General features: G+C 42.6%; 1 protein-coding gene and 1 long non-coding RNA gene across 3 annotated transcripts; both read left to right on the top strand.

The window, feature by feature from the left end:
- Positions 1-80,878: 80,878 nt before the first annotated feature.
- Positions 80,879-92,426, top strand: LOC139046257 (uncharacterized). The gene is made up of 3 exons (XR_011506096.1): positions 80,879-81,110; positions 86,323-86,451; positions 91,212-92,426. It is a non-coding gene; the product is annotated as an uncharacterized lncRNA (long non-coding RNA).
- Positions 92,427-108,648: 16,222 nt separating this feature from the next.
- GLCE (glucuronic acid epimerase) lies at positions 108,649-239,356 on the top strand. Of its 2 annotated transcripts, XM_014848196.3 has the most exons (5): positions 108,654-108,860; positions 169,966-170,056; positions 226,518-227,113; positions 229,188-229,433; positions 235,371-239,356. In XM_014848196.3, exons 3-5 carry the CDS (start codon positions 226,531-226,533, stop codon positions 236,393-236,395), a joined length of 1,854 nt encoding a protein of 617 aa, XP_014703682.1. In that variant the 5' UTR covers positions 108,654-108,860; positions 169,966-170,056; positions 226,518-226,530; the 3' UTR covers positions 236,396-239,356. The 2 variants fall into 2 exon arrangements, with proteins under 2 accessions (XP_014703683.1, XP_014703682.1); XM_014848197.3 differs by lacking the exon at positions 169,966-170,056 and having other exon boundaries at positions 108,649-108,860.
- The last annotated feature ends 28,891 nt before the right edge of the window (positions 239,357-268,247 follow it).

Raw genomic sequence — 268,247 nt, 5'->3', positions numbered from 1 at the left:
CTAGCCCCGCCCATCTCAGCTTGGTCCAAACCCACACTTCAGGCCAGGACGTTCATCTTCCATCCCTGTGCAGCTCTTTATGGCTCCAGACGTTTGTGTCCCTGCATCTTCTCTCTGCGTTGCAGCTCCCTCTACCTCTGTGTCCCAGCCTCTGTTTGCATCTGTCACTGTCTGGGCAGGAGTGGATGGCAGAGCCAGCAAGTGCAAAAGCTGAAGAGCTCCTTGAAGGAGGAGACCCTTTGGGGAGGAGAGATGCTGGGGTGAGGGTAGGGCTGGGAGGGCTGGCCTCACCCCCTCAGATCTGAGCTAGGCATTTTCCATCTGCCCGTCACCACGAGCCCATGACCCCCACAGTTCCTGGGCATCCTCCGCCTTGCAGCCAGTCTTGCTAGGTTCTTTCTCTTCTGTGACAGTCTAAACACTCCTCCCCAAAGCTGCCTTCAGGGGGTTGGAATCAGGCACTTCCCAGTGGGACCGTAGTTTGTACCTTTCTTTTCCATGGGTTGGAAGTCCGTGGGGGAGAACAGGCAAGGAAGCTGGGTGAGAGCTGTGATGATGACACCACTTATAAAGAGCTGGGCAGCTAAGGGGGGAGCTGGGATGCAGCAGATGAGGAGGCATGTGCACAGGATGAGCAGAGAGGACGATGGGAGAGTCCTGCAGGTGACAATGGAGCAAAGTTGGGTTCAAAAGTTCTCTTCAAAAAGAAGCAGTGAGAAAACAGAGTGGTGGATGGAGTTGAGGTGCACCTTGGGGAAGAGGGCAAAACACATCCTGGGGACTGGGACGGACAAACGATGGGACACAGGACATCTTATTCAAGATGTGGGAAGAGCAGGAGGAGAATACAAGAGGAAGAGGGGGACCCAGCTGTCAGCCCTGCTACGAAAGAGGTGACCACATTCCGTGGGGTGGGTAGACAGGAGGAGCTAGGCATCCCCGAGCCTCTGCTGGCACTGGGAGCCTGCGTGTCCGGGAGGTCTTGTGTTGGGGGGCCTTCCGCTCGTGATCGTGGTTAATTTCCAACGAGCCTGGGGCAGGCGCACAGCTCACATGGAGAAACTCAGACGTAGAGACGTTGAGTTCCCAGCCTGAGGGTCATACAGTGTTGGAACCCATTTCCTGCTGTTGAGTCTGCATTTTCCCCTCTTCGTGAGACTTGGGAAAGCCTAGAATAAAGCCTGTTACTACCTGGAGTGCAGCAGTAAGCTAAGTGGGTGTCCCAACAGGGCTGGCAGAGCAGAATCTGCTTAGCAAAGGACTTCACACACACACGCACACACACACACACACGCATGCACACAGAGTTTACATTCTGTCCAATCTCTGTCCACACTGCCCTAAAATACTAGAGCCCTGGTCCACAGTCCTCTGCTCTCTCATAACGCATTTCTACCAGTCTCCCACTCCCATGTGCAAATAGCGCACTGTTCATTTAGAGTTTTATATTACATGGGGGAGGAGAAGTGGAAGAACTTCAGCACAGATTCTAAGATCCATCAAGGGCCCACATGTTTGACTTGGGACCACGTGGGTCCTCAGGCTTTCTCTCCAGACGTATTCCAGTTATTGCCCACTGGGGGGCGCTAAAGAATCAGGGATCTCGGTGGGTTTGTCTGCTGGGACAGAGCCTGGTTCCCGAGCCGCAGGGAGTCAGTCCTGCCAGAGAGGACCATGCCCCACGCCGAAGCTCCAGGTCCAAGGCAACACCTCCAGGCCCAGTCTGGGGCAGGACTGTGAAGTTGAAGGAGTTCATTTTCAAGATCAGAGTTTCTCTAGCTGCCGGCACCTCGCCCTAACACACAAATGCACTCACAACCCCGATACCCCCTTACACAGGCACATACACACACACGCACGTACCACATCCCTTCCTTCCCCGTACCCAGTGGCCAGCTTCTGGGCTTCCCTCTTGTGCATCTGCAAGGTCAGAACAGGCCAGGCTCTGGGAGAGTTTGTGGGTCCAGGCTCGGCCACCTCATATCATCATAGGTGGTGGGATCAAAGATATGGGTGTACAGATCACTCAGTGTGTTCATCTGGATGTTTCCCAGATGTGCAGGTGGGGTTATCCTGCCGTCAACAAGAAACAAACGCCTCCGTATGGCTGGCTGACTTTTCTTTCACCCAGATGTTAGCAATGCTGTAGACACATCTGGGCTCAAGATGGCTGAGACCGCCACACACAAAGAGAACAGAGAGGGGCACAGGCGAATGCAGAAAAAGGGTGATTACATGGGTGTGTGCCGTCCTCCATCAGGCTGTGAGCTCCCCAAGGTCAGGCCTGTGGCCCCAGAATCTGGAACAGAGGGAGGGGCAATGGGCCTAATCTGGGTGTGAGTTCCCACCTGGCCAAGGAGTTACTTCAATGGAAGTATCCTGGGAGGGGTGCTCTGTGGATAATCGTCATGGCATCTGGGGAACAAAAGCACACACGCATGCCCACTGAATGAATCGGTTTGCCCAGCTCCACCGCTGCTCTGCTGTGGCGACAGCTCTGACTGGGACAGCAGACATTAGAGAAGAAATGACGAGGCAGCCCCCTCCCCCGTGAGCGGCACAAGTGCAGTCTGTCAATACACTGAGAGCCAATGGGCGATCCTGGGACGGGAGGGTGACACAGACAGTATTGAGAAGTGTCACCCCCTTGCAGGTCGAAGTTAGGGAGGGATTAGAGACACCAGCCACCTAGACTGGCTCCGGACAATCACCTTGGAGATGTGCAGCGGAAAGCCCTTTGCCCTCTGCATGAGCCTCGGCCCCAGTCAGCTGTGTGACCTTAGATATGCCATGTGACCTCTCTGAGCGCTCACCTCCTCAGCTATAAAATGAACAGATGAAGGAGGCATGTGTTTAAACACGAGTTTATGCATAATCACTTCTTAAAAGATACACAAAAATAAACTTATTTGATCTGTTTGCCCTGGAGACTGGCAATGGAGGGCCAGGAAGGAAAGGATTTTGGATTTTGGGTGTTTTTTTACTTTTAATTTTCTCTCTCTCTATAAAGTTTGAACTTTGATAAGAGCTTATTAGTTATATATTAAAAAGAAACCCAAAGTAGAATGTTAAGCAAAAAAAACAAACAAATCAAGTTTTGATCTGATCCTATTCACGTAACAAAAATTGAACAGTGTTTGCATATTGTGCATGGGATCAATAGATAGAAATGCGCTGGAAGAGGGTCAGAAAGAGACACACCAGTTTCCAGTGGTCACCATGGAGGAGGTAAGGGAGGACTTCAGCACTTTTCTCTTTTCCGTTTCATGTATTTATGAATTATCCATGTAATGTTTCACAGTATGTAATTTTTACACCATGTACATCATGTATTATACACGTGATGTTTTACTTTTTTATCTATATACTTATGTTATGGCCTATGTAATTTCTTTAAAAGAATTAAAAAAATGGAGAGATTATCTGAAGTGTCGTCTAAGATCCCTCATATTGATTAGTTCTCAAATGAAAGTGTTTCAGACATTGCTAGGAGCACGGGACCGGCCCCATCTGAACAGTGAGGCTGCTACAGTGCCAATGTTCAATATGCAAAGTTGCCCTAAATGGGCTAAGTACTAAAATAAAAGGCCCCTTCCAGGCCCAAAGCGGGTCCAGAAAGACTGCAGAGGCCATGGGCATCCAGGGGGAATTGTGCGCACGGGGCTGCGCCCAGCACCAGCCCAGCCTCACTGTCCAGACACCTCGGGGCACAGTGTCTCTGCTAAACAAATACTCCTGTCAGCCAGCCTTCCTGACAGATTGATGCATCTTTTTATGATCTGTCTTTACAATATGATGACTCTCTCCTTTTAAAAAAAAGATTAATTCAGACAAGACATTTATTTTATAGGGAAATCCATCCCAGGGGAAAAAATACTCAAGCTGAACGGCAGAGATGGCTGGAAGGAGACTTGACTCTCAAGGAAGCTTCCAGCCGCCCAACCTTAGCCATGCAGCAATGGCCCCAAAGAGGCCACCCTGATCCTACCCATGGACAACTGGGGCCATCTTGAATCATGCCAGCGTGGCAGGGGTGAAGAGGGTGCATTTTTTGGCAAAAGAAAAAAGTTCTGAGGTTCGCCTAAATTTGGCTGGCTATGAGTTTACATACACAGATTGAGCTTTCTTTAAATAACCCTGAAGAACATTCAAGGGAAATGAATTATTGACTCTGCGTCTCTGTGACTGGAATAGTGCTACCACCTAGTAGGTGCTTGGCAGTGTTTCATGACTCTTTCCACCGCTGTGATCCCTCTTTTGGCTGGTGGCACCAGGAGGTACCCTTGACTCCTCTGTCTCCCCCATCCTCCTCCCTCAGCCAATCGCCAAGCCATGTCAACAGGACATTCCACATGTTTCTCAAACGCATTCCCTTCCCCGTTGGCCCTTCCTTGGTTCAGTCCTTAAATTGCCTTTTACCTGGACTATTGCAGTAGCCTCTGGACTGGTCTTCCTTCCTCCAGCCTCTCCCAGCTCCAGCCCATCCTCCGCATTGTTGTTGATCTGATCACACACCTTCCTGCTGGACAGCTCTCCTATTGCTGTTGCCAAACTCCTGAGACTGTTGCACAGACCTCCCCATCATAAGCACTAGATTCAGATCTATGATCAGTATTATTACTGGCCCTTCCTTGCCTCCCGTGTCTCACTCTTCATGCTCTAAGAACGCCATATAGCTTAGAGTTGCCCTCGAAACCCCATGCAGTTTCACACCTTCAAGCCTTTGCCTCTGCAACGGCTGACATTCGGAACACCCTTCCCCACCTTTGGATGGAGGTTTCAGAACATTTTATCATCAGCCCATCTGTGAAGACTTGCTTGCTGGTCCCTGTCGTCACAGAATAAACAGCCTCCGTCTGACCGTCTGACTGCATCAGCCCTGCTTCTGCTACAGCATCCACCACAGGTGTTGTATTTACCTATTTACGTGTTCGTGACCTCCTTGAGGCCAGGAACAGTGTCTACTGTCTTTGCCTCCCCAGCGCCTGGCCCATCTCTACTGGATGATCAGTGAGACTGCTGGTGAGCTGATGTGGCTCACTGGAACCCCCTGCCCCGTTCCTTTCCCTCCCTTCTCTGCTGCTCCCCTTCAAGGGTGAGAAAACCCCAAATCCTGCAGGCAGACTGGACCAGCCTCCCATGTGGATAGAGTGGGCAGCTGCTTCAAGGGACCTCAGGGGCCCTAGAGAGCTTCCCGTCTCCCCCCACCTCCCACACTTGCTTTTCCTCTAGGAGCAGAGGTCAGGGGTAATATAGAAATCCTAGCGGCAGAGGTGCACTCGGTCTCCAGCTCCCTCTGTAAAATGAAGAGGTGGGGCTCATGGTCCCTTGTGCCTTTGACACCTCCTCCTCCTCTTTCTCATTCTTCTTCCTCTAACTCAAAAGAGATGAATGACTTAGAAAGAGCAAATGAATCAGAAATAGGGAAAGCAAAAAAAGAGAGTAATTTTGCCAAGTTATTATTCAACGGAGCTCTCTGGGACCCAGAGCGAGAGCAGCCCCATCAATCACCCCGCAAAGCTCGGGGGCAGGCGAGAAAGAGGCTGGGCGCTGTCTGTGGATGGCTCTGTGTGTGAGCAGCCAGGCCAGGAGCCTGGGGCCCTCTGCCAGCCACCACGGAGGGAGGGAGGCCAGATGGACACCAAAGGGGGACGGTCAGTCTAAAATCTCACTGACCTGCTTTTCTGCACAGGCCAGAGCACTGGAGGCCGTACCCCGGGCAGGACCAGCTCTGGGGAAAGCACCCCTCTGAGCAGAGAGGAGAGGGATGTGGGCGCAGGCACTCCGGCCTGGAGCTTGCTCTCCTGGGCTGCTCTCCCCAAGCCTTTACTACCCTGAGGAGGCAGCCACTGCCTCATCCCACGGGAGGGGGCTGAGGTCGCTCATCCCTGCATCCCAGGCTTAGCCCAGTGGATGCTCCCTGAATGAGTGAATGAATGAATGAGTGGATGACAAAACTATTATAGCACATTGTCTGCTTCTCTTTATGTTGTTTATTACTTTACCATAATTTTTATGCATAGATTATCCCAGCTTATTAAATTGTAATGGTAATCTACTTGGGGGCGGGAACTAAATCTGATTTCTCTGTGCACAAGTTCTCGATTACAGGAGGCCCTCAAAAAATAAGTATGGAAGAAAAGAGGGCGGGAGGGAGGCACAGAGCCCCGTGCATGGCATCAGAGCCTCAGTCCATCTCCCAGGGCCCCCTATGCCGTCGTCTGGGAGCTCTTTGCCCCCCAGGCTCCACATTAGAGCATATTGTGGGGCTGTCAAGTAGAATTCCGAACAGGCGGGTTTGTTGAGTTCCTACCATTCTGATGCTGGAGTTGCACAGTGGACGGAAGAGTCAAGGTCTCTGCTCTCAGTTCCCTCATCTGTAAAATGGGGTCAATAATAATAATGGTACCTATTAGAAAGAGTAAGGATAAGAATTAAATGAGTTATTGTGCATGAGGTGCTTAAAACAGTGCTTGGCATGTAGTAAGTTTCAATAAATGTTGATTATTTCTGTCTTAGTCCCTTTGGACTGCTATTGCCAAGTGCCATAGACTGGGACTGGGTGGCTTACAAACAACAGAATGTATTTCTTACAGTCCTGGAGGCTGGAGTCTGAGATTGGGGTGCCAGTATGGTCAGGTTTTGCTGGGCACCCATGTCCAGGTCGCCCCCCTGCCGCCAGGAGGAGTCTGCAGCCCCTTGTGTTCAGGTCCTTTATGAGGAGCCACATTTGGAAGCCTAATAGATGTCTTCCCCTTCTAGGGGGGACCCCCAGGAGTCAGCAAAGACCCCCCATATGCATCCTGGGGGGAGCCCTGGCCGGGCTGTGTGGACACCACTGCAGCAGACGGTGCCCCTTTCCGAGTCCCTCCCCAAAGCAGCTAATCCTGGGCGGCAGGAGGCAGGAGACCAAATCACAGCTCCCCGGCTCATTAGCCTGCATTGTGAATTCCGGGGATAATGTATGCTCGTCTCTCCCCCGCTTGCTTCTCAAATCTCCTGCCTGTTTATCAAATCTGAGCCAGGCTTCCTGCCTTCTGCGCTCCGGCTCCGTGCTCCTCCTCTCCGGAAGAGGAAAACGGGAAATGCTCCTGGGCCCTTCCGGTTCTGGTGTTGGGGATGGGGACGGGAAGGCCAGTTTCGGTGAGCCCGTCCCCACATCCCCATGGGAGTAGGGAGACGCAGGGGCTTTCGGGGCAGGAGGCAGGAGGGCCCCAAAAAGCACCTGACCCTCCACCATGGCTGCCCCAAGGCTAGTCTCCCAGGAAGGAAAGCCCCCTCCTCATGCCCCAATACCCCAACAAAACCCTGTCAAATCAGCTGAGGCCTATTTCACCATTAGAAAATTACTCATTCATTCATTCAGCCCAAAGCATTTGTTGAATGCCCACCTTGTACCAGGCAGGGTGCTGGGCGACAAGGACACCAAGATGAAGCACAGACCCTGCCCCACAGTGAGAGAGAAACTCCTAGGCCAACAGTGCCAATACAATGAGGCAGACGCTGGTGCAGGGACTCACGAAGCACTGTGGTGGCCGAAGGAGGGAGGAGTCAAGGTCAGGGTGAGGGTGAAATGACCCCTGACCTTGGTCTTTGAGGAGGAGTGGGAATTGACTGGGAGATGGCGTGGGGGTGAGGGAGGAGGGTATATTGGTGCACACAAGTCCTGCATGTGCACAGGCACAGAGTTGTGACTGCTCATCTCCGGGTGGCTGGAGGAGAGGAGTGCAGGGGTTGCCATGGGCCTGGAGGCCAAGCTATGAGGAGCCACTTACAGGTCTAAAGCAAGGGCGTGACAGGGTCGTGTAAGAAAGATCACTATCCACAATGTGGATCATGAAACAGGGCAGGGAGCAAACGCAGGAAGAGCAAGCAGCTGGGGAAGAGGAGCTGGACTAAGGCAGATGGAGTGGGGATGGATTGGGGAGGGGTAAAAAGCAGATGAAGGGGTGGGTAAGGGGTGAAGGCCAAGACTTTCCACAGCAAGACTATTCAAGCCGAGGTCCAAAATCCATTTAAACCAGCCCTAGTGAAAGGAAAGCTGATGGTCGGGATGCAACAGGCAACCCCCACCCCCAGGACAGGATGGACCCATCAGGAGCGAGGCTGCCCTTTCTTTCTTGAGGACCCTTGTGGCCCCTTGACTCGGCCCACCCAGTATCAGGACCTCTCATGCTGGGGGGCCATCTCTGCATCTCTTGCTTCAGATTCTCCAGAGAGAGCATCGGAGTGGCTCGGCTCACCTCATTGCTGCCAGCCAGTGGATTGGCTGCCTTTGGCTGGGGGTCCATGTCTGGTCCCATCAGCCATGGCTGGGGTGTGGAGGGGCTTGGGTGTCACAGGACTCCCTCTTTAGGAGCTGTGACACGTGACGTTCTCTAGAGGTGGTGTGGGCAGGGCAGGCAGTATGAGTGCCTCGTACGGCAACTGCCTTCACTTGTGCCTCCACTCCATACGTGTGCACTCAGTTCCTACCAAAGCCTTTTCTGCTCTCATTGCCACAGGTCGTTTCACACGTGTGTGTGTGTGTGTGTGTGTGTGTGTGTGTGTGATCTCCAGCTGGTCTGAAAGTTCCCTGAGGCTGGATCCTTTCATCCTCCTCACATTTCCTACAGAGCACTTGGAAAAGAGCTTAGTAAACAGTAGTAAATAAACAAGGACTTTTTACTTGATCTTGGGTTGTATCTAATGTTATTTTAAAATTGTTTCACTGTTTACTTAAGATTTGCAATAGTGTATTTGCCAGGGAGTCTTTGTCAGTGTCTGCCTTACCCCGTCTTCAGTGAGGGAGCAAGATGACTGGACCCCAATATCCTTTCCCCCTCTCCCTTGCAAACTGAACCTTGACTTTGCACTGGGCAACCCCAGGTGATAAATAATGACCAGATTAACTAGTCATGAAAACTCTTTTCACACGTGAGAAACAACCTGTGGCCATGAGAGTGTTGGCCACGTGCCCGTTGTCCCCAGGGATGGTAAGGGAGAATCTGCAGGGGGTTCTGAGAAAGCTTTTCTTCTGGTAAAAGGAACAGGAGAGGCTGGTGCCACCTCTGTCTCCTGCTTCGTGTCTTGACTAAGATTCCTGGACATCCTGAGTGATCCTATGACTGTGGGGCAGAAGCCAACACGCGGGGTGAATGGAGGGGAATGAGAGAGAGCGGGGCGGGGGGGGGCACAGGGCAGTGTCGAGCCCCTGCCCTCACCTGGCCTGCCTCTCGCTCTGAGGACAGGAAGCTAGCTTTTCTCTGCTGTATCCCCAGCTCCTAGAACAGTGCCTGGCACATGGTCACCTCTGCCAGCCACCTCTCAATAGTTCTTTGTGAATTGAGGGAATTTCCTTAGTGCTTAGGTCATTGTCAGTAGGAAGTTGTTACTTAAACACATTTCTAACTGATTCACTGAGTAGCTATAAAAATTAGTAACAGTGTATGCCAAGTTCATAAATGGAGTAAGCTGGACCCACAAACTCAGGTGACACCCTAAAATTTGAGCAGAGATGCTGTGCCAAGCCACCTGAACCCCTGACCCTCACTCAGCCCTTCTCTGCCTAGAGTAGGGACCACTTGCCCCTCTCTCCCCTCCAACTTGCACTGGCCCCCTACCTGTTCCTCAAGAGAAGGGCAGAATCACTCATTTTCTTAGCAGTTTCTTGGGTTTCTTAATGTTTTTCTTGGGTTCAGCCATCTCCTTCTGGCCTGGCCCTGACTCCCAGAGCTGAGGGGGGAAGCCTGACCCAGATCTTCCCAGGTAGGAGAGGTGAAAGCCCCACCAAACACCGGAGTGGAGGAAAGCAAAGAGGGGGACTTGGGAGTCATTTCCTGCCACCTGGCTCCTGCTTTGCATTATCCCTGATGTGAGCCATTAGCTTGCTAATTACCAACCAATTAGCTCTGCTCCAGGCTGCCGCTCCACAGTCTTTTTAAGTCTCCACTCCGCAGCTACACGGAGGGGCCCTGACAACCTTGCCCCCCACACACATAAGCTGTCCTTGAGGGAGACCTAAAAGTGCTCTCTGCCAACAGGGTCTGCACATGCTCCTGAGCCGCCTCCAGTGGGTGCTGCAGAGGAACTTGCCCCCAGAGACGCCGCACTCACGAGCATGTATAATTCAGCAGCGAAGGGAGGCTGCCATTTGCAAGTTACATTTTTACCAAATGGGATGGAGACAGTAAAGATCACGATATAACCTGCTTTTCTGAGGTCCCAGCTGCAGGCCTAGAACCCGACTTGGCAGTCGCCTTTTAGCCCCACTATTTTTATATCCAGGTAATACCAACCTTTAAGTTTCTCAGCTCCCTCTTCCTGGCTCATTTTCTTGCCATGTTGCTGGCAATGCTCCACGCCCCATTCTCTGAAATGTCATCTAATGTCATCTGCCCTTTCCTTCAAAATCCAGATTAAAACTCCTTTAGGAAGCTCTCCCTGCCTCACCTCCCAACCCCATCACTAGATCTGTGCACCGTGCTTCTAAGGACACACTCGAGTGTGGATTAGTAAATGTCGGGAATTGCATTCTTCCTGTGTACAATCTCCTCACCCAAATGAAACTCCTGAGGGTGGCTCCTGGGTATGGCTCATAACGAGCGTCCGTGGTTTGTATGGAGTGAAAGCTCGAAAACATTGCTGACTGTTTCAACTCCCTATTGCTACGTAACATACCACTCTGAAAGCTAACGGCTTAAGACAACATTCTTATCTATTCTCTCTCGTGAGTCTGCAGGATGCTCCGGTCAGCTGGGCAGTTCTTCCCTCGCACGTGACATCGGCTGGGGCAACAGCCATCAGGGGACTGGGCTGGAGCATCCAGGATGGGTCACTCACACAGCTGGGACCTTGGAGGGGTGGCTGGAAGGCGGGGCTTATTTGGGACCCTGAGACCCTGGGCCTCTCTCTCTCAGGGTCGCTCCTTCTCCATGTGCTCTCTCTATATGATCTCTCCAGCACAGAGAGACCAAATTTCTTACATATTGGCTCAAGAACCCCCAAAGGCACAAAAGTGTAAGTTTCCAGGGCTTGTTAAGGCTTAGGCCCGGAACTGTCCCAGTGTCACTTCTGCCACATTGTATTGGTCGAAGCAAGTCACCGAGCAGCACAGATTCAATGTGGAGGCTGACCACACAGGGCGAGGCTGCAGGAGACCTTGTCCACTGGGGGCATCTTTCGACACCTACTATCCCCCCACCGAGAGCGTTTTATTGAGGCTGGGTCTGCTTTTCTGAAGTGCCAAGATTTCTACCACACCCAGCTCTCTCTCCCTCAGACTGTTTTCAAGAATAAGAAGCGCGCACACACACACACACACACACACACACACGCACGCACCTACCCCACCTAGAACACTGCTACCCTAATCTGTAAAAACTATAAAGTCTCCAAGAAGGTGAAGTTGTGTATATGTTATGAAGGAGAGATTAAACACCATCACTTTTGAGCTGTCTATTTATAAGGTGTCTTAAATACATTATTTTATTTGATCCTGATCTCATCCCCATTTTAGAGATAAAGAAACTGAGGCTCAGAGACTAAATAATCTGCCCACAGTGGTGGAAGTCTGTCTAACGGCAAGACTCTTCCATGACACCAAAAAGAATTACTAGAGAATGATGCGATGTTTCTAGTCTGAAGAAATGAAGCCCTCAAAGAAGAAATTGTCCAGGGTCCCTCAGCCAGGATCCTGATCTCCCTTGGAAGAGAATAGATGCCAAAGAAAGCACAGGGCCTGGCACATAGTAGGTGTTCAGGAAAAAGCCCCACAAACCTCTCCTCCCCAAACCTTATTCCTCCACAGCCCACTGTGGTTGGTCCCAAGAATGCAGCCGTGACGCTGTCTGATTGGCATAACTGCAGGCATGACAGATGCCCTCTCTGATTGGATGGGAAGCTGAAGGGCGAGCTTGGAAGGGCTCTGTCCACCTCCTCTCTCTTCTTTCCCAGCTCACATTTCACCCAACAGTTATTCGCTTCTTGAGCAATCTGTTCCTGGAAAGCAGAGGAAAGTAACAGATTGACGCATCAACCGTGTGTGGCCAAGTGATTTATTTTCAATGTGACTAAACAGACGCACACCTGCCCGTGGAGACGCAGCCACATTGAATCACTGGGGACTTGGATGGCCATTTAGGCAAGGAAAAGACGGGAGGAAACAGGAGAGAAGAGCGAGGAGAAGACAGAAGAGAGGAGATTGGGGCCAGCTCCCTAAAAGGTATCATTTCAACGGCAGCAGTGAAGCACCTCCAAGTGGGCCAAGTGCCCCCACTCAGCTTTGCTGATGCCTGAGATTTCATAATTAGACCTTCCTTCCCGCGGTCTAATCAAACACAGTGTGCCCCCCACTAACGGGCAAACGTAAAAGGAGAAGTAGCACAAAAACTACACCAATCATTTTCACTTCAGTGAGAAAGAATTTATAAGATCTTTTACAAAAGCAGGGTTTTTTTCAGGGGGTGGGACAAAAGGGCACAGAGAGGAAATTTGGGAGTTCTGGAGACTGTCTCCCCTTCACGGCTTTTCTCAGTTATGGCAGCTGCCTATACTGAGCCTTTGCTGTGCAGGCGCTGTGGGCACAATCTGACACACACAGTACTCCCTCCAGTCTTCACAACAGCCCCGGGGGTTGGTGCTGGTATTGTCCCCACTGTCCAGCGGAGGGAACTGCAGCCCAGTCCGGCTTGTTGTGGGGCTCAGCTCTCTGAAGATAAGCTCGGGATGCAGCAGTTTCTCATGGGATTCCGGCACTGGGAACAGTGCCTGGCTCACAGGAGGCACGCTGTAAATACATGTCAACAGAGTGAAGTGGCAGAGATGGGGCATGAACACAGGCAGTCTAACTCCACAGCCTATACTCCTAGCCATTTGCCGCAACTTTCTCCCAGGTCTCCTCCACGTCTTGCCAGAGTAGCATAAGAAATGCATGAACCTCCATCATAGCTCCCCCGAGGCCCCTGGGTCAGCCCCGATAACTGGACAGCCAGACAAGTCCACTTTGCTCTGCTAGTTGTCTCTTTCCAGATGCCCCCTCTCCGCAGGTGGGCTGAAATGCCTCTGAGAGCAGGCACAGCATCTCTGCAGACCTTTCTTGGGGATGGACGTGTACCTTTAGAGTCGTAGGCATATCTTTTTCAAAAGCAACATTACTTCTTCACGTTTTCTATTAACCCAGATTGCGGTAGGTTTTCTTATCAATATCCTTCATCTTGCCCCTACCATTCGATATAGCAGCACATGAGGGAGATTATAAAGTCATAAGTGAAGGGGAAGTCCCTCAGATTGGTCAATTTTTAAAGATTGATAATACCTAGTATGGCAAGAATTGGAGGAATAGATACTCAGACACTGTTAGTGAGACCTTTTTAGAAAGCAAATCATCAGTAAACAACAGTGGCTTAAACAAGACAGAAGTTTTAGTTTTCTCTCATACAAAAGTCTAAACTGGTAGGAAGTCCTGGGAAGAGGGGGGCTTGGCTCCACGAGGTTATGCGGGATTTGGGTCCTTTCTTTGTGTCACCCACCATCCCCAAGGGTGTTGCCTTCATCACCTGATGGAAGCTGGCTCCCACCACCACATCTGTTCTCCAAACAGGGTTCTCCACGCAGAAAGAGGAAGTAGGACGAACAGCTCTTTATGAGGGCATGACCCAGAAGTTTCACACGATACTTCCCATTGGCCAGAACTTAGCTCCTGTCCCCACAGCAGCTAGGGAGGCTGGGAAATATATTCTCAAGCTGTGCCCAGCTAAAACTCAGGAGACCCATTGCTAACAGGAAGAAGAGAGACAGTGGGTACTGAGGGAAAGTTAACAGTTTCTAACACACAGGGGAATTATCAAAATTAAAAATGCACATCACTTGACCCAGCAATTCTAGTTCTAGAAATCTATTCTAAGGAAATATTCACACAAGTACATAAAGATGATGTAAAAGGATAGTACTAGTGGTTTAAAAGTATTCTGGTTCACAAATTCTTTGACGCTCCTCCCTTCAAAAGGGCTGGACTTAGAGACTCCTGTCTAATGCACAGAACGTGGCAGAAGTGACAGTGTGTGACGTCTGCGGCGAGGTCATAACAGGCACTGCTGCCACGGCTTTGCTCTCTCGAATGACTCACTCTGGGGAAAGCAGCCTCCACGCTGTGAGGACACTCAACCAGCCTTGTGGAGGGGGCCACGTGGGGAGGAACTAATGTTCCCCACCATCAGTCAACACCCACCTCCCAGCCCTGGAGTGAGCAGAGCCTCCAGCCCTGCTCAAACCTCAGAGACTGTAGTCTCAGCCAACATCTTCACTGCAACCTGGTGAAAAATGCTAAGTTAGAAGCCGCTCAGCCAAGCAGCTCCCAGATTCCTGACTGGCAAGAACTGTGAGCAATAGTACATATTCATTATAGTTTTCAGCCACCAAGTTTTGGGGTAAGGTGTTAGACAGCAGTAGCTAACTAACCTAATAGTCATTGCTTCCTTGTTTGTAAAAGCAAATAAAGAAAAACACCAGAAATGTCGATAAGGACGGGTTAAATAAACCATGAGAAATCCACAGTTTGGAACATGCAGCTCTTAGAATGGGACGGGGCTGTGTGTAAACGATCCGGATGTTTGCATTGACAGCACCCCAAAACACGTTATTATGTGAAGTAGCAATTCGCACAACGCTTACGGCATATCCCCAAGTATATAAAAATACAAAAAAGTTATAAACACATGTACATATACGCATCTATGTAGGAAAGCCGTATTCGTATAGACACAAATATGTATCTTCATACACGTGTAAATGCAGGAACCTCCCCTGGAACAGGGATGGAAACCGCTGGCAGCGAGTCCCCCCAGGACGAAGGAGGTGGAAATTGAGGAGGAGGGAATGCAGTATGGTGTTGACATTTTGCTTTGTAGTCTCAGGCATGTATTGTTTCAGCCTCTCACAGTGAAAATGCATTTGTGTATTCCCTATGGGATAAAACAAGGAAAATCATAAAAAGGGAGAGGCAGGCAGAGGAGCTGGAAGGGAGAGGGGTGAGTTGAGGGGGCACTTTACAGCTGCTGTGAGGAAGGCACTTTACTTAACAAGAAACGCCTCTCTCTGGCCCAGGACTGGCTTGGCAGAAGCTGCCAACAGTGGCGCTCTGTTGAGGAGGAGAATGACAAGAACTACTTGATTCGATGCCGCCTTTCCCGCCCCCGGAACCTGCGTTCCCTTTGTGCGATTTGAGGAGAGGGGAGTGTGCGGATGGGGGAGGATGTCTACAATCTAAGGGGCAGGGGCGGCTGGCCGAGCAGTGGCCCATCCCGGGAAAGGAGGCAAGGGTCTCAGTGGTGCGCCTGGAGGAGGGCAGGGTGACCAGGCGCTCTGCTACGCGTGCCCTGCAGGGTCAGCGGCACACCCCGGAGTCCCCAGGCGCGGGAAGTCCCGGCAGATTCTGCAGAAAGGCCTAGGAAAGAATCGGGGCCCTGGGCACCGGAGACTGGTGGAGGGGGCACAGAGAGGATGGACTGGGTTGGCATCCCTGCGAGGTGCTGGCTGCGAGGGGCAAGGTAGCGGGCCTCCGTGTCTGGGATCTGGCCCCCTGGTCACTGCGCTTGTCCCCGCCCCGCCTGGGCCTCCTTAGAGAAGGCGGGTAGGAGGGCGCTCTGGACCTGGAGCCGGACAGCCGATCTGAGGCAGCCGGGCGGGCCGCATCCAGGGAGAAATCAAGTACCCAAGTCCGCCCCCTCCCCCTCCCCCTCCCCCCTCCCCCTCCCCCTCGGCTGCGCCCGCATCTCGGCAGCCAAGCCTGCCGCATCACGCTTGTGAACCAACTTCCCCTGCACCTGAGAGGGAACAAAGAGAAAGCTGGGCTATTTTTACTATCTCCTTGCCTAAACACTTCATTAGCTCCCGTTGGCTATAAGGAGCTCACAATCAGAGGCTGATTAAGACCGTTAGAGGCCCAAACCATTACAAAGCTTATGGGAACCTCCATCTCCACCCATGTTATTTAAAATAAAAGAAATACTTAAATGGAACTTTACCAAAGAGCTGATGTTTTCCCCCATCAAGTTATTTCAGCAACAACACGTTTTGCCCTTCCCTGCGGCACACCTGCCTGCCCATCAGATGACCCAGCAAGGCTTGCAAGGCTGGTTGGGGCATCCCCGACCTCCCCCCACCTCCCCCACTTCCCCCACCTCGCCTCTTCTCTGTTCCCTGCAGCAGCCCTGCTAACCAGTTTCCGGTTCCCTGCGAAGCAGAGCTCTTCCCTGCCTCCAGGCCCGTTGCCTGGCAGGCTCGTCCATTCTCTCCACCAACTACCTTTTGCTCAGCCTTCCCAGCCAGCCCGCGTTTCCGTTCCTCCACTGGCCTCACCTGATCTCCCCCTTCCCGGCTTCCCATCCAGGCTGGGTTAGGTGCCTCTAGGGTTTTCTCCATCACAGGACTTACCACACTGTAGGGTCGTGTTATGGACTGAATGTTCCTGTCCTCTCTCCCCCTCCCCCGAATTCCAGTGTTGAAGCCCTAACCCCCAGATCTGCAATAAGGAAGTAATTCAGGTTAAGTGAGGTTATATGGTGGGGCGCTGATCCGATAGGATTAGCATCCTTATGAGAAGAGACACCAGAGGGCTTTCTCTCTTGCATGCACCACAGAAAAGCCACATGAGGATATAGTGAGAAGGTGGCCAACTGCAAGCCAGGAAGAGAGCTCTCACCAGAAACCGAATCGGCTGGGCCTTGATCTTAGACTTGCGGCTGCCATAACCGTGGGGAATAAATGTGTGTTGTTTAAGGCCCCCAGTCCATGGTGTTTTGTCGTGGCAGCCACAGCAAGGAATTCAGGTAGTACTCCCCCTTCGCTGTTGCGTGTCTGCACTGAGAGCTCTCAGAAGGCAGAGACTTTGTTTGGCTTATAGTTATGTCCTTGGAGCCTGGTACGGGGCCTGACATGTTGCTGTGCTCAAATAAATGCATATATAATTGAAATTAGCCATTTATACATAGCAAAAGAGATAGAAAAGAGTAAAAATGCACAGTTCGTTCTGGCCTACGCAATTAATTTATTCGTTCCTTCACATTATTCAGCTCGTCAGCATTTATCGAGCTCCTCCTATGTGCCTGACAGGTAACACTCAATACATGTTAGTTTCCTTCCTGCTGAAATGGACTTGGTGTCCAGCTAACCTTGCCGGAACCCTAAAGGAACCCAATTATCCCGCCCTTTCCCCAGGTGTCTGATTGAACTCGGCATGTCCGTCACAGCCCTAGAAATATCACTAACAGGCCACGCCAGCAGGCTCAGATCCGCAATCGTTTAGAACTTCCAAGAAAGCTTTCTGCAAATGTCAACACAACCACTCCGTTCCCAGCAAATCAGCGTTCTAATCAGCGGGGCTGCCGCTTCCACCTCATCGAGCAACGACATAAAAAAATCCCAACACAGTCGGTTCTCTGGAAGGAGAGCCCCAGAAGGCAGGAAGGAGGTAACGACAATCAGAGCTGCCTACTACGTGCAAGCTGCAGGACGTGTGCTTCCATCACGTCAGCCCTGATCCTGACAGCAACACTGACAGATGGAGAAACTGAGGCACAGGGGTCACACAGCTCCAACTGAGGCTGACTTCCTGTCAGCGCGGGAGGGACCTCAGAGGCTGGGCATAGGAAAAGAGAATAGCTACGCTCCTCATGCCTGCATGTCTCTTCTCCCTCTTCAAGTCCCCTCAGATGCCAGGTGTAGGGAGGTAACGATTTTGGAAATTTTGAGCCTAAGGAGGAAAACATTTTCTCTTTTTTAAGAGGGTGCATTTAGGGTGTTTGCATATTGGGTTCCTGGCAAAGCACCTGGTCGACTTGATGGGGTTTCAAATTGAAGTTACTAATGGAAATGATACACCAGGGACTTTCCAAAGAAATCACTAATAGATTGGCTTGTGCTGGATGATTGGAAGTGTTGCTCCAGGTTGTCACAGCTGTGCACAGAGGTATTGAGGCCAGGCGTGGCTGAAGTGTCACAGTCGGGGTCACCTCTTAGACTTCACCCGGTACAGGAAGCGTATCCAAGAAGGAGCCAAAGCAGACGTATAAAACCAGATGCTGAGACACAGTACCTGAGTCAGCCATCTGAAGACCTTTAATTTTGGACACAGGCAGGCAGCTGGATGCAAGAGCTAATTCCTAGTTCCTGGGCAGGAGTGCATGGCCCGAGGGCAGCAAGCAGCTAATGCCGATCTCCAGCCATCCCGAGCCGGTGTAGCCTGCAGTTCTCAATCGTGGCTGCTCGCTAGCATTAACCAGTGAGCTTTTAAAGAAATACAGAAGCTCGGGACTCACCGCAGATGGATTCAATCAAAATCTGTGGGGGAGGGACCTGGCTGTCGCATACTTTAATGCTGTCCATGGGCTTCTACCAGGTGCCAAGTCCAAAACCTGTGATACAGGCTACATAACTGGTGATCACAAGAATCAGCTGGAGCACTCCTTCAAATAATTCTGCCCAAGCCTCTCCCCTGTAGATCTCTATTCAGTCGGTCTGGCTCGTTTTTAACGAGCTCCCTGCTAGTTGTTATGATCAGATAAGCTTGGGGACCCACACCTGTAATAAAATGCTATATCTTCATGTTATCATCATTATCATCACCACTTCTGACATACTATGCTTTGTTTTGTTTTGTTTTTGAGGAAGATTAGCCCTGAGCTAACATCTGCCACCAATCCACCTCTTTTTGCTGAGGAAGACCGGCCCTGAGCTAACATCCATGTCCATCTTCTTCTACCTTATATACGGGACGCCTGCCACAGCATGGCTTGATGAGCGGTGTGTAGGTCTGCACCCAGGATCCACGCTGGAGAACCCCAGGCCACCAAAGCAGAATGTGAGAACTTAACTGCTGCGCCACCCGGCTGGCGCCCATAGTATGTTTTTATTTGTGAGTATGTTATGATTTCACATCCGTCGTTAGATTGTAAGCTCCGGAGTGGGGAGGGACTTTGTCTTGTTTACTGTCATCTTCTCAGCACAGAGAGAAGTGCAGGCAAATCGTGGAGACTCTATGGATGTTTGTTAAATGAATGAATGAATGTGTTTTTTCCATTTTTTCACTTATACCTTGTGAACCAAGTAAGGATGAGATGGAAATTTTGAAAGAAAATAGAAATACATGCAATACTTTTATTTCACTTTCCTTTATAGATCTAAAGTCCTATTGTTAGGAACATAAAGATGGAGGGCTGTGCTGGTGGCGTAGCGGTTAAGTTCGCATGCTCCATGTCAGCAGCCCAGGGTTCACAGGTTTGGATCCTGGGCACAGACCTAACACTGCTCATCAAGCCATGCTGTGGCAGCTTCCCACATAAAAAAGAGGAAGATTGGCACAGATGTTAGCTCAGGGCCAATCTACCTCACCAAAAAGCCCCAAAAGGAAACACAAAGATGTATTTTATGTGAAACTTGATTTCTTTCATTCAGTCATCAAGTCTGGCTATTTGGAGATCTGAAGACCCAGAGAAAACCAGAAGCATTCAGGAGAAAAAAATTTTCAGAAATTTTCAAGAGAAAATGCCCTTCCCCAAGCCAATTTTTTTCTGAAATTTTCCGCTTCACTGCAGAATTTATTTACTGAGTAACTACTGTTTTCCAGTAAGTGCCACTGGCTTTCAATGAAAAATAACACACGGGCCTGCCCTCTTAGATACCCCCGCTAGTGGAAAGCCAGCCACAGAACTAGGCAGTTACAGCCCAGTGAGATAACGTGTGTCACTGAATCTAAGATGCCTTCTGTCGTAAGATGTACCATTAACTTGTGCATCACAAACGTACTCCTGATTAAACTGTGACATGCCATGGATTGGAAGACCTATTCTCATTTTAGATGTGAAAATGTAGGGAGAAATGTGTGTATTAGAATTGATAAAATATGTAAGTGCCGAGAGGGAAGCTCAGACCTATAGCACATTTGGCAGAGTAAGGCAAAAGGTGGGCTGTGGGGGGCTTGGAGGAGGGAGAGCACTGTGTGAGGGAGCAGTGTGTGCCGAGAGGTCTGGAGTCTGGCTGCTGTTAGGGCCTGTGGGCCGGACGGTGAGGTGAGGCTGGAGAGGGCACCAAGGGCGGTATCCTCATGGCCCTATACCTAGGTGACCTAGTCTCAGGTCACATCTCTAGCGTCTCCTTTCAACCTCAGGAGGGCCCTGTGGGGCAATAAGCCATTTTGGGGTGTGCACTCTTTATTCTAACAGTGATGAGAACGACTCAAGGGTTTTAAGTGAGGAGAGTGACATAATCAGATCTGTGCATGTGTATGTGTGCTGGGGGGCTGTGGGGATTGCTTAACTACAATTGAAGGGGCTGGCCCCCTGGCCGAGCAGGTAAGTTTGAGCACTCAGCTTCAGCAGCCCAAGGTTTCACTGGTTCCGATCCAGGATGGACATGGCACTGCTTGTCAGGCCATGCTGAGGCAGCGTTGCATATGCCACAACCAGAAGGACCTACAGCTAGAATACACAACTATGTACTGGGGGCTTTGGGGAGAAGAAGGAAAAATCAAATCTTTAAAAAAAAAAATTTGAAGAGCTAATATATTTATAAAAGCCAAAATTTTAAGACAGAAAGTGAACATTCTCCCTTCCACCCCCGACCTCCCCCCATCCTCCCAGGCCCCTCACTGGAGCAAATCCTCAGCTTCTTGTGTGCCCCTCAGAGATGCTTCATGCACAGACACAGATCTTCTCTGTCTTTCATTTCTATCATTTCTCTTTAATCCTTTCTTCATTTCCACTTACTTTACTTACTTTGCTTATTCCTCAAGTTATCTCTCACTGTTTTTAACAGTATTTCTTCTCCCTTTTACCTCTTCAGATTTTAGACTGCATTTTATTTTTTTTTTGTGAGGAAGATTGGCCCTGAGCTAACATCTGTGCCAATTTTCCTCTATTTTGCATGTGGGATGCTGCCACAGCATGGCTTAACAATTAGTATGTAGGTCTGCACCCAGGATCTGAACCTGTGAATCTCGGGCCACCAAAGCAGAGCACACAAACTTCACCGATGTGCCTCCAGGCCGGCCCTAGACTGCATTTTAAGAATGAAGTTTGGATGGTTGCCTTTTTTTCTTCCACTTCTTGCTTGAGCTCTGCCAGCTCAGGATTCTTTTTTTCCTTTTGTTCCATGACCTCTTCTATCATCTCTAATGTGTGTTCTTTCTTCATGGAGGCAATTACTTCACTATGTTTTCTTATTTTTCTGGGGAGAATTTTTATCTGCTCCATGGCAACATTTTTTGGTGTGTCTTCTCTGCCTGCTGTTTTTTTTTCTTTTTCCACCTTTTTTCTTGTCATATCTTTGTATACATTACTCATCATTGAGGCAGGTGATTTTTTTCCTTCCCCATGGACCTCCTGGACAAGAGCAGCCAAGGTAGTCTTGCAGGTAGGCTAAATTTTCCTTATGACCCAGGGTGAATATAAGTGCATTTAGCCTTGAATTCTCTCCAGCCAATGGTGAGGCTTTTCCAAGTGCAAAGTCTCTCTTCCCCTGTGGCCACAGAGACAGACCACCTCCTACAAATATGGCTGGTCTGGCTGATGCCTCACGTAGTCCTGGTCCAGCAGAACTCATGCCGCCAGCACATGCACCTGCTTCCTGCTGTTGTAAATGAGCGCTTTCCTTATGGCATGTCCAGCCCTACCCTTTGCCTCTGGATGAGTGTTTTGCAGGCCGTCCCTGAGACCCTGCAGCACAGTGTCCTCACTTCACTTCTTCCTATAAGTGCCTCTGCTGAAGATCCATTGTTTTGGCAACTCTTGCACCTATTTTGTGTTTTAGGTGTCTCCTACTTTCACTAAAAATGGAGTTTGTGTATTTATTTCTCAATTCCTTTTTGGTTTGGGATTATTTCCAGTAAAAGGAGTGGGGATTGCTAACTTTACACCATCTTCAAATCAGAAGTTCTCGGATCAGAAAGATCAGGTTGTGGCATGGAGAACAGACTGAAGGCAGAAAGCTCAGAGGTTGGTAAGCCAGGGAGGAGATTGCTTCTGCTCTGGGGAGTTGGTGTGGGGGAGGAAGAGAAATGGATCCAAGACAGACTTGGGAGGTCGTGTTGCTAACCCTTACCGGCAGATCACAGGTCTGAGTGGGGTGGAGCGTGGGTCAAGAGGAGGTGGGCCGGCTGGCTGCCGGAGGCTGCGTGTGAGGTCATGGAGCTGGGCTTCCTCTCCTGCCGCTTCCTGCCAAGTTCTAAGCTTCATCTGTTTAGGCCGGGCCCTCTGCAAGGGCATAGGAGAGTCTCAATGGGGCAGCGAGCTTCCCCTGACCTCCGTGGAAGTCCCCGGCAGGTGTTTGGATGAAACTCCTGAGTGCTAGAAACCTCTGAGAAGACCTGAGGCAGTCGGCAGCTGAGTTCCTCGTCATTCCGAAATGTCTGTCCTAGTGACCAAGTCTCCCTGAGGATGAGGCCTGAAAATAGGGTTTGCAAGATTAAAGACAAAAACTGGGCACAGAGTACTCTGTGAAATTGTTGATGTCCCAGTGTTTCTGGCCAAGTCCTGACTAAGGAACATAGATCCTCAACCTTGGGGTGGGGGTGGTGGGGGTGGAGGTAGTACCTATTCGAGGTCGTATGGCCTACCCCCTGCCTCCAGAAAGGCTTTCTAGGGTATGTAGACTGTAAAACTTGAGCAGGAAGCTTTGTCTTTCTCTAGGATTCTCCAGAGCAAGAAAATCTGATGTTTTTCTTTAATCAGTACAACAGTCCCCCCTTATCCACGGGGAGGACGTTCCAAGACCCCCAGGGGATGCCTGAAACCTCAGATAGTACCAGACCCTATATATACTGTATTTTCTCCTATACATGCATAGCTCTGATAAAGTTTAACTTATAAATTAGGCATAGTAAGAGATTAATGATAACTAATAATAAAATAGAACAGTTATAACAATGTGCTGTAATAAAAATTACTGTAGATCTTAGCAATCTCAGAGTTCAATTTTTTTTCTTTCCTTAAGTTGAGACCTTTCACCTTTTCCCTTAAAGGAAGCACTTTATGGCTTCTCTTTGGCGTATCTGAATCTCCAACATTACTACTCTTGCGCTTTGGGGCCATTTTTAAGTAAAATAAGGGTTGCTTGAACACAAGCACTGCGATACTGTGACAGTTTTTTGACAGTTGATCTGATAACCAAGAAGGGTGCTAAGTGACTGATGGGCGGGTGGGTAGCATACACAGTGGGGATACGCTGGACAAAGGCATGACCCCCGTCCTGGGCAGGATGGAGCTGGAGGGCACAAGATTTCATCAGGCTACTCAGAATGGAGCACAGTCTAAAACTTATGAGTTGTCTATTTCTGGAATTTTCCATTTAATATTTTCAGAATGCAGTTGACTATGGATAACTGAAACCGTGGAAAGTGGAACCGCGGATACAGGGGGCATGTTGTATGGGATAAGTCCTGGGCATTTCCTTAGTTTTTTTCCTTAATGTGCTTAGGAACCAAAGGCTGCACAGTCTCAGAGATGGTCAGGGTTCAAAGCTAAGAATTTGCTGGACCCGGGCCTGCCACTCCAGTAATAGAGCTGTCTGCCTGTGTCCAACATGCAATGTGTTCAGTTCTCCTCCCTGGGGACAGACTGATGGCTGCTGGACACAATAACCCAGGTAGTGTGTCTTTTGCGTTTTTTTTTTTTTAATGCTTTTAACTTGGCTGCCCTTAGGAAAGGTGTGCTGACCTGACTCCCAGGGTTACAGCAGGTCTGGCCGCCGTGCCTTCTGCACACAGCTTCGAGAACCTAGAGCAGCATTTCCAATCTAACGTAAGCAGTTCCCTGTTAGCAATTTATTTGGAAAGTCTCCAGCAATTCCTAAGCTAGTTATTAGGGCTCTAAGGGATTGACTTTAGCAAGGATAATCCTGGGAGGTTGACTTTCCACCCCTGAAAGTCCCAGGCTGTGTTTCTACAATGGAATGTTAGACAGTCATTTAAAATGGTGCTTATATAATACAAAGTGTTTAGGGAGTTTTTAAAATCTTGGGAGAATGCTTATCATATTGTGAAAAAAAGCAGCATACAAAATTGTATAATTTCAAGTATGTTAAAAATAGGTGTGAAAGAGTGAAAAGAGACTTCTCACTCTGCGCGCCCTGCCACCCCACACCATCCCTATTTCCCTTCCAAGCAATTAAAGCAATATGCTTTTTTGTCAAGTTAATGAAGGATATCTTGTCGTCTAACCTTGGCAGAGAGAAGGTAAATGTTCTCTTGGGCTAATAAGGTCACAGTGTTTGCTCACAGGAAATAGAGTTACAAGTACAGTCATAGGAAGAATATTAATTTCTTATGTGGGTCAAATATTATTTGTGTGGTTGTGTTTTTTTCCTGGAGGAAATTGGTCTTGGGATAGTGCGATACGTTTTATTTTAGATGCACCGTTGGGTGAAGCAGCTACAGTTTAGGTGGACGACCTCCACCTCCCCGCCCTCCACCCTTGCATCCCAGAGAATGGAGCTCCCCTCCTCCCTCGCCCTACCTCCCGGGAAACCTACTTCTCCTCTTCTGGAGCAGGAGAAGCTGGCAGCAGTGGAGAAAAGACGTGACCAGTCAAAGCCAGAGGCCAGGACTGTGGGAGGCCCAGGAGTAGATTTAAGAGTTCCATGGGGCCACCCCGACGCTGAGTGGTTCAGTTCACATGCTCCGCTGTGGCGGCGGCCCAGGGTTTCTCGGGTTTGGATCCTGGGCACTGCTCCTCAGGCCACGTTGAGGTGGCATCCCACATGCCACAACTAGAAGGACCTGCAACTAAGATATACAACTATGTACTGGGGGGATTTTGGGAGATAAAGCAGAAAAAAAAAAAGATTGGCAACAGTTGTTAGCTCAGGTGCCAATCTAAAAAAAAAGAATTCCTCATTTGTTTTACGAAGAGAGGTCATGCCCAGAAGAGGATGAGCTGGATTTCTGAGCAGAAAGAGCTGAAGAGTCAGAGGGGCAACAGCAAGAGGGGAGAGGGGGCAAGAGATCCAAGTAGGAGACCTTGTGGAGGTCCATGGAATATCTGAGATACCTACTTCACCTTCCCGTCCCAACAGATAGGACTCCAGTTCTGTGAGACTTGGTCTTCTATCCTCATGCAGTACAGAACTGGAGTCTTCCTTAAGGTCCAGGGTCACTGCAGAAAAAGGATCTCCAACCTCCTCCCTGGTGGGTGGGCCAAAGCAGCCCCCCTCATGGGAAGCCCCTGGGCGTGAAAAGCATCTACCCACTGGGGACACTTATGGGTAGCATGTTGATCTCCTGACACCCACCTCCCCAGAAGGCCCCAAATATATATATGCTTGGAAAAAAAGACTAGAAGGAAATAGCCTAAAATGTTAACCATAGTTCCCTCCAGATATCTGGATTATAGTTATTATATTTTCCTGCTTCTTTATGCTTTTCTGAATTTGTCAATTTTTTGGTAATAAGAGCTATTTTATAATCAGGAAGGAAAAAGTTTCATGGCCATCTGCCCGGGGAGGTCTTAAGGCTGGAGGCTTCAGAGTAATGGCCCCGGGGCAGATTTGCAGAGGTGGGGACATGGTGGCTATGGACATGTCAGACTGGAAGGGACCTTGAGAGTCATTCAGTCCATCCCCCTGCCTCAGAGACAAGTATCTGAACAAGACACAATATCTGAACTCTTTCCCCATGTCGGAAACTACCTCTTGCCCTCCTCTCCCTTCCACTCCCAGCAGAATCCCAAAAGAAGCCCCACTTCCTGCTCAGTGTCCTTATCGCTCTCGAGGTTCCAGTGTTCCACTAAGTAGAAAATAGGGCATCAAAGGCTGGGGGCAAAATAGGGCATGATCTTCTGCAAAGCCTTTGCTCCCGAGTGGCTCTAGGACCCGCCTGTGGGCAGTGTCCTCTTAGAACACCCAGTTACCGAGGGGAAAGAGAAGTCACGCTGAGCCTCAGGTGAGGGAGACCCCCGGGAAAGGGGGCGGGGGGGAGTAGTTTGTCCAGGACGGTGCAGGCAGCTGCCTCCCTCTCTTCCTTTTTCTTTCCTTCCTTTTCTCTCTAGTGGCAGGAGGTGCTGTGCCAAGCATATTGTTTGGGATATAAAAATAACAACAACAACAACAAAAGCTTAAAACTTGGCCCCTGGCCTCCAGGAGCTTACAATCTAGTGAGACACTGAGACCCAGCTGGGAGAGTTAATTTCTCAGCACAGGGGCTGATTTCAATAAGTTGTCCCTGTGCCCTGTGAAGGGGGCTGGTGAGTTAGAAACAAACGTGGTGATGAAGAGCAAGGATGTCGCCTTTTAGGCAGGGTTGCAAGAGGTCTGAGACGAGGCTTAAGTCACACTGCATGTAGAGAGTTCCAGAGTTCTGGAGATGGGGGAATGGCTATGCTTTGGGGCAATACTACCAACCCTTCCTCCGTTTCTTCCCTGAATAATGGCTCCCCAAAGATGCTCAGGTACTAATCCCGGAATTTATGAATATGTCACCCTACATGAGGGTCTTTGCTGATGTGATTAAATTAAAGATTTTGAGATTATCCTGAATTATCTGGATGGACCCAATGTAATCACAAGGATCCTTATCAGGGGGAATCAGGAAGTTTAGCTAGAGAGAGAAGATGTAAGGATGGAAACCGGCCAGAGAGGAGAGAGATGGTACACTGCTGGTGTTGAAGATGGAGGAAGGGACCACGAGCCAAGGTGGTCTCTAGAAGCTGGAAAAGGCAAGGACATGGATTCTCCCCCAGAGCCTCGGGGAGGAATGCAGCCTGCTGACCCATGTTAGACTTCCAACCTCCTGAACTGTAAGACAATACATACGATGTATTTTAAGCCACCGAGTTTGTGGTAATTTGTTCCAGCAGCAATGGAAAACTAATAGAGCCCTCTTGCCCTCCCTGTGATCCTGTGAGGCAATCACTTGAGCTCCCTCTAGAAACAAGAAATGCCAACATTTATTTGAAATTAAACAAGGAAAACCTATTTGTAACACACAAAGTTGACCAGGAATTGATTTCTTTAATATATAAAGAGTTTAATAAGAAAAAGACCCCAAACCAGATTTTTAAATGAGCAAAGAATATGAACACTATGTGTTCAGCAAAAGGAAGTTGGGTGGCTTTGTACGAAAGAGGGAAGATCGTCTTAGACATGTCACTGAGCGGAAAAGAATGAGCTTCAGAACATCCAGGAAGTATCATGTGACCCCATTTGCGTAAAAAACAAAATAGAGCCATACAGATAGGATTATATGTATTCCTTCTTACCAGAAGGAAGCGCAAGAAAGTGTTTGCAAAGATTGCCTTGGGAGAAGAATAGAGGGAATAGTAAATAATTTTAAAAATTTTCCTGCTGCTTGAATTTTCTAAACTTAGACTTTTTCCCCAGTTTTATGGAGATATGATTTAAGTATAATGTTGTAGTAGTTTTAGGTGTACATGATGATTTGATACATGTCTATATTGTGAAGTGATTACCACAATAGGTATAGTTAACAGATTTTTTCCAAATGTCGGTAAAGATTAATCTGACCAGAGAGATTACGGCTCACTTTTGGTTTTCTTCTTGGTACCCGACTCTGCATTTAAAAAAAAAAAAAGTTTCAACCAGCGTAATAAAAGGTGGATCACATAGGGAGAAACCTGGCAGAGAATCTCTCATGATATATATGTATTATTTTCTTGCAAACAGGAAGCACTGGGCTCTTCTGTAAGGTTTACTACTCAGACTTTCTGGGAGCCAGAGCCAAAAGCAGTGCGATAAATCGCCAGTCCCCTGTGCTCCTGGCATCTGTGGTGCGGCTTGCCAAGACCCTAAAATCTGAACACGATTGTGTCATCAGCCTGGTGCCTCCAGGGCTGTGGGGAGAACAGATTTGCCTTCACGTCCCAGTGTTGCCATTCACCAAGCATTTAACCTTCAGCAGGTCAGGGGACTTCTCCGGGCCTTTGTCTCTTTATCTGTAAAAATGAGGATGGGGAGGATATTGTTTTGGGGTTAGTGTGAAGCTTAAATAAGACGATGCTTGTGAGGTGCCCAGCACAGCAACTGGCCCAGGCAGGAACACAACAAAACCAAGTTTTCTTCTCCTTCCTTACCTTTCTTTCCAAGGCCATCAAGGGCTGCAGGAGGCCTGTGTTCAGCAGGACAGAGGTAAGAGGAAGTCTTTGTCTGTAAGAGCACAAAGGCCTCACAGAGAAAACGAAAGTCACGAAGCCACATATCTATTGCCACATTTGTGTGCCTGCCGTCTCTGCCAAGGCCCAGAAGGTTAATAAAGTTCATGAGCTCTTTACAGCCAAACAGGCACATTTGCCTGCTCCCTGATACACATTGCAATGTCACTGCAGTCACTGAAATCCTAAGTGTTGTTAGCCCACATGCCTACCGCCCGTGACCAGGGTGGGGGAGAAACAAGCACATTTTGTTCCCAGAGCCCCTGCTGCGATGTGCTAGTTTTCCAGTGAATTCAGACAAGAAATGGAGCAATTCAACTTTAGCTGCTCCAGGTGGTAACCGAGGCTAACAGTCCTGAGCTTCAGGGAAAAGCCAAACCCTTGGATTCTCAGGATTCAGAGATCGGAGGGTCTTTAGGAATCCTCTGCTTTACTGGCTGCCTCACACCAGAAGCCCCTCTCTCTGCAGCCCCCCTGCCCCATGGGGAGCAGGCCTCGGCTTGAAGAACATTGCGTGAGGAGGGGCAAAGGCCACAAGGCCAGCACAGGTGGGCTGAGGTACTGCCTGCTTTCCCAGGCCTGCAGAGATGTTGATCCTTTTCCCCAAGAATTCCCCTACTGTTTTCTCTCTCATTCGTTCATTTGTTCAATCAACACACGTTTTTTGTGGCGTCTTAATGCACCAGGCGCTGTTCTGGGCTCTGGTCGGTGCAACAGTGACCCAGGCTGAGGGGGCAGTGAGGACGCTGTGCGGCGCAGGGGTGGGGCGTCGGCTGGAGTAGAAGCCATTGGTCACCCAGGACTTCCTGAGCACCTGACAGGAGCCAGGCGGCAGGGCTGGAAAGAAGTGGACGGACTCCAGAGGGATAAATGGCCTGGGGGCGGTTAGGTATGGGGAATGAGGGAGGGAAAGGAGTCAAGGATGACTGTTTCCAGCTCAGTGGCGATGATGAGGACACAGAGGGAAGCAGGTTTGGAGCCGTGGGGCCTGGGGGAGTGAGAACGAGTTGGATTTAGATATGTGGGGTTTCAGGCCCCAGAGGCACCTCCAAGTGGACAGGTCCAGGAGGCAGCTGAAATTCACGGTTTCATGGCACAGAAGCGACATCTGGACTGGTGATGTAGTGTCATCAACAAATGGGTGATCAGGGAAGAGGGAAGAGGGTGAGACAGCTCGGGAGAGAGAAGACCTAAGACAGCACCGTGAGGACCCTATACTTAAAGGATGGGAAAAGAAGAGGTGCCCCAAAGTCTCAGAGGCGTGGTCACAGAGAGTAAGGAGGACACGTGGAGAAGGTGCTGTCATAGTGGCCCCGTGTCCACATCCCACTTTTTGAGTGCCGGTTCCTTTGGGAAGCCACCCTTCCTCCTTGGTGTTTCATGTGTTTTGAGTGAGGATGGTGGGTCCTTAGGCAATAGTGTGTCCCAGCCCCCACCACCACCTTGACTGGTTTAGGGATGGCTCTATAAGCCCTCAGTGCCAGTGGGAATCAAGGAGGCACAGAAGTGAGTGAGAGGAGGAGAGGGAGGCTATTCTGGGAGAGAGGGATTCCTCCACCAGCAGAGAGACTCCCCCTTGGCTTGGAAAAAGTACAGTAAGGATGTGAAGTCAGGCACCAATGCAACCAGTTATAATTACGAGGGGAAAGCCTGGAGCTGCTGGAGGCCCTCCAAGTGAGGCTGAGGATGAAGCCTAAATTGTGGGTGGCAGGACAGAGAGAAACCAGACATTGATGACATTGTTTGAGCCACTAGATCAAGCTTCACCTGAAGCTAGCACTACGTCTAGGCTTTTCAGTTAAGCAAGTCAATAACTTCCCATTACTGTTTAAGTCCGTTGGAGCAGAGGTTTCGTTTGTTTGTTTTGCTGCTTGCAAGACAGAGTCCTAATTAATGCACAAGCTGAGGGAGAGACCTCCTGGGGCCAGTGGGTGGAACATGGGAGTGGAGGGGAGGTGTTAGGATTTCAGAAACTTTGACACTTCTGTGTCCCTGAATCACTGTCACCTGGAGAGCCACATTGGTGGGTTTTCTATTTTGCAATCTCTTTACAGGTTATTTTTTTCCCTCTCCTGCTGTATCACTTCCCTGACAGTACAATTAACATGACTGTAAATTTGCTTACTCACCAAAGATGAGATGTTGTTAGAAAATAGGTTAGACTCCCCCTCTCCCTATATTGCCTGGCCAGATGCTGAAGTGCCATCCTCATAAACCAGGGTCGATGGCATGCAGCAGCACAACCTCGAGTCCCTCCCCACTCAGATCTGTCTTCCACACCGTGGCCGAGTGGGCTCTCTAAAATACGCATTCCTGCTCAAAAAACGCCAGTACTTCCCACAGCCCGCAGGAAGAAATCACAAACCCCTAGCTGGGCGCATGTGATGACATGCGTGCTCCAGATCCTGGGTCGCTTCCCTGCTTTGGCTGCCTTCACACGAGCCCAGTGCTGCATCAGCTGTTTGTAATCAAACTTCTTGATGGTGCCATGCGCCCCCATGCCTCTGGGCCTGGGTTCCAGATCCCCATCAGCGTGGAGAGGTGGTTAATAACAATAGCTAAAGTTTATTGGGCCCCTTCTATGTGCCAGGCACTGTACTAAATGCTGCACGTGGGTCATCCCATTTAATCCTCACAACGCCCCAATGAGGAGTACCATTTTCACACCCCTGCCCCCTCCCACAGTGTCACCCCAGTCTCAACAACTCAGATATGGGCAAGATGCTGGAAAAGTAGATATGGATTCTGGGTTGAGCTCAACCACTGGAGTTAGGGAATGGGTAGAGGATTAATGAGGAAGGTTAGAAAAACTGTGATAGTTCAGAGGCCAGGAAAGAGTCTGAACATGAAGTGGGGAGAACCAGGTGAGGAACTGGGGGTGGTCGAGAGGGTGGGAAACTCCATCTCAGTTGACGTCGGGGCTCCTCCCCACTCAAGCAAGGGTCTCAGGGGCCTTACAGAATCCACATCGTTCAGGCTAGGTCCCCTGGGCATGTCCTACCCTGGAAGACACGGGTAATGGCTGTGCCCTGATTTCCTGGACCCCGAACACTAGACACTCTGGGATGTCCCCGCCATGCGTGTGTGCATGCACATGTGTGCACGTGTGTCTGCGCGCGTGTGTGTGGGGTGGGGACTATTTGCATCTTTGCCAAGGTTGGGAGACTGTGTGATAAGTAGGGTCCTGGATGGCTTCTCCCCTCTGAGGTGCCCCTCAGGGCATGGTCCCCACCTCCCAAGCCTGCCCCTTTTCTGGTCAGGAGAAGCTCCCCGGTTCTCTACTCCAGCTGCTTCCATCTCTCCTGCTCCAAGCCCTCCCTCTCTCAGACCATACAGCATAATTCCTCTGAAAATGTGTTTTCACAAAACAAAAGCCAGGAAGGGGAGGGGTGTCTTCTGGGTGCTTGGCAACAGCAGCCTGTGGCTCAGGCTCACCCAGCAACACGAAGGCCTCTGGGGCCCCCTCCCACGCGGGGGAACATCTGCAGCAGGAAGAGCAAACATGCGAACGCCTCCAGCGTCCCCCTCGTCTGTGTTCTCACAGAGCCCTCTGACTGATGACGTGTCCTGTGCTCACCACTGGGGCACGAGCTGTGTGACAGCAGATTTTTGTGTCTGTTTTGTTCACTTTGACTCTAGCACAGAGTAGGTGCTCAGGAAGTGTCTGTGAAGAAAGGAAGGAAGGACAGGAAGGAGAGGGAAGGAAAGAAAGTAGGAAAGAAGGAAGAGAGGGAGGGAGGGGGGAAGGAGGCAATGACACAGAGCTGGAAGGAGGTTACGCACAGGATAAGGGGCTCCTTTATCACCTCGATCCCCCTCGTATTCTCAGAGCCCCTGTTGGGCCTCCGGGTTCCCTCACCTGGAAGGGAGGAGCATGCGCTTCCTGCCTGGGGAATACCTTGGTAAGCCGCCCTCTTTGGTTCCCCTGATGAGAAGCTGCATGGCTAAGGGGGAAAGCACACAGACTTTGGAGGCAGGCAGAGCTGGCTATGAATTCCAGCTTAGTGACCTTGGCAAGTTACCACTTCTCATCTGAAAATGGAGAGACTTAATTGTATTAAATGAGCTGCTAGTATGTAAATGTGCTGGCAAATGGTAGGTGCTTATGAAATGAAACTATTATTATTTACATGGCATTTTGAACTTCATTCATTCAGCTCACACTAACCAGCACCGACAGGCTCTCCTCTCACACAACTTACTTTCAGGAAGTTCTACATGTGCCTTACTTTCCGCTGGGCACATACAGGGCACTTTGCTAAGGGCCAGGCATCTGGGGATGAAAAAGACAGTCCTGTCGACTGAGGGGGTCACATCTCCCCCCGAGACATTCTGGCCCCCTGGTTTTTCCTCTTCATCTCGTCCTCCAACGCCCCCTGGGCTCAGTGCGCTGTCTCTCCGGAAGGGGGCGGTGCTTCAATCTCCCCCAGTCCCTGCCAGGCGTCCTGAACCGGGGTGCTCCTGCTGTCCTTCCCATCTCCTCACTCAGGGCTGGGCAGTAGATGCTCACCACCTGTTAGTGCCCGGAAGGAGGGGGAGGTCAGGCTCTTCCCGACCCCTCCCCTCTGCTGTGACAACTCCAGATCTTTGCTCCTGGCTCTTCTCTGTGTCTCCTCATTTGTATTTCAGTTTCTCCCAGCTGAAAGAAGACTGGTAATACACAAAAATTAACTCAAAATGGATTAAAGACTTGAATATAAGACTTGAAACCATAAAACTCCTAGAAGAAAGTACAGGCAGTACACTCTTTGACATTGGTTTTAGCAACATCTTTTCAAATACCATGTCTACTCGGGAAAGGGAAACAAATGAAAAAGTTAACAAATGGGACTACATAAGACTAAAAAGCTTCTGCAAAGCAAAGGAAACCATGAACACAATGAAAAGACTACCCACCAACTGGTAGAAAATATTTGCAAATCATTTATCTGACAAGGGGTTGATCTCCAAAATACATAAAGAATTCATACAACTCAACAACACAAAAACAACCTGATCAAAAAATGAGCAGAGGAGATGAACAGACATTTTTCCAAAGAAGATATACAGATGGCCAACAGACACATGAAATGATGTTCACCATCACTAATTATTAGAGAAATGTAAATCAAAACTACAATGAGATATCACCTTATATCAGTCAGAATGGCTATAATCACCAAGACAAAAAATAACAAGTGTTGTAGAGGGTGTGAAGAAAAGGGAATCCTCATACACTGCTGGTGGGAATGCAAACTGGTGCAGCCACTATGGAAAACAGTATGGAGATTCCTCAAAAAATTAAAAATAGAAATGCCATATGACCCAGCTATCCCACTACTGAGTATTTATCCAAAGAACTTGAAATCAATGATCCAAAGAGACTTATGCACCCCTACATTCATTGCAGCATTATTCACAATAGCCAAGACGTGGAAGCAACCTAAGTGCCCTTCTACAGATGACTGCATAAAGAAGATGTGGTATACGTATGCAATGGAACGCTACTCAGCCATAAAAAGGACAAAATTGTCCCATTTGCAATAACATGGATGGACCTTGAGGGTATGATGTTAAGCAAAATAAACCAGATAGAGAAGGACAAACACCATATGATCTCATTCACATATGGAAGATTAACACATGAACCAAGAGAACAGTTTAATGGTTACCAGAGGGGAAGTGGGTTGGGAGAATGGTGAAAGGGGTAAAGGGGCAAATATGTACGGTGACAGACAAAAATTGGACTACTGGTGGTGAGCACAATGAAGTCTATTCAGAAATTGATAAATAATAATGTACACCTGAAATTAAACAGTCATAAACCATTATAATTTCAATAAAATTACTGGGGGGAAAAAAGAAGAAGAAGACTGGTAAGAGAAAGGGAAATGCAGCCTCACTGAGGAAACCTCCTTTCCGGAAGGGCTTCCCAGGCCCAGAGAGGGGAGAAAGCAATTTGGTACCACTCACGTGTTGGTGATGCTGGGCCACAGCCCACCCCCCATCTCCGGGGGTATCTGAATCTTAAAAAAGAAACATAAGGGATCTGACAAAGGACTTGCATACAGAATATATAAAGAGCTCCCACAAATCAACAAGACTAAAAAACTTAAAGAAGCCACAAAGAAGCAACAAAGAAGAATATCCAAATGGGCAAGAAGCACAAGAAGATGTGCAACCTCCTTAGCTATCAAGGAAATTCAAATGAGAACCACACCAGAACGGCTAAAATTAAAAGTCTGACAACATCAAGTGTTGGTGAGGACGTGAAACAGCTGGAACTCTTAGATACTGCTGGTGAAAAGGTAAATAGGTAAAGCTCGTTTGGAAAACAGTTCAGAAGTGTCACTACAGATGAATACATTCATACCTACCCCAGATATCCTGAACCAGGTATGTATCTAACAGAAATTTGTTTAAAAATGCACCAAAGTCATGTACAAGAATGTTCATAGTAGAGCTATTTATAATAGTCACAACTGGAAACTACCCAAATGCCCCTGAGCAGTAAATGGATAAATATAGTCATTTAGATGGTGGAAATGTGTGCAGCAGTGAGAAGGAACGACCCACCGTTGCCGGCCACAACATGCGTGAATCTCACACGCGTGAAGTTGAGGGAACCCAGACACATAAGAATACACATTATATGAGTCCGTTAATTTCAAGTTCAGAAACACGCACGCCTCAGACCTGTAGTGGTAGAAGTCAGGAGAGCGGTGGCCTCTGGGAAGGAGGGAGGCACAAAGGGAATCCAGGGGATGCTGATAAAATTTTGGGTGATAGCTACAGGCCGTGTTCACTTTGCAAGGATTTGGATTGCACATCATTCGTTGAGTTTTGTCCCTTTCTGTATGCACGTTAGACTTCAACAACAAAGTTGACTTTAAAGGGGGGGGTCGGGATGGGTGGAGGGAAGTCTGAAAGACAACAGTCAGCCCAGAAGGGTGAGCCCCGCTCTGTGAGATGCAGCTGAGCAGCGTCAGCTTTGTTGGGAGGGCCCTTGGGATCCGCACCAGTGGGGGGGGGGGGGGGGGGCGGAGAGCAGGGGGCAGAGGGAGAGCCAGCCGCCGTGCAGGCCCACGGTGGCCTCGGCTGACCCCTAGGCGAGTCCTGGAGCTGGATGAACAGCTCAAAGTTGTTCTGACTTCGGCTGCAGTGGCCAGGCCTTTCCACTTCAGCATCGGTCAGTCGCTGGCCATGGGTGGCTGTGGGTGACCTGGGTATGGCTGCCCTCGCAGCTGAGGCAGTCCTGATGGGCTGCCCGCTGTGCCTGCCACAACCCTCCCCGCAGGCCCTCACTGAAGGGGCATCTGGGCAGCCACCGCACACAGGCTGCCACCTGAGGGGAAAGATCTTTTGGCCTAGAGAGATTTTCTGAGGCCCCTCCGCCCAGCACTCCTGGTGCAGTTAAACCCTTCCAGGGCACTCACCACTCACAGGACCTGCCCGATGTTGCAGCCTGCAGCATGCTTCCCACACAAGCCCTGGGGCCTCGCCACAGCAGGGGGGACCTCACAGACCCCCTCTCACACCTCAGCAAATCCTCTCCTTGGCCTGGATGCCCTCCCTCTGGACTCACTTGGTGAAATCCAGCTGTCCTTCAAGACTCGCAGTCTCCTCTTCCAGGACGCTCTCCGTGATCCAGCCCCTTTCCTAGGAAGAGTGGACCCTTGCTCTTCTGAGCCCCTCCAAGCACCCTAGCACCCTGCCTTTTATAAAACTCTTATATGGTGGAAGCGGTTTGAGATGGGGAGATGCCTTACGGACACTGTGTGACAATGACGGTAGTTCTGATAACTGCCATTTGCTGTGTTCCTCTGATGGGCCGGGTGATGGGCAGTCGCACACCTGAGTTCACTTAATGCTAAGAAGGGTGGGAGGCGAGAGTCGATGCCTTTTAAAACAGAGGCACACTTGCCCACAGTCACACAGCCACCAGGGATCAGTTAGCACCCAGACGGGAGTCAGTGTGAAGACTTCGGGGCTTTGACAGGGGACGGCAGGCCCATGGGCAGCCTGTTTCACACCCACATGGGGACTCCCCAGCTGTGGGAACCTACCTCCTTCCCCAGCCCTTCCCAGAACCCCCTGAGACCCCAGGATCCCCGCCTGGGGAAAATGCAGTGGTCAAATCAAAGCCTGTCTGGGGGAGGTCCGTGGCCAGGGCTGGAGCAGGAGCAGGGGCGGGCGCAGCTTCACTCCCAGTGGTGACTTTCTCTCTTTCCTCCCCCAGTTGCTCCTTTGGAAGAATCACCTGTGGGGTGGGGAGGTCTGTGCTGCAGCATCAAACAGGCATGGAAGCTGCATCTCCTGTTAGCAGTGGGGCCTCTAAAGCAGCTTAAGTCCCTGGGGGCGCCTGGCATGCAGAATCCTGGGGAGCCCGGAGTGCGACAGCAGGTGGGGCTTCCCAGCGGGACTGGGAGCAGCAGACGGACACACAAACGCAGTCACGCAGAGTGCCTGAGAGCACACAGATGCTCACACACACGGGGGCATCCAGACTGCAGCCTCACATGTGTGTATGCACAGGCGTGCATGCAATGACGTGCATGTAGACAGACACACACCAGAACACTCCAGAGACACACCCAGAGGTTTTTGGCAGGAATATAATTTTGTCCTCAGCTTCCTGCCAATGAGACTACTGATTCCACCTCTGAAATGTCTCTCCTAATTGTCCCTCTTCCCCACCCTGCCATAGCCCTTGTCCCTTTAACCCCCACTGGACCACTGCACAGTAGCAACAGTCTCCTGGCTGGATCCCTGCCCCTATTCGGGCCCACCCTTCAGTCCATCCTGGGTATCAGGCAAATCTGCCGGCATCACCCCCCTGCTTAAAACCCTCCAGAGGCCTCCCGTTTCCTACCAGATGAAATTCAAATCATTTGGCATCCCACATAAGGCCCTTTGCAGTCTGGCTTCAGCTCCCGGTCTGGCTTCAGCTCAGTCCGGCCTCCACCCGTGGCACGGAGCCCCATGTTCTCAGAGCTCCAGCTGAGGGCCTCCTGGAGGAAGCTGCCCTGCACTGGGCCGCTGGGCTCACCACATGAAATTCCCTCCTCCCTGCTTCCACCATTTCTTTTGCTAAACTGCCGCTCCTCCATCCTTCAGGGCCCAGTCCAGCCAACATCTCCCCACTTCACCCTGACGTTCCTGGCACTGCCGCTGTCCTGTCCCACTGCTTTCACAGTCCTTGCTTTGCTTCTCACCAGTATCATTGACACCTGTGTGCACATGAGCTTCTTCTACCGAACTCCAAGCGTGTTTAGCACAGAGCCGAGAATATACTAGACATTTGTATACAAGCACACGCAAATTTGTTGTATTGCAACATACGACAAATTTCTGGGTGTGAGCGAACAAATGAATCGGTCTGTAAGATGATTGGATCATACTAGGTGATGTCACCTGGTTAGGTAACAACTTGGGCATGTGTTGTAACTTCTCTGAGCTCAGCCCCCACATGGGTCAAAGGGCATCCTAACACATCCTGGTAGTTTATGGTGTGGGCTACAGAGATGTATGTAAAGAACTTAGCTGATACATGGCGGGCACTCCACAAAGGATAATGGGGGTTGCTGTTTTTAATTTTTATTTTTATTTCTGCTGAGGTCTTCCACTAATGTTTTCTGGTCCTCCAGCCCCCTCACTGCCTACCCATTCAGTGCTGGGCTCCCAGAACTGACTCATTGAAGGCTTGTTGTTGGGTTAATCGATTCCACAGCTTCTTAAGGCTTGTTTCCAGTCTGAGAATTCTGAGCTGGATAATGCTCTTCCTCTCTCTCAGCCTCCCCTGAGACTGGAAGCTGAGAGCTGCACACAGTACTTTCCTCCTCTCATCTTCCCACGATGAACAGCTGCTCTGTTTGGAGTTCTGTGAACTGAGCCAAGTTGGGACCTAGGGGGATGGGAACAGCTGGGTCTTTCTGCTCCAAAAGGCAGAGTCATTGCAGCTAGCCCCCCAGCAGCTGCAGGCACCCCCCAGGATGCTGCACATGTGACTGGGGTTCCCATGGCAACCTCTGTGGGGACCTTCTTCCCTACTTTACCACGGTTCCTCCTGGACTTGTGTGAGAGGTTAGGAAGAGGGCGGGAGGAGAGAGGGCAGCCCGCCAGGCACTTTCACATGTGAACTCTTCAAGTCTTCTAATCCCCACAATAACCCCAAGAGGAGCATGCTATTATTGTCCTCATTTTACTGACAAGCAAGTTGATATTCAAAAACACAGGTTTGTAACCAAACTTCACCCACCAACAAACAAGAGAACCGCTCTGCAGCCGTATCAGCTTGTACTGATGCAGCCAGCGTGGCTCGGCACCGGCCGGGATCTCTGGCTGCAAGCAACAGAAACCAACCCCCACTGTCGTCAACAAGAAAGAGTGTACCAAAGGACTTTAATCCAGCTTCAGAAGGAAAGGAGAGTGAGGCAAGTGATTGGACAAGATAGGAAGCCGGGCAGCTTCGAGAGTCTGGGTGGCAGGAATGAAGGGACAGCGTTTCGTCAGAATGAATAGACCTCCGTTTTTAGATCTTCGTCTCTCCATTGAAGACTCAGGTTCGAGAGCGCCTGGGTCCAGTGCCGCCTGTTGGCTGGGAGAAGGCAGAGGCTGTGAATGATTGTCCTACCAAGGCTGTATCCAACTGGGGTAGGGAGAGGTCCCCGGAGAAAACTTGGGATTCTGTTTCCAGAAGAAAGGGGAATGAATGCCGGGCAGGCCAAAATCCAAGCTCACTTGACAGCCCTGCGGTCCAGGCTCCCCGACGACACCATGCTGCAACAGGACACAGGGCGGGAGAGTTTCTGTGGGGAATGAGGAAGGAAATGCAAGAAGCATGAGAAGGGGTGCGACCTGGGGAAGCTAGAGCCAGTAGCCTTGGTTGATGGAAAGAATTCATCCTACATGATTGACTTACTATGTCACTGTTTATCGCCAGCCTCTCCTGGCCCCTCTAGAATGTAAGCTCCAGGAGGGCAGAGGTTTTCTCCTCTCTGTTCGTTGCTGTGTCCCCAGCACCTATGAGAGTGCCTGGCACAGAGTAGGTGCTCAATAAATACTTGCTGAATGAGTGAGGAAGTACCAAGCCCTCCAGGAGGCGTTGGGATAAAACAGTGACCTAAAAGAAGGATCCTGACTGCATGGGGCTTATAGCCTAGTGAGACAAACAACAACAAAAACACATAACAATAGAACAAAACTTAAATAATGAAAATTGTGATACATGCTTTGAAGGAAACAAACAAATGTTTTAAAAAAAGAACTAAGAAGGTGGGAAATTACTTAGGATAAGTCACAGAACAACAGAAGTCCTCTCTCAAGCAACATTTAAATGGAGACCTAAAGGGTGAGAAGGGGCTGACCATGAAAAGTGTGAAGGCAAATTCTTCCAAGCAGAGGAAATAGTGTGTGCAAAGGCCCTGAGGTTGGAAAGAGCTCAGTAAGTTTGGGGAACTGGAATTAGAAGCACAGTGTGGCTGGAGCTTAGTAAGCAAGGGCTAGAGGACATAGGTTGAGGATGCAGAGTGTGCCAGGCACTAGGCCACCTGTGGCCTGATAGACCGTGACACAGGGCTTGCATTGAATTGTGGGTAAACTGGGATGCTGTTGAAGGGTTTTTAACAATAGTACTTGAGCCCATTTATGATTCAAGCTGATCACTCTGGCTGCCAGGTGGAGAATGCACTAAATCAGGGAGCAGTGGATCAGTCAGTAGGTGATTGTGGCCCAGACTGAGGCTAAGCACAGATGGCTAAGGTCAAAGGACAGTGGGACACCTTTGCACTGCCTTTCAGTTAAATCAGGTGCTATAGTCCGGCTGGATGATGTCACCTTCTGGGGGCCATGAACACACCCCCACCCCGAGTCCACTCGCAGTCTGTGGGTGATGGATGGATCCACTGACGATCTGGCTGGGCCCGGTGCCTAAGTGATGGGTGACAGATGGGGCTGGAACTAAACGCTCTGAGCCATGTGGCCAAGGCAGTGCTCCGAGGAGGACTTTGGAGCCAGGAGTTAATTTAAAGAAAGGTGTGGGGGAGCTCAACATCACTTCCTCCACTGCTCAATTAGTGGAGAGGGCTGGAGGGAGCTGGAGTCTTAAAGATCCCCTTAATCATCTTCCATCCGCCTGGCAGTGTGCGGGAGTATGGCAGGGGTAATTGCACCTGTCCATTAACAAATGCAATTAAGGCACTGGGGCCTCCAGCACCCCCTTCTTCAATTAAACAGCAGATGAGGGGCCCATGGGGGTGGCTCTGAGATGAATCTCTTGAAGCTGAAAACTTGGAGTCTGGAAGTCTGGACAGAGAGGCGATTAGAGTTGATAAAATCATGATGAGGAAGGAGAGACTGTCATCCAGTCCCAGCCTGCTCCAGCTCGAGGCCCTTCCTGCCGGCGGATGGATGCTCTTTAGGACAAATTAGAAGTTCTGCTTTACACGTAGGAAAGTCGATATTAGGAACCCCATGACCATCACCTCAAGCCAGCTGCTTCCTCTTTGCCAAGGACACACCCATGGAGTGTTTAGGGACCTGTGAATTCCTGGAGAATTAGCTTTGTGAGGACCCAGGCTGCCTGGTGTGTCGGCAGCGAGGGTCCTGGGAGGGCATGCTCCTCTCCTGTAAAGGGTTTGGGGGGAGGGAAGGGAGCTTCCTTTCTTGGGCATCTCCAACATGCCAGGCCTTGTGCTCCCTCCTTTCCTATAGGCTGACTCCTTTAATCCAAATCCCAGCAGCCTCAGAGGAGGGCCATGGCTTCTTTGTTACAGGAGATGGAACAAAAGCAAAGGTGGAACAGACGCTTGGGGAGTTCAAGTGCTTTGTCTAAGATCGCAGCACGAGGAGGTGGTGGAGTTGGGATCTGAACCCCCGCCTGGCTGACTTCCAGGGCTTTGCTCACTCCACTATGCCAAGAGGCCTCACTGAAATCACAACTGCCACATCTTGCCCCAGCGCCCCTTCACGTCCCATGGGCGTGGACTCAGGGGGACACTTCAGATGTTATTCCCACCCTCTCCCCACGCCTCCTTCCCCCTGACTGAATCTCTGAACTTCTGAAACAAGGCCTGCGCACGGCCTGAGGTAGGACTTGACAGGTTGGGGAGTTCTGAGGTGCTGACCACTGTGTTCATCTCAAGATGAAACAGGAAACCCCTCCTACCTTACTGCCGCTCCTTATTCTCTTTATGCATCTCGTCAATTACAAATGCTATGAATCATTCTGTGCGAGCCGACCATCGCTTTCATTCTGCATCTCCGCTGAAGCTCCAGGTGCCTAAGTGTGTCATTGAAAAGCTCCGCAATTTGAGTTTGCGAAGAGGAGACTCAGCCCCACTTGAACATCATGGGCCCAGGTCCCCCCTGCAGGGACCCAGACACGAACCAGGAGAGGACAGCCCACGTCTGCTCAGGGACCCAGCCCCCAGGAGAGGGCTGCAGGAGCTCTGCTTCTGCCCAAGGGAGCTCAGAGGCTGAGGAGTATGTTTCCTAATCCCCAATTCCCCCATCTTACTTCCCTGGGGACTTTGCCTTAGATGTCAGTTTTCTTTTTCTCTGTGGCTTTAGTGAGAAGCTGGTTCTAGAGAGCAACAAAAGTCTTCATTGAAATTGCATCAATAGGGGAGCCCCTGCCAGTCACCCCTTCCTTTGAGGGCTTCCTGAACTAACACCAAAGCACCTGCTGCTTTCTGTGGTCTAGATTCTTCCTGAGTTTAGGACTCTCCCTGGTCTGGCTCAGTCACTCCTGACTCCATAAAAATCCCATCAGATGGGAAGAGAAGGAAGCAGGGGCGAGAGCTGCAGCCTGGCCCAGATGAGGAACCTGAGGCCCGTCTTTGACAGCAACCAAACCTGCAGGCAGCTGCCGGAGGGAGGACCTATGACCTCTGCAGCCCCACAGCCCCTCGGACAGGGCTGGCCATGTTGAATGGCAATCCAGTCCTCTCTCCTCCCCTCCCTTTCCTTCCCAAACGTTTACCAAATGGCCACTATGTGTCTGGCCAAGTTCCAGGGGCTGGGGACCAAGTGATAAATAAGCCAGCTCCCTGTGCAGTAGGAGAGACTCAGGTAAGGAGCACTGATGAGTACAGTGGGAGAAGTTGCTCGGCAGAAGCAGGGCAGAGGCCTCCCTCTGGGAGCGTGGAGGAGGGGTAATTGATCCTGCCAGGGAGGCAGACGTCTGCGCTCAGTCTGCAAGGCTGACTAGGGCAGGGTAGGCACAGGCTTTCCAGGAAGAAGGAAAGCTGAGCCGAGGCAAGAAACGCACAGAAGACATGGGATGTTTGGTGCCACATGGATCCTGCTGCCTCCAGGGCCCTGGAATCATCTGAGTTTCATGGAGCCAGCCCCAAAGTGGAGGAATGGCACAGGCTGTCAGTCGGCAGCCCCTGAGCCAGATGGGAGCGCTAAAGGGCTCAGGCACATGACCCGGCCTCCACTGGATAAATTGGAGCTGAGGCCAGGAGGCTGCAGACACCTGCTCTGGGGCCAGACTCCAGATTCAGGGAGAGACCTCGGCCCACACACCTTGGGTGTCAATCTGCCTAGGGAATAGTCTGGCTGAGATTTCTCTAAGCCATAGTGAGCATGCACGTGCTCGCACATGCCCTCCCAGAGCTGCAGGCCCCCGTCTCCCTGGATCCGCTCACTGCCCGCCCCTCTCCCCTTCCGAGAGTAAGTTCCCCTTCACACCGAACTGAGCATCACCAATCACTGATGCAAAACAGATGGCGGGAAAGAGCGCTCTCTCCGAGGGGGGATGGGCAGCAAGGTCACTGCTGACACCTGCGGGCTGGGCTGAGAGGCAACAAGAAATTAACGACCGGCTTCTCACTCACCCTGGTAGCTCCGTCATGGCCCTTCTGCCCAGCCACCCATACTTAGTTGAGATGTGGTTCCGTTTGAAGCTGGGAAGCAGAATCCATAGGGTTTACTCTCCCCACACCCACCTTCACCTTTTCCTTCTTTTTCCTCTGCTTTTTGCTTCCTTAACTTTGAAGCTTCTTCATTCTTCCTTCCCCCCTCCCTGCTCTGTCTTCTCTTTCCTTTGCTGCTGGGGGTGAGGGGGAGGACGGTGAATGGGAGTGGAAAGGAGGGTGTGGGCTGTGAAAGAAAATGTCCCCAATGTTCAGAAGCCGGCCTGACACTCACACCTAAGCGAGGTTACGATTCTATCAGATATAAATGATTTCACAGACTACCAACCTCAGGCAAGTTTACTCTGAGACCAAGATAAAATGAGAGGAAGCAAGGCCACTTCACAGTTTTGTCTAAGCACAGACAAAAACAAGGTCACTCTGCCACCCACCAAATACCAAATATCTCCTCTCTTGGCCAAGATGAGTGACTGCCACTTTCAACTTACCATTTCAGCTTTGTCTTCATTCTACTCTCCCCTCCCATAGTGAGACTTAAGGAGACAGTCATAGAATTGCCTGGTTTTCTGAAGCCATCCAACCTAGAGCAACCCCCACGTCCTCAGACCCTCCCCCACCTCACCCCATCAGAGCCCAAGTGCTCTAACTGGGTCTTTCTAACACCCTTTCACAGAGAGAACGCACCCACCATTCCCCGCGGCATGCATTCTCCCTCTCTGCAGTGAGGAAGAAAGGCAGCTGGTTTAACTACAGATATGTTCCTGGCGGTCTTTGGTTGAAGGGCATCGACAGAACTGGAGGTTCCACCAAGACTCAGCTGAGACCCTCACCACCCTCCAGGACCCTCACTCAACAGAGGGACAGTGCACACATCTTTTAGGGAGTAACTTTTAAAGCTCCCCAGGTGACTATAATGTGCATCCTGGGTTTCGAGCCACTGGGTGAGAAGTCACTTCAGGAGACTGTAGTGGGGTCAGAAGGGCAATGCCTGTAAAGCGCCAAGCTTGGGCCTGGTACTCAGTTACTCTGAGCTGTCACTTGTTGGCTTCAATGCCTTATTCATTTGGTGTCCCTCTCAATAAACATCTGTTGAGTGAAATTGATGCTGCTCGTGGGAGGCTGTGAATCACATTGAATGTAATACGTCTCAAACCACACCACCATTTTTCTCCCCAGACATCTTTCCCCTGACTCAGTGTTCTCTCAGTCACCAAAGGTGGAGCGTGGAGTCGGAGGTGCTGACTCATGCCAATGCCCTGCCCCCACTTTCTGCGCAGGATCTCTTGGCACCCCTTCCTCTCAGACCCCACAGAGCCCTTGGTGGCTGAGGCTCTCAGCGTCCCTCTGATCTTCTTCTCTGTGCAGTTCATGACAGAGCTTGGTCTGACCATGACGCGCCCCCAGCTCAGACACCCTCCATGGATCCTCATCACCGCCTAATGAAGTTCAAACCCTTATCTTGACATTCAAGGCCTTCTGAAGTCAGCCCCACCTCACACACGTATCATACTTAAGTGAATGTTCTACTCTTTAGCCACATAGACATTCATCATGCTTTGCTTATGCCAAACCTGCTGCCTGGAATGCCCTTCCTGCCAAGGTATCTGCATAAATCCTACTTATTCAAATTCCAGCTCAGATGCTGCTTCCTCCATCCGCGATCACCCCAACCAAAAGAGACCACTGCCCCTTTGTGATCTCTTAATACTACCCTCCTTTTTAAACTCACTTAGGACCCTTTATTGTATACTTATCTGAATTGTGATTGTCTTTGTTACCCTCCATCCATGTGTGATGGGAGGCACTGTGGACCAGGGGCTAAGAACCCAGGCTTTGCAAGCAGAAAACCCTGGAGTCACAATTTGATTTCCTCCTACTACTAGTTCAGTGACCTTGGGTAGGTTTCTTAACTTCTCTGAGCCTCAGTTTCTTCATATGCATAATGGAGGGAACTTCATGGGTTTATGGTGAGGATTCAGTGAGATAATCATACATGTAGACTGCCTCACACAGAATCTGGCAGAAATCATAGTTATAATGATTATAATGACAACTGTTATTATTACTGGGTTGAAAGCTCCTAGAGCAGGGTGTCTCTCCTTTGGTGGGAACACATATTACCTGGGGATCTTGTTAAAATCCACCTGTGATTCAGGATGTCTGGGGTAGGCCTGAGACGTTGCGTTTCTAACAAGCTCCCAGCTGGAGCTGATGCCGCTGGTCCAGGTACCACACTTGGAATAGCAAAGTCCTAGAGTGCAGGGCTCGTGTCCTGTATGGTAAGGTCTCTCTCGCAGAATCTAGCATAGTTTCCTGCACAGAGCAGGGGCATTTTTTTAAATGACTGCATCCTCGTGGTGGTGGTAGGAATGATATTGCACATGGCCTTCCTTACTCAGAAGATTACAGACACACTCACCCCACACCAGCTAATCTAACCTTGCACAGGACCGAGATTTCCCAGGGGCCCAGCTGCTGTTTCAGAAATCAGTGCTTGGAGATGGAACCGGCTGTGCACTAACCTTATAGCCCTGATTAATTCCCTCCCTTTGTTTGCCTCATTATCGTGATTAGGTTCTGCCCGTAGCATAGCAACGGCTAATTGTAGGCTGGTTGCAGAGTGCATAATTCCCGCTATTAAAATTTTATCGAGGCTTAATTGTGCTCCTTTTTGCAGTAGCAAGGCTTCAAAGTTTCAGAAAAGAGGGGATGTGGTTAGTGGGAGCTGATGATTTTTTAATCTTAGCAAGCTCTCTAAAGCCCTGCTCTGCAATATCGTTGACCTTGAGATGGTTTCCCGTGGCCAGAAAGAAGCCCATCATTTATTTATTAGCCCTCCAGAAGGTCTGCAAACAATCCCCTGTGGCCAGGCAGAAAGCATATTATGGGTCAAATGCCGTCACAGGAAGCCCCAAAGGGCAGGCTGACCAAATAGTTTGGCCGTGTGGGCATTTGGGCGGGAGAGCTGCTGTTTGCATGCAGAAGTGGTGTGGTGTGTAGACAAGTGTGTCACTCTGCAGATGCCCTGGTGCTACTCAGCGGCCCTCCAAAACCAGCACCAGAATCAACAGACTTTGAAAGTGGTTTTCTAGGAACTTGAGAGCCAGATTTCCCCAGCCTGTGCTGAGTGGGAGGTGGAAGGAGGTGAGCCCAGTAGCAAGTACTTTGTACAAATGGTTTCCAAACCTCAGTGATCACTAGCATTACTTGGGGACCTTGTTAGAACCCCACGCTTCCAGGATCCAGCCCAGAACTACTGATTCAGGGGGTCGGGGGCTGGAAACCCTCCTCAGGTAGTCTTGATGCTGAGCCACTTTGGGAATCACTCACCTGCAGCCATGAGAAACTTTGGAAAATATTTTTAAAAACAGCAGAACCAGGGGCCGGCCCCGTGGCCCAGTGGTTGAGTTCGCGCACTCTGCTTCAGCGGCCCAGAGTTTCGTCGGTTCGGATCCTGGGCACAGACATGGCGCCACTCATCAGGCCATGCTGAGACGGCGTCCCACAAGCCACAACTAGAAGGACCCACAACTAAAAATATACAACTATGTACTGGGGGGATTTGGGGATAAAAAGCAGAAGGAGAAAAAAAGATTGACAACAGTTGTTCGTTCAGGTGCCAATCTTAACAACAAAAAAAGAACAGCAGAACCAGCTGTCCTTTGGGGAGGGGTCCGCTTACTCCACTTTGCCCAAACTGGAACCTCAAGGCCTAATGGGATGGGATGGCGCAAAGTCAGTGGTTTTCAAACTGCAGTGTGCACTGGAATGACCTGGAAGACTCGTTAAAACACAGACTGCTGGGCCTCCTCCCCAGTGTCCAATCCAATACGTAAGGGGTGGGGCCCGAGACTGCATTTTTAACAAGTCTGCAGATGATGCTGGTGATGCTGCTCTAAGGACCACACTTTGAGAACCCCTGCCCTCAGGGAGTCTCCAAATTTGGACCAAATGTGTCTTTTTGAAAATGACTTCCTTGTGTTTCTTGGTCCTCACATTATAGAATATTACTTTACAAGAAGACTCTGTCCTTGCGTCCTGTGCATCTTTCTATAATCCAGAAACAGTGGCATTTGTAATCAAACTTTGACCTGAGATATTATGAAGGGGAGTAGAATCCAGATGAATCTACTACTGCTTTGCCATTGTCAAGTCAAGCAAGGCTTTAAAAGGAGGTGGGGTTTTTGGCATTGTTTAAATGAAAGGCAAGACATTATTTGACGAGCTGTCTTCAAGCTGGGAAAGGCTTTAGATAAGACATAATAATGGAATTATGGCAAGTGAGTGGAAAATAACAATGAGCACATTTTATAGAGAGGAGGTAAGTTGGGGAGAGGGAATGGTGAAAGGGAGAAAAATTCAAAGAAAGTTTAAAGCAGGGGTTGCAACTAGAAAACCTTCAGAGGCCGGACATCAGAAATGAGTGGGGCAGACAAGTCAAATTAGAGCCTGTGGTTTCAATTTGAACAAGACAATATGGAATGGTGGGGACTGTGGTGAACAGGAGAGCCCTGGCTCTTCTGAAATGGGAGTCCCAACTCAGCTCTTTCCTGTTCTTGTCCTGAAAGAATGTGGGCCCACGAATTGCCTGCTCCTTCAAATTTTCAAGAGAAGCTGCGAATCTGAATTCCAATATGAAATTTCACTACTTTTAAAAATGAGCCCCAATCAAAACATGTCAGTAGGCTGTTTATAATGAGTTTAAAGAGTTCAGATCCTGCTTCCTAGATCTTAATTTATTGGGATGCTTCTGTATGAACTTGGCACAGTTTTGCTTTTTTGGGGAGAGGGTTAGTGATAAGGAGAGGAAAAGGAAAAGAGTAAGAAAAGGAAGAAGGATGAAATCGTGAAAAACATTGTGAAAAGAAGGAATCTACTATTCAGAAGGGACGTGGGGGTTAATATAGTCCTATCCTCTACATAAGGAACCTATGACTTCTACGACATCCCTGGTGTGGTAGACTATTAATTTGGTGGCCCTTGTGGAGTCTCCTCCCACAGTGACTCTGGGCTTGGCCACTGGGTCATGAGCAAACATGATGCAAGCAAAGGCTTGGTAAGTCCTGCCCATTGTAGCGCGCCCCCTTGGAATGCTTACTCCTGGGATCCAGCTGCCATGTAAAAAGGCTAGCCATGTGGGAAGACCTTATATATAGAGAGAGAGGTCCCCGTCTTTCAGCTGTCCCTGCCAAGGTGCCAGGCATGTGAGTGAAGCTATCTTGGACTGTCTGTCTGCAGCCACATGAGACCCCAAGAGAGACCAGCAGAAGAATCCTCTAGCTGAGCCTGAGTCAACCACAGAGTCATGAGAAATAATAAAACGGCAGTTGCTTTAAGCTGCCAAGTTTTGGAGTACTTTGTTGCAGTGAAAATTAATGGAGACACCTAGTAAATAGCTGGCCTATGAATCAGATATGATTCTGTGGTATAATAAAAAATAAATATTTGGTCTTTGTCCCTGGTTCCTGGCAGAGAACTCCTAAAACCCTTGGAATCTCCTGAATGATAATGTCTTTTGTATGCTAATGAGATAGTTGGTGGCTGAGGTCCCCTAGACAGCTTCAGGATAGGAGCTGGTGGCTGGAAAGACCAAGGCAGGGTTAGAGGGTGAGAATTTTCAGTTCTCCTCCAGGAAGGAGGGAGGGGCTGGAGATTGAGTTCAATGGCCAATGATTTAGTCAATCATGCCAACGTAATGAAATCTCCCCAAAACCTCTCAACAACAGGTTTCGAAGTGCTTCCGGGTTGGTGAAGTCAAGGAAGTGCTGGAAGGCTGGCGCCCAGAGAGGGCATGGAAGCTCCACATCCTTTCCCCTTACCTTGCCCTATGCATCTCTTCCCTCTGGCTGTTCCTGAGTTATATTCTTTTATAATAAACCAGTAAACGTAAGCCAAGTGTTTTCCTGAGTTCTGTGAGCCATTCTAGCAAATTATCAAACCTGAGGAGGGGGTCATGGGGAGCCCTGATTTCTAGCCAGCTGGTCAGAGGTGTGGGTGGCCAGGGACTCGTGACTGGTGTCTGAAGTGGATGCAGTCTTGTGGCACCGATCTCGTCACCTATGGGATCTGACGCTAACTCCAGGTAGATCGTATCAGAATTGAATTGTTGGACACCCAGTTGAGGATTTGAGAATTGTAGAGACTCTGTTGGCCTGGAAGTAACAGAACATCTGATAAACAGTGACTTAAACAGTAGGAGGTTTATCATGCTTATGCAACAAGAAGTCAGCCTTGGTTTCATCGGTCAGAACCAGCTGCACCAAAGGAGACTGGGGAAGTGTGATTAACCGGCACATTCACATCCTGGACGAGATGCGGGTTTTGACTAGGAAGGAGAAAGGAGGAATGGGTATCTATTTCTCAGAGTTTGCCACAGCCAGCTTCTCTAGAAAAAGAAACAAACTCCTGTTCCTCTCATGATTTTCCCCTTCTCTACCAAATTTATCCATAAAACCACAAGCCCAGCATCCCGTACAGCCAGCACACATTTAGCCCGTGCTCAGAGGAAGAAGTCTCTGTCTCAATTTAATGGCTCAGCATTTCGTATTTGTCTGTCTGCCTCTTTCAGGCTGGTTTCATAAGAAGCTGATTGATCTTGAACTTGATTCAGCCCATTGATATCATCAGTACTGATAAAAGTTCCCAGGGCAGTCAACTTTAGATGTGAAGCAATGAAGACATGGGCAAATGTTTTCAAATAAGCATATCTTCTGCAAACCTTAGCAGACTTCCAGGATGTTTGGCACCAAAGAAGAGGCTGTAGAAGGAGCTAAAAATAAAGTCTGTAGTTCCCGTAGTTAGCCTGTGGCCGTGGCATGAGTTAGAAGTGCCTTGGTGGGAGTAGGAGAGAAGCAATAAAAGAAAATGAGATTGAAATTCGCTCGTTTTCTTTCTTTTCAGCAACTTCTTGGAGGGAGGAAATGGAGACGAATGAGACATAAAATCACAGAACTTAGATTTGGCAATGCTCTTAGAAATAAATTATCCAACCTTTCACCCAATTAGAAATAATAAGCTAACATTTAGTGAGTGTTTACTACATGCCAAACGTTATAGAAAATAATTTACTTGCCCTCTTTAATTTTACCCTCACCACATCTCTAAAAGATAGCATAATTTAAATGTCTGTTTTACAGGCATCAAGTTAATTAACTTATTCAAGGCCACAGTGAATAAACGGCAGGACCAGAATTCCTGGCTGTGCACTGCCTCCTCATTTCTCTCTGCCCCATTGCCTGACAACTTCTGCCTCACCTCTTCCAGCTCTCCACTCCTCTAGACAACTCATTCCTATTTGGAAAGCTTAGTTGCTCAAAAACTCATCCATATATTAGGCCGAAGTCTGCTTTTCTGGAACTCTCGCCATCTGGTCTGCCCACTGGAGTAACATATAGGCCAGTCCCTCTGCCCCACGACAGTCCTTCCAGTATCTGCACTCTGCAATCATGCATCCTCTGAGCCTTTTCTTCTCCAGGCTAAACATCGACAGTCGCTCTAACCCTTCCCCATAAGATCTTCCTCTGTGCTTCCGTGCTGTGCTTAGATTCCGCTATGCTAAGATTCCTCCTCTATGTGCACTGTCCTCGGACTGCAAATTCAAACCTCCTCAGACAGCAGGCTAGTAACGAGGACAAACAGAGCGGGCCAGGGACAGTACAATCGCATGGCCTTCTCGCTCTTTCGTTTTCCCACCTTTCATAGAGACAGGGATACAGAGAAGTTTTTCTCAGCAAATTCATTGGTAAAGACAACTAGCCCTCAGTCTCACTACCAGGGGACGGTCGGGAGTGGTGAGCACTGTGACAAACTGCCAAGCAAGTGCTCCATCTAAAGGAAGCAGAGAGCACTCAGATCCAGCCAAGCGTCATCACTAAAGCATGGGGCCAGATCTCCTGAACCCTTCAAAAGCTGACGGAAATCTGGGTTTCTATTTGAAAACTTTCGATTTTTATCAGATCAGGGTTTTTATTAACTTTCGTTTTTTACAGCATTGGATAAGCCAAACAAAATGTGTCTGCAGGCTGGAGGAGGCCCCTGGGCTGCTGGTTTACAACTGTTGCTGTTCAACAGCTGGCCGCAATACTCAGATGAAGTCTGGCCAGCCCCGAGGACGGTGGAACCCTCACCTTGCTTGGCCTAAATGCCATGCTCCTAAGACTGCAGATGAAATTTGCAATAGCTTTTCCTAGCAGCTGTGTCATCTTATACTTTAAGTTCACGTGGAACTTGTGGCCAGGGGAGTAACTTCAAGTCTTCACATAAAGTGCTGTCTAGCCTGGCCTCTCCAGCCGTCTTGTGCAGTGACATTTTGAATCTAACTGTGTGCTTTTGCATTCATCCCCGTGGGTCCCATTCTGTCTTGGAGAGTCTGTCTATTTCTCTTTTGTGCATGGCTTTGAACAAGACTCCTTCCATGAAATCACCAGCTGGACTCAGTACCCCAGTGAACTCTGACCAGTCCTGAGGGCATCAATAAAAATGTTGGCTACAAATACGAAGTTCCAAGGCACCCCAAATGTCACCAATGCACTAATAACACTCTGGCTTCAGAATGAAAGGAAGCTAGCCTGTGTTCAGCACCTATGTGTGAGCTTAAGCCTGCCAGCTCCTCATCTTCACTTCCTACCCGCTGCAGAGACCCCTCCTGCAGCTCTGCCCCACTGACCAAGGAAGAACCCCCAGGCTTTGCTCTACGTTGTTCAGCTTGAACTCTCAGCTCTGGTCTGGAATTCCCACATTGATCCTGACTGAACTGTGTGTTTGGCTCTGGATCTCAGCTCCACCTCTGGATGTAGGCTCACACTCTGCAGCCCGAGGATCCATGTGGCCCTGCTCAATGCCCGTCCTTGGCACCTAGCCCTTTGCCAGTGGTCTGAGACTGAGTTCCTCCTTGTCCAGGAGGACACACACACTGTGCCAGACACTGTCCTTGGCACTGGAGCATCCATTATTTCACTTAATGGTGGTTCCATTAAGTGAACTGCCATCTGGCCCACATTTTTCAATTGACCCTTTTTGATTATCAAGGAGTTTATATTATTCATGCTCTTCCTTCCTCCTCAATATTGTGAATAATTGAGAGCAGGGCACTGAGATGTTCAGTAACCTGCACAAAGCCAGCAATACATGCCCAATCGGATTCCTTCTCTTTTTGTGAGCTTTTTTGTGAAATGGCTATTTTCATCTATAAAATGGGGTTGTTGTGAGGGATCTATTAATAGATGTGAAGTATTTATAACAGAGCCAAGCATGTAGTGGGCACTCCTGAATGTTAGCCTGAAGGAGTAGCAGTTAGAGAATTTGTCCTGGTCATCTGGTCTAGCCCCCAGTAGCCAAAGGGGGACACCCATTCTCTAAGGAAATGTCACTAATTCCCTACCATCAACAAGCTCAGCAGCAGGCGCCCTGGGTTGTTTTTCTAACAAAGGGAAAGATTTCATTCAAGCCATCCACATGGCCCAATGGCTGGCCTCTGGAGACCCAGGTCTGACTCTTGCCGCTGCTAATTACCTGTGTAACTTCGGGCCAACTGCTTACCCTCTCTGAGCCCAAGTTCTCCATCTGTAAACTAGGGATACTAATATGTAGCTTACGGCATTGCACTAAAACACTTGGCATGTAGTAGGCACTTGATACGGTGACGATGATGAAAATACTCAGGCACTCACTGTCATTGGACCTTCCCAGGGAGCAGGAACAGCCTTCCTTTTTTCCTGCCAGATTTTCAAAAATTAAATTACAAACTTATTGCTTGATTGTTGAAAAAAAAATGCAGGCATCCATAAAATAAAAAGCTGGAGTCCTCTGCCCTCCCATCCTAGTCTCCAGAGAGAGCCAGTGTTAACTGACTGGTGTGTGTGCGCTTGCTGACGTTTTTCAATACACACACACACATTATTTTTAAAGCTGCATTAGGATCATACTATCCGTACTCTTCTGCAACTTGCTTATTTCTCTAAGCAGAACATTCATGGCTGTTTTTCCGAGTCATAGTATATGGAGCTAGTCTAGTGTTATAAGCTGAATTGTGTCCCCCAAAATTCATATGTTGAAGCTGTAACCCTCAGTACCTCTGAATGTGACTATATTTGGAGACAAGGCCTTTAAAGAGAGAATTAATCCAAAATGAGTCTTTAGAGTGAGCCCTAATTCAATATGACTGGTGTCCTTTTAAGAAGAGGAGATTAGGCGACAGACAGAGATACCATACACGTGCATGCACAGAGAGAGGCCCATGTGGACACACAGTGAGCAGGCGGCCATCTGCAGGCCAAGGACAGAAGCTTCAGACAAAACCAACTGGCGGACACCTTGATCTCAGACTTCTGTCTCCAGAACTCTGAGAAAATAAATTTCTGTTGTTTAAGCCCCCCAGTCTGTGGCAGCCCTCACAGACTGATACAGCCAGGCTTTCATAAGATATATAGTATTCTGTTTTACAGATGGTACAGAAAAGTGTGTTTGTTGATGGACTTTTAGGTTGTCGCCAGTTTTATGCTAACAGTAAGAGGGCTGCAGGTCATATCCTTGCAGTGTGCTCTGCGTGCACACGTGAGGATGTTTGTAGGCTCTGTTCCCATGTGAGGAATGATCGGATAGAGGATATGCACATCTTAAACCATGTATAAATTAGTTGTGCCAACTGAAACTCCAACAGTGTAGGCAAATTCCTGCTTCCCTTTACCCCAAAAGCATAATTTCAAGGACTTAGATTCTGTGGCCATAAAACATAGTAAACTGACAGTCAACAAAAGTATGACACTCTTGACCTTGGCTTTCCTCTCACTGACCACTCCTGACTCGGCTCCATCAACCACCCACAGAAACACACAAGTTTCCCAAATGGAGAAAGCTCTCATCAGACTTTACAGCCTCTTCATTGTGAAGGCAAACTCGAGAAGAACGAGCAGCCATGCTACAGACAGAGCATTGATTCTAATTTGTTAAGACTATCCGTAGATTTGAGTCACACACAGTAGATTGGATTTGGGGAGAAAATATTTCATGACAACCTGCCAATATATTTGTTTCTTCATCTTTCAACAAATAGGAATGGGGGTGGAAGCCTGTAGAAATGGAAAGAGGTTGGTGATGCCACTCAGATAAGCAGTTATTTTGATCTGAGTTGATGTGTCTGACTGGCCTTTTGTTTGGAAAGAAAAATCGGCAATGGGAACCGTCTTCTGCAGCAGAGATGAATTTGGGGGTGGCAGGGCCCAGGTCCTTCCTGGAGGGTGTAAGGGAATTTTCCCAAACTGCATGGGGCTTTGCCTTCCCTCTTCTTGCTCTGACTCTTACATACATGGATGTGCAAAAGAACCCATCACTGAAGGAAGTCTATAACAACAGAAGCTATGACCTATCAGCCACATGGAGGACAAGTGGAGGAAGAGTGGCCATGCCTCATGGTGGCCTGGGTGCTGGTTTGGGAAGAAGACTGGGTGGCTGTTGGGACACTTCTGGGCATTATTTTTGTACCAATCTGTCTCCCACCCTGGACCGTGGGTTACCTGGGAGCAGGAACCATCAAATTCGTCTCTGCCCATAGCCAAGCACCGGTCCTGGGCACAGAATCTCTTCTCTCCTCCTGACACATTCACTGTTGAGACAATCTCATTCAGTTTTATGATTTTAAATGCCGTCTATATGCTGATAACTTGCAAATTTGTCTCTAGCCTAGAACGCTCTCCTTAACTCTAGCATTAAATCAATCTGCCTACCTGACATCTCCATTTGCATGCCTAATACTCATCTCAAGCATAAGATGTTCAAAACTGAACTTTTGATCTATATTCTCCCCCAAGTCTGATCCTGCAGGCTTTCCCATCTCAGTTGGTGGCAGTTCCATCCTTCCCGTTGCTCAACCAAAAACTGTGGAGTCATTCTTGACTGCTCATTTTCTTACTCCTCAAATCCTGTTGGTTCTACCTTCAACATGTATCAAGAATCTTTTCAATACCTTCACTGCTATCATCCTGGTCCTAAGCCACTGTAGTGGGTTGAATTAGGGCCCCCAAAAATATACGTCCAAATCCCAGCCCCTGGAAGCTGTGAATGTGGCCTTATTTGGGAAAGGGTCTTTGTAGATGTAATTAAGAATCTTGAGATGAGATCATCCTGGATTCAGGGTGGACCCTTAATTGAATGACAGGTGTCCTTATGAGAGAGGAGCAGAGGGAGATCAGAGACACAGGGAACAGGGAGAAGGCCATGAGAAGATGGAGGCAGAGATCAGAGTTTTGTAGTCCCAAGCCAAGGTGTGTCTGGAGCCACCAGAAGCTGGAAGAGGCAAAGAAAGAGTCTCTTCTGGAGCCTTTGGAGGGAGCACAGCCCTGCTGAAGCCTTGATTTGGGACCTCTGGCTTCCAGAATTGTGAGAATAAACTTCTGTTGTTTCAAGCCACCCAGCTTGTGGTAATTCATTGTGGCAGCCCTAGGAAGCTCATAGTCACCGGAATCTCTTACCTGAATTATTGTAACAGCCTGTTAATCGATCTTCCCATTTCCATCCTGATCTCCCTATGGTGGTCCTTTCTCAATACACAGACTAGAGCAAGCCTTTAAACCATAAGTCAGACCACCCTACTCTACTCAAAACTTCCAGTGGCTCCCCATTTAACTCAAAATACAAGATAATTTTTCACATGGCCTGAAAGGCCTTATCTGATCTGCCCCCTCCCTGCCCACCTCTATCTCTGACCCCCTCTCCTATTTGTCTCCATCTTGACCACCCCAGTCCAGTCACTATGGCCTCCTCTCTGTTCCTTGAATGCACGCTCTCCCCCTTAGAGTCTCGCCCTGGCCTTCCCCTCTGGCTGGAAGGTGCCTCTCCAGGGCTCTGTACTCACTCCTGTGCCTCCTGCAAGTCGCAGTTCCAACCTCACCATCTCAGAGAGGCCTACCCTGACCACCCTTTTAAAGTGGACTCCCTGCACGCCCACTCCACTCACACGGCGTTATTTTCCCCCGCAGCATCTACCATCTTCTAGCGTGCTCTGTACTCCATTCCTTTATTGTGTTGACTGCTTCTCTCCCGGCAGAATATAAGCCCACAGGGGCAGGGATTCTTGCCTGTTTTGCTCATTGAGTCCTCAGCGCTTGACGAGGGCCTGGCACTTAGCAGGGGTTCAACAAACATTTGTTTTGTGAATGAATAAATACATGTTAGTACACTTTTCCAGTTTCTAATTATTATTTATTTTCTGAATAGATCATACATTCACATCGTTCAAAATTCAAAATGTACGAGAAGATTTACAGCAAAGTCTTCCTCCAACCTCTTTGCATCCAGCCCCAGTTAAGTTCCTCTCCCCAAAGGCAAATGATGACAGTTTCTTTTCTATCCCTCTAGACTTTATCTATCTGTCTATCTATCTATCATCTATTTCTGATTTTCAATTAACACTGAAACTTGTAAGTATTCTCCATCAGCACGTGAGAACTTCCTCATCCCTTTTACAGTGGCAGAGCATTTCATGGCATATATCCACCTTAAAATGATTTAACCAGCCCTCAATTGAACATTTCAGTTGTTTTCATTCCCTTGATATTCCAAGCCATGCTAGAACATTGTATACAGGTGATTTTCACACCTGTGACTATATCGCTGTAGAATAGTACACTTTAAAAATAACTGAACCTTTAAAATGAAAATTTTAATAAATTAACTTTGGGCCCGATCCTGTGCTTGTGAGGGTCAGAGCCTCCCCACGCCTCCGCTGGGGCTGGCCGTCTCATTCTCCTTGGCCTCTGCTTCTGTTGGTCTCCTTCTGGGTGGAGCTCGTGTCCAGAGCCAGCTGAGAGAGGAAGCTGCAGTTCACTGGGTGCTCACTGGGCACTAGGCATTATGCAAAGCGCTTTACCTAATCCCACTTAATCCTCTGTCAGGGAAGGATTCGTATCCCCATTTACAGTTGAAGAAATTGAGGTCCAGAGTGGTTAAGTAATTTACTTGCCCAAGGTTGCACAGTAACAATCAAAAGCAAGATTCTTTTCCAGGTCAGTTACCAGAATCTGGACTTGTGACCACTACATGCTTCACCTCTCTGTGCCTCAGTTTCTTCAATGATAACATGGGGATAATAATAGTGGTTATTTCATAAAGTTGTTTGAGGGTGAGAGAAGAGGCAGGAAGGAATAGAGTGTGCCAGAAATAGCTGGGAAAGGAGTTCAAGGCAAGTCATGGTGCATGTTTGGGGATGAAGAGTGTTTCTCAAAGTGTCATCATGGGCCATCCACATCAACCTCACTCCGGGTGCTCATTTAACCTGCGGATTCCAGGGCCCCTGCCTAGCTTTCTTTAAGAGTGGAGTCTGGAGATCTGCGTTTTTAAACCAAAATCCTGGTGATTCTGATGCACCTTGTAATTTGAGAATTTCAGGCCCTTGGATTTGTGTGTGTGTGTGTGTGTGTGTGTGTGCGCGCGCGTTCACTGTAGCTCTATCCAGATAGCACTGCTCTGGCTCCATCATAAACCTCTCTTTACCTCTCCTCCTCACTCCCCGCATCCAAGTCACATTTTTCTCATCACCAGCATAGCCAGTAATCTATGCAAAAGAGATTCCTAGATTCCAAACCAGGAATCTGTGTGTGTTTCTAATTTCTTTTTGCTGGAAAAAAACAATAGCGGTAGATAGCCCATGAATGATGTGAGGCTGTGGCCTGTGTCTTAAAGGTACAGGGACCCACCCAGCCCCTGGTGTGGAGATCACCCCTGTGCTCTTGGGTCCCCACATTCACTTTGGTCTCCAGAATCTTGGGGCTAGCTCTGATGACCCAAAACCTTCTAAGTCTGTAATGAAAATTTGAGTAAACAATATTCATTAACATTATGATCATGTGTGGCATTTTCTTTTAGTACTAAATGATCCTGGTACACAGACATTATTCACTTAAATAATCAATCACTGTCAACAAATTATAGGATGCAGAGAATGAAATTAGCAAAATGAACTATGGATGTAAAATTCATTTGAAATTCAATTTAGTGATAACATTAGCTTTCAATTAGTCTGTCCAACTGTTTGAACATCTTCCTTTTGCACAGATTTTTCAAAAAATTAACCTTTTTACTGTTCAAGTGTTATTGGGTGCGACAATATCACTATTACATGACTCCTGTTGTTTGGGAGTGAAATAATGAAATGCTGACCTGGGATGATGGCATCAGGGCAGCCCTGGGGCTGTTTTTGGAGCTTCTGCTCATGACTGAGGGGTGGGGGAACAAGAGGGGTCCAGGAGCTGAGGATGGGACTGTGTCTGCGCTGAGGCTTCCCCACTGAGCATCTGAAATTGCTGCATTGTCTCTGGATTCTCAGAGAAACTTCCCAAGACCTGCCACACTCCAGATTCCTCACTGCCTATTGCACACACAGTGGTTTGCAGTCTACATTTCCTGCTGATTCCCCCTGAAAACTCAGCCTTCTCCCACACAGCCTTATTTCTTTTCATGACTCTTTGACACTTTTTATCCAGTCCCTCTAACTGGAGAGCTGGAGTCGCCTCTGACTCCTGCCTCCCCCTCAGCTCCCACGGCCAATGAGCCACATCACCCCTTCAAGTCTTCTTCCAATGGAAGCTGCCACTCTTGCAGTCTGTGCCTGTGGCTGCCACAAGCAGCCTGAGTCCTCACCTCCATCACTTCTTGCACCACTGCATTGCTGCATCCGTGCCTCTCCCCCCACCCAGCCAGCACACTTCCTCCAGGCTTTACCAGACTACTCCCAGATTAAAGACCCTGCCACGACCCCCCACTGCCCACATGATCAAGCCCAAGACTTCCATCCATCCATCTGGGCTGCCCTTCACCACCTGCCATGGCCTGGTGGGCACGGCCTCACCCACCTCCCCTGCCTCTGCTCCCAGCCTATACGCAGGCTGCCCCATCAAGTTGGCCTCGTCCCTGCTTCCAAACGCCCTGCACCTTCCTGCCCTCACACCTTTGCTTGGGCCAGCCACTCCATCAAATGAAAAAACCCTTTCATTTCTCTATGTCAGTAAAATCCTTCTTTCCCAAGGCCCAGCTCAAACCCCAGCTCTGCCGTTAAGCCTTCCCGCTGCACCCCAGGCTCAGAGCGTCTGTCTCCTTCAAAGGGCTCAAGCGCTTATTGTCTAGGACATTCCTTTTGATCCTTAATGACACGCTTTGTGATTTTCCTCCGCGCTCGCAGCTGAGTAGTACATTCTTTGAGAGCAGGGATGTTCCCTGTGGTCTCTGCTTCTTGTGGATCATCTCTCTCAATAGGTGAAGCCGTTTCTAAGCCTTCCCTGAAAAGGGCTGACACCAGCTTCTTTTGTCTCCTGTGTTCAGGGCTGTCTCAAGGTGGACAACTCAGATGTGGCGAGAGCAGGAAGCCTGTGCCTCAGGGTGGGATGGGGGGGGTGGGCTGGGCAGGCTGGCGGGGTTTCGGTGAGGCAGGCGGCAAACAGCAACCACAACATGTGGACAGGCTACGTGCTCTGGAAAGCTGGGCCTGAGGTATTCTTGGTTCTGAAATGCATCCCTGGCTGTTACAGATCACCCCATATTTCTCCAGAGCTGCCCGGCTGCTGGGGGCAGTTGGGAGTGGACGGAGGTGCCCCCCATCCTCTCTTCACAAGCAGCCACAGGGAAATACGTGAAGTTTCGACATTAGGAAGCCTCTATCCATTAGCAGCCTGGGAGCAGAATTCTCCAGGAATCTATGGGGAATCTCCATAAATTCTTAGGATTCTTCTCTAAGAATCCTGAAGAGGGTGGCCCAGATGCTGAATGTGTCCCTTCTCAGGTCTGAGGGTAGAAAGAAATGGCCTCCCTTGTCTCTGAGCTATAGCTCCCCTCTCTTCATTTCCAAACTCAAACCATCTCCTCTATGTCAGCTAGCTACAGCTTAGTAAGCTACCATTTATGTGCCAAGCGCTCCACGTATTTTAGCTCATCTAATTGCCACAGCAACCCTAGGAAGAAAGGCTGTTCCCATTTCAGAGATGGGAAGTCTGAGGCTGGGAGATGTTAGCCAACACAGCTGGTAAGCAGAGCCAGGTCAGAAACTGAGCTCACATCCCCACTTCCAACCACCACCCTGACCTGGCTCCCCGCCCAGGGTTCTGAAGCCCCATCTCCTCTGGGAAGCCCCCCTCCCAAGCTGCCTAGATCGTGAGATTGCCCCAGCTACGCCCTCACTTGTTTCTTTGCAACCTGTTTGAAATGACGGCATCAGGTGCTCCCCCTGACGTGAGCAGTCATGAAATGTGTGGATCTAGTGATCACCATGCCATGTTCCCCGTGAGCCGACCCAGCATGTGGGCTGGAGCGTGTTGTCCAGGTCCAACGGAATGAAATGAGGGTCTAGGTGGGTTACAGGTCACTGTGGCCACTGAGCTACCTTCTCCCTTGGCCCACATGCTATTTGGGATCCTCTGAGATAAGCCAGCAAGGCAAGCTCCCCCAGGCCCTTTCTCAGATTGAAGTTCTGACTTAACATGTGCTGCTGCCTTGGTAAAGGACTTTATCTCTCTCTGCCTCAGTTTCCTCCTCTGTGAAATGGAGACATCATTCCGTACTTCATCACTTGAGGTGTAAATGAAGGAAAGCATGTTAAACACCTCGCACAGTGTCTGGCATATTGTGGGTTTTCCACTAATGTTGGTTTCTTTCAGATCCCGAATAAATAACGTAGGACATAAGTGCGCTTGGGAGAATGAAGTCCGAATACCCACCACCTGTCAGGGAGAGCTGGCCCTACCTCTAGGGAGCAGGAGCCTGCCCTCTGCCTCAGCACTTGGCCTCAGTTCTCGGCCTCAGTTGTCTACTGCCACCATCCTTGTCCGGCCATCTGCAGTCCCTCGTGCCCCAGACTTGGCAGAGCGCTTCCTGGGGAGGCAGAGAGAGAAAGGAAAGAAGGAAGACAAGAATACGCCCCCACCACCACCTGAAGGACACAGAGCCCTCCCAACGCAGGGACTCCCCCATGCCTCCCTCCACTGTCTTCTCTTGCTAATACAAACAACGTTGTGCTTTGTGGAGAAATGGAGCCCTAACTGGAGGGTTAGTGGAGTCAAAGACTTAAAAGATGGGAGGTATGATTTTACACATTTACTGATGGAAATGATCTAATCAACAGAGAGAAAAATTGATAGAAGAGAGTCTTCCACTGAGTCTGGTTTTGCAGTTTCATCCGGCCTCCTTCATGCCCCTTAAATTTTAGGTTAGAGTTCCCCTTATCATGTCAGGGGCTCCCTTATACTCCGCAGAGGCGCATGGTCCAGTGGGAAGAGCTTTGGAATTTGGGTTTAAATCCTGATTCTGCTGCTTATTGGCTGGGTGGCCTCTCTGGGCCTCCATTCCCTCATCTCTAAAATAGGAATAATAACAATACTTACCTCTTGAATTTGGTGTGAGGATTAAAGGAATAATGTTTGGCCTGGCACGTCCCTTATTACGAGCTCACAAATGGCCATTGTTGTTATTATAATTCTTCTACCAAAAAGGTTCTTCCAAGTCTTCCTGAGAAGCACTGAGGCCCTTGCTAGGAGCAAACCATTTCCATTGTATAAGCCACGGTCCAGAATACCAGAGCCAGATCTGACTATGCAATTGCGTGTGCTTAGTCGGAGAGCTAAAGATAAATATAGATCTGGAGTTCCAATCTCACTCTATGTATCTATGCAGCTGTTCCCTTCTCACAACCATTTTTCTCTTCTGAAGTTTCAACCTTCAGCTGGAAGAAGTCACAAAAGCATGACCGGTGTTCCCAGGCCTTTAAAATGCCTCTGCTTGAGAACTGTGGAATCACCAGGGGCCCACTCTAGTTTTCCTGGAACCCTGGATCTTTCACTGGGCAAGAGGAGCGAGAAGTGGGTAAGAGTTTCTAGGCTCTCTCTCGGAGTGTCTAGACACGAACTGTCTAGGACAGTGGCTCTCAAACCCTGCACATGTTGAATCACCTGGGGAGTACTGACCCCAGGATTCTGATTGATTGATTTGGCATGGATCAGGGCATAGGGATTTTTAAAAGCTCTCCAGGTGATACCAATGTGCAAAAAAGTTTGAGAACTCCTGGAATAGGAATTAAAGCAGGTAAGTCCCTAACCTATGTTACAGCCAGACTAAGCGAGCCCTTAACCAGGGGTCAGGAGAATGGCTCATTCATTCATTTATCCAAGCAGCACAGCTTCTAATGACGCCCCCAGGGCTGTTTCCCTGCCCAGATGGGTGAGGCGCCCTCATCTAACACCCCTAGCCCTGTACTTTACCCTTCACGGCATTTATCACTCTGTCACTCGCCTTCTTCTTCTTTGCATCCGTGAATTTCTTAAGGGTAAAGACGGGGTCTTCCCTTCTTGCTCCCAGTGCCTGAAGTGTTTAAGTGAGGGAATGCATGCATGAATGAATGCATGAATGAACCATGGGAATCCCAGCTCAGAAAGGAGGCAGTATAGCTGAGAGCCTGAGATCTGCAGAAGATAGGTTTAGACTCAGATCCCAGCTCTGCTACTTAGTATCTGTGCTGCTTTAGGCAAGTTCCCCAGTTTCTCTGAACCCCGCTTTCCTTATTTGTAAAATGAGCATAGTAAAAAACTGATAGTGCTATTGTAAGGAATAAACGTGATGGAATCCATCTAATGAGCTTGGCCTGGTGCCTGGAACTCAGTAAATGCCCAATAAATGTTGGCTTTCATTAGACTGGGTAGAGTCAGGGGCACTGGCATTGGAGTCGTCGCAGTCATTCAGACAGTGCCCTCATTACCCAACTCCTCTCCTACCTGCCTGAGGCCTGGGTCCACCCCGCAGGGAGAGTGTTCCTGGGACGGATGGGTGAGCATGAAGCTCCCTCCTGCGCCCTGCTCAGCATGTGTCAGGCAGTGAGGCAGCTCCCCAGTCCTCGGTGGGGTGCCCCGAGGTGAGCAGTTGCTCTGTCTTTTGACCCCCTTCCTGCTTTGTGTCGACGACCGGGCAGCAGCTGTGGCTGGGGCGCACCTGCTGTGGCCTGTCAGCCCTGTCACACTCACCCTGAGGGCAAAGAGGACTCCCGCTAACCAAAGGCTCCGCCTGTGCACTCCACTCTGCAGCTGCCGCCCGGGCTTTTCCTCTCGCCACCGCCGTATGCTTTGGCCGCTGCAGCCCCCAGCACCACCAGGGCCAGAGACAGGCACTGGGTTCCCTTCCCCAAAGATCAAGTTACAGAGCACATTCCCTGGCTTCACCTGGAAGAACATCAAAGACTTGAGCAAAAGCAGCCCGCCTGGGAATGAGGAGGCAGCTGCCTACTTGGTCTGATTCCAGGGTTGCTGGAAAAACCCCTCCAGCCCCAAATATTTTCCTGCTATAAGGCTGCAACTCCACCCTTAGAGACCCAACCTTATGAATTGGAGCACTGGGTCTCAAAGTGCGGTCCCCCGACCAGCAGAAACAGCAGCAGCTTCTGGGAGCTCATTAGAGATGCAAATTCCCGGACCCCACCCGAGACCTCCCAAATCAGGCTCTGGGGGAGGGAGTATCAGTGTCTAACAAGCCCTGCAGGTGTTTCCGATGTCTTGGTAACCCTGCTGTGAGGAGGGTGTTACCCGGGAGGGATGCACTCATCAGTGTGATAGTTCTGATTTACTGCACAGCTTGATGGGCTGTGAGGAGGTTGGGACAGGGAGAGGGGAGGGAAGGGGAGGTCTTGTCTGACTAGTACAGTCAGACAGACTTGGGACAGACTCCTAGCTCCACCTTCTAGCTATGTGGCCCTGGACAAATTACTTAATCTCTTCAGCTTTCATTTGCACCGCTGTAAAATTTAGATTGTACAGCCAATTCAAAGGGCTGAAGGTGAAATAAGTTCTTGCACATAATAGGTACTCAATGTGCACTAATATCCTCCCCTGGGCCCTGCCCCACCTCATTTCTCATAGACAAAATGTGTAGGTGGAAAGCCTTGGAAGGGGACGGGGTCTCCAGATGGGGATTTGTGTATCCCAAAGGCGTGGGCCAGGAGGAAAAGACGATAGAAGTGGATGGGATGCCAAGACAGAGAAGGAGGCACAGAAACGAGAATAAGGGGCTCCCCTCCAACTCCCCCAATCTGCTTTCCTCTGTTTTGCTGGGCTGGCCCTGCAGTGGAGGGTCTCACCTCCAGTGGCCCAGTCTCACCGCCATCCTTGCCAGGTGCTGAGTGGGACTGATTCTTTGCTTACCTTCCCCTATGTCATTCTAATCTCTTTCAGGTGCGTGACTCACAGCTCTCAAGGTTTCCTGCAGGCAGATGACTGGTGGAAATACAGAAGTGCTGAGCTCTCCCGTAACTCTGGGTCCTTAGGGTTAAGAAGAGAGCCAGCAGTTGACACAGGGCCACCCTGGAGCCTGACTCTTGCCCAGACACTGCCAGGGTCTCCCAAGGAGCCAAAAGGAGTGCAGCGGAGAGCGTCCCAAGAGAGGCAGATGTGCCCGTGGAGAAACAGATGTAAGTGCCCCAGAACATCGCTCGTCCCTTTCTTATAAAGCCTGCACACAGCACCTTTGATGGGAGAACAAATTAGACCTCAGTGTCAGTAGGCAGACTCACATCATGTCGTTCTGGAATCATGATACTCTGATTTCCTAGCTCCCCACTGCCAGGAATGCCAGAGTCAACGTTTCCTCAATAACTTAAGGGTTTATCCTACTGGAATTTGCATCTCCCTTAAGTTATGTTCTGGATGTGGGTTAGTCGGTCTGGATTCAAACCCCAGCTCCATCATTTATTACCTGTTATGTTCTAGGTTAAACATTTAACTTCTTTGAGCTTCACTTTATGCCTTTGTAAGATAGGGACGGTGATTATATGTATTTATGCTTATAATTATTTCAAGGGTTAAAAATGTACAGTGCTGTTGGGATTCCTTATGAACGGATTTCTTTAAAGTTACAAAAAGAGTGGAGTGGGTAAGGACTGAAGTGAATGGTTGAGACGAGGGATGGCTAACAGGTCTCAAGTAGGACAGTAAATTGGGTGGACTTGTAGGTGCCCCGAACACTGCACTGCCAGGCTGTGAAGGATCCCAAGGCCCGCTCTCATCTCTGCAGACAGAGTGAAACTGAGTGGAAACGTCTGCTCCAATCCGGGCAGGGGGCCTGCCGTGTAACCCACATTTTCCATCTCTGCTCTAGTTACTCCCTCCCTGAAGGCAAAAAGATAGGCTGTGACTCTTGCAATTACCTGAAGTGGAATTACAGATGGCATTACCTAGCATCTTCAAAGGCTCACACAGAAAGAGTAACTTAGCCTCTTAATTGAACACACCATCTCCCAGTATCATTTCAGACCGTTGGAGCCGGCCCCAGTCACAACGCACTTCCTCTTGATCTTCATGATAAAAGTCCTTGATGTAGACTCGCCCTGAGGAGAAAAAAGAGGAGCGTGCTCTCTCTGTAGCGGCACTCGACAGATGTTTGGGGACCCGCGCAGATCCTGAAGCCAGTTTCCTCTGGGTGGGTGGGAGGTGAGGACTGAGGGGTGGGTGAGGCCCAGAGGGATCCAGCACCCCAGGGGAACCCGAACTCCAGCCTCTTGGCTGCGTGGGGGATCAGCGGGAGCTTTTGTGTGTTTCCCAGCGGGAGGTCTGTGTGGCGCACAGGTGTGTTACATTATTAATCACTAGCTCTTTTTCCTCTGTAATAATCTCATCTCCCTCCATATCCGTGCAAGCACTTTGAAGAGCAGCCCTGGTGTGTCTGTGCAGCGTATTTAATGCGAGGCAGCAGGGCGGGCCGCTGGTCCCTTAGGACAACTGGCTCTGTGCCTGGGGCCCATGGGACTCTGAGGGGCCATGAGGTTTCGATTTTAGTTTCTTTTAAAATCAGAAGAAGAAAATAAACATCATAATAATGAATATAGAATAACGAATCTAGCCTGGATTACAGTTGTCTTCATACCAATGCAATCATAAAATTCAACTTTTAATATTTTTTTATGGTGGAAGGGGCCCACAAAGGCAAAAGTGCCAAAGGCCCAGGGAATCGTAATGCAGCCCTGAGCATGGGGTATGGAAGAGCTCTGAACAGGGTCTAGAGGCAAAGCTGTGGTCCCACCTCAGACCCTGCTCACCCTGTGACCTTGAGCAAATCATGCCCCTGGGGTTACGGTTTGTGGTCCAGCGTTTTACAGCCTCAGGAGAGAACTGAGGCTCTTTTCTCCCCTCCCTCTCCGTCCAGCTCAAAGGAGGTAACTGAACTGTGGGACGTGTGTAAACCTGCATCAGGTATATGAGGCCAGATTCTCGTTACCTAGAGGGAAGGTAGAGACCCCCACTCCCCAGGAATGGACGGCTCCAGAGGACAGGTGAGTGTTTCCACGACACCCCAACACACATCAGGCCATCACCATCCATCCCATTCTGGAGGAAAAATAAGTTAGGGAGAACCTGGATGAGTAAACTGGTCCTTTGACAGGTTGTGGGGGCTCCAAGGAAACAGAAGTCTTCAGAGAACCACACAACCCTGGCCAGAGTGCTGGGCAGGCTTCAGAATTACCCAGAGAAGTGGGGGATGGGGAGGAAGGGCGGAGGGACTCTAAGGGTGAGAGGCGTGGCTAACCTCCAGGGCAGGTGTCCTCCTATTCTGCAGGGTACTTAAGTTGAGATGAAGATCTGAAATGCTCTGGAAATTGAAGGGGCTTTTCAAAAGCAGGCTGTGGCAGGGTTAGGAGAGAGGAAAACTGGGAAAGTCTGATTAGCGCCTGCTGTTCTGGGGTATGACGCAACCTGTCCCTTCTCCCCAGGGAGTCACCATACACTCAGCGCCACTCACCCTGGCTCTGGGAGTTGAGCTGCATGTTTTGGGGATGTCACTGACTGCCAAACAACTCAGGGTGTGTTCCAAGAGCCCACGCGCTGCATCCTCTTCTTCTTTCTTCTGTCCCTCCTCTCTCTCCTCCACCTCTCCTCTCCTTTTTCTCCCCTAACCCTCCCTCTTTTTCCCTTCCCTCTCTCCCTGCCTCTCCTCTGGCACCCTCCTCCCCTTTCTCGCCTTTCTCCACGTGCTCCAGAAAATAGAGGGGAGCAGGAGGGGCAGGAAGGCTCCCTGAGAACAGCCACATCCATCTTCTTTCTGATGAGTGGAGCTCTAAATGGCTAGTCTGACTATGAAGCTAGCCCAGGTTTTGTCAGTGGCATTACTAAGTTCAATACCATTTCCTTTCTTTTCCTCAAGCACCTTGGCAGAATGGACTGGGAGTGGGGAAATGGAGGCAGTGCTTTTGCTGCAGTCTGTGAGAACAGAGTTTCCCCACTCAGCTGTGAAGAGAGCAGACAGCTGGTCCTCACCCTGCCAGCCTGCAGGACAGGGCCGGCAGGCGGGGGGCCTAGCAATGCCAGCACCTTCATCTACACAGGCAAACCAAGACTCCAGCCTGGCCTGAGAAGGAAATCCCTTACTCCTGTTCGGCCCACCCCCTGGGGAGATAAAAAGAAGGGGATAGCTTAGAAACAGAGGAAGCCCAGGCATTCCCAAGGGCTGTTGGGGGTGGGAGAGGTGGGCTGGGCAACAGAATGGGCTGGCAGAGCCCTCTCCACCTCTCAGACTCCCCACCCAGGGCCTCTCACTCACAGTTTCAAAGGTGCTGTAATTAAGAACCAAAGAAATGTACATTCAAATAATCAAAGGCAATTTTACAAACTTATCAGATGGGCAAAATAGTCAAAGTTTTTAAAGAGTTTGCCTACTAAACAGGTGCTCTCAAATCCTAATGGAAAGAATCATACAAGCTTTCTGGAGACACCATTTGAAAACATGTAACCCAAAGTATATCCTTTGACCCAGCAATTCCACTTCTAAGAATTTATCCTAAGAAAATCGTGAATGTCACAAAGAATTAATCACAAAAATGGCCATTGAGGGGATGCAAACTGAGGCAGCCACTAGGGAAAACCGTATGGAGATTTCTCAAAAATTAAAAATAGAAATACCATATGTCCAGCTATCCCACAACTGGGTATTTATCCAAAGAACATGAAATACACACACACACACACACACACACACTGGAATACTACTCAGCCATCAAAAAGACAAAATCGTGCCATTTGCGACAACATAGATGGACCTTGAGGGCGTTATGTTAAGCAAAATAAGTCAGACAGAGAAAGACAAATACCATATGATTTCACTCATGTGGAAGATAAATAAATACGTAGATAAGAAGAACAGATTAGTGGTTACCAGAGAAAGGAGTGGGGGGAGGGCAAAAGGGATAAAGGGTCACGTATGTATGGTGACAGATAAAAACTAGACTATTGGTGATGAACATGCTGCAGTCTATACAGAAACTGAAATGTAATAATGTACACCTGAAATTACACAATGTTATAAGCCAATATGAGCTCAATAAAATAAACAAAAACACTGACCAAAAAAATGGCCATTGCAAGTTTTATTATAATAGTAAAAAATTTGAGACTTAGATGAGTGGTTAACTAAATTGTGGTACATTTATTCACTGAAATCCTGAACATCCATTAACAAATGATTGTAGATATAGATTTATTGACACAGAAGATGTTCACGATATATTTTTTAAATAAATAAGTTGTTTTCTGAACAGTATGTATATTATGATCCTACCTTTTAAAGAAAAAAGTATTTCTAAGTATATTAATTATCTATGGCTGCATAACAAATCATCCCCAAAACTTTGTGCCTTAAAACAACAAACACTTATTATCTTACAGGTTCTGTGAGTCAGGAATTCAGAGATGGCTTCTGGCTTACCGTCTCTTTTGAGATTATAGTCAAAATGTCAGCAGGGGTTCTGGTCACCTGAAGTCTTGACGGGGCTAGAAGATTGCTTCCACGATGGCTCGTTCATGTGGCTGTTGGCAGGAGGCCTCAGTTTCTCTACACATGAACCTCTCCTTTGGACAGCTTGAGTATCCTCATGACATGACAACTGGTTTCCCCCAGAGCAAGTGATCCTAGAGAACAAGACAAAGATCACATTGTCTTTCATGACCTACCTCAGAAGTTACACTTTGTCACTTCTACAATATTCTATTGATTGTGCAAATCAGCCCTATTCACTGTGGGAGGGGACTACACAATAGCATGAATACTGGGAGGCAGGGATCATCGGGGGTCATTGGAGGCTGTCTACCACAATGATGGCACTTGTTCAATGAATAGTTTTTGAGTACCTACCATGCATCAGACCCTAGTGGTACCACCTGGAGGGTAAACACGTGAGAAGAGAGACAAGGTGTCTTCTCTCTTGCGGACCACATTCTAGGGGAGAGGAGGCGAGAGACCCTACAGAAGTAAGACAGGTAATTATAAATGGCAATCAGTGGGTGAATGGGACATGGGGGAGATGATGTCAGAGAAGTATGCAGGGGCAGAGGAGGAAGAACCGTGTGGGCTATGTAAGGAGTTTAGATTTTATTCTAAGTGCACTATAAAGCTACTGGGGGTTTGAGCAGAGCAATGACATGATCTGATTTATATTTTCAAAAAATCACTCCAGCTCAGTGCAAAGTGAATTCAGAGGCAAAGGTGGAAGCAGCGAGATCAGGTAAGAGTTTGTAGGAGTAGCATAGTTGTTGCCATCTACAAACATAGCCTCTTTACCCGCCACACAAGAGGGGCCAAGTAACAACTGGAATGCCAGTCTTACAGCAAGGAAAGGGTTTTTATTTCAAGTGATATCAGCTGGGAGAAGAAAGTGAGCCCTCAAATTGTCTTGTTTCATCTCGTTTTCCTGAAAGGGGGGAGGTCAGGGGTTTTAAAGGTTTGTGAGGAATGTGGCTGCTTATAGAGAGGCAGGGGGAGTCAGTGGCCTTGCTGGTCAGAGCTTTCCCACCAGCTTGCATTTGTTTGCCCTTGGGATGCTGCTTGCAGGAAGGAGGAGGATATGATAAGGAACCCAGGTGGGCAACCTTGGCTGTTTGTCTCCATGGTGGATAGTGGATTCTGGAGCCAGGCAGTCAGGGAGTAAGCAGGGAAAGAGTGCTTTGGTTTTAACCCCATATATGCTGGGTTTAATGTAGGGGAACTGATCAGGGCCAGCATCAATTTCCCCCTATTTTACATTCATTTCTGAATCTTGAGGGATTTGGGGCAATGACCGATCTAGCTACTTCCTGCTGAATCAGGGCTTCTATCTCATTGAATCAGTCTTTTCATAAGGCAGTGATGCAGGTGGGCTTCCAAAGGTAGGCCTGTGTCACGTAAGTAAGTAACCAGGTATTTAATAAGAAGTATTTCTAGAGAAACAAAAAGAAAAAAACAATATTAATGCTTGGAGCAAATTATAAATCAGTTCCTGAGCCCAGGGGGCAGCCAGTCAAGGTTCCTAGAACTCAGGGTCAAAGCATCTTTTGCAGTTTGAATGTCTCTGATGATGTCATCGGGCATTCAGGTAGCTTTCTGAGTGGCTTACACAGCAGCAGGCATGAATCTCTCTTAAGTTTACATCAAGTGCTCCAGCTTCAATTTTTAAAGCTTCAGGAAAAAGGGCAGGTTCAGTTCTCAATGATTCCAAATGAAAATTATGGCAAAAATGGAAAACATTAGTTTGGAGATTTTTTATTTCAGATATTTCAGGAGACTAGAAGAATTCAGGATCCAGTCCAGTTTTCAGATATAAAACAAAAACCTCAAAGACAATCAATGGAACCAGAATCTAATATCCACAAATGTGTATTATAGTCTCTGTTGAAACATAATTTTTTCTCTGAAATCATCTTCAGTTTTACCAAACATAGCCAAATTAAGACTAACTGGTTGTAAAATAAGTTTAGTTTTAATAAATTTGGCCCAATTATTTACATTAGTACAGTAGGAATAGCAATTGATTGTATAGGTTCTTTTAAATCTGCTTTGCTGGAACTTTTTACAAGGAATTTCAGATTGGACTTAAAGGCCTCTCAAGGCCAGGAAAGCTATACCAAGAACTTGTCATCAGATTCTGCCTGCAATACCTACAGATTTGGGTGACTTCCTCTCTTTGAGAGGTTTCCCAAAATATCCTGGGGTTCATTGCGTCTGCCAGAGGGAGTGACATTCTTTACTCAACCTTACAAGGGCACTGGGAACCCATAAGCAAGGTACCAGGCCAATATTTCCAAGTAGCTTTATTCCAGAAAGTCAACCTTCATTCCTCAAAAGCTGCCTTGTTGTATCCAATCTGTATGTTTTTTTCAAATATGACCTTCAAGTCAAAGCCTTGATATTATAAACAGTGTTTCCAATTGTGTCCTGTTACAAGAACAGATTTTTATTGAACCTATGCAAATAACCATATAGCCATGAGAATAAGAATACTTACTCATCAGGAGTTTTTAAATTCTGGAGGGATAAAATTGGGAGAAAAAGATAAATGTTTCAATTTTGTTTATAAATGCATAATTTCATCAAATTGCTATGTCATAGCATAAGAGAAAAGAAAAAAAGATTTTCTTAAATCTGAGAAAACAAAACACAAAACATTAAAAACATCAGCACTATTTTAAATGTTATAAAAATTATAATCATTCCTATCAGTTTATTCAGTCCTGTGTAATTGGTTCTTGATCTTAACCTTCTGTCAGCAGTTTCATGAAGTCATCGGTTTCTCTGTTAGAGTTTTGTAATTTCTTACCCAGTTTAGTTTTACGATCTGAATGTTTATCAGAAACCTGTATTTTAGAGTAAACACCAGAGTCCTTTTCATGAATTTCTCTGAAGACGAAACATATTTACAAAAACATCAGAGTAAAACAACTGTCTGAAAATAACAAACATTTAAAAATGGCAATTGACAAAGACACTTGACCATTCTTGTGACACAAAACATTCCAAGACAACAACCAGAATTATGGCTGACAGTCAGAGCAGAGCAGAATTTTATTAACATTATACAGTGTTTAAAACATTTATGTCAATAACATTTACCCATATAATATCATAGGTCCCCATGACGCAATGTTTAATTATCCCTTTAACCACAGTGAGAGTTAAAGAATTTTAGGTGAATGCAGCAAATTAAATAGCTGTAAGAAAAACCTTAGCATCTGTGATTAAGGACCTGATAAAAACAATATAGTATTTTTATTTTGATAAAACATAAAATCTTTGTCCTTCAGGTAGACTACTCAAAGAAAACAACATTTCATAACGTTTTTTTTAATTAAGAGCAGACTAAAAGTATAAGAAAATTATCTTTTTAAGAAGGAGAAGACCAGGTTTTAATTTTGTACCAGTTTACTTTTGACATTAAAACTTATTTACTTAATTGGATTTACTTTAATCTTAGCCAACTTGACCAGGCACAAAACTTCTCAGGATTTTACCTTTATAAACCTTTTGTCACTTACTTTTTACATTCAGAATTTGTCCCAGGTTTCCTTTTTTCCCTTCTAGTACTTTAGGACAAATTTATCTTTTTTTTAAACCCAACAAGCAAAAATACTTTTATTTTTTATACCTTCTTACTTAAAACATATTTTACTCTCCTTGAATACGAAGACTTTTTTCCTTATTAATTTTTAGTAACTTTAATTACATATATTAATTAGAATCTTTAACCCTTAGAAACCTTAATTTCTAAATAAAAACCAAGTAAGCAATTATAAACCTTTTTTTATATTAGCATTCTGTGGCTTGACAGATTTACAAATACTTTCTATAATTTTTAGAAACATGTTACTTTATAGTAATAAAACACAAGGTGTGTTTATTAATAGACCCAAACACTTTAGTTTTTCTGTAATAAGAAGTCAAAAGTAGATAAACTTGGACATGTTAAGCAATAATGTTTCAGCGTTCTGTCCTATCCAAAGATGACCCAGATACTCAATAGATTTTTGTTATTTAACTTAATGTAGTAAAACGCTAAGGTTTTAAATCACCAAAAAGATCTTGGAAGCTGTTTTTTAAGTATATAGACCGTAAAGCACAATTATTGTACTCAAAAATTTTACCCATTTTTATCTATTTAAATTATTTGTTTTTGGTAATCATGTTTGGATTACTCTCAAAGACTTTGTGTGACATCAAAGCAGTTAGCCATCATTTTAAGTTGTTTTAAGTACATATATCATAACAAATAATTATTGTTAAAAAATTTCTCCAAAAACATTTATCCTTTTACATTTATTTAATTTACCTGTTCTCAATGATTATATTTAGATCATCTATAAAAACCTCATGAGACATTAAACAAAATCAGCTGTTAGTCTAAGTTATTGTTCTTGCCGACAAATTTTGTAACAAAGAGAACATGAGCTCGTTAGACCAGTAAAGCCGGGCTGTGTGTCTGCATTATATCCAGTGCTGATAACTTTGAGGACATGTCTATTTTAAATCAAACCAGCAAACTTAAACAGGCTTTTGTTTACCAAAGACCATTTTATGTCATGTTAAATAACTTTGCCTTCTAGAAGTCTTTAATTAAAGACTGCATTCCATTATGAGAAATTTGAATCCTCTCTTTTAAGGGTGACCCCTAAGGTGGACTCATCTGAAACAGAGATTCCCCAGAACGGCTGTTACAATTCCAAATTTTCTCAAAAGTTTACTTATTTTTACTTATTTCATTTTAGACCAGGAATTTTGGGGGAGTTGTAGGGGCAAATCTCAGTGAGAGAAGAGCGAGAAGCAGCATATTTGGCTTAGGCCACTGGCATGTTTAATTATCTAATTATTTTCTCTTAAAGAGGCAGTAAAGTATTTTTGATTTCATTTAGAAGCCTCAAAAGATTAAAACAGGCTTCCCATTGTTGTAGCTGGCTTTTTCCAATTGCATACGTCAGTTTGGGTGAACTGAAATTGCCCCATTCTGGCCATTTTAAAGTGAGATCTCCTTAGCATGTTTAATTAACCTAGCCTGAAGGCTGGATTTATATGCTCTTAGAGTATAAGGCGGGGGAAACGTTCCCCAGTGAGACATAATGTTTATCCCCATGACATAATTTACAACACAGTTGGCAAAAGAGAGGTGATTATTTTACATAAAGCCCATTTAAATATACCAATTTTTACAAAACTTTATCTTAATTTTTTTAACCCATACTTTTAACTATAACTTGCATTAGAATTTCATTAACAAGTTTCAGTATTACAATATTATGTAGAGAAAGCATTCCCAATTAGACATAACATTTATTCCCAAAAAAAACATTCAGGCAAGGTTAACACAACCTCTTCATATAATATTAGCTTAAGCACTTTAATCTTTATTGTCTTATAAGCTGAGCAGCCTAACTGTTGCCCCAAACAATTGCTGGTCAGGTTTCTTTCTCACTGTGATTTTAGCCTCCTGACTTTTAAAATTTTTTTAAACTAGCGTGAATAGAACAGGTTTGTCTGATGTCCTTTAATATTAGGAGGCCAACAGGGGGTTCCCTTTTGCCCATCCAACCTTAGGCAGTGCTTTAATAAAACCTTTGTTTTAGCTTTATGTCTGTTCTATTTATCCCATTTTCCTTTTTAATAACCAGCTGAAGATTTTCATCCTGTTCGGATGAGTCCTGTGACTTTTCCCTTTCTGATTTCTCTTTGTTAACTTCATGTTTTCATTAGCATCTGTAAAACCACAAGAAAAAGCTGAGACCCCAAGTTTGATTACGTTTTTAAGACTAGTCACTGTATTTTCCTTTTAATTTGATCTTTGCCTAGGTACCAATAAAACAGCTGTTTATGATGAGAGCTCTCTAAAAATTTTCCAACTTAAGGATCCATTGTTTGGCCATTTTCTCTCCAGGTTTAAAGAATATTATGGCCATGCAGTGTTATAAAAGAAAATCATCACTTTTAGACATTGACTTATGATTATAATTAGACCATCTACTCAGAATTAGGCCCCATGGGCTCTGCTTGGGGACGGGCAGCATGTTTCCCATTCCAATACACAGCGACAGACAGACATACAGATTCAGACACAGAAAAGCCAGATACCAGTGAACCAGTTCCCAGATTGAGGGTAGAAAGTCCTACAAATATTCCCACTCCAAATGCACACCCAGATGGCCCTTCTGTGGATGGAAAGGACCCAAGATAGCCCCTCCATGGATGGAAGGGACCCCAGAGGAGGGCAAGGAAGTTCAGGGGCATCCCCGAGGCGTCTTACCCTATTTTAGAGTTCGTCGACTCACCAGAACAGAGAACAAACAAACAAACACAGATCTAGAGCCTGTTTCCTTGCCATAAGAAGATGTGCCTTGGGTCAGTGGTGTTGAGTCAGACAGAAGTACTAGGGACAGTCCCTAGGGCAAATCACCCAGGCAGCTGCTGGCCTGCTTCTCAGGAAATCCCAGTTGGCCTGGGACCGTGGAGCCACAGGCAAGAGCCTCCTGGCTGGCTCGCCAGGTTGTTGCCGCCTACAAACATAGGTTCTTTACCTGCCACACAAGAGGGGCCAAATAACACCTGGAACATCAGGCTTAAGGCAAGGAAAGGGTTTTTGTTTCTGATGACATCAGCCGTGAGACGAGAGTGAGCCCTCAAGTTTGTCTCTTTTCATTTCGTCTCCCTGAAAGAGGGGAGGTGAGGGGTTTTAAAGGTTTGTGAGGATTGTGGCTGCTTGTAGAGAGGCAGCGGGGAGTCAGTGGCCTTGCAGGTCAGAGCTTTCCCACCAGCCTGTATTTGGCCTTGGGAAACTACTTGCAGGGAAAAGGTGGAGATGATAAGGAACCCAGGTGGGCGAACTTGGCTGTTTGTCTCCATGGTGGATATCGGATTCTGGAGCCAGGCAGCCAGGGAGTAAGCAGGGAAAGAGTGCTTTGATTTTAACCCTGTATATGCTGGGTTTAATGTAGGGGAACTGATATCAGGGCAGGCATCATAGTGACAGTGGCTTGGCTGATGACCCAAGTAATCCCCATGGAGTGGTGGGACAAGTGCGAGTACGGAGCCTTGAAGAGCAGGACGAGGAGGTACAGAGGCAGAGACAGTGAGAGGAAACCTGCTTAGATGAGTATCACAGGGGAGGGAAACAGACGGAGCAGGTGCAGGAGGAAGTCACGGTGGTCTTGGGTTCGATTGTGTCCCCACAAGTTATGTTGAAGTTCTAACTCTGAGTGCCTGTGACTGTGACCTTACAGGAAACAGGGCTTTTGCGGATGTAATTAAGATGTAAATTAAGAAGAGGTCATCCTGGAGGAGGATGGGCCCTTAATTCAAAAGGATAGGTGTCTTTATAGGAGAGAAGACACTCAGAGACACACAGGGAGGAGGCCATGTGAGGACAGAGGTAGAAATTAGAGAGATGCAGCTGCAAGCCAAGGGACACGGAGGATTGACAGCCGCCACCAGAAGCTAGGAAGAGGCAAGGAAGGACTCTCGCCTACAGGTTTCAGAGGGAACACCTGCCTACACCTTGATTTTGGATTTCTAGGTTCCAGAACTGTGAGACAATAAATTTCTGTTGTTTTTAAGACACCCAGTTTGTGGTGCTTTGTTATAGCAGCCACAGAAAACTAACACAGTGGTCGAGGAGGGGATTTTTAAACAGAGGAGATATTAGAGGAGGTTTCTATGCTGCTGGAATGATCCAGAGAATGAGATGCTGAGGATGCAAGAGAGCTGGGGAAATGGCCAGAGTGGAGTCACTGGGAGGAGAAAGGGGATGGCATCCAGTGCCCTCATGGGCAGAGGGGTTGGGTTTTTTTTTTTGTTCTGTTTTTTTGGTGAGGAAGATTGTCCCTGAGCTAACATCTGTGCCAATCTCTCTCCACTTTGTATATGAGATGCCACCACAGCACAGCTTGATGAGTGATTTAGGTCTGAGAAGGGGATCCAAACCCGTGAACACTGGGTGGCTGAAGCTGAGCGTGTGAACTTAACCACTTGGCCATGGGGCTGGCCCCCAAGCAGTTGGTTTTTGAGATGAGTAAGTCCACTTCCATTGCAATAGGAGAGAAGGCTAGAGTGTGTGTACAGATGGAGATAAATTCATAGGCCTAATGGTGAGAAGATAGGAGAGTTCCTGTCTGAGAACTTTTATTCTCTCAAAGAAATATAAGACGAGAAGTATGGAAAGTGAATTTATAAAGAAATGTGATAGGATTTCATCTGGATAAGAAAAATTTTGGAAAAATATATCTCAGAATCTCAACAGTGGGTATCATTAAAATGAGATTTAGGGAGACTTTTCTCCTTTCTTTTTTCTAATATATAATTCCTAATTTTCTTTCAGTGAGACTAGATTAACTATCCAATAAAAATAATCTTTCAATTTGAAAAAATGTATGTCCTAGTGTTGAGCGTAAAGCATCAGCCAGCTGTTAATGGGTATGTATGCAGCCTGGAGATGGGAGATGGGTGAAAGGGAGAGGCTGTGGGGCTTTTTGGGTGAGAGGGAATGGTTGGAATCCAGGAGAAGCCCCAGGCATGGAAGCTTCAAACAATAGCCATCATGCTTTGGATGAACACCCTGGAGCAGAAGCATCACCAGGCAAGGATGTATGTGCCCAGGGACTTGAAGAGCCGGGAGAGATCGGGAGGTGGGACCCTCTGCCCTCCTTGAACAATGCAGCTCTTGTTCCTGCAGGCTCTGCACAGGCACACATCTGCCAAGGACCGCCTCTCTATAGGAGATGTTGGAGAATAGTATGCTTTTTGAGTTTTTGTGCAGACAGATCCTACTGCCAGTGAAAGCACCATAAAGTCACAGAATTTCAGGGCCAGAAGCGAACTCAGAGGTCTCGAGATTCTCAGAGTGTAGTAGTTGAACCACATCCCTCGGAACTGGCAAAACCTAGGACTCCGTGTTATTATAAAGCCCCCAGGGGATTCTGATGGCCAGCAGAGGAACAACTACTCTGATCTTACTCTGGTATATGGTTGAAGAACAGTTGTGGTCTGAGACAGTAACCTGACTGGCACGGAGGCAGGGCTACCGTCCTCCTCAAGTCGGGGTCTTCCCACAGCCACCTCTGGCTCCTTTTCTCACGCTGGTCCTCCTCAGTGTCTCCCCTGCTCCTTTTTGCTCCTCTAAGTCACACTTCTCCTTCAGGACCCAGCTCAAGTCACGCCCTCATCACCGACATTCCAGAACTGAGCTTCTGCAGCCTGGCCTGTCTGCCAGACAGAATCTATCCGGGGACGACAGCTTTGGGTGTTTCAATCTTTTCTACACCAGGAAGTTTGCCCAACCCGTGAGGACGAGCGTTGTTTTTCTTTTCTTCTCTCACCCCGTTGCCCAGCTGAGTGTTAGGCACATGTAAAGCGGTGGGAGGCCAGGTGGACAGAGTATGGACTGGCCATCAGGAGGCCACTCCCACTGTGTGACAACAAGTCACTCCAACTCTGTGCCTCAGTTTCCTCATCAGTAGAATGTGATGTGAGTGAATGAGGTCAGTGGTTTGCCAACTTAAAAAGATTTTTTTTAGCCATGGAACCCTATTGTGCAATTGGAATGTACGAAGAACCAAAGGAAAGAGAGGGGCTGTGGCTGAAGCTCCAGCGAGACACTCAGCCTCCCCTCCTCCTCTCTGGCTGCGTGATTGGAAACCCAGTGAAAGGACTCGCCAGTGACCTCTTACACTGCTAATGCTCCACAGGCCAAGTGCTTCATAAATACTCAGCCAAATGGTTCGATTTCTGCCAGGCCTTTCCTGCCGCCACGTTGAAATGTTCTGTTCCATGGCCCTCTGCCTGGCAATATCTGGACATTCCATTCCATGCCGTTCCTTGCACACAGGGCTTTCCAGCTGGGCAGTGGGGAGGGAGGCCTCAGCGTCTGGGCACGGCTGCTGAGTTCTCATCGTATTTAACATGAGACTCAGGGCTCTCTGGGGAGGAAAACCTGCTTTGAGATCCCCCTTATAAGCTATCCGATGAGCGGCTGCTTTTCTCTAAGCTCCTTGGATGAATACTGTCAGGGGAGATTTCCTAGCTGAAATCCTTTTCTCCCTCCAAAGCTGTGGCCCAGACACTCCCCCGCCCTCCCAGCAACTGTGACCACCTTTCCTTCCCAGCCAAGAATTTCACTCACTAGCAAGGGCCCTCGGGAAATCTCCTCCCCCTTGAGCCTTGGCACCCCCATCTCTAAAATGGGGATATCAACACCTCCCTTGCGAGGCTGTTATTCAGCCACTGCACATCAACAGAAGTATTCCAGTTGCTAGAACATTTGAATGCATCCATAGTGGTTGGTGAAAAGCCATTCCCTTAAGCCCCTGGATTTCCCTTGCCTCCAAACACTCTAGCCAGGCCCCCTTCTGAGACCCCCAGATGTCCACAGAATCAGCAGCCTGAGGATCATGGCAGACCCAGCAGGAGCCGGCAGACCCGGTCCCAGAGATGTGGGCAGGGTCAGTTCTGCCAGCTTGGTGTCCAGGCCTTACTGGCTGTTATATACTTTAGTATTTATCATCCTTGGCTGATGATGCAAGATCGTATACGTGCTGCAACCAGCACACTGGTTCCTGGGGCACCAGAGAAATGGTAATTTTTGTAATCCTCATACTCACAGCACTGGGGCTCCCAAGTTTGTTGTCCTCGGTCCAAGCCCAGCCAAAATTTATCCTCTTTCATGCTCTCACACCACCTCTTGTTTCCTCTCTCAAGAGCCGAGACATTGAGGTTGCTGCCTTGTCTGCACGTGGCTTTTTAAGTATTCTTATGTTTCTATGTGGTTTTATGTCTCTCTCCTTTGTGGGGTGATTTTGGATCAGATAAGGTAAAAAGAGGAGAACCCATGCTGTAAAGAGCAAAGCGGATCAGAAGGGGCTGTTCTTAGCCGTTAGTCTACACTGGTGCGTGCACAGGGCTGGAGCCCACCTCACAGTGTATGTGCAGCAGTCAAAGCTGGTTGGCTTCACAGAAACCCACCCGAGGACGCAGAGAACCCACCTGACTTGCTGAGTGCTGTGGCCCAGGACACATTTTGAAAGTATCACGTGCTTCTTGGCGCCTGGAGCTAGTTGAGTCGGGGCCCCTCCAAAAAGGTATGTTTATTGTGTGTCTCCACCTGTTCGACCATGAACTCCACTGGGCAGGATCTCCGTCTTGCTTATTCACTGATGTATCTCAAGTGGCTAGAAGATTGCCTGCAGATGCTCAATAAATTTTTTGTTTGGGGGGGGCAAGGAAGATTGTTGCTGAGCTAAAATCTGTGCCAATCTTCCTCTATTTTATGTGGGATGCCACCTCAGCATGGCTTGATGAGTGATGATAGGTCTGTGGCCAGGATCTAAACCTGTGAATCCCAGGCTGCCGAAACGAAGCACGAGAACTTCACCACCACGCCACCAGTCCGGCCCTCATCCATCAATATTTTTTGATTGACTGAAAGAAAGTAGGCTCGCTGCTTTTTCTACTGGCAGGAAGGGGGAAAGGCACAGCATAGAACACACTCTTTCCCTGTAGGAGTATAAACTGGAAGCTGCAAATACTGTATCTACTCACATCCCAGTAGTCAAAATTAGTCACCTGGTCACGTCTGACTGCAAAGGAGGCTGGGAAATGTAGTCTTTATCCTGGGGGCTCTCCGACTAAGCTACAGTCAGCAAATCTAGTAGTAAAGGAAAAAGAAGAGCATGGTTTTTGCAAGACAAACTAGCAGTCTCCACTCAAAATGATGGCTGAGAAAGATTGTGCATTTCTAACAAGCCCCTGGGTGATTCCAATGCAGGGGGAACAGGAGCCCTGAAAACAAAAACACACGTCAGTTTCATAATGTACATAATGATAAAATTCAGAGACAGAATATCCTATTCAGTAGACCTCTCACTTTACAGGTGAGAAAACTGAGACCTAGAAAGGTGAAGTGACTTGCCCAAAGATACCTGACAAGAGACAAACCCTAGTGTGCTTAATTCCAAATCAAGACTTCCTCCCATTTCAGCGCGTCACTTCTCTGAAAGACGGAGCCCGTGACTGGGGCAATACTGAAGCCCAGAGCTCTGAGTGGGAGGACTTGTAGTGTCAGCATTCTCTAGGAGCTTGTTAGAAACGCATATTCTCAGGCCCCACCCCAGACCAGGGTGGGGCACAGCAATCTGTTTAACGGTCCTCTGGGGAATTCTGATGCATGCTAAAGTTTGCTTTAGGCAAAGGAATGAGTCTCTCATGGGGCAATTTTCAGATCTCAGGGCAATTTCAGGGCTGCTTTTCCTCAGATTCCTCAAACAGCCTGTGCTGCCCTGAGAGATCACTTTGTGGCCCCACAAATGGAGGGCCACTGAGAGGAACAGAGCCAAGGCCTCAGGTAGGTGTCTTCTATTGGGCAGGGTGGTTCCTAAAGACCCAGGGAGGCCTGTGGCTCAGGCCCAGAGCACTGGGGTGGTAAAGGCGGGCATTCTGGCCAGGGACCAGCCAGCACCTGGTTTCATCTCCTCAGAAACCCAGATCCACGTCCTCCCTGACCCCAGGGGTGGCCTGGGCTGTCCAAAGAGGTCGGCTGCTTATTCTCCCAGGCTCCACAAACCAGCTCCTTTTCTCTCCAGGCATTGTCAGGATTTTCACAGTCTCTTTTCTTCTTTGATTTCTTTTCCCCTTTGCCTTTAAAAAAATGTATCTGGGGCTGGCCCAGGGGCATAGGGGTTAAGTTTGTGCGTTCTGCTTCGGTGCCTCATGGTTTGTGGGTTTGGGTCATGGGCACAGACCTACACTGCTCATCAAGCCACGCTGTGGCGGCATCCCACATACAAAATAGAGAAAGATTGGCACAGATGTTAGCTCAGGGCCAATCTTCCTCACCAAAGGAAAAAAAGAAAGAAAGAAAATATATCCAAAGGAGAGAAACCTCCACTCTGTCCTTTTCCACAACTGTTAGCTTAGGAGGAAGGTGGCTTAAGTTTGGGGGCTCCTTGGAGATTCCAATCATTGGTATTTCCTCTACTCCTCCAACCACAGAAAGCCCTCGATTGACTCTAATCCCAAATAACTCTGCTCTAAGCTCCAGGAAACTCGTGCTGTTCATACCCCCTTAGCCTTGGCTCTGTCACACTCGTTGTGCAACCTCGGACCTGTCACCGAATCCCACTAATCCTGTTTCCCCAGCTGTTACACAGGGGAGTTGAACAGTAAGCTGACTTTGTGTTTCTCAGCATTGACTATGGAAACTCCAGACATTTGAACAGCAGGCAACACAGGGGCACCACTGACCTGCCACCTGGTGACAGCATACCTTGATCATGGATCAATTACGTAGGGAAGATGCGATAACTCATCAAACTCATGTGAGCTTCCTCACAAATATGAGTGAAAAAAACTCCAATTTAAAGACAAAGAGCATTGTCAGGAAGGTGTGGTCAGCACCGAATTTTTCCCCATCCTAAGGACTTCGGGAAACCAGGTGAAAAAGGAGTCCCTTACAAGAATGGGCAGACAAGCTCAAGTGCCATATGCTTACTTTGCTGTGACCCACTCATCCATTCATTTATTTTATACCTCTTCTTCCAAAAATTATTTGAAGCAGATATGACAAAGCTAAAGGCTATTACTTTGCTACTGTAGGACATACAATACCTTTTACTCTGCTGAGAGAGAGGAGAGCGGAGGAGGGAAAAAAGAGGAGGAAAGAGAACTAGAATAAAGACAAGTAGCTAAGAGAAGAAAAGGGAAATGCTGTCCCCATCCCCAAAGGTCCATTTACTAAGCAAGCACCCTGGCCTGTTTTCTTCGGCCCTCTTCTGAAAAGGCCTCCACTGAGCGGTATCGATCGGAAAACTGGGCCACGGTCCCCCTGCCAGGCAGAAACCAGCAAGGCCGCCCCAGTACCCACAGGAGCTGGTTTTCCAGCCCTGATTGAGCAGGATCCCAGCAGGTTCTGTGCAGGAGCCAGGTGGGCCCAAGTGTGCCCCAAAGAGAGAGAAAACTAAAGTGAGATCAAAGAAACTAGGGCGGAGGGCTTAGATGCTGGACGCTGCAGGCCTGGGACCAAGCTCCCCTGCCCTGTGCGCTGGCCCCGGGGCCTTGTGCCCAGCTCACTGGAAGGGCTGTCAGTCACCCAGCCAATCCATTGACCGACAGGTCTGTCTTTATTGAACCATTCTCAAGGTGTCCTGGGGAACGCAACCGAACCAGGTGCTTGAGCACTGACTTGAGACCTTTGCTGGGGAGAAAATGTTGTCTCACTCTAAAAAGTGAGCCAGTCTTGAAAACTGACCCGCGACTTTCAACATTAAAGGAAGGAAAGAGGAACCGGCTGTGGCTGTCTGCATTGACTGACTTTAGTAGGAGAGCTGACTGACTCAGTGGTGGGAAGCTAAATTTAAGGGTCCTGAAATTAAAAGTTTGGAAAGCTAACTCTTCCTCTTCAAGAAAAAGAGAAGGAACCCAGCAGTGCAAGGCCATGCCTGAGAGCGGGCTCCAAGACAGGCAGAGCTGTGTGATTTCAAACTCCGGAGCACGGAAACCCACTCTCAGCAGACGTCCACAGGAGCCACTCAGAGGGGAAAAGAGGGTAGAGGCTGTGGTGTAAGCGAAGGCAAAGCTGGAAATGTAAAGCACGTGAGGGCACAGTGTGGCCCGGTCTGACTGGATCCAAGCCTGCCCTGCGACAAGTAAGAATGGAGCCTATGAGTGCAGAACGCTAATAGCTCAGGTTTGTATGGTGCTTCATATGTCTATATAGTGTATAAACTGGTGAGTTCTCACAGTAATCTTGTAAGGCAGGCATCATTATTCTCCCCATTTTACAGATAGAGAAACTGAGATACAGAGAGATTAAGTAACTAGCCCAATGTCACCTACAGGTAAATGGTAGAGCTGAAATGTGAGCCCAGCATCCTTGCTCCCAGACCCTGAATTCTCAGCTGCTGTGTGATCCTGTCTCTGTCAGCATAATCAAGAAAGGGAGCCAGTGCGTAAGGAAGATGATGCATTCAGTTGGGACTTGTTGCTTCGAGTTAGAAGCAACCACCAGACAGTCGGTGATGCCTCCTGGGGCTCCTGAGAGTGAGGGTGCAGAGGGTGGGGCGTGTGAGAAGCCTCTCTGGGCTGTCTGCCTACACTCCCCCTGATCTTGGGGCAGCATGGGGGCAGGGCATTGGAAAGTCACTCTTCTGTTTTGTTTGTTTGTTTCTGAGCTGGTCCGCAGGACAAGGTTAGGTACATATATATAGGAAAAGAAGATAGAGGATATAGCTGGAGGACAGACAGAGATGGAGGGTGAGTATCTACATAGTCAGCAGCATATCATGCCTTCTCTTTCAGCTAATACAAAGCAGAAGTCTTTATGATGGGCCGATCAATGACCAGTCAGTGCACTCTTTTCATCCACAAAAAAATCAATTAGTCAGTCTGAACCAACAAAGAGGAGCAACGGGACGGCCAAGTGATGAAACCCAGTTGTGAGAAAGCTTATTCTGTGTAGTTATCCATTTAACCTTCAAACAACCCCATGGTATAGGTACTACCATTATATCCATTTTTATAGATTGACACATTTCCCATGACAAAAACCTTTTAGGTAAGACATCATTTGTTGGTGGAAAGAGGCCTGGGCTGAGACTCAGGACTTGGCTTGTAGCTCCCGCTTTGCTGCTTACAAGTGTGCAATGTTGGGTCTCGGTCTTCTCGCCTGTAAAATGGGAGCAAGCGTTGAAATACAGCATTGTTTAAGCTCCTTTTTGCTAGGGCTTTATGATTCCGGGGCTGCCCTCAGGGCCTCGGCTTTCCAGTGGCTTCCTGGGCCCAGGCTGGCTGCTCAGCTCCTGCCCCCAGCTTCCTCTCTCCTAGCAGGCACACTCTTGTGGCTTCCACCCGAGCTGTGCCCTCCCACCCTTCCCCGGGGCCTTCAGGGAGCGTCTGTCATTGCTTTATGCTTCTTGGAGTGAAGCTGGGGAGGGGGATGTCACCCTGTGGTTCCTGACCAAAAGGCAGGCTCTTCCCTGACCTGGCTGAGGAGGAGGAGGGAGTGTGGCAGGTGGCGAGCAGAGCTGGCCCTTGCCCCCAGGCCCTGGGTGGCTGTCATCTGCCACCCTCAACTCACTCTGGACGTGGTCTTTCTTGGCTGGCAACACCACCCTGCAGCCCCGCCAGCTGGCCAAATGGCCTTTACAGATGAAGGGCACTGAGACTTGGTCTCATACTTCTCATCACTTTTGATTTTTGAGTTGGCATTTTCATTTTGTTTCATGAGGAAATGCAGGTTCTCTTTTGCTTCCGATGGTCTCTGGCACTGGGTCAGGATCCAGAGAGGCTCACTGGCCCTCTGCCCTGCTCCCAGGTGTCAGAAGGCCTGTGCCGCAGAGTGGAGTCCACTTCAGGGACTCACCACGGGGACTTGCCACAATAACGTGGGTATTGAGAGAGCCACGGGCCTGGACTCTGGACCTGGCTCTGTCTTTGCTTGCCCCTCTCAGAGATCAGAATGTGAAATGCGGGTGGGATGGAGCACGTGACCTCTGGAGCTCTTTCCGTTTCTCAAACCCATTCCTCTACATCAGGGTTGGCACACCTCAGCCCATAGGCCAAACCCAGCCAGCTGCCTGTTTGTGTAAATAAAGTTTTATTGGAACGCAGCCATGGCTGCTTTCATGCAACAGAGTTGACTAGTTACAACAGAGACCATATGTGGCCCACAAAGCCTAAAATATTTACTATCTGGCCCTCTACAGAAAGAAGTCTGTGAGCTTTACTCTACATAGCAATTGACACATAGGGGTTAGTAGGTTGGAAATGCCCACTGTCCTCGTTTTAGCCAAGGCTGTATAATAACACAGATCTCTGTGGCCAGAGTGTTTCCAGGCTCAGAACTGCTTAGATTTTATTATAGGAATACATTATATGTAGTGTATTACATATCACCCCCGGTGGGGTCTGAGACAGCATGCCATAATCAGACACATTAATTTTTTCTGTGGTGAAATATGTAACTATTCCCACTGTGTGGGATAAATAAGATCATCAATAGGTTCCCCTCGATTCAGACCCGTTCTCCTACCAGATAGGTCAGGTCACGTTGGATGTGGCTGCCAAACGAGTTACAAAAATCACTTTTGTTTCTCAGGGCATTAGGGATGTCAGAATTGCTACTAAGGGATTATATCATAATTCTGCCATTTTATTGGGTCCTTGGGGGGCGGGGTGGTCAAGACCACAGTCCTGGGCAGGGATGTGATCATCCTATTTGACAGACTAGGAAACAGACTTAGAGAAGGCACGTAGTCAAGGCTGCCCAGCATGTGAGGGACTGAGCCCAGACCCAAGCCCAGATTTGTCTCCGGATGCTAATCCGAGCCTCTTTTGAGACCCAGATTTAACCCCCCAGCCTCCTGCTGCCTTTCATGAGGCTTTGTCTGAAAATGCAGGTCTACATTTACTTCTGACTTTCAAATTTTTTCTTTTTTTTTTTTTGCCTCACAATTCAGCACTGAATTCTACGCTACATGGTGTGGTTGTATATGGGGTGGTCTCCTCATCTCTGAGAGGGCAGAGTCTGTGAATTCCATCTTTTCTTGTCTTCTCCACAGTGATCAGCACCAGGCTGAGTGCTCAGTACATCTGCGATGATCCATTGTTGATGGAAGAAAGTCGACCTACCTGTAACCCCACTTCCTGCCCACAGAGGGGCGTGGAACAAGGGAAGGTGGAATTGCCAGGTGTGTGTCATGGAGTGGGGTGGACAGGGGGGCATACTGTACTTGCCTCTCATGAAACCTTAGCACTCCTTAATTGGAATGGCTAGATTTGGAGGTACATAAATATGGAATTGAAGCATATGTATGTCATATTTTGTTAAACTGGAAAATTCCACAGGAAAACTGTAGGCATAAAATCCAGCTACTGCATACAGACACCACAATGGTCAAAGGCAGCTGGGAGGCAAAAGTGACTGGCCTACTGTGGTTGGTGTCAGCAAGGAGGACAAAGACAGTCTGCAGTTAGATAAAGCGTTTGGGTGAATCTCCTGGCCGAGTGCTCCTGTGGGGCTTAGATAACGCTGATGAATATGTGCGTTTTGAAATGATCGGGAGTCAGTCTGATAATCTATCACATATAAAGATGCCTTTGGGGGCAACTAACCCGTTCTCTACTGTTGTGAAGTCCAACCCTTTATGAGGAGGAGGACCTGGCAACATCCCCACAGTCTTTATTGCTATCAGCCATCATCATTGCCAGGGTGAGTTACTGACATGCCTGCCTACGTATGGTGATGGATAAAGCTCTGTCTAGAACATGACCCAAGTCCTCCTTGCTGCCCTCAATGGCTTTGTGGTCCATTCCATTTCAGCTGCGCGCTAGGAGACTACACAGGGCGGTGGACCAAGCACAGCTTCCACAGTCCGGCAAACATGGGTAGGGATCCTGACTCTGCCCCTTAGAAACTTTCTGGCTTTCAGGAAATTACTTACCTTCTCTAAGTTTTAGATTTTCATCTGTAAGAGGAGTTGTCAGTAATATCTCTTTCTCAGAGTTGTTGTGAGATATAATGAGATATCCACTATTAAATATTTGTATTAGCAAATCTTAAGTCCCTCTCCTTCCTGTCCCCTCATAACTCTCCTAAGGCAAACAGTAACCAAGACCAGGGAGGGTATAGAGGTGGCGCGCGTGGGGCCCCTGCCCTTCCAATGCCTGTGGCAGGCGTCAATAATTAATCACTGCGTTGTGCTCTGTCCTGCTAAGCTCAAATCAGACCCCAGAATCTTCAACCCAGTTCCAGGCTGCACAACCAGTTAGGACCTAGACCACATTCTGTACAACTCGTTTGGTTTATCCTTTGATGGCAGGGAAGTCTTGGTTTGGTGGACTGATGGGAGACTCACTAGGGGTCTATTTACAACAGGAATCAAGGAACCTCCTGGAACAGAATTTATCCTAAAGGAAGACAGAAGGGAGTCACGGAACTTAGATTTAAGGATAACGACCCAGAGTGTGGGGAGTGGGGATGTGGATCCTGCTGCTCAGAATGACTTCTGCCAGCCCCACTCGACTGATGTCTGAGCGCTTTTCTGAAGGGAGGGCTACAAAAAAGTAGTTATAGAAGAGCAGCTTCACGATGATGGTCATAGATGCTAATGGTCTAAGATAGCTGCCGCTTTGGGGCCAGCAACTGCTGCCACAGTGGGAAGAGAGAGAGCGTCCCCTGCCTGGAGACCAATACCAGGTGGAGCATGGGCAGGTGTGGGGCATGGGCGGGTGTGGGGCATGAGTGGCTTCAGCACAAGTACCAGAGAGTACCAGCAGCAGCAAAAGGGCCCTTGGTGGTGCCCCCAATGCACCTGACTTTGGCAGGCACCTTCTGCTGCGTATACCATTGGTGGTGACAAAGACCTCAGCTCAGCAAGGCAGAGCAGATGAGCAGGCTGGTGTCAGGTGCCCTTAGGCCCTCATTAACATAGTGTGTCACCTGTTGGGAACCCTCAGAATTGCATAGGAAGAAATTTGAAGTGCCACAGAATGGATAGGAGGCAGCCAGAAAAATATTTCAAAACTGATGTTCCAAGATTCACCTCCAGTCAAGCCCCTGGTGGCCTAGGAAGCTACAGAGCTGGTGTATGACCTTGAACCATCATGCATCTTTTATTTTTTATTTTTGAAAAGTATTCTTTTCATGAGCCTCTGGTACAGTTACTAGAAGCAGTAGCTGGATTTTATGCCTCATGGTGTCTTAGGTGGTCTCTAGAACAAGCTAGAGTGATAGTAGGTCCTTGACAAAGTCTGGTCAAAGGAATGAATAAAGGGATAATGGAATGAATTAATATAGATGGATGGATGGATGGATGGATGGATGGCTGGGTGGATGGCATGCCATTCCTGGGAGCCAGTGTTGATGGTCGTGCATCACTGATCTTTATTTGTATTTTGGTTTTTCTCCCACCTCTCTCTTTTCCTTCCTCCAACGTGTTTCTTGCTTCCTTAGTTTTCATCGCCTCCATCTCCGTTTCCATTGTGAGCTTCCTTTCTCATAGTTTCACCCTCCTGAGATCAGAATGAAAGGCTAGGTCAATTTTCCATTACTTAATTAATTAATTAATTGAGTCAATAACTGTTTATTGAGCTCCAGCTGTTCCTTTGTCCCTTTGTTGGAGGCACTTGACAAAATGTTTATTGAGCACCAGTGGTGTGTCTGAAGTGGTGCCAGGAGCTCACCAAAGGGGAAACAGAAAGATCTAAACAAGATCCTTGCTCTCTGGGGTCCAAGAATCTAAAAGACAAAACCAACAGAAACCGGAAACCGCTGAGCTCTGCCAACCCATCACTCCCACCCTAATCAGCTGCCCCACATTCAGGCTGTGGGAGGAGATCCACCGGCCACGTTGCTTTGCCTCCTGTGTGCTTGTTAATTGGTCTAATATCACTGCCTACAGTGGCCACATAATTAATATGGCATTTACAGAGCCAGCCAGCCCCTCTCCTCTTTATCTCCCTTCACCCTGCTCCTCTCATTTTTCCAGTGGCCTCGTCTTGTCTCTCCTGCTCCTTTGTTGATTTGAATCCTCAGATCTCAGAATTAGAAGAAATCTCAGAGCACATCTGGTTTCACCTTGTGCCTCCCAAAGCTGGTCCCTGGGCACTGGCGCACACCTCCAGCAACAGCCTGCTCTCTCTGCCTAATGGGTCTCCTGTCCCAGCTGCACTGTGGCAGATTCATATGTTGAGCTCAAGTTACCCACTTTGTCCGGACTGCAGAAGTTAGAGCGCAGGATAATCTTGATTCATCTTTTGAGCTGCAGCCTGTCAGATATTGGAATTATAGCTATTATGTTCCTTTTCAGGATTTTCTTCTTGAGAGTAAATATTTCCAATTTCTCAACTTTTCCAAATTCAAATATGATCTCTCACAATTCTGAAGTGCTTTCTCTGGACAGATTCTAGTTTTCCTATAGACCCCTCAAAATGTGCCCTATCCCCCAAATTGACTATTAAAAAGGGGTCTGCCCAGCAACTGAGGTCAGCCAGGCTATTGCCTTGTCTTAAATGACCATTGTAGGCCTCCTTGTGAACCCTCAGTTGGCATCAACTACTGTTTGCGTATTATTGGCTCTTATTGAACTTAGAGTCAACTAAAACTACCAAGTCTTCTTCACTTGGATAAAATGAGATAGAATTGTATGTCAAGGTTAAAATAAACCGTAAGAATTCTCTAATAGTCCAACCACTAATTTTCCGGAAAAGGAAACTGAGACCCAGCGAGGTCAAGTGACTCACAGCTTACATAGAGATGGGGCAGAGTAGGGACTCCTAACTCCTGATTTGGTACTCTTTCTACTACATCAGGCTGCCTTCTGATTGGCTGCCATTTCAGAGAGGAAATGGAAAGCATTTTCTGCTTTCAGGTCAGTTTTTATGATTCAATATTTTGTGCTATTGAATTTTTGAACCCAATGCATGACCTTGGGTTTAGTTCTTTGGGATTTCATCTTATTCATTTCATTCCATCTGTCCGGATAATTTCCAGCCTGGATTTGGTGATGCATCGCTGTGGCAGGTCCTCCCAGCATTGTGTCGGAACCTCCTCTAGCTCTGGATGCGTTTCGTTCTGTGCCCTCTGCCAGCTGGTTCCACTGGAAGCTTGGCAGAGAAGACACACTGCCTGAAGCCAGACTCCCCATGAGCTTCCTCCTCCCCTCGCCCATCTGCTCGGCTGTGGCCTTCCACAGTGAGTCTCTTTCCTCCCACTTGCCTTTCATCCTGCTTATCAGGAGCTCCACGAATCTATTTCAGATTCTACTTCCAGTATGGAATTCAGGGGGAAATATGACAAGCAATCTTTGTTTTATTTTGTGAACTAGGCTTTCCTGAGAGTCTATATGTTGTAGTGAGGAAAACCCCTGTACCAGGCAACACGCAGATGCTGGTTCCTATCACTTTATGGACTTTCATTATTTCTCTCTCCTCAGTTTTCTCATCTATATAATGGGAGGATATGGAAACTGACAGCTAGTGAGCATCTGCTCTGTGCTAGCAGCTATTCCAGGGACTTTGTTGATGACTCCCATTTCATTTAACTATTGCCACAAGGCTGCACAACAACCAATATCCCCATTTCAAAGAAGAGAAAAATGAGCTCAAAGAAGTTAATTTGCCAAGGTACATCCAGTTAGTAAGTGGCAGAATTTCTTCACCCCCCTGTTCTTTCTTGTTGAGTAATTGTGAAAATCAAATAATTTAGTAATGAATGTAAAGCTTCTTTGAAAAGTAAAAAGCACCATGTAAATATAAGGGAATACTGCTAAAATACTGAGGTTCCTCTCTTGCGCTCTCTCCTCCTTTTCTGTCACCTCCTTAAAGTATAAGCAGCTGCCTTTGGTCCAGACCCATCAAAGAAATGTCATGAAACCATTTTTCAAAATGTCAAATGCCTATGTACTTTAGCCCAAAGTAATTAAGCCCTTTTATTTTCTCCATGTCACAGTGCAGAACCCTGGGAGCTTCCAGAATGTGCCCTTTCTCCTCCATCCTGAACTAATGGAAATCAAGGCTGAAGGCTGAGCTTGCAGGAGAGTCCACAAGAGCCCTTGAGTGCCACAGAGGCCTGGTCTGACTTTGGCCAGTCTCCAGCAGTGACCACAGAGTGCTAAATAATAACAAGATTGAATTGTTTATCCAGGCCAATGACTCATGATGGCATGGTCTACTTCTGGCAGAGTGCCAGGGTCCCAGTGTCTAAGGTGATGGGATGCCAGAGGCAGGCCTGTAATCCTGGTCTCTAGATCATCACCTCCAGCCTACCAAACCCCCAGATCACCGCACCTCATACACAGCAGGCAGAACAAGAACACAATGCCTGGAGGCAGCTAACATTTCAGTGACATTATTGGGTGTTTACGCTGAGCTAGATACTTGTGCATACATTTTCCCATTTCATCTCCACAGCAACACTGCTTTTCTCTATTTTTCCTGATAAAGAAATTGAGGCTCCTGCTCCAGGCTACACAGTTGGCAAGGGGTAGAGCCAGAATGAGAGCCCAGTCTGACATTTCTAGAATGCCATGTGGGCTTTCTCTTAGAATTCCTCTTACCTGACAATTAGTTTTAAAAGCACAGTCTAAGAAGTTCAGGTGGTGCCAAGCACAGTCTTGGGAGCAATAGATTCTTAGCATGGTTTTTAAAGGCCTCCATGATCTGGTCCCATTGTAGCTTCTTATTGCAGACACAGTGCTTTCTATCATCAGAATCACCTGGAAGCTTCAAAATACAGATTCTTAGATCCCATCTCTGGTTTACCATAATCATAACCCTTGGTGCTGGGACCCAGGAATCTGTTTTTAGGCCTCCAATGATCAGTTGGTTTGGAAATCATAATCTTACACAGACCTTCTCTGTAGTCTCTTTCCAAATTACCGTCTATACCGCCATTTCTGTGACCTGGCTCGGTACCATGGACTTCATTGAGATTAGCTTTTCTGTCCCTCCACCCATCATTCTTTTAACCAGGCTCACACTCTACCTGTAAGGATCTTGACCACCACAGCTTCCAGGAATGGCTCCCTCACCTGTGTTCCATGAACACCTTTGGTCCTCAACTGGCGCAGATATTAGTTAGAATGTGAGTTTAGAAGCTGTAACAGAAACCCAAAATAATAGTTTTGCCTCATTTAACACCTACAAATATATTTCTGCCTTCTCTAACAGTGCAAGAGTAATCAGTCCAGTGGTGGCTCCACAGCACCCAGAACCCAGGCTCCTCATATCTTGTTGCTCATGCCTAGGATGGTGACTTTATTCATGTGGTCCAAGACGGCTCATCACTGTGTTCACATTCCAGCCAGTGGGAAAAGGGGAAATGAGGTCAGGGAGAGTAATGACCCAGGAGTTGCGCAGAACAATTTTGATCGCATTCCACTCTCCAGAACTTGATCACATGGCCACACTTAGCTGCAACAAAGGTTAAGAGATTTAACTTTATTCTGCATGACTACGTATTCAGTTAAAATTGGGAGTTCTATTAACTGTGTGTGTGAAAGAAGAGAATAGATATTGAGGAAGAACCTAGCAGGTTTGTAATGTGTTTGCACCTGTGTTCCCATCCGGACTGTAAGCTCCATGAGCACTGGGCCCCTGGCTTATACCCATTTGTGATCCTTCTAGGAGTTTAACGTATGGAAGGCACTAGATGAGTGCCTCGGTTAGCAAGGTAGACTGGAGTGACCAAGCTCTGGAATTTAAGGCAAAGTTTTACTCTAGTCTTTGTTCTCCATAATTTAGGGAAAGTTTCTTAATCTCTCTGGGCTTCAGTTTCATAGAATCATAAAATGTAGTTGGGAAGGCATGTTAGATATTATCTAGTCCAACCATCTCATTTTTTAGATGAGGAAGCTGAAAACAGAAAGGGTAGTGACTTGTCTAGGACACAGAGCTTCATGAGTAGAATAGTCAGAGCCCAGGTCTTCTAGCAGCCAACCCAGGCACAGCACTCAGGCAGCGCCCCATATCTGGAAAATGGGTGTAAGGGACAAGGTGACTTCTAAGCTCCCTTCAGCTCGGAAACTCTGACGCACATACACAGTCACATTTCTACTCCGATCAAATAAATACAAACTAGCCCTGAATCACTGAAGCTTGCTATGTGCTTTAGCAGCCTAGACAGTCATTCAAGTGGCAGAAAAGTTGAGAGCTCTGGCTTCCAAGGTCACCTAAATAGCAAAAACAGTTGGGGAAAGCAAGGGAGAGAGACTCAGATGACCCTACTCCCTGGTCATAAGCAGCAATGTTCCCTGCGAGCTTCTTCCAAGAGGACACTGCTCCAGGTGCCATGGAGCAGCTGCCCACAGGGAATTTGGAATCCAGGTCACACACAGTTAAACAGCAGTGGAAGAGGGTGTTAACATCAAACAGAGGAAATGTCACAAGGCAAACTGGCTATAATAATAATAATAACAGCTTCCATTTATTGCTCAACTGCGGCATGTGCCCCACTCTGTGACAGGTATTTATTTTATAGGCTTGATCTCATTAAATTCCCACGACAAGCTTCTGGGATTACTGAAGGTCATACAGCTGGTAAGTGGTGATTAATTGTCGGAGGAGTGGTGTGAAGACAATAAATTACGGAGCAGTTCAGGAGAGAAGCCTGAGGACAGTGTGGTCCGGGCAGCCTCTGTGGGGGAGGAGAGATTTAAACTGGACCCTGAAGATGGGTGGGGCTTGTGGGAGGGGAGAAAAGGGGCCAAGTGAGTACAGGTGGCAAAGACATCACATGTACAAGGAACACCGAGTAAACACATTCCCAGGTAAGGTTTGGGAGTAAACACAGAGGGAGACATTGTGGAATCGGGGGGCCAGGGAGTGGCAGAGGAGAGTGACACATCCCACAATCATTCTTGGAGAAGGGATAAAAAGTCAGGCTGAAGGCCCATCGCCCACACATGGCCCACTACAGGAGAAAAAGAGAAAATAAAGTGCCTGCAAAACTGTCAAGGCAATTTGTGTCAAGTGCCTTATAAAAAAGTATGTATCTTTTCGTCCAGCAATCTCACTTCTGGGATTTAATCCAAAAAAATTTCAGAGACAGTGTGAAAGCTGCAAACAGCTAGATGTCTAATAATAGGGGAATTGTTCAATGTATTATGGTACATATATATGACTAAATGTTATGTAGCTTCTAGAAAACATACTTTTGAAGAATATGGAATGATATCACATAATGTGAAGAAGCAGAATGCAAAGCTGTAGTACAAAAGTTCTCAATTTTAAATTATATGCCATCATGTAACATAAAATCGTGTTTGTGTGTGTGTGTGTGTGTGCGCCCGTGTGTGTACATACTCAGAAAAAAGACTGGAAGGAAAGACATCCAGCATACTTACTGTGATTATCATTGCAGAATGGGAATACGGGTGATTTAGTTTTTTCTTTAGACTTTTCTATACCTACCAAATTTTATTCAGTGAACACACACTTTTAGAGTAATAAAAATGCTCGTCTTTAAAATTTGTAAAATTTAAATCCCTGTACTCTACCACGAAACACTATGGTAAACACCTTGCTTTGTCTTTGAAGAGAATTCATTATCCCTTCTTCGAGTATGCAGACACTAATGTTCCAACCAAATAAATATTCAGTAATTACTGCATCCATAGATTTTTTTGAAAGTTCATTTAAACCTGATATTGCCGGGTTCCCACGTAAAGCTCCCAGCTCCATGGATTGGAAATGTTAAAGTCTCCTATTAATGTTCTCTGTAGCTATTTAGATAAATCGCCTTCCCCGTGAGCCATAAATCCTACATGAACGACACCCTTATTTCAGGGGACAGGCACCAAAGCCTTTTTCATACCCAGTGATTGATGAATCCGTGGCTTTCAGAATGTCAGGGGTCCTTCATCAATACGCACAGGGCCTTCCCAGGTATAGGAACGTACCTCGTGAGATGGAAAGATGTTGCTGTACTCGGGTCAGTAATTTTCACTTTTATCCTTCCTGCTTGGCTTGGTTTGGGGATTTATTTATTTATTTTTCCTTCCATTGAAATAGTTGGGATATTAGCTGAGTAAGAGAGGCAGTGCATTAAATATAAGTTGATTGGAATCCCAGCCTGCCTTTGCCCTCACTGATACAGGGGCAACATGAAGGTTAATAACGGTGAGAGGCCCCCACACACTCAAGCACAGTGCAGCACCCCATCACCAAGTGACAATTAGGAACTCTCCATGAATGCCAATGACGGGTGATCAGACAGAGCTTTACCCAAACCAGGCGGCCCCTGCATTAGCTCAGCTCTCCATTCATCACTGAGCTCACAGCCTGCAGAGCTCTATGAGAAGCTGCTGCTCAGTCTTTCTGTTTTACCCAACGAAATGATCTGTGCTGCTGGGGCCGAGTGGGAGAGGACAGGGGAGGGAACGAGGGAAATGAAACAGGCTTGTCTTTGGCATGCTTGGGCAACAGCTCCAAGCGTCTGTTTGAGACTTGAAAAGAAATATCGTACAATGATCTTGTTTGTCACTGCTTGCCACTTTCTGGGTCCCAGACAAGGTTGGTCCTACCTTAAATAGTTCTTTTTTTGGAGGCAGGATGAAAAATTAGAGCAAGCACATAGCTAACTGTGTGATTTTGGAGAAGCCGCTCTGGGCCTGTGTTGTTTCGTCCCTAGGATGAATGGGTTGCGTAAGAACACTGTGGTTTTCAAACTGAGTCCCTCAAGTGTTATAGTTCCACAGCGGCGCTCGGAACTGGCAAGGGCAGGGAGTGGGGAGGGCAGTGAATGCTGGGCAGAGCCGCCTCACGTAAGCTCAATGAATTTTATTTGTAGACGTTTTAGAAATACGCAGAGCATGGTCTGACATACTAATCTTGTTTGATCTTCACAACTTTGTGAGATATTATCATCTCTTCCAGGTCCTATTGCTGCAACACAAACTGCCCCAAAACTTGTGCCATAAGACAACCAATTCATTATGTCCCTGTATTCTTTGGGTCAGGAGTTCGGACAGGCACAGCACGAAATGCTTTCTGTGCTCCATGACGTCTGGGACCTCCGCTGGGGAGACTGGAGCACCCACAAGATCCTCACTTTGGGCTGAGATTTCAATGGCCATAGGAAGGGTGTCCACTAAAGCTGGAGGTGACTCAATAGCCAAGGGCTAGACTCATCTGGATGTGTCTTCGCTCACACGTCTGTCTGTTGACTGGGACACTGACACATGGCCTTTCCCTGGGATGTTGTCACATGGGCTTCCTCAGGCAATGGCAGCTGAGTTCAAAGACCTGGTGTTCCAAGAGCTAGGCAGAAGTGCACGGCTCTTCTGTAACCTAGACTCAGAAGTCAATAGTGTTGTTTCTGCTGTACTCTATTGGTTGAAGCAGTCTCAAAGTGTCACCATGATCAAGAGAGAGGACAAGATGGGACAGGGGAGAGAAAATGTAACCTGGACTTGGAGAGAGAGGTAAGAGATGTCCAGGCAGAGACCATAGAGTAGAAAAAAATCCCAAGCATGGGGAATACACATGGGAGGCACAGAGACTTGAAAAGACATGATATGTCTTGAGAAAGGTAGACATCTGTGCAGTGTTGGAGGACAGGTGTGAAAGGTGGGCAGACAAGCAGGTGAAGAGGCTGGAGCAGTAAGGTGAGGTCACATTGTAATGGGGTATCAGTGGCATCCCAGCTACCTCTCTTTCTGTGAGCTTTACCTTCTTCACAGTCCCACTCTACCCCTACTGCTGAGACCCTAATCTCTACCTCTCCCCAATTAAAATCTGCTCTGGAAAGTGTCCGATAGATAATCTCATTTACACTATAGTGTTGAAAATTATCTATAGCCTCTAAGCGAGTGGATTTTTTCTTGGAGAGGTTTTTTTAATTATTATTGGAAATTTGATTTCAGCTTATAAAACAAAAGGCTGTATCTCTTTTGTTGGAAGAATGTTGTGGACACCCTTCCTATGGCCATTGAAATCTCAGCCCAAAGTGAGGCTCTTGTGGGGAAACATCTACCACTCTTCACCAGAGATAGAATCCTGGGCTCAACTAACCATTTTTCCAACTCAATGTGCCTGTACCATCCCTGGTCATTTTGAGCTCCCTTGGCCTCTGGATGAGAGCTTAATTATCCCATGAGCTGCTGACCACGTCTCCCAATAAAATACCATATGCCCCGTAATGATCAACCTGCAGAACTCTCATCCTTCATATACAGCAAGCCAAATTCCTGGCATGGGGCAGAATGTAAATGTTAACAATCTTATACCTCATTGCCTATAAAAACTCTTTTATGAGTGTCTAAGTAACAGGTGATTGTCCCGTGCCTGCAGCTAGAGTGGTAACTCCACCTCCTACTAGCTGAATGAGATGAGCGCTGCCTCTCCATGTGAGAACACGTGGGTTATAGTGATGTTCCGGGGAAGCCAGACCTCACCAATGCATTGACATGGTTTATTCACATCCTCAAGGGATGAATGAGGCTGTTTCCTTGGGGTGACTGCTTTCCTTTCTTAGTTGATGGTGTCAGGTACTGCCTGACCTCCTGGCTCATCAGTGCCCCTTCTCATCTCCCACTTGTTGCCATCCTTGAAGCCTACCTGACCTGGTATTAGAAGGAAAGTGACTGATAACTAAGCTCCATTCTTGCTGCTTTTTCTTGGATTACTCTTTTAACCTCTTATTTCCACCATCTCTCACCTCCTGACCCCGTAGATGGTCTCCTGACTCCTGTCTCACTTACTGAGCTCTGGTTCCCTGATCTCCCACTGTGTTGTTGGTTTTTCTCCATGCTTTGCTGTCCTCTGACTGTGGTTGCCAAGGCAACTTTGTTCCCGCCTATAAGTACAACTCTACCAGATCTCTCCCTGAGTATTATTACCCTGGAAGATTGACACTGAGCCACCCATGCTGTGGCTACCGCTTCTGTTCCTCTGACACGTCTCTGGACCAGGGAAGAGCTTCTTGCCGTGTTCTCCTTTGTCCAGGCCTCTGCCTTGTGCGCAGTCTTAGTCACCAGGTCTGTGTCTTATCCTTTTGCTCGAACTCCTGCCCTGCCTGATTCATTTCTAAATGCTCCATCTCGTTTCTTCGGAATGAAGGTTCTATCTTGCCCTCACTGTGCAAACTATGCCCTCTGGGGCTGGAGTCCAGTGGGATCCCTGGTCCTTGGATCCCAAGACTCCCTCTCGTCATGCTCAGCTAATGTCAGGCTGTGGCTGCTAATATCACCTTGAGGACCCTGATCAGGACTCTGACCTCTTTCCTGCCCATCTCATCTCTGGTCACTCCATTTTGTTTCCCTATATGGACTTCCTGCTGCCATCTGTTGCTGGGTCTGCCCAGAAACCTATCATATCTCATCAATTAGGCCGACTGCTGTGACACAACCCCAAATCTCAGTAGCTTCACACAGAGACTTATTTCTCACTCACATCATTTCAAGTGTTTGACAGTCTACCACATGGTGATTCAGGACCCACTCCTTCCGTCCAGTGTTCCCTCCATCTTCTAGGACCTTAGAATCCTCAACTAGCTCCTCTGTACCTAGCCAGCCAGTAGATGTGGCAGGAGTGATAGCAAAGGATATCTCAGGAGATATTAGGGTCTGGCCAAGAAGTGGTGTTCATTGCTTCTGCCCTCCTCACTGGCTGAACTAGTACCTGGCCACACCTAGAAAGTTAAATCTTCCTGTGTGTCAGGAGAAAATGGAACGGTTTGATATACAAGTAGCATTGTCTCTGCTACACAGTGGAGGCCTCTGTTTTCTAAGGGCAGTCTCCTCCCAAGCCAGCCCACTTCCCGCACCCCAATTTACCACTCTGTCCAAAGCCAGGAAAGGACTAGACTCCTGAGAAGACACCTCAGAAGTGATGGAAGATGTGGACTGGGGCTTTTGCCTTCCTACCACCCAAGCAGAAGTGGACCCCAGGAGGGAAGGCCCTCTACAGAGAACCTCAGGCCCTACATAATCTCACAAATTGGGCTTTTTCGGATAAGTGTCAGCCTTTCATTTCTTCCATGAAATATTCTCTTTCCTCTCCTGGGGACTTGTTCAGAGAAGAGATACTCAAGTGATAGGTGCTTCACAAATATCTAGATGGAAGGGGAAAAAACGGCATGAAGAATAATTTAGACAAAACAATGTAGATCACCATGGAAACAATCTTTGGAACATACTGAGGATAAGGAATCATTGTTAACATGGTTCATATCTTGCAGAGATATCCAATCACCAAATTCAATTCTGGACCCTTCAATCACGCCACCTGCAAAATTCTGGGGTCGTTATGGCCACAGAGCACACGCTGGTTTTCAGAGAGCCCTTTTCTCATCCGTCTAATAATCTTTAATGAAGGTAATGCTTTAATTAAGGCAACTTACTGTTTCCCCATTGGTTAATTTGAAATCAGTGAAAGGTCAAGTTACCATTAACATAGTTAGTTTACTAAGCTATTCCAGAAGTGTTTTTATTCTGACAGCAGAGGCTTATAAGAATATGGCAAAAATACAATAGTTAATTGAAATGTGCACAAGGAAAATGGGAGGTTTATCTTTTGCACTGCATTGAAAGAAAAATAGAAACCTTCCTTAACTACTCAAAAGCATTTTTTTCTGAGATTTTTCTGCCCTAACATACATATAAAAGTCTACAGGTATGAATGGTTCTTGGTCAGTAATAACGATTCAATATGGCTGTTTACACAACGCCTCTGGGGGTTGCTAATGAACAGTTTGTTCCAGGTACTACTAAAGAAATGTCAGAAGAAGGGCAGTGACTTTCGCAAGTGAGGCCTCGGAGATGTAGGGTCACCCCAGTCCAGGTGCTGGGCCTCGACCTTGCAGGCACGGAAATGCAGTGCCTGCCATGGTTATCGGCCCACTGGTCTCACAGGACTCTGTCCCTGCCCGCTCCCCGAGCTCCTGGCCTTCCTGGTAAAAAGCTGGATGTCTTCCTCATTGGAAGGCAAAGCCATTGTCTGACCTTGTCGTCCCAGGAACCAGCTGGATCATAAGTCATGCTCCATGCACCCTGACGACTTCTGGAGAATGTATGTGTCTCCTCTTCTTTCTTGACCCCAGACTTCCCAGTACATGATACATGTGGGCTCAGGGAGAAAAGAGACAGTTTGCTTGCCTGAAATAGGTGCCAAGCTTTGATAAAATTATGAGATTTCTTTCTTACTTTCTTCCTACAAATATTTGTTGAGCATGTACTATGTCCTAGGTATTATCCCTGGTGTCTCCAGGGTTTCTTCCGTGTATCCCTTTCCCCTCTCTCTGATTTTTCTTCTTCCAGCTTTCTATATCTGATTTCCCCCTGTGCTCTACCTCTCTGTGACCTCAAAACCTCTTCTCATGGAAGTTCAGCTGTCAGTTGTTTGAATCTTAGTGCAAATGTAAGTTACTGTGTTCCTTTTCCTAGAGAAATTAGCATTTGAGTTTTGATCTCTTATTGTTGTATTGAATGATTTTGTGTTCCAAAAGTTTTAGACAGTTTGCAAGCAGAGGAGATATTTTCAAAGCAGAGGACCTTCTCCAAAATCTTAGAGTCCCACCATCTAATGACCACCCACTTGGAATATGTATGAGGTTGGTCCCTTCCTTGCCTCCTTTTTGTGATCACATCAGAAAATGGAATTGACCAATCTCAGAAAAACATGCTAACATTGCTTTTATTATAAAGTTCCAAATCTTTCTCATAGCATATAAGACCCTGCATAATCCGGCCTTCTACTTAACTCTTTAGAGGAAAATCATGTTGGAATTTTGTCAGATCTTTGATAGGAATACCACCTAATCTTAGCATGCTTCTGCTCGTCAACCCCTTTCACCATGCTAACTCCTACTCATGCTTTAGGGGTCATTTTTTTTCTCCCTAAAGCCCCAGCACATAGTTGTAAGTCATTCTAATTATTCTATGTGGGATGCCGCCACAGCATGGCCTGATGAGCGGTGCATAGGTCTGCGCCCAGGACCCAAACCAGTGAATGCTGGGCCACGGAAGCGGAGCATACAAACTTAACCACTCGGGGCTGGACTCCCAGGTGTCATTTTAAATGTTAGTTCTTCTGGGAAGCCTTCCCCGACTCCTAGGGACCTAATGATCTCATAGTGCCCAATAATTTTCATAGCACTTATCATGGTTGTTTTTAGTTATTTGTTTCAAGGAAGTATGGCTCATTGACTTTGGTCTTCACACCTGTCTTATCTCTTATTATGTACCAAACATCCAGCAGAGTGCTGAGATTATAGTAAATATCTGTGGAATGTATACATGACCAATTGTAAGTACTATGTCTCTAAGTCAAAACTTCATCAAGAATTTCCTTACTATTTGGTAATAAAAAAAAATGATAAGCTTTGCCTTGCTGAATAGTCAACTACTGTTAAGGTCCTCTCATCTTAGGCAGACTCTGTACTTGGATTCTGCCCTAACTGTCTCATACCTGAGCTTTCTCTGCTTCAGTCGAGCCTGTGAGATCCTACTGGATTAATCTTCCAAACGGTGGTTTGATCAGGTCACTCTTCTGTTTAAAAGCCTCTGAAGTGGAGTTGGCTTTGGAATAAAGCTCAGACTCTTCCTGGCCTTCAAGCCTGTCTGTAATCTGATTCTGACCTATATTTCTCTATTCACTTACTCTCTAAGGTGAATTGTTTGCTCCACCAGACTCAGTTTTTAGTCACTGACTCTAAGCTTTTGTTTACACTGCGTTTGCAAATAAATTTTGTTTATTCTATCCAGAAGCGCCGCCTCCTCTTCTGTTTATCAAACTTCTATCCATCCTGGGAGTATAGCTCGCATCCCACTTTCTCTGAATGACTGTCCCTAGCCGCCTGTGTTAGGACTCTTTCAATTGCAAGTGATGAGGCCAGTTTCAAACTGGTTTAAGTAAAAAAGAATTTATTGGTTCATGTAATTGATAAGTCCAGGGATAGACTTTAACTATGAGTTTAGGAAAAATATCATTAGTAACCTTTCTCTTTCTTCTGATTCTTCTGATCTGTTGATTTCATTCTGAGTTAATTTTGCCGGGAGTCGGTGAGAATCAGGTTCAGATGGTAGCCCCAGAAACTCAAGTGTTACATCCTACCAGCTTAAAAACCTCAGGGAAAATGAACTTCTCTTTCTTAAAAGTTCCAACAAAAGTCCCAGAGAAGGATGGGTCACATGCCCACCTGATCCTATTGCCATGGCTGAGAAATATGGTGCTTTGATTGACCAGGTCTGGGTCATGTGTGTCCACTCCTAAAACCCATGGGTGGGGTCAGCTTCACAGAACTGTGTGAATGGAGAGGGGGAGCTGGGTGGCTCCCCAAAGGAAAGTTGAGATACTGGTACTAGAAGAAGGAGAAATGGGTGCCAGGCAGGCAAAAACAACCTATATTCATTCTACCACTCCAAATGTAAGTGGTCTCTCCGGGCCCTGAATTTATGTTGCTCTGTCTATGCTATGCATTTATCACTTATCATTCATGGCCTTATTTCCCCATCACTAGATGGTTGTCACAGCCCCCAAACACCACAACTTAACACCAGTATTCCAAGCAAAAGGAAGAAGGGAGCAGGTGGAAAGAAGACTTTCCCAGAGAAAGGAATGCTTTTCTAGAGGCCATCCAGGAAACCTGGCCAGAAGGCAGGAGAAAACAAATATCTGGCAAAGGGGAATGGAATAGCAGAGATTGGATTAGCACAAATGAGGTTCATTCCTGGCACGAGCGAGCACAATGCTGAACAAAAGCAGGAACCTATTAGAAGGAAGGAAGGGATGGAGTTCTTGCTATTGGCTACATAACCAAGAGTGACTGCCCAGGATGCTTTTCGCCAGCTCATCTGCTAGCAATTGAGAGCTTACTATATGCAAGGCACTGTATGTTTCTGATTCTCATCTACTCCATATGGGCTTTTTTATTGGCAGGAACCGTGGCTTACACTTTGTCTCTTCACAATGCCTTGCACTTAGTAGCCATCCAATAAATATTTGTTAATTTTTTCAATTTGATGGTGAAGGGTTGAGAGAAGAATGCAGAATTCAGTTTTTCTGGAATATTGTGGTTTAAAGACTTAATTTTTGCCCTCCCTGCTAAAGGAAATGGAAGCTCACGACACCGGTGTTAGGGTCATTTGAATCATGGAAATGCAAATGAATCTCATATATATCTTCTTAGCTAAAAGTTATCTCCTGGTCAACTTGTAAAGTACTGACTCTTTGTATGTATGGTCCATCTATATAGTTCTTCCATATGTAAAATGAATTTAGACAGCCAAAGCATATAACTTGCGTAGCTAGTCTCCTTTTTATGTGGCTTTTCCTCAATTTTCGTTTAATAGGGAAATTGCTCTCCCACTGAATCTTAATTCACAATGTTAAGACTTCAGAAATATAGTTTTATATTCAGAAAGAATTTCAATCTTCTTGCTGTCAAACACTCTGCTCTCACATGGGCACTTAATGGTGTCAGGATGTCAATTTAATTTTGACAGGGCCCCTGCAGATGGAATTTCCAACTTTTTATTTAGTGAATATGGATGGGTAAGAGGATCTTTGAGATTTTTCCTCTCTGTTTTCATGGAAACATATACCTTCCCATAAGAGTGGATGACAGCAGCATGTCTGTGAAGCACTCTAAGCTTTTGAGAGTGAAAAGTGTCCCTGCCGCTCAAGACCTACCATTCTCCGCCTCTAAATGGAGACGGTTGTTATGTCCAATTGATGCTCTTAACAGTCTGAAGGCACTGGAATCTTTGTTCCCACCAACGAATGCTTTCTTTCACTTTCTTTTGGTGCAGCACCGCTTGAATTTTAGATGTAGTAGGTTATGGCTACAAATCTATTGTTCTTGGCTCTTCAGGTAATGTTAGTGCTTGGTGATTAGCAGGACGTGAGTTTTTAGGTGTTTTGCAGGAGTAGGAGTAGACTGAACTACTCTCAACCCTCTTGTACTAGCTAGCTATTGCTGTGTAACAAATGATGACAAAGTGAAGTGGCTTAAAACAATAGACATGTGTTATCTCACACAGTTCCCATGTGGAACCTGGGACAGGCCTAGCTGTGCGGTTCTGGCTCAGGGTCTCTCATGAGTTTACAGTCACACATCACTTAACAACAGGGATATGTTCTGAGAAATGCATTTGTTGTTAGACAATTTTGTCATTGTGCAAACATCATAGAGCGCCTACTTACACAAACCTGGATGGTATAGCCTACTAAACACCTAGGCTATATACTAATTTTATGGGACCACCATAGTATATGCATTCCGTCGTTGACTGAAACGTTGTTATGTGCACAGTGTTCTTTCAGTGAATGAATGTTATACTGTAAGGTCTGTAGTGAAATGTATGATAAGAATTATACAAAGATGTTCCTAAAAAGCTACTTGCAAGCTGGGTTCAGCACATTGTTCTTTCATTGCAAGAAAGTGATAGCCATTCTGTATGGTATATACTGAAAAGTTATTTCTTCCTTAAATGTTGGATAGAATTCACCAGTGAAGTCACCTGTGCCTGGAGCTTCTTGTGGGCTGTAAATAAGGTGTTGGCCTGAGGCTGCGGGCATCTGAAGGCTTGACTGGGGCTGACTGGGTTTTCCACGATGGCTCACTCACACAGATGTTGGCTGGAGGTCTAAGTTTTTTGCCATGTGGGCCTCTGCTTGAATGTGCTTATGACAGCAGCTGGCTTCCTCCAGAGCAAGTGATCAAAGAGAGAAACCAAGGAAGAAGCTGACGCGCCTCTTACAACCTAGTCTCAGAAGTCACATGCCATCACTTCTGCCATATTCTTTTCGCTAGAAGTGAGTCACTAGGTCTAGCGCATACTTTGGGGGAGGGGAATTAAGCTCCATCTCTTGAAGGGAAGTGTATCAAAGAACTTGTGGATATACTTTAAACCACTATAATTCTCTTGATTTTCCCCTTTTGTGACTGGGTATCTGCAAAAAACAAACCAAAGTCGGAGGTTTAGTCTGTAATCAGCAAATGGACAGATGAATATTGTTCCCTCAGTCTTGGGGTAATTCATACAGAATTTCAGCCTTCCAACCTAACCAAATGGGTGCTCCCCCAAAACTCTAAAAGGATGGAGTGGAGGTTAGGTCTGATAGAGTCAGATTTCTTCTTTTGGCTTTTCAAATAATACTGTCTTCTGTGCCCCTTGTGAATATGCAGTAGCCAGGAGACAGATTTTCCCGGGGCATGCTCAGAGAGTGGGACACCAGTAAGGATGGGTACTGAATAGGGAGAGAGGCATTTGGCTGTACTCACCTAGACTAATAGGTCAGATACAGGCAGCAGATGGTAAGACCTGAGTAAGAAGTTAGCTGGTTCCGTTCTGCTGGTTGGCAAAGACCAGGCACAGATGGTGAGATTAAGGCTACAAGCAGACTCCAGTCTTAGGATCAAGCACGCGCCAAAGCCTCCTGCCGAAATCATCCGCAGCACCACTGAGAGACGTGCGGGATCCATGGGCAGAATTCTAGGCCTGGATCTCAAAAGCAGAAACCATGGTGGTTCTGGCTCTTAGCGCATGATGTGAGGAAGGGAGCACTTGATACCAGATGGAGAGGTTGTGAGAACAGAGCGTGACTGTCAGGCCACAGAGTGAAGCGTTGTGCCATAAAGACAGATGGTGGGAGGGGTGCCCCTGTCTGTGGTGGCTCACTGCCTTTTCAGTACTCATCCTGCCTGTGTCCCCTTCACATAAGGCCTCTTCAAGAGCTGCTACTTCCAAACTATCTTAGAGACACCTGAATTTCTGATACACTAATTAATAAGGGAATCAAAGAATGGTATAATGTATGAAACCAGGCATTGGAGAGAGATGCCACGTAAGGATAGAGTAGAGTCAAGAACAGAGTTTTCTTTCCAGTACGGTCCTGCCATTAAGATACCAGTGCAAGAGCAGAGGAGGTGGGAAACAGAAAACACACAGATTGATACTTCAAGATACAGATCGACTATTTATGTCATTTCCCTACTAAAGAAATTCAGTGGCTTTGCCGGTACCACCTTTAGAGGCAGGTGGGAGGGGCCTGCCTTTAAGAGGCTCTGTTCTGGCCCTTATCCAGCTGCACTCCTACAGAGTGAGCAGGAACTCATCAGGCCAAAGGAATGTGCCCACCCGGTGCTGACTTTACTCCTTCAGAGCTCCCTCCAGATACTCAGAAGCCAGAATTCTCTGTCCAAACGGCCCTGAGCGTGCATCCACGGCCTGTGTGGGCTTCTCCCCTAGGTCCTGAGATTCTACTCCTGGACCCATGGAGTGCCAAGAAATGACAGTTTTGTAGAGGGGAAAGTGGGAATGGAGCTTGGACATGTGAGCTGGAGCGCCCATGGAGGGCAGTACTTTGCAGCGCAGGGCTGACCCGGCTGTGGGAATCAGAGGGGGAAGACTGCTCTGTGTCGGAACCAGCTCTCTCTTTTCCAGTAGAGATCTCTGAGAAGCCCCAGAATTCTAAGTTCAAACCTGGTCTTCCAAGTTATTACGAAAGTATATTTGTCAAGGTAAAAGAATACAATTTTTTAATTTCATAGATTGTTGACTTGGTTTATAACTTTTACACATTTAGACATTTGATATGTGGGCCTCCACATGTAGCCTTTTTGTGGGCCCTACAAATGTTACGGTTGATTCTGGTTCCCCACTTAATACAGGATCAAGCTTGCCCTGGTTTTTAAGGCCTTTTACTGCTGGCTCCTCTTTAATCTTACCTCTCACTGCTCTTCTGCAGGAACCTTCCATCCACCAAATTGGCCAACACACAGCCAGTCTCTACCCACATCCTTTTCTCTGTGCTCAGGTTCATACTATTTTTCTCTAAAAGGCCTGTTTCTGCCCTGCCTTTGTATGGGCCAAGCTATTGTTTTAAGACCCAGACTCACAGTCATGTCTCCTCCCTCAGGACTCTTCTAACAGCTTTTGTCTGAGCCACTTATTGGCTCTCAAAGTGTAGAACCCTGTGTGGCCATTTTTTGTATTATGCACAAGGTGTGGCTATAAGATAAGAAAACATTAATATGCAACAGTTTTCAAACCAGGAAAGGAAACCAAAAAAAAAAGTCAGAAGAGTAGCTGGAACATCAGGAGAACGTAGTCAGACAGGTACCAACGGAGGGGATGACTAGCGTTGTCAAAATGCTGCAGAGAGGTCTTTGAAAAAGATGCCCCAAAATAGACCATTTGTCCTTTAGGAAAGAGGTCTTTTGTGACCATTGAGAGAAGAGCAGATTGTGCGGGTGAAAGCAACACTGTGGGAAAAATAAGAGACGAGAAAGTAGAGACAGCAGATACACTTTGTTTCTCAAGGAGTGTAATTCTGAGAAGGAGATAGAGTAGCTTGAGAGAGTGGAAGAGGTAGGGTGGTTTTGTTCTATTCAGAGGATGGGGGAGACAGTGTGTTTGTGAGAGCCCAGAGCTAGAGTAGAAGGAAAAATTGATAATGGGGAAAAGAAAGGATAGTTGATTGAACAAAATATGGGGATGGCTGAGATGCAGTGCACTGGTGTAGGGGTTAACCTTGACGAGGAGAAAGGGCACTTCTTGCTGTGGGTAAGGGAATGAGGAGGGAACTATGAATGAAGGCTACAGGATAGGCATAATAATGAAGAACTGGACTTAAGGGGAAAAAGATCGGCTGTCATTGTAGAGGAAAGGTTAGGAAAGCCAGAATTTTCTGGGGTGGGTCTAGATTTCACATATTTAAATATCACATTCTTCATTCATTCCTTTCACATTTATTTGGTGCCCTGCGTGTGCCAGACACTGGGGTCTGCAAGGATACAACTTTTCATGTAATTTTGGAATTTGTTACAATGGCGACTCACATGAGATTTACTTTTCGCTCTTCCAGAAGGCTTGAAGTAGAAATAAAAGCACGAATCAGAAAAGAGTCCTTTGTCAGACCAGACCAGATGGGGATTGGAAAACACAGCCATCTCAACAATGGCGCCCTGTTTGAGGTGGAGAGGGAGGGGAGGCCGAGGTAGGGAAAACGAGGTTTAGACCCGGGTAACCCGAGTAGGGAGCGCCATCAACCACGAAGATGCTAACCTCTTACGCACTTCAGGCCGGGCAGTAACCAAGGGTAACAGCGCCTCAGACTACACGGTGTGAAGACGGCATTCTTCCCTAAACCAGGTGTATCCACGCACGCTGGGCAGGACCAGACACTAGCCAAACCTCACTACTCAAGCGCCCTTCCCGAAAACGCCCACCGCCTCTGTCTACTACCTAGGATTACTGGACCTTTTCCCCTAGTTTATTGATGAGAGGCGGGAGTGGGGAGAAGGGGCGGGAGGGGCGAGTCACCTTTCCTAGTTTACAATTGGTTTTAATCGGCTCCAAGTCCCGCCTCCCGTGCCGCCGCCGACAGGCTCTCGGGGCTGTCACTCGAGCCGTCGCTGCCGCCCCTCGCCGTGGCCCCGCCCCTCGCCGTGGCTGGGATCTCGCGGGAAGAGCGGCGGGCACGGCTGTGGCTCGGTCTCCCGGCTGCGCGCGGAGCTGGAGGGCTCTCCTCACACAAGCGCTTCCTCGCGGGGAGGTTGGAGCTGCGGCAGCCGCAGGCCTGGGCCATCCCTTCTCTGCCGCCTCCTTCTCTTCCTCAGGGCTGCCCGGTCCGCTCGCCCTCCAGCGCTGCCCAGGTGAGGAAGCCCGGAGCGCGTCTCCGCCCAGGAGTGGTCGGGGAGCGGGCACACGGAGCAGCCGGGGCTGGCGGGCTCCGACGGGGGCGGCTCCGGGGGCAGCGCGGCGCTGCCTGGTGGGCGCGAGGCTTGGCGGGGCTCGAGAGTGCGGGGGGCGAGGAGGCGGTGCGGTGGGATCCGGGTGCGTACGCCCCAGGGCGATGCAGCGGGTGCCAGGGCTCCTCGGGGTGAGGGGGCGGTTTATTGGGGGTCCTAGGGCTCTTCTGGCTTGGGGTAGGGGTGGGTGGCGGCGTAGGGGGTCCCGGGTCCTCGGGATCGAGGGAGATTTGTTAGCGTCCTGAGGTTCCTTGAGGTGGTGTAGCGGGGTTCCGGGACAAGGCGTCCTTTTATGGGGGTCCCAGGCTCTTTGGGAAGGCAGAGGATTCAGTTTAGCAAGGTCCTAGGTCTCTGAAGGGGCAGATCATTGGGGTCTTGGGGGTCCTTTGAGCGGGAGTGAGCGTCTGTTTCACATTCCTGGAATGAAAAAGCAGTATATTAGGTTTCCGGGGAAGAGGGGTTTGTTCATCGGGTTGTCTGGGCGAGAGGGCGATGTATCTGCGTCCTGCAGGGGCCGTCTTAGTGGGCTGCTGGGGGCAGGAGGGTGTACGGCGGAGACCAGCGTCTTTACTTGGGTTTTTGCTTTGCCCAGAGGGGGGCAGTAACTTGGCATGGTCTCCAGTCTTTTCAGGGGCGACAGGGCGAGTTCGCGGGTCTCCGGGTGATCACGAATGGAGGGCGCGGCTCTGCGTGCGCTTCGTCGGTTCGGGGAGGAAGGGGGCTTTGGTGGCATCCTGACCCAGCCCAGGAGACAGGCTGTGGCTGGTCAGCATCCTGGAACGGATCTCTCTCTCTCTCTAGATGAGATTTACTCAATGCTTAGTTGGAGCATTGATCCGTTATGTTGTCTAGTTGGAGAAATAGTGGGTTTGTTCTGCAGTTTTCTCTGCCCCGGGAACCTTGTCTGGGCGTGCTGTTTTCGCTGCTCTGGGAGCAAGAGAGTGGCAGCACCTTAGGTGGGCATGTAGACTGTAGATTCTTTAGGCGGCCAGTGTCCTCAGTTTGAGCGTGGAATCCGCTGAGGATGGGGAAGGCTGTGTGGTTTTGGCTTCCCTTCCTAGGTGGTCTGCTGTGCTGATCCTGCATTATTAGGTCTGTCCTAAAGTCTTACCTGAGTGTTAGGCAGAGTCAAGTAGTGCTGGGAAGTGTGTTCTGGCTTCTCTCTGTCCTTTGAAAAGCATTTGTGGAGAGGGATAACTTCAAGTTCAGCCTCCAAACAAGGTATTGGAATTTGAGGTCCCAAATCTGGAGCTCTGCAGAAATGTCATTTGAGACATGTAAGGATGGCTAACAGAGCCCTTTTACAGAATCCTGCTTAACAGTTTTATTGTAAAGGTACAGTTAGTCTTGAATCTTACACAGAGTTCTTGATAGCTAGCCCAGACTTAGGTGGTATTCAAATAACATGACATGTATGTATATATATGTGTGTATGTGGTTTAAAAAAAATGTATAGGTCCGAAAGCCTGTGCGTTTGCCTGACAATTCTTTTGATTAGGTAGCAACTTTGTCACAGAGGCCTGTAGGTGAAGTCTGATGTGGCAAGTAGTGGAGCCCGTACTCATAGTAATTCTGTAATTTTGGGTAAACAGACAAATTTGAGTATGCCAAAGCAAAGAATTTTGCCTGCCTTAGTCTTTTTCTGAGTGACAGTTCTTTAAAAATGACATTTCTTTTGATCTTAGAACCAGAAAGATTAGGAATAATGTACTTGATCCTTGAATTTTGCAATCATTTTAAAAAACAAGGGAATCCTACATAGCAATATTTAACTCTTTGGAGATCTTACTACTTTTTGTTTTGGTTGTAATTCAAACCAAAGTGCCTAAGTGACTTTTATAGCTATCAAAACCGATCACTTGAGCAGGCATATTTGTTTGTAACTAAGGCCAAAAAACTGTAAGCATACCTTTTTTTCCCCTCATTTTTGAAAGACAAATGATAAATTCAGATTTCAATAACTTTAAAAAGGAGCCTTCCTAATTTCTAAGTAAACATACTTCTCAGTCAACAAGTATTAGATTATCTTGCTAGGTATCACAGTACTGGAGGTATAATGATTCCAGCTCTCATGTAACCTGCACCGAGAGAGAGAGAAAGACAACAAATAAAATAAATACATAAAATAATTGAGATGCTGATAAGGAAGAAATAAACAGAGAACTTGGGGTTCAGCTCAGTTTGTTTTAATAATCCCTGAATGATAATATAATTGATGTCTGTCATGATAACCAGAAACCCAGCAAGATAATGATCTACCTTCTGAATTATTAAAGAAAGATTAAATTATGATCAGTAGAGACTGAATATTAAATATATGACTCTCTGCGGATTAGCACCTTTTGTTATTTAAGCATAAAAAAGTCTGTAAGGACACGCATCAGTTTTTCCAGTGTTTGGGAGATTCTTCAGGAGAGACTTGCAGAGGCATGGAAGACAGCTATTAATTTTATGCTTTTGTATTATTTGAATGTCTTTCAATGAGCAGACATCACTTAAGTGTAAATTAGAGAAGTCTAAAAATGAAAACATTTTGGTCACCATGCAAATTTGTGAAATGTTCAGTATTAATAAGGCTTTTTGTCACTGTTGCCACTTCCACTTGTGTGTACTAGTAAAGGAAAAAATATATTTCAAGGATCTAAAAATTATAGGGGTGGAGTGAGGAGTACAACCAAATAAAAAGACTGAGATCTAAGTAAAATGTTAAAACATGTTAAAGATATATATATATATATTTATATAAAGATAAATTAATCTTAGGCCTTTCTTCTTTTAAATTTAATTGTTTCCTGAGTTTGAGAAAGGAAGTCATCAGACTCCCTGGAGAATAACAGGGTGTGTCTTTGTGGCAGAGGAGGAGGTGTTCTACTTGTGGCACAGACTTCAGGAAGAGATTTCTTTTTGTCAAATATGTGTGTATCTATGAGATACATTTTTCTTGTGAGGCATATGAAACATAAAAATAATTTTATAATTCATTATGACACTGCTGAAAATGACAATACCAGAGCGTCTTTTGGATTATCATTCAAAATTCTGGAATCATAAATGTGGTATTACTAAAGCAGTTTTTTGAAAGGAAATCATAAGATGAATTCCAGTCTTCACTGTGCTACTAACCATGTGACCTTAGGTATTCGTTAGTCTCTCAGGGCCTCAGTATCTGGATATATAAAAGAAAGAGAAGTCCTTGTTTATAATCAATATAAGCTCCAATTCCAGGGATTCTTTTGCATTGGTTTTTATGTTGCAGATCTGCAGTATTATATGCACAAAAAGGGATAGATGCCGTAAGAGTAGCTAGTTCTCAGGATATACCTATTCCATGTAATTTTTATGTACCATATGTAATTTTAGAAGCCTCTTCCTTTTTAAGATATATAGGAAATACTTAATTCCAGAATATATATTCCTGAAGGTAAATGATTTCCTTTTGATAATTTAGCTTTATCAATTAAAGCATTATTATTTTTATTTCTGATCCCTGGTTCTATAATAGAATATCTATGTGATAATGTAATGTCCTTATTTAACTCTGGGTATAGAATGAGCTTGACCCCTTTAGTGTTTGACTTTCTTTAATCCATCCTTTACACTACTGTCAAGGTGATTTTTCTAAAATGCGAATCTGTTCAGTGTTTCTTTCTTAAAACCCTTACTTCTCCCTTGCCTGCAGTGTTTAGTCCTAACTCTTTATCATTACAAGGCCCTTAATCTGGCTTATCTCCTGCATTTCCCCCACCACAAATCTCTAGCTTCAACTGTACTAGTAAAATCAGTTCACTAAAAGAGCTGTACTGTTTCATAACTTGGAGCCTTCTCATATAGTCTCCTGCTTTTCCTTTTCCTGTCTTGCTGACAAAGGCTACTGGTTTTTCAGGATGCAGCTTAAGCGCTATCTGCTTTCTAAATGTTCTGTGTCCTCTGGTTCTCCCTCTTCTCACCCCACTGGGTTATTCACTCTCTTTGTCCTGTTCATTCATTCTCTTATGTTCATTAATATGCTGTAATTATTTATGTCTGTGTCATTCTGGATTTAAAGGCAAGTTTATATTTGTCTTATTACTTTTTGAATTGCTATTGCTTATTTTACACTGCTGGCTCTCGTTACATGTTTGAACTCTCAATGCCAAGATTAATGTCTTCATAGTGTCTCAGGTGAGTTAAGCCCAAATCTCAGTCTTGCCCTATTTTTCTAAAATTTTGGGCTTTCTAAATTATCTTATTCTCTTTCCCCGTTGACCACAAACTGACATTAGATCTGCAGTTCTTATCCTTGTATTTAAGATGGGAAACTCTTAGCACTGTAGGAGTTAAGGGTTACTGTGTTAAACTTGCAGAAAAATCTTGCAGAATTTTGAGGCAACCTCTAATCCCTATATCTGAAATTGCTAGGAGAGTTATGAACTAGTTTGGGTATTTCAGATCTTGGACATCAGTGATTTGGTAGATGTTTTACTTTGACTGCTTTCCGCATGGGAAATGATTGTTGGCAATGTGTCTGGGTGTTTATATTGGCTTCATAAGTGCTTTACGTACATTGCCTTTAATTTTCAAAGCAAATCCTGACAATTTAATAAATTACGTCAGGGTCATTATCTCCTAAGAAGCAGGCTAGGACTAGATCGGGTCTGTCTTAGTACAAAGTGTATGCTTTTTTAAAATACTGCACTGCTTTCTGAATATGACTGCTTATTCAGTGTATTTTAAATTATTAATAGATACTTTGTTCATTTTATCAGTTGAAAAAGCAGGTTGCAAGGTTTATCCACTCTATTTTTCCAAAAAAGTTAGCATAGAGAATTGGAGATTGGTTGGACTTTAGATTAGAGATCATTTAATCCGACTCCCTCGTTTAGCATGTGAGAGAACTGACATATGCAAGAATAGTTGAATGACTTGCTCAAGATTGCACAGCTAATTGGTTAAGATTTTTGTTGTTAAGCTGGTTATGAAAATTGGTGTTTTAAAACCATTGTTTGAGAGGAACACCAGATGCCTCATTTTCTCCCCAAGAAAGAAAAAGCCCAGCGTTGCTTTTAGAAAAGCGATGTTGAGGATCTCAGAGACTTAAAGACGTGGCTCAGAGAAAATCCTGACTTTGGATCATGACACATGGAGACACCTCACTGCCTTTACTCACATAGTTCCCTAGTCTTGGTTTCTTCCTTCCTCCTTTATTCTTTTAAAAAATCTATCCACAGTTTACTACTTTTATGCCTGATGAAGTTGTTATTAGCATCAGCCTTACCAGTAACCATTTAAATGCTAACCATGGGTCAACTACTAGAGATTCAGAAAAGCATAAAATCTAGTCACTGCCCTGAAGAGGCTTGGTTTATTTGGGAGTGGGAGGCAGTACAGATTTCACTGCAAGATAGTGTCTAAAGATGCCGTGACTGACACAGCTCCAGGAGCTCAGAAGATTAGGTCAGTGTGGACTGGGCTAGTGGTTACAGAAGTTTCTATGTAGAAAAGATTTTTCTTAAGTTGGATTTTAAATGAAGAGTTGCAGGGGTGTGAAAGGAGGAAAAGATTGAAGAAAAGAACCTCTCACTATTTTTTTTTTTTTGTCTTACCCTTGCTCTCTTTCCTTCAGCCATAGTGGCCTCCTTGCTGTTTCAGAAGGCCTGGAACCTGTTTTTTCAGATATTCGTGTCTCCCTCCCTACTTCCTTCAGGTCTTAATTAAAATATCACCCCTCCTGTGAGGTCTTTACAGGCCACGTTGTTTAAAAGTACAACTTCCCCTCTCCACATACTCTTCATATTCCTCTTCCTTGCATTCTTTTTTTGTCCTTTTTTGTATCCAGTGTACTCTGTATTTTTGTTGTCTTTCTACCCTTCCTATAACTGACATCCACCAGGGCAGGGATGTTTTTCAATGCTATATCCCCAGCACCTAGAACAGTACCTGTTAACAAAGTAGGTGCTCAACTTTTTGTTGAGTGAGTGAATAAGACAATTGACCTTTAAAGCAGGAACTTGAAGATCATTTGATCTAACCTTCGTTCCTTCCTTCCTTGCTGGCATAGAGGAAGAGGACCTTTCTCTTCCATGTTTTTTTTTTTTTAATAGGACTTAAAAAATTGAAGTACAGAAATCATAAACAGCTCAATGAATTTCTACATATGTAAACACGTAATCACCAACCAGATCAAGATATAGAACTCTTCTAAGACTTTAGAAGTCTCTCTCATGCTCTCTCCTAGTTAGTACTTCCCAAAGGTAACCACTCTTCTGACCTCCATCACATTGGATTAGTTTTGTTTATTCCTGAACTTCATATAAATGGAATCAAATCATTTCTTTTACGTCTGATTTCCTTTGTTCAACATTATGTCTGTGAGATTCATCCTTTTTTTTTTTTTTTTAATTTTATTTTTCCTTTTTCTCCCCAAAGCCCCCTGGTATATAGTTGAATATTTTAGTTGTGGGTCCTTCTAGTTGTAGTACATGGGACGCCGCCTCAACGTGGCCTGATGAGCGGTGCCATGTCCGCGCCCAGGATCTGAAGCTGCGAAACCCTGGGCCGCTGTAGCGGAGCACGCAAACTTAACCACTCGGCCGCAGGGCCGGCCCCTCATCCATGTTTTTAAGTTAGCAGTAGTTCATTCTTTTTCATGGCTGTGCAGTATTCCATTGTATGAGTATATATTTTTCTATTCTACAGTTGGTAGACATTTGGGCATTTCCAGTTTTTAGTTCTTAGGAACAAAGCTGCTATGAACAATTTTGTACCTGTCTTTTGGTGGGCATAAGGATTCATTTCTTGACTGACTAGCTAGGAGTTAACCTCTTCTCTCTCTCTCTCAATAGATAGATAGATAGACCAACGTAATTCTTAATCCCATATCATTCTTAGCACATGCTAGTGATCATTAAATGACTGAAGATAAATTAAATAATCATGTACTGTGAGATTATCTCAAACTTATTAAAAATATTGGAGAACAGTTTCTGGTCCATGCTTTTTTAAAATATATTTGGCATGAAACATGTAGCCCTACACATTTCTTTTTCCTCTTGGTTTGCCTTTTTTAAAAAAACCATAATCTATATTACTTGTTCTCCTTCCTCCAGAAGATGGGAGAAATATGTGCAGAAAAGAGAAAATTCAAATTAATTAATTTCAAGATGTGAATTTCAGAACTGGTTGGCTATTTTCCCATATATTTTTCTACAGTTCTGTAGAGTTTGAAACAGTTATACCAATACATTCATAGCATGGGTAGAAAAGCTATGAATCTGTTTTTGATTTCTGTCATGTATTAATAACTTATGTTTTAGGATAAGTCAGGCAGAGGCTTTCTTTGATGGCCTTAAGTAATTTTAGAAATGGCTTTAGTTGATGAAGAATGCAAATGACAGCCCCTACAATAGTAGAGGAAATATTGAGGAATGTTTTTCTAATTCTGGAAATATTTTTAGTTCCCTTTTGAAGTGATTTCTAAGCGAAGGCTTGAAAGATGAGTAGGAATCAAGGTGGATGGGATACCCCGTTGGGAGTAGGGTAAAAAGAGCACTGTAGGTAGGGAACTGTGTTTTCAGAGAGAAAGCAGGGCAAGTTGGAGATCTGCAGGCAATTCAGGGGGGCTAGAGCAGTGGCTTTCAAATTAGAAGGTGCATGTGAATCTCCTAATGGGAGTGGGTTCATGAATTTGGAGTTCTAACGTGTTCACAGATAAGGGAGATATTGCTGGTTCGAGGAGCACGCTTTGCAAACCCCTGGCCTAGAGCATAGGAAGCAAGTGAGGAGGGAGGAGCAGGGAGTGAAAGCAAAGACCACATCATGGAGGCTCTCGTAACCAGTGTAAGGGATTTGGACTTACAGCAGTGGCAACCCATTGAGGGGGCTAAGCATAATAGTAACCTTGTGGGATTTGTGATTTCCAGTAGGCAACTAGTGGGGGAAATAATCTTTAGAGGTAAATTCTATCTACCTTTGAAAACATGCAGATTAGTTAATGCCTGATAAATGATAATTTACAATTAATTCATTAATAAGTATTTTTTCAGTTAGCAGATTCAGTCCATTTAAAGGAAGAGTTTGGTTATATTTATTAATTTAGATGTTATATGTTAGTTGAATCAATTCCTTCTCCCAGGGATATTATTTATCCTGATAAGCATTATTATAATTTAACTCATAATTACATTATTAATCCTCTTTGATGGGATTTAATTTCTGTCCATATTGTACCATATGATAGTCTGAAGTCCTTTTTTTATTGTTTTTTGTGTATGTGAGGAAGTTTCGCCCTCAGCTAACATCCATTGCCATTCCTCCACTTTTTTGCTTGAGGAAGTTTAGCCCTGAGCTAACATCTGTGCCAGTCTTCCTCTCCTTTGTATGTGGGAGGCCTCCACAACATGGCTGATGAGTGGAGTAGGTCTGCACCCGGGATCCAAACTCATGAACCCAGGCCACTGAAGCGGAACGTGGAACTTCAACCACTCGGCCATGGGACTGGCCCCTCCTTTTTATTGTTTTGATGTAAAAATAAGCTAGCTAGTAGTGCTTATTATGTGGTAAAAATGATCCTAACAACACATAGTAATTTGGGTTAGTTTGTCATTGGCTTCCATAAATGTTATTAATTAGAAAGTTTTAACTTTTTATTTCAGCTGTTTAAATACCACATCAGTTTTGCAGTATTATAATTTAAGAATAAATGTGTTTGCATGTACGTGTATATAGATAGCTTATATTTTTCCCCCTGATTTTATAAGTTCTAGCAACCCATTTTAGCAACTTGGAGAGGGGCCGGCCCAGTGGTGTAGTGATTGGGTTTGTGCACTCCACTTCAGCTGCCTGGGGTTCGCTGGTTCGGATCCTGGTCGCAGCCCTGCACACCGCTTGTCAAGCCATGCTGTGGCAGCATCCACTTGGAACAACTAGAAGGACTTATAAATGTGATATACAACTGTGTACTGGGGCTTTGGGGAGGGAAAGAAAAAAGAGGAAGAATGGCACCAGGTGTTAGCTCAGGGCTAATCTTCCTCACCAACACAAATGCCTCAGTGCAAATATAAGCATTACTGACAATATGGTATACATTCCTCCTCTTCCCGTGAAGATCTTTATTCATTTGTATACTGTTTATCCCCCCAGAAAGCATTATATCATGAAGATTTTCCTCCTTTGTTAAAATTGTTTCAAAACCCTGTTTTTAATAGCAGCACACTATTCTATGAATCAGTGTATAATGATTTAACATTGCCAATTATTGAACATTTTTCCTCTGATGATAACATTGATGAAAATCTTTGTGCATAAATCTTTCTCCATGCTTGATTATTTTCTTAGGATTGGAATAAAAATGTTCAGTCAAAAGGGAAGACCTTAAAAAAGTTAGACATTGCCACATTGCTTTGTAGAAAAGTTATGCCAGTTTATATGCCGGTATTCAGTATTAGTTTTAAAAACCTTTTCTAATTTGATAAGCAAAAATGATCCAACTTTAATTTGGATTTCTTTGATTATAAATGAAGTTGAATATTGTAAATTGTTTTTAAAACAATTACATAATAAAATTTTTTAAAAGATTTTTAAAAGGAATGCCTCATGTGTTATCTTGTAAGGTAAAATACTTTAACTAGAATTAATGTTTTATTATTGTAGCTTTTCCTTTTAATACGTAAATTAATTTTTGAATAGTTATTACAAAAACATACAAAATTTGAAGCCCCAAACAGTTGCCCCAGAGGCCACACTGTTATCAGTTTCTTATGTCTGCTTCCAGAGGACTGCAGTGTAGATCATGTGTGTACGTGCGTGTGCCAAAACATTAGACGAATTATGGAGAACATTCATTAAAATACTGTCTAGTTCAGATGTGGTATTGTGTACTAAAAATTAGAAGGGGTCTAAAAATGATTAGTATCTGGCTACTGGCCCAGAAGGAAGAAAAGCAGGGTCTGGCAGCATTTGGCAGTAATTTTCTATAAGACAAGTGGCCTTAGCTCTTTTTATTATTGGATTGATTCTTTGACAATAGCACTTCTCTTTATAGTACCAATTCTGTAGTACTCCTCCAAAAAGGAAAGCCAAGTTTTTGAAAATTAGACAGTTGATACCTGAAAGAAACTCTTTAAAGTACAAAAGCTATTTGAAAGTATTTAGGAGAACATTTGGGGAAAAGATATTTTATTCTTAGGTATTTTAGGATTTCTTTGCTTGACAGTTATAGTTTTAGCAGAATTTTTATAACTTTGTTGCTTAACAGTGAAAGTTTGAGCTTAAATTATTGCAAATAAAATTCATCATTTTCTTAAACTCTTATTTTTCTAAGAACCAGTCAGCCATGATAGAAATGTATTTTATAGATATATTTTGAAAAAGATTTTCATGCTAATAGTATAGGAGTAATTTGTCTCATACATCAAAGATCTTTTTGAACTTGACTTGAATGCCACAGCTAAATAAGTGGTTTAAGCAGTAGGAGTCATAGGTTTTAACTGATTCTGTAGAACTTTAATGCTTTAGGAAAAAGATATTTGCTTTGGGGATAGATTTTTTAAGGCCCTTGTTTCCAAAAATAAAATTTTGGGATGACTATTGTTTACTGAATACTAACTCTCTGTGTGGCCCAGGATAAGTAGAGGTATCTTGAGAGTTCCTTTTTGCTGGAATTCATGTCTCCTGTTCCAGGTCTTATAAGACCGTAAAGACTGCTAAAGAATTTGGACCTAATAATGGTTGGTACTATTTGAGGAGTTTTAAGACAGAGTTTATCAGGAATGGGAAAAGATCATCTGGATTTTTAAAAATGTTTAATTTTGAAATAGATACAATTTGTAGGAGAATTCCAAAGATAGTACAGAGAATTCCCATATTTACCCAGCTTCCCCTTATGCTAACATCTTACATAACCATGGTACATTTGTCAAAACTAAGAAATGCATCCTGATTTTTTAAGAGAATTCAAAAAACCATTTTTTTTGAACACCTGCTATGTGTAAAAGAGTGTTTTAGCTGAAGTATGTACAATGTTGGAAAACAAGTAAAGGTTGCAGATAATAATGAACTGATGAGCTTGCTGTCATTCCTGAACGAATTCTCAGATTACTGAACACGTGTATTATTGGTACTTAAAAAAGAAGACAGTGATCACTAGGAGCCGGCAAGCGTTCAGAGAGAACAAGTTGTGCCACACTAGCCTCTTTTCTTTTCTTTCAGGGTAAGTAAACTGGGACGTGCGTCCGGAGATACTCTGGCCATAGTATATCTAGAATTATAGCTACACTTACTGGATTTTAATTTTGTCCTGGACACTGGGTTAAACGCTTTACATAGATTGCCTCATTTAGTCCTATTTTACAAACAAGGAAAGGGACCCGCAAGGTTGTCCATGTAGCATTTGACAACCTTTTTTGATATGTTTGTAGACAAGATGGAGAAATGTAGTCTGAATAATTATATATGTAGGTGGATTTGTAATTGTTTAATGGAGTGATGGGAAGATTGAACTGTATTCATTTTTAGTGGTGTGCCTCAAGATGCTGTCTTCCCCCATGTCCTATTTAAGATGTTTATTAGTTACTCTCACAGTTGTGAGGGAGTGCCAGTATGTTATGTGACAGAATCAGGATCCTTGCCTACTCCTGCTTATTTTTAATAATTAGAGTGACAGACTGTGTCTAAGAAAATATTTGTTATAATAATTTTATATTTGATGTGTATATATTTGATAGGGACAAGCAAAGCTCCATAGTGGAATGTTTTTTTTAAACTCTACCCAGATACAGAGTTGGAGACTTGGAGGGCTAGCAGTAGGTGGTGGTGTTTCTTTTTCAAAGTAGATGTATGCCTGGGTATGTCTTATCTGTCTGAAATTGGTGAGTCACTGGTTTATTATAACTGCCCCAAGGCTAACACCTATTTAAACAACATTATTTTGACGCATGTTGTCCAAAACACAGTTAATTATCCTTTTCTACTCTGTATTTAGTTTAGTGTTCTCAGTACTATTTGCCACATTTTAAGGAGGACATTGCTAAACAATGTATTCAGAGGAGATTAATCAGAATGAAGCGTTGTCTTGAGACAGATCCTTGAAAAATAATTGAAACATTTGAGATTTTCAGCCTGGAAGAAAGACTTTAGTGGGGTATATGATAATGCTTTTCATATTGGGTGATTGAATGATCTTTAATATTCTTCCTGTCTCAAATCTGTGATTCTGTGAAACACATGAAGAAATGGCACGTGGAAGAGGGATTAAAAGAGGGATCTTTTGCATCCCTGGAGCTTAGAACTATGAACAATGAATGAAAGTTAGAGGAAGGGAAGTATTGGTCCATAATGAAGGTTTTTTAACAATTAAAATGAGAATAGAGGAGGCATTAAAGCATGTATTGAGTAGGGTTTTATCAGTCTATCCTCTAAGGACTTTTCCAACTCCAACCTTTTTAAATTTCTTCCTTGGTTATAATTCCCCATAGCAAAACTTTCTCTTGGGTACATCGCTTATTCTCAACACCTTATGATTTCATATAATATCCAGTGTTAGTAATAACATTATTATTATTCAGATTTAAACAGCAGAGCACTTTTCACTTGCCAGATTTTTCACTTTGCCAAAGATTATATACAATAATGGCAGAAGTGTGTAGAATCACTCATTCTCATACACTGTAGGCAGGAATATAAATTTGTGCCGTTTCTTTGGAGGACAATTTGGCTTATTAAAATGATAAATGTTTATACTTTTTGACTCAATAATTTTGAAGAATTTATCTTTGCTCCTTATAGTATTAATTATATTGTCAAAAGCCCTCAATGACTCTTAGTATGGGTCTGGTTGTAGAAACAATGGTACAGCCACACAATGGGATGTCACAGAGCCATGAAAAGAAAGAAAAAAGGGGCACTTCCGCATGAGCTCATCTCGTAAGACATATTATTGGGTAAAAGAAAGTTGCAGGACAGTGTTTATGGTACAGTGACATTACTGTGAAAAAGTAACCTGTGTATATGAATGTAAATACACATACATATGCACATGTTAGTAAACACGTTTATGCTTCTATGTGCATAGATTTTTCTGAAAGGATACACAAGAAGGGAAGTAGTTGCTTCTAAAGAGAGGCTAGGAGATTGGAAGTCTGAGATCTCAGTAAGATTTTGGTTTGGTTTGATTGTGTACACTTTTATACTGCTTGAATTTTTTCTTTTGGTCAAGAATGTATTGTTAACATTTTTAAATTTTGAAGTAATTGTGGATTCACAGGCAGTTCCAAAATTGGTACAGAGAGGCCCCTTCATCCACTTCTCCCCACCCGTAACCTCTTGCATAACTATAGTACAGTATTAAATCTAGGAAATTGACATTGGTAAAATCTGCAGATCTTATTCAGATCTGTATTTATTGGGGCAATAAAACAAAGCTAATTATATTCAAAATGACTCGTTACATAAAGTATGTTCTCTGACCAGAATGTAATTAAATTAGAAATCAACAACAGAAAGATCCTAGGAAAATCCTCAGATATTTGGAAATTAAAGAGCACACTTCTAAATAATTCATGGATTTAAAAAAAGGGAGGAGGACAGCAAATTAGAAGTTATTACCAATATTATCAATTTTACACGTACTCGTTTGTGTGTCTGTAATTCTGTACAGTTTTATCACGTATAGATTTGTGTAATCACTACCACAATGGCGATACAGAACTGTTCCATCACCAAAAAGAGCCTTTATGGTCACATCCATCCCCCAGCCTCTTAGAGCCACTAATCTGTTTGCCATCTCTATATTTTGTCGTTTCCGGATGTTATATAAACAGAATCGTATACTTTGTAACCTTTGAGACTGGCTTTTTTTACTCAGCATAATTCCGTTGAAATCCATCCAAGTTGTATGTCTCAATAGTTCCTTTTTATTGCTGAACAATATCCCATGGTATGGATGTACAAGAGTTTGTTTAATCTTCACCCATTGATGGACATTTGGGTAGTTTCCAGTGTTGGGCTATTACAAATACAGCTGCTATTAACATTTGTGTACAAGGTTTTGTGTGGATGTGAGTTTTCATTTCTCTGGGATAAATGTCTAGGAGTGTTTATTGCTGGGTAATTTGGTAAGTGTATTTAAGAAGGTATAGTTTAAGAAACTCCTAAACCATTTTCCAGGGTGATGTACCATTTACATTCCCATCAGCATGGTAGGAGAGGTATCTTTCTCTATCTTCCTTAGCGTTTGGTATTGTCACAGTGTTTTATTTTAGATGTTCTAATAGGTGAGTAGTGGTATCTCATCATGATTTTAATTTGCATTTCCTTGATGACTAATGATGTTGAACATATTATTATATTTCCCATCTGTGTATCCTCTTTAGTGAAATGTCTCTTTGTGTCTTCTCCTTATTTTTTAATTGAATTTTTTGTTTTTTTACTGTTGAATTTTCAGAGTTCTTTATATATTCTATATATGAGTCCTTTGTTATATAAGTGGTTTGGAAACATTTGTCTATTTCATCTAAGTTGTCAAATTTATTCGCATAAAGTTGTCATGTTTTCTTATCCTTTTAATGTCGATAGCATCTATTATGTCACTTCTTTCATTCCTGATATTGGTTATTTGTATCTTTCTTTTTTTCCTTGATCAGTCTGTCTAGAGGTTTATCAATTTTATTTCTCTTCTCAAAGAACCAGCTTTTGGGTTCATTGATTCTTCTTTATTCTCTTTTCTGTTATGTTGATTTCAGCTTTGATCTTTATTATTTCTTTTCTTCTGCTTGCTTTGGGTTTCATTTACTCTTTTTCTAGTTTCTAAAAGGTGGAAACTTAGAACATTGATTTGAGACCATTCTTCTTTTCGAAATATAAGCATTTATTGCTATTAGTTTCTCTTTAAGTACTGCTTTAGCAGAATCCCACAACTTCTGGTATGTTGTGCCTTTCTTTTCATGCAGTTAATATCTTCTAATTTGCTGTCCTCCTCCCTTTTTTTAAACCCATGAATTATTTAGAAGTGTGCTCTTTAATTTCCAAATATTTGAGAATTTTCCTAGGATCTTTCTGTTGTTGATTTCTAATTTAATTACATTCTGGTCAGAGAACATACTTTGTATAACTTGAGTCATTTTGAATTTATTTAGCCTTGTTTTATTTCCCCAGAATATGGTCTTTCTTCGTAAGTGTTCTGTGTACTGTTGAGAAGTATGTGTATTCTGCTGCTATTGATTAAAGCGTTTTAGAAATGTCGGTAAGATCAAGTTGGTTGATAGTGTTGTCCAAATCTTATGTCCTTGCTTTTTTTTTTTTGGCCTATGTCTTACATCATTTTTTTGAGAGAGAAGTATTGAAAATTCTTAAAATAATTGGGAGTTTGTCTTTTTCCCCATGCACTTCTATCATTTGTTCATGTATTTTGAAGCTCTGTTATTGGGGGAATAAATATTTAGGATTTATTTATTTACTTACTCATTTAGGATCTGTGTTTTCCTGATGAAATGACTTGCTTGTCATTATGAAATGACTGTCTTTATTCCTGGTTATAGTCTTTGCTCTAAGAATCTACTTTGTCTTATGTTACTACACCTGTGCCAGCTTGTGTGTGTGTGTGTGTGTGTATCTTTTTTCATCCTTTTACTTTTAATCTATTTGTGTCTTTATATTTAAAGTGTTTCTTGTAAGCAGTTTCTACTTGGGTCATGCTGCTGTACCCAATCTGATAATATCTCTCTTTTAAATAGAATGTCTAGAACATTTACATTTAATGTGGTTATGTTGGAGTCTGTCATCTTGCTGTTTGTTTTTCATTTGTCCTATCTATTCTTTGTTCCTTCTTTCCTCTTTTTTCCTGTCTTCTTTTGGATTAATTGAGTATTTTCTATGATTCTACTTTATCATGTTTGTTGCCTCATTAGCTGTAACTCCTTGTTGGTTATTTTAGTGTTTGCTTAGGGTTTATAGTATACATGTTTAATTTATCACAGTCTACTTTCAGAGAAGATTATACCACTTCATAGATAGTATATGAACCTTACAAAAGTATACTTTCATTTCTCTTTCCTTAGCCTTTATGCTGTTGTTATGACGTGCTTTACTTTTACATATGTTATAAGCCCTTAGTACACTGTTATTTTTATTTAAACAGTCAGTTACCTTTTAAAGAGATTTAAATAATAAAAACATCTTATATATTTACCCTTGAAATGACCGTTTCTGGAGTCCTTCATTCCTTTATTTGGAGCCATGTTTGTATTGGATTTTCCTTCTGCCTGAAGGATGTCCTTTAACACTTTTTGTAATGTGGGTCTGCTTGTAATGAATTCTTTTCACTTTTGAATGTCTGAAACTGTCTTTATTTTGCCTTCATTTTTGAAAGATGATTTTGCTGAGTATAGAATTCTGTTTTGACGGTTTTTTCTTTCAGTGTTTAAAGATGTTGCTCCAGTGTCTTCTCATTGGCACTGTTTCGGTGACTCTGATGTTGACCTTATTCTTATTCCTCTGTACATGTCTTTTTTTTTCTATCTGCTTTTAAGATTTTCCCTTTATCACTAGGTTTGGTCAATTTGATTATGATGTACCTTGGTGCAATTTTCTTTCTTTCTTTCTTTTTTTGTGACTGGGTTTTGTTGAGCTTGTTTATAAAGCCCTTCTTGGCCTTTATGCTATTGTTATGGCATTGTTATCATGAATTTTACTTTTGTATATATTATAAAACCCCAGCCAGGTTTATAATGTTCATTAAGTTTGGAAAGTTTCGTTAGATTTGGAAACTCCAGTTACCTACCCGTATGTTAGGCAACTTCAAGTTCTACAATTCACTGGTGTTCTTTTTTTAATTCCTTTTTCTCTCTTCCTTCATTTTAGATAGTTTTTGTTGCTATGCCTTCAAGCTCACTAATCTTTTCTTCTGCATTGTCTACTCCTTGCTAATCCCACTAGTGTATTTTCATCTTAGTCGTAGTTTTCACCTCTAAAATTTCTATTTTAAAAAATATCTTCCATTCTCGCTGTTTGCAGACGACATGATCTTATATATAGAAAACCCCAAAGAATCCGTTGGAAAACTGTTAGAAGTAATCAACAACTACAGCAAAGTTGCAGGGTATAAAATCAATTTGCATAAATCAGTAGCATTTCTATACTGCAGTAATGAACCGACAGAAAAAGAACTCAAGAATACAATACAATTCACAATCGCAACAAAAAGAATAAAATACCTTGGGGTAAATTTAACTAAGGAAGTGAAGGACCTATATAATGAAAATTACAAGGCCTTTCTGAGAGAATTGGATGATGACACAAGGAGATGGAAAGACATTCCATGTACATGGATTGGAAGAATAAACATAGTTAAAATGTCCATTCTACCTAAAGCAATCTACAGATTCAACGCCGTCCCCATCAGAATCACAATGACATTCTTTACAGAATTAGAACAAAGAATCCTAAAATTCATATGGGGCAACAAAAGACCCCGAATTTCTAAAGCAATCCTGAGAAAAAAGAACAAAACAGGAGGCATCACAATCCCTGACTTCAAAACATACTACAAAGCTACAGTAATCAAAACAGCATGGTACTGGTACAAAAACAGGTGCACAGATCAATGGAACAGAATTGAAAGCCCAGAAATAAAACCACACATCTGTGGACAGCTAATCTTTGACAAAGGAGCTGAGGGCATACAATGGAGAAAAGAAAGTCTTTTCAACAAATGGTGCTGGGAAAACTGGAATCCACATGTAAAAGAATGAAACTTAACCATTCTTTTTCGCCATTCACCAAAATAAACTCAAAATGGATCAAAGACCTAAAGGTGAGACCTGAAACCATAAGGCTTCTAGAAGAAAACGTAGGCAGTACACTCTTTGACATCAGTATTAAAAGGATCTTTTTGGACACCATGCCTTCTCAGAGAAGGGAAACAATAGAAAGAATAAACAAATGGGACTTCATCAGATTAAAGAGCTTCTTCAAGGCAAATGAAAACAGGATTGAAACAAAAAAACAACCCACTAACTGGGAAAAAATATTTGCAAGTCATATATCTGACAAAGGCTTAATATCCATAATATATAAAGAACTCTTGCAACTCAACAACAAAACATCAAACAACCCAATCAAAAAATGGGCTGGAGACATGAACAGACATTTCTCCAAAGAAGATATACTGATGGCCAATAGGCACATGAAAAGATGCTCATCATCGCTGATCATCAGGGAAAGGCAAATCAAAACTACACTAAGATATCACCTTACTCCCGTTAGAATGACAAAAATATCTAAAACTAATAGCAACAAATGTTGGAGAGGTTGCGGAGAAAAAGGAACCTTCATACACTGCTGGTGGGAATGCAAACTGGTGCAGCCACTATGGAAAACAGTATGGAGATTCCTCAAAAAATTAAAAATAGAACTACCATGCGATCCAGCCATCCCACTACTGGGTATTTATCCAAAGAGCTTGAAGTCAGCAATCCCAAAAGTCCTTTGCACCCCAATGTTTATTGCAGCATTATTTACAATAGCCAAGACGTGGAAGCAACCTAAGTGTCCAGCAACAGACGAATGGATAAAGAAGATGTGGTACATATATACAATGGAATACTGCTCAGCTGCAAAACAGAACAAAATCATTCCATTTGCAATAACATGGATGGACCTTGAGAGAATTATGTTAAGTGAAATAAGCCAGCGAGAGAAGGATAATCTGTGTATGACTCCACTCATATGAGGAATTTAAAATTATGGACTAAGAACAATTTAGTGGATACCAGGGGAGAGGTGGGGTGGGGGGTGGGCACAAAGGGTGAAGTGGTGCACCTACAACATGACTGACAAACATTAATGTACAACTGAAATTTCACAAGATTGTAACCTATCAATAACTCAAAAAAAAAAAAATTCCACGTCCCTTACTTAACTTTTTGTACATAAGGAATGTGGCTATACTAACTATTTTAATATCCTTCTATGTTAATTCTAATATCTGTGTCAGTTCTAGGTCTTTAAAAAAATAATTGTGGTAAAGTACACGTAACATAACATAAAATTTACCATCTTAATCATTTTAAATGTAAAAATCAGTGAAATTTAGTACATTACATTGTTGTACAACCATCACCACTGTCTAGGTCCAGAACGTTTCATCATCCCAAAGGGAAACCTTGTACCCATTAAACAATCAATCCCCATTCCCCCATTACTCTAGCCCCTGGCAACCATTATTCTACTTTCTGTGTCTATAGAGTTGCCAATTCTGAATATTTCATATAATGGAGTCATGCAATATATGCCCTTTTGTGTTTTGCCTCTTTCACTTAGCATATTGTTTTCAAGGCTTATCCATATCATAACATGTATCACTTCATTCCTTTTTATGCCTGAATAATACTTCTTTGTATGAATATAACACATTTTGTTTATCTATTCATTCATTGATGGGCATTTGGGTTATTTCTACCTTTTGGCTATGGTGAATACTGCTACTGTGAACATTTGTGTAAAATTTTTTGTTTAAACACCTGTTTTTAATTTTTGCATGTGTCTATCTAGGAATGAAATTGTTGTGTAATATGGAAATTATATGATTAATTTATTGAGAAATTACTATACTGTTTTCCATAGCTGGTATAACTTTATGTTCCCACCAGCAATATATGAAGGTTCCACTTTTTCTACCTTCTTGCTATTATTTTTGTTTCTCTTTTTAAAATTATATTCATCTTAGTGGGTATGAAGTGGCATTTCATTGTGGTTTTGATTTGCATTTCACTAATGACTAGTGATACAGAGCATCTTTTCATGTGCTCATTGGCCATTCATATATCTTCTTTGGACAAATATCTATCTAAGTCTTTTGCCCAAATTTTAATAGGGTTATTTATCTTTTTGTTGTTGAGTTGTAAGAGTTGTTTATATATTCTGGGTACTAGATCCTTGTCAGACATGATTTGCAAATATTTTTCTCCCATTCTATAGGTTTTCTTTTTACTTTCTTGATAGTATCTTTTGATGCACAAAAATTTTTAATTTTGGTAAAGTTCAACTGATGTGTTTTTTTCTTTTGTGGCTCTGCTTTTGGTGTCTGTATAAAAACCATTCCAAATCTAAGGTCATGAAGATTTAACCCTGTTTTTTTCTTGGAGTTTTATGGTTTTAGCCCTTATGTTTAGGTCTTTGCTCCATTTTTTTTTTTAAAGATTTTATTTTTTTCCTTTTTCTCCCCAAAGCCCCCAGGTACATAGTTGTATATTGTTAGTTGTGAGTCCTTCTAGTTGTGGCATGTGGGATGCTGCCTCAGCATGGCTCAGTGAGCTGTGCCGTGTCTGCACCCGGGATTCGAACCGATGAAACCCTGGGCTGCCTGCAGCAGCGCGCGAACTTAACCACTCAGCCACGGGACCGGCTCCTCTTTGCTCCATTTTGAGTTAATTTTTATATATGCTGGGGAGGTAGAAGTTCAAATTCTTCTTTTTCATGTGGATATCCCGTTATCCCAGTACCATTTATTGAAAAGACTATTCTTTCTCTATTTATGGTCTTGGCACCCTCATCAAAAATCAGTTCACTGTAGATGAGTGAGTTTATTTCTGGACTCCCAGTTCTATTCCATTGATCTGTATGTCTGTCCAGTAATGCCTGGTTACTGTAGCTTTACATTATGTTTTGAATAGAAAAGTGAGTCCTCCAGCTTTTTTTTTTCAAGATTGTTTTGGCCGTTTGGAATCCCTTGCAATTCCATATGAATTTTAGGATCAGCTTTTCCATTTCTGCAGAAACTGTTGAGGTTTTTTTTGTTTGTTTGTTTGTTTGTTTGTTCTGAGGAAGATTCACCCTGAGCTAACATCTGTGCCAGTTTTCCTCTATTTGGTATGTGGGTTACTGCCACAGCATGGCTGATGAGTGGAGTAGGTTCATGCCTGGGAACTGGATCTGCAAACCCAGGCCGCCAAGGTGGAGCACAACAAACTTTAACCACTATGCCGTGGGGCCAGCCCCCTTGATGAGATTTTAATAGGGAGTGCATTGAGTCTGTAGATTGCTTAGAGGAATGTTGCCGTCTTAGCAATTTTAAAGTCTTCCTACCCATAAACATTTATTTTTCCATTTATTTAGATCTTCTTCAGTTTCTCTCAGCAATCTTTTGTTGCTTTCAGTGTACAAGTCTTGCACCTGCTTGGTTAAATTTATTCCTAAGTGTTTTATTCCTTTTGATGCTATTGTAAATGAAGTTTTTTTTAAATTCCTTCTCAGATTGTTCATTGCTAGTATGTCAAAATACAACTGATTTTGAGTGTTGATCTCGTACCCTGTAACTTTGTGGAATTTGTTGATTAGCTCTAATTTTTCTTGTGACATCTTTAGCATTTTCTTTGTAGAGGATCTTGTCATCTTCAGATGGAGATAGTTTTACTTCTTTCTTTCCAACTTGGATGCCTTTTGTTTCTTTTGCCTTGCCTAATTGCTCTAGATAAAACTTCTAGTACCATGTTTGAATAACAATGGTGAAAACGAGCATTCTTGTCTTGTTCCTGATCTTAGGGAGAAAGCTTTTTTTCTCTGATTTACTAAGTATTTTTTATCATGAAAGGGTGTTGAATTTTGTCATGCCTTTTCTCTGTTAATTGAGATGATCATTTTTTTCCCTTCTTCATATTAATGAGGTGTATTACCTTGATTGATTTTCATATGTTGAACCACCCTTGCAATCCTTGGATAAATACTACCTGGTTATAGCGTATAATCCTTTTAATATGCTACTGGATTCAGTTTGCTAGTGTTTTGTTGAAGATTTTTGCATCTATATTTGTGCATATTTGTACATATTCATCTGTAGTTTTCTTATGGTATCTTTGTCTGGCCTTGATATCAAGGCAATGTTGGCATCCTAAAATGAGTTAGGAAGCGTTCCCTCATCAATTTTTGGCAGAAGTTTGAGAAGGGTTGATGTTAATTCTTTAAATGTTTTCTTTGTTGGAAAGTTTTTGAGTACTAATTAAATCTCTTATTATAGATATGTTCAGATTTTCTATTTCTTTTTGAGTCAATTTTGATAGATCATGTCTTTCTAGGAATTTGTCCATTTCATCTAGGTTATCTAATTTGTTGGCAATCAGTTGTTCATAATATTCTCTTATAATCCTTTTTATTTCTTTAAGATCAATACTAATGTCCCTCATTAATTTCTAATTTTATTAGTTTGATTCTTCTCTGATATAGTCTAGCTAAAAATGTGTCAGTTTTGTTGATCTTTTCAAGAATGAACTTTTGGTTTCATTGATTCTTTTATTGTCTTTCTAGTCTCTATTTCCTTTACCTCTACTCTAATCTTTATTATTTCCTTCCTTTTGCTATCTTGGGTTTAGTTTGCTCTTCTTTTTCTAGTTCCTTAAGGTATAAAGTTAGATGATTTATTTAAGATATTTCTTCCTTTTTAATATAGGCATTTACTGCTATAAATTTCCCTCTCAGCACAGCTTTCGCTGCATCCAGTGCATTTTGGTATATTATGTTTTCATTTGTCTGCAAGTATTTTCTAATTTCCACTTGTGATTTCTTCTTTGACCCATTGGTTGGTTGAGTGTGTTGTTTAATTTCCACGATTTGTGAGTTTTCCAGTTTTCCTTCTGTTACTGATTTATAGTTTTTCATTGTGTTTGGAGAGAATACTTTGAATGGTGTCAATCTTTTTAAATTTACTGAGACTTTTTTTGTGGCCTAAGATATGGTCTATTTTGGAAAATGTTCTTTGTGCATTTGAGACAAATATGTATTTTGCTGTTGTTGGGTGGAATGTCCTATATATGTTTTATCTTTTATTTTTAAAAAGCCTCTGAAAATTCCTTTTATAAAAAGATAAGATTTATCTTTGCCTATGAATTATGGAGATCAATAAGATTGAATTTTACAACCTATGTGATGATGTGTCTGCAATAAATGTGAATGAAGTAAAAAGTGTTTCTTTTGAGGAACTTGAGTTAAAGGACTGGTTTTGAGATGAGTGTGTTTTATTTTATTGAGGGATTCTAAGCTTTTTTTTTGCCGGGAAAGATTTGCCCTGAGCTAACATCTGTTGCCAGTCTTCCTCTGTCTCTTTTTTTCTCTTTTCCTCCCCAAAGCCCCAGTACATAGTTGTATATTCAAGTTGTAGATCCTTCCAGTTCTTCAATATGAGCCACAGCCATAACATGGCTACTGACAAATGAGGGGTGTTGTTCTGTGCCTGGGAACTGAACCCGGGCTGCCAAAGCTGAGCGCACCAGACTTTAACCACTAGGCCATCAGGGCTGGCTTCCTAAGTTTCTTTCTTTCTTTCTTTCTTGTTTTTTTGCTGAGGAAGATTGGCCCTGAGCTAACATCTGTTGCCAATCTTCCTCTTCTTTTGCTTGAGGAAGATTAGCCTTGAGCCAACATCTGTGCTAGTCTTCCTGTACTTTGTATGTGGGTCGCTGCCACAGCATGGCTGATGAGTGTTGTAGTTCTGTGCCTGGGATCCAAACCTATGAACCTGGGCTGCTGAGGTGGAGCATGGCCAACTTAACTGCTAGGCCACTGGGCTAACCCCTTAAGCTTCTTAATTGAATAAATCTATGCAGCTAAAGTAAATTGGTTTAATTCATGAGGGAATGTTACTTTATTGCTGCTCTGTTTTTTAAATGTGTCTTTAGGGCTTTGAATAACATCAATCTTGAATAAGGTTTGAATCTTTTTCCTGGTGTTGGTTCTTGTGCTCCTACCTTTAATAAATACTTGAGATGGATTGACTCCATCTCTGTAATAAAAGGGTCGCTTCAAAACATTTTGTACCTGTATTAGTTTTTACTTTTTAGTACTGATTAATAGGTCTATTACATTGAATAGTCACTGGATGCATAGATACACTCATGCCATGAAGTTTTTTGAGGTATATTATGAAGCATTAAATTCTCTTAAAAATGTTGGAATAAAGTAGAGTATATGTTTCTCTTGTGAAGGGGAATGTAATCATTTATTAGTGACAACAACTAAAACATACGAAAAAAAAGACTGGGAACAAAAATAAAGCAAAGAAAAGAATTTCATATTTAATGGAAAGGAAGAGATCTTTTTTCAAAATTAGCTTTTAGAATGTAGAAGCATTTGTGTGAATACTGTGTAGTACTTAAATAACCACACAATACTTGTGTGTAATTGAATTAAAGTGTTTACATTTGCCTACTATAACCCCACTTGTTTTTTGCAATGTTAATTTTATTATCAGTTAACTTGAACATGTTTGTAGGAAATAAAAATCAACCATATTTCCTACCTCAAAAGCCACCATTATTTACTGTTGGGTTTGCTTTCTTCTGTTGTTTTTCCTGTGCGTTATTTTTATATGTGCATTTAAACAAAGTTATCACTATGTGTGTATAGTTTTTTATTCTGGCTTTTATTAACATTCATGAACATTTTTCCATGTAACAAAACATTTTTGAAAGCAAGTTTTTTCAGTGTTTGTCTAATATTCCACTGTCTAAATTTATAGTAAATAAGCCATTTCCCTGTTGTTGGACCAGCAATCTCACCAGTAACCAAGGGCTGAAAATAAAATATAACCGTGCCTCCATGGGGGACATCCAAGTAAAGTGGATGACCCCAACTCCCTCCTTTTCTCTTGGTGCCATGTGCTCTCTGTCTTTGCCTCTTTCTGCGTGCTTGCTCCATGCTGCTCTTTTCTGCAGTCTAGGTCACTCTACATGCTCATAGTGTCAGTTACCTGTAACTTTGAGTTTACATGGTTTGATTTGCCATGGCACTAACTCCAACTCTGAATATCTTTGCTTTTATATCTGAGGTCACTATATTCAACTTCGTTTCTCTGCGTTACTTTCTAAATTATAGAGAGAGAGACTGTAGCGCGTTTGGTTCAGGTGACTACACATGGTGTTTCAGAGAACTGGGTGACTTGGCACACAAGGCTCTACTATCCAGGGGCTGGACAGAGTGGGTTCTTTAATATGGGAGTGTAAGCTGGGAGGCAGTTATTGGTATATTGTGTGTGTGGATGTTGAGAGTCTCAAACATTATGACAGTGATAATGCTGGAGAGGATGTAACGAGCAAGCAGCTAAAATCTTCAAGAAATGACGTGGAGGCCTTGGTACATAACTGCAGTAAGGAGAGGAAGTGAGGGGTTATAGTGTCCTGACAAGAGATTCCAAGTTGAGTACTTTTAGGGAAGAGTGAGGAAGAATGGTCTGGAAGGAGCAGTGAGGAGAGAGGAGGATACCTAGCTCACCCCCAGGCCCAGTGATATGAGGAATTGGGAGAGAAAACACGTAGCATTTGAGAAAGCTTCTAGGGAAGCAGTGATACGGGAGAGCCCAGTGGAGAGCAAGAATGACTTTAACAGACTGAGCTAGTAAAGAAGATCCCAAATAGAGGGAATACCATAAATGGAGACATAGAAGCTACTTGTGTTAGAGAATGGCAAAAATTGTAGTGCAGTTTTGGAATTTGTTTTATCCCCGTGTGATGTCTTTGTAGCCTTATCCCTTTTAGTATTGCTTAGAATTATAAGTATTCTGTGTATTTCAGCATCCAGAAATTTTTTGTAAAAATGAATGTCAACCCCAATACTAAAATCAGTGGGGCATTGGTTTAGTGTTTCTCAGAACTGGTTGTAACCAATTAACAATGATTTTGTTGCAACTTCCCAACCACATCCTCAGTGTAGGCGTAGCTCTGGGCAGGCAGGGCAGAGTAATGACTGATGCCTTTCCTCGCTCATGAGCTCCGCTTCCCTCCAATTCTTTCAGGAACGTTCAAATCAGAAAAAAATACTGATTTTAAAAAACAAGCATACAGTGGTTCTATTTCTTTCTCAAGTTTTTCTGTATAATTTGTTTCATCTATTTTATATCACTGCATGTAAATTACCTGCTAATGGAATAACAGTGATCTTAAAATCTTTTTAAAAATCCAAGAACTCATTCTGGGTCTTAGGCACCTTTTGTAGTCCCTCAGCTGAGTGAATTATCTCAGTGTCTGTTTCAGTTGGGCCTCTTTCAGCTCTAGGTCTCAGGAAGCCCAATTTAAACAGCCTTACACAATAAGGAAATTTATTAGTTTAACATAACTGGGAGTCCAGAGGCACAGTAGGCTTCAGGAATAGTTGGTCAGTACCTTAATGAAGACACCAAAGATTCAGATTCTTTGCATCATTCCGCTTCGCTATCCATAATACTGGCTTTGTACCAAGGGAGGATTCTCTTTGTAGTTGTATGGTGGTTGCCAGGAAGGATCCATATGTTCTGTAAGGAAGAAGTAGTCTGGCTTCCTCTTAGCAGAAAGGACAAACTTAACCAGAAGCTACCAGAAAACCTCTCTTCATATCTCATTGGCGTGATTCCTCCTCATTTCTGAATCAATTTCTGTCAGTGAGGTCAATTTCTGCCCACCCTTCAGCTGAAGTCAGTTCTCCAAGTTGCTGCCGCTAAGAGATGTGGAATGGATATTGGAGCAGACTGTCACAATGTCGGCTTTGGTTATAACCTAGTGCTCTGAGGTTTTTTATCTCTTCTGTTTCTGTTATACAGTAGTCCCACCTTATCCGCAGGGGATATGTTCCAAGACCCCCAGTGGATTCCTGAAGCCACAGATATTACCAAACCCTAAATATATTATGTTTTCTCCTATACATACATAAGAATGATAAAGTTTAATTTATAAATTAGGACAGTAAGAGATTAACAATAGCTAATAATAAAATAGAACAATTATAAAAATATACTGTAATAAAAGTTACTATAAATTGAGCAACCTCAGCATACCATGATTTTTTCCTTTAAGTTGAGAACTTTTACCTTTTCATTTAAAGGAAGCACTTCACAGCTTCTCTTTGGCATATCTGAATTGCCAGCATCTCTGCTATTGCACTTTGGAGCCATTATTAAGTAAAATAAGGGTGACTTGAACACAAGCACTGCAGGACCGCTACGGTCGATCTTATAACTGAGACGGTTACTAAGTGACTAACAGGCAGGTGGCGTATACTGAGTGGATAAGCTGGACAGAGAGGTGATTCAAGTCCCAGGCAGGATGGAGCAGGACGGCAAAAGATTTCGTCATGCGACTCAGAACAGTACATAGTTCAAAAATTATGAATTATTTCCGGAATTTTCCATTTAATATTTTCAGACCGTGCAAAGGGAAACCTCAGATGAGGGGGACTACTGTACTTTCGTAATGAGTCAAAGTATGCGTGCTCATCTTTTCTTGGTTTAATTGCCCATGTTCAGAGCTTTCTGTCATATAAAGCAGTACAGCAATTATTAAGCATTCCTTTATTTAAAAAGAGAAAGAATGTGGGAGTAGTGAAAAGATTGGAATGGTTGGCAAATTCGAATCTCTCTCCTTGTAACCGATAATTTTTAACCTCTTTCACCTGCAGATAATTGGCTTGGCTACCATTTACATAGAAACTTTAATGATTTGAATGTGTATCTCCTTTCTCTCTTCAAAAGTTGCCTGAAGCATTGTGATAAAGTGGAAAGTTAGCTGGGTTATGATTAAGGTTCTGATTAAGTCTGGCTTCACTGCTTTCCAGTCATGTGTGATCGTGGGCAGATCACTTCCTCTCTCAGACCTTCAGTGTCTTCTCTGTAAGCGGAGATAATCCTACCCGTCTTCTCACCAAGTTGTTCTTATGAGAGTTAAATAAAATGATGTGAAGGGAATTTGGAAAGTATACAGTAGCACACAATTTTAAATTATCTTAATTATTACACTAATCGAAGAATAGGTAGTTAAATAAAAGAAACATAAACAAGATGAGAGATTCTGGTCCTAGAAAATAAATAATTGCTCTTAGATTCTGCGTATTCAAGATATATCAGTAGAAGACAATGATGTATGCAGCCTTTTTGAAATTAGGTGCTTAATGAATAAAACAAAGACGTTTTATCATAGAACAGCTATTTGAATGCTTGATTCTAGTTAGTATATCCTAGTAGCTACTTTTCAAGTATTCCCCACAATTTCTTTACTTCAAATTTTTGCCCTGGTTTTTTGGTTACAGCTATTTTTGAAGATATCAACTATGGAGTAAATTGTAAACTGTAGTTTTATGAGGCTTGCTGGGTATGATGGAGACATTTGTTTATTCCAAGTATTGATTGTTTACTCATATGCACTCTGTTCTTTTTCTTTCTTGGAACATTATTCTTTGGAAGAGCCCTGAGCTTTCACACAGAAATGTGGGTGGAGTTTGGTTATTACTTCCAAAGGAGATACCATAATTCATTGCTGAGACTCTGAAGAACAAAATTTAGTATTTGAATGAAATTAAGTAGTTGAATGAAATTAAGATGACACTAAGGAATTTGACTTTTAAAATACTACTTAATATATTCGTCATGTCTTTGGTTAATGTACAAGTTGAATCTGGATATGTTGTTAATAAGCTATAGAGTATTGATTATAGTTTCTCTCTGTATCTTATTACTATCGGTGGAACAAAGCATACATGCTTCTTGGATTGATTTCATTCATCTTTTTTCTCTAAGCTAGTTGCTGTTATCTATCACTTTGGATTTGGGGCCTTACCCTTTTCTAAATGAGAAGACCCGTCTTAAGTATGTCTTTTTCTTATATATGGGAGATACCGTGTATAGGCATTGAAGGGAGAAGGAAGCTAACATATGTTGACTTGACTTTGTGCAGGTGACTGTATACAAACATACCAAATACCTAAGATTTATGTCACTTTATTCTTCCTCTCATCTGATGGGAGAGTATTAGTGTCCCCATTTCATGAAAGAAAACATTGACATTTAGAGATTAAGTAAACTTAAAAATACTATAATGGAGGAATCCCACTCTCCCTTGCTCTCTCACTTCTATCTTCATTGCATTTTTCATGCTTACTGTTATTGATTACAGCTTCTTTTTGAGGAAGATGTTATTCTTTTTGCAAATGAAGAAGAGGTAACGTGAGTGTACAATTTAAAGAATAAGAAAAATGAGGACATGTGTACCACATTAGGGAATAGAATCTGACTTAAATGAAAGGTTTTTTTTTAAATATTATTTTTCTTTTCTTTTTTTTTAAATTTTTCCTTTTTCTCCGCCAAAGACCCCATACATAGTTGTATATTTTTAGTCGTGGGTCCTGGTTGTGGCATGTGGGATGCCGCCTCAGCATGGCCTGATGAGCAGTGCCGTGTCCGTGCCCAGGTTCCGAACCGGCGAAAGCCTGGGCCACCAAAGCAGAGCTCACAGACTTGACTACTCGGCCATGGGGCCGCCCCAGAAGTTTTCTGGTTTTAATTTTTAATTCAACTCTGTTGTCTTCAGAGAATATGCTCTATATGATTTTAAATCCTTAAAATTTGTTGAGAATGGTTTTATGTCTCAGGATATCTTGGGTAATGATGGTTCCATGTATACTTGAAAAGAATGTGTTTTCTGCTGTTGTTGGGTGGAATCTTCTATAAATGTCAGTTCAAGTTGTTTGAGTCTGCTATATCCTTACTAATTTTCTGTCTACTTATTCTGTCAGTCATTGAGAGAGAAGTGGTGAAGTCTCTGACAATAATTGTGAATTTGTCTGTATTTCCTTTCAATTCTATCAGTTTTTGCTTTATGCATTTTGAAGCAGTTACTAGTTTAGGATTCTTATATCCTCTTGATGAATCTATTCCTTTATCATTATGAAATGACCTTAGTTATCCTTAGCGACAGTCTTTGCAGTAAAATATAGTTTGTCTGATATCAATATAGCTACTCTAGCTCTCCTTTGATTAGTCTTGGCCTGGCATATCTTTACAATTCTTTAATTTTAACCTTTTTTGTTTTTATATTTAAAGTGGGTTTCTTGTATGCACTGTTTCATCCAGTCTGACGATCTCTCCCTTTCATTCAGGAGTTCAGACCATTTATATTTAATGTGATTATTGATGTGATTGGGCGTATGTCTGCCATCTGTTTCTTTTCTATTTGTCCCATCAGTTCTTTGTTTTTTCCCTCTTTTCTTCCCTTCTTTTGGGTTGAGTACATTTTAGTATTCCATTTTATCTCCACTATTGCCTTATGCACTATACCTTTTTTTCTTTTCTTTCCTTTTTAGTGGTCACTATAAGGTTATAATATGCATCTTTAATTTATCACAGTCTTCCGACAAATAAGATTGTACCATTTCACATATAATATGTGAATTTAAGAGCAGTGTATGTTCATTTTTCTTATCCCATCCTTTGTCCAAATGTTGCCACAGATTTTACTTCTGTATATTACAAGCCCTTTAATAGATTATTGCTATTTTTGCTTTAAATAGTTTTCTTTTAAAAGCTTTTAAAAATAAGAGAGAAAATATATTTTATATTTTTCCACATACATACTCATTTTTGTCCTCTCCATTCCTTTGTATAGATTCATGTTTTCAGCTAATATTTTTCTTCTGCAAAAAATCATCTTCAGGGGCTGGCCCCGCGGCCGAGTGGTTAAGTTTGCGCGCTCTGCTGCAGGCGGCCCAGTGTTTCGTTGGTTCGAATCCTGGGCGCGGACATGGCACTGCTCATCAAACCACGCTGAGGCAGCGTCCCACATGCCACAACTAGAAGGACCCACAATGAAGAATATACAACTATGTACCTGGGGGCTTTGGGGAGAAAAAGGAAAAAAGTAAAATCTTTAAAAAAAAAAAAATCATCTTCAACATTTTTAATTGTACAAACTTACGGTGACAAATTCTTTCAGCTTTTATTTGTCTGGAAAAATATTTCATCAACAGTTCAGAAAGATATTTTTGCTAGGTACCGAATTTTAGTGTGTCGAGAGTCTCCAGAACTGCCTTCAGGTTCGGTGGTTCACTGGGAGGACTCTCAGGACTGGTCATATAGTCATACTCATGATTTATTACAGCGAAAGGAGGCAAAGCCACATTAGCAGAGGGAGAAGGTTCATAGGTGAGGTCTGGAGGAAAAAAAGCACAAACTTCCAGGAGTCCCAGTGGAGTCTCACAGGACATGTTTAATCCCTCCAACAATGAATTGTGACAACACTCGTGAAGTGTTTTCTTATGGAGAAGCTCATTAGAGACTCAGTGCCCAAGTTTTTGTTGAGAGCTGGTCATGTAAGCAACCTCTGCCTAGCATGTACTACAATTCCAGACTCCCAGAAGGAAAGCAGGTGTTTAGCATAAATCAGATTGGTTGCACAAACACTTCAGGTACAGTAAACCACCGTTTTTAGTTAGGGAATGTTAGGAACCTTCCTGAAATCCAAGGTCACACACTCCGGCCAAGGGCTAACCTTGCAGGCAGTCCTTTCGAAGGATAGTGGTCCTGAGATTGCCTTTCTGCATATTAGATTGCCTTGTTTTTTCCTCTTTGCACTTTAAAGATTTTATTTTATTGTCTTCTGGCTTTCATACCTTCTGAGGAGAAATCTTTGATGATTCTTATCTTTCTTCTGTTGTATTTAATGTACCTTTTTTCCTCTGGCTGCTTTTAAGATTTTTTCTTTATCACTGTTTTCAGTGATTTGTTTATGATGTACTTTATGTGAATGTGTCTTGTGTTTATTTTGCTTAGGATTCCTTGAACTTCTTGGAACTGTGAGTTCATAGTTTTCAACAAATTGAAATTTTCTCAGCCATTATTTTTTCCAAGATTACCCCACCTCTTTTGTTTTCATTCTTCAATTAAACATATGGTAGATTGCTGATACCGTCCCACAGGTCTGATATGGTTCATTTTGGAGTCTTTTTTTTCCTTCTATCCCCTTTTTGAATAGTTTTGTTCCCCTCTTCGGGTTTACTGATCTTTTCTTTTGCAGTGACTGATCTACTATAAGTCCCATCCAATGATATTTTTACTTCAGATATTGTAGTTTTCATCTCTAGAAGTTCTATTTGATTCTTTTTTATGTTTCCTTGTCTTCTCATTATGTTCAGATTTTCCATTACGTTTTGAGCAAACATATTTATTATACTGTTTTAGCATCTTGATCTTCTCATTTGATCGTCTCCTTTTCCTTTTATTTCTGGTTCTGTTAGTATTGACTGTGTTTTTCTAGTTCATGGGTCACATTTTATTGCTTATTCATAGGTTGAATAATTTTTGATTGTATGCTCATCATTGTGCATATATGTTGTTTGTTGGATTTTGTATTACTCTAAAGAATGTTGAGATCGTTTCTAGTAAATAGCTAAGTTACCTGCAGGTGAGTGTGATCCTTTCATGGCTTATTTTTAGGCAGTTTCGGGGTGAACCTAAAGTAGTCTTTAGGATGAATTTAACCTCACTTCTAAGGCGTCGTCCTTCTGGGTTCACTGTTGGCTTCCATATTCAACAGGGTTTCTCCACTTTGGGAACTTTAACAATTGCTAGCCCTTTGTGAACTCTGACAGTTGTTCATCTTACAGCTTTCTGGTAGTTTTCTTTCTGTAGAGGTTGATTTTGGTTTTGCCCAGCCTTTTGGGGTTTCAGTCTCCACGTGTACAAATTATATTCAGCCGAAGATCCGCTAGGACCCCCGTGCATTTTTTGGATCTCTTTCTTTGTGTAGATTTCTCCTCTCAGATATTCTGCCGGCCCCGCCTCCCGCTTCTAGCCATCTTGGCTTCCATAAACTCTGATATGTGTCTTTTCAACTCAGCAGTATTGCTGGGTTTTTTGGGGAATTACCCTTCTCTGTACCATTGTCTGGAAGTTACCTCTGAGCAGAAAGCTGGAGGGCTGTCTCATTTATTTTCCTTCTAGGGCAGTAATCCGGGATCACAGTCTCGTGTTGCCTTTGTTCATTGTCAGAAAATAGTTTCCTATATTTTGTCTAGTTTCTGGTTGTTTAGGCAGAAGGGTAATTCCAGACCCTCTTTGTCCTTCATGTTCAAAGTGGAAATCTCCCTATAAACACTAAACTTTTCCATTTACACTTTTTCTTTTTCTGAGGCAACTTTATTTCAGAATATGTGCAGAAATGTCAAGCCTGTCCTGTTCTTTTCTTATTATGTTCAAAAGATAGCCATAATGAATGTGATCAGGATCTCAAACTTCAAATTCTGCTCAGGTACTTGCTGTAGCCACAAAATCTTCTCTTATGCCTTTGATGAATATATATATATCACAGTGGATCAGGGCTCTGAATAGAGTGAGGCAGGTGGGGTACCTATGATACAAAATTTAAGGAGGCACTCACTCTCAGGTGCCAACCCTGCACTTGAACTACCTATAGAGTCAGTGCCTCCTTAAATTTTGTGCCCTGGGTACCTTGCTTGTCTCACTCTATTTTAACCTTTGCAGGGGATATTCCAGACAAAGATCATTTTCGTTACCTGGGATGTTGGTCCCAAACCACTTTTAACTAGATCACATATTTACACAGAGTAGGTGTAAGTCTTTTTTTTACCTTTATAGTTAAATTATTTTAACTTATCTCCAACCACTTATTTTCTTGAAGGAACTGTAACATGTCAGTCCCTCAGTATTGGCTGAAAAATGGAAGAAAGAAAAGAGTATCTTAGGTAGCAAATACTGTTCCACAGAGCCAAACCAGGTATATGGAAACCTTACCTATTTTTAGGTTAGTCTTCCCTGGACCTAGAAATGAATGGCTGTCCTGCCTCGGCGAGAGTCTCTTAATTTCTTGTGTGCTATTGCCTACTGGGCTTGCAGCCATATTTGTACTTTGAGAGTCCCAAGTAAGCCTGACTTGGCTTTAGAAATGAATCTAGATTTTTATAGGCAAAATTTTAATATGGGTCAGAGATACATAAGCTCTGATAATGGGAAGAACAAAGCTTTTAATCTCACATGGAATGTACTCTTTCTGAGTTCCTTTGACTCTTAACCCGCTTTTGGATTGCTTTAGGGTGCAGCTGGAATGATAAAGGAATCCGTCTCTCTCTTTCCTCATCTTAGAATATTAGAGGAGACCAGGAAGAAGTCCAGATGAAATGAGTCATGGAGCCATTTGTTTATTTGACCCTGAGCTAGCCTTTGGGGAGAAGGGCAAAAAGAATTCATTCTTAGTATTTTCAGTCCAGATTTCCAGGGTTATTCAGATAGAGATCTAGTAGGAGTTCTAGCAGTAATAAGTCGTTTTACCTGGAATGGGCTCTGTTAAATATCTTCCTCTGACTGCAGTGGTTTTAGGCGTCTATCTGTTTGATAATTCAAAGGTTCTGAAACATTGATCTTGTGTGCAGAGAATAACCATTAATCTCATGTTACTACTGCTTTGGATACTAAGTTTTCTTTACTTGATTTTTATTGACTTCTTGGGCTTTCTTCTTCCTTTTTTTCTGTAAGAATATTAGCACATTTGTACCATCTGCAAAGTACTTTTATATCAGAATGTGAAAACCTCCAATCCTGAAGGAAGATGCTTTTATAGTCAAGTCTTTGTAGACTTATGAAGTGGTACCTTTCTTTAATCACTGGGTGAAGTAATAGTTCACGATAGAAAACAGTGGATTTAGATTTGAAAGAACTCAGTTATAGTCCAGGTTGAGTCACTTATAGCTTTGTGACCTTGAACAAGTCAGTTGCTCTCTTTGAGACTCAATTTCTTCCATCTGTAAAGTATGTGTAAATATGTGGGAGGTGAGGGAGGATGTGATAACATCTGCCTGCTTATTGTGCGTGTTAGTATGAAGATCATAATAGCTAAAGATGGCAAAGCACTTTGGAAAGTGTGTAAAACTAAACAAATGCAAAAGTAATATTTATAAAATTATTTTATCTCAGCTCAGTCAAGTCCTGTTCTTATCTTTGAGAAACTGTTTAAATATAGTTTCATCTAAATTTCTTTTATCACTGATAGTTTAAAAGAAAGGAAAATGAAGAATGTGTAGATTGATAAATGGATGGAAAACACATGATATTATCTTAGGCAAAGGTTATAAATTACCTAGGAAAAAGTTTATAAAATCTACCCGTAAAGTTTCTTTTATACTACTAAAATTTGGTTGAAATTTGTACTTATCCTTTCCTACTCGTAGACTTTGCAAATCCTTAACAGTTACATTCTGTGAAATGTTGCTTGTATATTTTCCACTTTGGATTATCGGTGAAAAATTATTTTTTAAAATCAGTCTAGTTGCTCCTTGTTGAGTATGATGATTCTGGGCTACTCTTCCCCTCCTAATTAGTATGCATTGAGGGGAAGGCAAGCTAATTTAATATAAGCTATGAGTATAATTAAGGAGTTAAATATGTCAGAACATAAATCACAATGATTGAAATATGAATGTAATATTTCAGTACCTTTGAAATTATTCAGATTACTCCCCTGTATTAGAATGGATCAGTGAGAAAATCCCCTTGGTTGGCTCAATCATTCATTAAACAAATATTAATACAGTGCCTACTATAGTCACACATCACGTAACGACATTTCAGTCAACCACGCAGACGGACCACATATACAAGGGTGGTCCCATAAGATTAGTCCCAAATAGCCTAGTGTGTAGTAGGCTATACCATCTAAGTTTCTGTAAATACACTCTGATGCTCACACAACAATGAAATCATCTAATGATGCATTTCTCAGAATGTGTTCCCATCGTTAAGCACCACATGACTGTATTGTCAGGCACTGTTCTACCACAGTATACAATAGTAAACAAAATAGACAAAAATTCCTGCCCTGGGGCCGGCCCAGTGGCACAGTGGTTAAGTTTGCACATTCCGCTTTGGTGGCCCAGGGTTCGCCGGTTCGGATCCCAGGTGCGGACCGCTTGTCAAGCCATGCTGTGGCAGGCGTCCCACATATAAAGTAGAGGAAGATGGACACGGATGTTAGCTCAGGGCCAGTCTTCCTCAGCAAAAGAGGAGGATTGGCAGCAGATGTTAGCTCAGGGCTAATCTTCCTCAAAAAAAAAAAAATTCCTGCCCCTATGGAGCTTACATTCTAGTGAAGGGAGACAGAAAATACAGATAAAATACATAGAATGTCAGATAGCAGTAAGTACTGTAGAGAAAAATAAAGGAGGGAAAGGGAATAGGGAGAGTTTGGAGGCATGGGGATTAGAAGAGAGCAGGCCAGAGAAAGAAGGGAACATTTGAGTGAGGGCCTGAAGTAGCAATGTATATAGGCATCTCAGGGAAGAGCATTCTGTTCAAAGGTAAAGCAAGTTCAACGGCCCTAAAGTGTGTGCCTAGTGTGTTCAAGGAACAAGGAGGAGGCCAGTGTGAGTGAAGTGGGTGAGCCTAGAGTAGATGAGGTCAGTCTAATGGCCCCTAGTTAATGAAACTTTATGGGGACTTTGCCTTTTCATCTGAGAAAGGAAGCCATTGGAGAGTTTTGAGCAGAGTGATCACACGGCCTGACTTATTTTTTTAAAGGGTCACCATTGGTGGGCAAATGGGGTTTCTAGGCAAAAACAGATCATTTGGGAAACTGTTGTAATAATCCATGTGAAGGTGGTAGCGGTGGTGATGGTAAAAAATGGTTGGATTCTGTTTTAAAAGTAAAGCCAACGATTTTGCTGATGGATAACAGATGAGAGGGAGGGGAGAAGCAGGCTAACACTAGATTTTTAACCTGAGCTACTAGAAGCTTAGAAATGTCATTTATTAATATGGGGAAGACTGTGGGAGAGGAGCAGGTTTTTGAGTGGGGTGGTCGTGAGGTTAATTGGGAGTTTGGCTTTGAACATGTTAAGAAATGCATATTAAATGTCCAAGTAAAGAATGTTGAGTAAGTAGTTGGAAGTATTACAGGACAATTATGGAGAGAGGACCAGGCTATTTATCTATCTATAAATAATTTGTGGAATCATTAGTTTGTAGATGATATTAAAAGCCCTTAGACTGGAGGAGACCGCCTACAGAGTGAGTATAGATGGAAGTACTATTCTGCACCCAATTCCAGTATGCGCGTTTTTTCCCCCACACCAGGCAATTGTTGGACACTAGCTGGGTGTCCTACAATTCAACTCAGTTCTGACTGTCTACCTGGAGGTGGCATCAGATTTCCACAGATTAAGGGCTCCGTCCTATAAGACTACCCCCACTCCTTCAGATGCCAGCCAGTCCCAAGTCCAGGTCATCTCTGCTTCTGACCCACCAGCTATACATCAGAGCTTCCAACGACCCCGTCCTTGAGTTTGATTAATTTGCTAGAGCAGCTCAAGGAACTCAAAGAAACACTTTATTTAAGTAGATTACTGGTTTATTATGAAAGGATATAACTCAGGAATAGCCAGATGGAAGAGATGCATAGGTCCAAGTATGGGAAGAGAATATGGAGCTTCCCTGCCCTCTCCGAGCATGCCACTCTCCCCAAATCTCCATGGCTCACCAACCTGAAAGCTCTCTGAAACCCCTCCTGTTGGATTTTTACGCAGACCTCATTACCTAGGCATGGTTGATTAAATCATTGACCATTAGTGGTTGATTCAACCTCCAGCCCCTCTCCCCTCCCCAGAGGTTGTGGGGAGGGGGCGGGGGGAGAAGGGACTGAAAGTTTGCAGTCCTCTAATCACATGGTTGGTTCTCCTGGTAACCAGCCTCCATTTTTTGGTGCTTTACAAAAGTCGTTAACATAACAAAATACACCTTGATCATTCTCATCTCTTTGGAAATATCAGAATTACAAGAGTTTTAGGAGCTCTGTGCCAGAAGCAAGAAAGAAGACCAAATTTATATTTCTTATGAATCACAGTATGACAGAGGAGAGAAGAGGTCAAAGGATTGAAATCTAGAACGTTCTGTATTTACAAGGTAGAGTAATGAGAAACCAGCATAAGAGAATGAGAAACATGAAAACCAGCAGAGTTGGGTGCTCTGGGAGCCATGTATTTCAAGGAAGGAGTTATTATTTGTGTCAGCTGCTGGTCATAGTTAAAATAAGAGGGAGACCGATCATTGTATTTAGCAATGTGGAAGTCACTGGTGACTTATTAAAGGGCAAGTTTGGCACATAGGTGGAGAAAAAAGCTTGGTTGATGTGGATTCAAGAGAAAATGGGAAATGTAAAGAAAAAGCAAAATTCACCTGAGTAAATTTGAAAATCTAATTGACTTTATTCAGCGGTTCATGAATCTGGCAGCATCCCATCTAGAAAGCAGAAAGGAGCTCTGAGGAGCTGTACAAAATGGAAGGTTTTTAAAGGCAAAAAATGGGTGGGACAAGGAAGTCAAAGAAAAGAAGGGATTATTTCAGGCAAGTCACGTTCCTGTGGGGATGGACGGGGGTCTGATGCAGATTACTTCACTAGTGGTGATCAGGTGATCCAGGTTGACTGGTTAAAGGTCGCATTCCAAGAGAGGTTGAAACTACGCTTAGGTTAGATATTAAGTCTTGGTTTTGCTCTCCTGTGACTTAGACAAGCAACTCCTTTTTGAGCCTGTTGTTTCTTTTTTGACAGAGGACATGTGCACTTGGTGAGTATAGACAACACTTTTGAGTTTTATTATAATGGGGAAGTTATGCACACATGGCATGTAGAGTTAAGGGAGGGGGTTTTATTTTTGTTTTTAAATACGGAATGTGAATGATCCAGTAGAGAGGGAATAGTTGACAGTGCAGTAGAGAGAAGAGATAATTGCTGGAGCAATTTCCTTGAATAGCTGAAAGGGAATTGGGATCTAACGTATAGGTGGAAGAGTTGGCCCTGGCCACGTCCTGTCTTGGAGCATGGACCGATTTATTCATAATCAGTGATATTAGTCCATAATAAAATGATGATCTATAATCTAGTGAGGGTTGAGAGTTTACTATACTAATATAACTAAAACTATACTATATAAAATACTAGAGACCTCTTTGACTCTTATGCTACCTGTAAATGCGTGCACACTCTTGAAGTTGGAAGATGATTAATCGTCTCTTCCCTCTGTGTTCCAGTCTTCCTAGATTACCTGTAGTTTTCCAAATTGACCATTGTATTTCTTACTTTAATGCTTACAACTCTTATTCCTCCCTTTTAAAGAACCTCGGAGCTTGTGCCCTTCTAAACACAGACCCTATGTCCCCGCTGTACCCTCTATATGTGTACTTCTGTCAAAGCACCTAAACATTTTATTACATTTATTTACATGCCTCTCACCCATTAGTAGATTGTTAATACCTTGATCCTACCCATTACTCAACTCTTGGTTCCTTTAGTACAGTGTTGTTATTCATTGCTGTGTGCCTATTAGTTGTCTATTGCTGCATAATAAATTACCTCAAAACTTAGCAGCTTAAAACATTTACTGTCTCACAGTGGGTCAAGAATGCAAGAACCGCTTAGGTGGGTCTCTCACAAGGCTACAATCAGTGTGTTGACTGTGCCTGCAACCCATCTAAAAGCTTGCTGTGGAAGGATCCACTTCCTAGCTCGCTCACATGGTTGTTGGCAGGATTCATTTCCTCATGGGGCTGTTGGCCAGAGGCCTCCCTTGGTTCCTTGCCACATGGAACTCTCCATAGCGCATCTCACTCAGAGCAAGCAGTCAAAATCAGAGCAAGTAAGCGAGAGGGCGAGAAAGAGTGCCAGCAAAAGAGAATGCTAGCAAGAAGGACATCACAATCATTTATAACCTAACACAGAAGTGACATCCCATCACTTTTACCATATTATCGTCTTTAGACGGAAGTTACTTGGCCCAGCTCACACTCAGAGGAACGGGAGATTACAGAAGCGTGTGAATACCAGGAGATGTGGATCATTGGAGGTGCATCTTAGAAGTCTGCCACCCTGTCCCCAAGCCTCGTAGTATAAAATGCTTTACTTGTTGAGTGAATTAACCTTTTCCCAGGCACCTTCATAACTGGTAGCATGTGTTTGTAAGAGGGCTGGCCAGGGGTGAGAATTCAGTTTGAGGCTGTCAGACATTAACCTGCTACTCAGGGATTCTTTGAACCCATGTTTCTGGTGTCATTAATGATTTGCATTTATGAAATAAGTTAATGTTAGTGAAAAGTTAAAACAGGCATTTATAATAAGCTATATATAAATAGCTTGTGAGAGAGAGAGAGCCTGTTATTAGACTATTTCTTGACCTCCCAGTCATTTGCAATACATATACTATTTTATGACCTGGATAGATATAATAATACATCAAAATCTGTGCAATTGAAATATAGCTAAATTTGATCCCTACTGTAAAATAATCTTTCCTTACAAAAGGTTCTTAACAGGTTGGAATAAGTATCAGATCATGGGGGTTTCTTTTTGCATAGTTTAAATGTGAAGGCAATTTAATCTTTAGAAAAGAACTAAGGAATCTCATCCTGGACTTATAACATGTTAGATAGGAGAAATAACTTCTCCAGCCTTATCTTTTTATAGATGAGGAAGTGGCTACCCAGTGATGTACCCGAGCTTGCTGATGGTAAAGCCAGTGCCAGATCCCAGGCCTCCTGATTCCGTTCAGTGCACTGTACCATGCCGCATGCTAATAGTAAACCCTACTGGAACCACTTAGGGATCTTTAAAAATGCTCAAGCCTGTCCCATCCCCAGGCGTTCTGATTTAATTGCTATAGGGTGGAACTGGAGCATTGGGATTTTTAAGAGCTCCAACTTTGGGAACCTGCTCCGTAAGGAATTAGTGTGCGTAAGGACTTGGAACCAGAGTGAAATCAATAGGACAGACTTATGTCTTTTCTGATTCCTTAATCATATATTTGGCTAGGTTTTATCTGGGCAGTAGGAAAAATCCTTACTTTGAGAAATAGCCAAGAGTTCTGCTGAACAAAGGCTTTCTTTAAAAAATCTGTCCTTTCACACACTAGTGTGTACTTTGTAAATGAGATAGCCTGCAACAAAGTTCTTCTTAATCATGAAATAGGAGAGCAGTTATGTGACACTGATCAGGCAAGGAGAAAGTCTTCTGCCATCTGTGTTTTGGAATGCTCTGCTGTTGTTTTAGCTAGATAAAATTCTAATTACTGTTAAACAGATTGTTTATGAGGTTGTTTTTAATATTTTAAAAAGCAAGTGTATAAATATAAAGAGGCAAAGAAATGGTTCCAGATTTAAAAACAAAAGGCTTTTCCTTTGAAAGTAAGTTATTAGGGATTTGACACACTGGGTTGTTTAATAACACATTTCTGTGTGTGTCCTTAGTACTGCATGTTGCAGGGAGTGTGAAATTTGTGGTTTGTTTATAACCATTCTCTGGGGCTATCATGTACTCTTTGGCACTATGCTCATCAAACATTCTAAGTAGAAAATACTAATTCGTTTTGTTTCAAGATGTCCATCCTTTTAAACACGCTCTTTCCTTCATAATGACAAGTGTGAGAAGTGTGAAGTAGAAGAGTTAAAAATAGGAGATTGTGATCAGATTGAAGCACTTAGGAATTTTAGGTGTTTTATTGAAGTACTGTTATGGTGATGGCAAGAAGCTATATATTCAGGTTGCTAGAGTAGAGGTTAAAGGGGGTGTATCAGTTTTGTATTGCTGCCATAACAAATCACTACAAACTTAGCAGCTTAAATAATAAATTTATTATCTCTAGGTCGGTAGGATAACACAGGGGTCCCACTGGGCTAAAATTAAGATTTCAGCAGGGCAGTATTCCTTTCTGGAGGCTGTTGGGCAGGATTCTTTTCCTTGCAGTTGTAGGGTTTAAATCCCAATTGCCTTACTGGCTGTCAGATGAGAGCCCTTCCCAGCTCCTAGAGACTACCCTCATTCCTTGGCTTGTATCTTTCCTTCCTCCATTTTCAAAGCCAGTTCAAGGCCCACTCACACTTCCAGTATCTCCTCCTCCTTCTTACATCTCATCTCTCCGACCCACCTTCTGTCTTCCTCTTCCACTTTAAAGGACTCATGATTAGATTGGGTGTACTTGGATAATCCAGAATAATCTCCCCATCTCAATGTCCTTAACCTTAATTATAACTGAAAGTCCCTTTTGTCTTGTAAGGGAAGCTAGGCTGAGGGTGGAGGTGAAAGGAGAAGGACATCTTGGAAAGGCCATTATTCTACCTGTCAAAGAGGCTAGGTCACTGGGGTCAAGGAAGCCAAGTGTCAGCATTGACGTAGCTATTGAAGGTCTTCATTTATCCAACAAATAATTTTTGAGTCCTTTCTGTGTTCTCGGCATTGCATAAGGCACTGGGGCTATCATAGTGAACAAGACAAGACATAGTCCTTGTCCTTATGTAACAGGAGCATATTTATAAAAACAAGCAAGGATTTTTCGTGTATTTCATATTTACGTAAGTTCTTTGAAAGCAGGTACTAGTGTTGGTCTTGGCCCTTTCCTCACCTCACCACCACAACAGTGTAGTGGTGCGTCCTAGATGCTCAACAGAGACTGTTAACAGCGCCTTACTTTGTTTTTCCTTCGCCTTGTTAGGAACCTAACTTACCTGTCTTTTCTGCTATTTTCTGTTCCAAAAGCAGTGAGGAATTTTGAGTTCAGCTCTCTAGACTCAGATGTCAATTTAAGATTTAATCAAACACCTGCTGAAAAGTTGTTTAAAAGGCCTTAAAAGTTATCTTGTACTCCATTTTATGTTTCTTAGTAAAAACCCTGAAGTGCTAAAGACAGCTTTACAAATGCTGTCATCGTATAAATTGGCAAACTTTTGTTTTTTCCCCCTGGATTTAGTAGCCAGAAAATATTTGCCCAATTAAAAAGAAAAATCACTAGTTGCTTAAACCAGTATTCATCAATAGATAGTGAAGAATTGCCTTCATTAAATAAACACATTAAAAGCACATTAGAATTAACTTTAAAGAAGCACATTAAAATAAACTTCTCAGTATGGCTTTTCTGTGGATGGATAGGCTTTTTAAAATAATGAAAGAGATTTTGTTTACTATCTTAGAGCTTCTGTCCCCATATACAATTCCCTATTATGTTCCCATTATGTGCTGGGTGTCAGTCTACTTGTTTTTGTGTGTGTGAGGAAGAGTGGCCCTGAGCTAACATCTGTTGCCAGTCTTCCTCTTTTTGCTTGAGGAAGATTGTCACTGAGCTAACATCTGTGCCAGTCTTCCTCTGTTTTATGTGGGATGCCACCACAGCATGGCTTGACGAGTGATGCTAGGTCTGCGCCTGGGATCCGAACCTGAGAACCCTGGGCCACGGAAGCATAGCGCACGAACTTAACCTCTACGCCGCCAGGCCAGCCCCTGTCAGTCTCTTCTTTCTTTTTTTTTTTTTTTTTTTAAAGATTTTATTTTTTCCTTTTTCTCCCCAAAGCCCCCCAGTACATAGTTGTATATTCTTCGTTGTGGGTTCTTCTAGTTGTGGCATGTGGGATGCTGCCTCAGCGTGGTTTGATGAGCAGTGCCATGTCCGCGCCCAGGATTCGAACCAACGAAACACTGGGCCGCCTGCAGCGGAGCGCACAGACTTAACCACTCGGCCACGGGGCCAGCCCCCCTGTCAGTCTCTTCTTTATGAGAAAACCGCAGGATTCTTATCAACTGTCAAAGACTTCTAAACACGGTTATTCTTAATTTTTTTGCAGTGATGGTCAAGGTTACAATTCTGTATTATGTAGTGTCCCAAAGCAGCAATGGGGAACTTTAGTAATGAGGGATTGGAGTAAGAATAGGTATGTGAGATTTATAGATAACAGACCCAGCAGGCATTAATTTCAAACTTGACTGTCACAGAACTTTTTGTCAGAACTTTTGGCAGGTGGCTCTATATACTTGTTACACAAGTTTGGGCTACAAAGTATAAATGTCACGTGGGGTCCTAGGATGCCTTCTTTTTTGTTTTTTCTAATTATTTTATTGAGATCACAATGTTTGTAACATTGTCTTATTTCAGGTATACACAATTTGTCACCTTCTGTATAGACTGCATCATGCTCACCACCAGTAGTCTAATTTTTATCCGTCACCATACATATGTGCCCCTTTACCCCTTCCACCCACCGCCTAACCCCCTTCCCCTCTGGCAACCACTGATCTGTCCTCTTTATGTTTATCTTCCACATATGAGTCAAATCATATGGTATTTGTCTTTCTTTGTCTGGCTTATTTCGTTTAACTTCATACCCTCAAGGTCCATCCATGTTCTTGCAAATGGGACGATTTTGACTTTTTTTATGGCTGAGTGGTATTGCGTTGTGTGTATACACACACATCTATCACATCTTCTTTATCCATTCATCCGTAGAAGGGCACTTGGATTGCTTCCATGTCTTGGCTATAGTGAATAATGCTGCAGTGGGCATAGGGTGCATAAATCTCTTTGAATTGTTGATTTCATGTTCTTTGGATAAATACCCAGGGTGGGATAGCTGGATCATATGATATTTCTATTTTAATTTTTTGAGAAGTCTCACTACTGTTTTCTGTAGTGGCTGCACCAGTTTGCATTCTGACCAGCAGTGTATGAGGCTTCCCTTTTCTCCACATCTTCTCCAACTTTTGTTATTTTTTGTCTTGGTAGTTATAGCCGTTCTAATAGGTGTAAGGTGATATCCCATTGTAGTTTTGATTTGCATTTCCCTAATAATTAGTGATGCTGAACATCTTTTCATGTGTCTGTTGGCCATCTGTATATCTGCTTTGGAGAAAAATCTGTTCATATCCTCTGCCCATTTTTTCATCAGATTTTTTTGGGGTTATTGTTGACTTGTATGAGTTCTTTATATATTTTGGAAATTAACCCCTTGTTGAATATATTATTTGCAAATATTTTCTCCTAGTTGGTGGGTTATCTTTTCATTTGTTCATGATTTTTTTTTGCCTTGCAGAAGCTTTTTTGTCTCATGTAGTCCCATTTGTTTATTTTTTCTTTTGTTTCCCTTGCCTGAGTAGATATGGTATTCAAAAAGATGCTGCTAAGATCAATGTCAGAGTGTGCTGCCTATATTTTCTTCTAGGAGTTTTATGGTTTCAGGTCTTACATTCAAGTCTTTAATACATTTTGAGTTAATTTTTGTGTATGGTGTAAGATAATGATCTACTTGCATTAATTTCCACCTGGCTGTCCAGATATCCCCCACACCACTTAGTGAAGAGACTTTCCTTTCTCCGTTATATGTTCTTGGCTCCTTTGTCAAAGATTAGCTGTCCATAGATGTGTGGTTTTATTTCTAGGCTTTCAGTTCTATTCCGTTGATCTGTGTGTCTGTTTTTCTGCCAGTACCATGCTATTTTGATTACTGTAGCTTTGTAGTATATTTTGAAGTTAGGGATTGTGATGCCTCCAAGCTTTGTTCTTTTTTCTCAGGATTGCTTTGGCTATTCAACATCTTTTGTTGTTCCATATAAATTTTATGGCTGTTTGTTCTATTTCCATGAAGATGGTCATTAGGATTCTGATTGGGATTGCATTGAATCTGTAGATTGCTTTAGGTGATATGGACATTTTAACTATGTTTATTCTTCCAATCCATGAGCGTGGAATATCTTTCCATTTCTTTATATCTTCTTTGTTTCCATTCAATAATGTCTTATAGTTTTCAGTGTATAGATCTTTCACCTTTTTGGTTAAATTTATTCCTGGATATTTTATTCTTCTGTTGTGATTGTAAATGGGGTTGTATTCTTGACTTCTCCTTCTGCCAGTTTGTTATTAGTGTAAGCACATGCAACTGATTTTTGTAAGTTGATTTTGTACCTGCAACTTTGCTGTAGTTGTTGATTATTTCTAATAGTTTTCTGATGGATTCCTCAGAGTTTTCTATCTGTAGAATCATGTTATCTGCAAACAGCAAGAGTTTCATTTCTTCCTTTCCAATTTGGATTCCTTTTGTTTCTTTTTCTTGCCTAATTGCTCTTGCCAAAACCTCCAGGTCTGTGTTGAATATGGCGAGAGTGGGCAATCTTGTTCTTGTTCACAGAGGGATAGCTTTTAATTTTTCACTGTTAAGTATGCTGTTGGCTGTGGGTTTGCGTGTTCGGCCTTTATTATGTTGAGATACTTTCCTTCTATACCTATTTTATTGAGAATTTTTATCATAAATGGGTGTTGGATCTTGTCAAGTGCTTTCTCTGCATCTATTGAGATGATTGTCTGATTTTTATTCCTCATTTTGTTAATGTGTATCGCACTGATTGATTTGTAGATGTTAAACCATCCCTGCATCTCTGGTATTAATCCCACTTGCTCATGGTGTATGATCTTTTTAATGTGTTGCTGTATTCAGTTTGCCAGTGTTTAGTTGAGGATTTTTGCATCTATCTTCATCAGTGGTATTGGCCTGTAAGTTTCCTTCTTTGTGCTGTTCTTGTCTGGTTTTGTTAGCAGGGTAATGTTGGCCTCCTAGAATGAGTTAGGAAGTGTTCCATCTCTTCAATGTTTTGGAATAGTTTGAGCAGCATAGGTATTAAATCTTCTTTGAATGTTTGGTAGAATTCTCCAGAGGAGCCATCTGGTCCTAGACTTTTGTATTTTGGGAGGTTTTTAATTACTGTTTCAATCTCTTTACTTGTGATTTGTCTATTCAGATTCTGTATTTCTTCTTGGTTCAGTTTTGGGAGGTTGTATGAGTCTAAGAATTTATCTATTTCTTCTAGGTAGGTTATCCAATTTGTGGGCATATAGTTTTTCATAGTATTCTCATAATCCTTTGTATTTCTACAGTATCTGTTGTAATTTCTCCTCCTTCATTTCTAATTTTATTTAATTGAGTCTTCTCTCTTTTTTTCTTGGCGAGTCTGGCTGATAGTTTGTCAATTTTGTTTATTTTCTCAAAGAACCAGCTCTTAGTTTCCTTGATCCTTTCTACTGCTTTTTTATTCTCTATTTCATTTATTTCTACTCTAATTTTTAATATTTCCCTCCTTCTGCTGACTTTTGGCTTTGTTTATTCTCCTTTTTCTAGTTCTGTTAGGTATAGTTTAAGATTACTTATTTGAAGTTTTTCTCATTTGTTAAGGTGGGCTTGTATTGCTATGAATTTCCCTCTTTGAACCGCTTTTGCTGCATCCCATAAAAATCGATATGTTGTATTTTCATTTTTGTTTTTCTCCAGGTATTTTTAAATTTCTCCTTTGATTTCTTCATTGATCCAGTAGTTGTTCAGTAGCATGTTGTTTAGTTTCCACGTTTGTCACTTTCCAAGCCTTTTTCTTGTAGCTGATTTCTAGTTTCATAGCATTATAGTCAGAAAAAATGCTTGATATGATTTCAATCTTCTTAAATTTATTGAGGCTTGCCTTGTTTCCTAACATATGGTCTATCTTTGAGAATGTTCCATGTGCACTTGAGAAGAATATATATTATGCTGGTTTTGGAATGAATGCTCTCTATATATCTATTAAGTCCATCTGACAGGTGTTTCATTTAAATCCGCTATTTCCTTGTTGACTTTCTGTCTAGATGATCTCTCTATTGATGTAAGTGGGGTGTTGAGGTCCCCTTCTATTATTGTGTTGCTGTTAATTTTTCCCTTTAGGTGTGTTAATAGTTGCTTTATATACTTTGGTGCTCCTGTGTTAGGTGCATATATATTCATAAGTGTTATGTCCTCTTGGTGGAAATTCCCTTTTATTGTTACGTATTGCCCCTCTTTGTCTCTCATTATCTTTTTTATCTTGAAGCCTACTTTGTCTGATATAAGTATGGCAACACCTGCTTTCTTTTATTTGCCATTTGCTTGGAGTATCGTCTTCCATCCCTTCACCCTGAACCTAATGTTTGTCTTTAGAGCTGAGATATGTTTCCTAGAAGCAGCATACTGTTGGGTCTTGTTTTTATCCATCCAGCCACTCTGTCTTTTGATTGGGGAATTCAGTCCATTTACATTGAGAGTGATTATTGATATATGAGGGCTTAACACTACCATTTCATCTCTTGTTTTCCAGTTATTCTGTATTTCCATTGTTTCTCTTTCTTTGTTTTTCTGACTGCCATTTCATTTTGGTGGTTTTTTTGTGGTGATTTTCTCAGTTTTCTCTCTTTCTATAAATTGTAGCTGTGCTCTGATTTTTTTTTAGTGGTTACCGTGAGGTTTGTATAAAAGATGTTGTAGGTGAGATAGTCCATTTTCTGATAGCCTCTTATCTCCATTCGCCTAAACAGGTTTCATCCTGTTCCTCTTCCCTTTCTCAGTTATTCTTGTCACAAATTATCCTGTTTTTTGTTGTGAGTTTGCGACTAAGTTGAAGTGTTTATAGTTACTTTTTTTTTTTTTCTGGGAAAGATTTGCCCTGAGCTAACATCTGTTGCCAGTCTTTCTCTCTCTCTTTTATTCCCTCCCCCCGAAATCCCCAGTACATGGTTGTATAGTCTAATTGTAAGTCCTTCTATGTGAGCTGCCACCACAGCATGGCTAGTGACAGATGAGTGTTGTGGTTCTGTGCCTGTGAACCAAACCCGGGCTGCTTAAGTGGAGCACACTGAACTTTAACCCTTAGGCCGTCGGGGCCGGCTCTGTACTACTTTTGATGCTTCATTTCCCTGTATCTTTTAAGTTACAATTAAGTATTTGCTACCCTGTTGTTAGAGAGAGCTGCAGATTTCTGATTTTTTTCTATTTATCTCTGCTCAAAGCTTCATAGACCTTTCTTTTTTGTTTCAAGTGTGAGGGCATCCTTGATCATTTCTTGTAGGGGAGGTCTCATGGCGATAAACTCCCTCAGCTTTTGTATATCTGGGAAAGCTTTTATTTCTCCATCGTAACTGAAGGATAGTTTCACTGAATAGAGTGTTCTTGGTTGAAAGTTTTTGTCTTTCATTATTTTGAATTTATCCTTCCAATCTCTCCTATCCTGTAAGGTTTCTGCCGAGAAATCCACTGAAAGCCTGATAGAGATTCTTCAGCCTTGCTGCCCTTAACACTTTTTCTTTGTCATTGACTTTTGCCAGTTTTACTATTATATGCCTTGGAGAAGATCTTTTAGCATTGGTGTGATTAGGAGTTCTGTTGGCTTCATGCATTTGTAAGTCCGATTCCTTTCCCAGCTTTGGCACGTTCTCAGCTATTATTCCTTTGAACAAGCTCTCTGCTCCTTTCTGTCTCTTTTCTCCTTCTGGAATACCTATAATCCTTATGTTGCTTTTCCTAATTGAGTTGGATATTTCTCTAAGAGTTCCTTCATTTAAATCTTAGTTCTCTCTCCTCCTCCACCTGAAGCATTTCTGTATTTCTGTCCTCTCAATCACTAATTCTTTCTTTGATGCTGTCAGCTTTATTTTTTCAAGATTCTAGATTATTTTTTTAATCCCATTGATTGTGTTCTTCATATCTAGAATTTCTGCTTGGTTTTTTTTTTTTTTATATAGTGTCAGTCTCTTTGGTGGAGTATTCCTTCCTCTCATTGATTTCATTCTTGAGGTCATTGAACTGTCTTTATGAGGTTTTTTTTTTATATATAACTTGTTGAGTTTCTTTATAACAGCTATTTTGAATTCTGTGTCATTTAGATTATGAATTTCTGTGACTTCAGAGCTGGTTTCTGGAGACTTGCTATTTTCCTTCTGCTGTGAATTGTTAATGTAGTTTCTCATGGTGTTTGATGACCTGATCCTTTGCCAGCACATTTGTGGTGGTATCAGGTCACAGATTCCACCTACTATCGCTGGGAGGAAGCAGGAGCTGTGTTTCTGATCCCACCCCATCTGCTGGAAGTCGTGGGGATATGACGGGTGCTCCTACCAGCCAGGAAGACATTCATGTGTGGGCTCAGGGCTGCCACCTCCTCTTACAGTCACACTGAGGTGCATTCCCACTTGTGGGGCTGCAGCGGTACTATGAGTGCTCTTGCTGGCTGGGAAAGCGTGCACTTGTGCCGCCACCTCTTCTTACCATTGCACCAGCCACTATACTTGGTGGGCAGGGCTTCTTTGTATGTTCCGAGCCTGGGCCACTTGTTTTGACCACAGTGGCATGGTGGGCTCTCCCACCAGCCAGGAAAGTATTCGCATGCAGGCTGAAGGCTGCTGCCAGCTCTTCTTACAGTAATGCCTCAGCACATTCCTATTTGTGGCACTGCAGCTGCACTATGGGTGCTCCTTCCAGCTGAGAAAGCATTCATATGTGTGCACAGGGCTGCTGGGGAAGGGTAGAGGAGTGCTTACCTATCTCCACTACTTCCCCAGGGGCCTAGTCCATCCATCACCTTCAGATGTATAGCTGTGTGGGTCTCTCAGGCATCCTGTTGTGCTGTTTGTGTCTCCTCCACTGGTCAATGAATGTCCGCTTAGTTGTAGTTCAAAGGGGGAGAGATAAAGGGAACAGCTCACTCTGCCATGTTGCTGATGTCACTCCTTAGGGCACCTTCTTTTTTTCTTTTCTAGTGAAGAAGATTTGCCCTGAGCTAGTATCCTTTGCCAGTCTTCCTCTTTTTTTGCTTGAGGAAGACTAGCCCTGAGCTAACATCTGTACCAGTCTTTCTCTATTTTGTATGTGGGATGCCTCCACAGCATGACTGATGAGTGGAGTAGGTCCATACCCAGGATCTGAACCCATGAACCCTGGGCCGCCGAAGCGGAGAACGTGGAACTTTAGCTACTTGGCCATGGGGCCAGTAGGCCACCTTCTTAATTTCAATACATACTAAGCTCTCCATCCAAAATTTCTTCATTATTCTTTGGCAGCTTACCATTATTTATGGATGATTAGCAATATGACTCTTTATGTCTCCTAACAAAGAGCCTAAATATATTTACACAAAATTTCATTTCTAAAAGAAATTTTAGAATAGTGGGTGGAAAATTCATTTGATTTGCTTACGTAGAGATGGCTATTTTCATATTCTGGTTTTGGGTGAAGCAACATTTTATCTACCTTTTATTTTTTAGAGGTGGTTTGATGCACTGTAATCTTTAAAATGTTACTAGATAATGTTAATTTCTGTGAACTTTTTTTGATGCCTCAGTGTCTGGAAACTGTAGCATCCTCTTTGATATAATTTAAATGTAAAAATTCTATTACATGGAAACTTTTGAAGACAGCTGGAAGTATAACAATGATTGGTACAATAATAAAAATGAGGTTCTCTTGATTCTTTTAAAAAAAGAGTGAAAAACCCCTCTGTGGTCGTGGACATTAAAATATAGGAGTGACTGAGGGGCCAGCCCCATCGCATAGTGGTTAAGATCAGCGCGCTCTGCTTCAGCAGCCCAGGTTCTTGGGTTCGGATCCTGGGTGTGGACCTGTGCCGGTCATCAAGCCATGCTGTGGCAACGTCCCACATAAAAATAGAGGAAGATTGGCACAGATGTTAGCTCAGAGCTAATTTTCCTCAAGCAAAAAAAAAAAGAGGGAGATTATTGGCAACAAATGTTAGCTCAGAGCCAATCTTCCTCACACACAAAATATATATATATGTATATATAGAAGTGACTTAAGTACATGCGGTGCCATAGAGAGACAGATGAAATTTACTGACTTACCAAAAGCTTTTGACAGGTGCATCTTTAGGAGTCAGATTTAAATTGTTAAAGCAGCCTTTGTTTAGTAAATTGAACATCTGCTGAGAAGCTGACATGGAGCAATAAACATACAGATATGCAGTAGGCGCTGTTTAACGGGGGTGGAAACTAAACTGGCCTTAGTGAACTGTTACAGCGACCACACACAAATGGCTTCAGTTAGAAAGGATATGGTTCCAGACATAAGTCATATATTTTTCCAAATGTGTTTCTGGGGAAACTAAACTTAAATTCTTGAAGCAGGCCATTTCACTTCTAATTGAATGTAATATTAGGAAAACAAAAGGCCTTAAGGCAAAACCTGTTCCTCACGGAGGTTTTTTGTTTTCCATTTCAAGTTAGTGCAGTTACAGATTGGCTTTTTTTAACATCTCTGATTGTTTTAAATAAAGTATAGCGGTGTGAAATTTTTGCTACATTTACTAGCACAGTAGAGAACAGTTGTTACCCTTAAAAATAAGTAGTCATCGAGTTTCACTTAAATGCAAATAGTTGGCTGAATATGATTTCAAAAAATAACACCTAAGGTAAACTTAAGAATTAGATAGATTAAATAATATGAAAAAGATGTTCAGGAGAGAGGTAGTACCTTTGTACTTAGATTTTTTTAATTTAAATTAATTCCTGTAGTATATGGATCTGAATGTTTTGTGCCACATGTGTGTGTAGGACAATGGAAGCCTATAGTACTATTGTATTAGTTCAGGTAAGATGGATAAACTCTTGCAGAAGAGTAGGATTAATTCTGAAATATTGTGTTATCTGATTTACATCCTTGCTTTACTTTATCCTATTTATTCAAACAAAACAACTGATTTTTTCCATCATAATAAGGGTGGAAACAAATGATTATGTTTTAGTTTTCATTTTCAGAATGCTTCTATGCAGTAGAAGTAGAGTTAATCACATATTTTCCCTCCGTGGCATTCTCTGGCTATAAACGTGTTCTTAAAAAAGAAGAAAAAACTTGAAGGAAAGTTCTGTTATGATGCCATTAAGTAGACCTCAGGATTTTCTCTTCAGTTAGGTGGGATTGTGGTTGTTAGCAGATGAGACGCCTCTGCAGATGAGGCACTGCCTAGAGGAGCTGACACTGAGGCTGTTGATCCTGCCAGGATTCTGTGTCAGGAGTGAGCTGAAAAGTTTGTCACTAGCTCTATCTTAAAAGTAGCCAGAATAAGCAAGAGGAGTTTTACAGACTGTAAAATCCAAACTAAATATCCTGGAAAAACTTCGATGATTTAAAGGTTTTTTGTTTTTCAGAAATTTTTAAAACATGAACATGCAATAAAATTGACTTTCTCTGTGTAGAGTTGATGGGGTTTAACATGTGTGTAGATTCATGTAACCATCATCACAGTCAGTACTCAGACAGATCATTATTAGTTCATAAAACAAAACTCCCTCCCACTAACCGTTTGTAGTTTTTCCCCTCCCCCCTGCACTGGTAACCCCTGGGAACCACTCTGTCGTTTTAGTTTGTCTTTGCAAAAATGGCCATTAAATGGAATCATATAGCGATTTGGGATGGTTACACATGCATTTACTCAGCGTAGTGCCTTAGGATTCATCTAAGTTGTTTTGTATATCAGTATTTCATTCCTTTTTATTGCTGAGTAATATTTGGTTGTGTGAATGTACTGCAGTTTGTTTATCCATTCATTCATTGAAGAACTTTGGGTTGTTTCAAGTTTTTAGCTATTTTGAATAGAGATGTTACACACATTCCTATACAGGCTTTTGTGTGAATGTGAGTTTTCATTTCTCTTGGGTAGATATATAGTAGTGGGATTGCTGTAGCATATAGGAAGTGTGTAACTTAACTTACTAAGAAATTGCCAAACTGTTTTCTGAAGTGGCTGTGCCACTTTGTGTTCCCATCAGCAATGTATGATAGTTCTAGTTGTTCTGCTGACTTGTCAGCACTTGGTATGGGCAATCTTGGTAGTTTTAGCATTCTAATAGGTTTGGAATATCTAATAATGGTTTTTTAAAAGGTTTTTTATTTTTCCTTTTTCTCCCCAAAGCTCTCAATACATAGTTGTATATTGTTAGTTGTGGGTCCTTCTAGTTGTGGCATGTGGGATGCCGCCTCAGCATGGCTCGATGAGCGGTGCCATGTCCATGCCCCGGATCCGAACTGGCAAAACCCTGGGCCGCCAAAGTGGAGTGTGTGAACTTGACCACTCGGCCACGGGGCTGGCCCCTGGTGATGGTTTTATTTTGCATTTTCTTAATAGCTAATGATGTTGAACATCTTGTCATGTGCTTTTTTGCTATACAAATATCCTGTTTGGTGAAGGGTCTGTTCAAATCTTTTGTCCATTTTTTAAAATTTTAGACTTATAGAAAAGTTGCAAAGATAATACAGAGAGTTCTTCTATATTCCTTACTCAGCTTTCCATGATAACATCTTACAAAATCAAAACCAAGTACATTTGTCAAAACCAGGAAACCAACAGTGATACCCTACATTAACCAAAATCCAAATTTAAGCTCGAATTTTGCCAGATTTTCCACTAGTCTCATTTTTCTATTCTAGGATCTAATTCAGGATTCCGCACTGCATGTGTCATGTCTCCTTAGTCTCCAGTGGTGTGTGGCAGTTTCTCAGTCTTTCCTTGTTTTTCATGACCTTGATAGTTTTGAGTACTAGTACTAGTCAGATATTTTGTAGAACGTCCCCCAGTTTGGGTTTTCCTTGTGTCTTTCTTATGATTAGACTGAAGTTCAGGGTTTTAGGGAAGTATATCAGAGGTGATAATGAAGTGAAATGCCCTTCTCATCACATCATATCAAGGAGTACATAACAACATCACTTGGTTAAGATAGTGTTTGCTAGGTTTGTCTACTGTAAACTTATTATTTTTGTCTTTCCATCGTCTGTTCTTTGCAAATGAGTCACTAATTCCAGCCTACACTCAAGAGGGTAGGGTTATTAAGCTTCATTTTACGGATGGGGATGTATCTACATACACTGTTAGGAATTCTTCTGTGAGGAAGTTTGTCCTTTCTCTTCCATTTGTGCATTCATTCATTTATATCAATACTTCTTTTATACCTTGGCTTATAATCCAGTACTATGTTATTTATTTTGTTGCTAAAGTTATTCCAATGTTGACCCCTGTGTCCCTTTGACATGTCCCCGTCCTTTTCTTTTTTGAGTGTGTCTTTGATTTCTGGCACTACAAGAGGCTCCAGGCTCATCTTGTATTTTCGCCACTCTACTCCGAGAATCAGTCATTTCTCTGAACTCTGGTTTCTTGTATTGGAGAATTGTGTTTAGAGATCAATGTTTGGGTACTGGGTGTACTCCTTGCTATTGGAGTGTCACTGTTTCTAGGCACTCTTAGAGGTCAGAGCTAGGAATTATCTATCTGTATACTAATCCATGTATCTATACATATCTGTAATTGTTTCTGTATTTATTCATCTGTATTATATATTAAGCAGTATGTGTGTTAAGTTCATACCAATGTCTGTAAAGCAAGTTCAGAGTTGATAACCAGTACCCCCATGAGAAATAAATTTACCAACTAGAGTACAGTGTTTATGTACAGGTCCTTTTGTATTTAGCCTTAAGGTTTCCATTCAAAACACTGTTTTCCAAAGTTACTTAGACCAGCTCATTTTCCCCCTACTCCCTCCAGTGGGGTTATGCCATTCATTTGTAATACAGTCAGATTCATTTGTCACAGACTGCATTCTGTCTTGAAATTTCCTCAGCATCTTAGTTGATTTTTAAAATTTGCATACATTTAAATTTGCATACAAAATTTACTTCTTGTGATGAACAGTTCTCTGGATTTTGACAAATGCACAGGATCATTATCCACTACCCCAGTACCATATAGACAATTTCATCACTCTAAAAATTCTCCTGTTAAAAGGTTCTGGACCCAATTACAGTGAGCATATTTGTCTGTGAGCAGTGGGAGAAGTTCCCTAGTTCCCCACATCAATAAGCACTTCTTGGACACCATCTGGGTGTCCTACAATTCAACTCAATTCTGAGACTGCCTACCCAGAGATAGCATCAGGTTAAGGGCTCAGTCCTGTAAGACTGCCCCCCATGTCCCCTCCTCCTGCCCCCGGCCTCCCCACTTCACACACCATTTGAGAGCCCAAGTTGTCATCTGTGCTTCTGACCCACCAGCTGTGGATCAGAGGTTCCAACAACCCCCTCCTTGGGTTAGACTAATTTGCTGTTGTGGCTCATAGAACTCAGAGAAACATTTTACTTACTAGGTTACTGGTTTTTATAAAAGGATACAACTCAGGAACAGGATGATGGAAGAGATGCATAGGGCAAAGTATGGGAAGAGAGTGTGGGGCTTCCATGCCTTCTCTGAGCATGCCACTCTCCCCAAATCTCCGTGGCTCACCAACCTGGAAGCTCTCTGAAACCCCTCCTGTGGGGTTTTTATGGAGGCTTTAATTTTGTAGCCTTGCTTGATTAAATCATTGGCCGTTGTGGATTGATTCAACCCTCTAATCACATGGTTGGTTCTCCTGGCAACCAGCCCCCGTCCTTAGGTGCTTCCCAAAAGTCACTTCATTAACGTAAACCCAGTTGTGGTGGAAAGGGGCTTGTTATGAATAACAAGACAGTCATTTATTTGACTTTTAAGGCTCTGAAGCAGTTACAGGAACTGAGGACAGGGGACCAAATATTATAACAAAGGATGCTCCCAAGCTCTTATCACTCAGGAAATTCCGGTGGTTTTGGGTGCTGTGAGCCAGGAAACCTAGGACAAAGACCAAATATATATGAGAAATAACTTTGGTCGTCTAGATGACCAAATACATGTGTTTCTTATAAATCACAATATCGCACCTGTGCTTTTGCTTTGTAGTCAGCCATTCCTGTATCCCCCAATCCCTGACAACTGCTAATCTCTTTTCTTTTCATATAGTTTTGCCTTTTCCAGTGTGTCATCTGAATGCAGTCTTATAATCTGTAGCTTTTTGGATCTGACTTCTTTCACTTAGCAAAGTGCATTTAAGATTTATCCATGTCATTGCATGAATCAAATAGTCCATTCCTTTTTATTCCTGCAGAATATTCTGTTGCATGGGTGTACCACAATTGGTTTTTCCATTCACCTTGTTGAAATAACTTTGTCGGCCAAGATGAAGCTGCTCCTGCCTGGGGGGCCCTGTCAGTAAACCAAAACTTATTGTATCCCTATAAATACTCCACTTGACCAGAAATCAGTATATCTAGTCATTCCAACCCCCAGACACCAAGCCAGCTCTGGGCTTTCTCACTCCAAACATGGTCGACTATGTGGCCCTAGCCAATCAGATATTTTCTGTTTTTCTCTTCCTTGTTCTTTATTCTTAATCCTATAAAAGCTTGCTGCCTTCCACACCATTTTGCAGTTCTCTGAATGGAGACTGTCCGCTTCTTTTCTTCAATCATTTTTTTTAGCAACCTGTTGAAGGACATCTTGGTTCCTTCCAGTTTTTGGTGATTATGAATAAAGCTTCTATTAAACAATCATGTACAGATTTTTGTGTGAATATGAATTTTCTGTTCACTTGAGTAAATATCTAGGAGTTCATTTGCTGAGTTGTATGAGAAGTGTAAATTTAACTTTATAAGAAACTGCCAAACTGTTTTTCAAAGTTACTTTGCCGTTTTCCATTCCCACTAGCAATGAGTGAGAGTTTGTCTTGCTCCACATCTCTGGCAGCATTTTGTATTGCCAGGTTTTTTGGATTTTAGCCATTCTAGTAGGTGTGCTTTTGCTTATATTTAAATTGGATTGTTTTCATGCTGAGTTTTGAGAGTTCTTTATATATTCTGGATACAGGTCCTTTTGTTAGATGTGTAATTTTCTGTAGCTTGTCTTTATCTTATCTTAGATATCTTTCTAGAACAAAAGTTTTAATTTTGATGAAGTCCAATTTATCACTTTTCACTTAATGGGTTATATATATTTTGGTGTCATATTTAAGAACTCTTTTCCTAGCCCTAGGTGACAAAGATTTTGTCCCTTTTTTTGCAAAAGTTTTATAGTTTTATACCTTACATTTGGGTTTATGATCCATTTTGAGTTAATTTTTATATGAAGGGAGAGGTTTAGGTCAAAGTTCGTTTTTTTCATTGCATGTGGATGCTCACTTGTTCCAACACCATTTTTCAAAAAGACTGTCCTTTTTTCATTGTATTGTCTTTGCACCTTGGTCAAAAATCAGTTGGCCATGTTTGTATGGAGCTGTTTGTGGACACTCTATTCTGTTCCATTGATCAGTGTATCTGTCCCTTCGCCAACATCATACTGTCTTGGTAACTACAGCTTAAAGCCTTAAAATTGAATAGTGTGGTTCCTCCAACTTTCTTCTTTTTTTAAATTTGTTTTTAATAGTTCTGGCTACTTTAGTTCCTTTGCCTTTCCATATTAATTTTAGAATTGACTTGTCTATAACTACAAGAAATCCTGGGAGTTTGATTGGAATCTCATTAAATCTATAGACCAGTTTGGGAGAGATTGACATCTTTACTATTTTGAGTTTTCCAGTCTGAACAAAGTATGTCTTTATATTTACTTATATCTTCTTTGACTTTTTGTTCCTTTCGGTTTCATTGATTTCTCCTCTTTATTTCGTTCCTTTTACTTTTTAATTTACTATTCTTGTTCTAGTCTCTTAAGATGAACGCTTAGATTACTAATTTTAGACTTTTCTTTTTTCTAATATAAGCATTTAATGCTGTAACATCTCTGAGTACTGCTTAGCTGCATCCCACAACTTTTGATATATTGTCTTACTTTTCTTCAGTTCAGAATATTTTGTTTCTCCTTGAGACTTCCTCTTTGACCCATGGATTACTTATCAGTGTGTTTTAAAATGTCCTAGTGTTTGGAGATGGTCCTGTTATTCTGTTATTGATATCTAGTCTGATTTTATTATGGTCAGATAACATCCTTTGTGTGATTTCAGTTCTTTTAAGTTTGTAAAGATTTGTTTTATGATTCATTGTTATTAGTTTTCTATTGCTGCTGTAACAAATTACCACGAACAGTGGCTTAAATAGTAGAAATTTATTATCTTACAGTTCTGGAGGTCAGAAGTTTGCGGCCCGTTTCAGCGGACTAAATTCTGATTGTCAGCAGGACTGCATTCTTTCTGGAGCCTCCAGAGGAGAATTTGTTTCCGTGTTCTTTCCGCCTTCTAGAGCTGTTCGCTTTCCTTGGCTCGTGGTCCCTTTCAGCAATGGCCTCATTTACCAGTAGTGTTATATTTAAAGAATGTTTCTTTCTACTATTCTTTTCTGACTTTCTTTTAGTTGTTATGTTTAAATCTTTTACATTTAATATAATTATTGATATATTTAGATTTGTGTCTACCATTTTCTTCCTTTTTACCCCCATTTGTTGCCTCTGTTTTTTGTTTCTCTGTTTTCCCCTTCCTGTCTTCTTTTGAATTACTGAAATTTTTTTTTTTGTTTTTTGTTTAGGTATTCCTTTATAATTTTATTGATTGTGTTTTTAACTATATCTTTGTATAGCTTTTTTTTAGTGGTTGCTCTAGAGATTACAGTGTACTTAACTTTTCACAGTCTACTTGGAATCAATATTTTACTACTTCAAGTGGCACGTAGAAACTGTGCTACCATACAAACTTTTCACTCCCCTCCTTTATGCTGTAGTTGTGTTATATATTATTTGTATTATGTACATATTGCAATATATACATTGAAAGCTCCATCAGACGTTTATACTTTTTGCTTTCAAGTCTCAAACATATTTTAAAGAACTTAAGAAGGTAAGAATAGTCTATTATATTTACTCATATATTTAACAATTAGGTTGCTTTTCTTTCATTCCTGATGTTTCAAAGTTTCCTTATGGTGTCATGTATCATCTGTTGGAAGAATTTCCTTTAGCAACTTTTTTCAAAGCACTTCTGCTGTCAACTTCTCTTAGTTTTCCTTCATCTAAGAATATCTTTATTTCACTTTCATCTCCAAAGAATATTTTTGCTGGATGTAGAATTCTGGGTTGAAGTTTCTTTTCTTTCAGTACTTTAAAAATGTTCCACTTCCTTCTGGCCTGCTTGTTTTCTGAAGAGAAATTCACAGTCATTTGAACACTTTTCCCCCTATAAGTAATGCTAAATTTTTCTGGTTCCTTTCGAGATATTTTTATCTTCAGTTTTCTAAAATTTTATTAGTGTGTGTCTGGTCATAGATTTCTTTGTATTTATTTTGTTTGCGTGTTTGCTGAGCTTCTTGAATCTGTGTGTTTATATCTTTCATCAAATTTGGAAAATGTTTTCTTAAAATATTTTTATTACACTGATCTCTTTTCTCTTGCTGGGATTCTAGAGTCACAAATGTTGACCTGAGGCACTCTTCTTTTTTTCCCCATCTTTTTCTCTCTTTTGTTCACATTGGATAATTTCTATTCGTCTATATTAAGTTCACTGACTTTTTCTTTTTTCATCTCCATTCTACTATTGAGCTCCTCTAGTGAGTTTTTAATTTTGATTATTGGTATTTTTCTACTTCTAAGATTTGCATTTAGTTCTTTTTTTATATCTTCTATCTCTTTACTAAGCCTTTCTGTTTTCCATTTGTTTCAAGAATGTTTGTTCTTACTTGGTGAAGCATTCTATGATAGTTCCTTTAATATCTTTAATATCTGCCTCAGATAATTCCAGCATCTCTGCTTTTTTGATGTAGGCATCTTTTCCCATGTAAGTTGAGATTTTCCTGGTTCCTCATATGCCAAGTAATATCCTGAACATTTTGAGTATTATGAGACTTGTTTAAATCCTACACAGAATGTTGATATATTTGTTTTAGTAGGCAATCAATTCAGTTAGGTTCAGACTGCAAGTTGCTGTGGGTTGTGGTTACAACATCAGTTCACTTTTCAGAGTCTTTGCCATGCTCTTTGGTTCTGTCCAACATATGCACCACCCGTTGACCAGTCTGGAATGAGGTAGTGGTCTATCCCATAGTTTAAGTCTCAGAGTCTGTGTATGCTTATTTGGATCAGATCCACACATGTGCTGCTTGCAGGTGAGCCAAGGCATTATAAACAACTTTGAAGCATTGCTTTCTCCAGCTCCTCCCTCTCTGGGATCTCCCAGTAATTTCGGATTCCCTGGGACTACCCTTTTCCATTCTCCAGTCAGAAAGATGGGGTTTAGTTTATCCCTCTCTAATGTGCACTCCTTACAACTGTGCCCATATTCAGGGCCAAGTGGCAGGACAACTTGAGAAAAAAGAGGGAGAGAGAAAAAAGCAGCAGGGATTCACCACATCCTCTTGGGACCACAGCTCTTTGGATCAGAGAGGAAGATGTTCCCCTCCCTCAGAGTTTTAGGGTCCAGATGGCCTCCATTGCCATACCTGCCACAGGAGGCTAAGCTTGAGAGGACGGGGGGCCACGGAGGGAAGCTGGGGAAGGATTTCCACACTTTGTTGTGAGTGTTAGGAGATTCGTTCCCCTCTTAGAGTCAGCACTAGAGGGCTTCTCTGGAGGAGTTCTCTGTGCCAATGCCCTCTTCTGGGTTTGGGGCTGTATTAAGTTCAGGCTGGAGGATCCCAGTCAGAAACGAAAGGCTCTTTCAGTGATACTTCAAATTCTGGTCTTCTTACCCAATCTGCTTGCTACAGTTTGCTTTTCATGGTCCTCAGATAGCTGCTTAATGGATTCCATCCAAGTCTTGTAGCTACATTGACTCAGAGAGACGGGTTGGAGTGTGATTACCTCATTTTATCCAGTGCTAGAACCAGACTTAAAGGTTTTTAATTTTGTTTCTCCAGGAGTTTGACAAGAAACTGAAGTTTTGATCAAATATATTTTGAGTTTGAAACCAGACATGTACTAGAGTTTAGATTCTTTCATTTGATTAAGGTAAGACTGTTTAATAAAATTTAATTATACCCTTATTATACATTTTTAAACTTAATTTTAATGTGTGCTTTATTAACACATTTTAATTTTTCAGTCTACCTGAGATTCTGACCTCAGGAAATATTTTCATGCTTCCTTTGCTATTTGAATAGCTAATGTTCCATGTAACAACTTCCAGATATGAGGGGGACATGTGATTATATGTTTGCTGAAGGTGTTATGTATTGATAATCAAATTTGTTTGCCTAGTGCAGGAGTCAATAAACCAAGGCTCACAGGCCGGTCACCTGTTTTGGTAAATAAAGTTTGATTGGAACATATTCACACCCATTCATTACGTATTGTCTCTGGCTCTCTTACCACTATAGTGGCAAAGTTCATTAGTTGCAGCAGCTTCCGTATGGCCTGCAAGTCTAAAATCTGGCCCTTTAAGAAAAGCATGCTGACCCTTGGCCTAGAAGACCAAATCAGGGTGTCTTACTATGCTGTATAATTATAACATGTGAAGTGATAGCTAACTGATTTTAGTTGTTATTAAGTGTTGTCATGTGTGAAAACTGATTAGAGGTTTCGCATATGCGTGTTAGTGTGTGTGCTCCTACCCTAGGCCAAACATCTTGAAGTAAAGAGTCTGTATTATTTCTTAGGAAGAGGTATTAGCTTTCTGAAATGATTGATTTTAAAAATAAGACAGTTCTGTGAGCAGTTAAATACAAAGTGTTTATTTCTAAGTAGAAGTCTTTATTTTGCTTAGATTTTCAAAAATTAAAGTTTGTATGATACTTGTCAAGCTTGTTACTACCCTAAAAAAATATTCACACAAATGTATTTAATTATATTTTGCCTTTCCTGGTAAGTTTAAACAGAAGTAGAAATATTTTGAGAGTAATGATAAATGTGTTTTTAATATCTGTCCTAGTAATATGAATGGTTTAGAGTATATGAAGTTTTAAATGAAAACGTTGTGATATAAAACTGTTTAGTGGTTAAAGTTGAAATTATGTTTCTTTATGAATTTTATACTGAATCACTCATACCTATTTGTGATTCCTAAAATTACGAATGTTTAAAAAACATAAGATAGAAGGAGAAATTAAGCCTAGAAAGCCTATAAAATGTTTGCTAGGCTTCTTAGGAATCTCTTGGCTGAAGAAAGCGTATTTTTAAAGCATGACATATAAATTAGAATTTCCAAGGAATATCAAATAAAGGAATTTCTCTGTTTTGGAAACCAAAATCTGGAAAAAAAATTTTTTGGTAGTTTTAACAAAATAAGTTTCTGAAATCTTCATCTCTTAAGAACTATTTGATTTGAAAAACAGCCTCTTTTATGTCATGTGTAACTTGAGATATTTGGTTTCCTAATAGACTTTTATGAGGTATCTTTGCTTGTGTTCTTATAAAACAAGTTTGACTTTTTAAAATTACTTTTTAAAGGGGGAAATCTGGAAATTTATCTGTAAGAATGTACTTTGCATCATTTTATTCTATCATGCATTTAAATCAGTATAGATTTAGAAGTAGAGTGTTAGATATTTGAATTATGAAAGATGAATAAAATTAAGCTGCAGAAGAATTGATGGAAATCTTGATAGCTTGAATATGTGAATGAGCCCAACTAAATGTGTGTGTTGAAGACAGGGGCAGAATTTCTTCTTTAAATTAAATATGCTACTTTTAGAGTAGTATATATAGCTGGTTAAGGAAGGGCTTGCATGGACTTGTTTTGGAGTTTTTTCTGTTCATGTCTTTGAAGGTATTCATACTGACAATGTAACTAGGATGTCAATGTCTTAGTCCATTTGGGCTGCTATAACAGAATAATGTAAACTGGGTAGCTTATAAACAATAGAAATTCATTTTTCACAGTTCTGGAGGCTAAGAAGTTCAAGATTGAGGTGCCAGCAGATTTGGTGTCTAGTGAGGACCCACTTCCTGCTTTTTCACTGTGTCCTCACATGGCAGAAGGGGCAGGGGAGCTCTCTGAAGTCTCTCTTATAAAAAGGGCACTAATCCTATTCATGAAGGCATGAGCCCTGATCACCTTCCTAAGGCCCCACCTTCAAATACCATCATATTGTGGGTTAGGATTTCAACATGAATTTTGGAAAGCATTCAGTCTATAGCAGTCAACTTTTTAATTTTGTAGACCCTGATCAATGTCACTGAGTAGCCTTTAGGGTGGTACAGAAACTAGTTTGGAAATGAACCTCCAATGTTTATTTGCAAAGGAGATAATGTGAAAAAATCTTGCTTTAATTGACCACTCTAGGATTTTCTTTAAAAAACTTTGTGATATATTTTTTAAAGTTGTTTTTTTATACACAGTCATTTTATTTTCTACCAAATAACTTTGGGTGGGGGGAGAATTTTATTCAGAGAATTGGCTATCAGGAAGGGGATACTTAGATTTAAAAGAGAGAAACAAAAGCTTTTTTTCTCTCTTTTTTTTAAGGAACTTTTTATTTTGAAATAATTTTAGATGTACAAGTAAGTTCTAAAGATAGTACAGAGTTTTGTGTTCATTCAGCTTCCCCTAACGTTAACATCTTATATAACCTTGGTACTGTGATCAGACTAAAGAATCAACATTGACTACTCAACTACAGACTTTATTAGAATTTCACCAACTTTTCCACTAACATCCTTTTTCCAGGATCCCACATTACATTGTTTGGCGTATTTCCTCCATTTCCTCCAATCTCTGACAGTTTCTCAGTCTTTCTTTGTCTTTCATTACCTTCACACTTTGGAAGACTACTGATCTGGTATTTTGCAGAATGTCAGTCAATTTGATTTTCTGTGATGTTTTCTGATAGTTAGATTGAACCTACAGATTTTAGGAAAGAATACCAGAGAAGTGGTGTGTCCTTCTCACTGTATGATATCAGGGGTTACGTGATGTCAGTATGTCTCATTACTGATGATGTTATTAACCTTGATCACTTGATTATAGTGGTGTCTGCCAGATTTCTCCACTGTAAAGTTACGATTTTTCCCTTAATTAATAAATATTTTGGGAAAAATGCTTTGAGGTTACATAAATTTCCTGTTTCTCCTTAAAGTTTTGGCCACTAATTTTAGCAATTATTGGTGGATCTTGCCTGCAGCAATTATTTCTCTGATGTTCTGATGGTGATTTTCTATTCCATTCCTTCCTTCTACATTTATTAATTATAATTCGTCTGTAAGAAAGAGTTGCCCCTCCCCATATTTAATTATTTCACTTATTTATTTACATCAGTGTACACTCATGGATTTTTATTTTATTCTTTGCATTAGAATCAGTACTACTGATATTTATTTTGTCGCTCAAATTGTTTCAGCTTTGGCCACTGGGAGCCCTTTGAAGTTTGCTTCTGTGTCCTTTCAGTGTATCTGTTCTTTTTGTTTTAAGCAATGCCCCTTACTTTCTTGCTCTACAAGATACTCCAGGCTCATCTTGTGTTTTCCCTGCCCCAGGCCTGGAATCACCCACTTCTCCAAGGAGCCAGGTTCATCTTATTGGAGAAGAGTATGTAGAAACCAAAATCTGGGTTCTAGATGTGCTCATTGCTGCTGAGGTGTTACTACTTTGAGGTCTTTCAGGGGTCAGAGCTAGGAAATGTATGCTTGTATACTAACCCACATATATATAGCCATCTATGGTTATTTCTGTACGTACTATCTGTATATACATAATGATTTAGTTCATACTGATACCTCCAAGTCCAATCTAGTACCACAGAGATTATTCTAGCATTCCATTTTTGCTTATATGTAACTTCTTTCTCCCACAGTAAGAAATCTGACTCTCATTGTCTACAGTATATTTACATATTTGCTATGTATGTATAGTAGTTTCAAAATTGCTATCCCATACTCTTGTGAGAAACAAATTTACCAAACAGAATACAGTGTTTGCGTATAGTTCTTTTTATCCTTTATTCTCGCGGTATCCAGCCAAAGTGCTCTTTTCCAAAGTCAGTTAAGTCAGGTCTTTTATTCCTTATCTCTTTCAATCTGCTATGTCATTCATTTGTAACACAGTTAGATTCATTTGTCAGTTTGCATTCCGTCTTCAATTTCCTTGACACTCTGGCTTGTTTGATTTTTTAAAATTTGTATCCAGTAAAATTCACTTTTTTTTTTTTAAGATTGGTACCTGAGCTAACAACTGTTGCTAATCTTCTTTTCTTTTTTTCCTGCTTTTTCTCCCCAAGTCCCCCCAGTATATAGTTGTATATTTCAGTTGTGGGTCCTTCTAGTTGTGGCATGTGGGATGCCACCTCAGTGTGGCCTGACAAGCAGTGCCATGTCCATGCCCAGGATCCAAACCAGCGAAACCCTGGATCGCTGAAGCAGAGCACATGAACTTAACCACTTGGCCACAGGGGCGGCCCCAAAATTCACTTTGTGTTGCACAGTTCTTTAGGGTTTGCATAGAGTCATGTGTTTACCAACAACAGTTCCATCACCCACCTAATTCCCTTGTATTGCCCCTTTGTTGTCAATCCCTCTTTCCACCTCCAAACCCTGCCAGTCACTGATGTGTTTTCCATGCCTATAGTTAGCCTTTTCCAGAATTTCATATAAATGGAGTCATATAATATGTAGCCTCTTAGGACTTGGAGTCTTTCACTTAATAAAACGTATTTAATATCCATCTATCTGTTGCATAAATCATTAGTTTGTTCCTTTTTATTTCCCAGTAGCATTCCATTAATTACCACAGTTTATCCATTTACCTGTTGAAGGACGTCTGGGTTGTTTCCAGCTTTGGGCAATTGTTGATAAAGCTACCACAAACATTTACATAAAGGTGTTTTGTTTTTTATGTGGTTTTTGTTTTTGTTTCATTTAGATAAATACCTAGGAGTGGGATTATGCACCTTATTATAATTGTATATTAACTGTATAAGAAACTGCCAAACTTTTTTCCAAGAGGCTCTACGATTTGCATTTCTACCACCAGTGTATGAGAGTTCCTATTGCTCTGCATCCTCGTCAGCACCTTCGTATTGTCAGTTTGTTTTTATCTTTTAGCTGTTCTAATATATGCGTAGTGGTATCTCATTTTAATTTGCATTTCCCCAGTGACTAATGATGTTGATATGCCATTCATATATTTTTGAAGGGTCAGCTGGTCCCTTTTATTGCTCTTGATTTTCTCCTTTCATAATCAACCAGGTGGGTAGAGTCTTCTCCAGTATATTTTTGATTGAACTAATTGCCATCATCTCTGAATATTTGGCTATATTTTATAATAAAATACACAGTTCCATGTATGAGTTTTGATTTTCTGTGCTTATTACGATGGAATGAATATATGGTTTTTGTATAGCTGAGTATCTGAATGATAATTTCATTGTCCAAAGCTAGGTTGCTTTATCAGAATCTTTTCATAGATGACATCTGTGACTGAAAAACATGCCAGGCAAGGTGAAGTGTGATCAGTTCTGCTAGTGCCAAAGGTTGGCTTTGGATTGGCAGATGTGTTTTTAGAAAAAGAAGTTTTAGGGTCTTAGGTGAGATCTTTTCCCCTTTGACTATCAAATGAGCAAAGAAAACCTGATACTTTCTTGGGATGTCTGTCAACATTTGCAGCTTTCGATCTGTTCTTATAAATGATCAGTTAATATTAGGTGAAAGAGATTAGAAATGAATGCTTTTAAACTTGGGCTTCTTTACATAAGCATTTAAATTGACAGATAGCTTAAAAATATATTGCTTCATTGAGCTGAATTAATAAAAATGAGTGGAATACTCATCACCTATTTTCTGGCATTTCAAAGACTGTTGCTAAAAAAACCCATAATTCAATAACTCCTTGAATTCTTAGCTTACACTTAGCTTTTATCAGAATGGAATTAAGACATATCAAGTTTTAATGACTGATCTTTTACCCTATTGGAGCTTTATATTTACTAATTCTGTTTTATAAAGACCTACATTTAATCTATTAGAATATGTGCTAGGATACCATATTGTTTAAATAGATTTTTCTGTTTGTTTGCTGTATAAAGTCCTTTTAAGAACTTACCATGGGGGCCGGCCCCATGGCCGAGTGGTTAAGTTCACACACTCTGCTTCGGTGACCCAGGGTTTCACCAGTTCGAATCCTGGGTGCAGACATGACACAGCTCATCAGGCCATGCTGAGGCGGCATCCCACATGCCACAACTAGAAGGACCCACAACTGAAATATGCAACTATGTAGTGAGGGAATTTGGGGAGAAAAAGAAGGAAAAAAAAAAAGATTGACAACAGTTGTTAGCTCAGATGCCAATCTTTAAAAAAAAAAAAGAACTTACTATATTATGTAAAATATATGCTTAAATTGGGAAAATACTGTATGCCTTAAAGGATAGCATTCCTGTCACATCGTTTGGGTAATTAGGATTGATTCTGTTGACAGAGATTCTAGGTAACTAGGTGAGTTATCCCCTATTTCAGCGGAGAAAGCCAAAACAGTATTTATTTACATATTCAGATTCTGAAAATAATGTTAGTATTAGAAGTCATTACATAAATGGGAAGATGACTTTTTGTCTGCTTTAGAATGAGCACGTCTCTTTGACTATACCATTTCATAGAGTGGTTATATCGCTGACGTTTCTAGTGGCTAAACCCAGGTTTGTTTTCATGACAATGATAACATTCTTTGCGTTTAAACCAGCGAGTTTTAAATTGGAAAGTTCAGGCCTTCCTACAGTAGCTGCTCTGGTCACAGCACAGAACTTATATTGTCCTACCTTCTCAGGCTCTCTTTGTAAATAAGGTATAAATAAGACAGTGTTTTCCCAGCCTTGTGGAAGGGAAAAAAAGTACTATGTATGTATATATTTATACTATAAATATATATTTTATTTCCTTCTTCCCTTTTCCTGAACAGCAGGGAAAAAAAAGAGGAAAGTGTGAGTTTTCATTTCTTTTTTAAGGTCTTGGTGGGAGTGTACTTCCTTATTTATAGAAGACTAGGAAGTCACGTGACTTTGTGTCTTCAGTTGTATGCTTATGCTTTAGAGCCCGAGACTAAGGAAGCGGCAGCTACAAGCAGCTGTACTTGTTGACAGTGTCAGCTGTACCTTACAGTGCTGAGATCAGCGTTTCTGAAGTGGGGGAGTGGAGGGAGGATGGAGTTTAACTTCTTTTGAGCAGCTTTTGTTTGATTGACTCCAAGTGAGGCACTTTGTTTTCCATGTTATTTAACTTAATCCTCACAATTAGCCTACTATGTATACGATTACCCACATTTTACAAATAAAGACAATTTCTCCAAGGTCACACAGCTTGTAGTGGCAGAGTCAGGATCTGAACCTTTGTTTTCTGACCTAACAGTCCACACTCTTATCCACTATACTCTACTGCTTCTCCTAGAGGGTGAAAATTATTAGAAATTCTCTCTAAACTTTTAAGCCTCTGGGAAGGAAACTAATAGATAAGACTGAGATTATCTCAACATTATGTAGTGTTTCCTTCAACCTTAATGGCGCTTCACTTTTTGGAAAACCTATTTTATACATGATATATGAGGGAACTGACAGCGTAATATTCATTAATGCTAATCTTATGACCAAGTCTCCATTTGATGCCTCAGAAAGGATTCTCTAATGATGTTAGTGATAACTAATAGCTTTCTTGAAAATAAAAATCATCTATGAATCAGAAATAATACATGTCTGCATTGCTGTTAGCAGTAAAAATATTCAGCCCAAAAATTCACATTTGCGGTAACTTTTTAATAGTCTAATTAAACTCTTAGAAATGATACTCAGTATAACATTTGCAAAGCCAACTCTTGTATAGCTGCAAATAATGCTTTAAACTGTTTTGTCAATAGACTATTTTATGGTAGATCAATAAATTCCATTTGCACAGTGATTAAACTGTCTTTATCTTAATGGTATTTCACTTTGTAGTAATGTTATACTGTCAGAATTAACGACTATATGTAGAATTGTTGTCAGTTGTGAGAGTTTTTCTTAACATTTTCATTATATTACTGGTCTTATTGTACACTTAATGTAAATTTATCTATGGGCCAGTCATTAGTTATTTAGTATTTATTTCTAGCATATTAAAATTCTCAATAAATACCGAAAATATTTCAAGTGTGATAAAACTGTATGGGAAATTGTTTCTGTATATATAAATAGTCAAACTCTAGACCTTTTGTTTAAAAAGTACTAAATGTTGGGCCAACCCTAGTGCCTTAGTGGTTAAGTTTGGTGCACTCTGCTTCAGCAGACCGGGTTCTATTCCCAGGCATGACCCTACACCACTCTGTTAACAGCCATGCTCTGCTGGTGGCCCACATACTAAAAAATAGAGGAAGATTGGCACAGATGTTAGCTCAGGACAAATCTTCCTCAGCAAAAAAAAAAAAAAAAAAAAAGCTAAATGTTAGTTGACATTTGTTAAGGAAGAAGTCCAGAATTTATTATTCTTTTATTACATTCCAGGGCAAAGTATGTTGCAATACTCAATAGGAGGATAAAAAAAGCATTACCTGAATCTGTCTATTTATTTATCTTCTTATGTACTTGTTTCGATGTTGCGGGTAGATCAACAGGCAGTAAGTTGAAATGGGAAGCACAGCCTTGGAAATCAGTAGAGTTGAGTTCTGATGTTGGTGCAGCCAATACTAATTGTGTGACTTTGGACAAGTCATTAAATTTCTCTAGATCTAAATTTTGGTGTGCATCTGTAAATAAGGTAGTTGGACTGTGGTTTCCAAGATTATTCCCTGTGATTCTTATGCCAGAAATTATGTCAGTAGCAAACCTAACATAAAAAGTTTGGTTGGTCTACTTTTCTTTTGTGGTTCTTAACCAATAAATAGGGATTTTTGTTTTGTTTTTTGTTTTTAGAACAGGCATCCCCAGTGCAACTGTGCTGGTGAATTTAAGTGCTTCTAGTACTATATTTCCCTATAGTAATGTAGTATATGTAAAATTAGCCAGATATTTTTTAAGATTTTCTTTTCCCCGTTTTTGCAGGAGGGAGCTAGGGAAGGGTTCGATGTTTGGCTCTCTCTAGGCTTGGCATAGTGCAGAGTAAGCCCTTCGTTCTGGGAATGCCTGCAGTGCAGTAGGCATCCTTGCATCAGCTCTCGTGGAATTCCCTGTCTTCTCACTTTTTTTGTAATATGGTGGTGGTGGTGATGGTAGTGTTTCCTAACATTTATTGAGTACTTTCTATGTACCTGGGGTTCATCTAAACAGTTTACGTACATTAACTCACTTAATCCTTGCCTGTGAAGTAGTTATTCTTTAAACCCATATGGTATATGAAGAAACTGAGGTATAAACAAGTTAAATAACTTCCTTAAAGACATAGTGTTAAGTGATAGAACCAGCATTCAAATCCAGAAGGAACAGTTAAAATCCTACACCCTTAACTACTATTCTGTACAGCTTCCCAATGTTGTATATGTGAAGCTTCAGATTTTTCTTGGTCTTAAGGCCCTAAATGCATCAAACCTCACCCTCTTAAACACACACACACCCCCTATTTCAATTCTTTGTTATTAGATATAGTGATTAAACTATCTTGTGATCATGGCATTTTCTGTCATTAAACTCCTTAGCTTTAGATGAGTTGAATAAGAATTAGCTGTTTGACACAAATATCACTTTTGTTCCAAATTATTAACATTTTAGAGCTACTCCATGAGTAATAAACATGATTTTGGCAAAGTTCCAAATACTGCTTTTGTTGGAAGTGTCAAACTAGGTAGAATTCTGAGTACTGTCTTAAGATAAATAGACATTGCAAATGGAGTATTTCTATAAAGATCTCATAAACCTTCTGGTCTATTTAAACCCTCTCTGTCTTACAAATGTACAAATGCAGAAGATAGGAAAATCTGAGGCAATAATATAGCCCATCAGTCACTTTTTAAATGTAGCAGTTTTATTTTGTCCATATTGTTTATTGCCAGTCAGTTTAGGAATAATGAGGTCTTCAGAGTATAGCCAAATTGTCAAGCAGGAAAGTTGACACTAACATGAATTCCAGCTCCTTATGAAAATCAAAACATGGCTACATGGAAACATTATAGGGACTTCATGTTCATGCATATTCCTAATCTGTAAATCAGGACTTTTAATACAGACTTGATGTTTTCAGCAAGAGTAAGCCTGCTAACTAATTAGTATATTCTTGTTAGGTGTCAGTAGAAAAAGAAAATAAATTTTAAAAATATATGTATTTATATGCAGACATATATAAAATTATTGCCTAATTAAATCTTTGGTGATTAATTATTTAAATATAATTTGAGTCAGTGGACCATCTGTGAGCAAGAAATAAATTTGTTTTGCTAAGTGACTAAGAGTGTGGGGAATATTTGTTACTGCCCCAGGCCTTGATTATCCTGACTAGGCTAATTTGTATGTTCTACAGTAAGAGTATCCGATTAATCATTAGAGACTCCCTTTATATAAAAGGATACTTTGGGGAGAGAATATCAGTATTAGTGAAGCCCTATAACAACACAAGTCACTAGTCTTAAATATTATCTGCTCATTATAGAGCTGATACTAGAGTAGGTGGTCAGAGGAAGCTTTTAAAAACATAGTATTCAATACAATGAACTGTTAGATAACTAAATCAGGGGAGTCAGCAACTTACTTTTTTATGACAGTAAAAAATGGGGTAATCTTTTTTGAACAAAGGCTTTGGGTCAAACATAAGCCCTTCAAGAAGCATTCTTCTACAAAGAGTGTAAAAGGCAGAAAATAAAAGTTAAAGCCAAAATTAATGAAGTAAAAAGCAGTACAAAAGAAAGAATCAACAAAATGGGTACTTTTTTTTTTTTTTAAGATTGGCACCTGAGCTAACATCTGTTGCCAATCTTACTTTTTTTTCTTCTTCTCCCTAAAGCCAACCCAGTACATAGTTGTATATTCTAGTTGTGAGTGCCTCTGGTTGTGCTATGTGGGACGCTGCCTCAGCTTGGCTTGATGAGTGGTGCCATGTCCACGCCCGAGATCCAAACCAGCAAAACCCTGGGCCACAGAAGCGGAGCGCACTAACTTAACCACTCGGCCATTGGGCTGGCCCCACAATTGGTATTTTTAATAAAAGTGATAAATTCTCTGGGAAACTGATGAAGAAAAAATAGAAAAGGCACAAATTTCCAATTTCAGAAATGAAAAAGGGACATCTTAGCAGATCCTACGGGCATTAAAAAAGGTGAGGATTTAGGTATTTCAAGCCTTTCACATCAGTCACATCAGCCATGGAAGACAATGACCTCTACCTTCAACATTGAGGCAGGCAGACACAGAAGAAGTATCCTTTACATCCCACCAACCCAACCTCTGACTCAGCTAAGACGCCATAACCACCACCACCACCTCTCAGCCTTCCAATGTGCTCACTGTCTTCCCAATTCTGACCTGAGTGTGAAACAGAAGAAACATCGAGGACTTCCACAGGCTCTCAGAGAGACCCCAATGTCTCTCCCCACTGGACTGCAGCATAGACTTTGGATCAGTATAGGGAGCTCTCAAATGCCAAGATCAAGGGGCTGGCCCCGTGGCCGAGTGGTTAAGTTCGTGCACTCCACTGCAGATGACCCAGTGTTTCGTTGGTTCGAGTCCTGGGCGCAGACATGGCACTGCTCATCAAACCACGCTGAGGCAGCGTCCCACATGCCACAACTAGAAGGACCCACAACAAAGAATATACAACTGTGTACTGAGGGGCTTTGGGGAGGAAAAAAATAAAATAAAATCTTTAAAAAAAAAGGTGAGTTATTTTAAAATAACTTTATGCCAATAGATTTGAAAATTTAGATGAAGTGGACAAATTTCTAGAAAAGCAGAATGTGTTAAGACTTACAAAAAATTAAAAATCTGAATAGTTCCATATTTATTAGTGAAATCTACTCTGTAATTTGTAACTTTCCCACAAAGAAATTTCCAGGCCCAGATGGCTTCACAAATAAATTCTTCCAAGAATTTTCAGAAGGAATAAATAACATCAGTGTTACTAAAACTCTTGCAGAGAACAAAGAGAGAAAATATCTCCCAAACCATTTTGAGGCTTGCGTAACCTTAATATCAGTACCTAATAAGGACATTATAAGAAAGGAAAATTTCAAGTCCATTTCTCTCATGAACATAGGTGAGCAAATTCTAAAAATATTAACAAATCAAATAGAGAGAGGTCATAGAGCACAAGTTTGGTTTTACATTCAGAACTCAATCAATGTAACTCACCAAACTCCCCCCCACCCCCTACAGGTTCGGGTCCCAGGTGTGGACCTGTGCACCACTGTTGATCCATGCTGTGGCAGGCATCCCACATATAAAGTAGAGGAAGATGGGCACAGATGTTTGCTCAGGGCCAATCTTCCCCAGCAAAAAGAGGAGGATTGGTGGCGGATGTTGGCTCAGGGCTAATCTTCCTCAAAAAAAAGATCCTCAATCTCATTAGTCGCCTGCAAAGTACAGATTAAGCCCACAATGAGATCCCACTGCCTACTCTGCAGACTGGCTAGACTGAAGGACTGACAATACCAAATGCTGGTGAGAGGCGTTGCACCGCAGCTCCTTTTTCACAGCTGGTGGGAATATAAATTGCTTTAACCACTCTGGTTAATACTGTTTTTCACTAAAGCTGAACTTTTTCATACCACGTGACTTGACAGTTGCACTCTCAGGTATATACCCAACAGAAATGCTAACATTTGTTCACCAAAACACATGTGTAAGAGTGTTCAAGGAATAGTATTCACATAGCCAAAAACTGGAAACAATCCAAATGCTCAGCAGCAAATTGGGTAACTAAATAGTGGTATATTTGTACAATGGGATAGCATACAGCAATGAGAATAAATGAATTATTGCAGCACACAACCACATGAGTGAATCTCAGGAACATAATGTTCAGTGCAAAAAGCCAGTCACAAAGGAGTACCGGTGGTATAATTCCAGTTACATAAAGTTTAAAGACAGGCAGAACCAAGTTACTGTGGCAGAGGTGAGGACAGCTGTTACTTTGGGGGAAGGGTTTTGACAGGGAAATAAAATAAGGGGATCTTCTATGCAGCAGGTTCAGGAAGTTCTGTTCTGCTGATAGATGCTATAAGCATGTAATAAAATCATGACTGGGTTAATTTATCAAATGCTTCTATTTGATAAAACCTATTGAGATGATGTGACACCCCCCTTGCCCCCTTTTCTGTTAATTTGAATTCTGAATGTTAAACCAAACTTGTGTTATTGTAATATATTTCTTGATTTGGGTACTGGTTACACAGGTGCATTCACTTTGTGAAAATTAATCAAGCTGTACACTCTGTGTATTATACTATAATAAAAAGTTTATTTAAAATTTTTAATTTAAAGAAGTTAAAAGGATATTTGGAGAGTTAGCCAGAAAGTTATGTGTTCCTTTCATAGGACAAGGAGAGGCAAAGAAAAATTTACGTTTCCATGGAAGATTATCCTTCTCAGTCATGTTTGGTTCAGAACGTGCTCTATAGAAAGAGATTTTATGAGATGGTTTAGTAATTAACACTTGCCTCTGTGAAGTCAGCTACAAATATGGTGAGGCTTTTTAAGTGGCATCAAAACAATGGCATAACAATTAAATGGAACTTGTCAATGGTGAGAATCAGCTTCTCAACTTTGCTGCTTCTTTCTTAGTTGTAGCTTTTCAGACATTGGATAAAAGTCAATTCAGGTTGATGGCCTCAAAGGAGAAACAAATGAAGTGAACCCGCAGTGAAGGGAGAGAAAACCTAAACAGCCCTGAAGTCTCACAGGATTGAGTTTGGGGTTCAGAGGTGACAAGGAAACGAACATTTTGAGGGCAAAATATTGGAAAGGAGAGGACTGCACAAATGGAGAGCTCCAGAGACCTGTAGAGGGCCCCGCCAAGTCTTTGGCTGGTATCAGTCTGTGCGTATGTGTGAAGTAATGACTCAACATTAGGAAAGGAACCACTGGAAAGAGTAGGAGGAATAGTCCTCACAGATCACAGAGAGTGAGGTAGCCCCATCTGCCGAAGTGGAAAGACTTCCTAATAGACAGGTACGGGGTAAAGTCTTAAGAAGGGTATTGCCCTAGACTAAAAGCTACTCTGGTCTCACCTAATAAGGTTTAAAAGTAAGCCTTGAATGATTAAACTGTTTCCAGGTAACTTAAGTACGCCTAGAACAAAGCTCAAAAACACTTAAAGGAATACGAAAAATCAGTACCATATGACCCAGCAATCCTGCTTTTAGGTATTTATCCAAAGTCATTGAAATGAAGATCTTGAAGAGATATTTGCACTTCTGTGTTCATTGAAGCATTATTTATGATACGCAAGATGTTAAAGCAACCTCAATGTTGATCAGTGGATAAATGAATAAAGAAAATGTGGTATATGCAGTGGAATATTCTTCAGCCTTCAAAAAGCAGGAATTCTGTCATACAACAACGTGGATGAACCTTGAGGACACTATGCTAAGTGAAATAAGCCGGTCACAAAAGGACAAATACTGCATGATTCCACTTGTATGAGGTATCTAAATTAGTCAAACTCAGAAGCAGAAAGTAGAATAGTGGTTGCCAGGTATTAGAGGGAGGGGGAAAAGGAGAGTTGCTATTCAATGGGTATAGAGTTTCAGTTTTGCAAGATGGAAAAGTTCTAGAGATCTGCTATACAACATTGTACTTATAGTTACCAATACTGTACTGTACACTTAAGAATTTGTTGAGGGGAAAAAATAACTAAATTGCACAAATTCATTTGTCCATTCATATTTGCTATAAATAGCATTTTCTGCTTTTTAAAAAATATGCAATATATCTATATAATCAAGATTAAGTACAAAAGATAAGTATATCCATAACAAATCTGAAAAAAAATCTGATAGTCATCAATGTAAAAGTCTTAATGTCTTGCATCCTATAAAAAATTATCAGACATGCAAAGAAGCAGGAAAATATGACCCATAGCCTGGACAAAAATCAACCAACAGGAAGAGAGAAATAAATGACATGTAAGATTGAATTAGACAAGGACATTAAAGCAGCAGTTATAAAGATACTCCATATGTTCGGGAGGGTGGAGGAAAACATGAACATACCAAAGAGAAAACAGAAGTTATTTTTAAAGAGAGACCCAAATAGAACTTCTAGAGATGAAAAATACAGGATCTGAAATGGGAAATACAGCAAATGAGATTAATAGATTAGACATTGCAGGAGAAAAAGATTAGTTAAAACCTGAAGACATGGCAATAGCAACTAAAATGAAAATGAAAAATACTTGAAAATGAAAAAGAACACTGAATCAGTAGCTATGGGACAATATCAAGAAGTTTAACACAAATATAACAAATTTCAGAAAGGGATGTGGAGACAAAAAATTATTTCAAGAAATAGTGGGCACATATTTCCCAAGGTCGATGAAAACTGTAAACCCACAGATTATAGAAGTTCACAAATCTCCAAGCAAAAGAACCAGGCATAATAATCAAGTTGTTGAAACCAATGACAAAAATATTGAAAAAATATCATAAAAGCAGCTGGAGTAAAAAAATATTACCTTAAATAACTAGTATATAAAATTTACTATAAACTTCTTATCAGAAACTACGCATTGCCGGAAGTAACATCCTTAAAGTACTGGAAGAAGAAAAAAAAGATCTAGAACTCTGTGTCTGGCAAAAAAAGATCTTTCCAAAATGAAGACAAAATAAAGATTTTTGGGGGTAAACAAAGCTGAGAGAATTTGTCGCCAACAGACCTTCACTACAAGAAATGTTTAAAAGTGGTTCTTTAGGCAGAAAGAAAATGATGCATCTACAAAAAGAAATGAAGAGTACTAGAAATGGTAAATATTTGAGTAGGTATAAAAGCCTTTTCCCCCTCGTTTAAGATTTTTTCTTTGAATATAATTGTTTAAAACAAGAATAACAATATATTGTGTTGTTTATAACATAAGTGGAAGTAAAAAAAAAAAAAAAAAGAGGTGTAGCTAATGTGTCAGTGGTGGAGACGAAATGGAATCATAAAAATTACTCACCCAAAGGTGGCAGAAAAAAAAGAAGAGAACAACAAAAGATGAGACAAATAGCAAGATAGAGATTTAAATCCCACCATATCAATAATCGCATTAAATGTTAATGGTGTAAACACTCCAGTTAAAAGAGATTGTCTGTTTAGATTTTTAAAAAGAAAAACTCAATTATATACTGTCTACAAGTAGTCCACTTTTAGTATAAAGATATAGGTTAAAAGTAAACAGATGAGAAAAGATTAGTGTGGACACTAATCAAAAGAAAGCTGGAATTCGTATGTTAATATTAGGTAATGTAGTTTTCAGAGCAAGAAATATGAGAGATACCTCATAATTGTAAAAGGAGTCAGTTCATCATGAGGTTATAACAATCCTAAAATGCGTAGGCATCTGATAATAGAGCTTTAAAATCGATGAGAGAAAATTAGTAGAACTGAAAGGAGAAATAGACAAACGCAAACTTCAACATTCTCTCTCCGTGATTGATGTTCTTTAAGCTGTAGTCTACCACAGAGGCCTGATTTATCCCTGTTTTTTAGTTTTAATGTTTTCCTTCTAATGGGGATTTGCTCTCTTGTTAGCCAAAAGATTATGCCTGCCAAACTTGATTATTGAAGTGGTATTAAGGTGCAGATTCTATATAAGTATCCACAACCAGGGGTCGGTAGAAATAGTAAATATTTATTGGGGTTTACTAATTGCTAGATGTATTAGTTTCCTATTGCTGTTGTAACAAATTACCACAAACTTAGGGGCTTAAAACAACACAATTTATTATCTTATGGTTCTGGAAGTCGGAAGTCCAAAATGGGTTTCCTGGGGCTAAAATCAAGGTGTGGCAGAATTGTGTTCCTTCGGAAGTCTTTAGCAAGGATCTGTTCCGTGCATTTCCAGCTTCTAGAAGTTGTCTGCATTCTGTGGCTCCCTTCTAAAGAAGTAAAAAGGCCTGTATTTCAGATGGAATACTTGATGTAGATAATTTAAACAAGACTGTGAAAGTAAGTTTTTGAAAAAGAAAACAAATGATCAAGAATTGAAATCCACTTTGTAATTCTGACAAAAATCAGTTTTTCTCCTGGTGCTCTGTTTAGGTATAGGTGACTGGACAGTGAGACAGATTTTATTATACTTCAGATTTTTGAAGACAAAATATCTAAATTTTAAAAATTATTTTATTGAGGTCATATTGGTTTATAACATGCTGTAATTTCAGGTGTACATTGTTATATATAAGTTTCTATATAGACTGCATCTTGCTCATCCCTAATAGTCTAGTTTTTATCTGTCACCATACATATGTACCTCTTTTCTCCTGTGGCTCCCCTCCCCTGCTCCTCCCCTCTGGTAAGCACTAATCTGTTCTCCTTATCTATGTGTTTGTTTCTCTTCCACATATGAGTGAAATCATACGGTGTTTGTCTTTCTCTGTCTGACTTATTTTGCTTAACATAATACCCTTAAGGTCCATGCATGTTGTTGCAAATGGGATGATTTTGTCTTTTTTATGGCTGAGTAGTATTCCGTTGTATACATATATACCACATCTTATTTATCCATTCATCAGCCAGTGGGCATTTGGGTTGCGTTCACATCTTGGCTATTGTGGATAATGCTACAGTGAACATAGGGGTACATAAATCTCTTTGTATTGTTGATTTCATGTTCTTTGGATAAATACCCAGCAGTGGGATAGCTGCATTGCATGGTATTTTTATTTTTAATTTTTTGAGAAATCTCCATACTGTTGTCCATAGTGGCTGCACTGTTTTGCATTCCCACCAGTAGTGTATGGTGGTTCCCTTTTCTCCACATCCTCTCCAACATTTATTATTTGTCTTGTTAATTAGCCATTCTGATATGTGTGAAATAATCTCATTGTAGTTTTGATTTGCATTTCCTTAATAATTAGTGATGTTGAACATCTTTTCATGTGCCTGTTGGCCACCTGTGTATCTTCTTTGGGAAAATGTCTGTTCATATCTTCTGCCCATTTTTTGATTGGGTTGTTTGTTTTTTTGTTTTCGAGTTGTATGAGTTCTTTATATATTTTGGAAATTAAACCCTTGTTGGATATATGATTTGCAAATATTTTCTCCCAGTTGGTGGGTTGTCTTTTCATTTTGTTCATTGTTTCCTTTGCCTTGCAGAAACTTTTTGGTCTGATGTAGTCCCATTTGTTTATTTTTTCTTTTGTTTCCCTTGCCTGGGTAGACGTGGTATTCAAACTGCGAAGACCAATGTCAAAGAGTGTACTGCCTATATTTTCTTCTAGGAGTTTTACGGTTTCAGGTCTTACATTCAAGTCTTTAATCCATTTTGAGTTAATTTTTGTGTATGGTGTAAGATAATGATCTACTTGCATTAATTTCCACCTGGCTGTCCAGATTTCCCCCACACCACTTATTGAAGAGACTTTCCTTTCTCCATTATATGTTCTTAGCTCCTTTGTTGAAGATTAGCTGTCCATAGATGTGTAGTTTTATTTCTGGGCTTTCAGTTCTGTTCCATTGATCTGTGTGTCTGTTTTTTGGCTGGTACCATGCTGTTTTGATTACTGTAACTTTGTAATATAATTTGAATTCGGGGATTTTGATGCCTCTGGCTTTGTTAATTTTTCTCGGAATTACTTTGGCTATTGGAGGTCTTTTGTTGTTCCATATAAGTTTTATGATTCTTTGTTCTATTTCCATGAAGAATGTCTTGGAATTGCGTTGAATCTGTAGATCACTTTAGGTAATATAGACATTTCAAGTATATTTATTCTTCCAATCTATGAGTGTGGAATATCTTTCCATTTCTTTATATCTTCTTCGATTTCCTTCAACAACAATGTCTTATAGTTTTCAGTGTATAGGTCTTTCACCTCCTTGGTTAAATTTATTCCTAGATATTTTATTCTTTTTGTTATAATTGTAAATGGGATTATATTCTTGACTTCTCTTTCTGCTAGATAGTTTGCATTTCTGTACACTAATAATGAACTAGCAAAATATCTAAATTTCACCAAATTTTTCAAAGCAGACAGGGATTTTGTTTTTGCTACCTAGCGTTTCTTGTCCAGTCATTCCTAAAATATCACATATTAAGTGAGTTGATGGAATATTCATTTAGCACTTGTAATATACTCAGCACATGCCCCCATCTCATTGTTATATTGTTGTTGTTGTTGTTGTTGTTTGTTCTCTAGCTCTTGAAGGATGTTTTCAATATCTTTATATATACCTATGAGCTTTTCCCATTTAAGATATGTGTGTTTTTCAGCTTTTTGTATAAATCTTTACGTGGCGTATAACAGGCTGTTCTCTGAGTGATTATAGTTCCCTTTTATTTTCAGGAAAATAACATAATTCTAATTATTTAAGCTAGAGGACAACTTCCTTTATGAGTATTTTGATGGGTCAAGACAATAGTATCAATCTGGTAGGAGAGTATGGTTGAATAGTCATTAATGTTTTTCTAACAGCTAGTGGTTGATCCAGGTATAATATTATATTCTAAATAATCAGTGATACTTCTAGGCAACAACACCTTAAATGGGATACATAATATTGTGTCATATTGCAAAATGTTTTTCCAGGAAAAATATCTTGATTTTGTCACTTGGTACAATGGAACGGGTGTGACAATATGAAACCTGTATGTGTACACTCACGTACCCATTTTCCTTCCTTCCTCCTAGGTTTGTTTCTCATGAAAATAGGGATTGCTGGGTTGTACTTTTATTTTATTCTTCCAGTTGTTTTAAAGATGTCAAATACTTAGGGGAAAAAAAAAAAGATGCATTGCTTTCCAAATGCTTTTCATTGTTGCAGAGCTTGGGATCCTTTACACTTCCCAAACTAGCTACTTCTCCTTTAACTCAGTGTTTGGGATAGCAAAATCGAATTTGAGATGGGAATTATATTCATAGAAATTTATTCAAATGTATTCCAGGAATAATTAGACCGTTATATGAAAGGAAAAGAAAACTGGTATTGTCCTAGGCACTTAGGGGTTGGGGGTGGAGGTCGGAGATCCATTCACACATGTTTTGTCCTCCTAAGAAGTTTGTTTTCTGATGGAAATGCAACAGTAAGGGCATATAAGAAGTTCATCGTTGGAGAGTTACAGGCTTTAGGTTAGTCTAAAATTGTAGACTGATCAAGAGTGTTTCTGTTTGAGTGGAGGATGTACTGTTGGGGAGGAGCAGCAGACAGCAAATAATGAAGCAGGGAATATACAAATGAGAAATAATTTTCTAATACTGTAAAGAAATAACTTATTTGACATTACTAAAGATTGTAGAGTATCCATTTGGGCATTTTAGAGTAATTTCTCATTTTCTTGGAAAGGCCTGAAGGACAGGACACTAGCTTAGAATTTGGTGAGCCATCTTAAGGAGTTCCTTACAGAAATGTATGTTCAGGTTGGGCATATTTAGCTTTAAGGTGCTCTATAATCTCCCAGAGTTTTAGGTCTCAAGTATATGAAAAACATTTAAAAGAATCCATATGACCCCCAAAAGTCTTGAAACCACCAAATTCCTATGACCTCTTTAGTCAATTCTTGTGACCAAAGTGGAGAATGAGATATAAAAGTTTCATTGACTTTATGTTTGTTTTTACCTTATAAATAAACTCCCCTTGTTTCATTTCTGCATCAGACTGTGTAAATTTACACCAAGAAACTGCTGGAAGAATTTAATTTTCAGTCAAGAAACAGATGTCAATAACAGAGTTGCACACCCTCCCTCTTACCTACCCGCGGCAATAGTGAGGGGTGGAAGACATTGGTGTCATGTACTCAAATTCAGTGTACAATGTTAAGCCTCTTTTTAAATTCACCATGCTTCCTAGAGATGGAGTTTTAGCACTAACAAAAAAGAATGATCTCTATCCTTATTACAAATGCGCATCATAGGGCACCATAAGAGAAGCTTGGTTTATAACCCATATTCCTGTTGGATTGTCTGGAGGCCAGAGCTGCTTTGTGGTTGGCTAAACAGAGAAGGGAAGATTTGTATACCATCCTAATTTCTTACTCCTTAATCAATATTTGGCACATTTTAAAACCTAAAGCTTATGGGATGTGAGATAACACTTTAAATTCTGTTTTGAAGGAGTAATTTTTTAAGACATAAAGCAGTGTGTGGGCTATTTGGTGGGGCTTGTTTCAGGAAGAAAATACGTATGTATATATGCGTACATACATGAAGTATACATGATATATGCACGTACATTTATGGAGAAAAGGATTTCGATTTGGGAAGAAAAACAAAAGATACCATTTTTCTCTTTGCCACGTATTTGTAATTCGTTTCACCTTGGTAAATAATCCCAGAGCCAAGATCTGAGACTGTTGATATGAATGTCAGTGAAAACTTAGTTTCAACCCTTAGAAAATGTATAGAAATGTATTTCTATACGTTAAGAAATACTATTTTGGATAAACTTCATTTCTACTTCAGCCATCTTATGTAGGTAAATGGAATTTCTGTGTTGTAATTAACATTCATATTAAATTTAAAACCCATAGAAATTATCTCTACTCTTTGTTCAGTATGCAATAAAGTCTTAAGTAGGAATTCAATGAAAGTTCCTACAGTGCTGAAGTTAATTCAATTTGGTAACCTTCCTGTTTGCTTAGAAAACTGTACATCTGGGAAATCTTAGCTTAAATCTTATGTAATTCACATTTATTGCTGATAAAATTTATGTTCCTTACCAATATATTATTCTGTGGAAAGGCAGATTCTGTTTGTTTCTTGATTGCTGTTCTTATCAACTTTTATGAGATAAAAATTGCAGAAGCTTAGAGAAAAGTGTTCTTTTCAGGGGAAGACACGTACTTCTTTTTTCAGAGCTTATTTGGGAAAATGTTAAAATACTATGTAATAGATGTTTAACACATGTGTGTTGATTAAATGAACCAATGTAGATAGATAAAGCCTACTCTTTATTGACTTAAAAAATAGACCTGGGGTGAGCCCAGTGGCGTAGCGGTTAAGTTTGCGTGCTCCACTTCGGCAGCCCAGGGTTCACCAGTTTGGATCCTGGGCACAGACCTACGCGCTGCTCATCAAGCCATGCTGTAGCAGACGTCCCACATATAGAATAGAGGAAGATGGGCACAGATGTTAGCTCAGAGCAAGTCTTCCTCAGCAAAAACAGGAGGATTGGCAATGGATGTTAGCTCAGGGCTAATCATCCTCAAAAGAAAAAAGGAGAGAGAGACATAGACAGTTCTTAGACATAGACATTTTCTTTTGTTTGCCTACTGTGATGGGAACCAAATTAAGTGCTCATTTAATCTTAACAACTTTCCTTTATATCATACAGCAGTATTAGCTATAGTCATTTTGTTGTACATTACATCCCTAGTACTTGTTTATCTTATAATAGGAAATCCTCATTTTTTATGGCTGAGTAATATTCCAGTGTCATGCACTGAATAACAATGTTTTGGTCCACGACAGGCTACATATATGACGGTGGTCCCCTAAGATTATAATGGAGCTGAAAAATTCCTATCACCTAGTGACATTGTAGCTGTTGTAATGTAGTGCAAGGTGTTAAATGTGTTTGTGGTGATCCTTGTATAAACAAACCTACTGTGCTGCCAGTTGTATAAAAGTATATAACATAGAATTATGTACAGTACATAATACTTGATAATAATAAATGACTATGTTACTGGTTTATGTATTTACTATACTTATCATTATTTTAGAGTACTCTTTCTACTTAGATTTTTTTTAAAAGTTTACTGTAAAACAGTATGCTGTGTTATTCTGGCAGCAGCCTTATACATCTCATGTTTACTTTTGTCTTGTTTGTATCATTTTCTCTGGTGCTCAATTTAATCTCATGTTGTTTTGTTCATCATGGCCACTAAACCTACAAAATCCACTGCTAAGGTTGCCAGTAAGAGGCCATGTCAAGTGATTGACCTGGAAGCAAAATTAAAAGTGATTCAGGACCACGAAGATGGAAGATCAGTGATGGGTTATTGCTTACCAGTCAGGCATGTCCCATTCCACCATAGTTATGATCTTGAAGAAGAAGAACAAAGTGCTGGAAGCTGTTAACGGATCTGCTTCATTGAAGGCGATGAGACTAACAAAAATTTGAGAAGGGCCTGTATCAGACATGGAGAAACTTCTAATGACCTGGATTGAAGACCAGACACAGGAGTGTATCCCTCTCAGCACCATGACAATCACAGCCAAAGCAAAAAGTCTGTTTGTGATGTTGAAAGAAAAGGCTGGATTCTACTACGATGTTGAATTTACTGCTAGCTCTGGGAGGTTTAAACAATTCAAGAATTGTTATTCATTACACAATGTGAAAGTGAGTGGTGAGTCTGCGAGTTCTAATGTGAAGGCAGCTGAAGATTTTTTGGAAACTCTAGATAAGCTGATTGTGGAGGAAAATTACTTGCCAGAGCAAATATTCAATATGGATGATGAAACCTCCCTATTCTGGAAACTGATGCCTGAAAGGACTTTTGTTCATCCATAAGGCCAATTTCAAGGCTTTTAAAGACAAGATGATAGTCTTGCTTGGGGGCAGTGTTGCAGGCTACAAATTGAAACCCTTTGTCAGTGAGAACCCAAGGCCTTCAAGCATATCAGTAGCACACACTGCCCGTGTGCTACAGGAGCCATGAGGAGTAACGGGTAACCAGCTTCTCTTCTAAGATGCCTTCCTCAATTGCTGGGCCAGCGAAATAGAGAAGTTCTATTTGGCAAATAACGTACCTTTCAAGATTTTGCTTATTGTTGATAATGCTCCTGAATATCCTCTTTCCGTTGGTGATCTTCATCCCAATATCAAAGCAGTGTTTCTCTCTCCGAACATCACCTCTTTGATCCAACCAGTGGATCAAGGAGTTATAGCAGCTTTTAAGGCCTACTACCTGAGGAGGGTCTTTCCCAGGCTATTGCTGCAACTGAGGAAGACACTGAGAAGACACTGATGCAATTCTGGAAGGATTACAACATCTGACTGCATCAAGAACCTTGCTTAGGCTTGGGGCGATGTCTCCTAGGAGTGCATGAATGGCATCTGGAAGAAGAAACTCAAGAGATTTGTCTGTGACTTCAAAGAATTTGCCAGGGATGAGGAGGTTGGAAAAATCAAGGCTGTGCCTGAGATGGCAAACAACTTAACCTGGGTGTGGATGAGGATGACATGGAGAAGCTCCTAGAGGTGGTTCCTAAAGAACTGACTGATGAGGAGTTGCTGGAACTGGAACAGGAACACATAACTGAAGAAGAGGCAGGAGAAAAGGAAACTGCAGAGGAAAAAGATCCCCCAAGAAAATTCAGTGAAGCAGTTAGCAGAAGCTTTTACAGACTGCGGCAAGCTCCTTAAAAAGTTTAAAATCATGGAACGCAATACCAAAAGGTTTTCATTAATAGAAACTAATGTTCATGGTGCATGTTCTGCTTACCAGTAAATCTGTGATGAAGAAAAGGAGCAAACCAAGCAAACCATCCTGAACGTATATCTGAAAAGAGTGACACCCCCCCCCCCAAGAAGAACTTCAGGCAGGTCCTTTAGGAAGTATTCCAGAAATAGGCAGTGTTATCATAGGAGATGACTGCTCCAGGCATGTTATTGCCCCTGAAGATCTTCCAGTGGGACAAGATGTGGAGGTGGAAGACAGTGATATTGATGGTTCTGACCCTGTGTAGGCCAAGGCTAATGTGTGTTTTCATGTCTTCATTTTTCACAAAAAGGTTTAGAATGTAAAACAAAATAAAAAATGTTTTAAATAGAGAAAAGCTTATTGGGATCTAAAGAAAAAATATTTTTGTACAGCTGTACAATCAATATTTTTGTGTTTTAAGCTAAGTGTTATTACAAGAGTCAAAAACTTAAAAAATAGTTTTAAAGTAAAAAAGTTAAAATAAGCTAAGGTTAGTTTATTATTGAAGAAAGAGACGTATTCTTTAATAAATTTAGCGTAGCCTAAGTGTACCGTGGTTACAGAGTCCGTACAGCATGCACAATAATGCCCTGGGCCTTCACATTCACTCGCCACTCACTCCTTGACTTACCACAACAAGTTCCAGTCCTGCAGGCTCCATCCACGGCATGTGCCCTATACAGACGGACCATTTTTTATCTTTTATACTGTATTACTGAACCTTTTCTGTGTTTAGTTGTGTTTAGATACACAAATACTTAGCCTTGTGTTACAGTTGCCTACAGTATTCAGTACAACAACATGCTGTACAGGTTTGTAGCCTAGGAGCAATGGCTGTACCGCATAGCCTAGGTGTGTAGTCGGCTATACCATAGAGATCTGTGTAAGTACAGTCTGTGGTGTTCACACAGCGACAAAATCGCCTGACGATGCATTTCTCAGAATGTATCCCCAACGTTAAGCAATGCATGACTGTGTATGTACCACAACTTCTTTATCCAATCATCCACTGATGGATAATTAGGTTGTTTCCATGTCTTGACTATTGTAAATAATGCTGTTATGAAGATGGGGATACAGATACCTTTTTGAGTTAGTGTTTTTGTTACCTTTGGGTATATTCCCAGAAGTAGAATTGCTAGATCATATGGTAGTTCTATTTTTAATTTTTTGAGGATCCTCCATACTGTTTTCCATAGTGGCTGTACCAATTTACAATCTCACAAACAGTGCACGAGGATTCCCTTTTTCCCACATCTCCAGCATTTGTCTCTCTCTTTTATTTTTTTCTGAGGAAGATTAGCCCTGAGCTAGCATCTGTTGCCAGTCTTCCTCTTTTTTTGCTTGAGGAAGATTAGCCCTGAGCTAAAGTCTGTGCCAGTGTTCCTCCACTCTATATATGGGTCGCTGCCACAGCATGGCTGACGAGTGGTGTAGGTCCACACCTGGATCTGAACCTGTAAACCTGGGCCACTGAAGTGGAGCGTGCTGAACTTAACCACCATGCCATGGGGCCAGCCCCAACTCTCTTATCTTTTTGATGATAGCCATTCTCATAGGCATGAGCTGATATCTCATTGTGGTTTTAATTTACATTTCTCTAATGACTAATGATGTTGAGCATCTTTTCATGTACTTGTTGGCCTTTTGTGTCTATCTTCTTTGGAGAAATGTCTATTCAGATCCTTTGTCCATTTTTTAATTGGGTTATTTGTTCTTTTGCTATTGAGTTGTATGAGTTCTTTATATATGTTGGATATTAACCCTTTATTACATATATGGTTTGCAAACATTTTTCCCATTCCATAGATTGTCTTTTCACTTTGTTAATGGTTTATTTTGCTGTGCAGAAGCTTTTTAGTTTGACGTAGTCCCACTTGTTTGTTTTTGATTTTATTCCTTGTGCTTTAGGTGTCACATGGAAAAAATCATTACCAAGACCCACGTCAAGGAGCTTTTTGTTCCTATGTTTTCTCCTATGAGTTTTCATGGTTTCAGGTGTTACATTTAAGTATTTAATCCATTTTGAGTTAATTTTTGTGTGGTGCAAGATATGGGTCCAGTTTTCTTCTTTCTTCTTCTTCTCTTTAAAGCACCCCTAGATAATTGTATGTTCTAGTTGTGAGTGCCTCTGGTTGTGCTGTGTGGGATGCCACCTCAGCATGGCCTGACGAATGGTGCCATGTCTGCGCCTGGGATCTGAACCAGTGAAACCCCAGGCCTTCGAAGCAGAGCATGTGAAACCAACCACTCAGCCATGGGGCCAGCCCCCATTTTTATTCTTTTACATGTGAATATCCAGTTATCCTAGCACTGTTTATTAAAGACACTGTCTTTTCTCCATTGAATATTCTTGGTTCTCTGGTCAAATATTAGTTGACTCTGTATACTTGGGTTTATTTCTGGGATATCGATTCTGTTCCATTGGTCTATTTGTCTGTTTTTATGCCAAAACCATACTGTTGTGATGACTATAGCTTTATAGTATAGCTTGAAATCAGAAAGTGTGATACTTCCTACTTTGTTCTTCTTTCTTAGTATTTCTTTGGCTACTCAGGGTCTTTTGTGGTTCCAGGTAAATTTTGAAAGTGTTTTTTCCTACTTCTGTAAAAAATGCCTTTGGAATCTTGATAGAGATTGTGTTGAATCTATAGATGGCTTTTGGTAGTATTGACATTTTAACAATGTTAATTCTCCCGATCCATGAACATGAGATACCTTTCCATTAATTTGTGTCATCTTCAATTTCTTTCATCAATGTCTTATAGTTTTCAGCATAGAGCTCTTTGACTTTGTTAGTTAAATTTATTCCTAACGGGACCAGCCCAGTGGCATAGTGGTTAAGTTCATGTGCTCTGCTTCAGCCACTCAGGGTTTGCTGGTTCGGATCCAGGGTGCAGACCTACATACCATTCATCAAGCTGTGTTGTCATGGCATCCCACATAGAAGAACTAGAAGGGCTTACAACTATGATATACAACTATGTACTGGAGCTTTGAGGAGAGAAAAAAAAAAGAGGAAGATTAGCAACAGATGTTAGCTCAGGGCCAATAGTCCTCACCAAAAATATATATATATATATTATTCCTAAATATTTCATTGTTTTTGATGCTATTGTAAATGAAATTGATTATTTCTTTTTCAGAAATTTTATTATTAGTGTATAGACATGCTATTGATTTTTGTAGGTGGATTTTGTATCCTGCAACTTTACTGAGTTCATTGATTAGTTCTAACAGTTTTTTGGTTGAGTCCTTAGGATTTTCTATATAAAAAATCATGTCATCTGCAAATAGAGACAGTTTTACTTCTTCCTTTCCAATTCCAACACCTTTTGTTTCTTTTTCCTGCCTGATTGCTCTGACTAGGACTTCCAGTACTGTGTTGAATAGGAGTGGTGAGAGTGGGCACCCTTGTCTTGTTCCTAATCTTAGAGGAAAAGCTTTCACTTTTTTTCATTATTGACTATAATGTTAATGCTGTGGCGTTGTCATTTATGGCCTTTATTATGTTGAGATATGTTCCTTCTTTGCCTAATTTAAGAGTTTTATCCTGAATGAATGTTGAATTTTGTCTAATGCTTGTTCTGCATCTATTGAGATGATCATATGATTCTTTTCTTTCATTCTGTTAATGTGATGTATCACATTGATTTGCATATGTTGAACCATCCTTGCATCCCAGGGATAAATCCCAGTTGATCGTGGTGAATGATCCTTTTAATGTGCTGCTGAATTTAGTTTGCTAGTATTTTATTGAGAATTATTGCATCTATATTCATCAGGAATGCTGACCTCATAAAATGAGCTTGAGAGTGTTCTCTCCTGTTTGATTTTTTTGGAAGAGTTTCAGAAGGATTGGTGTTAATTCTTCTTTAAATGTTTGGTAAAATTAATCAATGAAGCCATCTGGTCCTGGGCTTTTCTCTGTTGGGAGATTTTTGATTACTGACTCAATCTCCTTACTAGTAATTGCTCTATTCAGACTTTGTATTTCTTCCTGATTCAGTCTTGGTGATTTGTATGTTTCTACGAATTTTTCCATTTCTTCTAGGTTGTCCAGTTTGTTGGCGTATAGTTGGTCATAGTAACCTCTTACGATCCTTTGAATTTCTGTGATATCAGTTGTAATGTCTCCTTTGTTATTTATAGTATTGTTGATTTGGGTCCTTTCTCTTTTTTCCTTGGTTAGTCTAGCTAAAGTTTTGTCAATTTTGTTTATCTTTTCTATTGTTTTTCTATTCTCTATTTCATTTATTTCTGCTTTAATCTTTATTATTTCCTTTCTTCTGCTAACTTTGTGCTCAGTTTGGTCTTCTCTTTTTAGTTTCTTAAGGCATAGAGTTAGGTTGTTTATTTGGGATCTTTCTTGCTTTTTAATAAGGTATGACCTTCCTTCTTAGAACTGCTTTTGCCATATCCCATAAGTTCTGATATATTGTGTTTCCATTTTGTCTGTCTCAAGAAACTTTTTTACTTCCCCTTTAATTTCATTTTTGATCTATTATTTGTTCAGGAGAGTGTTGTTTAATTTCCATGTGTTCATGAATTTTACAGTTTTCCTTTTGTTACTGATTTCTAGTTTCATGCCATTGTGGTCAGAGAAGATACTTGGTATGATTTCCGTCTTCTTGAATTTGCTAAGACTTGTTTTGTGGCCTAACATATGGTCTATCCTAGAAAATGTTCCATGTACACTTGAGAAGAATGTCTATTCTGCTGTTGTTGGATAGAATAGTCTGTATATCTCTGTTAGGTCCCTTCAGTCTATAGTGTTATTCAGATCTGCTGTTTCTTTATTTTTTGAGGAAGATTAGCCCTGAGGTAACATCTGCTGCCAATCCTCTTTTTCCTGAGGCTGAGCTAACATCCGTGCCCATCTTCCTCTACTTTATATGTGGGATGCCTACCACAGCATGGTGTGCTAAGCAGTGCCATGTCTGCACCTGGGATCTGAACTGGTGAACCCCAGGCCACTGAAGCAGACGTGTGAACTTAACCGCTGTGCCACCAGGCCGGCCCCTGATGTCTTTTGATATCAGTATGCTTTGACTACTTTATAGTGGTCTTTTGTGTAATCACAGCAAGATTTTCCCTTGTGGTTATCATGAGACTTACATAAAATAACTTAACACCCTATCTTAAACTGATAATGACTTAACTTCAGTAGAATTCGTATACTTTACACTTTTACTTCTTCTCCCCCTTACATTTTAGGTTATTACTGTTAAAATTTACATGATTTTATATTCTGTATCTCATAACAGATTATTGTGTTTGTGGTTATTTTTTGCTACATTCTTTTTTTTTTTAATTTTTAAACTAGACTTGTGAGTGAATTATGCATCACTATTACCATATTGCAGAATCTAACTATGACAATATATTTAACATTGCCAGTGAGATTTATACTACCATTTCTTGTTTTAATGATGTTAATTAGCATTCTTTTACTTCCACTCAAAGAACTCCCTTCAGAATATATAGTAAGACAGGATTGGTGATAATGAACTCCCTCAGCTTTTGTTTGTTTGGGAAAGTCTTTATCCCTCCTTTCTTTCTGAAGCACAGCCTTGCTGGGTATAAAATTCTTGGTTGACCATTATTTTCTTTCAATATTTTGAATATATCACCCCATTCTCTCTTGGCCTGAAAAGTTTCTGTTGAGAAATCCACCCATAGTCTTATGTAGCTTCCCTTGTATGTAACTTCTCTCTTTTCTATTGTTGCTCTTAAAATTCTTTCTTTGTCTTTGACTTTTGACAATTTAATTGTAATATGTCTTGGTGCAGCCTTATTCGGATTCAACCTATTTGGGGTCTTTTGGGCCTCATGGCTCTGGATGTCCATTTATCGCCCCACATTTGGAAAGTTTTCAGCCATTATTGCTTTAAATATATTTTCTGTCCCTTTCTCTTTTTCTTTTCCTTTTGGAATTCCCATAATGCAAATATTGTTTCTTTTCATTGTGTCTCATACTTCTCGTAGGCTTTCTTCACTCTTTTTCATTCCTTTTTGCTTTTCTGACTGGGTAATTTCCAATGTCTCTTCTCCAGGTTGCTGATTCTTTCTTCTGCATGGTTGAGTCTACTTTTGAAACTCTGTATTGAATTCTTCAGTTTAGTTATTGTATTTTGCAACTCTAGGATTTCTGTTTGTTTGTTTGATGGTTGCTATATCCTTGTCAGACTTCTCATTTTGTCCATGCGTTATTTTCCTAATTTTGTGTAGTTGCTGTTCTGTGTTTCCTTGTAGTTCACTGAACTTCCTTAAGAGGATTATTCTGAATTCTGTCTGACAGTTCATGGATCTCCTTTTCTTTAGGGTCTGTTATTGGAGTTTACTGTTTCCTTTGGTGGTGTCATATATACCTGATTTTTTTGTGATCCTTGATTCCTTATGTTGATATCTACACATTTGAGTAATATAATTCTTCTTTCAGACTTTACAGGTTGGCTTTGACAGAGGCATTTTTTCACCAGTCAGCTCAGTTTGGGTTTCTGGATGTGTCTGCTAGTAGTGTCCGTGGGCAGGTGGGGCTTCCTGTTATGGTCTTTTTGGGTGAGGCAACCATTCGAGCTCTGAGGACAGGGATCGGGGATAGTGTGTCACTGGTTGAGAGCAGTTGGATAGGACTACTGTCTTCGTTCCCTACACAAGTGAGGCTGTGGGGTGGGCTCTGTGGTTGCCTAAATTCTCTGGTCAGGCTTCCTAGATGGTTGGGACTAGGTACTATATATTCAGTAGTAGACGGAGCTATGAATTAGCTTTCCTGATCTGGCAGGCAGTAGATCAGGGCCCAGGGCTTGTACAGTTCATTTTTTGGGGGCCCAAATCAGACCTGAGTGAGCACTGAATTCCCTGGTCAGGTGAGGCCACTGCTTTTGCTCTGCAGATAGGGGAAGACACAGATTGTGCTCTTTGTTCAAGTACCACTGAACATAGGGCTGTTGAATGGGCTGTGCAGCTTCCCTGTGCTCTGATGAGGTTCCCTGTTTGGACAGGCTGAAGGGTATATTCACTGTGAGTGGGACTATGAATTAGATTCCCTGCCCAGGTACAGCAGGAGAAGCACCTCTAAAATACGTGAAGCTCTTTGCTGTTTTAACTCAAGCCGACTCACACCCCAAGTTCCCTGGCTGAACAGGGCAGCTGGCTTTGCTCTGAAAACCATCATCTCTGTCTACCCTTCTCCTGGCTCAAGTACCACTGGGCCACACAGCTTCCAAGAGTTGTCACCAACCCTTCTGGTCAGATGGAGCTGGAAGGCACTCTCTACAGCAGGTGGGGCTATAACCCAGCACCTTGCCTGGGCCTGGGCAAACCACGCTCTAGGGTTGACAGAACTCTTTATTTGAGGATTCAAATCAGGCACATCCGCAGCCTGCTGAGATCCCTGGTCGGAGCATGCCCCAAGCTTGGTTCTGCAGATAAGCAAGCCATTGGTTGGGATTGCTACTTGGGCACTGCAGTTATGGATTCAGTCTGCCAAGATCACTGTGCTGCTTGTTGCAAGCCCCTCTACCCTTCTTTGTCCCAGTCAGATTCCCAGTGGCTGGGCCCTGCAGATTCCTCTGCAATCCCCATAGTGGGAGATCAGAGTAGGGGCTCCCACAATGCTGGGGGAGGCTGGTTGACCTCCTTGGGTTCTCTTTTCCCATTGGAGCTAGCAGAGGTTCAGGGGAGACCCCTCTATGTGATGCTGTGCTGTCCTGGGGAAAGGGGCAATGTGGCCAGTGTGTAGCCTCTTCTCTTACCCTTCTAATGAAGCCTGCCTTGGTCTCTGAGGGGCAGGAGGTGCTTCAGCCTCACCACCATATTCTAGGATTCTCTCACTGGTGTCTTGTTCTTGAATAGATGTTAGTTCTTGTTCTTGTGAAGGGGAGCAAAGAGAGGAATGACCTGTCTTGCCATCTTGGTGACTAGAAGAGCCAGTTAGATGAATTTTGACAGATGTAAACAGTCATGTAACCTGCAGCACAGCAATCAAAATCAAGAACATTTCCATCACCCCCTAAAAGTCCCCTGTCCCCCTTTATAGTCAGTTCCTTCCGGCCACTACTGATCTTTTATCCCTATAATTTTGCTTTTTCCAGGATGTCACATAAGTGGAATCATATATTAAGTAATCTTTTGTGTCTGGCTTCTTTCACTTAGCAAAATGCTTTTAAGATTCATGCATATTGTTGCAGATATCAGGTATCAGTTTATTGCTGAGTTGTATTCCATTGTATGATGAACCACCGTTTATCCAATCACCAGTTGATGGGCGTTTGAGTTGTTTCCAGTTTTGAATTATTATGAGTAAACTGCTATAAACATTCATGTTCATAAGCTATTTAGTTTTAGAATTTCTGGGTTAATATGGCGTTACCTTGAGAGATTAGTTCATAGATTCCTTAGTCTTAGATAATCTATAATATGAGACACCTCATTGAGGGCTCTGATTCCTATATTAGAAATTGGGGATGAAGAAACTTATTGACTGATTTCAGACTTTGGAGGATACTATATGACATTTGGGACATGCTTTTTAAATTCAGTATGCTGTAATAGTAGAAGGATAAATGATATGAAATGAAGTTCAATGAAAATGTAGTATAATGGCAAACAGTGGACTAAAAGTTAGAAAATTGGGTTCTAGTCCTTTAATCTGGTTTCAGTTTCCAGCTATATCTCTTATTAGATTTTGGACAAATTGTGACTTTGAACAAGTTAGTAACCTCTGGGTAAGACGAAAAATGGAATTTAACATTTGAACATTTTCTAGGTGTATACATTATCTCATTTAGTCGTCAGGACCACCCTGTGAGGTACTTCTGGGGTAGATAGTAATAGTCCTCTTGTACTGATGAGGAAACTGCGATTCACAGAAGTGAAGTAACTGGCAGTGGGAGCAAAGCTAGTAAGTAGGTGATTGAGTCAACAGTTGACTCCATATCCATTTCCTTACTGGGAAAATGGAGATAATGCCCACGTTGTAGTTATGAGAATTAAATGTGATTACACTAATAAGAGCTCAGAACTGCTAGTCGCTTCCTCTCCTTCCCTTTTTATGAAGTCCCCCTTTCCCTATGTCCTCCTCTGAATTCTCTTAACTGTTTATTAAAAGAAATCTAAAATGTGAGTGCACCTTATCATGCTTTTTAATTGCAAAAGATTATACAATGTCATAAGGCTGGTATATTAGATCTTTTTATCATAAACATTAAAAAAACCACTGAGTTAACTAGAAAATAGAATTCACAGTATTATCTAACAGCCTGACAGATTGTTTTCACAAGATTCCTGTTAACACAGTCTCTCAATCATTTTTTCCAATGTGGTGCCTCCTGTGTTGCTTTGTGAAGTAGCTCGAAACTGCATTCTACGACTTCTCTGTCAACAGTTAGCCCAATAATTACTCACTTTTAAAAATCAGCTTGGGCAAAGATTTCTTCCACATACAGCTTCTTCTCCATGGCCAAGACTCTATCTTAATGCCTTATGATTGGTTAAAATTCCTGTAAGCAAATAACTTGATGAGCCTTTCCCCTTCTGTTAGTCCTGTTTTGCAGGATTCCACCAAACTGGATAACAATTTAGCAGCAGCTATTCTGTGGAACTTCTTAGGATAGTTCTGCCAGTTTGTACTGCAAAGTCCCCCTGTGCGTGAGCCATGCAGAGTAAACACATCATTAGGGTTTCTTTCTCTTGGCTTTCCTAATGAGGGGAGAAATCTTACTCAGCGAGCAAGTCTGGGACTCCTTTCTGAACTGATTGATTTACATAGCATATGCTTAGTTTGACACATTGCTTAGAAGAAGCAGAGAGCCTTTTTAGTTAAGTACTCTACAATACTTCAAAGAACATTTTAGCTACACTGTAATTGTTCAGCTTTTCTGGATACAAAGCTGCTCTTTGCTCTTTTAAAAACATTGCTGTCCTAGTTCTTTATATTATTGCTTTCAATGCTAGAGAGAATTAAGCTGAATACATTTAGAAGCTCTTTTCAGAAACAAATTTTAGTTCAGAAGGTGCTGCGTAGTGCTAGTAGTTTAAGATGTCTGCACAAACCAAGGACAGATCATTCAGCTCTCAACCAGTTGGTGAGAAAGTAAATAGTGATTTGGAGCCGGATAATATGCTATTGTGGGCTGATGTAAAGAAGCTGTACTTTGAGGCCAGATGAGTCTAGCTTTAAATCCCAGGGTGTGCTTGCTAATAGTCTCTCTTCGGCAGAGTTCAGAGCTGCTCAGTCTCCTCGCTATATGCTGGGGAGCGAGAGCTGCTGCTTCTGACTTGAGTTCAGTAACTGCAAGTATGTAGAGCACTTGGCATCTGGTAAAACTGCTCATTAAATATTTCTTTTCCCTGTAACCTCTCCCCCTACCCCTTCAGAAAAAGAACAACTTCCTTTATCATTCAGATGTGGTTTGCTGGGTTTTTTTTTTTTAACCTAAATATGTCTCATGAAGGTTTGTGGATAGATGAGGGTAGCAGGGTTGACCTACCCGTGGAGTGCTTGTGATGGCTCTCAGCACAAGCTCCACACTGTGGGAAGACTGGGTTATCATATAGGTAACATAAGCCAATAGATTAGTTTGGAGATATACATGACTATAACACTGTGACTAGATACACACCCTCAGTGTGACTGAATAATGCACATTCCGATTTAATATTTGTGGAGTACCTACAGTGGCTAAGACATTCTGCTGAGGGATAGACTCTTTTCCCTTCTGCTTTTCCTCTTCTTTCTGGGCTGCAACACAGACATGATGGCTGAGGCTTCAGTAACTCTCTTGGGCTATAGCGTGATACAGAAAGGTAGAAAGTGCCTAGGTCCTTGATGATGTAGCTGCATATTAGCTCCAGGCTGCCTACTTCTAGGTTTCTTTTACATGAGTGAAAAATAGCAATGGCTGGAACATAGAAGGACTCATTTTTGCTTTCTGTTACTAGCAGCAGAACCTAATCCTGACAGATTCAGTTATCAGTCAGGGTACAGGCATCTGACTGCCTTTTTTAGCCCCACCTCCAGTCACCATTGAAATGACTAAATATATCTAAAAATAGTACACCAGCACTGAAACAAGGAAAGGAAACATGAAACATTATTTTGAAAATTGGTAAATAAATGGAAAGATTCAAGCATAAGTTCTGCTTTTCCTCTACAAACTATATACTTCAAGATAACCAAATAGTTGACAAGGGCAAGATTTTCTTTACAGAAGTATTTCAGCTAATACATTAAGAAGGGCTGATAGAATTAGAATATCACCATTTTGCAACCCCTAATGAAACAATCCATCAGTGGTTGCTAAAACTATTAGACAGACTGCTGATGGAGAACTTTATAATGGCTCAATGAGGCTGACAACACCTAAACATACAGAGTAATCATAAGATAACAAAGAGATACTATCAGACATCATATACTTCCTGATGAAAGTTCACACCTGTATCATGAAGTATTCTTGCCGAAAGATCAAACTCTACTGTTATCAAGCTGTAGATCCAGCTACTGGTTCACAGGAAATACCCCGGGAGGAGGGAATCTGAGATAAGACTCTGCAGCCACTGAAAAGGAGGAATGTAGCACTCAATACAGGGCAAAAGCATACTCTTGATATTGAAGGTTACTTCAATAACAAGGAAATTTTAGAAAGCATTTTTTTATGGTTGCAGGTTAAAAAAATTATGGAGTCTTTGAAGTAAGACATGGAAAATGAGTTCACAAGACAGTAGACTGAGATGAAAGGGGGCTAGCTAATGCCTAGGCATAAATTAAAAGGGTATTTGATAAAGTAAGAAACAATAGGTTGGAAACTAAAAATGCAGCATCCAAATAAGCAACAATAGCATAGTAACTAAACACGCAGTATCCAAATTAAATTGTGCACCATACAGAGCAGATTAGAAACTTCAGAAAATTGACTCAGTGATACAGAATACAAGTTTGAGAAGCTCTCCCAGAATGCAAAGGAAAACGGGAAAAGAGATGGAAAAAGAAAATATGAAGAAAAAGATGATAGACATAAAGGATAGAGTAAAAGAGATCCAACATATAGATACTTGAGGTTCTGCAAGAGACCAGAACAAATTGAACAGGAGCAATTATTAAACACACTCTAGGAAAAACATTTTTCTGAGCTAAAGATGATCCAAGTTTGTAATGAAAACAGGCTTGTTGCCAAATACTAGGAAAACTTAATAAAAAGAAACTCACAACTAAACCTATCCTGGTGAAACTTTGTGCTTTCCTTTGTTAAAAAAAATAATAATCAGGCATCCAGGCAAGGGGAAGAACAAACATATAAAAGTTATTTATATGGAGCCAGCCCCATGGCTGAGTGGTTAGGTTTGCACGGTCCGCTTCAGTGGCCCAGAGTCTCGCTGGTTCGGAACCTGTGTGCAGACATGGCACCGCTCATCAGGCCATGCTGAGGTGGCATCCCACATTGGACAACCAGAGGCAGTCACAACTATAATCTACAACTATGTACTCGGGTGCTTTGGGGAGAAGAATAAAAAAAAAAGATTGGCCGTGATGTCAGCGACATGGCGGACTGAGCTCACCTGGGATTCTCTCTCCTCCAAACTACAACCAAAGGAACAACTGAATTCCAACCCGAAAATCCTAGTAATAAAGAGATCGCCAGAGACCCACAGCAGCCAAATGATGGAGGGCGGAGAGGCTGGAGCTGCCCTCAGAGGAGCTGGAGTGGGGTAAAACAGAACTTCCCTCCTTCCCCTAGCGACTGAGATCGCTGCCCCTGGCCAGGGAAGGAGCTGGGTAGGGGCTGCATGTCTGCGGGATTGTCCAGGACTCCCACAGACCTGTGCAGTGGAAACCCTCTAATGGGGGAAAGCTTTCACATGGGGGAACCCCATCAAGCCAGGGCCCTGGGTAAAGCAGAGAGCGAGAGCTGATCCTAATCCAGGTCGGTGCGAAAGAGAAAGTGCCCCTCCTCCCCCGACCTGCGCTGCACTTCACCATCGCAGCTGAAGGCACATGGCTCAGAAGGCACGGCTCTCAACCCCCACCTAGTGGTGACAGGCTGTAACTGCAACCAAATGATAGTATCATGTGCCAAAACCGCTCCTCTACCATCCAGCAATTTATAAAAGCTCCAGACCAAAAGGAAAACAATAAAAACACAGGTTTATGTCCTGAGGACTTGGAAATAGGTAAACTAAGTGACAATGAATTCAGAGTAGCTATCATCAAAAAACTCAATGAGGTAAAGGGAAATATAGAGAAACAAGTCAACGAGTTCTGGAGTTACTTCACAAAAGAGATTGAAACTATAAAGAAGAATCAATTAGAAATACTAGAGATGAAAAATACAATAGATCAGATAAAACAGAATACGGATTCCCTGAATGCCCGTGTAGACACCATAGAGGAGCAAATTAGCATAATCGAAGATAGACAGGCTGAATGGCTCCAGACAGAGGAAGAAAGAGAACTAAGAATTTAAAAAAATGAAGAAAATCTCCAAGAAATAGCGGACTCAATGAGAAAATCCAACTTAAGAATTATCGGAATCCCTGAGGGCGTGGAAAAGGAAAATGGAGCAGAAAGTGTGCTTGACAAAGTTATAGAAGAGAATTTCCCAAATCTAGGGATTGAGGGAGAAATGTGTGTGGAGAAAGCTTTCAGATCTCCTAAGTTTGTCAATGTTAAAAGACATATAGTAGTAAAAATGACAAAAATGTATGACAAAGAAAGAATACTCAGGGCAGCAAGACAGAAGAAAATAACCTACAAAGGAACCCCTATCAGACTTTCAGTGGATTTCTCTACAGAAACCTTACAAGCTAGGAGAGAATGGAATGGCATATTCAAAACTTTAAAGGATAAAAATCTTCAGCCAAGAATACTCTATCCAGCAAAAATATCCTTCAGATATGAGGGAGAAATTAAATCTTTTCCAGACAAACAAAAGCTAAGGGACTTTGTAGCCAAAAGACCTCCACTACAAGAAATCCTCAAGAAGGCTCTCATACCTGAAAAAAGAAAAAAAGGGAGAAAAGGGTCATAAAACACAGAGTAGGGAGACAGATAGAATCAGAATAGGATAGCAAATATTCAACTATAGCACTAGGATAAAGGGAAGGAAATCACCCAAGCAAAGCCAGTCTTATCACTCTAACCACAAACTCACAACATGAATTGGAATAAGAGATGAAAATAATAATTTAGGAGGGGAAGAGGAAAGGGACTGAATCATTCTAGGCTAAGAAGTAAGAGACCACCAGAAAATGGACTATGTTATACATGAAATTCTGAATATAAACTTGAGGGTAGCCACCAAACTAAAAAACAGAACAGAGACATAAAACATAAATAAGGAAAAATCTAAGAAACCCAGCGTAAGAAATTGCAGAAATCAATGGGTAGGCTAAAACACACAGGACGAGAAGCACAGGTAATGCAGGAAAACCAGATAATGAGCGACAGAATGACAGCATTAAGCCCTCATGCATCAGTACTCACCTTCAATGTAAACGGATTGAACTCTCCAATAAAAAGACACAGAGTGGCAAGATGGATTAAACAACAAGATCCAACAATTTGTTGCCTCCAGGAAACACATCTCAGCCCCAAGGACAAACACAGGCTCAGAGTGAAGGGGTGGAAGACAATACTCCAAGCTAATAGCAAACAAAAGAAAGCAGGTGTCGCAATACTTATATCAGACAAAACAGATTTCAAGATAAGGCAGGTAAAGAGAGACACAGAGGGCCAATATATAATGATCAAAGGGACACTTCATCAAGAAGAAATAACACTTATAAATATCTATGCACCCAACACAGGAGCGCCAAAGTTCATAAAGCAACTATTAACAAACCTAAAAGAAGATATCAAAAATAACACAATAATAGTAGGGGACCTCAACACCCCACTCACATCAATGGACAGATCATCCAGACAGAAAATCAACAAGGAAAGAGTGGAATTAAATGAAAAGCTAAAAGAGCTGGACTTAATAGACATATACAGAACACTCCATCCAAAAATAGCAGAATACACATTCTTCTCAAGTGTGCACAGAACATTCTCAAGGATAGACCATATGTTGGGAAACAAGGCAAGCCTCTACAAATTTAAAAACAATGAAATAATAACAAGCATCTTCTCTGATCATAATGCTATAAAGCTAGAAATTAATTACAAGAAAAAAGCTGAGAAAGGCACAAGGATGTGGAGACTAAACAATATGCTACTGAACAAGCAATGGATCATTGAAGAAATTAAAGAAGAAATCAAAAAATACCTGGAGACAAATGAAAATGATAACATGCCATACCAACTCATATGGGATACAGCAAAAGCTGTGTTAAGAGGAAAATTCATCGCAATACAGACACATCTTAACAAACAAGAAAAATCCCACATAAGCAATCTTAAGCTACACCTGACTGAATTAGAGAAAGAAGAACAAAGCCCAAAGTCAGCAGGAGAGAAATAATAAAAATCAGAGCAGAAATAAATGCTATTGAAACAAAAAAGGCAGTAGAAAGGATCAATGAAACAAAGAGCTGGTTCTTTGAGAAGATAAATAAAATTGACAAACCCCTAGCCAGACTTACAAAGAAAAAAAGGGAGAAAGCTCAAATAAACAAAATCAGAAATGAAAGAGGAGAAATAACAACAGACTCCACAGAAATACAACCAATTATAAGAGAATACTACAAAAACTGTATGCCAACAAAATGGATAACCTAAAGGAAATGGATAAATTTTTGGACTCCTACAATCTCCCAAAGCTCACTCAAGAAGAAGCAGACAATTTGAACAGACCAATCACAAGGAAAGAGATTGAAACAGCCATCAAAAGCATCCCAAAGAATAAAACCCCAGGACCAGATGGCTTTCCTGGGGAATTCTACCAAACTTTCAGAGAGGATGTAATACCTATCCTTTTCAAGCTATTCCAAAAAATTAGGGAGGATGGAACGCTTCCTAACACATTCTACGAGGCCAACCTCATGCTGATACCAAACCCTGACAAGGACAGCGCGAAAAAAGAGAACTGCAGGCCAATATCGCTGATGAACATAGATGCAAAAATTCTAAACAAAATTTTGGCAACCAGAATTCAGCAATTCATCAAAAGGATCATACATCATGATCAAGTGGGATTCACCAGGGACACAGGGATGGTTCAACATCTGCAAATCAATCAATGTGATATACCACATCAAGAAACTGAGGAATAAAAACCACATGATCATCTCAATAGATGCAGAGAAAGCATTTGACAAGATTCAACAACCATTTATGATAAAAACTCTGAACAAAATGGGCATAGAAGGGAACTACCTCAACGTAATAAAGGCCATATACGACAAACCCATAGCCAACATCATACTCAATGGGCAAAAACTGAGCACCATCCCCCTGAAAACAGGAACGAGACAAGGATGCCCTCTATCACCACTCTTATTTAACATAGTACTGGAGGTTTTGGCCAGAGCAATTAGGCAAGGAAAAGGAATAAAAGGAATGCAGATAGGGAGGGAAGAAGTGAAACTCTCGCTGTTTGCAGATGGCATGATCTTATAGATAGAAAACCCCAAAGAATCCATTGTAAAACTTTTAGAAGTAATCAACAACTACAGCAAAGTTGCAGGGTATAAAATCAATTTACACAAATCAGTAGCATTTCTATACTCTAATAACGAGCTAACAGAAAAAGAACTCAAGAACACAATACCATTCACAATCGCAACAAAAAGAATAAAATACCTTGGGGTGAGTTTAAGGAAGTGAAAAACCTATACAATGAAGATTACAAGGCTTTTCTGAAAGAAATGGGTGACGATATAAAGAGATGGAAAGACATTCCCATGTACATGGATTGGAAGAATAAACATAGTTAAAATGTCCATTCTACCTAAAGCAATCTACAGATTCAACACCATCCCCATCAGAATCCCAATGACATTCTTTACAGAACTAGAACAAAGAATCCTAAACTTCATATGGGGCAAGAAAAGACCCAAAATTGCTAAGGCAATCCTGAGAAAAAAGAACAAAGCTGGAGACATCACAGTCCCTAACTTCAAAACATACTACAAAGCTACAGTAATCTAACCAGCATGGTACTGGTAGAAAAACAGGTGCACAGATCAATGGAACAGAATTGAAAGCCCAGAAATAAAACCACACATCTATGGACAGCTAATCTTCAACAAAGGAGCTGAGGGCATACAATGGAGAAAAGAAAGTCTTTTCAACAAATGGTGCTGGGAAAACTGGAAAGCCACATGTAAAAGAATGAAAATTGACCATTCTTTTTCACCATTCATCAAGATAAACTCAAAATGGATCAAAGACCTAAAGGTGAGACCTGAAACCATAAGACTTCTAGAAGAAAATGTAGGCAGTACACTCTTTGACATCAGTATTAAAAGGATCTTTTCGGACACCATGTCTTCTCAGACAAGGGAAACATTAGAAAGAATAAACAAATAGGACTTAATCAGACTAAAGAGCTTCTTCAAGGCAAGTGAAAACAGGATTGAAACAAAAAAACAACCCACTATCTGGGAAGAAATATTTACAAGTCATACATACAACAAAGGGTTAATATCCATACTATATAAAGAACTCACTCAACTCAACAATGAAAAATCAAACAACCCGATTAAAAAATGGCCAGGAGACATGAACAGACATTTCTCCAAAGAAGATATACAGATGGCCAATGGGCATATCAAAAGATGTTCATCATCACTGATCATCAGGAAAATGCAAACCCAAACTACACTAAGATATCACCTTACACCCATTAGAATGACAAAAATATCTAAAACTAATAGTAACAAATGTTGGAGAGGTTGTGGAGAAAAAGGAACCCTCATACACTGCTGGTGGGAATGCAAACTGGTGCAGCCACTATGGAAAACAGTATGGAGATGCCTCAAAAAATTAAAAATAGAACTACCATACGACCCAGCTATCCCACTACTGGGTATCTATCCAGAGAGCTTGAAGTCAGCCATTGCAAAACTCCCATGCACCCCTATGTTCATTGAAGCATTATTTACAATAGCCAAGATGTGGAAGCAACCCAAGTGCCCAGCAACTGATGATTGGATAAAGAAGATGTGGTACATATATACAATGGAATACTACTCAGCTGTAAAAAAAAGAACAAAATCGTGCCATTTGCAACAACATGGATGGACCTTGAGGGAATTATGTTAAGTGAAATAAGCCAGATAGAGAAGGACAATCTCTGTATGACTCCACTCACATGAGGAATTTAAGCATGTGGACAAAGAGAACAGATTAGTGGCTACCAGGGGAAAGGTGGGGTGGGGAATGGACACAAAGGGTGCAGGGGTGCATCTACAACATGACTGACAGACAATAACGTACAACTGAAATTTCACAAGATTGTAACCTATCATTAACTCAATAAAAAATTAAAACAAAAAAAGATTGGCATCAGTTGTTAATTCAGGTGCCAACCTTTAAAAAAAAGAAATAAGTTATTTACAAAGGAAGACTAGCTTTAGATTATTTTTACAATTAAATATCTGCAGACAATTGAGGAGTGTCTACAGAGTTCTGTAGACAATTTGGACCCCAAAATTCTTTATTGAGCCAAGTTTTTTGAGAAGCCACACACATTTTCAGTTCTGCAAGGCTTTGAGTATATACTACACACCTAACTTTTCTGAAAGAATTGTTTCAAAACATACTCTAGCTGACTGAGAGATCCTTCAATATATAGGCAAAAGCCAGGACTTGTAACTTTTTTCCAAGTATGATTTTATGCTTAGGGTTTAGCTAACTCTTGAATCACTGTTTTGTTAATTTTAGAAAGCAAGGACATTAACTGAAGTCATTCTCACTGGAATATGCATTAATTATTCTGCAAAAATCAGTGTGCTAATGACCTTAATCTTCAGAATTGCCTAAAATGGTTCTGAGTTTGGGCAACACATATATTTCATCATGTGGTATATTACAGCGATTCTCAGAGTGTGGTCCAGCAGCTTAGGTTTCTCACCTGGAACTGGTTAGACAGGGAACTCATTGGGCACCTACCCAGATTTAGTGAATCAGAAACCCTGGGAGTAGGGCCTAGCAAGCTGTGTTTGAACAAGCCTTCCAGGTAATTTTAGTGCCCAATAAAATTTAAGAACTGCTGATGTAATATATTGGTTCCAAACCTAATCAGACATCTCTGAAGATCTTGAAACATGTATTTCCAGCCCAGATGAGACTTAATCTTTTGGCTTTGGGAATCACTGGTATAATAGAGCTTGGAATCAACAGACCTAGATTCCAAGCTTGGCTCTATCTCACCAATTTACACGAGCTGTTTAATATCTCTGAGCCTCAGTTTTCTCTTTTGTAAAATAGCACTTATTTTCCTGCCCATTTCATTGGATTGTTGCAGGAATTAAATGAAGAAATGAATATGAAAGTATTTTGCACTATAGATAAGGAAAGCCATATCTGTAAGTGAATCATTCTGTGTTTGAAGAGAGTCTCCCATAATGGTTGTTAATGTTCTCTTGGAGACCAATGTATACTATCCATGTTCTGCTTCAGTCAGTGTTCTCCCCATACAGCTCTTTCAATCATCTTTCCCTTCTTAACTACCTACCACATTACTTTTTATTTGACTTGCAGATTACTTTGGTGTCCTATTGGCACACTAAGATTTTCCTGCAAAAGTGTGTCAAGTGGAAGGCCTGGCAGGCTTAGAATATGAACTTCCAAATTAAAGAAAATTATAAATAAATGGAAACACATCCCATTTTCATGGATAGGAAGATTAATATTGTTAAGATGTCACTACTACCAAAAGTGATCTACAGATTCAGTGCAATCCTTATCAAAATTTCAATGACATTTTTTACAGAAATAGAAAAACCCATCCTAAAATTCATATGGAATCTCAAGGGACCTCAAATAGCCAAAAAAATCTTTAAAAAGAACAAAACTGAAAGATTCACACTTCCTAATTTCAAAACTTACTACAAAGCTATAGTAATCAAAATAGCGTGATATGGTCATAAAGACAGACATATAGACCAATGGACTAGAATAGAACCCAGAAATAAATCCTTGCATATTTGGTCAAATGATTTTGACAAGAGTGCCAAGACCGTTGAGTGGGGAAAGGACACTCTTTTACAACAAGTGATGATAGGAAAACTGGATATCCACATGGAAAAGAATGAAGTTGGACCCCTATCTCATACCACATCCAAAAATTAACTCAAAAATAGATCAAAGACATAAATGTAAGGCCTAAAACTATAAAATTCTCAGAAGAAAACATAGGTCAAAAGCTTTACAACATTGGATTTGGCAATGATTTCTTGAATATGACACCAAAGGCACAGGCAACAAAAGAAAAAATAGACAAATTAGACTTCATGGAAATTAAATTTTGTGCATCAAAGGAGAACAAAAATCAATAGAGTAAAAAGAATCCAAAGAATGAGAAAATATTTGCAAATCATATGTCTGATAAGGGATTAATATCTGGAATACAGAGAGAACTTCTAAAACCCAGTAACAAAAAAAAACCCGGTTCAAAAGTGGGCAAATGTCTTGAATAGACATTTCTCCAAAGAAGACATACAAATGAACAATAAGCACATGAAAAGATGCTTGACATCACTAATCATTAAGGAAATGCAAATCAAAACTACAGTGAGATAGTACCTCACACACATTAGAATGGCTACTATTAAAAAAAAAAAAGGTTTTTTTGTAGGCAAGGGTGTAGAGAAATTGGAACCCTGTACACTGTTGGTGGGGATGTAATATCTTACAGCCACTGTAGAAAACAGTAAGGTGTTTCCTCAAAAACTTAAATATAGAATTACCATAGGGTCTAGAAATTCCACTTCTGGGTATATATCCAAAAGAATTGAAAACAGGGTCTCAAAAATGTATTTGTACATGCATGTTCATAGCAGCATTATTCACAATACCCAAGAGGTGGAAGCAACCCAAGTGTCTGTCAGTGGATGAATGGATAAGCAAAATGTGGTATATACACACAATGGAATACTATTCAGCCTTAAAAAAGAAGGAAATTCTGACGTATGCTATAATATGGATGAAACTATAGGATATTATGTTAAGTGAAATAGGCTGGTCAGAAAAAGACAAATACTTATATTCCACTTATATGAAATACTTAGAGTAGTCAAAATCATAGACACAGAAAGTAGAATGGTAATTGCAAGGAGCTAGAGGGGAGAGAGGAATAGGGAGTTACTGGGTATAAGAGTTTCAGTTTTACTTTTCAGATGAAAAGGGTTATGGAGATGAATGGTAGTGATGGTAGCACAGCATTATGAATGCATTTAATACCACTTAACTGTACATTTAAAAATGGTTAATATGGTAAATTCTGTTATGTACATTTTACCACAATAAAAAAAGGAATTGGAAAAAAGAATGTGAGCTTTCACGTTCTTGGCTAATAAAAGACACCAGGTGGTCTCAAGTCTTCTTGCAAATACAGCACAGTACCACAAGTGTCCCTTCCCTCAGCTCCTGAGTTCTATTTTGAGTTTTGTTTTTGGTTTTTTGTTTTTATCAGATGTTGCAAATTGATTGTCCTTTTTTTTAAAAGATTGGCACCTGAGCTAACAACTGTTGCCAATCTTTTTTTTTTTCTGATTTTTCTCCCCAAATCCCCCCAGTACATAGTTGTATATTTTAGTTGTGGGTCCTTCTAGTTGTGGCATGTGGGACACCGCCTCAGTATGGCCTAATGAGCGGTGCCATGTCCGCGCCCAGAATCCAAACCGGCGAAACCCTGGGCCGCCGAAGTGGAGTGCACAGACTTAACCACCTGGCCACAGGGCCTGCCCTTGAGTTTTTATTTATATAATTAACACATTCTTCATTAGATGGTTCTCGTTTATCTCTGTAGTTTGAAGTTTTTCATTTTTGTTTTATTTTTTCCTTTTGTGGCAATGGCTATGTGTATACGAAAATAGCAGAGAAAGTGGGAGTATTGGTTTAAGTTGCTTCAAAGCAGATTCGTTTGAGTAACGAGCAGATAAATCCGAGCTTTGCTGTCACAGGTATTTTTCGTTCTGAGGGTAATTACAGACAATCTGTATCCAAGATTATATGTTCCTGCCAGAAATTAAAGTAAGAAAAAAAAGTTAAAGCATTTATATTCTGGATTGTGGTTTGTTTTTGGTTGTGGGGGTTTCTTTTGGCCGTGACTAATAAAAAGACAATCATGGAATAAAAATATTTTTATCTTAAGATTTCTGCTTTTTCACACCCTAACTTACTATACTAATGCCAGTTACTCTCCTTATGTATACTGCCACCTTGGGATTTTTAGAACATCCGTACATTATTTTCAAGACCTCAAATTAACATGGACTGGTGAAACTGTTGTTAAGCTCCCTTTCTATCTCTGGAGAAGGTTTTGCTTCAGTAAGCTATCCCAGAACATCATATTAATTATTAGCAGAAATGAAGCATTGTAATGCATTTGTAAGCTGTTGCTGGATTTGGGGGCCAATAGGGATCCTATTTTCAAGGGCTTAATTATTCGAATCCACTTGGAGACCAGGTAGCTTTATTGGACTATATATATGTAAGTATTCATAATTATGACTCTCACTTCTACTCTTTTCTAATATTAATATGGCATGTTGGGGCTGGTCCTGTGGATGGGTGGTTAAGTTCGCACGCTCCGCTTCAGCAGCCCAGGCTTTCACCGGTTTGGATCCTGGGCACGAACACGGCACTGCTCATCAGGCCATGCTGAGGCGGTGTTGCACACAGCACAACCAGAGGGACCGACAACTAGAACATACAACTGTGTACTGGGGGCCTTTGGGGAGAAGGAGGGAAAAAAAAGAAGATTGGAAACAGATGTTAGCTCAGGTGCTAATCTTTAGAAAAAGAAATATATATATATATGGCATGTGGTTATACTGTTGAATTTGGAGAAGATTCAAAAATTCCAGTAGCTTCATTCAGAACTACTAGTAAATTTTTAGAATAAATAGATAACTTTTCCTAAAATTGTTTTTTAGCTCATGCAAACTATTGATTCAAAGTCAGACTTCACCTTTGTCTAGAATAAGGCCTGTTAGCATCTGAGTTCAATTCACAATCTGGTAACCTGTTATAAATTAGAATACCTGCTGGAGAAGAGTAACATTCAGCTTTTGAAATACAATTTATATCTGCTCCAAGATACCCTATGTCACGTCAGTTAGAGCTCAGGGTTTGAAGTCAGACAAACAAACTTGAGTTCAAGTCTCAAGTGAACTCTCATAATCTTGTGACCTAGGGTAAATTCCTTAACATCACAAAGCCTCAGTTTCATCATCTGTAAAATGGGGAGAAACACAATCTTTAATCATGTTTTAAGTTCTTATCTGCCTTGGCATTGTCACTGTTGTCGTCTTTCTTCTTTTATTGTTTTTATTTTATTGAGGTCATATTGGCTTATAACATTGTGTAAATTTCAGGTGTACATTATTATATATCAGTTTCTCTATAGACTGCATCATGTTCAACACCGATAGTCTAGTTTTTATCAGTCACCATACATATGTGCCCCCTTTAAACCTTTTGCCCTCCCCCACCCCCTTCTCTTCTGGTAACCACTAATCTGTTCTCCTTATCTGTGTGTTTATCTTCCATATATGAGTAAAATCGTATGATACTTGTCTTTGACTTATTTCACTTAGCATAATACTCTCAAGGTCCATCCATGTTGTCACAAATGGCACGATTTTGTCTTTTTTATGGCTGAGTAGTATTCCATTGTGTGTGTGTGTGTGTGACTGTGTCTCTGTATATACACCATATCTTCTTTATCCATTCATCCATTGATGGGCACTTGGGTTACTTCTACATCTTGGCTATAGTGAATAATGCTGCGATGAACATAGGGGTGCATGAGTCTCTTTGAATTGTTGATTTCATGTTCTTTGGATAAATACCCAGTATTTCTGTTTTTAATTTTTTGAGAAATCTCCATACCATTTTCCATAGTGGCTGCACCAGTTTGCATTCCCAGCAGCAGTGTATGAGGGTTCCCTTTTCTCTACATCCTCTCCAACACGTGTTATTTCTCATCTTGTTCGTTATAGCCATTCTGATGTGTGTGAGATAATATCTCATTGTAGTTTTGATTTGCATTTCCCTAACAATTAGTGACATTGAACATCTTTCATGTGCCTGTTGGCCATCTGTATATCTTCTTTGGAAAAGTGTCTGTTCATATCCTCTACCCATTTTTTGATTGGACTCGTCATTTTTTTTGTTTTTGAGTTGTATGCATTCTTTACGTATTTTGGAAATTGACTGTTTGTCGGATATATTATTTGCAAATATTTTCTCCCAGTTAGTGGAATGTCTTTTCCATTTGTTGATGGTTGCCTTTGCTGTGCAGAAGCTTTTTAGTCTGATGTAGTCCCATTTGTTTATTTTTTCTTTTGTTTCCCTTGCCTAGGTATACATGGTATTCAAAAAGATACTGCTAAGACTAATGTCAAACAGTCTACTGCCTACATTTTCTTCTAAGAGTTTTATGGTTTCACATCTTACCTTCAAGTCCTTGAGTTAATTTGAGTTAATTTTTGGGTATGATGTAAGATAATGGTCCACCTTCATTCTTTTGCATATGGCTGTGCAGTTTTCCCAACACGCTGATTGAAAAGGCTTTCCTTTCCCCATTGTACGTTCTCAGTTCCTTTGTTGACGATTTGCTGTCCATAGATGTGTGGTTTTATTTTGGAGCTCTCAGTTCTGTTCCATTGATCTGTGGGTCTGTCTTTCTGCCAGTGCGTGCTGTTTTGATTACTGCAGCTTTGTAGTATCTTTTGAATTCAGGGAGTGGGATACCTCTAACTTTGTTCTTTTTTCTCAGGATTGTTTTGGTTATTCGGGGTCTTTTGTTTTCCCTGTCTTCTTTAGTGAAGCTCTTGTGGGCTATTATAACTTAGTCTTTTCATCTGTAAAATGTGAATAATACAATATACTATATACCTCCTGCTCAGTTTCTTTGGGATATTTGCCTAGAAATATAATCTTATTTGAAGCATTGTGAGTCACTTGTATCAAAGATTATTTTAACTTTATTTTTTTAAAAAATGGACTAGCAAAATTACCTTCTCATTTTGTCTTTTACTGTAAGTAATTTCTAGAGAATGCTACTTGTTTACATTATTGGAAGAGTCCTAACCACCAAAAATATTAGGCAGTTCTCCTTTGAGTTAGCGCTATCACAGATTACTTACCCATTTGACTGTGTGATTTAAATCTTGGTCTATCGAGTAGTAAACAAATGGAACATTACTAATAGCAGTAATTAAATTGTAAATCTGTTTTAAAGAGTTGGCCAATATACAGCATCACAATCCATATTCTGTTGTGTCAGTTGTGTTCATTTTTATTCAGATTATCACTTCAGAATACCCAGTTACGAGAAGGAAAACAAAATTGTCTATTTCAATTGTCTGTGTTTTTAAATTGCATACTTAACAATGTTTCTTCCTTCAGTGAATCTTTATTGAATGCCTAGTATGAAACAGGCACATTTCTAGGCCCTGGGGATCCAGCCCTGACCAGGAGAAGCAAAATCCCAACCCTCATTGAATTTAGATTCTAGTGGACTGGAGTTGGCTAATAATCTAAAATGTGTAATATCAAGTGATGATAAATGCTGTGAAGAAAAATAAAGCTGATAAGGACCTAGAGAATGATGGAGTGACAATTGTTATTTTAGATAGGGTGGCCAGAGAAGGCTTCTTTGATAAATTGACCCTTAAGCAGTAACCTGAAGAAATAAGGGAGCAAGCCTAATGGACATCTGGGGAACCAGAGTGCCAGGCAGAGGGTGTGGCAAGTGCAAATACCGTGATTTGGGAGCATGCTTGGCTGTCAATCTTTTACTCATTCCACCTTGAAGCTTTCCTTCACGCCTTAAAAAGTTAAGGGAGAGTTACTGGCTTCCTCCTCTCTGTTTCATAGCATATTCTGTGTAACTTTTTTACAGTTCCTATCTCATAACATTATATTTTATGCATGTTTCCCACTAATCTGGCCTTCGGGGACAGAGATAATGCCTTACCCGCCACACAGTAGCTGCTGAATAGATGCTGATTGAACCAAAAAGTCAGTTTGATTATCTATTAACTACTATTCCTTCTGTTTACTTGGTACCAAAGTATTATAAGAAATGTAAATTGTTAGATATATAAATAAGAGAAAGTAATGAGCAAGCAAGCCTTGGTTTACATTATTCAGAGGAAAGTAAAAGCCAGTTATTTCTTTCAATGAAATTTTTTACAAATTTATTTAAAGATTGTTCTTAACTGAAACATGACCTTCATATTTTAAAAACTCATGGTGATATCCACACCTTTAATGTTTGCTGAATTATTTTAATGATTACTTGAAATATTCAGTTATGAAAATAAATTTGAAAGATGAGGCATCACAGATGAGGTTTTGAATTGCGAATCATTTAAAAAGAGAACAGTTTGATCTCCCAAAGGAAAGCTAAGTTATATTTTGTTTTCCCTAATTTTTAACTATTTCTGCAAAGAAGTTATTCCACAGTTTCTTTATGATGCCTACTGAATGGTATTTTCTGTTTTGGCTCTCCAAAGTTACTAAAATCAAGTTTTGTTGGATTATGTTTCTAATGAAATAAATCTTTACGGTCAGCAATAGATGAGGTTTCAAGGTTTTTGAATTTATAGATTTTTTTTTTAACTTGAAAGGTTAATTTTAGTTCATGGATGTGGCAGAAGCTTTAAAATCAGTAGGAAGTGTGTCACCACTCAGCAGAAGAGCCTGGTTTTAGCTTTTAAAGTTATCGTCATTTATACTTAGTAAAATTAAATATAATCTACTTTTTAATTTTTGAATTTCTGTGGTCAGTTTTCTATAATTTAAGCAACATTATAATAAAAATTATCACGATTACCTTTAGATGAACCTATTTGGTAGTTAATATTGCATGTGAGTATTCATGGTTTCTTTCTCTTCATCCTCCTTCTGTCTTTGCTCTCTTTCCCTTCCCCTCCAAAAATGTCAGTGCCTATTTTGAAAACTATTTATAGACATTTTTAACTTAAAATTTACATTTCTTTCTTTCAGTATTTTAACCAAATTGACTTTGACCTTCTTAATTTTCAATTTTTATGGTTAAAAATGGTAAATATAATCATGGAAAATAGAAAATAAAGACCTATATATGTGCGTTGTTTACTAAAGTGAGATCATACTATATGTGCTATTTTATAACCTCCTTTTTTCAATAACAATCTCCAGATGTCCTTCCATCTATCCTTTTTATCAACTCTGTAGTCAAATTTCCCAGTGTAGGACCAAGTTTCACATCTGGTTGTTATATCCGTTAAGCCTCTAAAAGAAAAAAAAAATCTAATTTAGTATCCTTTTTCTTTTCATACCACTAATTTATTTATTTTTATGAGTGTGAGGGAGAGTGGCCCTGAGCTAACATCTGTTGCCAGTCTTCTACTTTGTATGTGGGATGCCGCCACAGCATGGCTTGATGAGCGCTGTGTAGGTCTGCGCCTGGGATCCGAACCTGGGAACCCCAGGCCACCTAAGCGGAGCGTGTGAACTTAACCACTATGCCACTGGGCTGGCCCCATCATGCCACTAATTTGTTGAAGAGACAGGGCTAACTCTCCTGTAGGATGTTTCACCTAGATGTATCTGGTTGCTTCTTCATTTAACTTGTTCTTCTATCCTTTGTATTTCCTATCAGCTAGAAGTTAAATCTTAAGACCTGGGAGATCCAAGTTAAACATTTTTGGTTGGGATATGTGAAAGATTTTGTACTTTTTATTTTAGCTCATCAAGAGACAGTATCTGCATGAGTCACCATTAATGAGACTGAATTTGACCGCTGAATTAGGGTAATGACCATTGGATCCCTTCACTGTAGAGTTTCCTCTTTCTTCTTGCGATTAGAAAAGAATGTATTTGGTGTTACTTTGCACAGCATGAATCCCTAGGTCCCTAGCAGGCATATACCTAAAATATAATACTTGCCTAAATTAGTAATTTCTTGAGGGATTGCATAATGCTAATTTTCCAATTTTTTTTTTCTTCTACATTATTAGCCACTCTTTTCCTGTAAAATAGAATTCTTTATCATCTGGGGCTATTAGTTTGTTCTCCTTCAATGGCCAGCGAAATAAATTCTTTCACTTAGTTACCAATTTTCACCAGCTCAGAATATGACCCAAGTTTTTTTCTAGCTTTCTCCTTTTTGAATATCATTGTAGACTCAAGGACTTTCATTGATTCTGTGTGTTTCAGTCAACATCAGTCATAATTCTCTCAACTTTGACTAATGGAGAAGGGGACTTTTCAGGCTGATTCCAGTCCTGTACTTTTTGCTATGATATATTTTTTTAAATTATGGAAACATTTAAACATTAACAAAAGTATAGAGAAAAATACAGTAGACCTCCAGCATGTCTTTCGGCTTCAGCAGTTATCCCTAGGTTTCCAATCTTGTTTTATCTATCCTCTACTGCATTTTTGATCCCCCAGATTATGAACCCATTGATTTGAAAGTTTTCTTTATTTTCTGGCATGGCAAGGCCCCAGACCTGGAATCATCCGTTTCTCTAAGAAGCCCCATTGCCGTTAGTAAGGAATGGTGTTAGATAACAAAATCTGGGCAAAAAGGTTATTGAAAGTTTTTAATTTTGATTTTCCCATCTTGTCCCTCATCATAATGGTAGCCCAGTTTCATAAGCAGAGAGGAATGATTCAAATGTTGTTACGTAAGTGTTTTTAATGAAGGACTTTTTTTTTTTAATAAACACCATTTAGTGTTATTAGTTTGCCTGTACTACAATATAAGGAAATCCTCAATCTATAAATACACTGTTTCTGAAGGTTTGTTTGTACCACGCTTTGGTTTTTCAGCATTCAATACATTTCTTGTAGTAACGATGCCAATGATAAAAGTATGTTATTGGGGGGCTAGCCCCGTGGCATGAGTTCACATGCTCCGCTGCAGGCGGCCCAGTGTTTCGTTGGTTCGAATCCTGGGCACGGACATGGCACTGCTCATCAAGCCACGCTGAGGCAGCGTCCCACATGCCACAACTAGAAGGACCCACAACGAAGAATATACAACTATGTACCAGGGGGCTTTGGGGAGGAAAAGGAAAAAATAAAATCTTTAAAGAAAAAACTATCCTTTAAAAAAAAAAAAAGTATGTTATTGGGTTCGACTCTTAAAAATCTGTGTATGGTTTCCAAGATGGACCAAACCCATATCTTTGTTTCCTTTTCCTCCTGATGCCCCACTGAAATAGAACCTATAGAAATAAGAAATGAAGAAACCAATAACAATAAATAGGAAGACTACCAAAGAGTGGTGATTGAACAGATTTCTGGATCTCTATTCAAGTACTAGAAGGCACAACTGTGCCCTCTCCTCACGTCCCCATACCTCTCGCACCCCTGCGCCCAGACTGCAGACAGCTGGCATGAGTGTCAGCCAAAACACCAGGCAGATTTTCTTTAGCGAAACTGGGAAAAGCTAAGGCTTCTAGAATACAAGTTGTAGCCCCAGAACAAAAGGAAAAAAGCCATTGTCATTCTGGCTCCCCACCTGCGTACCCTAAAGGAACACTGCCAGTCAGCCTGCACCCAGCCCACACAGAGTACCCCTCAGCAGAGCAGTCTAGCCAAAAGACAGACCATCTTCACAACAACAGAGGAACTCTCTTGGCTAATGAGTCATTCAGGCCTAAATATGAATGAGTAAATATGAATGAGTAAGCAGAGATCTGAGGAAAACTAAGCATGAAAGAGAGACTAAAATAACCAGAAAAACTGCCACTGGAGAAAATAGAGCTCATCAGAGAGAATTTTACAAAAAAGGAGCTCTAATGTAGTCAGAGCTGCAAGAAGATACTACGTCCCATAAACAAGAACAAGAGAGCACAACCAGAGGGACCTGCAACTAGAATATACAGCTATGTATGGGGGGGCTTTGGGGAGAAGAAGAAGGAAAAAAAAGATTGGCAACAGATATTAGCTCAGGTGCCAATCTTTAAAAAAAAAGAATAAGAGAACGCAAGTTTTCAGATTAAAAGGGCACACCAAGTACTGAAATAGTGAGTCAGATATGGTGAACACATTCTCATGAACCTGCAGAATTTCTAGGATAAACAACAAACTTCCAGAGGGAAGACAAGTGTCAGAGTGAAATCAAACCTCTCATCAGTAATCCTTAATGCTTTAAGACAGTGAAATATTGCCCACAGCATTTTGAAAGGCAATAATATGCAACCAAGGATTCTGTGTCTTGCCAAACTATTAATCAGTGGTGAGAACAGAATAAAGTTGTTTTCAGACATGCAGGAACTCAAAGTTTACCTTATCTTGGAATTAAAAGAAATGAGTGAATTACCATTCACCATCAACATTCTTGAAAAACAGAAATTCACTGTGTAATTTTTCATTAAACATTTTCAGTTTGAAGTTTGATTTTTTTTAATCTCGTTGCTGCCTAAAGGGTTTATTGAGAGGCAAAAGGGAGAGGAGGATTACAAACAGTAAAATAAGTGTGCATTTACAACATAAAATAAATTACAGAGCTACTGCAGCAAGCAGCAGTGAGACTCCTCCCCCTACTCTCAGTGGGCTGCGATATTCCGTTTATTGCACATATAACTAACCCATAAGTTTCCATATTTCTCAGTGACCCCAGCAACAGGCAACCTGGGACTGCTTGCATTGCAGTCACAACTGGCTGATACACCCTGTAGCCAGCAGGGACAACAGCATCAAATTGTTGTTCCATCGTGACTGGAATGATGTGATCCGGCTTACATTTAAAAGCATATTCTGACTGCTGTGTTGAGAAGAGACTTGGGGTGGAATAGTAGAGCAAGGGCAGGAGCAGGGAGACCAGATTAGACATCGTCGCAGTGTTCCAAGGCAAAGATGACAGTGGCTCTGATGTGGCAACAGTGGAGTTGATAAAAAGAGGCCAGGTTCTGGGTATAATTTGAAGGTAGAGCCAACAGGATTTCCTGAGTGATTGGATATGGGGTGAGCAAGATGGGAGTCCAGATTTCTGGTCTGAGCAGTAGGAAAGGAGGAACAGGTTGAGGGAAAAGTTTAGGAGTTACATTTTGGGTGTTGTGTTTCAGAAGCCCATTTGACCTCCAAGTAGAGATGTCAGTTACTCAGATCAGCACTTAGCTATATATGTCTGCAGTTCTGAAGAAAGGTCTGGCCTGGGGATAGAATTTGGGGAGTAGTTAGCATAGAAATTGTATTAAAAGCCATGAGATTGGGTGAGATCGCCTAGGAGTGAATAGAGGTAAAGAAGAGGTCTGAGAACTGGGACCCTAAGGTGCTCCAACATTTAGGGTTCAGAGAGATGAAAAGGAATGATCAAAGATGACTGAGGAGGAACAGGTAGTGGGGTTTAAGAGGAACCAAGAGAGAATGGTGCCTAGAAGCCATGAGAAGAAAGTGTTTTAAGAAGGAAGGAGTCATTGACTGTTTTATGCTGCCGAGAGGTCAAGTAGGACAAGCACTAGAAATCCCCTGTTGGATTTAGCACCATGGATGTCGCTGTTTACCTTGATAAGACCTGTAATGTTTTTTCAGTTTTTTCAAACAGCTACTAAGTTGTTAGGACAAAAATATATATTAAATTGTTTGGGCCCAGCTACTTAATAAATGGAACAATTAGGTATTTCTTTTGGCCTAGGGACTTTGTGAAAAAATTGCTGAGATATCAAAGGAGCCACAAACAGAAAGTTTGGGAATCTCTGCTTTACCAGATCCTGCTAACTGAGCATTTTAAGAGGGAGAAGTACCTCTTGCCTTTTCTTTGTTTCTGCTGAAAAGTTTGAGTAGTAATTTTAAATCTGATCAGATTACATACAATTAATAAAATTGCCCTTATGTTCACCATAAAAATAAATAAATAATAAAACTGTAGCCTCTAAAATGTCAGCAGTACATCTGTCATGCATTTTTCTTCTTGCCTCATAGGTATGGTCTGAATATGCGTTGCTTGGCAGCTCGGGTCAACTATAAGACTTTGATTATCATCTGCGCACTCTTCACTTTGGTCACAGTACTTTTGTGGAATAAGTGTTCCAGCGACAAAGCGATCCAGTTTCCACGGCATTTGAGTAGTGGCTTCAGAGTGGATGGATTGGAAAAAAGAGCAGCAGCATCTGAGAGTAACAACTATGTGAACCACGTGGGCAAACAGGCTGAGGAGGCATTCCCTCAGGAGCAGCAGAAAGCACCCCCTGTCGTTGGGGGCTTCAACAGCAATGGGGGAAGCAAGGTGTTAGGACTCAAATATGAAGAAATCGACTGTCTCATTAATGATGAACACACAATTAAAGGGAGACGAGAGGGGAATGAAGTCTTTCTTCCATTCACTTGGGTAGAGAAATATTTTGATGTTTATGGAAAGGTGGTTCAGTATGATGGCTATGATCGGTTTGAATTCTCTCATAGCTATTCCAAAGTCTATGCACAGCGAGCCCCTTATCACCCTGATGGTGTGTTTATGTCCTTTGAAGGCTACAATGTGGAAGTCCGAGACAGAGTCAAGTGCATAAGTGGGGTTGAAGGTTGGTATCTGCTCCACTGCATTTTTCTATCCTGACTGTGTTGAGGAATAAGAAACTGTAGGCGCTAATTATACAGCAGATACATACATAGCTTACTATCAACAGACGTTTCGTCGCTCTGGCTTAGTATGGAGGAACAGGTTAAGTCTGAATCTAGGGCAACTTTCTAGATGGTGTGATTTTAGAGCTTCAATAAGAACATACCTGATCAACTAGGATTATTCCATTAACCTACCTCAGAATCTAAAATTCTCACCAGTAAGGTCAAGGCACGGCATCTCCAGAAATTTTGCTTTAAAATATACAGTTATTATCCTGTGAGGGGAGATGGGAAAGGGAGAGAGACCATCCAATGATCATATCAATGTACCAATGCAGTCTTCTTGCCAGACTAGCCAGGTGTCATCTCTGCATGGAGGTTTAAAGTCCTCAGAATAAGACAATACATATTAAGACATCGTTTTCTCTGAATTTATACTGAACTCCTATAGTCTATTACATATTGTCTTTAAAACCTGGAGCAGTGAGGGTTCCTTATGGGTATAATTAGAAATATTCTGGAGTTTGTATTTCAGACCTAGGATTAACCAGAAAGCCAAACTGAATTTGACTTTTCATTTTACTTATGATTTATTAGTTTTTGTTTACTAAACTTAGGGATTTTTTTTTTTTACTTTTTCCTTTTATGCTTAGAAAGTCATTTGCCACACCATGATCAGCTGTTCATCTCTATTTTCTCTAACAGTTTTATCATTTTGTCTTTTTACATTTAACTTTTTAGTCCAGCTAAATTGATTTATATTTTGGTAAATGGTACAAGGTCAGGATCTAATTTTAGATTTTTTTTCCCTAATGTATATTGAATAATCTCCTCTTTTCCCCACTGATTCATGATGCAATCTTTATCATTATACTAAAATATTTTGAATACTAGAGTGTGTTTCTGGCCTACTATTCCATTCGTTGATCAGTCTATCAATTCTTATGCCAGTTGCACATTGTTGTAGTTATCACTCATCTTTAATGAGATTGTATAAACCTTCCTTTTATTAAGTGAAAATAATTCCATTTGAATTAAAAAAAAAAATCACCCTTGGAGAAAGAATGCAGAAGTTAAGAAGCTTATCTTTAGTCTAGGTTTCTTAGCCTATGTGGTCCCTAATTCCTTAAACTGTTTTGAAACTACATCAGAACACATCCGGATTTTTGGATTCCCAGTTTCTGCTGTGCCCATCTGATGCTTGTTAATTTATTTTACAACTACAGATAGGAGTTCATCTCTCAACACGTACGCAACAATACAGAATTCTGTGCAATGTGGTATTACTGTATTTCCCATGTAGGAAATTACTGCTGATACCAAACATTTAAACGTTTTGCTTAGAATTTTACAAGAGGTAATCTATTAAGAATTGTTTCAATAATCTATGGTTAAATATAAAACTTGAATTCATTTTTAAAAACCCACTCCTTGTTCTTAAGAATTACATTTTGACACGAAGGATATGAAAAAGAACACAAGCTGTGCTTATACTTTGTTGCCTGGGCATAACTGCCTTATTAAGCAAATACTTGTAACCATCAGATGATATAGTTATTAGACAACATCTTGACATTGGAGGGAGAGATGAGTATGTAATTAACTTGATTGTTAAGTATGAATGTTTAAGAAAATTTCAGGATTAATGTTCTAGAATAAAACTGTGGTAACATTATCTACATGTATTTAAATTGTGCACAACTTGAATATATGAAACAGGATTATGAAACATGACATCTGTAGCTATGAGAAAAGTAATACACATAAAAAAGTCTTTAAAAGATACTCTACAGCATTGCATTGCTGTCAGTTAACAAATAATGAAAGAGAGTGAATGAATGCTTAATTTTGTTTTTTCTATCTGGTTAATTTGATACTAGTTTTTAGTAATTATATCAGCAGTATAATAAGAATGCTCAAAAGTTGCTGATAACCCTCTAACCTCCCCCAGAAGTAAAACAATGAAGAATGGTGTTCAAAACAGGCTTGTAAATGTCTGGACGTGGTTTTTTGCTTTGTTTCTCTATTTTATAGGTGTACCTTTATCTACCCAGTGGGGCCCTCAAGGCTATTTCTACCCAATCCAGATTGCACAGTATGGGTTAAGTCATTACAGCAAGAATCTAACTGAGAAGCCCCCTCACATAGAGGTATATGAGACAGCAGAAGACAGGGACAAAAACAGCAAGCTGAATGACTGGACCGTGCCAAAGGGCTGCTTTGTGGCCAGCGTGGCTGACAAGTCTAGATTCACCAATGTCAAACAGTTCCTTGCTCCAGGTAAGGGATGTGTAATATGCGTCTGCTAATTTTATGTTGATGTATGCACTGATAACTCCCTGAAAATTGTTTTTATGGTTTTGAAAACACTCTAGCAAACCCTTTATGTTATGTATGTAAAGAAACAAATGGTGTCACCCAAGTGAAATCCCTCAAAAAGGAACTCTAAAAATTTAAGGTTCTAAAAGGAGTATTTACTGTGTGAAGAGCCAAGCCATCGATTGAATATTAAAATAGAGCTTACTGCATGCTGTGTATCTCCCAGGGATCTATGTCTCACAGGAATGAAGTTCCTTGGTTTATTTTAATATTTCAATACAGTATTTATTCTTTAATTTTTAAACTATTTTGCATTATGGTAGAAGTTTTCCTTTATAGAGAGAACCATCCTTTCCTTTGCCTTGTTTTTTACTAGTAGCTTTTTATTTTTTCAAGATAATACAGATTACCAACCAGGCCTGCTTCCCATATTGAATTTTGTTAATGTACTAGATTGTCTCAAACTTCATGTAAAACTATTTCATTAATAAAATCGTTTATAAAATCAAATTAACATTATGCAACATTCCCCCTTTTACTAAGACAGTCTCATTAATTAGGATGTAATGTGTTTTTCTCCACTAGTCAATATCCATGAGAATTAATGAGTCCATTACGTAAAAAGACAATGAAATAATTTTAGTTAGCACCTCAGGCTTAATTCTCTACGGGGAAATGTCAAGAACAGAACCCTTCCTCCTTCCCCTAGCCTTGCATTTGGTAAATAAAAAGAGAGAAAAGATTGTAGGACCTCTTCTGTATTCTCTCCTTGTCCTTTATTGATGACTGTGTAATTCACAGACCTTGAAAGCCACAATACAAATCTACTTATTCTAGATGGCCTTACGTAATGGATTTATGAGCGCTTAAGGCAGTGCAAATAATGGGTGACCTTTAGTTTTTATTCTGTGACTAGAACTTCTTTTTCTCCTATGTCATTCTGTGATATTCCAGCATATAGAGCATCTTCGCTTATTGTAAAACAACAGATGTGGCTAGGTGAGAAAGTACGTGGAAATGTTTAAGAATATTTAGCTTGTGGTACCTAAGAGGTTATTGCAGCAGGAAATGATTAGACTCAGCAAAAGGCCCTTAGGTTTAGGGTGAACCAAGGAGCTTATTTTTGCACTAATTAATAACATTGAGTTAGGGTGGAAAACAGCAGCCCTTATCTTAATTTCCCCAAGTGCTGGGAAGTTTTCTAGAACAGTCTTTAAATAGAACTCTGTCCTATTTAGAGCAATAGATTTCATTGTACACTTTTGGATGTCCTGGGTAATAGAAAGCATAGGTCCCCTCATCTAAGTGAGGGACACTCACTTTAGCCCTTTGTTGTGCAGCCAGTACCTGGAGATAAAAGTACTTCCTAAGGTTGTTTTAAGCATATGGAGGAGAGAACTATGTGACAGCCACTCTGCCAGTGGAACACAAGCTACTCACAGTTGGAACTCCCTGTTGGTGGGAGTGTGCTAGCTTGGAATGGGCTGGTGGTTTTGATATCCTGGATATGCTTGGCGTTGAATTTGATACAAGTGTATGAGGGAGAGTGAGTTGGAGTTACGTAGGAGTTGTTGCTCAGAGCAGAAGGAAATCACAGAGGTGAGACTGTTTTATTAAGGAGTAGATAGGGAAGATGAGGCTTTACAGTGGATATAGACCACGTAGGAGATCAATTCAGAGAATCACTGTTGAAAAGAAACTGGGACTTGTACAGTCATGAATCGCTTAATGATGAGGATATATTCTGAGGCGTCATTAGATGATTTCGTCATTCTGCAAACATCACAGAGTGTACTTACACAAACCTAGATGATATAGCCTGCTACACGCCTATGCTACATGGTGCTAATCTTATGGGACCACTGTTGCATATGTGGTCCTGGTTGACTGAAATATCATTGTGTGGCACATAAAAGCATAGGCCTAAGTGAGATGAAGCTCTGGAGGACCAGGCCCTGAATGCTCTTGGCCTTTTATTTCTTTCTATGTTTTTGGCCTTGAATTATTTTCCCTGAAAGGGGACAAAATCATCTAGAGGAAAGAACCATAACATGGTTCTGCAGTATATTTTGTATTGTTTTATTCGTTGAATAATGTTTTGTTCCTCTTCCTAATTTTAAAATGGGATGAGTTGAAACTTTATACCTGTCCTGCTCTATTGAATTAAGTTAGCTTTCCCTTTCCTGAAGTACTCTCTTCATTTTATTTCCGTGAGCTCACTTTCTCCTCTCTCTGTAGCAATTCTTCCTCAGGCTTCTTGTGAGATTCTCTTCTGCCTGATCCTTGTCTCTCAGTGTTCCTGGAGGTTCTGAGTAGAGCCTCTTCCCATTCCATGTGGTACACTTACTGAATGAATGATAACAGTCTGTATTGATTTGAAGACTACTCTTAAATGCTTATCGTCCTTTGTTTCCTAAAGTACATGTACACATAGACCAAAAAGAGACACTTAGAGTGACTCCTGGGATGACTGCCCAGAGAGAGGAGGGACTGTGGGTTTCAAACAGTTAGGAAACTCAAAACTTTCTATTAGTATATTCAAAGCAGAGGTCTCCAGAAAGCATAAAACCTCCAGTATTGGAGGTCTTATGGTATATTGCCTAGTATATTTCCAAAGTAGTTGCCACAACCATAGTCATATCCCATTTGCTACCATTCAGATCCTTCTAAGTGATGCTGACAGGTTGTTTAATCTCTCCTTGCTTATATAAAATGGGAATTAAAAGACCTATCTCATAAGATTGTTGCGAAGATCACAATTGTTGGTTGATCAATTTAAATTGGAGATTGTGACTTCTCTGTCATTTCTCCTGTGTAGCTTAATAATCCCCTCTTGGTGGTGTTTAAGAGTTTAGGAAAATTAATAGTTCTTTTTTACAAGGTTACATCTCGTGACATCTTCATTAATGAGTTACTTAATCTGTTATATTGAGACATAAGGTAATTGATTGAACTATATCATTTCATTGGATTTTTATACATAAAGTGAAAATCAGAATGGAATTCTGGGGGGGAAATGGGTACTTCTTCAGCTTCCTCCCATTTGGACTTTTAAAGATAGGTCTTTGTTATCCAGTTTTGTGAGAATGGATGTCATAGTTAATAGTACTGTCTTATTAATGGGGCATAACCCTAAGAATGAAGAAATAAAGATAGTCTGCTCTACTGAGTATAATTTAATCTTGAGTGATTCATAAGTCAATTCAGAATCCTGCTGTGTTTCAGGGATATTGGACTGAGCATCAGATTCCATTTTACTACAGATGCAGAAAAAATGCTAGTTAAGAGACAGATTGCCAGGCCAGTCCAGTGGCATAGTGGTTAAGTTCATGTGCTCCACTTCAGCAGCCCAGGGTTTGCAGGTTTGGATCCTGGGCATGGACCTACACACCGCTCATCAAGCCATGCTATGGTGGCATCCCATATACAAAACAGGAAGATTAGCAACAGATGTTAGCTCAGGGCTAATCTTCCTCACCAAAAAAAAGGAGAGAGATTGCATGTTGACATTTTTCTAGAATAAATGGATTTTTAGTGTATTAGAAGTATACTTCTGAAATCACTTTTTAAAAAGTCACTCAAAGCATCATTTGATGCATAAGTCTATCGAGATGTTCTCATTCTTGTTACAACATCCATAATTGTCTCTTCCATCAAATGAAGTAATTAAGAGCCTTGGGTCAATGATATCCACACTGGTAGAATCCAGTGTTGGGAGAGTTAAACAATCAACTCAATGTGCTAATAACTCTCCAAGCTAATCCCACTGTATACACCATCATCAGTTCACATTTCCGGTCTTTGCTCCTGGTGACGCACTAAAGATTTCCTCAAGGACTCCTCAAAGCAGATCTGATTCTGTGGCTCTATTTAAGAGAAATAATGTTTCCACTGATTATTCTCATGGGGATGTCATTTCCAGTATCATTCCTTTTTCATAGTCTTTGAACTTGGGTCCAGGAATCTTGGTTTCTAGTCCCTGTCTCCTACTAATTAGCTTTTGGCTTTGGGCAAACCTTTTAACCTTGCAAAGCCTCCATATCTTCATCTCTAAAATGCAGTTAGTAATTCCTGTTCTGCTGGCCTCAGAAGATTATTCTAAATATCGAGTGAGATAATGCATGTGAAAGTGTTTCCTAAGCTCCATAAAGATCAAGATATACACATTCACCTTTAATATTTTTAAATTAGCACTACATATATTTGCCGTCATTGTGCTTGTTCTTGCTGCTGCCGCCGTCTGGTTTTAATATGCTCAGTTTCTTTTCCTGGTAAATCTAAACCAGCAGTATTCAGAAAATCATCTTTCTGGGAGTCAGGCATCCTTGCACTCACTGTAGACATGCAAGAGAAAATTCTTCTTTGATAACTTGCCAGGTAAAACAGTTTTTACTATTTTATCAACCTCTGAAGCCAATGGCTTCAGAAGAAGAAGAATCGTTATCATCTTTGACTGTTGCAAGCCACTATCTTTTTTCTTTTAATCCTCACAATTACCTTCCAAAGCAGTAATATCTCTGTTTAACACATGAAGAAACTAAGGCTCAAAGAGGTCTATCTTGGTGAGCATCTCAAAGCTAGTAAGTCATAGAGTAAGAATTCAAACAAGGTTTTTTGTTTTTTTTTAAAGATTGGCACCTGAACCAACAACTGTTGCCATCCTTTTCTTTTTTTCCTGCTTTTTCTCCCCAAATCCCCCCACTACATAGTTGTATATTTTAGTTGTGGGTCCTTCTAGTTGTGGCATGTGGGATGCCACCTCAGTGTGGCCTGATGAGCGGTGCCATGTCCGCGCCCAGGATCCAAACCCGCGAAACCCTGGGCCACCGAAGCGGAGCACGTGAACTTAACCACTCGGCCCCGGGGCCGGCCCTCAAACAAGGTTCTTGTTTTTGTCTTTGTTTTAACTCAAAGCCTCTCTCTCCCCCTCCCCGAGTATCCCTCACTGTTTGTAGCCTGCATGAACCCATTGTTTAATTTCCAGATATGTTATTCATAGTTCCAGCAAATACCTGAAAACAAAGCTATCATTTTCAGCAGCAAATAGTGATTAAGAGCATGTATTATGGAGCCAGACTCAACAACCTGGGTTCAACTCTTTCTACTTTAAGCAAATTACTTAACTCCTCTGTGTCTTGGTTCCTCATCCACAAATTGAGACTAATAGTAGCACCTGCTCTTGTAATTTGTATGAGGATTAAATGAGTTAGCATATATAAAGCCCTTAGACCACAGTAAATACTTATTAAATGTTAATTAAATAAAAAATTTTAAATTCATGTATAGCCATTCTTTCCTTCTAGCTTCTCTCTTACAACAAAATATGCTGAGCCAGCTTTTGGCTATTTTTTTCTTTTGGCAGAATGGGTATACAGAATGGGTCAGCTAGCATTTGATCTAGTAGAAAAGGCAGTTTGATCAACAATACCGTAGCCATTTGCTCTGTTAACTCTCTAATGTAAACTAGACAAGTCAAAAGGTAAGAGCTTTGGCCTGATGTTGACAAACCATCATGGACTCACCAATTCTGTCATTTGTTTGTGGTTAGTTTAGTAAAGAAATAATAGGACCAGCCCAATGGCATAGTGGTTAAGTTTGCACACTCTGCTTCAGCAGCCTGGGGTTCACAGGTTTGGATCCTAGGTACAGACCTACACGCTGCTCATCAAGCCATGCTGTGGTGGCGTCCCACATACAAAATAGGAAGATTGGCACAGATGTTAGCTCAGGGACAATCTTCCTCACCAAAAATAAATAAATGATCATGATCTGACACATAAAATATGGAAGTGTTGATTTTGTCTGGTCAGTGATTGTCAAGGATGAATTGCGGTTAACTTTTAAATACAAGGAGCTTTTATTCTAACCGGTCTTTGTCGGTATATTTTCCTCCTGCAGAAACCAGTGAAGGTGTATCTTTGCAACTGGGGAACACAAAAGATTTTATTATTTCATTTGACCTCAAGTTCTTGACAAATGGAAGTGTGTCCGTGGTTCTAGAGACGACAGAAAAGAATCAGCTCTTCACTGTACATTATGTCTCAAATACCCAGCTAATTGCTTTTAAAGAAAGAGACATATACTATGGCATCGGGCCCAGAACTTCATGGAGCACCGTTACCAGGGACCTAGTCACTGACCTCAGGAAAGGAGTGGGTCTTTCCAACACAAAAGCTGTCAAGCCAACCAAAATCATGCCCAAGAAGGTGGTTAGGTTGATTGCAAAAGGGAAAGGATTCCTCGACAACATTACCATCTGTACCACAGCCCACATGGCCGCATTCTTTGCTGCCAGTGATTGGCTGGTAAGGAACCAGGATGAGAAAGGTGGCTGGCCAATAATGGTGACCCGTAAGTTAGGAGAAGGGTTCAAGTCTTTAGAGCCAGGGTGGTACTCTGCCATGGCCCAAGGGCAAGCCATTTCTACACTAGTCAGGGCCTATCTGTTAACAAAAGACCACATATTCCTCAATTCAGCTTTAAGGGCAACAGCCCCGTACAAGTTTCCATCAGAGCAGCATGGAGTTAAAGCTGTGTTTATGAATAAACACGACTGGTATGAAGAATATCCAACCACACCTAGCTCTTTTGTTTTAAATGGCTTTATGTATTCCTTAATTGGGCTGTATGACTTAAAAGAAACTGCAGGGGAAAAGCTTGGGAAAGAAGCAAAGTCCTTGTATGAGCGTGGCATGGAGTCCCTGAAAGCTATGCTCCCCTTGTACGACACCGGCTCAGGAACCATCTATGACCTCCGGCACTTCATGCTTGGCATTGCCCCCAACTTGGCCCGCTGGGACTATCACACCACCCACATCAACCAGCTGCAGCTGCTCAGCACCATCGATGAGTCCCCGATCTTCAAAGAATTTGTCAAGAGGTGGAAGAGCTACCTTAAGGGCGGCAGGGCAAAGCACAACTAAAGCTCAGAACCAAAATCCTGTGTCAGCCTCTGCTGCGCACGGAAACTATGGGCTCTGTCTTGGCAGAGCATGGACACATTTTAAAAGGTTGCGTACTAGTTTTTTGTGGGTTACATCAAAGTGATAAATGATCCTTAAAACCAGTCTTCTGAGATCATTGCATTCCATGGGTTGGGTGTTTAGGTGGCATTTAGAGAAAAGCGTTTAGTCAATGGGCTGAACAAAGCTGTTTCACTCTGCCCTGCTTGTCATCCTGTACACTTCCACAGACAGCCGGTCCCTCTCGGTTTGGGAAAGATCATGGTAAGCAGCTGCTTGTGGCCAGCTGTCTAGCGCTTACCTGGCAACTTAGTATGGGGCTCTTTTAAAATGTGATTATTTATGTTTATGTTGACAGCAGACTTTAAAAAAATAATGTGCTATAATCAGTAAATATGTACTTGTAGCCTGAATAGTGGACTGTGTGCAACTTTTTAAAATGATGTTTCTTTTCTATAGATTCATTTCTTGGGGGTGAATGAGCATTTGTTCAATTTATTATATATGGAGAATATTTTGAATTTATGGTTTTCTTAAAATGTGTAAATTAAAAACACAGCCAGTGTTCAGGCTTCACAGTTATATAACGTAAGCACAACTAAAGTGAAACTTGTTGACTGCACAAGAAATTACAAAAATGTTAGCTGTTTTATGAAACTTGATCTACAATCAGTAAAGGTTTGCTAATCAGTCTGTCTTCCCCATCCCCACTGTGATGGTTGTTTTTGTCGCTATCTAGACTTTTGTATTTCATTTCAGGCTACACTCAAGAGTTTCGTCTGTTTCGGGGGGATGTTTTTGGGACATTTCAGAGATTTTATTATACACTCGGGAAGGAGCTAGTAATTGTGATAGTCCACCACCACTGCCCTTTGAGGATCTTTTTTTCTCTTTACAGAAAAATACTAGGTCAAATATTACGTCCAAGAATCATAAGAGGATTTTTTCCTACTTAGATCGTTCTTGGTCATCAACTTTTCAAACCATTCACCTTTCCTTTGCAATTTCAATTTTAAATTCTTTCAGCTGTTGGATAGAAGTGGTCCTACTGCGTTTGCTGTACACGTGTAATCAGGCCTTCATTCGGGTTTTACATCCCACTGTACCTCACGTAAATAGGTTTCCTAGCCCTCGTACCCGGGGCAGTGTCTGCTGTACGGCTTCAGGCGTTAGTCAAAACCCAGGGAGGCTGATTTTGCTGTCTTCTGTTTTACACTAAGTCAGCACTACAACTTACAGAGTGGAAATATGAGACCCCACACTTTCAGGGGACTGAGTCTGACAAACACAGTGCAGTTTGTCTGTGACCTATAATAAAGGCACAGCAAGAGCCACGTGAGCACCTGCCTGCACACTACATCTTAACTGAACTCACCCCAAACACTACTTAGAAACCGGGAAATATATACGTATATATGAATATTATATATATGCAAAATATGTATGTTAGTGGCAATGGGAGCAGTAGCAAAGAAGACAATATAGATCTACACTGAAGACAATATTAAACTGGCCGTGGAAAAGTAAGCTTAAACTCCCAATTTACGTGACCACAACTCTCTTTTGTCCACAACAACACAACAAAGTGGGTTATTAAGTTTCCCCCTAGCTTTTGACCTTTGTGGTTCTTAATACATTAGATGTCTCAACAAGAATATCTGGACTCCTTTTTTAATCTCACTGCTCAAAAATAAACTTTCTCCAATCTGGAAACCCTTTTTACTTCATTGTATTTGTTATTATTTAGGACAGTCCAGACTTCTGCACTGTGTTTGCATACTGGTACTTCAGATTAAGGGAACCAGTGAAAACAGTATGGTACTGCTTCTGTGACAAATATCAGTGCCTTAACAATGTGGCTGTGCTTTCCACTGAATAAGGAAAGACATTTTGATCTAGAAATGGCATTCCCACTTCAATGCTGTTGGTTTCACACTGCCTTCCACATTGCAACAGCAGCTTGCTTTTTCTTGTGATCCCAGAATTTTCGAAGAGGGTGAGTTGAACCTGAAGCAGCATTGTCAGTACAAACCAGTGGGTCTCTAACTTTAGGATGCCTCAGAATCACCTGGGAGCTTGTTGAAATACAGATTCCAGATGCTCAGTAAATCTGCCTGTGAAGGGTGATAGACTGCATTTTTACAGGCATTCGGGCGATTCTGATGCAGCTGAGCTGGGGGCGTATGCAGAGGAACACTGCCCAAGACCAGCCGTTGAGCTTTTGTTCCTAAACACCTGCCGAGTTTTCTGGGGTTTAAATCATGTAAAGTGTTTACTTACTCTGAGCTTAGAGAGAATGGGGAATGTATTTAAAGTTTTATTTTGTTTTGTTTCTTTAAATGTTTCTTTGTTTCAAGATTATGCTCATAGTTTTTTTTACACTTATCTTGAGTTAGCTTTGAGGTTAAATTAAATCTATTGCCACTTCACTTGTAAAACCAGCCAAAAGTTTCCAGATAAAGGTCAAGTTTGACCCTTTAGGGTTTATTGTACATAACTGCTTCATCCAAAAACCATCCAGTGTACATGAGCAAATACAAAAATGACACACAAGCACAACTTTCCAGATGTGGCAGTCCTTTTTCTTTGTCAGTGTGCGAACTTTCACTGAAAGCTGCTATTTTCATCCTCCTTGTAACTGTTTTTCTTGATTCTCCTCCATTGTACATGTGGGTTATATACCATGTGTTAAATATGCAATAAAGAGTTTACTGGATGCCCTTCTGAAGGGTAGTCCTTTGTAAAGCTGTACAGACTTTGCAGTTTAAGCACAATGTGCACATGTTAGTTTTATATACAGCAAAACTTGATTTTTTGCAGATGGAAAGGTATTTTGTTTCTATACAAAGTAAATGGATTGTTTGTGCTTAATGTAAAGCTGCTTTATAAAATTGTAAAATAAAGTTTTTATCTTAAAAGGAATATAGCTGGATATTTTCTCTTTCTTCTCTAATTATTCTAAGATTATTTGAGCCCAGCAGGGAAATTTCTAACCATCATTTCCTGTTCAGCTTGTGACAACTAGTCAGGCCACAGATGTTCGTTGAAGGTGTATCGGGCCCTTGAAGACAAACTGGGGAAGAGGATCTTACATGGGCCCTCATCCTAAGGAGGTTTAGTCCATGGGGGACACAGTGTCCACAAAACAGTTTCAGGAAAGAGAAATGCCACCTCGTGTGGTCAGTCAGCGAAGGGGTTTTCAGCGCAGGTTCCGGGCCTGAGCACCAAGATGAAAGACGACGAGGGAGCAGCGTGAGCAGGAACGAGGCGCTGGCCAGCTGCGAGGATGCCCTCTCCCCTGCTCGTCCAGGCGGGGAACCATTTTTACCTGCTTTAGATTTATTTGGAAGTTCCTCCTTCCTGGCTTTTCTACTTGCCTCTTCTTTCGAACAATAAGCATTATTTATTCTTTTCCCCTCACTTCTCAGAGAAAAATGATTTAGGCTCCCAAGTACATATAAAACAAGAGGCCAGACTGGCTTCATGTTATGTTTCATTGCACATTATTTTTTGGATTTAAACATTCTGTCGCATCTGTATAATGGAATCCCAGTCGATCACTGATCTACTTTTTCCAGCTGATGGGTGCACATATTTTGACAGGTTGCTAATCAGCTTCTTGACATCTCTTCCTCCTCTGTCATCCCCAGTTGGGACACAGCCATGAGGGTGTAAGCAGTTCTTGGTCTAGATGAGGGCTCAGGCTGCTTTCTGATTTTGTAGCCAAACTGTTAAGACGTTAGCCATCCTGCTTTAGCACACTGAACATCACGTACGTGTCTCCCCATTGCCCTTGAGAGGGGACAGCCCCTTCATGCTCCAGAGGACTTATTCCGTAGCCTCATGGTCTTTCCTTTCCTGAGGAAGCCTCTGTCTCCACAGACTGTGATGGCCTCTGTGTGCCATGTGACCCTGCTTCCTCTAGCCATGACTTAGACCAGGGGTGAGTCCCTCACTCAAGCTGGGCCAATCAGTTTTTTCCCTGGCATCCAAAATTGATATGGATTAAAAAAAAAAACTAAAGCAGATACACAGTGGAAAGCAGAAATGAAAACAGAATCTTGACAGTGCCCCAGGCCCTGTGTCTAATGCATCTCTGAGGCCAGCTGCATTCCACTCTGGTTTCATGAGAAACCACTGTCTCCTTAGGATAAATCCCCTATGTGTGCTTAAGTTGGCTGGATTTGATTTCTGCTACTTAGAACTAATGAGCCATAATTAATAACACAGTGTCTCAATTGTAGAGAAAAAATATAATGTAAATTGTACATTTTCCTCCAATCTGGACTACTGTATTTGCTAAGGCTGCCATAACAAAATGCCACAGACTGCGTGGCTTAAACAACAGACATTTTTCTCATAGTTCTGGAGGCTAGAAGTGTAAAATCAAGGTGTCAACGGGCTTGGTTTATTCCGAAGCCTCTCTCCTTGGCTTGCAGATGCCCGCCTTCTTGCTGTGTCCTCACGTGGTCATCCCTCTTTCTGTGTCCTAATCTCTTTAAGGACACCAGACATACTGAATTAGGGCCCATTCATATGACCTCGTTTTACCCTAGTTACCTCTTCAATGGTCCTATCTCCAAATAGTCACAATCTGAGGTCCTAGAGGTTAGGACTTCAAATGGATTTGGGGGGGTCACAGTTCAGCCCATAACAACCACTCTTCTCCATAAGTGCATAGAAAATGAACTAGCTAGGGTTGCCACTTAATTTGTTGAAAACCAGCTAAAGCCAAACTCAGAGATCTTTAGGGAACGTTAGGTGGGCAGAAATCTAGATTTGGGACTCAGGAGTCAGGGCTCCCTGGCTTTGCACTGTAGCATCAGGAACTTGTTCCACCCCATAGGATTCAATTGCCTCATAATACAGCCCAATAAGAGAGAACTAATTGATCTTAAAGTTTTTTATAAACTAACAAAAGTTAACTACTAAAGCATGGTGTAACAGAAATAAAGAGAGTGACGTCAGCATCATAGCAGAGCGAGCTCTTCCCTTAGACTGTCCCCACTAAGATGCAACAAAAAGGACATTCATAAACCAACAGGATATTCACACAACACAATGAACATCTGAAAGACCCACGCAGCTGTACGTCCCAAGGTGGTGCTGGACTCCCCAGGAGGAAATGGAAGGACATAAGGGGATCTCCTCTCCCTCCCCCAACAGCAGCAACCTAGGGCGCAGGACTGTGCATGGCTCTGAGAGGAGAGGGGGAGGGGCAGCTCTCCACAGGAATATCTTCACTCTCTGAATTGCCCCCCAGCTGTGGGAAAGCTCCACACAGAGGAGGCTAAGCTATTGCGGGGGTGTCTTCATCAAGCCAGCATCCCAGGAGGGCAGATAGCAAGGGAAGAGTGAAAATGTCCCCAGGATTACATGCGAAAGAAAGTGCCCTTTCCCCCACCTGGCACACCAGCTCTGTGGGTTGGCCAGAGCAAGGGACCCCTGCCAGAGCACCTGCACATACGTTTGTAAAGCAGCAGCTGCGAGTGGACAATCACAGATGGGCCCTGTCAGCATAGATTCCAAAGGACAGGCACAGATGCCAGTGATCAGGGTGGGCTCAGAATACATAGCTCCCCCCCGCCCCCAAACAGTGGCAGCAGGTGGAATCTGTGACCAGATACTATCACTATGCCAAGATGCAAATGCACCCCATCAAATAATATGAGGAGGTATATTAATACTCCAGACGAGGAGGAAAATGACAAGCACCCAGAAATCAATACTGACAGTGCAGAAATTTACAATCTAAATTACAGAGAATTCAAAATAGCTATCATTAAAAAAACTCAAGTTACAAGAAAGTTCAGAAACACAGTTCAATGAAATCAGAAATAAAATTAATGAACAGAGGGAATTCACATAGGAGATTGAACCTATAAAGAAAAACCAATCAGAAATGTTGGAGGGGTCAGCCTGGTGGTTCAGTGGTTAAGTTCACACATTCCACTTCGGCAGCCTGGGGTTTGCCACTTCAGATGCCAGGTACAGACATGGCACCGCTTGGCAAGCCATGCTGTGGTAGGCATCTCACATATAAAGTAGAGGAAGATGGGCACAGATGTTAGCTCAGGGCCAGTCTTCCTCAGCAAAAAGAGGAGGTTTGGCAGCAGATGTAAGCTCAGAGCTAATCTTCCTCAAGAAAAAAAAAGTGATAAAAAAACAAGTGATAAAATGGCAGCATTAAGCCCTAATGTATCAATAATCACTCTAAATGTAAATGTATTGAATTCTCCAATCAAAAGACACAGAGTGGCTGGATGGATTAAAAAAACAAGACCCAACAATATGCTGCCTCCAGGAAACAGATCTCAGCTCTGAAGACAAACACAGGCTCAGAGGGAAGGGATGGAAGATGATACTCCAAGATAATGGCAAACAAAAGAAGGCAGATGTTGCCATTCTTAGATCAGACTAAGTAGACTTCAAGATAAAAAAGGTAATGAGAGACAAAAAGGGGCAGTGTATAATGACAAAAGGACACTCCACCAAGAAGATGTAACACACAAATATCTATGCACCCAACACAGGAGCACCAAAGGACATAAAGAAACTATAACAAACCTAAAAGGAGATATTAACAACATCACAATAATAGTAGGGACCTTAACACCCCACTTACATCAATGGACAGATCATCCAGACAGAAAGTCAACAAGGAAATAGTGGAATTATGGGGCCGGACCAGTGGCACAGCAGTTAAGTTCACACGATCTGCTTTTGTGGCCTGGGGTTTGCCAGTTCTGATCCCAGGTGCAGACCTACGCACCACTCATCAAGCCATGCTGTGGCAGGCGTCCCACATATAAGGTAGAGGAAGATTGCCATGGATTTTAGCTCAGGGCCAGTCTTCCTCAGCAAAAAGGAGGAGGATTGGCAGCAAATGTTAGCTCATGGCTAATCTTCCTCAAGAAAAAAAAAGTTAAAAAAAAAAGAAAAAGAAATAGTGGGATTAAACAAAAAACTAAACCAGATGGACTTAATCGATATGCATAGAACAATCCATCCAAAACAGCAGAATACACATTCTTCTCAAGTGCACAGAGAACATTCTCAAAGATAGACCATATTTTGGGAAAGAAGACAAGTCTCAATAAGCTTAAGAAGATTGAGATCATATCAAGCATCTTTTCCAATCATAATGCTATGAAACTAGAAATCAACTACAAGAAAAAAGCTGGAAAAGTGACAAATATTCAGAGACTAAACAACACGCTAGTGAACAACCAATGGATCACTAACAAAATTAAAGGAGAAATGAAAAAGTATCTGGAGACAAATGAAAATGAAAATACACCACAGCAACTTATATGGGATGCAGCAAAAACGGTCCTAAGAGGGAAATTCATAGCAATACGGGCCCACCTTTTAACAAACAAGAAAAATCTTAAATAAGCAATCTTACAGTTCACCTAACAGAACTAGAAAAAGAAGAACAAACAAAGCCCAAAGTCAGCAGAAGGAGGGAAATAATAAAAATTAGAGCAGAAATAAATGAAATTGAAACCAAAAATAACCAGTAGAAAGGATCAATGAAACTAAGAGCTGGTTCTTTGAGAAGATAAACAACGTTGACAAACCCTCAGCCAGACTCTCCAAGAAAAAAACAGAGAAGGCTCAAATAAATAAAATTAGAAATATGAGGGCCAGCCCCATGGCCAAGTGGTTAAGTTCACATGCTCTGCTTTGGCAGCCCAGGGTTTCACCAGTTTGTATCCCAGGTGTGGACATGGCACCGCTTATCAGGCCATGCTGAGGCAGTGTCCCACATAGCACAACCAGAGGTACTCACAACTAAAATATACAGCTATGTACTGGGGAGCTTTGGGGAGAAGAAAAAAAAAAGAAGATTGGCAACAGTTGTTAGCTCAGGTGCCAATCTTTAAAAAAAAAAACAAAACTGGAGCAGTGTTAGTTGTAAAAAAAGAAAAGAAATGAAAGGGGAAATTATAATGGATACCACAGAAATACAAAGGATTATAAGAGAATACTATGAAAAGCTATATGTCAACAAATTGGACAATCTAGAAGAAATGGATAAATTCTTAGACTCATACAACCTCCCAAAACTGAACCAAGAAGAAATAGAGAATCTGAAAAGACCAATCACAAGTAAAGAGATTGAAACAGTAATCAAAAACCTTCCCAAAAATAAAAGTCCAGGACCAAATGGCTTCTCTGGAGAATTCTACCAAACATTCAAAGAAGGTTTAATACCTATCCTTTTCAAACTACTCCAAAAAATTGAAGATGACAGAACACTAACTCATTTTACAAGGCCAACATCACTCTGATCCCAAAGCCAGACAATTACAACACAAAGAAGGAAAATTACAGGCCAACATCGCTGATGAACAAAGATGGAAAAATCCTCAACAAAATATTGGCAAACTGAATACAGCAAAACATTAAAAGGATCATACACCATGATCAAGTGGGATTTACACCAGCAATGCAGGGATGGTTCAACATCCACAAACCAATCAATGTGATACACCACATTAACAAAATGAGGAATAAAAACCATATGATCATCTCAATAGACACAGAGAGAGCATTTGACAAGATCCAACATACATTTATGATAAAAACTCTCAATAAAAAGGGTATAGAAGGAAAGTACCTCAACATAATAAAGGCTATATATGACAAACCCACAGCAAACATCATACTCAATGGCAAAAAATTTGAAAGCCATCCCTCTGAAAACAGGAACAAGACAAGGGTGCCCATTCTCACCGCTCTTATTCAACATAGTACTGGAGGTACTGGCTAGAGCAATTAGGCAAGAAAAAGAAATAAAGGGTATCCAAACTGGCAATGAAGAAGTGAAACTCTCACTGTTTGCAGATGACATGATTTTATATCTAGAAAACCCTAAAGAATCCATAGGAAAACTGTTAGAAATAATCAACAACTACAGCAAAATTGCAGGATACAAAATCAATGTACAAAAATAGGTTGCATTTCTATACTCTAATAACAAACTAACAGAGAACTCAAGAACACAATCTCGTTTACAATCACAACAAAAAGAATAAAATATCTAGGAATAAATTTAACCAAGGAGGTGAAAGGCCTATACAATGAAAACGATAAGACATTATTGAAAGACATTGATGATGACATAAAGAGATGGAAAGATATTCCAAACACATGGATTAGAAGAATAAATATAGTTTAGATGTCCATACTACCTAAAGCAATCTACAGATTCAATACAATCCCAATCAGAATCCCAATGACATTCTTCACGGAAATAGAACAAAGAGTCATAAAATTCATATGGGGCAACAAAAGATCCCGAATAGCTAAGGGAATCCTGAGAAAAAGGAACAAAGCTGAAGGCATCACAATCCCTGACTTCAAAATATACTACAAAGCTAAAGTAATCAATACAGCATGGTACTGGTAGAAAAACAGGTGCACAGATCAATGGAACAGAATTGAAAGCCCAGAAATAAAACCATACATCTATGGACAGCTAATCTTTGACAAAGGAGCTAAGAATGTACAATGGAGAAAGGAAAGTCTCTTCAATAAATGGTGTTGGGAAAACTGGACAGCCACGTGCAAAAGGATGAGAGTAGACCATTGTCTTTCGCCATACACAAAATTAACTCAAAATGGATCAAAGACTTGAAGGTAAGACGTGAAACCACAAAACTAGAAGAAAATACAGGCAGTACACTCTTTGGCATTGGTCTTAGAAGGATCTTTTCCAATACCATGCGTACTCAGGCAAGGGAAACAAAAGAAAAAATAAACAAATGGGAGTTCATCAGAGTAAGGAGCTTCTGCAAGGCAAAGGAAACCAGGAACAAAACAAAAAGACAACCCACCACCTGGGGAAATGTTTGAAAGTTGTATATCTGACAAGGGGTTAATCTCCAAAATATATAAAGAACTCATACAACTCAACAATAACAAAAACAAACAACCTGATCAAAAAATGGGCAGAGGATATGAACAGACATTTCTCCAAGGAAGATATACAGATGGCCAATAGGCACATGAAAAGATGCTCATATCACTAATCATCAGGGAAATGCAAATCAAAACTGCACTAAGATATCACCTCACAATAGCCAAGATGTGGAAGCAACCCAAGTGCCCATCAACCGATGACTGGATAAAGAAGGTTTGGTATATAGATAAAATGGAATACTACTCAGCCATAAAAAAGGGACAAAATCATCCCATTTGCAACAACATGGATAGACCTTGAGGGTATTATGTTAAGTGAAATAAGCCACACAGAGAAAGACAAACACCATATGATCTCACTCATATGTGGAAGAGAAACTAACACATGGACAAAGAGAACAGTTTAATGGTTACCAGAGGGGAAGGGGGTTGGAGGGTGGGCACAAGGGGTGAAGGGGCACACATATATGGTGACTGACTAAAAATAATGTACAGCTGAAATTTCTCAATGTTATAAACTATTAGGACCTCAGTAAAATAAAAGGAAATATGTACATACAGACACCAACATCAGCTGCTAGATGTTTATTCTTCCTGACATGTGCCATGTCCATTAGCCCATTCCAAATATAGAACTCTGAGGAATTGAAAAAGTATGTATAAATACAGAGTATATCAAAATTGCAAGTTGTGAGATTTTGTTTAATGACAATTTTTTTAATCCCCAATCTGCATTATTGTAACTGTTACAAATGGTTAGCAATATAGGGATAAAATATTGATTTTCATTATACTAACTCATTGAGGATGTCAAATTGAAGACGAATGTGAATTTTAATGTCGCAGTGGTGATGAATCTGAACGCTTGCTGCTCACTTTCTGGTGAAAAGAGATACATTTACCATCTGGTGAGCGTGACTGGTAACTTGCATGTGCACGCTGCCTTTGCTGAATGTTAAGCAGCTGCAACTCCGTGTGATTTTGCTAATCCTCTTCTAGGAGTGGAAGGGTTTTGTGAAATGACAGGACTGCAAAGCAAACCATCAAGGAGCACTAGCAAAGAGAACAGCAAGAGGGGAAGAAAAAGTCCTGTGAAGGATCAGAAATAGAGCAGCCCGTGAACTGATGGTCAACACACAGACAGCATCTGATGAGGCGACCCAGGCTCCCTGCAGCTCAGCCTGCCGCCTGGGAGAGCCGTGTCTTCCTGGGGTTTTGCTCTTTCTCATCAACACCTGGTGAAATCACTGAGGTGAGAATGGCTGCTCCATTTCAGTTTAGGAAATCCAGTAAAGAGCATTCGTCTCTTTGAGGACTAGAGAAGGAACTAAATCCCCAGGGCAAGGTGCCGGGGGAGGGTCTTGGCAAAAATGCGTGATTTTAATTTAATGCCTGTTATTCTCTTTCCTTTTTAATAGCAATGCAATTAAATCTCTGCAATTCAAAAATACAGTGAGAGGCCTCCAACAAATTCCCCAATCCCATCAACAGCAGGCGAGGTGATCAGGAGGAGAGCGCATCTTCTCAACCCCTGCAGACCACATGGAGAGGCACTGCCTCCATCTGGAAATACCCACTGGAAGGCATCCCCTGGGCAACGTCCTGTAAGCTTGAACAAATACTCAGAGTTCTTAGTGTCTGGGGAACACAAACTATCGTTCTGGATTGGTGTTTCTTGATCATCTCAGTTTAGGAATCCAGAGAGGGGACAAACACCCTTGTAGGCGCGCCTCCAACTAAATCTCATGTACGGCTCACCGTGACACGAGCCTGACTCTGGTGGTGGGTGGGACAATGAAACCCTGTTGAAGTAACTTGCTCAAGGTCATGCAGTTCACTAAATACTTATTGGACACCTCCCTCCTTGTCATGTGCTACTGCCAAGACAGCAAAGGTGAGAGGATCCCATCCCTGCCCTGTCACAGCCTGGAGCACTCTCCCTCTGCTAGCAGGTTGCCTGGGGCAGCCTTTCCTTTCCAAAACCGAAGACCAGGCAATGGTGGTAATAATGACAGCTAAGGCGGCTGAGTGCCCGCAGGTGGGCTCTTGCAAAAGGACTCCACATGCGTTCTTTCTAATTCTTTTGACAATCTTGGGAGGAAGTATTATGTGAATTTTACAGATGAAAAAACAAACTTGGAGAAGTTAAACAAGTTGCCAGAGGTCATTCAGTTATTTGACAAACCAAGGTCTGGAAGCCAGGTATGTCTGATCCCGGATTCCATGGTCTGAACCATTGTCCCCAAGAGGAAGCCATGATCCACTAACTCCTGACTCCAGCCCAGGGGTCCCACACAGTGCTCAACTGGGGACGCAGATCTCAGAGCCAGCACTCTCCCACGTCCCGGAGGAGAACGTCAGCCCATTTCATCTGCGGCCTCCGTGGCAGATCTGCTGAAATTGGTACTTGCTCCACAAAATGATTAGAAGAGCCCAGAAACAGACGAAGGTTTTGGCAGCAATCAAGCCTCCTTGGTATGGATTTCCTCAGCATCCCTGGACTGCCAGTTTACGTCAGGTTTTGGACGACCCAGCATGACAGCCCCCTGTAGCCTCTCTCCAAGCCCCTCCTACTGTTTACTGTCTTCCCTGATGCACTTTCAAAAGCTGTATGGATTGCAGAGTAAGATGGACGTAGACTGTGTTTGTGTTTGTGTGTGTGCAAATACACACACATATGTAAATGCACAGAAAACATCTAGAAGGATTCACAGCGGTTACCAGGCACTCTGCTGGCTGCTGGGATGCAACAATAAGCGAGACTGCCCCTGCCCTTTCTGCGTCTGTGAAGTAACGGATTCGGGAGGCACACATTTTTATTCTTGGCTGTGAAAAGGAAGCATGTTTAAATATTACCAAGTCCAAATTAGAGTTTGAATGAGATTCTAAAGAACCCTGTACATTAAACATTTAGAGTCCTTTCATTATTTCAGTTCCCCCTCAGAGTGGTCCTGAGGAACCAGAGGAGTGGGCATCTCCTTTTCATAGAGGGGCAGAGGCTCAGGCATGTGGTGACTTCCTGGGGTCTGTGTGCTGGGGGCAGAGCGGAGCCTGAGTCCGTGGACTTGCTGTTTAAGTCTCTTTATCATGCTGCCTCCACATCCTGGACAGGAGTCCAGAAAGGAGCCCGGGTGACTTTGGCGCCTGGCACGGGCCTGGGCGGGGCCTCGGCCGGTCTCCCTCGGCCCCAGGCTTGGGGGGAAAGCAGTGGGGAGGGGGCTCTGCTCTCTCGGTTTCTGTTGCTCTTTGGTTATCTGTTCTCTGTCTCATCACATCTAAGCTGTCACAGACAGCACAGAAGGAAGTGACCCAGAAAACCACCTGAAGGCCTGTCTGCATGTCTACCTTGTTTAAAGCTGGGCTTTATTCAAAGAAAATACATTTTATTTTGTTCCCAAGGAAAAGCCAAGCAGTGTCTTACACCACAGAGTGGCTGCCCAGCCTTTCATTTTCACGGAGCCCTGAGAAAGGCCGCGTCACGTTGGACGAAGACTGACCCTGCTCACTGGCTGTGGGAGGGGGAGCCAGTTACATCACCTCTCCACACCTCAGTGGCTCCGTGGCTGTGTGGACACCAGGCTGCAGGGGCAGGAGAGGAAGTGGGGAGAACAATGCAAGAACTGCGGAGAGAGGGGAGGGTGGCCAGAACTGAGGCGGGTGGGGAGATGTGGTTGGACTGAGGGTAGATTGTGGAGCTGATGGACTGGCTGTGCAGGGTGAGGAGTAACCAGGACTGAGGCTGCGGCTGACAGAAGGGCCGCTGGCTGAGGTGGAAGTCTGGATGGTCCCACAGGGCCTTCCAAAGACTGGGGCCTCTCCTGGGTATTTGAAGGTATGAAGAGGAAAGAGGACTGTGTGTGTGTGTGTGTGTTGCACTACAGAGTCCACTTTATTCACCACTGGGATTCACTCCTTTTTTGGGGGGGGGGGGAGTTTAGCCCTGAGCTAACTGCTGCCAATCCTCCTCTTTTTTGCTGAGGAAGACTGGCCATGAGCTAACATCCATGCCCATCTTCCTCTACTTTATATGTGGGACGTCTACCACAGCATGGCCTGCCAAGCGGTGCCATGTCCACACCCGGGATCCAACGGGCGAACCCCGGGCCGCTGAAGCAGAATGTGCGCACCTAACCACTGCACCACCGGGCTGGCCCCTAGGGATTCACTCTTGCCTCCCTCGAATCCCGCGTCCACACAGCCGGCAAAGACATCGTTTGAGAACAAAAATCAGTTGCTTAAAACTCTCTAACGGCTTCCCATTGCCCAAAAACAGAATCCAATTTCTCACCAGGCCTGGGAGGTCCACCACGACGAGCTGCCCCCTGCCTCTGCCCACCCCACCCTACCCTGCCCTCATTCTTAGTCTCTCTCCGTCACTCGCCTGGCTCCACCCTGAGGGCTTCTTGGACTCCTGGTTTGAGCCTTTGCATTGCCCTTCCTCTGCCAGGAACTGTCTCCTGTTTTCCATGGGGCTGGCTGTGTCTCCTCAGTCAGCCATCAGCTCCAATGTCAGCTCCTTGGTGAGGCCTTCTCCGACTACCCACCACCTCCCGGGAGCCCCTCATCACGGCACCCTGCTTTCTGTGTTTTCATAGCCTCTCTCACCCACAGGAATGGACTTGTTCCTGCATTGGTTTATGTGTGCGCTGGAATGCAGCCTTTTTGAAAGCAGAAGCTTGACTGGTCTCTACCTTATTCCTAGCACCTAGCACGGAGCCTGGCCCATGGAATGAACTCAATAAATGGTGGGTGGGTGAGTGGTTGAATGAATGAATGAATGAATGAACACAAGCTTCCAAAGAAGCGAGGGGGGCTGGGAGCTACCTTTCTTCTCACAACACTCTGCCCAGGTTCTTTACACCCTCCAGCATCAGCACCACCTGGGAGCCTGCCGGAAATGACACTTCTCAGGCTCTGTCCCAAACCTACAAATCAGAGTCAGCATGTTACCCATATCCCCAGGTAACTGGTGTGCATATAACAGGTTCAGAAGCACTTCCTGGTGCGCTGATTCTCAGACTTGCCTGCGCGCTGCAGTCACCTGGGGAGTTACACAAAACGTCGATGCCCAGGCCCTGCCCCAGGGATTCTGACTTCATGTGTCCAGGTGTGGCCTGGACTACCCAGCTGATGGTAATGTGCTGGGCAGAACCAGCTGGCGTCTAGTGTTTCCTGGTGGGAAGCAGAGAGCAAAGCTCAGGAATGGGCAGGGGTGAGGCCTGACAAGGGTGGGAAGAGGGAAGGGAAATGTGAATCGCCTCCCTGTCTCGGGCTCAGGGATGGGCAGGGCACTTGTTCACCCTTCTTGGTTATATTTGGGTGCCCTCTCTTGGTTGCAGGGTGCTCTGGGCCCTGTTTTTCTGCTCCTCAAGGAGCCCCTCAGGAGGGCCGTGTCTCCTCCATCAGACGAGGGCATCCCCCAGGGTAGGGGCAGAACCCCGGTCAGACAAGGACATCCCCAAAGTTTCTCATTTTCTCCATCCCCCCCAAGCAAACTAGTTGCCCAGAGTTCTCAGCACGGAATTCTCTGGTGGCTGCTCAGCTGGGGAAGTGGGTCAGGGTCAGGGTGAGCCCCGGACCCCTCCCCACCCCCCTCCCCGCCCCACGCACGCACTGTGCAGCCTGTCCACCCTATCCAGGAATCCAGAGTTCCGCCCAGGCCTGGGGAACCCAGCAGATCCTCTGGGCAAAATCTGCACGGAGGTAGGGTTAACCAAAAACCCAGAGAAGTCAGGAAAATCACACCCAGATGCTGTCTTTTCAGTGGAAAGGAGAGTTCTTGACCATGCTGAAATGCCCCTGCTGTCCTTGGGTCTCAAAGAACAATTCCAATTCTCAGTTGAAGAAAAGGGATTTGAGTCTGAGGACAGGACTCCTGCTCTGTCCCCAACCTCCACCTCACAAACCCTCCCCAAAGCTACCCTCCACCCTTACGCGGCCCCAGCGAGAGGCCCCGAAGTCAGAGACTCCTGGGCTGAACTATGGAGACCCGTGCGCGCCGCGCCAGACCCGGCCCGCCCAGCGTCCCCCGCCTGCCGGCCGCCTCCTGGCTGCGCTCCTTGCCTCGTCCTCCGGCTGTGTGTCCTCCAAAGCGGCCTCTAAAGGGGAGGAGGAAATCCCGAACCGAGGGCTTCTCTTTGCTTCACAACGTAACTCACTTTGTGCCTTAAATCAATGCGCCCAGCCCTCCGGTGACATCCACAGCCTGGGCTCTAAGCAGATCTCACAGCGCAGTAATATTTTGAATTACCAACTGAATTAAAATAGAATGAGAGGGGAAAGTGAGCAGAATTCAGCCCTGGGTCTCTCCTTTGCTGATTGCACAAAATTTCTCCAGGGACCCGCAGAGACCCCCACCCCAGCCAGGCCTCTTTCAGGCGAGATGGGGAGCCCTTTGGAGAACTCTATGAAAGCCAGGGGTTCTCTCACCAGAAAAATGCTCAGAGAATTTTAGATACCTTTCAGGGCCTCATGGTCCCTGCCCACAACTTTTGGGCCTCCAGATGTCCTGAATTTCGTCCAAGGATCTGGAGAGGGTCCATGACCCCCAACTGAAACAGCACATACTTTTTATATTTAAAAGCACAAACTCACAAGCCTTCAGAAACCTAGCAAGGAAAATATTGTAAATGAATAATCAGGTCAGTGGGTGATAAGGAATGGTGGGGACTGTGGCTAAAACGAAGCAGTTAAAATCATTTCAAAATTAAATTATTACTAGATAGACAAAACAAAATGCATCTTTAGACTAGATTTAAATTCATGGGTAACCTATGTATTGTCTTAAGATTTTCTGGGTATTTATACCTGCCCCCTGCCTCTAATTGGTAATGAGATTTACCTAATATCTAACCCCAATCATTCCTACTGAACAGAAGCCTATTTCTCTCAGTCTTACTTGATAAGAATTCTCTCAGTATTCCCCTCCGTGATGTTGTCAGTTCTTCCAGGGCTGCACGTGCTCCAAGGCTCAAGTTAGACAGCACCTCAGCCGTGAAGCATCCTGACAGCCAGACCGACATCCTCCACCCTTCAGTTCCTAACTACGGGTGTTCTGGGGGAGCCCACAATGAGCTACTTTGTGCCCCCTGAGCCCTCACGGACTCTGTAGTCAACATCCATTCCCTAAGCCTGTGGTTCTCAACTGGGGAGATTTTGCCCCCTAGGGGGCATTTGGCAATATCTGGTGACATTTTTGATGGTCCCAATTTGGGGGGTGGTGCTACTGACATCTAGCAGGTGAAGGCCAGGGATGCTGCTGAGCATCCTACAATGCACAGGCCAGCCCCCACAACGAAGAATTATCTGGCGCAAAGGTCTGTAGTGGCGAGGCTGAGCTGGCCCTGAGCGAGCTCCTGGAGGGAGGGCCGTATCTGAGTTAAAGCTGTGCTCCCAGGGCCTATGGTGCAGCGTTTGGCACCCAGTGGACACTCAGAGTGGGCCTGTTGACGAGGTGGAAGGGCTGGGGGTGGGTCTGAAGAGAAAGATCCAATCTCGGCCCCAAAGAGCACACAGCTGAGTCAGGAAGGGGATCCAGTGCACACTGGCTGTCCTCCACGCAGACAGCTCAGCCCAGGCCAACACCATGAGGTGAGTTTGCCCTGAGAGGGGCTCCACGAGTCTGGGGAGGGGACGTTAGAATTGACTGTGTAGTTGGGCTCTTTAGGTTGCAAGAAGAGAATGCACCCAGCGCTCCTTGAAAGGGGAACAGTCATTGTGCAGTGATATGTGAATGGATATGTTTTTCCCAGCCCTTGGGAAAAACACAACGGCCACTGGAAGCTCGGGAAGGCTGGGCTTGGAGCCGTCACTCTGGCGCCTTCCATTTCGATGCAGATGAAGCCCTGTCTCTCCCCTCCATCCCGCCCCGCCCCACCCCCAGGTTCATCTCGAGTTTCCTGCTTACTCTGGACCTGGGCCCCTACCCGGGCTGACTTAGCCATTAGCCATGGTGCCTAGGGCCCATGAAACTTTTTAGGGGCCCGTGAAAATGTTTCAATTTTAACTTATTTTAAAATCAGAAGAAAAAGTGAATTTAATAATATTGAATGCAAAATGATGAATCTAGCCTGGATTAGATTCATCTTTATACCAACGCGTGTAACTTTTAATCTATTTTTATGGAGAGAGGGGTCCACCCCCAAAGCCTCTGCCCATCACACCCTCCCAGCACGTCTACAGGCGTGACCTCTCAGGTACAATTCCCACCACAGACCACCTCTCCTTGTTTCTTAATGAAAATTCCACGGACAATCTACTGGAGACGTTTTGAATACAGACATGTAACCAGGAAGTATGCTGACTTTGATGAATTTTCTTTGGGAAAGAGTTTTCCGGGAATGGGCTCCATTAAGTCAATTTAATTCCTTGATCAATTTTCTATAAAGCTCAGTTAAGCTAATTCCAATTTTTTTGCTTTTTCATTCTGAGTTGACTGAAACTATTTTCATTGGGAACAATTCTTTTTGACTTAAATTTTATATTAGAAATTTGGCTCGTAGATCAAATTTTTGCCAATATCATATTTCACTGATGATAGCTTCTGTCATGGTGAGGTTTTTTTTTTTGTGAACTTTATTGATACCCGGTCCATTTTCTGGGGTCAAATTTCATTCTAAATTTTGTCAAGAACATTTGATTCTTTCATGAGTTCTAGTAGGCAACCACCTTACTGATTTAGCCATCTCGTTTTTTTATGCATTGGGTAAAAGACTTTAGAGTTTATGACAATTTCTTAGCTTAATCCACAAGAAAATTATGACTATCTGCATGAGACAGAGAGAGAGGGTGATGCAGAGGGGAGGCAGGGTAGAAAAGAGAGGAGTTGAGCAGCATCCTAAGTTGTTGAGTGCACAACAGAGGCCAGGATGTCCTGGGGAGGGAGGGGAATCGATGGGAAGATCAAAATGTTCTCTGCTCCAGCTCATCTTTGTCTGCTCTTGTCTTATGTTATAGATTGACCACCCTTGGGTCAACTGTGGGTAAGAGGAAGCCTGTGATAGAAAGTATGTCGGCCTGAAGCTGCCACTGAGTCAACAGCTGGGGCAAACCAGTGTTCCTTAGGAGGGAGGTAAGGCACAAACCAGGGGTCCTGGGCCATCGGAAGAATAGTTTCCATCTGGATAATCCTCCATGTCATGGAGCTTCCATGTAATTCTTTCACATGGTTTCTAAACAGCGCTGTGAGGCAGGCAGTAGCGCCCTTGATTTATGGATGATGAAGAAAAATAAGGCAAGTAAGGTGGGTCCTCTTGTTTCAAACCCAGGATTTTCTCATTAAGCCTCACAGCCTCTCCCAGGAAAGGGATGCGCCATTTGCATAGCACTTCATGGTGGGCAGACGTCCTCGGGCTGGCTCCGAACAGTTCTGGGGCCTGGAACAAGAGTACAAACGGAGGCCCAGCTACTATATGTCTAAATATTTACAAGTTATTTCTCAGGCTCATGAACCCTTAAAAGAAAAATATTTGCGCCTCCTACCTTAGCAAATATACCTCCATAATGACAATAATTAAAGATAGTGTTTTTCATGTGACCAAAAACTGGTTTTTCTTTGACTGAGAGTTAGTAAAACATCAATGATTGAATTTAATCATTACTACAAATTCACGTGCTGTACAACGTTTCGGTAAGACAATGGACCGCATCTACAATGGTGGTCCCGTGTGATTAGTACTCTGTAGCCTAGGTGTGCAGTAGGCTATACCGTCTAGGTTTGTGTCAGTGCACTCCGTGATGTTCACACAACGACGAAATCGCCTAACGATACGTTTCTCAGAACGTATCCCCATCGTGAAACGACACGCTATGTATGTCTGAGGGTTCTCTTGATGGGCTAATGATGTTTGAAAGAATAATAAAATAAAAACATGCATACGTTATACATTACTCATTTATTTCATAAAATTTCTCTCCTTTTATTTCAACAAAATTACTAAGTATGTTGTTATAATAAAGATTTTTACAAAAATTTTGTTCTATTGGAAGAAATGCCAAATTAGGCAATCTGTCTTGAGTTCTTAGGCAGTTTTTCTTTAAATCCTATATGGAAAAACTTCAACTTTCTGAGACAATAGCAATTGGAATTACCGAAATATTTCTTAAAGCAGTACTTAGATTCCGAAAGGAACCATAGGGGCCGGCCCCATGGCCGAGTGGTGAAGTTCCCATGCTCTGCTTTGGCAGCCCGGGGTTTCTCTGGTTCGGATCCTGGGCATGGACATGGCACCGTTCATCAGGCCACGATGAGGCGGCGTCCCACATGCCACAACTAGAAGGACCTGCAACTAGAACATACAGCTATGTACTGGGGGGCTTTGGGGAGAAGAGGAAGGAAAAACAAAGAGAAGATTGGTACAGATGTTAGCTCAGGTGCCAACCTTCAAAAATATATAAAAATAAATTAAAAAACAAAACCAGAAACGAACCATAAATTTTATGTATCATCTTCAAACAGTGTAACAGGTTTCTATATGATAACTCATCACAGGAAACATTACATAATATTCTAATTTTTCCATATAAATTTCTATCACTTACAGAGTTCAACACCTCTGGAAGCAGAATCTTGGTGCTGCTCAGAATGCCCGTCCGTGAACCATTTGCTGCTGGTCCATGATGAGATAGGGAAGTTGTGAAAGGATGCGCCCTAAGCACACACTTTAATCCAGCTGGTACTTTTCATAGCGCGACTTTCCTGATGGAGGCAGCAGGATGTTGATTACATTCCTTAATTAGCATGAAAAACCCATAGCATTTCTTAAATTCTTTCACATTTTTCTACACTGGGATATTATAAAGAAAACCAAAAATACCAGTATTTTGTGCATTTGTTCAACTCTTTCTTCAGTTGAGACTCTGCCTTAATCTATAATGGCCAGAAAATAATCTTATAAACTGGACTCTTTGAATAGGAATCTTCTCCTTTGTAGTCATATGAGCATTTTATTCGTTTTCTAATTTCCTTATGTTTTACTGCAATATCACTTTTATTGCATATTTTATGTGAAAGTTCTATTTATTAAAAAAAAAATGTTCTCTAAACATTTAAAAATATTTTCAGTCCTTTTAAAAATGACACAGCCTATTTGGATCTGGTTTGTTTTTGTTTTTGTTTTTGTTTTTGGTGAGGAAGATTGGCCCTGAGCTAACATCTATGCCAGTCTTCCTCTGCTTTGTATGTGGGATGACCACAGCATGGCTTGATGAGCAGTGTGTAGGGCCACGCCTGGGATCTGAACCTGAAAACCCCAGGCCACCGAAGCAGAGCATGCAAACTTAACCACTATGCCACCAGGCTGGCCCCCTCTGTTTCTTAAAATAAGCTTTGCTAACATTATTAATGGCAAGCAACGGTTTATACCCGATAATTACAGGTAGTACAAATTTAAAAAATAATTTCATTTTCTGTCAAAGACCATGATTTGCTCTTTATTTGAGGATCTTCTGCTGTTTCACTAACCCTTCTGGTCATATTGTATCTTGTGCAAATTACATCTGACTCCTTTAAGAGCCTTTTGCTGGCATTCCCATCAAGTGTTTGTGAGTGGTTGTAAGGTCAAATTTGATATGTGTTTCATCAAGATGTTCTGTCTTGGGGCAGATCCAGAAAATATCATATATAATTGTTGAATTGTCCAAAGAAAGTCTTGTGACAGTTGGCACAGCTGAAGCCACGTCTCCTAGCGTGAACTGAAACCATGACTTGTGCACAGCGCAGAGAACTTTTCTACATTTTTGGCTCAAATTCTGGCTCATGCGCTTTTTTCTTTACAATCATGTTAGTGGCATGGTCATAGGTTTATCCCTGGCAGTTTTTTAAAAGCAAATGCCTATAATTGAAGGCTGTTTATTCAGTTTGTCACTTTAATCAAAACCTTTATTTTTTATAAAAGGTATAAAACTAATGAAATACCCCTTAACTGTGACTTTTTCTTTTTCTGTAGTTCAAAACTCATGCAATAAATGTTAGTCATTCAATGTGGCTTTTGTTTCTGATACAATCTAACTGATTTGAGTAATTTCTATTTTTTTAAATTTTATGTTCAATTTCTTCTCTCACTTTTTACCCTCAAAATTAATAATTTCCTTTTGAATTCTACAGTATAGATAATTATTTGGTTCACTCTATAAAAGTCTAGCTTACGTGTTTGGCTATTTTAGCATCAAAATTTAAAGTCATTTTGACTCAATCTAGGCTTTATTATTTTTTTTCTCTATTTACTATGCCATTAGTACCTTCCCCCACCTCGAACAAAGCCTTGTGTTTGGATAAATGTAGGGCACATCATTTTATTCTTTTAAGAACATCCCATCAATGTTCCCTATTGGTGTTTACTTATCTTTATTGAAGACTGTCCGTGGTGGGCTATTTACCGAGCCCGTTTTCCTGTCTCTAGTAATCATGTGAGTGGTTTTCGGGGATACAAATGAAATCTACTCACTTTTGTTGTTGACACTTTAAAAAACTTAAGTAGGCTGTCTCTTTCAATATTTTCTATTTCTTTTTCTTTTGCCTGAGCTCCACTTTTGTAATTGTTCTTTTTATCATATTCTCTATTTGCCCTCATTCTCAATGATCCAAGCGATTTTTTAAAAATTGAATTGTATCCAGAGTACAAAACTTGCATATATTTTTATCATAGAAATGTAAATTAAATCAACTGTAAAAATAGATTTTTTTGAAAATGTATGTGAAAAATAATTTTATTTTTCTAAAAATTAAAAACTATCTATTGAACTTTAAAGGCCAAATACAAATTATAAGTAATGAATATCAAAATTTACTTTAACCTGGAAGTCTCAACTTAATGTTTTAAAATTGTAATTAAATCTTCTTAAAGATTTTATAAAAATAAAACCGCTGTGGTTCTAGCCTTCAATGCCCATCTAGTTGGCAATAAGACCCTTCCTGATTCCTTGACACATCATGTTTGCTGAATAACAATAATTGCTAACAATTATTAAGTGCTTATTATTTGTCTGACAGCCTTATGAAATGGGAAGGATTATTCACTTTTTTCAGGTGGGAAAACAGAGAAACTAAGAACTGTCCCGCGTGTGCTCAGGCAGTGACGGGCAGAACCAGGATTTGAACCGGGTTTTTCGGACTCACTACACGCCGAGCACCCCCACAGGAAAGGTCCACCTGCGGGGCCTCTGAACGGTTTGGGGCAGGTCGGCGGCCCCTGAACCCAGGGTTTTCTGCGTCTTCACCCTGCTGTCACAGCAGCTACTTCCGTCTCCTTCGGGCCCGAGGCTGGGGGCCTGCAGCTCGAGGCTGCTGGGGGCACAGGCTGGGGACCAGACCCTGCCGCAGGTCACAGCTGCGGAGCGGGACCCAGTCGGCGCGGCCTCCTGAGCCGGCGCGAGGGCGCCACCTGCAGGGCAGCGGGGGCTCTGCCCGAGGGACGGGCTCGCGGCACAGCAACCTGAAGGGGCCCGGCCGGGTCAGGGTCACGGCGGACACCCGGAAAGGCAGGCGGTCTGGACCGGAGCAGCCACGAAAGACCCACGCTACTCTGCCCACTGTCCACTCAGTTAGCCCTTTTCACTTCTCCCTTCGGCAGAGGGAAGGTTCTTCCCAACGTCTAACCTCAGTCCCTCAACTGCAATGGAAGCCCGTTTCACCGCAAAGAAACAGAGAACAGGGCAACCCAGAGTAGTCTGGTTTCCAGAGATACAGCTCCCTGGAAATGCAAGAGGAGTTCCTGTCCCATTCAAGCCAGCCCTGTCCCTCCACCTACCGCTCTGGCTCAGGCCCATCTCCTTGCGTTAGAAAAGCTCCTCAGTTAGAAGTGTGTCTAGAATCCTGCTGCCAGATTACACCTCCACAGCCCTCACAACCACCCAGCGAGGTCAGGATTCTCACGGCATTTGCTCAGAGGAAACCGAGGCCCAGGGAGACAGCGTGACTTCTTCCGGAGAGCCAGGGGCAGTCTGGGAACAGAGCAGAGATCTGATCCCAAGCCTAGGGCACTTCTTGCCAAGCACCGTCTCCCACCGTGGGAAAGGAGTGTGGCACAAAGGGGTATTCTTGTGTCCTTTCTGTGTGTAACTGGACGTGCTCTAGTGAACATTCAGCCCCATGGTGCACACTTGTGCTTTACATGAGTACATGAATGACTGGAACAATTGGATATCTATTTGCAAACCAAAAATGTGACCTCACATCTTATACAAAAATTAACTCCAAAATGGATCATAGTACTAAATGTAAAATGCAAACCTATAAAATTTCTAGAATATACAGGAGAAAATATTTGTGACTTTGGGTTAGGCAAAGAGTTCTTAGATACCAAAAGTATAATCTATAAAAAAAGTTGATAATAAATTGGACTTCATCAATATCGAAAACTTTTCCTCTGCAAAAGACATTGAAAATGAAAACACAAAACACAGACTGGAAGAAAATGTTTACAAATTATATCTCTGACAAAGGACTTATGTACAGAATGTATAAAGAACTTGACAATAAGAAAAGAAAGAAACCAATTTAAAAATAGGCAAAAGATTTGAACAGATACTTCACCAAAGAAGAAATGAGGATAGCAAATACACACGTGAAAGATATCGAACATCATTAGTCAGGGTAATGTAAATTAAAACCACAATGAAACAGCTTAAACACTCAAAAACAAAGGTATAGTTAAATTACAGTGCATTTGTGCAAAAGTATGTTATCCACCCTACAAAAATTATATTCTTCTCTTCAAAATAGCATGAAAAATACTTGTGGAACAATGTATTAAGTAAAAGAAACAAGATTCAAAGATATAAACAGTATTACCCAATTAGAAGGAAAATTGTGTGTGTGTGTTACATACATGTATTAAAGACTGAAATACATAAAAATAGAAATAGGGCTCGTTTCTGGATATGGCAATTATAGGAGATTTTAGTTTTCTTCTTTACACTTTTCAGAATTCTCCAAAATATTTTTCCAACATACACATATTGCTTTTATAAAGAGTTTAATTAAGTTAAGAGAGAAGAAAAGGATGCATATCTGATCCCTAAACCCCCAGTTGTTCAGTCCTTCACATAGGAAGGAGCTGCCACCCCAGCATGGGAGTTACATGCTTAACGCCTCCCTCCCCACGGCCCTGTCCAGAAGCCCCTTTGGGCTCTCTGCTCTTTGGTGCTGCCGATTTCCCTGCCTTCCAGGAACTCCCCCACCCCGGCTGTCTCCTAGTTCCCACCTCCCCCTCCGTCTGCTCCTCCTCATCTGTGGATCCTCCTGCTGCCCCTTTCCTATGATGGCGTCCTCTCACTCCTTTTCCTTCCTGATGTTCATTCTGTCCCTGTGGGACTTCATTCACTTCTGACAACGGCACGGGCACCCAGGACACCACATCACTTTGTCTGGCCTAAATCCTTGCCCATCACTGTCCATTCAGCAGCGGATGTTGACTGCATATCTATTGCCCTGCACTGCTCTAGCGGCACCAGCAAAGGTGCTGTCTTCATGGACCTCACATCCTAACAGAGGAGTCAGGCCATAAACACATCAACGAATAACTGAACAAATTAACTTCAGAAACTGCACGTCAACAAGATCCTGGGGACAGTGGAATGCATGTTAAAATTTGAGAACCACTGCTCTGCACAGATGGTTCTCAAAGTGCGGTCACCAGCCAGCAGGCTCAGCATCTCCTGGGAGCGTGTTAGAATGCAGATTCGCAGCCGAGATCCAGACCTACTGAATGGGATATTCTGCAGGTGGGGCCCAGCATCTGTGTTTACCAAGCCCTCCAGGGGATTGCATAGCCCCATAAAGGGCTCCTTGAGGTTAAGGACCACATGTCATTTATCTTGATATCTATACTGGTTTCCTATTGCAGCTCTAACAAATCACCACAAATATGGTAGCTTAACACACCACAAATTTATTATCTTACAGTTCTGGAGATCAAAGTCCAAAATTACGGTGTTGGTACAGATATGTTCCTGCTGGAGACTCTAGGGGAGAATTTGTTTCCTTGCCTTTTTCAGCTTCTAGAGGCTGCTCACATTCCTTGGCTCACGGCTGCATCGCTCTGACCTCTGCTTCCATTGTCCCACTTCCTCCTCTGACCTCTGAACCTCCTGCCTCCCTCTGATAAGAACCCTCGTGATTCCAAGGGGCCCATGGATAATCCAGGACAATCTTCCCATCTCAAGAGTCTTAGCTTAATCACATCTGCAAAATCCTTTTCGTCATGTGAAGTAACATATCCGCAGGATCTTCGATCAGGACATGGACATCTTTGTGGGGCCATTACTGAGCCTACCACGGGATCTGCCACAGAGTAGATGCTCAGCAAGGATCTGACAGCATGAACGAGTAGGTGAATGAGAAAGAAATCAGGAGCCAAATGAAGCCTCTTCCCTCCCTGCCGTGAGCCCTGGCCTACCTGTGAGCATCCGCCCTCAGCTGGTGGGACCCAGCAATGGTCCTCAGCACACTGGTCCTTCAGTTCATGTGGACAGGTGCAGTGTGCATTGCGCAGGTGAGGCTCCACCAGCCAGGAACAGAGTCCGGCAGGTGACACTCACCAAGCAACGGGGCAGGCAGAGCAGCAATCTGAGGGTTGGCTGTGAGGGAAATACTGGGGTGCCAGCTGTGAGTTTGGTGTCTGGGGTCACCAAGAGAACACACACACGGGTTCAAGTCCTAACTTGGTCATTTGCCAAGTGCATGAGCTTGAACAAGCCACCTAACCACTCTGAGCCTCTTCGGTTACTTCATCTGCAATGTGGGAGGCAACGCCAGCCTCACCAGGTTGTCCTGAGAACTAGAGATAAGGCATGAAGGGCCCTGGCTCTGGAGTGGCAAATGAGCGCAGGGGATGCTACTGCTGATAGAGGGGGCCACATGGGGAGCTGGAGCCAGGGCCCGGGCTGGGGGGCTAGGGCGGGTGCTGTCTGGCGAGTGGTCCTGGCCCTGAGGCCCGCTGACCCCCATCCCTGACAGTCCTGGGCGTGAACTAGGCTTTAGGTCTTACAGGGCCCTTCCTCTCTGTGCAATTTGCTGACTCCCTTTAGTCATTCATTACTGGGCAACTGAACTCAGAGAAGGGAGGAGTCAGAGGGGCCCCACTCGTGCTGGCGGCCTCCCTGTAGACTCCAAGGTGGGGCAGAAAATGCTCAAGATCTCGGTGAGGAAACCCAGGCTCGGCACTTACTGGCTTCCCTGACCCTTTAAGCCTCAGTTTCCCCATCCACAAGCAGGAATGATGCAGTCTGTCCCGCCTCTGCCTTGGCCCTCGGTGGCGAGGACATGGGCAGGGAGGTGAAGGGAAACATGGGCGCCGGCTGGGAGGAGGAGGGAACAGCTTGTGAGTGACAGGCAGAGGCTCTGCCCGCAGTCTGCTGACCCGGAGGTTGAGGTGAGCCTGAGAAGGGGCTGTTTGTTGCTCAGCGATGTTATGATAAAGACATTAACGTTCTGTAATTAAGGATAGCAGCTTGGGGCTAAATTAAATATTTACACAGCCCTCGCTTGTCTTCTCCTTCTCTTTAGCGACTCCCTCCCCACGCTAAAATATTTAGCAGGGATTTCAAGAGTATTCTCAACCTGACTATGGTTCAGGAAGGTGCTTGACAGTGAGGAAGACGGTGACCACGGCTTTCAGCAGATTCCCAGCCACGGCCGCCTTCTGCTGGGCCGGGCCAGTCCACTTGGCTCCGTCAGATCTGCACATTGGAGGAAAGACATTGCACTTGGGTCGTTAAAAGGCAAACAAAATGTACCAGGCAGGCTAGGTCTGATGCAGGCCGGCCCCAAAGGGATTTTCTAGTGTATGTGTCATAAACCGCCTGAAAATAGTTGTACAACAATCAGTGAGGAGGAAGAAACTATGGCAGGGCAGAAAGCAATCTAAAGCAAATTCAGCCTCTAATTCCCGGAGTGACCCCAGGCAAGTCACTTGCCCTTTCAGGAGCTTGCTGTTCCTGGAGTAGCTAACAGATCTACGCCGTCCCTGTATTCTAATGGATGAAGCTGACTGTGAGCATTCCGTATTTCCCATAAGCGGACTAGTTCTCAAAGGCTTGGTCCTGTGAAAGCCTCAGATTGGCTGGCCAATGTGAACAGGAGTCCTACGTTGTTTCCTTCTTTCTTTTTTTTTTTTGTGAGGAAGATTGTCCCTGAGCTAACATCTGTGCCCATCTTCCTTTTTTTGCTTGAGGAAGGGTGGCCCTGAGCTAATGTCTGTGCCCATCTTCCTCTGTTTTGTATGTAGGACACTGCCACAGCATGGCATGATCAGTGGTGTGTAGGTCTGTGCCCAGGATCCAAACCTGCCAACCCCAGGATGCTGAAGCTGAGTGGGCGAACTTAACCACTATGCCACCAGGCTGGCCCCAAAGAGTCCTATTTTGAATGGTAGCTGTAGGATATATATTGTGGTGAGCCTCCAAGCAGATGTGTTCCAGGAAAAGTTGTATATATATTTAATTTTTGGAAGTCAAAGTGTGCCCTCTGATTGCTAAGACAGGCAGGACAGCACAGCAATTAACAGCACAGACTTTGGACCAGTCCTGAGTTGAGGCCCAGCTGTGTGACCTTGTACAAGTCACTGCCTCACCTTTCCAATCTATGAAGTGAGGATAACGATTGACATGGGGCTTGGTGGGCATTAAAGGAGATATGGTGTCTCTGGAGTTCTGGGCAGCTGGCCTGTCCTAACCAGTGCAGAACACTGGTCTTGATTGCTTTAAATCCTCTTGTCAAAGTGAAGCCTTCTCGGCCCGCCTGCTAAATGTTCTGTGTGAATCTGGACTTCCAGGCCTTAAGCAGAATAGGTATGTCAGAGGGCTCACGGGCCGTGGGGGGCTGCCCTGCTGGGTCAGCCAGGCCCCAGGAGATCAGCAGGGCACTTCCGCCTCCCACCTCGAACGGCTCCTGAGCTGGGTGGGGACGGGGAACACAGCGAGGCTTCCTCTGGCCTTTCTTGAGAGCACAACTTCAAAAGGTTCCCAACTAGACTTTAAGAAAGCCGCAGGCCCAGCGCCAGCTCCCTCCTCCCGGGGGTCAGCACCCTGCCCCAGCCCTATTTCTAAAAGTGTCCTTGCCCATCCAAGCTGCCGCTGAGGAGGCTCACCTCCCACCTCAGGGAGAAGACCTACAAACAGAGGGAGGGGTGGGGCCCTTGCCCTTGGCCGAGACCCACCGGAGTTCGGAGCTCCGCCCTGCCTTTTGTAGCTGTGGCCTGTCAGCACCTTTCCTACCTTTCCTACCTTCCCGGAGTGTCCCCGTCTGACCTCACAGATAACCTTCTTATTGAATAAATGGGCAGAGCAGGTGAGACTCAGAGGCCGAGTTACCTGTAAGCTCCGCCTTCTTCTGTTGCCCGACCAGTGGGCCCACTGAGCCGAGACAGCTGAGGGGAGGGGTGGGTGGAGACAGGCTCATGTAAGGGCCTCACCCTGCCTGTAAAGTAGATCTGCCACCCTGGCCTGAATGGCACTGTTTGTCTAAAACTTTAGCTTCTTTCAAGTGCAAATACTCCCCAGAGGCAGCCCACATTAGGACCTGTGCCCACTCACGCCTGAGCCTGGAGAGAGGTATTCAAGGGCCGTCCCTTGAACGCAAGACTAATAATAATTACTATCATTATATACTCAGGCAAATATTCATTGTGCAAACAATGTTACAACAACACCAGAAATCAGAAAAAGAATCACCCACAATCCCAACCCCAATAAACGGGCATTTGGGTTTTCTCTTTTTTTCCCATTTCCTGGCCAGTCCTTGTATATGCACATATACAGCTTCTCCACAGCTGGACTCCTGCCCGATGCAATTTTGCACTCAACACCATATCATCAGCGTTTTCCCGTGTTGCAACAGCCTTCACAATCAGCTTTTAAAATGAGTGTGTTGTTGCTTACCAGCGCGCTGGAGCTGGACATTAGGTTGCTTTAAGTGCCCTGCTGTTAGACAGCATGCTGGAACTTTGTTCAAAGAGCTTTTTCATTTTTTGAGGATTATTCCCTTAGGATACATTCTCAGGTGTGGGATTGCTGGGTTAAAGGTGATGAATATTTTTGTGGCTCGTGAAAGACAGCCGAGTTCAGGTTTTGCGTAGAACTTGCAGACAGCTGGTACCTGGAGGGAGAAATCTGGGGAAGGAGTCTCTGGGGTCACTGGGGGAGGCAGTGTTTTTCGGGGGGTAATCCTTGAAGGCCCTTAGCTCTGGAGGGGAGGCAGCAGCCTCAGAGCGAGGACAGCTGCCAGAGGCTGTCCAGAGGGGCTCCCTCCTTTCCACCCCTCCCTGAGTGCTTGACGGGGCTCCAGCATCTGCAGCATCCACACCCAATGCCGGACTCAGGGGCCTGCGAGAAGGAGAAACCCAGAAAAGCGACGAGCCGCGTGCAATGGCTGGCCCAGAATTCAAGCAGTAGGTGCATTGCAATTGCAGCCGGGGAAAATCCACCAGCACGGCTGTGCACTGGCGTGGGCAGGGCAAGCTCTGCACACATTACTCGTATATATATTTGCAGTGTGCTGGCCCACCCCAGCACACCGTGGGGCGGGAGGATGAGGCTCTAAGAGCCCCAAGACCCGGGCGGCCGAGGCGGTTGGCCTGCCTCAGGGTCTCCAAGCTGGCTGCACATCAGAATCACCGGGGAGCTTTCAAAAAGAGCTGGTTCCCACCTTCAGAGATTCAGATCGAATTAGTGGCTGATGCTGACATCTAGCCAGGAGTGAGAACCACTGGACCGGTGTTATATTTTCTTGTTAGGGCATTTTTGGATGCAGGAACAGAGACCCTCTGAGGCCAGTAGGCGAAAACAAGGTAATGATGGTGCCTGCAGGGGAAGGGTGGGCTAACCCACCTTCATAATCTCTATGAGCACCCTTACCTAAGCCATCCTGCATAAACTGCCCACTCAAATACAACAGTGGATCTATCTGCTACCGTAGCTTCAAGAGCAGTCCCCTAGCTCTCCCCTTGCAAGCAGGGGGCTGCCCATGCCCCTTGTATAGGGGATTGTGGACCTTAGGCTGCTGTAAAGATATTGCCTGGGCCTGGGAAGCTGGCATCCAAGACAGAGGCAGCCCTGGACACCACAAGTCGGCCGGCCCCTTTTGTGGCATCCTTGCTTCTGTCTGAGCATCTTTACTCCTTAGGTCAAATGATCCTGAAAGCCCTTTTGGATTCTCTGGTTCTCGATGGATACTGGCCCTGAGGGGCCTGTCTGGGACAGGGCAGATCTGGGGCTTCCTTCAGATACCTGAGATGACAGGCCCTCATGGTCCCTCCCTGGGAGGCAGGGACTCAAGCCCTAAGCATGGCCCTTTAGCCTGACCCTGGCCAAGGTGAGTCCCAGACAAGGTGGGTCACTCTCCTGCCCCCTCAGTATCTTCCCTCTCCACGCACACTCTCCAAGGGCCAGCCTTTCACGCTCCACCTCCTCAATCCTGCTCTGAGGACAGGATCCATGTCTGGGGCGGGACTGTGACCCATGCCCCAGGGGGCTCTGCCTGGGAGTCTGTGCTCTCCACAGGGAATGCAAAGCTTTGTGACTCCCTGGCAAGGGCTGTCAGCACCTGGGCAGCAGGCGAGGGGCTGGGAGCATGGGGGCGGGGGTGGGGGGGGCGCGGTCTGGTGAGCAGGGACAAGAGCTGCTTTCTCTGAGCCCATTCTCTGAAAGAGGCTTTTCTGTAGGTGCCCCATGTTGGGAAGATGTTAGGGGAAGGGGGCGCAAAGGGTGCTATTGAAACCACCATGGCCAGACTGTGAGGTGGTGGGAGAGGAAGTCAAAGGGAGTGAGTCCCCAGCTCAGTGCCGCCAGCAAGGTCCCCATATAGCTTTAGTCTCCTTTCTCCTCCATAACACAACCAGATGGAAGAAGATGCTGTGGGAGGCTCTCTCCAGGCAGCTGAGATGAGGTG

This window comes from Equus asinus, chromosome 2 (genome assembly GCF_041296235.1).
Source record: "Equus asinus isolate D_3611 breed Donkey chromosome 2, EquAss-T2T_v2, whole genome shotgun sequence".
Classification (NCBI taxonomy): domain Eukaryota; kingdom Metazoa; phylum Chordata; class Mammalia; order Perissodactyla; family Equidae; genus Equus; species Equus asinus.
Note: the sequence above shows the minus strand (reverse complement) of the source record. Positions and strands in the feature narration are given on the sequence as shown.

Excerpts from the sequence above, each read along its gene's own strand:
- GLCE (XM_014848197.3), top strand. The coding sequence starts at position 226,531 with ATGCGTTGCTTGGCAGCTCGGGTCAACTATAAGACTTTGATTATCATC. Across the intron at positions 227,114-229,187 it reads GTGCATAAGTGGGGTTGAAG|GTGTACCTTTATCTACCCAG; the intron begins GTTGGTATCTGC and ends TCTATTTTATAG. Across the intron at positions 229,434-235,370 it reads CAAACAGTTCCTTGCTCCAG|AAACCAGTGAAGGTGTATCT; the intron begins GTAAGGGATGTG and ends TTCCTCCTGCAG.